At 37.4% G+C, this 274,956-nt stretch overlaps 40 protein-coding genes, 3 non-coding genes and 7 pseudogenes across 68 annotated transcripts; 31 read left to right on the forward strand and 19 right to left on the reverse strand.

Annotated features, from left to right (window-relative positions):
- Positions 1-25,899: 25,899 nt before the first annotated feature.
- LOC103334517 (Galactose oxidase/kelch repeat superfamily protein) lies at positions 25,900-29,175 on the reverse strand. The gene is made up of 2 exons (XM_008237500.3): positions 28,054-29,175; positions 25,900-26,454 (listed from the first exon to the last, which is right to left on the reverse strand). Exons 1-2 carry the CDS (start codon positions 29,046-29,048, stop codon positions 26,163-26,165), a joined length of 1,287 nt encoding a protein of 428 aa, XP_008235722.2. The 5' UTR covers positions 29,049-29,175; the 3' UTR covers positions 25,900-26,162.
- A 635-nt stretch (positions 29,176-29,810) lies between these two features.
- XIJ (P-loop containing nucleoside triphosphate hydrolases superfamily protein) lies at positions 29,811-41,119 on the forward strand. Of its 7 annotated transcripts, none has more exons than XM_089054836.1 (29): positions 29,816-29,988; positions 30,100-30,143; positions 30,632-30,760; positions 31,534-31,677; positions 31,791-31,936; positions 32,021-32,177; positions 32,401-32,459; positions 32,664-32,823; positions 32,897-33,055; positions 33,188-33,324; positions 33,418-33,564; positions 33,664-33,765; positions 34,075-34,132; positions 34,216-34,317; positions 34,800-34,837; positions 35,338-35,464; positions 35,556-35,726; positions 35,898-36,029; positions 36,109-36,218; positions 36,350-36,410; positions 36,843-37,020; positions 37,247-37,446; positions 37,575-37,643; positions 37,763-37,837; positions 38,135-38,197; positions 38,474-38,680; positions 38,811-38,950; positions 39,794-40,050; positions 40,447-41,119. In XM_089054836.1, the coding sequence occupies exons 2-29, from the start codon at positions 30,141-30,143 to the stop codon at positions 40,491-40,493; spliced, it is 3,378 nt and encodes a 1,125-aa protein (XP_088910962.1). In that variant the 5' UTR covers positions 29,816-29,988; positions 30,100-30,140; the 3' UTR covers positions 40,494-41,119. The 7 variants fall into 7 exon arrangements, with proteins under 7 accessions (XP_088910966.1, XP_088910968.1, XP_088910967.1 ...); XM_089054837.1 differs by having other exon boundaries at positions 29,817-29,988; positions 32,906-33,055; XM_089054839.1 differs by lacking the exon at positions 40,447-41,119 and having other exon boundaries at positions 29,815-29,988; positions 39,784-40,024.
- A 772-nt stretch (positions 41,120-41,891) lies between these two features.
- Positions 41,892-43,168, forward strand: LOC103334515 (zinc finger protein 11). 2 transcript variants are annotated; one of them, XM_008237498.2, is made up of 2 exons: positions 41,892-42,142; positions 42,252-43,168. In XM_008237498.2, exon 2 carries the CDS (start codon positions 42,332-42,334, stop codon positions 42,941-42,943), a length of 612 nt encoding a protein of 203 aa, XP_008235720.2. In that variant the 5' UTR covers positions 41,892-42,142; positions 42,252-42,331; the 3' UTR covers positions 42,944-43,168. The 2 variants fall into 2 exon arrangements, with proteins under 2 accessions (XP_008235720.2, XP_008235719.2); XM_008237497.2 differs by having other exon boundaries at positions 41,893-42,142; positions 42,248-43,168.
- A 5,975-nt stretch (positions 43,169-49,143) lies between these two features.
- Positions 49,144-50,457, forward strand: LOC103334514 (putative transcriptional regulator RABBIT EARS). Its single transcript, XM_008237496.2, has one exon. The coding sequence runs from the start codon at positions 49,387-49,389 to the stop codon at positions 50,032-50,034; it is 648 nt and encodes a 215-aa protein (XP_008235718.2). The 5' UTR covers positions 49,144-49,386; the 3' UTR covers positions 50,035-50,457.
- A 2,173-nt stretch (positions 50,458-52,630) lies between these two features.
- Positions 52,631-54,831, reverse strand: BS14A (BET1P/SFT1P-like protein 14A). Its single transcript, XM_008237494.3, has 6 exons — positions 54,749-54,831; positions 54,546-54,623; positions 53,746-53,893; positions 53,187-53,243; positions 53,014-53,073; positions 52,631-52,871 (listed from the first exon to the last, which is right to left on the reverse strand). The coding sequence occupies exons 2-6, from the start codon at positions 54,557-54,559 to the stop codon at positions 52,782-52,784; spliced, it is 369 nt and encodes a 122-aa protein (XP_008235716.1). The 5' UTR covers positions 54,560-54,623; positions 54,749-54,831; the 3' UTR covers positions 52,631-52,781.
- Positions 54,832-55,417: 586 nt separating this feature from the next.
- On the forward strand, positions 55,418-58,050 carry LOC103334512 (ARM repeat superfamily protein). Its single transcript, XM_008237493.2, has 7 exons — positions 55,418-55,711; positions 56,252-56,385; positions 56,516-56,742; positions 56,829-56,967; positions 57,195-57,321; positions 57,552-57,670; positions 57,758-58,050. Exons 1-7 carry the CDS (start codon positions 55,537-55,539, stop codon positions 57,788-57,790), a joined length of 954 nt encoding a protein of 317 aa, XP_008235715.2. The 5' UTR covers positions 55,418-55,536; the 3' UTR covers positions 57,791-58,050.
- Positions 58,051-58,398: 348 nt separating this feature from the next.
- On the forward strand, positions 58,399-66,100 carry PARP1 (poly(ADP-ribose) polymerase 2). 2 transcript variants are annotated; one of them, XM_008237492.2, is made up of 20 exons: positions 58,399-58,654; positions 59,347-59,396; positions 59,486-59,681; positions 60,163-60,349; positions 60,461-60,776; positions 61,176-61,371; positions 61,456-61,620; positions 61,730-61,790; positions 61,910-61,973; positions 62,057-62,308; positions 62,946-63,183; positions 63,312-63,424; positions 63,532-63,608; positions 63,760-63,920; positions 64,326-64,517; positions 64,647-64,755; positions 64,913-64,995; positions 65,139-65,276; positions 65,550-65,732; positions 65,839-66,100. In XM_008237492.2, exons 1-20 carry the CDS (start codon positions 58,505-58,507, stop codon positions 65,884-65,886), a joined length of 2,979 nt encoding a protein of 992 aa, XP_008235714.2. In that variant the 5' UTR covers positions 58,399-58,504; the 3' UTR covers positions 65,887-66,100. The 2 variants fall into 2 exon arrangements, with proteins under 2 accessions (XP_008235714.2, XP_016650924.2); XM_016795438.2 differs by having other exon boundaries at positions 60,163-60,346.
- Positions 66,101-68,318: 2,218 nt separating this feature from the next.
- LBD16 (lateral organ boundaries-domain 16) lies at positions 68,319-69,666 on the forward strand. Its single transcript, XM_008237491.2, has 2 exons — positions 68,319-68,842; positions 69,081-69,666. The coding sequence occupies exons 1-2, from the start codon at positions 68,540-68,542 to the stop codon at positions 69,408-69,410; spliced, it is 633 nt and encodes a 210-aa protein (XP_008235713.1). The 5' UTR covers positions 68,319-68,539; the 3' UTR covers positions 69,411-69,666.
- Positions 69,667-75,269: 5,603 nt separating this feature from the next.
- On the reverse strand, positions 75,270-76,386 carry LOC103334604 (LOB domain-containing protein 29-like). Its single transcript, XM_008237574.2, has 2 exons — positions 76,075-76,386; positions 75,270-75,948 (listed from the first exon to the last, which is right to left on the reverse strand). Exons 1-2 carry the CDS (start codon positions 76,351-76,353, stop codon positions 75,508-75,510), a joined length of 720 nt encoding a protein of 239 aa, XP_008235796.2. The 5' UTR covers positions 76,354-76,386; the 3' UTR covers positions 75,270-75,507.
- A 7,549-nt stretch (positions 76,387-83,935) lies between these two features.
- Positions 83,936-84,919, reverse strand: LOC103334603 (LOB domain-containing protein CRL1-like). Its single transcript, XM_008237573.2, has 2 exons — positions 84,609-84,919; positions 83,936-84,498 (listed from the first exon to the last, which is right to left on the reverse strand). Exons 1-2 carry the CDS (start codon positions 84,885-84,887, stop codon positions 84,142-84,144), a joined length of 636 nt encoding a protein of 211 aa, XP_008235795.2. The 5' UTR covers positions 84,888-84,919; the 3' UTR covers positions 83,936-84,141.
- A 3,891-nt stretch (positions 84,920-88,810) lies between these two features.
- LOC103334509 (alpha/beta-Hydrolases superfamily protein) lies at positions 88,811-93,236 on the reverse strand. Of its 4 annotated transcripts, none has more exons than XM_089055415.1 (8): positions 92,504-93,236; positions 92,101-92,403; positions 91,775-92,010; positions 91,271-91,621; positions 90,949-91,149; positions 90,741-90,811; positions 89,981-90,120; positions 88,811-89,280 (listed from the first exon to the last, which is right to left on the reverse strand). In XM_089055415.1, the coding sequence occupies exons 1-8, from the start codon at positions 92,547-92,549 to the stop codon at positions 88,931-88,933; spliced, it is 1,698 nt and encodes a 565-aa protein (XP_088911541.1). In that variant the 5' UTR covers positions 92,550-93,236; the 3' UTR covers positions 88,811-88,930. The 4 variants fall into 4 exon arrangements, with proteins under 4 accessions (XP_088911541.1, XP_088911540.1, XP_088911542.1 ...); XM_089055414.1 differs by having other exon boundaries at positions 91,775-92,016; XM_089055416.1 differs by having other exon boundaries at positions 91,775-91,989; positions 92,504-93,235.
- LOC148916027 (small nucleolar RNA Z102/R77) lies at positions 92,943-93,030 on the forward strand. Its single transcript, XR_016128387.1, has one exon. It is a non-coding gene; the product is annotated as a small nucleolar RNA Z102/R77 (small nucleolar RNA).
- LOC148916028 (small nucleolar RNA Z102/R77) lies at positions 93,182-93,267 on the forward strand. The gene has a single exon (XR_016128386.1). It is a non-coding gene; the product is annotated as a small nucleolar RNA Z102/R77 (small nucleolar RNA).
- A 3,981-nt stretch (positions 93,268-97,248) lies between these two features.
- Positions 97,249-113,770, forward strand: LOC107881325 (uncharacterized). 4 transcript variants are annotated; one of them, XM_089053827.1, is made up of 8 exons: positions 97,249-97,628; positions 97,722-97,778; positions 98,061-98,170; positions 98,690-98,921; positions 99,124-99,204; positions 99,849-99,923; positions 100,628-100,711; positions 113,206-113,770. In XM_089053827.1, the coding sequence occupies exons 3-8, from the start codon at positions 98,154-98,156 to the stop codon at positions 113,236-113,238; spliced, it is 522 nt and encodes a 173-aa protein (XP_088909953.1). In that variant the 5' UTR covers positions 97,249-97,628; positions 97,722-97,778; positions 98,061-98,153; the 3' UTR covers positions 113,239-113,770. The 4 variants fall into 4 exon arrangements, with proteins under 4 accessions (XP_088909953.1, XP_088909954.1, XP_088909951.1 ...); XM_089053825.1 differs by lacking the exon at positions 113,206-113,770 and having other exon boundaries at positions 97,341-97,628; positions 100,628-100,889; XM_089053826.1 differs by lacking the exon at positions 113,206-113,770 and having other exon boundaries at positions 97,341-97,608; positions 100,628-100,889.
- Positions 113,249-115,350, forward strand: LOC103334602 (protein ANTAGONIST OF LIKE HETEROCHROMATIN PROTEIN 1 pseudogene; annotated as a pseudogene).
- A 7,897-nt stretch (positions 115,351-123,247) lies between these two features.
- LOC103334508 (1-aminocyclopropane-1-carboxylate oxidase homolog 1-like) lies at positions 123,248-125,072 on the forward strand. Its single transcript, XM_008237489.3, has 3 exons — positions 123,248-124,053; positions 124,214-124,532; positions 124,675-125,072. Exons 1-3 carry the CDS (start codon positions 123,542-123,544, stop codon positions 124,879-124,881), a joined length of 1,038 nt encoding a protein of 345 aa, XP_008235711.1. The 5' UTR covers positions 123,248-123,541; the 3' UTR covers positions 124,882-125,072.
- A 3,007-nt stretch (positions 125,073-128,079) lies between these two features.
- LOC103334507 (1-aminocyclopropane-1-carboxylate oxidase homolog 1-like) lies at positions 128,080-129,748 on the forward strand. The gene is made up of 3 exons (XM_008237487.3): positions 128,080-128,749; positions 128,892-129,213; positions 129,314-129,748. The coding sequence occupies exons 1-3, from the start codon at positions 128,211-128,213 to the stop codon at positions 129,566-129,568; spliced, it is 1,116 nt and encodes a 371-aa protein (XP_008235709.2). The 5' UTR covers positions 128,080-128,210; the 3' UTR covers positions 129,569-129,748.
- Positions 129,749-131,343: 1,595 nt separating this feature from the next.
- Positions 131,344-132,879, forward strand: LOC148916029 (1-aminocyclopropane-1-carboxylate oxidase homolog 1-like). Its single transcript, XM_089053764.1, has 3 exons — positions 131,344-131,899; positions 132,042-132,363; positions 132,464-132,879. Exons 1-3 carry the CDS (start codon positions 131,361-131,363, stop codon positions 132,716-132,718), a joined length of 1,116 nt encoding a protein of 371 aa, XP_088909890.1. The 5' UTR covers positions 131,344-131,360; the 3' UTR covers positions 132,719-132,879.
- A 2,692-nt stretch (positions 132,880-135,571) lies between these two features.
- LOC103334506 (1-aminocyclopropane-1-carboxylate oxidase homolog 1-like) lies at positions 135,572-138,090 on the forward strand. Its single transcript, XM_008237486.2, has 3 exons — positions 135,572-136,147; positions 136,283-136,604; positions 136,706-138,090. Exons 1-3 carry the CDS (start codon positions 135,609-135,611, stop codon positions 136,958-136,960), a joined length of 1,116 nt encoding a protein of 371 aa, XP_008235708.2. The 5' UTR covers positions 135,572-135,608; the 3' UTR covers positions 136,961-138,090.
- A 252-nt stretch (positions 138,091-138,342) lies between these two features.
- On the forward strand, positions 138,343-140,073 carry LOC148916030 (1-aminocyclopropane-1-carboxylate oxidase homolog 1-like). Of its 2 annotated transcripts, none has more exons than XM_089053848.1 (3): positions 138,343-138,916; positions 139,056-139,377; positions 139,488-139,625. In XM_089053848.1, the coding sequence occupies exons 1-3, from the start codon at positions 138,621-138,623 to the stop codon at positions 139,488-139,490; spliced, it is 621 nt and encodes a 206-aa protein (XP_088909974.1). In that variant the 5' UTR covers positions 138,343-138,620; the 3' UTR covers positions 139,491-139,625. The 2 variants fall into 2 exon arrangements, with proteins under 2 accessions (XP_088909974.1, XP_088909973.1); XM_089053847.1 differs by having other exon boundaries at positions 138,345-138,916; positions 139,480-140,073.
- Positions 140,074-140,931: 858 nt separating this feature from the next.
- LOC103334505 (basic helix loop helix DNA-binding superfamily protein) lies at positions 140,932-143,139 on the forward strand. The gene has a single exon (XM_008237485.2). The coding sequence runs from the start codon at positions 141,056-141,058 to the stop codon at positions 142,805-142,807; it is 1,752 nt and encodes a 583-aa protein (XP_008235707.2). The 5' UTR covers positions 140,932-141,055; the 3' UTR covers positions 142,808-143,139.
- Positions 143,140-143,312: 173 nt separating this feature from the next.
- On the reverse strand, positions 143,313-143,473 carry LOC148916031 (U1 spliceosomal RNA). Its single transcript, XR_016128402.1, has one exon. It is a non-coding gene; the product is annotated as a U1 spliceosomal RNA (small nuclear RNA).
- Positions 143,474-144,115: 642 nt separating this feature from the next.
- LOC103334504 (uncharacterized) lies at positions 144,116-146,376 on the forward strand. The gene is made up of 5 exons (XM_008237484.2): positions 144,116-144,281; positions 145,381-145,495; positions 145,756-145,845; positions 145,937-146,035; positions 146,119-146,376. Exons 1-5 carry the CDS (start codon positions 144,214-144,216, stop codon positions 146,218-146,220), a joined length of 474 nt encoding a protein of 157 aa, XP_008235706.1. The 5' UTR covers positions 144,116-144,213; the 3' UTR covers positions 146,221-146,376.
- Positions 146,377-147,519: 1,143 nt separating this feature from the next.
- On the forward strand, positions 147,520-149,203 carry LOC103334503 (1-aminocyclopropane-1-carboxylate oxidase homolog 1-like; annotated as a pseudogene). Its single transcript, XR_016127797.1, has 3 exons — positions 147,520-148,262; positions 148,360-148,680; positions 148,886-149,203. The product of XR_016127797.1 is annotated as a 1-aminocyclopropane-1-carboxylate oxidase homolog 1-like (transcript).
- A 148-nt stretch (positions 149,204-149,351) lies between these two features.
- Positions 149,352-155,569, reverse strand: CPUorf7 (transcription factor bHLH155-like protein). 4 transcript variants are annotated; one of them, XM_008237480.3, is made up of 11 exons: positions 154,562-155,569; positions 154,044-154,214; positions 153,736-153,820; positions 153,540-153,581; positions 152,949-153,005; positions 152,459-152,578; positions 151,079-152,278; positions 150,887-150,988; positions 150,344-150,484; positions 150,008-150,133; positions 149,352-149,730 (listed from the first exon to the last, which is right to left on the reverse strand). In XM_008237480.3, exons 1-11 carry the CDS (start codon positions 154,657-154,659, stop codon positions 149,641-149,643), a joined length of 2,232 nt encoding a protein of 743 aa, XP_008235702.2. In that variant the 5' UTR covers positions 154,660-155,569; the 3' UTR covers positions 149,352-149,640. The 4 variants fall into 4 exon arrangements, with proteins under 4 accessions (XP_008235702.2, XP_088910293.1, XP_088910292.1 ...); XM_089054167.1 differs by having other exon boundaries at positions 150,344-150,472; positions 154,562-155,568; XM_089054166.1 differs by having other exon boundaries at positions 150,344-150,472; positions 152,459-152,584; positions 154,562-155,568.
- A 3,817-nt stretch (positions 155,570-159,386) lies between these two features.
- LOC103334600 (hyoscyamine 6-beta-hydroxylase-like) lies at positions 159,387-160,864 on the reverse strand (annotated as a pseudogene).
- Positions 160,865-164,487: 3,623 nt separating this feature from the next.
- On the forward strand, positions 164,488-166,657 carry LOC103334598 (WAT1-related protein At1g44800-like). The gene is made up of 7 exons (XM_016795201.2): positions 164,488-164,840; positions 164,935-164,997; positions 165,101-165,217; positions 165,309-165,537; positions 165,734-165,892; positions 165,987-166,138; positions 166,248-166,657. The coding sequence occupies exons 1-7, from the start codon at positions 164,533-164,535 to the stop codon at positions 166,447-166,449; spliced, it is 1,230 nt and encodes a 409-aa protein (XP_016650687.2). The 5' UTR covers positions 164,488-164,532; the 3' UTR covers positions 166,450-166,657.
- Positions 166,658-166,739: 82 nt separating this feature from the next.
- Positions 166,740-169,772, reverse strand: LOC103334500 (CDT1-like protein a, chloroplastic). Its single transcript, XM_008237478.2, has 7 exons — positions 169,312-169,772; positions 169,065-169,184; positions 168,709-168,949; positions 167,594-168,478; positions 167,320-167,500; positions 167,141-167,231; positions 166,740-167,014 (listed from the first exon to the last, which is right to left on the reverse strand). The coding sequence occupies exons 1-7, from the start codon at positions 169,602-169,604 to the stop codon at positions 166,957-166,959; spliced, it is 1,869 nt and encodes a 622-aa protein (XP_008235700.2). The 5' UTR covers positions 169,605-169,772; the 3' UTR covers positions 166,740-166,956.
- A 213-nt stretch (positions 169,773-169,985) lies between these two features.
- APG9 (autophagy 9 (APG9)) lies at positions 169,986-175,930 on the forward strand. 2 transcript variants are annotated; one of them, XM_008237476.3, is made up of 10 exons: positions 169,986-170,359; positions 171,151-171,792; positions 171,915-172,235; positions 172,625-172,847; positions 173,232-173,411; positions 173,520-173,726; positions 174,183-174,260; positions 174,358-174,428; positions 174,583-174,693; positions 174,908-175,930. In XM_008237476.3, the coding sequence occupies exons 2-10, from the start codon at positions 171,221-171,223 to the stop codon at positions 175,749-175,751; spliced, it is 2,607 nt and encodes an 868-aa protein (XP_008235698.1). In that variant the 5' UTR covers positions 169,986-170,359; positions 171,151-171,220; the 3' UTR covers positions 175,752-175,930. The 2 variants fall into 2 exon arrangements, with proteins under 2 accessions (XP_008235698.1, XP_008235699.1); XM_008237477.3 differs by having other exon boundaries at positions 171,172-171,792.
- Positions 175,931-176,127: 197 nt separating this feature from the next.
- Positions 176,128-178,874, forward strand: LOC103334497 (Tetratricopeptide repeat (TPR)-like superfamily protein). Its single transcript, XM_008237475.2, has 2 exons — positions 176,128-177,939; positions 178,343-178,874. Exons 1-2 carry the CDS (start codon positions 176,267-176,269, stop codon positions 178,542-178,544), a joined length of 1,875 nt encoding a protein of 624 aa, XP_008235697.2. The 5' UTR covers positions 176,128-176,266; the 3' UTR covers positions 178,545-178,874.
- A 413-nt stretch (positions 178,875-179,287) lies between these two features.
- Positions 179,288-180,546, reverse strand: LOC103334597 (RING-H2 finger protein ATL16 pseudogene; annotated as a pseudogene).
- A 941-nt stretch (positions 180,547-181,487) lies between these two features.
- On the reverse strand, positions 181,488-183,144 carry LOC103334496 (hyoscyamine 6-beta-hydroxylase-like). Its single transcript, XM_008237474.2, has 4 exons — positions 182,753-183,144; positions 182,391-182,641; positions 181,993-182,308; positions 181,488-181,901 (listed from the first exon to the last, which is right to left on the reverse strand). Exons 1-4 carry the CDS (start codon positions 182,960-182,962, stop codon positions 181,659-181,661), a joined length of 1,020 nt encoding a protein of 339 aa, XP_008235696.1. The 5' UTR covers positions 182,963-183,144; the 3' UTR covers positions 181,488-181,658.
- Positions 183,145-184,794: 1,650 nt separating this feature from the next.
- LOC103334494 (uncharacterized) lies at positions 184,795-187,423 on the reverse strand. Its single transcript, XM_008237471.3, has 5 exons — positions 186,890-187,423; positions 186,654-186,704; positions 185,998-186,131; positions 185,429-185,529; positions 184,795-185,313 (listed from the first exon to the last, which is right to left on the reverse strand). The coding sequence occupies exons 1-5, from the start codon at positions 187,277-187,279 to the stop codon at positions 185,132-185,134; spliced, it is 858 nt and encodes a 285-aa protein (XP_008235693.2). The 5' UTR covers positions 187,280-187,423; the 3' UTR covers positions 184,795-185,131.
- Positions 187,424-187,594: 171 nt separating this feature from the next.
- LOC103334495 (dehydrodolichyl diphosphate synthase CPT3-like) lies at positions 187,595-190,306 on the forward strand. Of its 3 annotated transcripts, none has more exons than XM_008237472.2 (2): positions 187,595-187,818; positions 189,223-190,306. In XM_008237472.2, exon 2 carries the CDS (start codon positions 189,269-189,271, stop codon positions 190,139-190,141), a length of 873 nt encoding a protein of 290 aa, XP_008235694.1. In that variant the 5' UTR covers positions 187,595-187,818; positions 189,223-189,268; the 3' UTR covers positions 190,142-190,306. The 3 variants fall into 3 exon arrangements, with proteins under 3 accessions (XP_008235694.1, XP_008235695.1, XP_088910722.1); XM_008237473.3 differs by lacking the exon at positions 187,595-187,818 and adding an exon at positions 187,841-187,987; XM_089054596.1 differs by lacking the exon at positions 187,595-187,818 and adding an exon at positions 188,035-188,620.
- A 2,681-nt stretch (positions 190,307-192,987) lies between these two features.
- Positions 192,988-193,717, forward strand: LOC103334493 (ethylene-responsive transcription factor ERF096-like). The gene has a single exon (XM_008237470.3). It carries the CDS (start codon positions 193,076-193,078, stop codon positions 193,538-193,540), a length of 465 nt encoding a protein of 154 aa, XP_008235692.1. The 5' UTR covers positions 192,988-193,075; the 3' UTR covers positions 193,541-193,717.
- A 337-nt stretch (positions 193,718-194,054) lies between these two features.
- Positions 194,055-194,827, reverse strand: LOC103334492 (ethylene-responsive transcription factor ERF098 pseudogene; annotated as a pseudogene).
- Positions 194,828-201,289: 6,462 nt separating this feature from the next.
- On the forward strand, positions 201,290-202,521 carry ERF15 (ethylene-responsive element binding factor 15). The gene has a single exon (XM_008237468.3). It carries the CDS (start codon positions 201,465-201,467, stop codon positions 202,224-202,226), a length of 762 nt encoding a protein of 253 aa, XP_008235690.1. The 5' UTR covers positions 201,290-201,464; the 3' UTR covers positions 202,227-202,521.
- A 10,873-nt stretch (positions 202,522-213,394) lies between these two features.
- LOC103334596 (myosin-16-like) lies at positions 213,395-220,674 on the reverse strand (annotated as a pseudogene). Its single transcript, XR_016128116.1, has 12 exons — positions 217,440-220,674; positions 217,229-217,326; positions 216,948-217,005; positions 216,677-216,772; positions 216,197-216,574; positions 215,998-216,099; positions 215,631-215,688; positions 215,447-215,548; positions 214,623-214,790; positions 214,361-214,531; positions 213,944-214,191; positions 213,395-213,811 (listed from the first exon to the last, which is right to left on the reverse strand). The product of XR_016128116.1 is annotated as a myosin-16-like (transcript).
- A 7,469-nt stretch (positions 220,675-228,143) lies between these two features.
- LOC103334490 (inorganic phosphate transporter 1-4) lies at positions 228,144-231,451 on the forward strand. Its single transcript, XM_008237467.3, has 2 exons — positions 228,144-228,301; positions 229,535-231,451. Exon 2 carries the CDS (start codon positions 229,587-229,589, stop codon positions 231,201-231,203), a length of 1,617 nt encoding a protein of 538 aa, XP_008235689.2. The 5' UTR covers positions 228,144-228,301; positions 229,535-229,586; the 3' UTR covers positions 231,204-231,451.
- A 675-nt stretch (positions 231,452-232,126) lies between these two features.
- Positions 232,127-234,785, forward strand: LOC103334488 (inorganic phosphate transporter 1-4 pseudogene; annotated as a pseudogene). The gene is made up of 2 exons (XR_016128235.1): positions 232,127-232,458; positions 232,963-234,785. The product of XR_016128235.1 is annotated as an inorganic phosphate transporter 1-4 pseudogene (transcript).
- A 225-nt stretch (positions 234,786-235,010) lies between these two features.
- ADF6 (actin depolymerizing factor 6) lies at positions 235,011-237,035 on the reverse strand. Its single transcript, XM_008237465.2, has 3 exons — positions 236,747-237,035; positions 235,907-236,172; positions 235,011-235,463 (listed from the first exon to the last, which is right to left on the reverse strand). The coding sequence occupies exons 1-3, from the start codon at positions 236,768-236,770 to the stop codon at positions 235,313-235,315; spliced, it is 441 nt and encodes a 146-aa protein (XP_008235687.1). The 5' UTR covers positions 236,771-237,035; the 3' UTR covers positions 235,011-235,312.
- Positions 237,036-237,871: 836 nt separating this feature from the next.
- Positions 237,872-239,627, reverse strand: LOC103334595 (hyoscyamine 6-beta-hydroxylase-like). The gene is made up of 4 exons (XM_089054833.1): positions 239,330-239,627; positions 238,953-239,203; positions 238,441-238,759; positions 237,872-238,356 (listed from the first exon to the last, which is right to left on the reverse strand). The coding sequence occupies exons 1-4, from the start codon at positions 239,537-239,539 to the stop codon at positions 238,108-238,110; spliced, it is 1,029 nt and encodes a 342-aa protein (XP_088910959.1). The 5' UTR covers positions 239,540-239,627; the 3' UTR covers positions 237,872-238,107.
- Positions 239,628-240,181: 554 nt separating this feature from the next.
- LOC103334486 (histone acetyltransferase subunit NuA4-domain protein) lies at positions 240,182-242,463 on the forward strand. Of its 2 annotated transcripts, none has more exons than XM_008237464.2 (7): positions 240,182-240,340; positions 240,455-240,549; positions 240,859-240,959; positions 241,569-241,638; positions 241,846-241,873; positions 241,952-242,009; positions 242,158-242,463. In XM_008237464.2, exons 1-7 carry the CDS (start codon positions 240,328-240,330, stop codon positions 242,261-242,263), a joined length of 471 nt encoding a protein of 156 aa, XP_008235686.1. In that variant the 5' UTR covers positions 240,182-240,327; the 3' UTR covers positions 242,264-242,463. The 2 variants fall into 2 exon arrangements, with proteins under 2 accessions (XP_008235686.1, XP_016650617.1); XM_016795131.2 differs by having other exon boundaries at positions 240,187-240,340; positions 240,460-240,549.
- A 306-nt stretch (positions 242,464-242,769) lies between these two features.
- Positions 242,770-246,392, forward strand: RUS2 (root UVB sensitive protein (Protein of unknown function, DUF647)). Its single transcript, XM_008237463.3, has 9 exons — positions 242,770-242,958; positions 243,107-243,232; positions 243,762-243,850; positions 243,933-244,017; positions 244,308-244,367; positions 244,471-244,564; positions 244,679-244,776; positions 245,057-245,236; positions 245,562-246,392. The coding sequence occupies exons 1-9, from the start codon at positions 242,947-242,949 to the stop codon at positions 246,153-246,155; spliced, it is 1,338 nt and encodes a 445-aa protein (XP_008235685.2). The 5' UTR covers positions 242,770-242,946; the 3' UTR covers positions 246,156-246,392.
- Positions 246,393-251,025: 4,633 nt separating this feature from the next.
- Positions 251,026-252,668, forward strand: LOC103334484 (transcription factor MYB30). The gene is made up of 3 exons (XM_008237462.3): positions 251,026-251,288; positions 251,522-251,651; positions 252,060-252,668. Exons 1-3 carry the CDS (start codon positions 251,156-251,158, stop codon positions 252,589-252,591), a joined length of 795 nt encoding a protein of 264 aa, XP_008235684.2. The 5' UTR covers positions 251,026-251,155; the 3' UTR covers positions 252,592-252,668.
- Positions 252,669-254,387: 1,719 nt separating this feature from the next.
- Positions 254,388-257,750, forward strand: LOC103334483 (pre-mRNA-splicing factor SLU7-A-like). The gene is made up of 6 exons (XM_008237461.2): positions 254,388-254,683; positions 255,388-255,551; positions 255,662-255,774; positions 255,868-256,287; positions 256,403-256,538; positions 256,646-257,750. Exons 1-6 carry the CDS (start codon positions 254,668-254,670, stop codon positions 257,411-257,413), a joined length of 1,617 nt encoding a protein of 538 aa, XP_008235683.1. The 5' UTR covers positions 254,388-254,667; the 3' UTR covers positions 257,414-257,750.
- Positions 257,751-257,850: 100 nt separating this feature from the next.
- LOC103334482 (uncharacterized) lies at positions 257,851-258,755 on the reverse strand. The gene is given in 2 exon segments (XM_008237460.3): positions 257,851-258,412; positions 258,415-258,755. Coding segments are annotated over 2 exon segments (540 nt in total). The 5' UTR covers positions 258,659-258,755; the 3' UTR covers positions 257,851-258,116.
- Positions 258,756-259,396: 641 nt separating this feature from the next.
- LOC103334481 (mitochondrial import inner membrane translocase subunit TIM44-2) lies at positions 259,397-263,984 on the reverse strand. The gene is made up of 14 exons (XM_008237458.3): positions 263,701-263,984; positions 263,480-263,586; positions 262,839-262,922; positions 262,625-262,700; positions 262,392-262,436; positions 261,891-262,301; positions 261,711-261,779; positions 261,395-261,459; positions 261,145-261,213; positions 260,980-261,052; positions 260,676-260,780; positions 260,068-260,139; positions 259,920-259,982; positions 259,397-259,738 (listed from the first exon to the last, which is right to left on the reverse strand). The coding sequence occupies exons 1-14, from the start codon at positions 263,776-263,778 to the stop codon at positions 259,607-259,609; spliced, it is 1,449 nt and encodes a 482-aa protein (XP_008235680.2). The 5' UTR covers positions 263,779-263,984; the 3' UTR covers positions 259,397-259,606.
- Positions 263,985-264,671: 687 nt separating this feature from the next.
- Positions 264,672-265,579, reverse strand: LOC103334480 (pollen Ole e I family allergen protein). Its single transcript, XM_008237457.3, has 2 exons — positions 265,303-265,579; positions 264,672-265,204 (listed from the first exon to the last, which is right to left on the reverse strand). Exons 1-2 carry the CDS (start codon positions 265,449-265,451, stop codon positions 264,883-264,885), a joined length of 471 nt encoding a protein of 156 aa, XP_008235679.1. The 5' UTR covers positions 265,452-265,579; the 3' UTR covers positions 264,672-264,882.
- Positions 265,580-267,162: 1,583 nt separating this feature from the next.
- On the forward strand, positions 267,163-269,493 carry LOC103334479 (prunin 1 Pru du 6.0101-like). Its single transcript, XM_008237456.2, is given in 5 exon segments — positions 267,163-267,711; positions 267,819-268,162; positions 268,255-268,438; positions 268,441-268,778; positions 268,916-269,493. Coding segments are annotated over 5 exon segments (1,542 nt in total). The 5' UTR covers positions 267,163-267,422; the 3' UTR covers positions 269,303-269,493.
- The last annotated feature ends 5,463 nt before the right edge of the window (positions 269,494-274,956 follow it).

A 274,956-nucleotide genomic window follows, 5' to 3' on the forward strand; every position in this document is an offset into this window, starting at 1 on the left:
ATTGTTCTGTTCAATATGGACTCAAGTTTTGGAGAAAACTTCCATACAATGGGGATGTTGTGTATCTCGAGTTAATCACGTAAATACATTCAGGTGAGAGTTAAAACATATGACAGTGCATGATTGGCTTGAGATACCACCACAATAACATCACAAATGTAGAATTGAGCCAATGCATATAAAAACACAAATAGAATTTGTTTGCACACCAATCCTCACAATGTGCAACTGTTTGGCGCCCAAGTTACCGTGTATTGATCCATTCCAAATGGGCCATGCACTGGTTTGAACCCTGAAACAATAGCTCAGTCAATTTCAAACTCAGAAATATAAGAACAAAGCACAGGTCTAAGTTATGATTTTTGGAAATTAAAAATCCCTCTCTATATAATAGCTCACCTCCACCAACACTTCCACCATCCCAAAGTCCATTGCCTTACAAACCACTGTCAAAATTCATTTACACAGACGAAAAACACAAAAGGAAAACCAAGGATACTGATAGAGGAAAATCCTGCAACAAAAAGATAAAAGTTCCATTCAATTTCAGTCTCAAAGAATGAGGTTCTGTTCTAGGAAAACCCAGCTGTTCTCGACTCTTGTCGTTCTGCTCATTTTGTTTTCTTGTCTACAACTTGGAGAAATGAGGCATTTGAAAGCAGAGCAATGGGCTAAGAACCATGGTCTTGCTCTTGTGTCTCAGTACCTCGCTAGGGGTAAAGCGCCCCCATCTGGCCCCAATCCCTGCACCCACATTCCCGGCCGCGGCTCGGGTATTTGCACCTGAATCAGATGAACATGTAGCCAAACCACTCTATGCCTGCAGCCATGACTTTCCTCACTTTACTGAGACCAAGGGTTAATGTTCCAGTGTTAATAAGACTCAGAACTGAGCACCAAAAGCTTAGCTCTTAATTAGTTCAACTGTGTATATGTAGCACAGCATTTTCTATTTTGGATGATAAATAATTAACCCCCTTTTTATTTTGTTTCTTTCTTAGGGATAGAACTAATGTTGTAAGTTGTAACCCATGAAATTTGTTATTTATGTAGAAACCATTCTATTTGTTTTATATAGTATGTGATGCACTAGCTGGAGGGTGAGGGAGGGAGAGGGACATAGGGATCAATTTTGAACAGAAAAGAGAAATATGCAGCCCTTTCCAAACTCCTTCAGGACACATGACAAGTGCAAAAGGAATTGAACAATAATGTATAATAAATCTGATTTTGCCAAATACATATCATCAGGTTTTCAAGAACAGAAACTAGAGTGAAAATTAAGAAAACCCCAAGTCTAAATCATGTCATCAATTTAAAGCACCAGGCATTAGTGATGTTGGATCTGCTACATAAATGCAAGATTAAAATATCTTAATGCATTAGATTAGCTGAAAAAGTCTTGAGGGTGGCCAAAATAAAAGAGGAAGTCTTGAATTCAACATGTTGAACACTTGAAACCAACTTCTGACAACAACAACAAAGACAAGAGTTTAAACCAACTGTTATTTTCAAGATAATGGTGTAAAGTTGTCATTAGTGATAACCATGTACCACATTTATTTATTACTTGTTGGAGATGTTGCTAATAAACATGGTACACATAGCCACTGGCGGATCTATGAATTTTTTAATGAAAGTGCAATTTTAAAAGACTTCTTTACATTAAAAAAAATTAATAATCAAACATCCTTATAATTTAAACAATACCAATGTGATTCATAACTCATATAAAAAAATAGCATTGCAAATAACCCATGATTGTTGTAGAAGAAAAAGAAAGCCTTGTTGCTAAAAAGCACTAGAGTTAAAACCTCTTGTTTAAAGCCTTTTGTCCTTTTATATGTAGGCCCTAGATAGAAATAGGTTAAAGCCCACGAAATGGCAGTCCGGGTTTCCTCCTTTTTTTTTTTTTTTTTTATAAAAAATCTTGGTCCAAAACACAGTGTTGTGGCCAAGATTTAAAAATAAAAACAAGCACATCAAAGCAACACAGACTTCGTTTAGGCTTTTGTCGAACACTTAGAGTGCGTCTCTTAAGCTGAGTAGAGATGCAATATGCAGCACATGCTGTACCTCTTTACACCTTAATAGATTCACCGATGCACATAACGTTGTGGATACGCCACTAAGATGTACTTTTGAAAAAATGTCTGCCCAAGGACAATGACTTACTTTAGTATAATTAAGACACTTACCTGTTCTAGGTCATGACTTATTCTTGTATAATTTTGTCGAAATTAAATTAAAACAAAGCTGTGGCTGGAGAATAAAAGCGGTCCTAATTAATTAAAAACGCGGGGTCCTGTTAGAACCACGTCAAGTCAAATGGGACTTCAGTCAACACCATATGAATATACTTTTCTTTTAAATTTTTAAATTTTAATTTTTGTTGTCGTGTAAAAGCTTAGCACAGGATTGCTAGCGGCTAGGAGCAGGGGCGGATTATTAAGGTGCAAAGGTGCATATTCAACGTTCAAAGGCCTTGTTTACAATGACATTTGGATTCGCAAATTCCCAAATTCCCTCCATGCCAAGCTCTCTAATCTCACTTTAAATTCAAAACTATGCAACGTTTCTATGCAAGAAAAACTCAACAGGAGGAGGTGGTCAAGGTCAACATACATACCTCTAATACTGTGGTTAAGGATTAATTAACTAAATCAGTAAAACTTAATTATAAAATATTATAGAATAGGTACCCAAAAAGCTAGCTCAACTTAATTACAAAATTAAACTGAGTTCCCCTTCTGGGCATGACGACCCTTCAATCCTAACCATGTAACATAATTGTCAATAGTCAAAACAAAGAATAAAATACATACATGTATTGAAAAAATCCAAGTCATGTTCATGTAAGTTGGTCCACACTGATGCATATAAAAAGCCCTATATCCCGCGCCATATTACTCATTCATTCATTCATTCATTCCATCTTTTGCTTGCATTGCATACAGAGCGATCAAAAAAAGAAACCCAACCCAAAAAAAACATTTCTTGTCATTTGCCTAACAAAATGAAGTTTGTACACATGATTTTGGTGGCCATGGTAGTGGTTCTTCTTCTGAACATGCAGTCATATGAGGCCTGCAGAGTGTTGCATGTGGAAGAAAATTTGATGGTGACGAGGATGAAGAAAGATATTTTGCAAATTAGGGGTGTTAATCCTCCCTCTTTCTTCCCTTTGATCAAGCAGATACTTAGAGGTCCTGTCCCATCCAGCGGTCCGAATCCGACGAAACCTTGAAGTAGAGCACCACACAAAGAGCTAGTATACGTACTCTGCAGGGGGGGGCATCAATCAAAGATTTTTGTTCCAAACATTTTATTTATTTCTTTTCTTGGTAATGAATAATATAGCACAGGAAAAACTCCTGAAAGCTGAGGCTTTTTTACTTTTCTTTAGTAAGTTGTTTAAGCTGTACAAAAACCTATACAGTGTATATGAATTTGACAGAATAATATCAAGTACAGAGGAAATTCTTTCTTTTTATTTTAATTTCTATTGCCTTTTTGTTGATCTGCAAATGAAAAAAAAAAAAAAAAAGAGAGTAGGAAAGGTGTTCGCTTGTTTTAATATAGACTACAGAAATTACGCTGCAGAAGTGCAAAAAGAGAATGCATGCTCTGCAATTTTGGACAGAATTTTGAACACGTACAAAGTAACATCAGCAGAATCAAGCACCTCTGACCTTAGTTGACAATGTACACAACATATATAAGGTCAATTGAACTTATCGTTTCGTGCCAAAGAAGAAAAGAAAAGGTCACCTTCAGAAAAAAGTTTGTTTCAACCATCATTTTATTTGGTGGCTTACATCTTTCACTTTGGTAAATTAATTAGACGACACAATATGATATATCTTACATGGGCACCACCAACTCATATATTCATTTTTGTTTACCGACTAATGTGGCATATGACATAATTGTTCATGTTATATGTCGTACATTTCTTATATGTAATTTACAGTTAACTCATTCATTCACCGTAATTGCCCCATCTACCCTACATCATCCATGCTGCCGTAACATAGTCGTTGTGTTACATCCACGGATAACCAAATATTGATGATAAAATGAGTTGGTATCAATAGCATTATTATAGATTAACATTGCAACTACCTATCACTATTGGTAGTACAAAAGGAAAGAAGATTTTTGTTGTTTCAAAATAACCTTCTTATATATACATTCAATTCAAGCATACATAGCATGTATGTAGCAATACAAACACAGCATAAGATTATGGAAGAAACAAAGGCCAGGTCAAACAAATTGAGGTGGAAACTGGGTTTTGTACTTGTTCTCCCATGGCCAGCAAGTAAATATAGTCAATAACAAGATGTTTACCCTTACTTTCAAATATTGCAGCTATAGTAAAACATATTTGCCAATCAACTATATAATTTAACATTAATTCTGTCGCGTAAAAGGTTCGCACCACACACAACCACACAAATACTTTCAAGTTCAAAACATTCAACGTTCAAAGGCCGTGTACACACTCCCCTCCTCGCCAAGCTCAAATCTCAGCTCACAACATTTCGGTGCAAGCAAATAGTGAGAGGAATTAGTCAACAAGGGTTGGTCAACACATACCTCTAGCATTACTAATTTTTTATTTTAAAATAAAATAAAAATTCAATCAGGGAAACTTAATTGCAAAGTATAGTAGAATAAGTAAACGAATATAAATTATACCTACAATATTTTGAATTACAACAAAAAGAAAAAAACAAAAAAAAGAAGAAAAAAAAGGTGTTTTGCATTTTGATCTATTCGGAGTATGAGTTAACAATCCAGTAAAACCCGACTCATTCAATCGTCAAGAGTCAAAACAAGGAACAAATAGATGTATATTCAAAAATTCAAGTCATGTGTAAATTTTGGTCCATTTTGATGCACACATATCTATATATAAAAGGCCTCGTATCTCCCGTCTATTGTTCATTCATACATTTCCATCTTTTTGCTTGCATTGCATACAGAGCGATCACAAAAAAGGAAACCCAAACAGAAAAAGCAAATTTTTTTTATTATTTTCCCAACACGATGAAGTTTGTACACATGGTTTTGGTGGCCATGGTAGTTGTTTTTCTTATGAACATGCACTCATATGAGGCATGCAGGGTGTTGCATGGGGAAGAAAACTTGACGACGAGGATGAAGAAAGATGTTTTCCAAATTAGGGGTGTTAATCCTCCATCCTTCTTCCCTTTGATCAAGCAGATACTTAGTGGCACTGTCCCGTCCAGCGGTCCGAATCCCACGAAACCTTGAAGTAGTACATACATCTACAGAGGGGGCATCTACATATCAAAGTTCAACCATCAACAACCAAAGATTTAGTTCCAAACATTTAATTAACTTAATTTTCTGGGTAATGAATAATCAAGCACATGAAAAATACCTGAAAGCCAGGGCTTCTTTGTTTTTTATTCTTTAGTAAGTTGTGTAAGTTATACAAAATGTATATGAATTTGACAGTATAATACCAAGTACAAAGGAAATTCTTTCTTTCTTCTTCTTTTCTTTTTTCCCTCAATTTCTATTTGCTCAGTTCTTTTTCTATTTTCCTCTAAACAGATATGAGTTTAAAAGATATTGCCTTTTTGTCGACCAGCAAATGAAAAATACAATATAGAAAAGCTATTGCTTCAATATTTGAATATAGAAAAATATATAGAAATTACATTGCAGAAGTACAAATATATATATAGTTCATGCTGCAATTTTGGACCAAATCAAACACGTACATAGTAACATCACGCGAAGCAAGCACTTCTGACCTTAGTTGGCCGCGATACGTACATGCCATATTTGGAACGCACCTTCAAGTCAATTGAACTTATCGTTTCGTGCCAAAGAGAAAAATAAAAGGTCACTTTCGGTAAAAAGTTCGTTTCAACTATCATTTTCTATTTGATGCCGTGTTTTTGCTCACATCCTTCACTTTGGTAAATTTAGCTGACACAATTTGAAGCCAATCCTTTTGGAAATTGTGAAGACCGTATTTTTAAAAAATATATATATTTTGCTGTCTATTTAGTTATATCTTTAAATTGATTATATATATATATATATAGTTGTTTTATCATTTTACTAATTATATGTATTTTATTATAGTAAATATGTATATAAGAAGCATGAGGTGGATAACATAAGTAGGAGGTGGTAGTTTTTCCTTGCTTTGAGCTTGACGTGTAAGTCAGTTGTGGTAAAACTTTTCTATTTGAGATGACTAATCCTTTTTTTAGTATGAGCTGGTGGTATTGAGGAATTAATAATTACTAAAACTTGGAGCAAAAGTGATCAGTTGAAGTGCATCTTCCATCAATTAGAACCCATTGGTTGCCATCCTAGTATTTACTATAAATAAGGGTCATTTCCTTTGATTTTGAAAATACAGGACATTGCATGGTAGTGTATGCAAAGAGAAGAAAAAAAATAAAGAGAGGGAGAGATAGAAAAGAAGAAAGAAAACAAGAGAAAGCAAGTGGTGATCAAATTCTCAAGAGCAGTTAGAGGTCGTAGCTTGTTTGTTTTCTTAACTTGGAGCTAGCTTTGGAAACAAGGTAGGGATTTCTTGGGAGCCTTTACATAAGATTGATTTAATTAAATTTCGTGAGCTCTATATTATGTGTGATATTGTATAATGTTCTTGATATGACATATTTACGTATTGTGAACTATTTGAATAATGTTGGCATAATTATATCTTGTCATGGAAATTGGTTGGAGTTGTTGGATTGAGAAATTGATGGAGAAGAGGGTAATGGAAATAGTCTTTTGTGTAGTTGAGTCTGATCATTGTAGGGACCAAGTCCAGGCAAGCTTGTGTGCACAGTAGACTAGGAAATCGGCGGTATAATTGTCGATTGGGTGGTTTGGGCTTGGAGATCAATGGTTTAGACAATATGACTAGCAAAAGGAATTATGGGATAATTGAGATGAGTGTTAGTTTATATAATGGGGCATTCAGAATCACAATGGTAAAATGCATGGTATGAGACATGCAGATTTGCTTGCCCTATTATATATATTAGCGGGTTGAGTAGAATTGAAGTTCATTCATGCATTATTATTAATGTGATATTTGGCTGTGTGATTGCATGTCACTTAATTTAGTTATATCAATCTACTGTGGTAAGGTATCATATCCCTACTGAGCGGTGGTTGCTCATTCCTCACCCTGTTTAACTTTTTAGATAAATTAGTGGGCAAGAAAAGGACTAAACTAGTTGAGGCTGAATTAAAAGAGAATGTTAGAGCTTTATTTATTTCTTGTAAAGCTGTAAGATTTCGGATATTTTTTTTTTTTAAGATAAGTTTATTTTAAACCATGTTTCGGCTTCGTTTTATTTTATTTTAGTTTTTATTTTCTCACGCACTGAGCGCGGAGTTTCCACCGACTCTCGGATCCGGGGCGTGACAGAAATTCACTTCGCTTGCATGCATTGTAGATACACAAAGTCATATTTCACATTAGGGGCATGAGATCTACAATGAGCATCAACCCATTTACCAATTTTTAGTTAACTAATATGTCACATAACACGATAATCTATTTATCAAAGTGTCATCAGGGTTCAAATCTAAAACCACTAGTTTACCAGTCAATACTCCTTATTTTCACTGAGTACGTGGTGTGTGTGTAAGAAACCCCCTCCTTTTTGTAGTTTATGTTAATGTATGCATGTTGAGTTTTTCTTTTGGCTTCCCTTGACAACTTTGTAATAGAATTTGTATTGTTATTTATCAAGCTCAAGTTTAGATTAAGAAAAGCTTCTCTTGGTGTTCTTATCTAACTTATATCCTATGGAGGTTCAAGCAATTTGACAAAGGTAAGGTGTGCATTACATATCATTGCATTAAACTGTTTTTATAAAATGATGACTAGTCATCTGTTTCTCGTATGACTAGTCATCCTTGCTCTATTGGATTTCCAGCTGGATAACCAACTTCTTTGTCTTATTCTCTTTTCTCTCTCTGCTGCCAGGTGTGATTCTGACCTAAGGGAATTTCTGTCTGTAAAGGCTACGAAATCCCTCTTTGGGCAACCGTCTCTTTTGGGTGGAAGTTTTGGAAAGTTTGGCTTGCCATCTTTCGCTTCTTCTTCCTCGAGAGAACCATCTTATTTTCATCTATGAGTTTTTCCAAATTGATTTCTTTTTGAAAAACTGCATTTGAAATACTAATCTGCCTCTAGCTACTTAAAACACTATCTCATGAAGAAATTGGTCATTTTCCTTTGAATACAAATTTTGGTTTCTGTATGAGTTAGAGCTTGCAAGCTGGTGCCATGAAATGAATGAGTTGGAGATAAAGTTGTCATTGCCATGAAGAACTGAGCTTCAAGCTTTGCTAACTTGGAGAAGAAGATTGAACAAAGGAGGTATAGCTCATCTTCCTAAATAGCTCTAGGTTTTTCTTGAGCTTGCTTGTATTCCTTTGTAAGAATTTTTTTCTACTTAGTGGATTGCCTGGTCGGTTGATGACCCCCAATTTTTCTCAATGGTGGGTTTCTGGGTGAACAATTTCTGGTTTTCATCTCTGTAAATTTTATGGGTTTGTGTTCTTGATAGTTGACTAGTCATCGCATGATTCTAAGTTTGTGTTCTTGCGGTTGACTAGTCATCATTATATGCTATTTAGTGTTTGCTCGATTATATTTTATTCACACACTTTCACCATAGTTGTTGCCAGCACAGGGGATGCCTAGATTGACGGGTCTTTCTGAGTGCCTAGGTTGTCACTAGTAATTCTCTAGGCTTGCAGGTACATCTTGTTATGCTCTGTGTATGTCATTGTTTGGTATAATTCATATCTGACAGTTGACTAGTCATAAGAGTTTTTGGTCAAGGTCTAGAGTGTGTGATGTTTGTTGCGTTCTTGGTTGAATATCTTTTAAATTTACCTCTCTCCACCTAAGTACCAATTTCAGTTTAGACTATTGCTTATATTATATATATATATATATATATATATATATTACAGCTATAGCTCCTTTGGTTATGAAATATGATTGTATATCCTGTCGTGTGTAAAAGTTTAGCACAAACCGATACTTTAAAGTTCAAAACATTCAACGTTCAAACGCCGTGTACAAGCTTAATTCTCAGTTCCAGTGTGCGACTTTTATGTTTTGCGATGCAAGCAAATAGTAAGAAGAATAGGTCAACATACCTCTAGTACTACTGATTTTTTATTTTAAAATAAAATAAATTTTGAATCAGGTAAACTTAATTGCAAATTATATACTAGAAAATAAGTAAACAAATATAAATTCTACCTAAAATATTTTGAATTACAATATTTAAAAAAGAAAAAAGAAAAAAAAAAAGCTGTTTTGAATTTTGATCTAACCCTTCAACATAATCGTCAAATAGTCAAAAACAACGAATAGATTTATATATTCAAAAATTCAAGTCATGCAAAAGTGGTCCATTATATGCGTATCTATAAAAAGCCCCATAGCCCCCATCTATTCTTCATTCATTCCATCATTTGCTTGCATTGCATACAGAGCGACCAACAAAGAAACCCAAACAGAAACAAGCAGCAAGAGCAATTTTTTCCCATTTGCCCAACAAAATGAAGTTTGTAAACATGCTTTTGGTGGCCATGGTAGTAGTTTTTCTTATGAGCATGCACTCATACGAGGCCTGCAGACTGTTGCATGGGGAAGAAACTTTGACGATGAGGATGAAGAAAGATGTTCTGCAAATTAGGGGCAGTTCTAATCTTAACCGTTCCTTCTTCCCTCTGATCAAGCAGATCCTTAGCGGTGATGTCCCTTCTGGCGGCCCCAATCCGACAATCCCTTGAAGTAGAGTACCAAACAAAGAGCTAGGAGAGCCTGCAGAGGGGGGGCATATCCAAGTTCAGCCATACCAATGATTTTAGTCGCAACAATTAGTTGATTTATTTTTCTTGATAATGAATAATTAGCACAGGAAAATACCCCCAAGCTCTGGGTTTTTTTGTTTTTTGTTCTTTAGTAAGTTGTACAAAATCTGTATCAGCTTCACAATGTATAGAATTTGACATAATAATACCAAGAGGAAATTCATTCTTTTAATTTATTTTTTTCTCATGTATGTGTAACTTCTATAAATCTCATGTGCTGGAGTTAAAAACTCATTTTGAATATCAAATTGTTGGTTGAGAGTGCAGAGAGTAGAGAGATAATGCTTATTGACAAATTCTAGCAACTCCTTAGGCATAGAACTAAGATCTCACTTAAAGTTTTCTAAAGATTGTGACTGACTCAAATCTGTCTTGAAAAGAGAGAGACAAAAACCTTTTGATAGGACTGGAGGAATCTATAGTCGTGGATGGAGAATCTGTGGAGGGAGCGAATGGAGAGAGGGAAGATAGAATTCAAAAAGAGAGAGAACGAGAGAGGTGGAGAAAATGAGGGAGGAAGCTGCGTGAGAGAGAGAGAAATTAGCATAAAGAAGGGAACTAGGTTAGAGAAGACGACGAAAATTCTAATATATGGATACATCAAATTGCTGGGTTGTTAGATGAGATCAATGGTTCACATTTATTTAAATACAAAAAGGTCAAATTGCTAAATGTTTACCTACACAACCTGCTCCTCCCGGTTCCAAAAAGACAAAAAAATAATAATTGGACTTTATTTGTTTAATATTAATCTTCAAAATCCACCGTTTTCTCTCTCTCTCCCCCCTTTACTAAGCCCCCCAGCGTGACAGCGGTGTCGATTCCGATGAGGCCGGTTCTGGATCCTAGCTCTAGGATTTTGAGAGGTCAGCGATGCGAGTCCAAGGTCGTGAGAGTGGGGCCTAGTGGGCTGGTGCTAGGGTTCGACGGTGGTCATCGAGGAGAGTGAGGAGTGTGGTAGTGGCATGCTAGAGCTGGACAGAGAAACCTTGAGACGGAAGCTGCCTGATGAAGACATTTGAGTTAATGGACCAGAGGCAATGTTGAGTCGGTGCAAGGAGAATGGAGACATCTACATGCCATTGCATCGTCTTCACAACTGTCGCCTTCTTGAGCGGCCATTGTTAGATGCTTGGATGCGACTACAAGGATTTTTGGTTTGCTTTGACTTCACTGAAATTCAATTAGGGATTTTTGGAGCACTATTTAGATATTTATAGTTTAATTTAATTTTTATACCTCCAAGTTAGAGTGGATTTGGATCTACTACTATGTGGTCTCTCCCCCCTCCCAGCTGAAGGCTGTGATCTCAATCTGTTTCCATGGCCGCTTCAGAGAAAGAGTTGCAGAGAAAGAGAGGGAGGGATGGAGTTTTTTTTTTCTTTTGCTTTTTGCGGTTTTTCAATATTTAATAATTATTTATTAAATTTAATTCTAGTTTTTTAAAATATTTTATTTCAATTAAACAAAAAAGTGGATCCCACATGCCCACATCAGCACTTGACATATATTATCAGCACTTAACATATATTTTTAATAGTCAATTTAATCGCAGAATCACATTGCAACAATTATTCAATACCGATGTATTGCATTGTTAAAATTAAAAGTGTATGGACAAACTTGCCTTAAGGATGCAACTTCAGGTACCAAATCGAAATTAACCCTTAATAACATAGACTTGGATCCTTTACTATGATTTTATTTACCATGATCTGCTTGACTTTTGTCATACACATGTCATCTCATTAAAATTTAATCTAAAGGATTTAAAAGTTGACGTATCATCCTTCAAATAAAAATCCAATTTACTCCTAATTAAAAAAGAAGGATTGTTCTCTTCGCTATCCAGGCCTAGGTTCAAGTCCCGTCGCCGACAATCTCTCTTGGTAGATAATCTATAAAAACCAAAAAAGGAGCTAAGACTCCCTCTGTAAGTCCTCAAAGAGGCCTTGGTATGTCATGGCCTTAAGATGCTAAAAAATTTACATGTAATGGGATTAGCATTGTTTTACTATTCCAGGCCAATAACACAATGACACGTGGAAAAGTTATCCTACATATCATTGCATTATTAGTCGGAGATAACAAAAAGTGTTATCCATATTACATGAGAGTTTCTCTCCCTGAATGATGTAGCCTTCACTCTCCCAAAACTTTTGCAAACTAGAAATATATATATATATATATATATGTGCCTTAACTAACATTCTCCCCCCCCACCCTCCTTTCTCTTCTCTCTCTTTTCTCCTTCCTTTTCCTGTCTCTACGCCAAAAATTTTATCTGCAGATTTCTTAAAGAGCAATTCTAGATTCCCAAACAAGACTTCTTCCCAATAAATCCCAAGTCCACATTTGTAACCAAGCAGATTTTTTGGTAAATTAATTTGCATCCACAAATTGAAGCCAACACTTTTGGAGCTCATTTTGAATAGTGAATATGCAAAATATAATAAGTAATTAAGTAATAAAAATATCGAAAGGAAAACTGTCGATGCATGCACTTGATACAAACCAAGTAGTATATATACTTGAGCAAGGACAGAATCATGAACTTTTCAACAGGTGAACTAACTAAAGTTGTTAGCTTAAAATCTAATGATAATTTTTTGTTTGGTACTTATAGTGTCTATAGTTTTTTCTATAAATAAAAGTATACATTAAATCTTATAAACACGCTAGTTGTAAACACAAAAAAAAATTGAATTAGAGCTATATTATTCACAAAAGGGTGAATTTCATTTGGAAAAATACTTTTCTTTTAGAGATAAATTAATTAAAAAAGATTAAAATTGATGTTGGGACAATTTTTGACACCAAATATAAATGTGGAAGACCTCTGACTATGCCTATTGGTATTGGTATAAGATATGAAATTGAATATATTTTTAATTTATTTTTAGGTTAAGATAGCCTATATAGGCGTAATAATTTTTTTCTCCCAAAACCTTCATTGGGCTACAGTCCATGGCAGCCCACATAGTGGTTCCGCCAGAGTACTTGATGTTAAATCTTCATTTGTATAATTTCATTTGACCCAACCCAAGTAGTGTATATACTGTACATCCTGTGTGACACACCAATACTTTGAAGTTCAAAACATTCAACGTTCAAAAGCCGTGTACACGCTTCCCTCCCTGCCAAGCTCAATTCTCAGTTCAAGTGTGCAACGTTTTCTTCTTTTTTTGCGATGCAAGCAAATAGTAAGAAGAATAGGTCAAACATACCTCTACCTAAAATATCTTGAATTACAATATTTAAAAAGAAAAAGAAAAAAGAAGAAGGTGTTTTCTACTCTCAACTTTTTCAATTGATATAGGGTTCACAAATCCGATTCCTTTTGGGTATGGCACGACCCGTTCAATTCTAACCCTTTAACATAATCGTCAAATAGTCAAAACAACGAATAGATTTATATATTCAAAAATTCAAGTCATGCAAAATTGGTCCATTGCGATATGCGTATCTATAAAAGCCCCATATCCCCCATCTATTCTTCATTCATTCCATCATTTGCTTGGATTGCATACAGAGCGACCAAACAAAGAAACCCAAACAGAAAAAAACAGCAAAAGCAATTTTTTGCCATTTGCCCAACAAAATGAAGTTTGTAAACATGCTTTTGGTGGCCATGGTAGTAGTTTTTCTTATGAGCATGCACTCATACGAGGCCTGCAGACTGTTGCATGGGGAAGAAACTTTGACGACGAGGATGAAGAAAGATGTTCTGCAAATTAGGGGCAGTTCTAATCTTAATCGTCCCTTCTTCCCTCTGATCAAGCAGATCCTTCGCCGTACTGTCCCACCCCAAGGCCCTAGTCCAATTTGTTAGCTGATGTTACCCTTGAAGTAGAGTACCAAACAAAGAGCTAGGACTCTGCAGAGGGGGGAATCTGCATATCCAAGTTCAGCCATACCAATGATTTTAGTTCCCAACATTCAGTTGATTTAATTTTCTGGGGTTTTCTTGTTTTTGTTCTTTAGTACGTTGTGTAAGTTGTACAAAATGTGTATCAGCTTCACGATGTATAGAATTTGACAGAATAATACTAAGAGGAAATTTATTCTTTTTAATTTATTTTTTTTCGCATGCATGTATGTGTAACTTGTATAAATCTCAAGTGCTTTGTATCTTTAAGAGAGAAGATAATTAAAACCAATTTATTTTCTTATCTATTTACCTTTAACAGTGAGTTTATAATTAAAAGCAATCTGCAGAATTTCAAAATATAATATATTACTTGCTCTACAATTTTTGGACCAAATTCAACACGTTCACTGTAGCATAAGCAGAAGCACCTCTGACAAAGGGTTCTACATATATGATGATAGTTTCAAGGTCTTGAGTCATCACCATTTAAAATTTAAATTATGTTTTGTCTAAAGTATTGAGCATGTCATGTCGTGTAAAAGGCTGGCACACACCAACACTACAGACATTCAAACATTTTCAAGGTCGCTTCCCCACCGACCTTTACTTCTTATTACTTCTCAGTTTGCGGAGCAAGCAATAAATTGATCAAAAACAACCTAGCAGCCATTATTATTTATGTCACTCTTCAAGTACTATAGGATCCACAAATCCAACCTAGCTATGTGGGACAAAAATAAAAGGTTAGATTATGTTATAAATACAGAGGTTAGATTATTGTTTTGATATGTTGTAACTTATGTAATTAGTAGCCTTTAATGCATAATTTGTTTCATTATAAGCCTATGAATAGGTGATTATGAAAGTGGTTGTTCTTCTGAACATGCACTGATATGAGGCCTGCAAAGTGTTGCATGGGGAAGAGAATTTGATGGTAATGAGGATGAAGAAAGATGTTTTGCAAATTAGGGGTGTTAATCCTTCCTCCTTCTTCCCTTTGATCGAGCAGATACTTAGAGGTCCTATCCCGTCTGACGGTTCGAATTCTACGAAACCTTGAAGTAGAGAGCGCCAAACAAAGATTTTAGTTCCAAACATTTTATTTATTTATTTTCTTGGTAATGCATAATTTAGCACTGGAAAAATACCTCAAAGCTGAGTCTTTTTTTCTTTTCTTTAGTAAGTTGTTTAAGTTGTACAAAAACCTATACAATGTGTATGAATTTGACAGAATAATATCACCCTTACTTTCAAATCGAATTCTCCCCAGCAAGTAAATATAGTCAATAACATGATGTTTTTATTACCCTTACCTTCAAATATTGCAGCTATCTATAGGTGCTGTGGTAATAAAACATATTTTCCAATCAACTACAATTTAAGATATTAATTCTGTCGTGTAAAAGGGTTAGCACCACACACAACAACACAAATACTTCCAAGTACAAAACATTCAACGTTCAAAGGCCGTGTACACACTCCCCTCAGCAAATAGTGAGAAGAATAAGTCAACAAGGGTTGGTCAATACATACCTCTAGCACTGCTAATTTTTTATTTTAAAATAAAATAAAAATTCAATCAGGAAAACTTAATTGCAAAATATACTAGATTAAGTAAACGAATATAAATTATACCTACAATATTTTGAATTACAACAAAAACAAAAAAAGAAGAAGAAAAAGGTGTTTTGCATTTTGATATATTCGGAGTATGAGTTCACAATACGGTAAAACCCGACTCATTCAATTCTAACCCTATATACAAAATAACGTAGTCGTCAAGAGTCAAAAATTCAAGTCATGTGTAAATTGGTCCATATTGAATTGATGCATACATATCTGTATATAAAAGGCCTCATATCCCCCATCTATTATTCATTCATACATTCCATCTTTTGCTTGCATTTGCATACACAGCGATCACAAAAAAAGAAACCCAAACAGGAAAAGGAATTTTTTTTCTTATTTTCCCAACACGATGAAGTTTGTACACATGGTTTTGGTGGCCATGGTAGTTGTTTTTCTTATGAACATGCACTCGTATGAGGCATGCAGAGTGTTGCGTGGGGAAGAAAACTTGACGATGAGGATGAAGAAAGATGTCCTGCAAATGAGGGGCAGTTCTAAAATTAATCCTCCCTTCTTCCTTTTGATCAAGCAAGTGCTTAGTGGTCCTGTCCCGCCCACACGCGGTAGTCCAATTATCCCTTGAAGTAGAGTACCAAACAAAGAGCTAGGACTCTGCAGAGGGGGGAATCTACATAACAACGTTCAACCATCAATCAATGATTTTAGTTTCAAACGTTTAATTAATTTAAGTTTCTTGGTAATGAATAATTAAGCACAGGAAAATGTACGGCTGGGGCTTTTTGTTTTTCGTTCTTTATAGTAAGTTGTGTAAGTTGTACATAATGTGTATCAACTTCACAGTGTATATGAATTTGACAGAATAAAAATTCATCCTTTTTAATTTATTTTTTCGCATGCATATAAGTACTTGTATCTTTAAGATAGAACAGAAGATGTAAAATGAATTCATTTTCTCATCTATTTAAGTTTAAAAGCAATTTCCCGTTTTACTACACCAGAAATTACTTGCTCTGCAAATTTTGGACCAGATTCAATACGTTCATAGTAACATAAGTAGAAGCACTTCTGACAGTTGTGGTGTGTACAGTGACAAATACCATATCTGTTCAGAAAAGCACTTTCAGGTCAATTTTTATACTTAGCATAAACTTATTGTTTAATTCGACGGTGCCAAAGAGAAAGAAAAGTTCGCCTTGGGTTCAACTCCTTTGATTGGTGATGTCACGTTGTTTGCTCACACTTTGGTAGATTAATTAGCTTCCACAAATTCAAGCCAACACTTTGGAAGCTCATTTTGAATAGTGAATATGCAAAATATAATAAGTAATTAAGTAAAATATAGGGAAAGAAAAACTGTCACCATACATTACTCAAATAAACAATTTATAACGAGGAATAATTAAGTTTATTGACAATGCATGCACTTGATATGCCCAAGTATGTATACCTGAGGTTAATTATATCTTCATTTGTATAATTTGATCTTGATGAAATGATAAAAATGAAGATATATGGTAATAACAAGCCCTTGGGGTTAGCAGTGTTAACTCAAGTGGTGAAAGCGGTGTTAACTCAAGTTTGAATTCCCACGACATCATAGTTGTGTGTGTGCGCCTCCCCTGTAGTTTAGACTATCGCTTGTACTAAAAAAAAGCGAATTACGTAATAATATAATGATAAATAGAGAGATTAGTTAATATAATTAAGTACATTTGCTCATTCTACATACCATACTTTCAAGGTCTTGAGTCATCACTTTGAAATTCAATTTTTTTGGGTCTAAAATTATCGTGTAAAAGTTTAGCACACGCCAAAACTTCAAACTTTCAAGGTCCTTGTAAATGCTTCCCCGCCAAGCTTTTTCCTCTTTAGTCCTCAGTTTGCGAAGCAAGCAACGAGAGAGAACATTTGTTAGATTCTAATTACAATACTTGTAAGTTTTCCACGTGAGAGAACACTAACAAAATTATAGTAAATGACAGCAACTAAATGAAATGGCATTTTCCGAGGTGAATTTCGTATGTAGCAATGCATTGTATATAACATGAAGATTCATTTTGAAACCCAGGTTCCTCTGGCATGACCCGTTCAATTATTTCTAACCTTTTGACACGACCGTCATTAGTCAAAACAACGAAATTGCTATGGCTAGATAAATATCTTTGAAAATTCAAAGTCATATAATTTCCCTAAACCCTAAACTCTGCAGTCTGCTGCAGAGGGGCATCAAAACATCAAAAGTTCAACCATCAACCTTAGATTTTAATTCATCAATATATTGCATTGAAGATCGAAAATGACAATGTACAGTAAGATGTTGATGAAGTTGAGGATGAATATTGGTCTCTCTCTCTCCCCTAAGATAATCTGATCACTGAAAGAGCATATTGGTCTTACTGATTTATAATCTGATCATCACTAGAAATATACAGAGTACTTTATATCATCTCTTAATTTCATGGGAGATGGCAAGGCAGTTTTGTCTACCATTGCTTCAGTTCTGGAGCCACTGCGTGTGTGACAAGTATATCAGATTCTTATGAAGGAACAATAGCTAGAGGTTAGGTGTAATTTTTTATTTGTAAACTTAACATGCTTCAGTTTTAATGTCTCTACCAAACTTTTTTTTAATTTTATACATGCGATATTGGGGGAAGGGGAATTGAAGTTAGGACCTCGGGTGCAGGGTAAATGCTTTTAACCACTCGAGCTACAAAACTTAAACATGTTGTAAATTGACACATTTTCTCTATGCAAACATTCGTTTATTGAAAAAGATAAGATACTAGTTTGATAATTTTTTTTTCCCCTTCTTGTTCAAGTATATTGTTTAGCAATACAAAGACAAAACGGAAGGCCAAACTATATATAATTAAGGTGAAGCACAAAGAGGAGTCTTGCAAACAGACCTTTTTTTTTCTACAACCTCATGCATTTTCAGGCACAAAGAAAACGAATTCAAACCCTGTTGCCTTAGTTTTTCTGTTAAAATTTCATATGCGTTCATTTACTCTCTAGTTTACAAAGGACCTTGATGTCCCAAAAGTTCGACAAGATGTTAAACCGCGATTTTGGGTTGACTTACTCTGATAGGAATTTTCTTATATCTCAATTTTGAAGTCAATAAAACAGCAGATAAAAGTCGCCATATATGTTGAGGCTTAAGGCTGCAATCTGGATTGAGTTTGACTGGCCCATTCTTCACGCCATATATATATCTCAATTCTGCTTCGTCATGTTCTGAAATTTTTTGCACTCAAAACTTGGTGGAAACGTGAAACCTTATTTGATCCCCGAATGTCTGCAGCTTTGGTCTCAAATTTTTGGCATGTGCTGAATTCCTACACGACATTCTCTTTTTTGGTCGCAACTTTTGCACGACATTTGGTAGTTCTGAGATGACTTTTCTTGTGGGGAAAACGACTGGACTTTCTAACACGAGCCGTTTTGTTTTAACAAAGGAGAAGACCAGTTGAATATAAATGAAAAATGAAAGAGAGATAGACTCATATTTGTATACGGCTGGTAAACACCAGTGAATCTGTTGAAAATACATGTAAAGTTTTCTATGTGGTGAACTCATAGAAAACCTTTTTGGCTAAAGTTTGCCAGGGGGAAAACATGAGAATCACTGACTTTTGAGATATGACGCTACTGAGCAGATAAATTTTAGATGTTACACCAGTAAAGAGTGATGGATGCGCTGGGAGAAAAAGAAAGAAAGAAAAGAAAAAGCTATTTAACACAGAACTTTATCTATATTTAATCTCAGGAGTCTGGAAAAACAACTGATACAATATATGAAACTCATATGAATTCAACCTTAACTAATTAGCACCTCACTAACAGGTAAGGATCTATATATCTCAGTCCGCTGTACATTGATGGGCTTTACAAATATGCTGGCCGCAATGGACCAGGTGAAGCATAATAGCCACTGTCTGTTAGGTTTTATTAGTTTAATGTAGCTTAACAGAAGATTTCAAACTCTGTCTTCTGCATTCTCCTTTTGGTGGAATATAAAGATAATGTTCAGTCTGAGATATAAGCACAAACTACATCATGGAGAATCAGAATAAGTTCAAGTTCCGTCCCCTCCCCAGTTGTTTCTTTACAGGCAAATCCAAAGACAATGCTTCAATGGTGTTATATATAAAATATGACCGAGCCACATAGAGAGTTCCAGCATTCCGCAAAGCTTGGATAGTCTTACAAAAATAAAATAAGAGCTACTATACGCGGATTAGGACTTTAAACAATGAACATTTTGATGTTTCCACTTCAGATATTCCTCTCTCATGCACATACGTTTTCCCTTTTGTTATGTTTAACCAATGAAGAGGACCAATGGTGCAAAGGGAACAAAAGTCGACTCCATCTAAGGTTTAGGGTCTGTCTTTAATCATCAAATGGGAAATAAATAGTGGGTTGTTCTCTGCTTTCTAATTATGATCCAAAAATATCACAATTTTCATCCCATAATCCAAGAACAAAACAAAAAAGAATTTATGATATTTATTTCATGAATCAATACGTGAGTGCTTGTTGACCTGAGCTGAGTCCCCACCATCTCTTCGTTTGCATGTCATCTGATCAGAGCAAGTTAGTCTTATCCATGTGGCAAGTATCATGATTGCAAAGTTGGATTTAATATTATATAGTAGTTGTAATGCTGGAATCATGGAGAACCTAGGACTTTGGGTTTTTATTTTATGCAAGGAACGGAAGTCCTAAATTATTCTTATATAATTAAATAAAGACTCGAATTTATACAGGACTTGGAATTCTACAATTCTTAGCAAATCAAGACTTGTAGTTCTTTGAATTTTTTCTAAACTGGAACCAAAAGTTCCAACAATTTATTTTATTTCCAATATTTAATTATTATTTTATCAAAACTTTTATTTGTTATATTATGTTATTTGTTTTCATTTTAATAATTTATATTTAAGGATTTAAAGTTCCTAATATAACCCAAAGTCCAAAAATCTTAGAACCCAAAATTCTAATTATGTCTAATCCAAATTATAAATTTTGGCCACATGTGCATTAGTAAAACTCAGTTCCCCTTCTGGGCATGACGACGACCCATTCAATCCTAAACCCTTTAACATAATTGTCAATAGTCAAAACAAAGAATAAAATAGATACATATATTGAAAAAATCCAACTCATGTTCATGTAAGTTGGTCCATATTGATGCATATAAAAAGCCCTATATCTCGCCTCTATTATTCATTCATTCATTCAATCTTTTGCTTGCATTGCATACAGAGCGATCAAAAAAAAGGAACCCAACCCTAAGAAAAAAAAACATTTCTTGTCATTTGCCCAACAAAATGAAGTTTGTACACGTGATTTTGGTGACCATGGTAGTGGTTTTTCTTCTGAACATGCACTCATATGAGGCCTGCAGAGTGTTGCAAGGGGAAGAAAATTTGATGGTGACGAGGATGAAGAAAGATGTTTTGCAAATTAGGGGTGTTAATCCTCCCTCCTTCTTCCCTTTGATCAAGCAGATACTCAGGGGTACTGTCCCGTCCAGCGGTCCAAATCCCACGAAACCTTGAAGTAGTACGTACGTTTGCAGAGGGGGCATCTACATATCAAAGTTCAACCATCAACCACCAAAGATTTAATCAACTTAATTTTCTAGGTAATGAATAATTAAGCACAGGAAAAATACCTGAAAGCTGGGGCTTCTTTTTTGTTTGTTTGTTCTTTAGTAAGTTGTGTAAGTTATACAAAATGTATATGAATTTGACAAAATAATATCAAGTATGGAATAACAGATATGAGTTTAAAATATATTTCCTTTTTGTCGACCAGCAAATGAAAAATAAAATCTAGAAATGCTTTTACTTCTTTTATTATATGCTATTGTTTTACTTCAATATTTGAATATAGAAATATATAGAAATTACACTGCAGATGTGCAAATATATAGTTCATGCTGCAATTTTGGACCAAAATCAAACACGTACATAGTAAACATCACAACATCACCAGAAGCAAGCACCTCTGACCTTAGTTGACCGTGATACGTACATGCCATATTTGGCAGGCACCTTCAAGTCGAACTTATCGTTTCGTGTCAAAGAGAAAAATAAAAGGTCACATTCAGTAAAAAGTTGGTTTCAACGATCATTCTCTATTTGGTGCCGTGTTTTTGCTCACATCTTTCACTTTGGTAAATTTAGCTGACACAATTTGAAGCCAACCCTTTTGGAAATTCACTTCGCACGCATAGTAGATGCACAAAGTCTAATATTTCACATTAGGGGCATGCTATCTACAATGAGCATCAACCCATTTACCAATTTTTAGTTAATTAATGTGGCACATGACATGACAATCCATATACCAAAGTGTCATAAGGGTTCAAATCTAAAATCATTGGTCTACCAGTCAATACTCCTTATTTTCACTGAGTTAGACCCTTTTTGCATATATTAGAATAATTTAGATTACTTATATTAAAAAAAAAAAAATGTAACATGTTGTGTCATTACATTTGATGTGTTTTAGGCTATAAATAGTACATAATTGATGGAAAAGAATCTTGATTTGCATATCAGTGGTTTCTCCACAATATTACCGAAAACCCGACCGAACTGGCCGAACCGGACCCATTTTTTGGTTGGTCCATTCAAATTATTGAAATCAGTAGGAAAACCTGCAGACCCCGGACCGATTTCATTAAATTGCCTAAAAATTTAGACAAATGCCATGATGGGGAATCGAACTCTGCTCATAGTTCATAAATAAAGCCCAAATACCACTGGACTGATGTGCCTTCTTGTGTAATGTGTGTATAATTGTATTATTTATTACAATCTAAACATTTTTTTAAAGTTAGGGTTTTCCTGCCCCACACACTCTCCTTTTCTTTTTCTTTTCTCCCACCCCAGTCCCTTCTTTCTTCCGTCTCTCTCCATCTTTTTCTTTCCTTTTCCTCCTGCATTTTTTTTTTTTTTTTTTTGGGTAAATAGCTGCATTTTCTTCTTCTTCTTTCCCTCTTCTCTCCATCTTCTTCTTCTTTTCTTCTTCTTCCTCCCATACCCTCAACCAGTGGTCCTTAATCTCAGTTCAATCCTCTACCATCGATGCTCGCTGAACCAAACCAAACCGCACCGACTTCTCGGCGTGCCGATTGTAGTCGGTCTTGCATCTCCTCGGCACGGCGGCGGTCTCCAAAATAGGTGCACCGATGACCTCCGGTTCGGTGGTCGGCAACTCCTCCAAGAAACGGTTATCAAACTGTGAACAGCCCTAAGTGTGTGTGTGAGAGAAACCTCTCCTCTTTGTAGTTTAAATTATCGCATTTGGTTATGAAATATGATTCCCAATAAACTACTTTAAGATTCATTTGACACAACCCAAGTAGTGTATCCATCATGTCGTGTAAAAGGTTAACACACACCAATACTTTTCAAGTTCAAAACATTCAACTTTCAAAAGCCGTGTACACGCTTCCCTCCCTGCCAAGCTCAATTCTCAGTTCCAGTATGCGACGTGTTTATTTATTTTTGCGATGCAAGCAAATAGTAAGAAGAATAGGTCAACATACCTCTAGTACTACTAATTTTTTATTTTAAAATAAAATTTGAATCAGGTAAACTTAATTAGAAAATAAGTAAAAAAATAAATTCTACCTAAAATATTTTGAATTACAATATTAACAAAACAAAAAAAAAGAAAAAAAAAAGGTGTTTTGCATTTTGATATACTATCAACTCTTTCAATTGGAGTATATAAGGTTCACAAACCCGGTTCCTTTTGGGTATGGCACGACCCATTCAATTCCACTTTAACATAATCGTCAAATAGTCAAAACAACGAATAGATTTATATATTCAAACTCACGTCATGCAAAATTGGTCCATTATGATATGCGTATCTATAAAAAGCCCCATTGCCCCATCTATTCTTCATTCATTCATTCATTACATCTTTTGTTTGCGTTGCAGAGCGATCACAAAAAAGAAATCCAAAAAGAAAAAAGCAGCAAAAGCAATTTTTTTCCTATTTGCCCAACAAAATGAAGTTTGTAAACATGCTTTTGGTGGCCATGGTAGTAGTTTTTCTTATGAGCATGCACTCATACGAGGCCTGCAGAGTGCTGCATGGGGAAGAAACTTTGACGATGAGGATGAAGAAAGATGCTCTGCAAATTAGGGGCAGTTCTAATCTTAATCGTCCCTTCTTCCCTCTGATCAAGCAAATCCTTAGCGGTACCGTCCCGTCCAGCGGCTCTAATCCGACAATCCCTTGAAGTAGAGTACCAAACAAAGAGCTAGGAGAGCCTGCAGAGGGGGGCATCTGCATATCCAAGTTCAGCCATACCAATGATTTTAGTTCCCAACATTCAGTTGATTTAATTTTCTGGGATTTTCTTGTTTTTTGTTCTTCAGTAAGTTGTGTAAGTTGTAGAAAATGTGTATCAACTTCACAATGTATAGAATTTAACAGAATAATACCAAGAGAAATTCAATTCTTTTTAATTTATTTTTTTCCCATGTATGTGTAACTTGTATAAATCTCATATACTTTGTATCTTTAAGAGAGAAGATAATTAAAACCAACTTATTTTCTTGTCTATTTACCTTTAACAGTGAGTTGAAAAGAACTTTGAGGTCAATTTATTACTACAGCTTATTGTTTTCGATGGTGCCAAAGAGACAAGAAAAGGTAATTGACCTCACACTAGCTAGCTTCCACAATTTGAAGCCGACCCTTGTGGAAACTCATTTTGAAAAATGAATAGTGAGTCTCAAGTCATATTTGACATGCCCAGATTATAGGGTCATTGATTGATTCCTTGTATATATGTCATTCAATTGTTTTATTTCCTTCCTAGAATAAGACTTTCTCAGTTTGTATAAAGCTGTAGCTATATTATATATTCACGTATCAATCAAATACAGAGATCTTCTCTACCAAAATATTTCCTTCATTCGCCATTTTCACATGCATGATATCTAAAATATGCATTAACCTGAGTCATGCATGCAATTAACATACTCAATTGTTTTCCATTGTTTACAATTTTGGAAATAGTGATAAAGAAATTTATGGAACAAAAGATAATAAGTGATTACGTAATAATATAAAATAAGAACGAGGAATTTGACATATGCTCAAACAACAAGGTCAAGTTTTTTACATATGAAGATGACGTTAGGTTCACCATTCCGAGGGTGAAAGTGGGTAAAGAAATGAATTAGAATTAGGCTAAGTCAAGAGTTCGATTCTTTTATATTGTAAAAATAAAAATAAAATAGCGACTTAAACAATAATATTGATAAATAGCGACTATCATATATCATATTTTCAAGGTCTTGAGTCATCACCATGAAAATTCAATTTTTTTGTCTAAAGTATTGAGCATGTCATGTCGGGTAAAGGGTTGGCACACACAAATACTAACAACACATTCAAACATTTTCTTCTTGTTCAAGTACATTGTTTAGCAAGACAAAGACAAAACGGAAGGCCAAACTATATATAATTGAGGTGAAGCACAACATTAAAAATTGAATGGGTCAGAACAGAGGAGTCTTGCAAACAGACTTTTTTTTTTTCTTCTACAATGTCATGCATTTTCAGGCACAAAGAAAACGAATTCAAACCCGGTTGTCTTAGTTTTTCTGTTAAAATTTCATATGTGTTTATTTACTCTCTGGTTTGCAAAGGACCTTGACACCCCAAAAGTTTGACAAAATGTTAAACCGCGATTTTGTGTTGACTTACTCTGATAGGAATTTTCTTATCCTCAATTTTGAAGTCAATAAAACAGCAGATATATGTTGAGGTTTAAGGCTGCAATCTGGATTGAGTTTGACTGGACCATTCTTCACGCTATATGTATATATATATATATATCTCAATTCTGCTTCGTCATGTTCTGAAATTTTTTGTACTCAAAACTTGGTGGAAAAGCGAAACCTTACTTTGGTCCCTGAATGTCTGTAGGTTTGGTCTCAATTTTTTGCATGTGCTGAATTCCTACACGGCATTCTGTTTTTGGGTCGCAACTTTTGCACGACATTCTGTTATTCTGAGAAGACCTCTCTGGCGGGGAAAACGACTGGACTTTCTAACACGAGCCGTTTTGTTTGAGCAGAAGAGAAGGCCAGTTGAGTATAAATGAAAAATGAAAGAGATATAGACACATGTTTGTATACCGCTGGTAAACACCGGTGAATCTGTCAAAAATACGTGTAACAGGTAAACACCAGTGAATCTGTTGAAAATAGTGTAAAGTTTTCTACGCCAGAATTAGATTGACTATTGAGATATGAATGAAGCTACCAAAAAATAATGGATGAATCTAACCCAGGCTTTTTTTATCTTTCTAAAATTAAAAAATAATAATCTACGGAAAGGATGAAACCTGAACTCAAACCCAGAAACGGGCTTGGGGTAGATAGACATTAGATCATACTAAGGAGATAAATTTTAGATGCTACACCAGTAAAGAGTGATGGATGCACTGGGGGAAAAAGAAAGAAAAGAAAAACCTATTTAACACAGAACTTTATCCATATTTAATCACTGGAGTCTGGAAAAACAACAGATACAATATTATGAAACTCATATGAATTCAACCTTAACTAATTAGCACTTCACTAACAGATAAAGATCTATATATCGCAGTCTGCTGTACATTGAAGGGCTTTACAAATATGCTGGCAGCAATGGACCAGGTGAGGTGGACCAATATAGACAATGCTGCACATCAATTGGTACAACTATTAACATGAGTACGCACAATAAGAATCGAAATTCACAAGTGAATGGTGCTCATAACTGCAGTATTGAAATCCAAGCTGTAATGGAAAGGCGACTTCGTAATGAGAGATCTCCATGTCTTCTTCTTAGGATTGTAGATTTGGATGTACAGCGTTCCCGCCCTCTTATGCAGTCGCGACCTTCGGGTTTCTGTTGTCTCAACTGCCTTCAAAAGGGTGATTGCATGCAGCTCCCCGTCCAATACAACAAATCCAAATAATGAGCTGCACGGAGCCTTTCTTGGAATACGTGACTCCTTAAACCAGCGATTTGAAGCCATGTTATACCTGCAGTGCAGTAGACAGCATTTAAGCAACAAAAGCAATAATTTCCTTTGAAAATCATCATTGAAAGATCAAATGCAGAAGGGCAAGTTTTAAAGTGGCTGCATTCCAGTTAGGTCTTCAAGTTCTAATCTCCTACACAAGATGATGTTCTTTAAATTAGGGACAGCATACAGTACTGGAGCACTCATAGGTGGGAGAAATTCAAAAGGACACACATAAACTGGGGGCATATGACATACACCCAAAAGGACATTAATAAGCATACACAAAAGCAAACTTACAAGAATGTGGTCCCACATAGTAGAATAGGTTCTACAAATTGTCCAATAAAACTATGCATCTCTCAACTTTTTTGTTATGATAATCAACATTTCACCTCATGAAACCACAATCAATTCAATAGAAAGGAAGCTAAAGCATCACAGCCATTATTGCCAAGTAGACTCTACGTCAAAGGAACTCCAGAGACCATGTCATCTAAGTCATAAACTTTAAATTAGCATAACTATCCAATTTAAATCATCAGAAATAACTGAAGCATAACAGACACTGTCTGTTAGGTTTTATTAGTTCAATATAGCTTAACAGAAGACTTCAAACTCTGTCTTCTGCATTCTCCTTTTGGTGGAATATAAAGATAATGTTCAGCCTGAGATATAAGCACAAACTACGTCATGGAGAATCATAATAAGTTCAAGATCCACCCCCTCCCCAGTTGTTTCTTTACAGGCAATCCAAAGACAATGCTTCAATGGTGTTATATATAAAATACGACTGAGCCACATAAAGAGTTCCAGCATTCCGCAAAGCTTGGATAGTCTTACAAAAAAAAAAAAAAGGAAAAAAAAAAGAGAGTTACTATATGTGGATTAGGACTTTAGATCAATGAACATTTTGATGTTTCCACTTCAGATAGTCCTCTCTCATGCACACATGTTTTCCCTTTTGTTATGTTTAACCAATGAAGGGGACCAAGGATGCAAAGGGAACAAAAGTCAACTCCATCTGAGTTCTTACACCCTTATTTCACCAGTCCACTTAAAATAAAATTTCTCAATGAATATCTCTAAGTACCTACTCTAGACTGGACCATCTCAGCAACTCAGCATCTCTGAGTACTTATACTTACATTTGCATGATCTAGTCAACTAACATTTCAAACCCTATAAGGCCAATAATTACAGAAATCTAACACTAAGTTCGGGCACAACTCTCAATCAAAATAACATTAATCATTCAATACCAGGTAATTTTGAAGTAAATGCAATTATGTTGTGGGAAACTGAAGCATCAATACACCCGGAACATGAGGCAGCAGCAAATGTTTTCTATCTAAATCACACATTTAGTTCATCTGAAAACAACTGTTGCCCATTAAACTGAATTTAAGTAACATCCAATTCAAACAAATCCAACAAGGAAACTCACAATTCAGAGCAAAAACATTTGACCTTAAAGCTTAGTAGAGGTATTTAAGACTGACATCTACATGAATAATCTCAATCCAATTTGAATCAATTGTTACTAGCAGAACAGAACATACAATGCTACTTCAAGCCCGAACTTAAACTCAAAAAATTAAGAAAATGGAAAAACTACCTGAATATATCATTCCCATCAAGCATGAAAACAGCAGGGCGTCCACGATCATCACCATCTTCGATTACGACAACTTTGCCGAGCCTCACCCTTTCCCCTTCCTCCCACATATCCCCAAGCTCCCTCCACCTGCCACAACCATTCCCATTCTTCAATTCCATCACCACGGCGTCTCTGTAATACTCGTCTATTGGAAAAACTCCTGATATCGTCCTAGACTCGCCGTACCCACCCATCACCCAGAACTCCCTCTCCTCCCCTTCCCCAACAAAGAACCCCGCGCACCCGGCCCGAAAACCCGGCAACCCGTCCATGGCAATCCATTCATTTCTACCGATGTCATATCGCTCCACCGAGGTCATTCGGCTTCCAGCGGCGCTGAACAGCGTGTGACGAGAGCCACCGCCAGCGACGAGAATCTCGCCGGAGCTCGGAACCGCGGCGCAGGCGAAGCTGCCACGTGGCGTGAGCATCGGGGCGAGGAAGTCCCACGAGGAAGTGTTGAAATCGAATCGGAAGACAGCGGAGGACGGCGATGGACGGTCGATCGGGAACGAGCGAGTGTCGAAGAGCGAACCGCCGATGACGTAGAGGTGGGGGCCAATGGAGAGGGATGTGAAGTTGCAGAGGCCATAGACGTGGGGATTACAAGGCATGGGGGGAAGGGGGCACCAGGCTAGGTTTTGGGGGTCGAAGAGATAAGGAGAGGCTACGGAGGGGTCTTGGGGGAAGATACAGAGGAGGTGAGAGAGGTTACGGTGGGTTTGGCGGAGAGCGATTAGGGTTTTGGAGGAGAGGAAGAGCTTCCATGATTTGCAGGTTGGTTTGAGGCGGGATTGGTGGGAGTAGGGGATGAAGGAGAGAATGAGTGCTGCGACGTCGTTTGGGAGACCGGGAATTAGGGTTACGCTTTCGTAGATCTGCATCAATTGTGGTGAAGATGGCGATGAAGAAGATGAAGATGAAGAAGGAGATGAAGGTGTGGGTTCGATCATTTCCTCTTCTTCTTATTCTTCTTCACGTCTATAAAGTCTCTGCCTCTCAGTCTCATATTCTTTCATTCTGGATTGGCGTTTGAGTAGTTTAAGCTATTTTGTTTTTTTTTTTCTTTTCTCTTACACACTTTCGTCATTGTCCAAAAGCTACAGTTTTCTCACACTTGGGGGTCGATTAATCATTTTTGTTTTTGGTTTTTAAACAATAATACAGGACATCAGATTTGTGCACTAAATTTGAGTTTTAAATGATATCGGGAAATAACAAAATTCATCAGACTAAGTCTAACGAAAATTTGTCCCAAAAGAACAAAATTTTCAATCTCATATTCTTTCGTTCTAAATTAGAGTTGACAATTTTAGAGTCCATTTGATATCCTACTAATCACAAATCTAATAATAATTTTCGAGTTTAAAATAATAATTTCTTTTACTTAATTTAAGATCTAAAATTTTTATTTAGAAACACAAATCTAACATGATTAGATCAATTTACTAATCAATCCAAATTAGATTAAGATTGAATTTGTAATTAATCAAATACAACTTAAGTTTGACTATTGGTTTGGGGCCCACATTGAGTAGGTAGGGTTGGGCTCAAAGTCACTTTCAGAACCGTTGGTCTTATACCGCTTTGTTTGGACCCAAAGAAATAAGAGGCTTTTTTATATTAGTAATGAGCCCAAAAAATCAGTTAAAATAACGCGAAAACAAAACGCGTTGGAGTTACGTTAATTCAAACAGCGCCTTAACTCCCTTTGTAAATAAACGTTTAACAGTCGTCTCTTTCTTCTCAATAGAGTGAGAGTAAGGCGCGAAGAGAGTGAGAGAGAGCCACAAGAATGGCGAAATTGTGGGGCGTGCGAAGACTGCCACTTCCACAAACCAAAGGACACGAAGGCAGTGCTAAACGAACAAAGAAAAAGAAACAAAAGAAAGAGTAAGCAACTTCTGCATGCTTTCGTTTGCCAGTCTAAATCTTTCATTTTTGATGAGAAATCGGAACCAAGATCGTTGAAAGTTTGATGGGATTTTGATTCGTATTCAGCAGAGTAGCTACGTTTCTGGGTTTCTCTCTGAGAATCGATCAGAATGGTAAACTTAGTTTACATTTCTCGTTTATATATGTGAATTTTCCATGAAGATGCAGTAAAGGCAAATGCTGCTCCTGATGTGATTTTTTCACAGAAAAATAGACAATTAGGTGCCTTAGATTGAGAAGAGGAGAGTACAGATGGAGGTTTGCATCTAAGAAATTTGGTAGAAAGTTTGATGTTTCCAAGTAATTGTTCAAACTTTTAGTATACATTCAGAAATAGGCTACATGGACACACATATATAGTCATTAAGAAGACTGCCTAAGTGGTTTTTATATTGAAAACTTAGGGGCTAAATTATGAGATCCCATGAGTTTTTTTATCTTGGTACCTACTGAACATGTATAGCTTACTATTTGTGGTACATATTATGAAAGCAAAAGAGATTTAAGCTACTTTTACTAACATTCCAGCTTTTCACTGCTTACTGAAAGGGAAAAGAAGGCATTGAACCGATTATGTAGTTAATTTTTTCAACTGCTGCAGGGCAAGCCAGTGACCATTGTTGTTGGTTCTCAAATTTGGGTTGAAAATCCAGAATTAGTTTGGATTGACGGAGAAGTAATAAATATTAAGGGAGAGGATGCTGAGATTCAAGTTAGTAATGGGAATAAGGTACAGAGTTGTTATTATATTTTTTTTATTTTTGGAAGAGTTGTTATTATTTAAATCTGAATCTTTTGGTCTTATTCATTTGTCTTTAAATCCAACATTTTTCCAATCTATTTTTCTGGTTTCGGTTTCAAGAATTTTGGGTGCATTATCTTCGTTGGAATTTGTTTGATTAATACATGTTTGGGTCATAGGATAAAAAGTAGCAGTTTTGAGGCCAAATTTTGTGTTTCAAGCTTGTGATTCTTTTTTTTTTTTTTGTATTTTTGGCTAACTAAAGTTACAGAGTTAAGAAATGAAATTCAAGTATGAAAGCCTTTTCTTAACAATTACAGAAAATAGCCTTACACTACTCTTTAAACAAGCTTCTGCAGGAGTTTTCTGCATGATTCTTATTTCTGCTTAGAAATTTAAAGATGTTATTTAAGAAGAAAACGGACCTGCTGTTTATTGTTGGATGTGTCTGCATCAATGTGGCTTTCCCCTTTTTCCATCAGTTTTCCTTCTCCTCCTCTCCTTCTTCTATATGATTTTTTATATTCTCCTGATCTGAATGATTACATAAGCATATGATCCTTGTTATATTTTTTAGTTTCTGCAGATATTTATGCAGTTCTGTTACCCCTTTGGGAGTGACAGAAAATCTCTTCTTCTTATAGGAGTTTTCTTGTATTAAGGACTCCCTTAAGTCAAGTGCCAAAATTCGTTTCATATGCAGCTTTATTGAAATACCAGTTTGTCTGTTTCTTAAACTGACCTACTTTCATATTGGTCAGGTCGTTGCAAAGGTGTCAAAAATATATCCAAAGGATATGGAAATGCCTGCTGGTGGAGTTGATGACATGACTAAGCTATCATACTTGCATGAACCTGGAGTTCTTTGTAATTTGGCAACTAGATATGAGAGCAATGAAATTTATGTAAGATTTCTCTTATCTTTAGTTTCGATCAATTAATGTACACCCTGGTGAAGAAAATGATTAATCACTGCAGCTTTGGGCGTCTCTGTTATAATACTTTGACATCATGGCAGACTTACACCGGAAACATTCTCATCGCCATCAATCCATTCCAAAGTCTCTCACATCTGTATGATACTGTTATGATGGAACGGTATAATGGAGTGCCATTTGGAGAACTGGGTCCTCATGTTTTTGCAATAGCCGATGCTGCATACAGGTGAACTGTGTTTCTTTTGCATCCTACTTTTTCCTCCATAAAAGATGATGCAGTTACTTTACTGAATTTTCCAAATCTAACCAGGGAAATGATTAATGAGGGTAAAAGCAACTCTATTCTGGTTAGTGGGGAAAGCGGAGCTGGTAAGACTGAAACAACTAAAATGCTTATGCGCTACCTTGCCTATTTGGGCGGAAATGCTGCAGCTGAAGGACGGACAGTTGAACAACAAGTTTTAGAAGTAAGCTGATTAGCTGAAACCATATTACTGTAGCTAACGTTTTTATTTAATGGTAGAATGAGATCTGAAGCCTTGCATAAATATCCTTTCCCATCACTAAAGAAAATGATGTTAAGTGCCAATCTTTTAATTAATTAATTTTTTCTGAATTGTGTAATATTTCTTTTATTGTTTTAACTTGTACCCTTCTAAAAAATTTGTTGTTATAACTGACATGGTGCAGTCAAATCCAGTTCTTGAAGCCTTTGGTAATGCTAAAACTGTTAAGAATAACAATTCCAGGTGAGAAATTGTTAAATGCTTTGAGATTTTTACTTTTGGTGCTGTTTTTGCTGTTGGTACTGTTTTGTTTAATATATTTTGAATAGAATACGCTTGGCATGTCTTTGGATCTACACGATCTATTTCTAAAACTTTAGACCAGACAATGAAATTTCCTAAATAGTTTCTGTACCTACTGTTGTTCTCTTGAAAATATTGGTGCAGCCGCTTTGGGAAATTTGTCGAGATTCAATTTGATAAACGTGGTAGAATATCAGGGGCAGCCATCAGAACTTATCTCTTAGAGAGATCTCGTGTTTGCCAAATTTCTGATTTAGAGCGTAACTATCACTGTTTTTATCTCCTTTGTGCTGCTCCGGAACAGGTACATAGCTCAGTTTTCTACTTCAGTGAATATTTTTGATATTTCACAAAATTTCTGGTTGACAGATTTCAAGTCATATCAGGAAAAAGAGAAGTATAAGTTGGGAGATCCTAAGTCATATCACTATCTTAATCAATCAAATTGCTATCAACTGGATGGTATAAGTGATGAACATAATTATCTCTCCACAAGGAGAGCCATGGATGTTGTTGGAATAAGTGTAGTAGAACAGGTATATTATTTTGATTTAAATCTGCATTTGTTTAATGCTAAGTTAAGCATCATTATACAGAAAATCTGGGAATAACTCTGTCTGTCTGTCTGTCTGTCTCTGTCTGTCTGTCTCTGTCTCTGTCTCTCTCAGGAGGCTATTTTCAGTCTTGTTGCTGCAATTCTTCATCTCGGTAATATTGATTTTGCCAATGGGGAAGATAATGATTCATCTGTTCTGAAAAATGATGAATCACTTTTTCATCTTCAAATGACAGCAGAACTTCTAATGTGCGACGCAAGCTTTGCTCTAGACATAATTCATACTCTCTTTTTTTTCTGTCAATCACAGTGCAGTTTTCATCTGTCTTATTCGTATATCAGGTGTAATCCTCGTGCACTGGAAGATGCACTGTGTAAGCGTGTAATGGTTACTCCTGAAGAAATTATTAAAAGAAGTCTTGATCTCCATGGTGCAACAGTTAGCAGAGATGGTTTGGCCAAGACTATATACTCTCGTTTGTTTGACTGGTAAGATGCTAGCTTCTGAATCATTTTTACTATAACTGCTTACTGTGGAAATGAAGCATTTAACAATATTGGTTTTTCTGTTTGTTTTTTTATGTCCAGGTTGGTGGATAAAATCAATGTCTCAATTGGACAAGACCCTAGCTCAAAATGTCTGATCGGGGTCCTTGATATATATGGTTTTGAAAGCTTTAAAACTAACAGGTAATGATTGATTGCCGAAAATGTAGAATGCATAGATATGTTTGGGAAGGGTTCTGTGTTTTATGCATTTAGCATAAACAAAAATATATTCTCATCTATATTTGGTATGCATTAGAAGACCTAATACTACCTAGCATCAGGTGGCGTGAACTTCTGACCTGCACTAAGGTACTTGGGGAATCCTCGGGATATTGCTGAATCTGAATTTACTCAGCTACAAATAATTAGAAAGGAGGATCCCAGATTAAATTTAGCTTGAATCCCACTACGTTATTCTTAGTCCTAACTTGTTATGTTCCATTAATGCAGTTTTGAGCAGTTCTGTATTAATTACACTAATGAAAAGCTGCAACAACATTTCAACAAGGTATGAGGTTAGTCATACTTGCAAACTTGAGTTTTTAGTCATTCTTTTCAATGTATCCATCTAAGTGTTATGATGTGATTCAGCATGTATTCAAGTCGGAACAAGAGGAGTACACTAGAGAGGAAATTGATTGGAGCTACATAGAATTTGTTGATAATAAAGATGTCCTGGATCTCATTGAACAGGTCTTCTCACCCTCTCTCTCTCTCTCTCTCTCTCTCTCTCTCTCTCTCTAATGTTAAACAGAAAAGCACTTACATAGCTCGTAAACTCTTATAAGGCTGCCCCCATTGGAGGTGACACGAAGCTGACATGTTATAACCTTTAAGTTTCCAAAACTTTAAATTATTCTAAAAGCAGTGACTCCCTTTTCCTTTGATGCATCATGCATCACTCATGATGTTAGTCCTTATGAATGATCATATATATGGGACTTCATGTTTGCTGATTTGTATCCCCTATTCTGGAGCCAGAATGTCTTTCAAGCAATACTAATAATTGGTGAAACTCTGCATGTGTTTCCAAATGGTACATTGAATCTACTGTCGTGGTTTCATTTTTGTGTATTGCTGATCTGTTCATTCAACAGTTAAACTATGAGAAAGTAATATACTGAATCATCTATATCCACACATCACAATTTAACTAATTGATTCCGCTTCTGCAGAAAAAAGGTGGAATTATTGCTCTGCTTGATGAAGCTTGGTATGAACATCTCTTCATTCTTGGCTGCAATTACACACACACACACACACACACAACACACACAAGCTCCTGCTCAAATGCTTCATTAGGTGAAGTTAGGATGGTAAAATCCCCATGTTCTTGACTGAAATTACACACACACATTCACACAGAGGTTCCTGCTCAGGTACTTCATATTAAATGAATAGTATATCTCCAGATTTGTATGAAATCCAGAAACTGCTCTATATTTTATACATTAACTGTTGTTTTCAGTGTAAATTTGTAATCCAAGTATGGATTCCACCATTACATTAAATGTTCTGGCCCTGCTTTTCATGCCCACCAAGTTAATCAATTACATATTTTATTGATGGCCATCTAATCCTTTGTATATCCTTTATGAAAACGTTTTTATAAAACTTTAATTCTTTGCACAATTAGATGGAAAAAGGACTCATCCAACCATTTGTCTAATGAGTTTTTTTTTTTTTTTGGGGGTTAACTTTGTCTCTTTACAGCATGTTTCCAAAATCAACTCATGACACATTTTCACAAAAGCTGTATCAGACTTTCAAAGATAACAAACGCTTCATCAAGCCAAAACTGACCCGCTCAGATTTCACCATTGTTCATTATGCAGGAGAAGTGAGCTTGGTCATTGTATTTTGTTCTGAAATCCATCATCTGTACTGTGGTTTCCACTGAAGTATTTTCACTTATTTTTGCTTTTTTTTAGGTACAATATCAGTCTGATCAATTTCTAGACAAAAATAAAGACTATATTGTTCCAGAGCATCGAGATTTGTTGAGTGCTTCAAAATGCTCTTTCGTAGCAGGCCTTTTCCCTTCACTTACTGAGGAGGCGGCCAAATCTTCCAAGTTCTCATCTATCAGTTCTCGTTTTAAGGTATCTTCTATTCTGGCTATCTTCTTGTCTACAATTCTGGTCTCAGAAAGAAAGAAAATTGCTTACAAGTTGTTTTGGATTTTGCCCAAGAAATTATTATCAAATTATTCCATGTGTCGAAACAATTTACTGCAGAAAGGTGAAACTTAATTTCTGACCTTATTGATGCAGCTACAACTCCAACACTTGATGGAAACACTAAATGCCACAGAACCCCATTACATTAGATGTATAAAGCCAAATAATGTCCTAAAGCCTGCAATATTTGAGAATATCAATGTCGTGCAACAACTACATTCTGGTGTAAGTACAATGGGAACTGTGTGTATAGTACTATTACTTATTATCAATTGGTGGCATTTATAGTTTGTTATTTGTGTAGGGTGTTTTAGAGGCAGTCCGAATAAAATGTGCAGGATACCCTACTTACAGGAGTTTTTTTGAATTTTTAACTCGATTTCGTATCCTGGCCCAAGAGGTTCTAAAAATGGAGTAAGTGCCACCTTATGCTTTCACTTTTAATGTTGTCACATTGTTATCTTCCATATTGTTGCTGGCTTTTCTGCTTATTCATGGATGTTTGGTTATGTTCCCATTTCTGAACTTAATGCCTATATTATCAGCTGTCCTGAAAACGAAGCCTGTGAAAAGATTCTGGAGAAGATGGGGCTTAAAGATTATCAGGTAATAAGAACCATTACTTCGTATCAATCACTCTTATGTTGACAAACACAAGATTCACAACAGAAATTTCTGGAACTCCTACTTGGCTTCGCCTTGGTGGTAAACCACAATTGCAAAGCAAGCTCCTAACCTATGACTATTGTTGACTGAAGTAGCTATGATGCGGAACCCAATGAAAATAACAAAAAGAAGAGGGAATGGAAGAGGGAGGAGGGAAATATAGAAACTCAAGACCGAAAATTCTTTTGTAATTCAATAATGGAGTTTCCTCAAAACAGCTGCTTCATGGCCCATTTATAGGGCCAGTCTGAAAAATCACATCAAAATCAAATATTATGTCTTTAACTTGCAAGATATCTTTTTTTTTTTTTTTGGGTGTTTTTAACAAGACATCATATATATTCAACTAAGTTGTAAATAGTTTTTTTCCAGATAGGGAAAACAAAGGTTTTCCTAAGAGCTGGTCAGATGGCTGAGCTAGATGCAAAGAGAACACTCATGCTTGGCGACTCAGCTAAGGTGATTCAAAGGCGAGGCCGAACTCGTATTACTCGTAGAAAGTATGTTTCTATACGGGAGGCTTCTATTTGTGTACAATCATTTTGCAGAGGTGAGTGCAAAAAAGAAGAGAAATCCTGAAATTTTTCAGCTGATTGAATGTATTTTGTAGGATTTGGTTACAGTGTGATTCCCATCCCCCTTATTCATTTATGTAGTTTTCCATTACCCTAGCAGTTAGTGCTCTTATCAGCTATGTATACTAACTACCCTTATAATTGGCTGCATATACTAGAATTTCTATATACTATCACAAGTATTTCGTTGTTATGATTCAGGAGAATTGGCTCGCAAGTTATATAAGCTCAAGAAGCGGGTGAATGCTGTAGTTAAAATTCAGAAGACTGCACGTAAACGGCTGGCGAGAAAAGACTATGTCAAAATCTTGTTCTCTTCAGTTGTCTTACAGACTAGTTTACGGGCAATGGTTGCTCGTGATGAACTTAGATATAAGGTTAAGGTTGCAATTATTATTCAGGTGATTACCCAGCTTCTTGTGTTGCTAACTTGATATATACATAGTTTGTTGCTTTTTGCATTTCCCAAGAATTTGTGTTAATGCCCAGCGAGAAAAGACAAATTCATGATCTCTTAACTGTCTTGCAGACAGGTTTACGGGCAATGGCTGCTCGTGATGCTTTTAGATATAGAGTTAATGCGGCAGTTATTATTCAGGTGATCCAGCTTCCTGTTTCGCTATAATACATAGTTTGTTGCTTTTCACATTCTCAAAGAATTTGCAGATATTCCTGACAAGAAAATCTCAAAACCCAGTTCTCTTCAATTGTCTACAGACAGGTTTACGAGCAATGGCTGCTCGTGATGCTTTTAGATGTAGAATGCAATCTAAGCCGAGAGTTATTGTTCAGGTAATTACCTAGCTTCCTCTGTGGCATTTTTTTTTTTTTTTTTTTTTTCATATCCTCAAAATATGACCAAAAGACATGCAGGAAAATTGCTTCAACATAGTTCTGGGCAAAAATGAATCTTGTATTTCATTAATTAGTTGAGTGAATGCAACTCAATATATATGTATGTATATACATACATATATTTATTGTTCTCAAAATGAGAGTACAGACTACTATTATACTATCTACAAGATCAGAAGCATCATGCTAGGTAATCCCCTTCAAGTTACTGAAAATTTTAGATAATTTGTGCAGACTGACTTGGAAAAAGCAGAAGGGGAAGAGGCAACAAAGTTGGAGTCCTCTGTGCAAGATAATGTAAGCAAAGTTAATGAAACAAATGTGTTGTTTGAATGTCTCATTATACAGGTAGAAATTGAAGAAGTATGCCCTATTCTCAAAGAATTCCTATGTCATGATCCAAATGCTGAAACCAATGGCCCAACCATAATGTTGCACAAAATATCTCTGCTTTTAAATTCTTGTAAAGAAAACAATGACAAACGACTATTATACTTCATCCAAAATCAGAAGCATCATGCTAGATAATCCCTTTCAAGTCTTTTTACTGAAAGGTTTAGATAATTTGTGCAGACTGAATTGGAAAAGGCAAAAGGAGTGGAAGCAACAAAGTTGGAGTCCTCCATGCAAAGTAATGTAATCAAAGTTGGTGAAACAGACATGTCATCTAAAATTCTGGTTTCACAGATAGAAATTGAAGATATTACCAAAGAAATCCCAAGTCCTGAAAAAAATGCTGAAAAGATCAAAATTCTTACTGCAGAAGTTGAAAATCTGAAGGTAATGATTATTGACCCAATAGCTTAGGAATTGCCATTCTTCTAGATCTTGTTCCATTATTTTTTCTCATCTTAAACTGGTTTAGGAATTGTACCATCTACAAATTAATGTTCCATCTCTTTTCACATAGGCCATGCTGCAAGCAGAAAAACAAAGAGCCAATGAGTGTGAAAGGAGATACGTAGAAGCCCGGGTATCAAGTGAGGAAGGACGTAAAAAGTTAGAGGAAACTGAAAGAATAGTACATCAACTTCAGGACTCTTTGAACAGGTAGTACTCGTTGATGCGCTTACGAATTATACTCTTATCATTTTTTCATTTCTCCCTTTCATCTTGTGCATGGATTACATAGAACTGAATATGGTATTTCCTCATCAAGTTGACTTTCCATTGGGTCAAAGAGGCTTGTTTGTGAACCTGACAAACTTGGAATCTATGATGTAATTTGCAAATGAAATATATGACTAGTTCTAAGCACTTGTATTAGGATTTAAGTATATAGTTTTTATATGTTAGGAATAGAATAAAATATATATTTTGAAGCGTCTTATAGGTTTTTTATTATTTTATTATTTTTCATTATTTCAATGTGCAGTCATTGAAATGAGTTTCCCAGTCTAAATTACTTTCGACTATCAAATAAGATACTTTTTCTCTGGGTACATAGGTCAAATTATTAGCAATATGATTTTGGTTTTGTTATGGGCAACTCAAAGCTTTGTAATTGCATATAGCGAAAAAAATTTGAAGGCCCTGTTCATATGGCAATAATGAGATTATATGATATGAATTTGGTTATATAGCTTTATTTGGTGCGTCTTACCTGCTGAAAAAAAAAAACACAATTTCCTACTTGCTCATGTGCCCCATCAGTTTAACCCATTTTGTTTGTTTGAAGTATTTCCTGCAATATATAGTTTATGAGTGAAAATCATTTTGAGAAAACGAATGACATGAGAATACCAGAGAGAGGCAGCATTTCAATGATGCAAACATTACTTCTAACTTATTTAGATTTCTACATATATGAAAAGTTACAATTATTCTGATGATGTTTGTAAAGCTGCTCATAAATCAGTTGACTAATTCTAGATATGATCTAGTGTGTTTCAGGATGATATATTGCATGTCAAACCAAGTTTCGGAACTGAAAACAATCTTATCTACCGCATCCAAATCAAGTTCAACAACTGCAGGACCTTTTGTTAGACACGAATGGTTCGATAGCATTTCCAGTAACTCTGAATGTTCATCCACTGACTCAGATTTTACTTTTCCAGCTCCAACGCCAACCTCAGCTAACTTTTCTCCCCCCTGCACCAATTCTCTCAAGCTCATAGTTCAGGACATTTCAGCCGGAGATGTTTCAGGTTAGTTAGCTGTGTGTATTTTGATTTTCTGGCTATATGTACTTTATAATCCAGAAGGAACATCAATTTTCTAAGTGAGTGTGCAACTGATCCCACTATGTAACTGATTGTACCAAAGACAATAATGATAATATGTGTAGTGTTCCTATGGTGAAATTACTTTGCAGCAATTAAGCGCAATCTAGATCAGCTTGTTGCCACCTCTTTTTATGTGAGAAAAGCACTGATTTGGTCAGAATATTTTCAATTTCTAAAAGATACCCTAATTCAGAAATCATTTCCTTGCACATCGTGTTATCTCCTTGCAACTTTGATAAAAATGGTTTATGTTTATAACTTATAAGTTCTGTTTCATTGTTTTATGTTTTCCTTTTCCCTCAATGATACTTTTTGCAGGATCTGAAAGTGAGAAGGAGGGGGGGGCTTTTGATGACTTCTTCTGACGGAGCCTGTTCTAATTATTTTTCTTCTTTCTTGCTTAGATATGCGTCTCTCATAAAACGTCAGACTTTTGGTACTGTATATAGGACACCAGACTTGAACATATCGTCCCGTATGCTTCATACAGGATCATAGATCGACAAATTTCTCTCAGGAAGCTGTAGATCATTTAGTCAGGTAGTGTTAGCGAAGGGGTCAAATGTAGTAAATTTTAGAGTAGGATGTAGTTTGACCTCATCCACTAACATCCTTTGTGATTTCACTTTGCCCTGATAACCGGCCATGGGCTTATCGTGCGTAAATGTTGATCATAAAACTCTCTTGAGTAAGTTAATTTTCTTCTGCATTGTCTTTGTAGACCCTACTTTTTATCTTGTTCAAATGTAATGGGACCTCCATCTCAACTTGAGAACACAAAAGACCACTTAACAAGAAGCAGCAAGCTAATGAGGAGTTCGTCATCAATGTATTGCCCAAGGGCAGAAGTATTTGCTGCCTTAGTTTTTTTTTTTTTTAGGTCTTTCTTACTTTAGCATTTTAGTCATGAATCAGACAACATGGCCTTTAGCTAATTGGCCGTCAGTGTAATTAACTTTAATTATTAGATAACTTGAAGGTGTTGATTTTAGGGGTTGAGCATATATAGTGGTGCTTGGCGTTTACAAACAGTGTGTGTGTGTGTGTGTGTTAACATTCAGATCAAGCAAAATCTAGTGCCAAAATGTGTTGTTTTTTTCTTCTTCTAAATAACCTGCATTGTTGGTTTACATTTGGCAGGAAAATGCAAGTGATCGAAGCCATTTGCATTCCTAATATATTAAGTTATTAACCATTGAAAAAAAGACTATTTTTTTCTCGTAAAAATTTGGATGAAAAATCGGTTCAGGGTAGAGGCAAAAATGAGGGGAAACCACCTAAATTTCAGTAAAACTATCCCGAAACATCGATCAACTAAGCTTTCCTTTGTTCCATACTGCAGTATATATGCATATACATAAGAGGCTTCCTATACCATATGTTATAGCTTGGATTTCAAATTGTGAACTTTAAATGCATTTAAATAAAAAAGAAAATGTTTCAAATGAATCAAATTCCTTTATAAATAAGACATTGTCATCTAAAAAGTTAAATTTGACAACAAAAAATTCTAAAAAGTAAAATGTTGTTTCGAAACTAAATTGCAGGAAAACATCTAATTGTGAATTTTTGGGGGGTTCTTTTTTCCATTTTAACTCCAAATATATATATGTAAATAAATTCTTATGTATACAAACTCCTATCTTTGTACAGGCTTCATACGAATTGGTGCACCCACCCACCCCTCAAGTACGTAGAGAGCTTTTATATATTTCATGCTTTACATATATTCCCATATTCCTATTTCCCACTGATCACAAGCCCCTACCTAGCTTAGCTAAGCTAGTTTCCCATCTCATCATGTATATATGTCTGCAGGTATAAGGCAAATTTTGGCAGATGTCACCCTAGAATTCGCAAAAAGTTAAAACACTGACTTTTTAAGTTTCTACACTTTCATTGCTAAGTAACATCCAGATATAGTAGCAGCATTTTGCACATCAACCACACTATACATCAAATAGGATCTGAGAATTTCTGCTTCTTGTTTCAGTCTTAGCCCACTGAAATATCAGTGAGTCTCTCTCTCTCTCTCTCTCTCTCTCTTAAGCTGTGAAACTAAAAGATGGGTTTTTCCATTTTACATGGATAACGTGTTAATTTGTTTTGATGTTTGTAGCTAGGTTGGAGGACTGGGCTTAAAAGTGTCATATGGAAATGCCCATTTGAGTTCAAGATCGATCAAAGAGGAGGAAGAAAGAAAATGGACTGTATCAACTTCAGCTTCGAAGGAGAAAATTTATGTGATATTTCGTGGGCTGCAAAAAACTATGCATGCAGCTTTTGCAAGAGAGAGTTCAGGTCTGCTCAAGCTCTTGGGGGTCATATGAATGTCCACAGGAGAGACAGAGCTAGGTTGAGACTCCTCCCTCCAAGCCTTTCTTCAGAAATGTGTCCTCATAACCCTAACCCTAGCTCTTATTTTTCTCCCTCTTCATCATCATCATCCTCTCTTTCATCCTCTAAGGGCTTACCACACAATTACTCATCATGTCACTCCTTGCTTTCTCCTTCTTTGAGGGCTTTGATGTCTGCAACTTCATCTACAGATGGAAACAAGAAACCCAAATTCAAGTACAACTCTCCTCAAAATCATGTTCCTAATTTGATTCCCAAGAAAGGCAAGAGAGGTGCTGTGGATCATGAGGCCGGAGAAATATTGAAGGGTTTTGCACAAAAAGATCTGGATGATGAGTTCAACAAGGTTGATGATATGAAGAAAGAGAGTAATATTATTAGGCTGGACTTGGACATGGGGTTCTTCAAAGATCACAAGGAGGAAGTGGATTTGGAACTTCGACTTGGGCATCTGTAGGTGCAAAACTTCACCTACTTGTGTGGGAATTTATCCCAAGTTAGTTTAGATTTGATTTTATGCTGCACTTTATTTTTAAAATGAAATTTTATTTTTCCCCTTCTTCTTAATTAGCTACCCAACAATGAAATCAGAGATGCTTTGAGAAGATTAATTTTTGTATGGATCTAATATTTTGTGATTAGTATTATGACTATATATGCAAACCCCTTCTTTTTTGCTGTTTCCTTTGTCAGTTCATTTGTTGATTTAAGCAGTTTCTAGTTTAATTAATCTTGAAATTTTCAGTTTTTATTGTTCTAATTCCTCTAGTGGTAAACTGGGGTTACCGGTCCTTTTTCTGGTGAGTGTGCAATAGAGTTGAATGATCTGCAGCTGTCTCATATGTTTGAAATTCCATTATCATTAATTGTTTCAAAGAAAAAGGATGGTTGCAAAGTTGATGTTCTCTCTTGTGATTGTTCTCTGGGAAATGCAAACCTGCATATCTTGGGAACAATCTCATTTTTTGAGCTTCTCTCTCTCTCTCTCTCTCTCTCTCTCTCTTCTTTGTCCCTTTACTTTCTTGGAAACAGAAAACTGGAAAGCAAAGATGTATAGCTATAGAAAGAAGATCTTTTTTTTCCATAAAGTTTATGGGCCAGAAAAGCTTTGCTTCTGAAGAATTATTTCAATAATTTCTCCAAGCTTAAAACCTTGGAGCTCTATCCTATGTGAACAAATAGTGGTGAGGAGCACAAGTTTGATGATATAAAAACTGCATACTGTGATCATAAGCATTATATCTGCTTATATAGATATATATTTGTTTTATGGGTTTACTTAGTGGGTTATTAATATTCAATTATTCCAAGGTTTAGTTAGCAAAGTTGGATATACATATCAAAGAAAAAGTCAATATAATTACAATCAGAATTTCAGAAATGGGGCACTATCTATCAAACGAAAGCTTGAACTTGAAGGTTTTTAAAGGCTACGCATACAGAAGAAGAAGCTGAACTCATCTGGCCTTAACTCTTTTTTTTTTTTTGTAGTTTACAAAGAGAAACTTGAAGTGATCATAAATATGAGAGCTGGACCTGCTGACTTCACTAAATTCAAATGTTTTCATGAAAACATACAGAGAAGAAATTAAAGTTTTCACAGTAAAGATATTAAATGTATGGCAGCAAGATGTCATGCATGTACTTGTCAGGACTCAGGCAGGAGGGAACATTAACATGTAATATCTGTATCATGATTTGATGCCTAGCTACGTCAAACATATCGATCACAATATTGTCAAAATTAATGTAAAAGGAAAGACATTAATTAATTCATAGATTTTGATTGCTGAGCATATCAAATATATTGACCTCACTCGTGCAACATATTGTCATGTGTTTGCCTCTCTCTCTCTCTGCTGCAAGAAGATGAGGAGATGTTTGACCCACAAAAAAAAAGATGGGGAGATAGATATCAAGATCATCATTTCATCTCAGATGCCAGATATTGCATTTTCCCAACTTCTGTCTGTTTGCATGTTCCCCAAACCCTTGTCTCAGTAAAGACATGATGGCCTTTCCTTATTTAGAAGCACATAATTTGGTCACTCCAAGCAAAACAAGGTAAAAAATAAAAATAAAAATAAATCAAAGGCGTTTTTTTCTTTTGGGTGGTGAAAAGGCAATAAATAAATTAAAGACTGACTGTGAATTGTGGTGATGGGGGAAGTTGGACATTGAAATAAGGCCAGTAAAAAGGTGTGTAGAGAAGAAGAAGGTAAAGAAAATGGACATGTGGGTGTGAAGGACAGAACCTACCAAAGTGTATGTTTTTGTGAAAGATGAGGGCATGGGATAAAGTAATAAGGCTAGTCGGCGCACGTCACCATCCCCACCCATTCAATTTCATGCCCACCCCTTGTTTCTTTCACTCAACTTCAAGCCCCCTCCTGCCTCTTTCTTTTCCCATTCATTATATTTTTTCAAAAAATAAAAATTACTTTTCTTTTTCCATAAAAGGTTTCTTATGGGATAGCTAGATATTGGGTTGGGCTGGTCTAGGACCTGATTGCAATATTGAGCAACTTGTCATCAAGAGAGAGTTGGGCTGGTCTTGCACCATATTGCAGTATTGGGATTAGGTGTGGCAAAGCCAACCTCTTTGTAATTTGGAAAATCTCCACGGAAGGAATCAAATCCAGAATTGTGTGCTCCATTGAAACTGAAAATGGACTGCAACAGGATATATGCTATTTAATTTAGAACAGCAGCTAAGGAACTTGATTAGAATGAACCCACAGAGAGAGAGAGAGAGAGAGAGAACAAAAACAATTGGACTTCAAAGATAAACAACATACCTGAACTGAAACTCATCATCACCAACAATGGTTATGTAGTTGAGAAAGCGTATAGCCGCGCGGCTATACTCCTGAAATAAAGAAAAAATGTTTAAAGAGTATAGCCCTTTTAATTTGAAATATATATATATATATATATATTCAAAGTGTATCGCCGTGCGGCTATACTCCTTAAATAAATAAATAAAATATTTAAAGTGTATGGCCGCGCGGCTATACTTAAATAAAAAAATATATCTCAAGAGTATAGCCGCGCGGCGATACTCCTTAAATAATAAATAAAATATTTAAAGAGTATAGCCGCTCGGCGATACTCCTGAAATAAAAATATGTATTCAAAGAGTATAGCCGCGCGGCTATACAGATATATTTTTATTTAAAAAGTATAGCCGCACGGCTATACGCCTTAGATGGATAGCCGTTCGGCTGTACTTCCTTAAATGAAAGAAATATATTTGAAGAGTATAGCCTAAACAAAATATATATTTAAAAGGTACAGCGACAAGGCTATACGCATTAAATAAATAAACAAAATTTTAAAACGTATAGCCGCACGGCTATACCCCTTAAATAAATAATTTACATATTTAAAGAGTATAGTTGCTCGGCGATACTCTTTAAATAAAAGAAATATGTTTTAAGAGTAATATATTTAAATATTATGACCATGTGGCTATACTCTTTAAATAATAAAAATATTTAAAGAGTATAACCGCTCCACTATACGTCTTAAATAAAAATATATATTTAAAACATGTAGCCTTTAAATATGCTAACAGGTTGAACAAGCTAGCAAAATGAAAAGGAAAAAAGGAGTATTCTATTTATCTTTTTGGGTCTAAGCTATTGTGGTCTTAACTTAAGAGTGTTTAGACCCACTGAGCAAATTAATCTTTCTGACAGAATAAATTAGTGGTTATTTATTCATATTTTCAAAATCTCTTGACCACCTAACACATACCATTTTAAAAGTGGGATATCTTTGCTCTTTTTTTCCCCAAAACGGAAGAAAGTTTCTCTCCTCTGTCTAGATTCAGTTTGAAAGCTTGACTATTTGAGAAAGTCCCAAACTGCAAACACCAAAGTCCTTTGAATTCGGTCCAACCAGAACCAGCAGCTTGAGCAAGAAACTCAAATAAAATTCCCAAAAACTTATTCTATATGTTTTGTATATTTTATATGTTTTTGATGCAATGGGTCTGGAAGCTGGTGGGTCAATGGTTGACTGGCTGGCCGTCTGCTGACTGTGGTTTTCTAAGTTTTGTGAGTGTTTATGCATGGGCTTCTCTCTTCCTTTTTGGGCTTTCAATGTTATTTTTTGAGTATAAGCGATAGTCTAAATTAGAGCTTACACGGTTATAAATAAAGAAATTTGTGCAGTAGTAATGAAGTTTTAGACTTTGATTTAGTCAGGTAATGGAGGATTAGCAAAATCATTTTTTTTTATTCAACAAATAATTAAAGGCAACAAGCAAACAAACAGAAGAGGTTATCAAAATCCAAATTAAAAAGACACAATGATTTGGTCTAGAATTAAAGTTTGTTGCCTCACTACTCACGTTGTTGTTGTTGTCCTTTTTCATCATCATGTTCTTGCTTTGTCCATGTCTATATATTCCTATCTTTTCCTCTTAGAGTTTTCCTACAGACTGGGTCATAATCATATACTTATAATTCCTCAAACTCATTTTCTTCTACTTCAAGACAAAATTAAACGATAAAGATTGGAAATCAAATGGGGCTATGTCCTCCACTCATTCTTTTAAACCCACTGTGCACCTTTTTGTCGCCTAAATTATTCCTATTTTCCCATGGGAAAATGTATTTTTGTACAAATATATTGAATAAATAGTCTAACTAAGTAGAAGGTTGTATCGTAGACATGGGTTTAGGTCAGTTAGCCAAGGCAATATGCCTGCCTCACTCAAGTTGGATCTTCCTTCTTGTATATTAGGATAGTTTACAATATCGCTTTCTCAAAAAAGAAAAAAATTAAATTAAAAAAAATTAAAAAATTGGAGTGTTGTAACTTGTATCATAAATAGGTTCATAGTAAAAAAGTGGAATGAATAGGTTGTCTTTGTCCACCACATAGCGGCCAGACAACATGTTCATGTAACAAATTTCATTTTCTTTCGAGGAAAAAACATTTATAGTCTGTCATTTCTGCAGAAGCATCCTTAAGCTGCAATGATCCAGTAACGTGGGTAAGAAATCGTGTCCTAGATAGTTAATTGCGGAGTTAATGTAGTTTGGTCTAATATTATATGACAAAATGAGAGACTTAATTAGGCACGACATCTCAGTCCAGTCATTTCTCATGTAAACCTCTCAATGCTTTGCAAACGACACCTACCTAATTCTCGTAACCTGCTACATTAATTTAATATTTTCGGCCTGCATACTTATACCTATTTTAATCAATTAAATACATCATATACATATATATGGTTAACAATAAACCTAAGGGGCTTAATTAAATTGAGGAATCAAAGTGACACAATAAATTTAATGGTTGGATTTGACACAAATATTTGGTACAAATGAAGTGAATCCATCCCCGAATGTATTGTCCGTGACGTATCATTCAAGTTAAATCCCTTACAATATACAAACACATATAAAATTTAAATCCCTTACAGAGTTTGTGATTGTACCTTCTTGAAACAGTAATCAAACGAAATTAGAACCATAAGCTTCAAGTATAGGTTTCATCATCAGCCACGTACTTGATCTGAAATTAGCAGGATGTTGATTGTGATGACACAGATATAAAGCTGATGTGTTTATACATATATGGTGTAAAAAGTTACACTTGCGTACAACTATAAGCTCCAAAAAAACACTGTTTCTTAATTATTATCTTATCACGTAGAGGAAGGAAGGTTCCTCCATCTTTCCTCACGAATGCGTTAAACAAGATCAGTATGAAATACTGTTCTTGTTCAGTTTTCTCTCAAACCCAACTAAGGGTGGGGGAGAAGTGTTCTTTATGTGCATCGAGTATAGTTCATTGCTGAAGCCTGTGCCATGTCATCATTTGTGGATTATTCAAACTTGACCATGGCTTAATTAGTCACTAATACGGTAAAGACTCTATTGATATTTTCTATTCTAAACAAAAACAATTGTGTTTATATAATATTATCATCAGGTGCCTTAATCAAAACGGTCTGTTTCTGGTTGAAAAATGTGTTTTTACTAACTACCTAATTGTAACTCCCAAAGGTCACTAAAAGTAAATTTCTAGGAAAGATATTGGGTAAATGATAATTAAGTTGATAACAATGTGGAAATTAACCATACATTACATAAATGTATGAGTGGAATGCACTTGTAGAATCAGGTTTTACAATATGATTTATTACTTTCCTTGTGTATCAAGAGATAGAAAATAGATAATCTTATTTCATTAACATTAATCATAAGTTAAATTGTCAAGCACATTGGGCTTTGGTTGAGCTGATCTTCCACCTTTACTTATGTGGGCAGAATTCGGAACCCCGAGACATGTTGTCAAACACATTGGTTTATTCAAATGTTTAGTATAAGTCATGTATAATATACATGGATTAGTATCCATCTAACAACATATATATATATATATAATACTTTTGAGGTTGGGTACTTCAGTATGGTATAAGATGAATATAACACTATAAAAAATAGCATGGTATATATATATTTATATATTGTGTGCTTTGTAAGGTAGAGAAATTAGGGAGAGATTACAAAGGAAGACCGCTCTCTAATCATGGATAAGGAACTAGATATAAAAATTAAAAAGAAAAGAAAAGGGAAACCGTGTTTAATTAGTGTTAAACAAGAAGAATACATTTGCAGCCGGCTTAACAGAAAGCTTCTCTCAGCAAAGCTCTAAGACTTTTCCCCCACAACACCTTCACTCCAAAGTTCCAAAACTCTCATAGACAATACCTATGTCTTGTGCTTGTCTCCTGTCCCCCTCCTCCACCAACACCACCTCTCTATAAACCACTCCCTAATTAATTTCCTATTCCATCCCAATCATATATATCCAAAGAAACCAAAACTTGAAGAAGAAAAAAATTTAGCTAGAGGAATTCTTCAAGCTTTCGTAGCTATGGAACATCATGATCATCAAGTTTCAAAGAGTTCTAGCACTGATGAAGAAGCTGATCAACGATCCGATGCGAACGATGGTGTGGGCACAGGGCGGTCCTATGAGTGTGTGTTCTGCAAGAGAGGGTTCACAACAGCGCAGGCCTTGGGTGGACACATGAATATCCACCGCAGAGAGAGAGCGCCCAAGACCAGGCCTAGCTCAGCTCCTAATCTGAGTTCATCCATCAGCAAATCAGTAGATGATCATAACCATCCGGGTTTAAGATCCTACCGTGAGATTCAAAGCTACCCTCCACATTATTCAACGGCTCCTGATCATGATCAGGTGGTGGTAGATCACCATGTGAACTATAGAACATTTATGCCGGCAGCTACGGGATCATGGGTTGTGAGGCCTTCTCCACATGCAAATTATGTTAGTGAAGAGGACTTGTGTGCAAGAAATTATATTCCAAGGCACCGGAATCTGTTGACAGATGATCATCGAGATTGGAGATCGGGGAGCAGTTTGAGCTTGGGAATTGGCAGGCCATCGCATGATTTAGACAACAACAAAGACAGAGTGGCTAATGGTGCAGGCAGTGATGAAGAATTGGATTTGGAGCTTCGACTTGGTCACGATCCCTTGTATAATATCAAAGATTAATTGAGAGAGCACAATTAGATTTTATTACTTCATATATTTTGTACAGTTATGAATTATTCTGTACATTTTTTTTTTCATATGTTTCTTTTGTGATGGGAAAGAAAGAGAAGTTATTAGAATATCTCAAATATATCCCAATTAAAGAACAGTTCTGTGTGTTTACCAAGCTTGTTTTTCATGGCAATCAATTTAGTCTTGTCTGATGGATTTAAAGGCTGGGAGAAGGATCTATAGCAAATAAAGAAGGTATAGTTTGCTTCTTCCATCTTCATAGCTAGCCAACTAGCCCTAATTTTTGTTAGGGTTCTGTGAGATGTTTTCTTATATATATGTAATACATGTCTTCTTCTTCTTCCCTCCATTGTATTTCTTAGCTCCAAGTTTTGCTTATAAAAAGGGATTGGGATTGGAATTTTTCTAGAATTTCATAATCAATTAGCTTGAATGCTATTGCTTACTAATTCACCTATAAATCAGTTTTGTTTTTCTTTTCTTTTGAGAAATGGAATTAACGACCGACGACACCGGAACCCCAGCAAGGAAGCTTTAGCCTAATTCATTGTTCAAGTACATGTCAAAGCTCTCAACCCCATTTTCACCATATATTTATCAGGTGAGCTCTGAGTTTTTAGATTTAACTTATATGCTAATTCATTGTGTGTGTGTGTGTGTGTGTGTGTGTATACATATATATTTACATCTTCTTCATTCGTATCGCTTTCTGTTAAGATCCTAGCTAGCCAATTATGTGTGTGAGTGCACGTTTACACATACAGACATCTTGGGGGGTAAAACATCCATAATTAAACAGGAAAATGCTTCCAAGTTAACTCATTTCAAGATGGTAAACCAATCAGCAGTCTTAAATAAAGTAGTTACCCTAAAGGAATGATATCAAAATCTGAACATATATATATATATAGTTGTCCTATTAGGGTTTTCAACTGGGATTTTAGTGTCCCTCTCCTCTACAGTACACTAATCAGTTTTCTACATGAAAGTTGGGAATCAAATCGAAACTTGGCACTGTTTCAGAGTGCAGAATATTTCACTTGATCAATAGCAAGAAGCATGCTTATTATTATTAATTAAGGCTCCAATAGATAATGCATGGTTCTCTTCATTTTACAAAAGCCTATATGTTTGCATGAAATAATATAAAATCTGTACAATAACAAAGATTGTTAACCAGTAAGAATTTTGTAGCATTTTCGATCGTTACAAGAATGCCCCCCTTAGCCTAGATGTTATATATGAAATCTCCAGAGTTTGAAGTTGGCCGGATTATATATAACACTGCAGAATTAGCTGCTGCTGGTGATCCCTGCAGCAATAGTATTTGCATGCATTTAGTTATATTATATATATGTTGTTTATAGTGCGAATTATTGTCCCCATATTGAAAAGTTGAGAAACTTTACAAATGACTTATGACGAGTTGGGCCACTCACTCTATTGCCGATTGAATTTGAGGTTGGAACCTCTACTTTTTCATGTGTGTATGACATGATTATCATGTTCGTCCTTTACGAAGTAATATTTTTCTAGCCCTTTTCGATATCTTCAGGTGCTGATATTCTTGTGTGATATAAATATTGTACCAATTATACTTTCTTTCTTTTTTTGGTTGAGAAGAAAGAATGAAGCAATTGGATATATTGGATGCTGGATATTAATTAAATATTCTACATGATCAGCTAGCCAGCATATATAAAAAGAAACCTGACTTGATCAAATGGAAGTTGAAGATTTTTCTGCATGCAGGCCATGGGGGCAATGGAGACGAATGGGTTTGACCTAATCTTGAACCGCAACCACAACACATGTTCTACGTTAAAGCAAGGAGTATCAAGCCTGCAGGAAAGGGCTAACTAGCTTGGTCTTGCTTGTCAAGGCCAGCATGTACAGCTGGACATTGATACTTTTGATACTTTTTTTAATATTTCTTTTGTTTGTATTTCTCTGTTTTGAGTAGATTACATGAAGAAATTTTAAATAAAATAAAAAAAATAAAAAACAAAAAAACAAAGTGATAGCTTCTCACACACCCACTGATCTGCAAGTTAAGATCCTTTTTCACTAAGCTAGATTCTATTGGCGAAGATATTTTTTAATTAAACCAATATTGTCCTAAACAAATATGCAAAGTTGGCAACAATCAATTGCATATTTGTACTTCGGTTATATCTTAAAAGTTCTAGTATTAATTGACTCGGTGCTTGCAAGAACTGAAATCAATGGCCATGGCCTAAACCCTTCCACCTGACGACCACTTCTTCACCATAATCTGATTGGGAAGTTCAATTCTGACTCGTACAAAAATAATATTTTCCCTTTGCTTAGCTTTGAAGTGCCTCACGACACGAGGTATAACTTCCGATCACAATGAACAGTAGGCCAACTTGATATAGAAACCCATTTGGCAATGCCATACAATTAGGCAACGGCACATAAAGTTAGGTTTCAAAACAATTGTTTCAACCTCACGAATTTTGTGCCTACATTACAAGCTTCGTTCACCTCCGTAGTTAAATATAACTCGAAAAACAATAACTTCTGGCTTGGCTTTGGCTTGGGGTGGGGGTTTATGAGGCGGTTCAGGCATTTAACTCCTCTATTTCATACATTTAAATATAAACATATCAGAATATCTTACAAGCACAAGGTAAACATTGATTACAGTCAAGAGCAAGGTCTTCCATATTCAACTTAAAACTAGTGGCTGTATGCAATCCATCATGGATCAGTTACCTAGTGAGATAGTATATAACTAGGAAAATGACCACAAAAGATGCCACTAGTGTAAACATTCTCTGGCTTGACTTCGTCTCGAAAACCTGAACAAAATAAAAACATGCCTTGAATCAGATGGGGACCCTTAGATTAGAACGATAAACGAAGGAAAGGACCCGGTAATTTCTGAAAAGAGAAGGATAAATTTGGAAAGGTAAACAACAGCCTGGCAGATAGCACACATACCATCTTAAACTTGTCCATGGTACCAGATAGCACTCCCCTTGATGAATCCATATCGTTTCCCTGAATTAGACAACGTACATAGTAATAAATGACATATAAACAAGATAAAGTATAGCCTGGCAGGAAAAATGTGAACTATAGCGAAAAGGATGTATTAGCTGCAGCATATGTACCATTCTGTCCAACATGTGATTGTGACTCTCCACCTCCTCATGTATATCACCTGACAACTGTTTGAAAGAAATGGATTAGGAATAGACAACAAGATATAAAAGTCTATGGGACTAGAACTACAAAACATCAGTGGGCATCATTAAGCAATAGTTTGCCAAATCTAGCTTATAACTTCACAGACAACAGTAGAGGATTCTGAGACAATCATTATGTTTAACAGGGGATGTCTTCTTAACATTGAAAAACAAGGAAACCAAGGACTCATGGAATCCCTCATTCCTATTAGAAATATTTCATGGTTGCTGTATTTGTTTACCATTAAAGCAAAGGTAAACATCAATAAATTATGCAAGAAGATTTTAACCAAGAACCTACTACAAAATTCAAAAGCTACATTTTTCCTTTCTCAACCTATTCAAACATTTGGAAGAAGCATACACTAACTAGACAGCAACACAAAATGTTAATCATAGGTATCAAAGGCAGTTGGGAACTGCCACAATCACAATTGCAGTGTGACTTTCAAGTTTCCAGGCATTACAAGACAAGGGGGCTTACTCTCTTCAGCAAATTGACTCTATCTTGCAATCCGTCCACTGCTCTTTCATTGTCATGTTCATCAATTTCATGGGAGTAGGAAGCCGAGGCCCTGATGCCACCCTCCTCAATGCCATCAAAAAGAGCAACTTTGTTGCCACGGTAGTCCCTGCATATAAAGAGGTTTCATTGTATTGTCAGAATGATCAGTAAACATACCATAAACAACATATATTTCTTTCAAATGAAACATGGGAAAAATCCAGATAATCTAACAAAAGCTTCAGTAATTAAAGAGGTAACAGTATCCATCAAACCATTTTCTCATCAAATTATTGTTAACACATCCCAAATAGGCAATAGCATGTCCAATGCATACCCAATAGGAAAAAGATCCCAAAGATTTGTGACGTCCCACATAAATCTCATTTTAGTTTTGTAAAATAGAAAGCAATTCATTACGTCATCCAAAACAACCTAAACATGACTTAATTGAAGCACCGACTGACCCAAGCATCAAACACCTAACCCAAACATGATCCGGACCCAAATGGGATTTCAAGTTTAGTGAAAAAACAACCAAATTAGATACCATCCCTCGCAGCGTCAAGACAAAGATTCTCCATGTTTATCACTCAGTTAGTAGTACTCAGTACACACACCAAACAGCCAGAAGCCATAGAGAAAACCATACTTTATACACAGATCTCAATAGGAATGAACCAGGTAAATATGTTTCAGAATCTTCTGCAACCAAAGCAAAAGAAAATTTACAAAGCACCGAATCAATCGGATTCGTATTAGGATCTTAATGAGCTAACCTTCGAGCATTCATGGCTCACAAGGACCAGAACAATTCGACCCTATCGCTGCTTCTTTGATCTTTGAATTTTGAGCTACTGTAAGCCAATTTGAACTTTTCAAAAGAATAATCTAAAACCAAAACTAAGATAGATGAAATGAGCCGAGGATTGAGGGGGTGAGAGGAATTCAGATCTGAGAGATTGGGAGCGAAGAAACGTACCGTTTGGAGGGAAGCCGAAGAGTTCTCCCTGCGGAGTAAGAAAGAGGGGAAATGAGAGTGAGTCGCTGGGATTTATATTCTGAAGGACTGATCTCGCGGGGGAAGAAAGTTTTACGTCTGTGGAGCCCAATCTGATGGATGAACTTGGATAAGAATTGAAATGTTTTTTACTGTGTTTTATCTTGTTACTCTTCCTACTGCCAGTAACAGTAAATGAGTAAGAAAAAATTTACGTCTGGCATGTTTACTAACACATTGGTGTTGAAATAATTCCAATTTATTGTTTTTCATATATTTACACGTACGGAATAAAAAAAAAATCATAAAAATTTAATGGTAAAATTCGTGATCATGAAAATTCATCCTATCCTAAAATTATGAATTATATCAACTATGAAGAGTAATTGATCCGATTCTTATTCATTATTTTCAAATTAAGTTCCTCAACTCACATCTTCCCTCCTTCTTTGTAAGTAAACATGTAGCTTTGTTTGTTAAGTAATTTTGCAATCCAAAGCTCAAAATAAAATGTTTATTGAATTTTTTGTAAATGTTCAATTTATTTTCTTCTTGTTGGGTTGGGCTGGGCCGCTCTGTTTTGTTTGGGTTATTGGGCTGGGCTGCCCTTCCTTTTCGACACGTCATCGTCTTCTTCAATTAGGAGCATGAGCATCTGGTTCTGGTCAGACTGAGAGACAAACAAAAACCCTAAGCCTTAAGAAAGGTGGAGCTTGTTGACATACGCATATCAGAAGCGCCATCAAGCTCAAAGCTCACAGCGCGAACTCATGGGTTCACTGAACGAAGACGGCACCACGACCAGCTTTGAGTCATCACCGGAGATGGTGAAGTTTCTCTGCGACCGATTGCTCGACCCGACCCAGCCCATCTCGGAGCGCTTCAGAGCCTTGTTCTCTCTCCGCAACCTCAAAGGCCCTGGCCCTCGCAACGCTCTCATTACCGGTTCGTTTGTTTAGTTGTATGCAAGTGTTTCTATTATAGTGGCAGAGCCAATTTGCTTTCAATTTCAGGACTTGTTCATTCACTCTTATTGGGTTTTTCATTTCTAGCAAAGGGTTCTTGTTTACTGTTTCATTAGTAGTTTCTAAGTACTTATTTTGATTTTCAAAGCAAAATTTCAGTATCTTTCTCCTTGAGCTAAACTAATAGTTTGAATGAATATCATTGACTGATCAGCCTCTGCATGCGTTATAATATTGTTTATGTGATAGAATGAACCTGGCTGTTCTAAACTGAGGACATTGATATTTAGATGTTTAATTCGTAGAGGGCATTATGCTGCACTTCCAGCATTACAATTATGAATGCTAGGAAATCGGTTGGAAGTGAACATGATATATGTGGTTGTTTTTATTTTTTTTTCCTTTCCCTGGAAACTATTATCGGAATAATCCTCATCTGGTTTTCCTTTGATCTATCATTATGTGTGTTGATGATTGGTCGTATTGTAATTGCTATATGGATGTGTGCTTTCCGCTGCAGCAACAAGAGATTCTTCTAATTTGTTGGCGCATGAGGCTGCATTTGCATTGGGTCAAATGCAAGATGCGGATGCAATCCCTGCTTTAGTAGCGGTTCTCAATGATCTCTCTTTGCATCCCATAGTCCGTCATGAGGTGAGTAGTTTATGTCACCTTAATCGACTCTTATATATATATATATATATATATATAATATTTTGGCGAATCTGCTTGTGTTCTTCATCTTCTTATAATATGTCTAAGTCTTGTGATTGCCTTGGTGTAGGCAGCAGAAGCTCTTGGTGCAATTGGTTTAGAGAGCAATGTTCCTCTTTTAGAGAATAGTCTGGCTTTAGATCCAGCTCAGGAGGTAAAAGAAACTTGTGCGTTGGCCCTTAATCGAATTGAGCAGTTGAAGGATTCTGGTAATCAATCCTTGGATGAAAAGTCACCTTTTATGTCAGTTGATCCTGCTGCACCAGCTACTTCTTCTTCTTCTGTAAATCAGCTAAGGTGAGCCTGGTTATCGTCCCTGGCTTAGAATTTTCTTCCACTCATGCTAGTTTGTTAGATATCTGACTCGTGTTATTCATTTTAAGGGAAGTTCTTCTGGATGAAAAGAAAAACATGTATGAGCGCTATGCGGCTCTATTTGCTCTGCGGAATAATAGTGGAGATGAAGCTGTTTCCGCTATAGTTGATTCTTTGGGTTCAAAAAGTGCCCTCTTGCGTCATGAGGTTTGTTTATTATCTTATCTAATCATATACCGAGAAGTTATAAACATAGACCACTCCACCCTCATGGATTTTTTACAAGGATTCTTTAAAGGTTGATATTTCTAATTGCTTTTGGAGCAATGGACACCCGTGCAAAACTAGCATGTTTTACACTGCTTACTGTCTTAAATTTGTTTTGACCAGTGGGTGTCATTTAACCTTCATATCTTCTTTGCTGTGGTTTTCAGGTTGCTTATGTGTTAGGACAATTGCAAAACAAAGATGCTTCAGCTGCTCTTTCCAACATACTTATGGATAGAAATGAGCACCCAATGGTTAGACATGAAGCTGCTGAAGCTCTGGGTTCCATTGCAGGTATGACTGCTTGGTATTTGTCTAATTGTGTTCTCCAAGCATACCTATCTGTATATAGAGTAGTAGCTGATAGGTGGATTTTCTGCTACCTTCCTTGTGTGCCTGTCATATGAGGTGGCAGGCGCTGAAGACCCTTTTTCTAAGAATGTACTTGATGTGAGATTGTTATATAGGAACCTCAAATATTTTGAGTTTTGGGTTATTTGATTGAGTTGCTGCTTTGTGTGTAGATGACCAAAGTGTATCACTTCTCAAGGAATTCGCAAAGGACCCTGAGCCTATAGTGTCACAGAGTTGTGAAGTTGCTCTAAGCATGCTGGAATTTGAAAGATCAGGAAAATCCTTTGAGGTATGCATATATCAAAATATGGTTTCAAACCAATCAAACTCTAACATATCATCAGGAAAATGACTAAAGTCTCTGTGTTATGTGCAGTACCTCTTCATGCAAGCTCCTCCGGTGCAATAGATATGAACAGTTAGTTTCCGTCTCCGGTGCATTTCATCCATACACCAAACTTTGAAGCCCCATTGCAGACTCAGACAGTTCATCAAAGTTGTGCAAGCATGAAGTTTGGGAGAAAGGAAGGAACAAAGTTTTTGCTTGCTCGAATTAACCTGTATTTTTTATGTCATGGCTACCCTAATACATGGCTACAGAGTTGTTAACTTATGATTGGATGATTATCTAAGTATTATTTTATGGAATTTGTATAATGTATACCAAAATAGTCTGTTCCCTTTTATTTGTGGATAAATATTGGCCCTGCAACTTCATATGCTAACAATTTTGGATTAAACAAATTTCCCAAGAGACATGCCGACCTGAATTTACTTTGCCTTTTTTATAATTTTGGGTAAATTGACTTGTTTCCAAAAGCTTCTTTACGCGTTCAAAAAGAAAAAAAGAAAAAGGAAAAGGAAAGCTTCTGTTTTTTTTCGGTCGGATAAAAAGGAAAACTTCTTAAGCAAGGACGTTCAAAATAACCTAGTACAGATATGGGCCGGGTCGGATCCGTCAAAATATGTGGATGTTAAGCAAGCACCTCTAGAAAGCTTCTTAAAGCTAGACAGACAGCAAGCGACAAGCAGCCCAAGGAGCTCCGAGTGTCAGTGGTAAAAGAAAGTTCAACACCAGTCAGAGTCTCACTTCCCAGAGAGAGAGAGAAGAGAGATAGAGAGAATGGCGAACCCTCAGCCCCCGAAGCCATGGAAGGTGGAGTATGCCAAGTCGTCGAGATCATCATGCAAGACCTGTAATTCCCCCATTGAGAAAGAGAAGCTTCGCCTCGGCAAGATGGTCACGGCCACCCAATTCGACGGCTTCATGCCTGTACTGTCCTCTCTCTCTCTCTCTCTCTCTCTCTCTCTCTCTCTACCACCCCCATTTTACTTCCACTGTATTGTCATTTGTCACTATTATCACCCAAACGATAATACAAGAAAGTCAAGAAAGATTGCAAGAAACCCTGTTATTTTAGCTATACTTTCACACCTCTTAGCTTGGAAACATCGATTATGTGTTGATTTTAATTTCTAACACATGGGTTTGGTTTCTTTGTATATTCTGCTACATTTTCATTTAGCTTGCCTTTTTGTTAGTACAAAGTTAGGACCTTTATCGTCCAAAAAAAAAAAAAAATTGGACCTTTTTGTTGGTCTTTTCACATTGTTTAGCATTCTTGGGTTATGTAATTGGATTATAAGAAACGCTTTCTGATGTTTGCTTGAACGGAAAAGTTTTCTTTGGGACAAGTTTTGCAGCTCTAGTGTAAAGTCGAAGTCTTGTTCAAAACATAATCAAGAAGAATATTCTCTAGAAAGAAGTTTCCTAAAATCTGCAAAACAGCAGAAATTTTCTTCTGCTTGAAAACTTCTCCTTCTTCCCCTTGAATAAAATGGTGCTTTATAGGTTTATACTGCTGTACTTGTGTTTTCTTCATCGGCCTTCTTATTTTCTCAACACCTTTCCCCAAAAAGTACTACATGTATAAATGTTTGGCTTGTTTTTGTTTTCTGAATCAGATGTGGAACCATGCTGATTGCATAATGAAGAAAGCAAAGCAGATAAAATCGTATGTATTATTCCCATATTTATCATTTTTCCGTTGAGTGAAGTGGATGAATGCAATGATTAACTGATACGCCTGTGTCTTGCATCTAGAACCGATGATGTTGAAGGCCTAGAGCTCCTTCGTTGGGAAGATCAGAAGGAAATTAGAAATTATGTACAAAGTGGAGGACCCCCAGATACAATAACAACAGTAACAACAACAAGCAAGGTCAGTAGTGGTATTGAAGTTTCACCAACTTCTCGTGCTACTTGCAAGAGCTGCAGCCAAAAGATTTTAAAATCAGAGGTTGGTAATTGTTTATCTCTATCTTTTATATGCTCAGTAAGTACATTTTTGTCTTAGTTGGGTTTGGTAGATTTCTTTGGATCTATGGTGTGAGAAATGAAATCTGTAAATCAAAAGTAAGTTTTCAATGTTGATAACCATGAATTGAAACCATTTTTCTTTTGGGTGGCACACTAGTGTATGATCGAACACGTTCAAGACAAGAAAGCTGAAACTTGTTGAGTTACCAGCCAAAGTGTCTTCCCAGCATCCTCTCTTTCTTTCTCACTCTCTCACGCACTCATGTCTGCCCAGACACACTACAACAATATTCTATGGTTCTGTGGCAAGCTTTAGTCCCAATTTATAAAGAAAATGTTAGCTTATTTTAATAGAAATGTATATCATCATCGTATATAAGATACAACATCTTTCTCCAATTCTAGTTCATAAAGCATAACTGAAGTTTACTCTGCATGATTGCTTTTTATTCCATTTTAAGGTCCGTATATCAACCAAGCCTGAAGGTCAAGGACCTAGGGGCCTGGCATGGCACCATGCCAACTGTTTCATGGAATTATCACCATCCACTGAAGTGGAGAAGTTGTCTGGATGGGAGACCCTCCCAGTTGCTGATCAGGCAGCTGTACGTGCCTTGGTTAAGAAGGTTCCTTCTAATGCAAGAGGTGGTATGAAGTTCATTTTGTTTTTATTGTAGGTTGTTTCTATGCAGTAATAAGCAGTTATCTTTTGTTTGTCAGTCGCTATTGTTTTTCCTCTTATAGCAGTCATCCTTTCAGGCAAGAAAACTAAGGAACAAGAGGATAAAGAATTTCTGCAACAGTCAACTCCTAGCACTAGCACAAAACGAAGAAAAGATAGTGGTGGTGATCAGAAGTCAAAAGTTGCTAGGTCGGAAGGAGATGTGTCAACGAGCTGGGATGTGTCCGCGAGGGATGCTACTGATCTGGAGAGTAAACTGGAGGCTCAAACTAAAGAACTGTGGGCACTGAAAGATAATCTTAAAAAGCATGTGACGACTGCTGAGTTGCGTGAAATGCTTGAAGCGAATGTTCAAGATTCAACAGGATCAGAGCTTGATTTGCGTGAGCGCTGGTAATATCATCTATGTTCTAGCTGTGGAATTTGTGTAACTTTTGTCTTTTTTTTCCTCCCTTTAGGTTCAGTTTTTCGATTTTATTTTTGTAAATTTCACTTTTTCAAACTGGCTTTTTATTTTTATTTTTAAATTTTGTTTCTCCATAAATGCTTTTACACATTTGTCTTGTTTTGTAGTGGATTGCGTAGAATAATCTTGTTGAATGTTGTTGCTTGATTTGTTGTCACAATCGAAACTTTTGTTTGGTTTCTTCTTCCCCCCCGCCCCCCCTCCCAAAGTATGCTTGAATTCGATCTACTAATTATCCTTAGCTGATTATCATCTCTAAGTGGATCACTAGTTTTTCATCTAATTAATTTAAGGTTGATTAACTCTTTATTGCTGTACTTTTTTAGCGCTGATGGAATGATGTTTGGAGCACTTAGTAGATGCCCAATCTGTTCTGGTTTTCTTCGTTATTCTGGGGGCATGTACCGGTGCCATGGCTACATATCAGAGTGGAGTAAGTGTTCTTACTCTACTGAGGAACCTGAACGCCTTAAATGGAAGTGGAAAATCCCAGAAGATACAGATAATCAATATCTTAATAAGGTATTTAATTACAACTTATGTCCTGTATGTAGGGATCCAAGTTATGGCTTAAGTTATTTTTGTTTTTTGTTTTTTATTTTGCAGTGGTTTAAATCACAAAAGGTTGAGAAACCTGTGCGGATACTGCCTCCATTAACACCTAACAAACCTTCTGGAAGTCAAGCTTTCAATGGCCAATCTCAGTCATGTAACAGTGCAAGCTTGGCAGATTTGAAAGTTGCTTTTCGTGGATTACCAAAAGAATCCATGGCATGATCATTTGTTCCTTTTATGTGTATTTAATTCGTAGTATCTGTGGGAATTTTTTTTTCTGCACTTTCACTTCGGTCTATCAATTTCATTAAGGGTGATTGTGCAGGAAGAATGGAGTAGAAAAATTGAGGGTGTAGCTGGACTGGTTCATTCGAAGATCAAGAAAGGCATGTGCTTTTCTTGCACATAATTTGATTTAGTGCCTTGCCTTCTTTGGATTATAGCTGTATCTGTTGACTTAAGGATGCATAACATTAGTTATTTTGTTAAACAAATTAAAGTGCAGATACTAATTGCTTAGTTGTGAGTGGAGCTCTTGATGATAAGGATGCTGAGATGAGAAAAGCAAGGTTAAGATGCTATCAAGTTGCCGGTCTTGACTCTTGAGTGTATTTCTACCTTGGTTTTTGACTGGGATAAGTTACATTTTCAGGAGAATGAAATTACCAATTGTTAGGGAGGATTATCTGGTTGATTGCTTTAAAAAACAGAAGAAGCTGCCATTTGATCTGTACAAAGTTGAAGTTGTTGGTGTAGCCTCTAGCATGGTCACTGTCAAAGTGAAAGGCCGAAGTGCTGTTCATGAATCTTCTGGTCTGCAAGATACATGTCATATACTTGAGGATGAGAAAAGCATCTACAATACGACCTTAAGCATGTCTGATTTATCAACTGGTGTGAACAGGTGCATTTGGTTTATTCTATCTTTCTTGTTAATCAATTTTTCTGGAATTGATCTTGTTGTTTTCCACGTCAATTGGCGCTACTCGTTTCTTGAACTTAAGTTGCTAGTATCGTTTCTTGCCTCGGATCCTCAATCATTGCCCATCATGTTTTAAGATAAACTATTAGAGCAAATCCTTGTGGAAGTAGTCCCTTGAATTTGCAGTTTACTTCTGAACTTAAGTTCTGATGAAAGCATTATTGTGTACTTATCAATTTTTTTCCGGGAGTTTCACTAAAACACCCAAAATGGAGGTTGAAATTATAAAAAAACCCAACACCCAAAACACTTTATAAACACACCCAAAACCCATCATTACACACACTCAAAACCCATTTATAAACACACCCAAAAAGTTGACTTTGGGGTTGATTTTGGGTGTGTTTCTATTAGTTTAAATAGTACTTGGGTTTTTTTATAAATACATGTCTAGGATTGGGTTTATTTATAAATTTGTATTTAAAATAAGTATTCGGAACTCCTATTAGGGCCTATTACTTCTCAATGTACTTGTAGTTAGTTGGGCCTGTTCTTTTGATAATGTATGTTATAAATTCTGATTTCTAACTCTTTCTTGCTGTCTCTCTTTTCTATTTAGTTACTACATTCTCCAAATTATACAAGATGATAAGACTTCAGACTGCTATGTGTTTCGTAAATGGGGACGAGTGGGGAATGATAAAATTGGAGGTAACAAACTGGAAGAGATGTTGAAATCAGATGCGATCTGTGAATTTAAACGTTTGTTCCTTGAGAAGACTGGGAATTCGTGGGAAGCATGGGAGCAAAAACAAAATTTTCAGAAGCAACCTGGCAGATTCTTTCCATTGGATATTGTACTGCTTATTCTTTTATTTCTTTTATAATTATCCTCAAATGTGAAGGACCCATCCTTGGTGGTGAATCCTTGTTTCTGTATTTTCTTTTTCTTGAAGTTTATTTGATTAAAAATTGGAATTTGTAGGATTATGGGGTTAACAAGCAGGTTTCCAAGAAAAATCAGAACAATGCAGCCAGCAAACTAGCTCCTCCTTTAGCAGAATTGATGAAGATGCTTTTCAATGTTGAAACATACAGGTTAAAATATTTTAGTTTCAACCTTTGTTTCTCTCTCTCTCTTCCATCTGTTTTTTTAATCTATCTATGAGTTGTATGTCTATGAGACTAAGTCTTAAGTTTTGCAGAGCTGCCATGATGGAATTTGAGATAAATATGTCAGAAATGCCACTTGGGAAATTGAGTAAAAGCAATATCCAAAAGGGTAAATATTGAAAAGAGAATCTCTTCAATTTTCTGTAGAGTTCAGATATCAAACCGTTATATTTTCAAGTTTAATGTTTAGTACTTTGCATAATAAAGTCTTGAGCCCTTTCCTCCAGTCCTTATTTTCCTATTCTGATCTCTTTGTTCAGGGTTTGAAGCATTAACGGAAATACAGAATCTGTTGAATAGTAATGGCCATGCTCCTTCCATGAAAGAGAGCTTGATTGTAGATGCAAGCAATCGATTTTTCACTGTGATACCTTCCATACATCCACGTGTTATTAGAGATGAGGATGATTTTAAGTCAAAGGTACATAAGGATCTGTGTGGTTACATCTTTCATGTTTTTGCACATTCTCAAGCTCACTGTTTCCTTCACGCCTTTCCATTATTGGAAGATGGTTTTTCTGAACCTATATGTAATATGCATGAATTTAAATGATTTATTTTTGGGTTTTTTTTGGTTGATGATGCCAATCTCTCCTTAACGGATTTGCTTATATTACTATTTATGTTAGGGCTCATTAATTTTTTTTACCAGAGGGATTGAAATAATAATTTTTTTTCATGATGCTAAAGTTTGACATATTAAAAGAAGTTGATGCTGAAGTTACTGCTGTAATGAGAGATTGCAACTGATTTTGGCAAGTCTGCATAGTTACAACTTACAAGCAAAGCATAAGATGTTTATACAGCTTTTTTGTATCCTTGGCAGGTGAAAATGCTAGAAGCTCTCCAGGACATTGAAATTGCTTCCAGATTAGTTGGTTTTGATGCTGATACCGATGACTCCCTTGATGAGAAGTATAGGAAGCTCCGGTGTGATATTGATCCAATTCCTCATGATAGTGAAGATTTTCGGTTGATTAAAAAATATCTTCTTACTACTCATGCCCCTACACATACGGTGGGTTTGCATCTTGATACCTTGAGTTCCGAGCGTACTATGTTGGTGACCTTTTCTATATACTCAACATTTAATGTCAATTGATAATTTTTTCTAAATCTTGTGTCCGGCTTCTTATGATAATATCAGGATTGGAGCCTTGAGCTTGAAGAAGTTTTTGCTCTTGAAAGGGAAGGGGAATTTGATAAATTTGCTCCCTATCGGAAAAAGCTTAACAACAGAATGCTTCTTTGGCATGGTTAGTTTCGCTGCCTATGAACTTCATGTAATGATTTTTGTGTGCTGTGAGGCGGGAATGACTTTAGTTCCTTGAAATCTTTCGTAAAATCTACTACTAAATGTATTAGGACCTATAATCAAGAGTAGAAATAGAACTAATAATTTTATACTCCCAGGTTCTCGGTTTACAAATTTTGTGGGCATACTTAGCCAAGGACTGAGAATAGCTCCTCCTGAAGCTCCTGCTACTGGTTATATGGTTCTCTCTCTCTCTCTCTCTCTCTCTCTCTCTACACATTTATGTCTATCTATGTATTATGTTCTGTGTGCCTCTGCGTGTACACAGTTGTAGTGTCTATGCTTTTTCTGCAAGACTAAAAGCATAAACATTTCGCATTACAGTTTGGCAAGGGGATTTACTTTGCTGACCTTGTCAGTAAGAGTGCTCAGTATTGCTATACAGACAAGAAGAATCCTGTGGGCCTCATGCTTCTAAGTGAAGTTGCCTTGGGGGAGGTCCATGAGCTCAAGAAGGCTACGGTGCGGAAATTTTCCATTATCTTTTTATGTGCTTTGATTGTGTGTTTTGAATATTCTAATTGTAGTTTGACAGTGTTCGCCCGCTCATTTGAACTAGCGGTATATACTTGACATGTATAACTTAAGTGAAGTATGTGGAGGTTCTTATGCACCCTAAAAGTTTGTAGTTTTGGTGTGTAGACAAAAAAAATAATCCCATACAGATTCATCAAACCTGCCATTTCTGCTGGGACTTTTGCCCATCTAACTTATTTGTATGCTACTATCCTCTAGTATATGGACAAACCTCCTAAAGGAAAGCACTCTACGAAGGGGCTTGGCAAGAAAATACCTCAGGAGTCGGAGTATGTAAAATGGAAGGACGATGTCATCGTGCCTTGTGGAAAACCAGTGCCATCAAATATCAAGGCCTCTGAGCTAATGTATAACGAGTACATTGTTTATGATAAAGCTCAAGTAAGTTCTAAGCTTTGTTCTTGTTGGTCATTACCACTTGTGACTATTTTTTCACTTGTTTTGGAGACATATAGTAACTTAACTGGGTGTTGACATCTATGGACAGGTTAAGATGCAATTCCTGTTGAAGGTGAGGTTTCATCACAAGAGGTGAGGGAGACATAATGGTTTCCAGTATTTTGGCCCTGGTGTACAGTGTGGTGGTGTGCTCAGAAACTCGCACGATGTTTCTCTGTTCTGGGTTTTGAATGTTCATATCAATAAAGATCTATTTTGGGGATTGTGTGAGATCTTTTAACTTCTGCTTCTGGCATTGTAGAGAATGTTTTTCAAGTAATGGAATCAAACCCTTTGGGCATTTTGCTCTCTCGTGTGGCTATATACTGCACTTCTTTTTTTATTTTTCAATCAACCCTTTTGTATATATATATATATGTTACCATGAGGATATCCTCATTCTACGATACGTGGGCTTCTTCCCTCCAAATCGCTATGGGAACTCGGACCAAAATCCTGAACTGGACTGTTTCTATGGAAACATAAATAGGATGTTTTTAAATCATCCCCAACTGGGCCAAAAGTTTTCTGTAAGTTGGTTTTGTTCTGAACCCTCTAATAAAGAAGATGAAGAAATGGATAAAGGTGGTGTTTCTCCATTTTTCCTTTTTTAAGGTCATCCAAAGCTACGAGTGAAAGAAAATTATGTAACCGATTGTGCCTGCGTTAAACCAGGGATGAACTGAAAGGTGTTTGTTGGTTCTAAAGTCTTCTCGATATGGGATCTTGGAGGCAGCTATGCATGCGTGCCATGTGCTTGATGATGATCCAAATTTGACTCCAAATAAATGTAGCTAAGCTGCAAACGTCATGTGTGAACGGATAGGAATTTTTTTTTCTTCTTTTTTTCAATATTCCATTACTGCCGATCGTTCGTGTGATCTGGTGGTAAGAGCTTGGCAAATAAGCTATACATGCCGCAGCAGAGCTGAGCTGAGCTAAGAATTGTGAATCTGTGATATGGGAATGTAACTTTTGTTACAAACAGCCATTTTCCTCGGTTAGAATGACGAGCCCTACTCAAACAGTTGAGCCTTCTTCTGGCCTTTTCTGATGTAGCCCAGCATTTTTATATGCACCCAAATGAGGTGGCAGGTCTTCTTGCTCTGTTCTGTACAGCTGGTCAACAATAACTCTGTCTCTCTGAGGCACCTGTCCTATGATTTCATCCGTTCATTGCACTTACCCCTTGCACAAATCTGGTCATATATTTGGACTGACCAAGTTCCATTTTGGGTTGGTCATGTCATTTATATCACTTGGACTAGTTGCTAATTGAACTGGTTTTTCTTTCCTAATTAACAAAGGACTGCAGCAACTGGGATGAATTAACGAACAATAACACTAGAAAACCACAAAGGACCCACTAGTGTAGTGGTTTGAAGCAATCGCTCTAACGAGAAAGGTCTTGAATTTTAGGAATCGAGTCCTAGCATCTGTGTGTGAATTTATTAATATTATTGCTCCTATCAAAATGAAAGATCCTAAAAAAAAATTACTAGAAAATCGACCTTTTTTTCAGAGACATTAAACGAGGAGAGATTTGAACACTTAAGCTACGAGTCCATTGCGTACCAGAAAACCAACTTATTACACCAAGTTTTGGTTAGCAACTGATACAGAAGTTTCTTGTTTGGTATAAGTAAATAAGGTCCAGAATATGAAATACTGCTTTGCAGTACCTGTGGTTGTGGTTGAGGCCAGTAAAGTGAGTGAAGCAAGCAAACAAATGTGCATTTAATTTGTGATAGATGTGTGGAGAAAACGATGGCGTTATAGTAAACCACTTTTAAGACTTTTGAGTTGGCTTCTCTTTTGTCTGATGTGATAAATGGTGGCATGTATAACGCACGAGAAAAGCACAAACTGCAACTAACTCCATAATCATCTTCTACACTTGAAAAAGCTCAATGAAACCTTCAGCTCCAAGAGAGCACCAGTCCCATCATCATTTTCTGATCTCATCTCATCTGACATAACCCAATTTCCAAAACCTCAAGCAAACTGCAACACAAAACGAAACCAAAGCAGGACCAGTTTTTCTCCACCAGGATTCCCAAAAGTTTGAAGTCTTCAACTTGTTTAATGGAATTAAGCATGATTATTGTGTAGCAAATTAATAATTTATAGTTTAATAAATTATACCTCCTCCTCTTGCCATATTATAAGCATTTTTCTCATCTATATTGCTCATGGTAACTGAATCATTAGTAATTGTCGGTAGAAAAATACCAGCAGGGATGCCACAAGGCGACAAATTGCAGCAGTTCCCAGGTGCGGCGTTCGGCGGAAAATATAAACATATTCAAACCAACAAAATCAAACTTCACATAAAAAAAATGTTAATCAAACTCTTAACCATTGAATGATAAAAGAAAGGAAAAAAAATTGTATGAGAGTAAGTTGAAAGCCTTAAAGAAAGTAGCCCCATCAGATTACAAAACCATTAAGAAATGTCCCCTTAGAACCCAACACAGAGACCTTCCTTGTCCCCCGTTCACATTTCTTATAAGACCCCCCCTTTTATGTTTCTCAATGCCCCACTTTCCTCCTTCAACCCAACCCCATTAACCCCAAAGTCATATAACTCTCTCTATGTGCACCATTTCCTAGTGTGCTCGTGTGCCTAAAAATATTTTAACCCCTCTCTCTCTCTCTCTCTCTCTCTCCCAATTTTCACTCAATCACTCACTCTCTTATTCTCTTTTTTGGGGTGAAATACAGTCTCTTATTCTCTACCAAACCCAAAAATGGCTTCTGGGGCTGGCAGTAATGGCTCTGGCACTGGCTCTCCTTGTGGGGCATGCAAGTTTCTGAGGAGAAAGTGTGCCTCTGACTGTATCTTTGCACCTTATTTTTGCTCTGAGCAAGGGCCTGCTCGATTTGCTGCCATTCACAAAGTGTTTGGTGCTAGCAATGTGTCCAAGTTGTTGTTGCATGTCCCTGTTCATGATCGTTGTGAAGCTGTTGTCACAATTGCCTATGAAGCTCAAGCAAGAATCAGAGATCCTGTTTATGGATGTGTGGCTCACATTTTTGCCCTGCAACAACAGGTACTTACAAAAAGGTCTCAATTTTTGTGCCAATTAAGCTTAACCCTTTTCTTTTTTGGTTGAATTAAGCCAACCTTTTGTGTTTTGGATGAATTAAGCAAACCCTTTTGTTTTTTGGTTGCATTAAGCCAACCCTTATGTTTTTTTGGATGAATTAAGTAAACCCTTTCGTTTTTTGGTTGCATTAAGCCAACCCTTTTCATATCTTGGTCTAACAATTACTATTGATCACTCATAGGTGGCATGTTTGCAAGCACAATTGATGCAAGTAAAGGCTCAACTGGCTCACCAGAGCCTTGTTGATTCAAGGAACATAGAGAGCACTCAGTGGCCAGGGAATGTGAATGGAGTCACAAACTTTCCAAATTATCCAAGTTACATGAATCCTATTTCACCTCAGAGCTCGCTTGAATCCATTGACCACAACTGCAGTGATATTGCTATGAATATGCAGGAGATACAAAGCAGCAGAGATGACTTCTCATACCAAGCTTGTTCTAAGAAGAGACCATACAATGGTGACTTGGGGGAGCTTCAGGCACTGGCCCTCAGAATGATGAGAAACTGAATCAATCTGTCATCATGTTTCTTTCAAGATTATGAGTCATATGACTGGTCTTTCAGATGTGCTATGCCCAAAGATGTATATACTGAGCTTGTCTTTTTGTTTGAAGAACAAGAAATTAGCACCTTAAGTCATAAAATGACCTCTCTCTCTCTCTCTCTCTCTCTCTCTCTCTCTCTCTGCTGTATACTAAAATTATTAATTAGTACTTCAGGTGCATAAATTACTTGGCTAATTGAAATAATCAACTTTAATCTTACTAAGATAATGTAGTCTTTATTGAGTGACTATATTAGAGTACACCACATTGACATTATTGAAGAAAAACCTTGAAATCCGAGTCATCCTGAATTGTTAATTGCATCTTTCCTTATCAAATTCAACAATGGTACGTTTGGCCTGGCTTATAACATCAGTGATAGGGCATTTGATGCTACCTTCAACACAAAAGTTCAACTATTGTCCTCCCCTCCTCCGTTAAATACAAATGATGATACGTTTGAGCACTCTACAATTTAAATATCTTAACCTATTTTCCATGGGTTTAGCTAAGGTTCAAGTACAATTGCAGAAATAAAAATTAAACATGTGTTTAAATTTGAACCTAATGGTGCCTCTAGTTACAAATGGTGTCTAATATCTATTCTATTCTATATGATTTTGCAATGGCATGCAAAGGTATATGAGACATCTACACCTTCAATATTCCTGGGAATCCCAAGATTAGTTAATCGTTTCCTTCTCAATCAAGATGATTGGTACATCTCCTTGATAGCATTAGTCATTACTAATTGGGAAAATTAAATAAATAACTGCACCCATGTAGTTTATCTACCATGTTGCTAAATAGATGCACCCCAGGTCCTGCGTTCGATTCTCTCTTTCATAATATTGCTTATATATGAAAACACACTAAATCTATCAAATACAAATTTAGGAGCTTTATCTCAATGTTAATGGACTCTTTGAGCATCTCCAATAGCCTCTTCAATCACTTTTGGATGCTCAAATAGGTGAGCCACATCATAAAAAATCTCTCCCACAGCCTTGTTAAACTCAGTCATCAAAGCTGCAACCTCTTTTTTTTTTTCTTTCTCTCTCTCTCTCTCTCTCTATCTCTCTATTCAGGATTGGTAAGTTGACTTTGGCTCTTCAAATCATTTAATTTTACTTTGGAAAAACAAAACATACCTTGAAAATGTTAAAAACATGCATTTTTTCCTTTTCAGATAATAAATACATAAGACATTTTTCACATTTTTTCATATTTTTCATAATTTTCCATGATATTGTATTTATTGAATGGAAGAGTATGTTGGAGTAAAAATTATTCAAGTAGCAAATAAACTTTTTTTAAATTGCCACATAAGTCAACAAAATTTAATTTAAAATTTTAATTTGTTACTACTCTTGGAGATGCTCTTATTATACATCCCCTAGGAGCTAGGGTTTGACATTGTGATTGATTAGGGGAAGATCAAGTGAATGGTATGATTGTAGTTAAAGGCTAAACACACGCTTAAGCCTTGATGTGAGTAGTTAATGGCCCCACTTGTTAGCTTGAGGTTTTTGTTATAATAAGTTCACCTAACATTAGTACTCTAATCTAATTTAAATATTATCATACCTATGATTTTGTATTCCTATATATAGACAAAGTGTCCCCTTGATTGAATGCACAGGACTACATCATTAGTTAGCACCTCGGCAACTTTAATTTGTCAAACCAATTAGGCAAAGTGTTGTGTTTGGTTCTCCAAACCTTATAATTATTTGTAAGCAAGTTAAGACATATTAATCTTTAATCGAAACTAGCCTAACCTTTCCCATCTATGAAAAGATTGATGGCCTTCTTATCATCAGGTTAAAAATGATCCTATCGACATTAATTTATAGTCCAGTAATATTTTTCTTTTTAATGTTAAAAGATGTCACAAATTCGAATCCCGTCATCCTTTAATGTCCGACAAAGTAGATACTATACAATGATCCGCAATGCTATTTGACATTTGACCAAGAATCTATACATCCAATTAGCCTTTCAGATGTGTTCAACAACAAAAATAAAGTCACAAGATATTTTTAAAAAAAAAAAAATTAGGGTTCATGGAAATTAAATATATAATGGGTGTGAGGCCACAGTTAAATGAATAAAATAATGGATTATAATTTCTTCGGGCCCATAACTGTGGCGTAGAAACTAAATTCGCAGCCAGTCCAGTCAAGCGGCCTGTAACCACTTTCATACTTTGTCTCTGCCTCTTTGGCATTAAACAAATGCTTTGTGTCCACTAAAACAAACGATTGCATGCACTGTGGAAAATAAATATATATATAAAATATAGAAAATGCACCTGTAGAACATATGTACACATCGACCCTCACCACTCCATCAGTTCAACTTTAAAAAAAAAAAAATCAGAAACAATTAATAATAAAATATTTGGGTGATGAGCGATCATTGAATGTGAGTACTTCAAATCGACAAAGCTTTTGCAAAAAGGTGAACTGAGAACCAAAAAAGAAGACAAGAAAAATTTTAACTTTGGTAGAAAATAGAGGAGAAGAAAACTAAGAGCTTCAAAAAGTAGTGTGGTCTCTCTCTTCCTTGCCATAGTTTTCTTCTTAAAAGGAGAAGAAATGAAGAGCACATGCTAGCTATAATATGAGTTTGAATCTTGACAAATGCTTCCCACATACAAAGGTTTGATTTAAATTTAGAAATTTTTATCACGACCCCTTATAATTCTTAAAATACATCCTTCTTAACTACCATTAATATTGTCGTTGTTAGGCCAAGAAAAGATCAATTTTGTGGCACAAGTGTTGCCAAGAACAAGGCGTTTGCTAGTCATAATCAAATCTAGACATAATGACATGACATGAGTTTCTATTTTTTAAAATTTGTAATCAATAGTTCTTAAAGGTAGTTTTGTAGAAGCCTTTAAAAAAAAAGGGAAATGAGAGAGCATATAATTTTGGGTGCAATAAAAAAAGAAATCGAGTAAGGTAAAAAATTATAAAGAAAGTTGAAAGGTTGAAACTTGAACTTGTGAACTAAGCTAAAGAAAAGCATGAGGGGGCATTGCCTCTGGGGTTTAAAAAAACATACCAAAAGTTTGACTGTTGACTACATATGCACACACACACGTGGAATGTAAGCCATCCGATGTAAGGTGGGGCCCTGTGTAATTGTCTCTTTACAACATGTTCGTGCCGTTTCTACTTTAAAAAACAAATGAATTATTGACACTTCTGCAGTTTTACGACAAAGAAAAAGATGGAAAAGAAGAAGATGATGAAGAAGAAAAGAAAGGTTGGGCGCTGCATGATTTAAATTACATCATTGAGCTTTGTGCTGCTGCGTCTTGTGCGTAAATGGCCAATCTTCTTCTTGTTGTGTGCTTTGTGTTTTTTTTTTTTCCTTTGAGCGTTTTTAACTTTTCAAGTGTACTTTTGTATACTTCACTCTAAAGTTGCAATGTGGATGATTTTGTCTTCTCATTCTAAAGAAATGAATCAATCAATGTGTTCATTTTTTTCAAATTAATTTTTTTTGTTTTGTGGGTAGGTCGGCAATAATTTTGTTGAAACAAAACTTGTTTTTGAATGATGTATTGCTGGACATTCTTTTTTTTTTTTTAGCCTTAAAAAACCAGCTACAATTCGATTGGTCCTTCTCCAACAAACATAAGATTTTGTCTATTTTGGCCACTAATTTGCCTCGTTTTAATTTTATTTTCTTTGTGGGTGAGATGCCTTGGATAGTTTGAATGGGCTTTCATTGCTACTTTGCTTATGGACCATATGGTGCAACCTTCCTGGGTTGGATCTACTAAGGATTTTGATCCAATTGAATCGGGAGTTTTGACTGAGGAAGCAAGACCAAAATTTACCCCCCTTTTTGAAAATTTTATTTCTTGCTTCTGGAAGGGCAAAAAAGTTGTCATTGTTAGAGAATTGTATGTGAGAAACACTTGTTTGAAATGAGAATAACATTGTTTTGCTATTTCCGGCAAGCACGGCAATGCCATTCGTGATAACTTTTTCACGTGACAGTCAGTGATTGGTTGGAGATAGTAAAATAGTATTTTTCCCGTTTCACACAAGTTAATCTGATTGTATGGACACAACACAGCACTCATAGCCATGCATATTAATGTGTTCTGGCTTTTGATCCAAGTAGTTTTCAGCCAAGCTAAAAATTAGTAAATCGTAATATGCATCGCTAATCTTCGTTAGTTAGTTCAGAACGGAGCAACACACTATTTTCAGCTAGCTAGCCAAAACCCCAATCTACCCTACAAGTACGTGTACAATTCAAATTAAGAAATTGGGTACCCTTAATATAATACCTAGTCTAGCAATTAATACCTAAAGCAATTGTCTGAAATTATGAATAATGCATATGCCTTGAAAGTATATACATACAGTAATTAATCTATCCTGTAAAAAATCCTTCTGGGGGTTTTGTTGAGGAAGAAATTCATAGTAGAAAACCACTTCCCCTTTCTATGGAAGGATTATACATCAAACAGAGTTTTGTAACCCCTGAAACTTGGGGGTAGTGGACTTCTCACCACTACGTTTGATATGATAAAAGATATACCTCAAAACGGGTAACATAAAATATATACACTTCACAATTCATAGGTTAATCTCATAATTAGCAATCACATTTCTTACTTTGTTAATTTGATCAACATTTCTATAGGTATTCATAAAACAAAATTGATATATATAACGGGCGTATTAGAAGAACGAAAATGAAATCCTTTCATAAGATAGCTAGGGTTTCAACAGTGCAACATATTGCTGCTAACAAGTAGAGAGAGAGAGCCATATATTCTAGTTGAAATTTAAGCTATGAATCTCAAGGTTTGATTCATATTTTTCAGACCTACTAATCTTGATTTGGAGAAAACTAGAAAGAGCCATAGCATGCAACTCAAAACAGATTTGCAGTACTACTGATGAGGACTTAATATCAAGAATCAGATAAATAAGATGTTGAAAGCATTCTACTACACTGGAAAGATTCAAGTTCTAGCTTTTCCCTTACAGATAGAGAATAATATATATGTGGTATTCAGATATATATTTTTGCATGTTTTTCAAGAAATCATGGAACGAAATTTGGGAAGGACACGATTTTGAAAAAGGAGATAGTCAAGACCAGAGCTGGGTTTCCTAGCTTTCATCAAGTTCCAATGACATATAGAAAGACTTTTGATTCCATTGGGATCAGGGGCATTTCTAAATTTGAGGTACCTCCCTCATTCTAATTATAATACTCCAAAATATGAGACGATATTGCAGTCATTATTAACTTCTTCCACATCCATTTTGTTTAGATAGTTTTCAGAAGGAAAAGGAAAATAAAGAACGAAAACAAGGAATTTATCAGCTGGAGATGGAGTCACTAGGTCACATTCAGTGTGAGTAGAGAATTGAGCTAGCTAGCTAGGTGCACCTAGTTGCACCTAGTAAATCTTTGACCGTTAAATTCCTATTTGATCTCATTGTTTAAGCAATTCTATTGGGGAGAGAGAGAGAGAGAGAGAGAGAGAGAGAGAGAGAGAGAGAGAGAGAGAGAATTTTCTCTAGTCTAGTTAGCTCTGGTCATTAGATTTGTCCACTAGGTGATCAGATCAAATTAAACAATAGAATATAATTGCACCTCGCATGATAATTAATTTTTGAAATGCAACAAACTAGGTTTATATATGAAGGGGTATTGACAAAGCAAACTGCTAGGTCAAAAATCTAGGTCTACATTAGGTCCAATAAACAAAGAAAGATAGCTCAATCAGGATATCATGAGATCTATCCAGTCCTGTCAGAGACTCAGAGAAATGAAACTATTATTCTTCTACTAACATAAAAAATTACACTAGCTTAAACATATATAATAGGTAGGGTTTCCACTCGTATTAACATTTCTAGGGTTCAATATAATCCCCAGCTTAACTATCAGCAACAAATTTTAAAGCGCATGTTTCTAAGATGCAGAGATGAAATTCAAAACTGAACACAGTCATTTTAACTGATGATATATATAGAACTCTTGCACCAGTATACTCATTGACAGGCCGTCACCTCATGAATGCTGGTGAATGTAGCTGAAAGCCACTGATTGAAGTTCATCAGCATCCTGAAAACCCCATTGCCTGTTGTAATTTGTTTGCATGCCAAAAGAAGACATGGAATGAGAAGTACCCTCTTCGAAGCTGCCATATGAAACATTTTCTTCTGGGATATTCACTGAATTTTCATAACTCCCATTAACAGAGTTATTTGAATTCATAATTCCATTCTCATAGTATGATGTAGTTCCAGGATTATTGATGTGGGTTGAATTGAAGTGTGGCATGGAGTTTGATGAATTTTCGAACTCAGGAAACCAACTTTGAGCTTCTTCAGTGTGAGAAGGAAGTTTCCCATAAAATTTCTCATTAGGGTTTGCTACAGCAGAGCCATTGACAAAGCTTTGAGCTGCTTGATCCTTGAGGGAAGCTAACTGTGCTTGCAAGTTGACCACCTGAAAAGTTCAAAGCAAAAGCATATACTCATCAGTTACTTGAACATACAATCTGAACAAAAACCCAATTAGGTTTTATATAGTTTTTCCACAAGTTCAAGGTCAAAGGGTACTAAATTGATTAACCTGCTGTTGGAGAGCAAAAATATGTGAAACACAGCCATATATGGGATCTTGAAGTCTGGCTTGAGCTTCATATGATATTGTCACCGCGGCTTCGCAACGATCACTCAAGGGAAGGTGAGCTAAAAGCTTGGACACATTGCTTGCGCCAAAAACCTTGTGGATGGCAGAAAAATGGGTAGCTCCCTGTTCATGGCAGAAATAAGGAGCAAAAATACACCCTCTCACACATTTTCTTCTCAAGAACTTGCAGGCTCCACAAGGAGAACCAGAACCAGCCATGGTTTTGATGATCTTTTCTAATTGGGAGGGTGTTTTGTTTTTTTGTTGGTGATTTTTGCTCTGTTAGCTTAATTTGTGCTCAGCATTATCACCACCATGTTTATAAACACAAGAGGAAGAGTGGAGTTGATTATAAAATAATCATTAATTAATTGCATTAGGTCCCCTTAATGGGGAACAAACTTCATTATTTTTTTCACTTTACCTTCCATCTCAAATTTCTATACTCCCATTCTCATATTAGATTCCATTCTGCATCCTTATACGACAAAGAGAGCTATACCACAAACCAACCCCATTTCTATCAATTTTAGCTTCATTCTTTGTATATGTAGTTGGTTAGTAATACATGTAGAGCCACATTAATTATCAAATAAAACCCACATTTAATTTTAAACCTCTCTGCAAAGCATCTAGTGTTCATATATACTTGCAACAAATGTAGCATAATTAGCCCTAAATAAATAAAGAAAAAAGAAAAAAGAAAAAGAAAAGAAGAAGATGGAAGTGAATGGTGAAATTTGGATTGTGCTAGGGTTTTATTTAAACAACGCCGGACAAAACTGCGGTCATTAGACAAGCTCACATCACTAACTATTTGATTAGGTGGATAAGAGAATCGATTAAGTAATCAAAACCCAGGTTGGGGAACTGCTGGACCCTTCGTCTTAAATTATAGAAATGGGAGACAAAAGTATTTCAATAGTTAATTAGTACGGAGTTCCACAAATCGAAGGAAGAACATTTTTAATCAGATCCAATAATCGCGTGATCAATTTAATTGAATGTTAAAACATATTTGGTGGAATGTGCCAATGTGATTATTTGGATTCATTGGGCATATACAATACCAAATTGGTTCGTGCAAGATAAAGAAAACTAAAAATTAAAAAGCATATTCCAAAAATGAATGAAACAAGAGATAATGACACTGGAATGCAACGCTTGGTGCCCAGGGAAGCAGAAACATTAGGAAGAGAGAGAGAGAGGGTTTTTCTGCTCCTTTCCGTTTCTCTTCTTTGCTTTGTTTAAGTTATGGAGTCACGGTTTGTCTGAGCAATACAGTGCATTAATAATTAAGTAATCTTATATGATCTTAATCACTTTTGGTTTGTCACCCACAGCTACAAACATGTAGACGTGCGCTTAGCCCCACACCCCCAAACTTAATAATGACACCCTAACTTAATTAAATTAATACCCACCCCCTTCTCTTCTTTCCAGCTCCTATTTTTTCTGCTTGCTTCTATCATTTATATGAGCAGAAATGCAAATAAAAACAGCCGCTGAATAGCTAATTAATCCCATTTTTCTGTTTGCTTCTATGGCTATAAGAGTTTGTGCATATGTGGTCCTTCACACTAGTACTAATCCACAATCTTTGTGATCTACTATACGTTAAAGTTTTTCAACTTTCTCGAGTGATGAGATGAGATGAGATTCATGATATTGTGAAACTCATCCGTGTAAAATAGCTAGAGATTTGAAAAAGAACGTTAGAGAAAAGAATTGGGTTTCCCATAACATCTTCCCTTTATTTATTTATTTTGGTTAATACATCTCACTTAATTTAACTTTACCGAATCAATGTTCTTGCACTGTTAAAGCAAAACCCTGAATTATAATCCCAAATCCAAATGGAAGATGAATTGCAAATGGCACCTGTCATCAGGAGGGGTTTGAGCATGGCATGGTGCCATGGACCTCATTGGCAGCCATTACCACAAAGGAGGAATGACTTTGAGTAATGTGCATTTGTTGGCCACTTGGGCATGGATATGAAAAGGCAGAGGAATGTTGGCGACAAGAAGGCATACAAATTAATTAAGAGGGGATAATATTAATCAATATAATTGCTTTCCGACTTTGATGTATATAGAAGGAATTCAACTAATCTATAAAGGAGGACACCAATTGTGTGCACATCTGTCTAAACTTTGTCTACAAACTTTTAGGGATAATTAAAGAAATATAGAGAACCCTAATTGCATATATGTTTCATGTGATGCTAAAGCCATACATTAAGTGGGTTCGGGCATTGCTCACAGTTTCTTGTGTCTTTTCCCTTTTCCTTTTTCTACCCCTTAATAATAATTGTGAAATCTCAATGCATGCAAGTACTTTATTGGAACCATTTTTTAAAATAAATATTGCACCCATTATTAGGTTATGAGATGATCATCTGTTTAGAAAACCAATCGTATAAAAAAGGGGTAAACTTAGAAGGAGAGGAGAGGGGGTAGAGAGAGAGAGAGAGAGAGAGAGAACAAAGGGATAGAGAGGACGAGGGGGTAGAGAGGCATAGAATGGGTTAGGAAGGGAGGCGTTGGGTAGCAAGTAAGGCTCCAGGATGAGGCATGGGTGCGGCTTGGGATTGGGGGTGGGAGAAATAGAACAATCATAAAAGACGCGCTTAAAACGACTTGTTTTGTCATTATTTTTAATTTAGATAAGAGGAAGAGACAATTAAGTGCAAGTTGCTGATAAGTTATATTCTAGTCTTGTAAATTGATACTTTGCACATTTCAAGTGATTGGGTACTTGTGCTATTATTATAATTTTAGTGTAAATAACAATTTTTTTGGTTGTTATGGTAATTTCAAATAGTAAAAGAACAAACAAATTGTTAGGGTAGAAAATTAGAATTATTTTGTTTCTTTATTTTAAAATTAAAAAGTTGAATAAAAGATAGCAAGATGACAAAGGTTGAGAGGAGACAGCCGTTAATATTCCTCGGGATTGCGGTGCACGTGGTGAATAAGAAATCGCGAAATGGAATCTATCTCTTTGCTTGCTTCAATTATGATGTTGACACGCCGCACGAGTGGCACTATTTCTTTCAGACCTGAGGGTCCCACGCTAGCAATCGCCACATCACCACCAGCTAGAGGATTAGCAAAACGATAAAATAAGAGTCATGACCCAGCTCTGTTCCAAGTTCTGAAACTGTCAGTAGGAAACTTACAAGACCCTGGTCAATAACTTGCAAATTATTACTACGCCAAATCTCATATTTTATTAGCCTTGGGATCCTATCATACGTGCTTAAATCATAATAAACATCAAACTATCAAGATTAATAAATTAATTATGGATTTTACAATTGACAATCATCGATACGCAAGTACATTAGCATTGCTTTTATAAGCACGAGTCGTATATATTTAGTTTCACCTCAAAATCGAATTGGAGTGATCACTCATACACAATTCTATTTTGTTAAGTACAATTATAAGAAGTCCAAGGCATTTTCCTTTGTTGCCATGGTTAGATGACTCATCCAAGACGATGATGAGAGAAAAATTGTTCGAGGCAATATGAGAATAAGAGGTTGATGAGATTACGGTGTGGAGGAAGAGATAGATGACCTACAAAGTGGGATAGGGAAGAAGAAATGGGCGGAATGTAGAGATGACAAAGGGAGATGAAAAAGATGTGTAGTTCGTTAAGGTTTTCAGTCTAAAATGAAATAAAAATTGTACTTTTGAGATTTTTGTTGATTTAACCGCCTTAATTTAGTAATTATATAGCCAATTGGTTATTATTTTGATGTCATGCCCAATTATTGTGTCAGAATAAGTGCATTGGTAACAACATATTTTTGCCAATAATGAGAGTATACTATATACTCCTTGGAATTTGTAGTCTTGCATTGCTTCCAATTGAGTTGATCGATAAAATCCCCCTGCGTCTCCAATTAAAATACTATTGCATCTTTTTTCGAATTATCTCTATGATACGTCAACAAATTGTCCAAACTTTATATTCCAACAAAACAAATATATACGTAACTCATTTGTGTGGAAAATTTAGTAATTTAATATGCACGATCGTCTAATAATATAACATGTTTTTTATAAATTAAAGTTTTTTTATTATTATCATGAAACAGAGAAGAATTTGAATCTAAGACCTTTTTCATACACTATTAAAAGAAAAATATCAAAATAATAAAGCTAATTAAAATCCATCGTCGCATTATCACATAGAAGGTTTATTTAAATTATGTTAAGCAAAATATTATATTTGAAAATGGTGCAAAGTTTTGTCCCTCTTTGACCAGTCAAAGCCCGACATCCAGGTTGCATATGGGCCATGGCACGTGTGGATGATTACCCCATATCTAGGGTATACTTTGGTTTCAATCTAGAAGAAAATATATCAACTACTTCTTCATGTTTGTTTTAAGTAAGCTAATAAGTTACATGAAACCCAACTGTAATATACTTTAATAATGGGGTGTTAGTTGAATTAACTCAAATCTTTGGTGTGCTTTTAAATGGTTCTGAGTTTAAGTCTCCATAATAGCCGTGTGTGTGAGTTTTCCCCATTCTTATCTTAACTTTGGCAAAAAAAAAAACACTGTAATATACCTTGATGTAACTCGGCTTCAAAAAGAAAATTCAATTATAAAGTTGAAACGATTGAGAAAGTTTAATTAGGCTCTTAATTATTAATTGAAGCTTTGTTTATAGTATAATTGATTAAGAGGCCATATTCCTTTAGGTGTTCAAACTTCAAACACATGAAACATCGACTTCGGTTCTGAAATCAAACAAAAGGCATTGAAAGCCCTCTTGCTTGATGATGGAGGAACAAAAGTAGGCAGAAAAGCTTCACTTTAAAATTTGAATTAAGATATATGTATATATATACACGCACAATTGCTTGTGGGGTAATTAATTAGGATTTTTATTAAAATTAATTGTAGTTGGAACAGGGGGCAATTGTTCAAAGTCCAACGTGTTCTGGGGGATGAGCCAGAAATATATAATGAGTTAAGAGAAAACAGTAAGCTACGTTGTCGTTTCATCTCAATGGTCATTAGCAAAGAAGATTATGAGAAGGATGGCTTTGTTTTTGTCTGTAAATTTGATCACGACGTACCGAGAGCCTTTGATCAATGAATTAGGCGTGTTTATACTATTAATTTAACTTTAATATTTGCTAATCACAGGTGGAGACAACTTGGGAGAACCCAACAGATGAGTCTAGGATATATATAGAAAGTTAACTTGTTGATCGAGTTATTTTGAATATCTTTTTGTTGACGTTAGTCTCCTTATTAATCAATGAGATTTATTTCTTTGATTAATTAAGGGATTTATTTTTTTATTTTATATAGTTGACAAATTGTTGTATAATTAGGAAATACTATTATTACTGTATCTATTTCCTTGTAAAGCACTCATGTAAACTCCTATATATACCTTCTTATGGAGAAGAATAAAATGTAACCTAAATTCAAACCATATTCATATTTTAGCATGGTATCAGAGGGTTAGCCTACATTAAAAGCCCAACGGCCACACATGCTCCACGTCACCCAATATAAGTTGTTCACGTGTTAGGCTTGAAAATTCGCCACACGTGCAGGGGCATGTGAGAATGTGAAGGTAAAGAGTCTCACATTGGAAAGTTGAGAAACCTAGCAAGAGCTTAGAAGGAATTGGGCTACTCCCCCCATTGCCAATTGGTTTGGGGTGGAATCTTAACTTCATTCACTTTTGACCGGGGACTTAGCCTATAGTAGGAATGATAAGGAGATAATAAGGTCCTACAAAATGTTGTTTTAATGGCAATTAACTTCTGAGTTTAGCAAGGGATCAAGGGGTCAAGCTTAGTTTGACTAATGTTCACATGATTTCTTCTCTCTCTCTATCAAACCTTGAAAGCCCTAAGAATATCTTTCTATAATTTAAATTCATTTCTCTCTTCCATACTGACTAAATTTGTTGTATTTACAGTTGTAAGTTTCCATCCACTAAGACTAGGTCAAGTCTCTTCACGCGCATATTTATAGTACATGCTGGAATTGACCTTTTATAAGGAGAGATTTTTGGATGTCACACACTTATGAGTTCATCGCACTCATTACCTAACTTAGTCACACATAATGTTCATATGATTTCTTCTCTCAATTATTACATCTGGTCTCGACTCTATCAAACCTTGAAAGCCCTAAGAATATCATTCTATAATTTAAATTCATTTCTCTCTTCCATATTGACTAGATTTGTTGTATTTACAGTTGTAAGTTTCCATCCACTAAGACTAGGTCAAGTCTCTTCACGCGCATATTTATAGTATAAGCTGGAATTGGCCTTTTATGAGGAGAGATTTTTGGATGTCACACACTCATGAGTTCTGTCACATCCCGGAATTGGCTTCGCCGTAGCACAATATTGTTCGCTTTGGGCCCCCTCTCTGCCCTCACGGTTTTGTTTTTGGGAACTCACGAGCAACTTTCCAATAGGTCACCCATCTTAGAATTGCTCTAGCCCTAACTTGCTTAACTTCGGAGTTCCTATAACTTCGAAGTCAGTGAGCTTCCAAAAGGCCTCGTGCTAGATGGAGGTGGGCATGCACGTATAAGACACATCACCCCCTCTCTGTTGGTCGATGTGGATGTTACAAGTTCATCGCACTCGTTACCTAACTTAGTCACACATAATGTTCACATGATTTCTTCTCTCAATTATTCCCTCTGGTCTTGACTCTATCAAACCTTGAAAGCCCTAAGAATATCCTTTTATAATTTAAATTCATTTCTCTCTTCCATAATGAATAGATTTGTTGTATTTACAGTTGTAAGTTTCCATCCACTAAGACTAGGTCAAGTCTCTTCACGCGCATATTTATAGTATATGCTGGAATTGGCCTTTTATGAGGAGAGATTTTTGGATGTCACACACTCATGAGTTCATCGCACTCATTATGTAACTTAGTCACGCGTGATAAGGAGATAAAACTCGTGAATATATAGTTATACAACCAGTGATTCCATTGATGCTCTCCTTTATGACGCTTTAAGAAGTACTACTTATTTGAAGGTAAAGTAGGAGCATATGTATGGTTGACACATGAATTGCATGCTAATATAGCATAACCTATAACGATGTCCAAATCTAAATTGTGGAAGACTTGGACTTTCCTCAAAACACACACACTGCCCCGTATTGTAAGTGTGCTTGTGTATATATGTGTATTGGTGGTCGCTTCCTTCTAAAACTTTTATAACAAAAATAGCTACAATATCATGCTTATGATCATCGGATGTGTGGTGTTGTGAATCTTGTGATTAACCTTGGATGCTACTAAACGCCTAGGGCTGCCTAGGTGTTGCATTGCACTCAATTCAGCCTAATTTTGCTTAGATACCTTTTGAACGTGAATAAGATAATGGTGGGGGAGCTCGATATTTGCTTAGACACCTTTTGAAGGTGATTAAGATTATGGTGGGGGAGCTCGATCATTGATTATTGATTAAAGCGAAAGGCTCACGTTTCGTTATTATCTCCTTCATTGACAAACTTGAATTAAGACAAGGCAAGACCTTAGATATGGACTTGACTGAGTACTAACTTGTTGAATTTCACTTCCAAAGTCTGGTTTTATTATCTGGCGTGATCTCATTACCTGAATAGTACACAAAAGCAGATGGAGATGGGCTGGCGTAAGAAAGCAACAAGAGAGAAACTAAAGCATATGTCTTTCCATTAATTATTAATTTCTGAAGTTAAAGAAAACTAGAGAAAATGGTTTTGGCTATTTGTCATTTGAAAAATGCCTTCTTCTTCATTAGCGCCCCGAAAACATCTGAAGACATCTCTTGAGGCTTACATATATATATTACTGGCTATCACATTTCTGGTGTGAAAAAATAAGAAGAAATAAAAACCCTACTGCGTGTTGCCTTTGACATTATTTGTGAGTGTGGTTTATAAACACTCCTAGGGTTCCTAGTTAGCATGAGTAATTAAATTCAAAACTGGCAAAATCCCTCTTTCAATCCTGATCTTGATCGAAACCCCACTGCATATTGCTCATCTGCATGTCTAGTGAGGACATTGAATTAGAAGCCTCTCCATCTCCATAGCTGCCGTACATGTTATTTAGTACTTCCGGAATCATGAAATTTCGGTCACCCTCAAAAGAATTCGAATTCTTGTTTTCAGAGTAAAATGGCAGCATTGAATCATTAATGTTGTTGAGGTTCATACTTTGTGGCATCAATATGTTTGAACTTTCCGACTGAGGCCAACTCTGCACATTAGTATCGTACTTCTCAATTGGGTTCGCATTGGAAATGCCTTTAGCTGCTTGTTCCTTGACAGAAGCTAGTTGTGCTTGTAAACTAATAACCTGCAAAGCAGTTAAATTTATAAGTTCATCATCATCTGTTGAGATTAATGAAATAAAATTTAATTAGGGAATGTTAAATATTTCAATGATTAAGTAGGATTAATTATAACCTGCTGTTGGAGAGCAAAAATATGGGAAACACAGCCATAAATAGGGTCTTGAACCCTGGCTTGAGCTTCATATGAAATTGTGAGTGCAGCTCTGCATCGATCGCTCACCGGAAGTTGAGCAAGCAATTTCGACACGTTGCTTGCCCCGAAAACCTTGTGGATCGCGGCGAAATGAGTGGCACCCTGTTCATGGCAGAAATAAGGTGCAAAAATGCAACCCCTAATACATTTTCTTCTCAAGAACTTGCAAGCTCCACAAGGAGAACCAGAACCTGTCATATTGATGTTTAAGAGTTTAATTTGGAGTGGTTTATGGCTTTGAAATTAATATATGGTTTTATCTGTGCTATGTGCATAGCATCACTCCAGGCATATAAATATTGCCAGGCCTAGAGTTAGAGTGTGGGGGCAGAGTTAATCATATTACAATGAATACTTAATTAGAATAGGTTCCCTTTATGGGCTACAGGGTTTCACTACTATTCTTTCTTTTCCAATAGTCTACTAAATATTCATGCTCACAAATGAGATTCCTTAAAAGACAAAAGAGCCTATCAGATATCACAAACCAAACCCATATCTCCATTATTTCCTTTGATATTTGGATCCATTGTATTAATTCCAATATATATGTGCTCTTGCTATAGCTAATATGCTGCTAAAATAAACCGTAAGTGGTGATTATACCGGAGTGAGAGAATGAGGTAATGTTGAAACCAGAGCAACTCTGTCTGGATGCATATTCCTCCAGGGTTTTCTTAATTCAACAAAACATATACAGATTTTCTCCTATGCGAACGTCATGACGTTATTACCGTGTGGACATCATGTATTTTCTACTACTCCTCCCTACTTTCCTTCTTATTGGGATGTCGGCATTTATTATAGGCCAGTCATTATTTATTTTTTTATGAAACAAAATTAAGACATATAACGTGCATGATTGAGTCAGTGACAGGCTAAATTGCATAAAATATTATTACATACATGAAATAGAAAAGCTGGCAATGGGTGTGTGGGGTGCCATTGAACAATTGATGAAGCATCACACTATTTCATCTTTCTCCGTATACAGATGGTACATGAACCTGATCATCCAGGCATGTTACTCCAGAACATTGATATGGACTTAACTAAAACAGTCAATCTAAAAATATGGTGTAAACAGAGTTACTTTTTATATAGTTATCGCTATCGGATAATGTTAGTCTGACAACATTTGGTAAAATGTTAACTAAGACCAGTATGTAATTTGTAAATGTATGGTCCTTCCTAATTGACAGTTTGACTATATAGAACATCGAAAAATTCTTGAATCATCCTAACACTGTCACGTGATGCTACTAATCCACATGTTATAATACATATGAAGATAACATTTGAGAAAGAGATCATTGGTCTCTTCATTAATGATTCAGGTATGTGTGAGTGTGACAACTCAATCTGCCAACTACACATAGATACTAAAGCTGACAAAGATGAATAACAATAAAAAGAGGTGAACATTTGTAACCCTTGATCTGTTCTTAAGGCTATCGAACTCCACTTAGTGTAAATGATGGAAGCAGGCAAGATATGTTTGAGTTTTTAAATAGGAAAGCAACCGACAGATCATTCAATAAACAATGCACAGTTGCATAGACCAGACCCACAAGGGTCCATTAATGGAGGATCACTGTGAATCCGGATTATAAAAATGAAGATTGTACATAAGGGGTTAATAATTCTCCTTTAAGTACAGATAATCGAAGTTTAAAGGAGCCAATAAAGCCACAGAAAAGAAGCATATATTCTTGAAATGAATGAAACAAAAGATAGTGACACTGGAATACAACACTTCATCAGGAGGTGAGAGGAAGAGGGACAATTTTGCCTTTCTAGTTTTTCAGGTCACGGCTTGTCGAGGAAATTAGTACGGTGCTAATGTCTCATTAGCTCACCTTAATTAAGACTTTGCACAATGGGGAGGCCCCACATCCCAACTAATCTAGTATGCTAATTATAAAGTAATTAAGCCAATCCTTTCATCTAAAGTAAAAGATGGGTTTAAACCTAAAGTAACCATTTGGTGCAGCACTCTAGGGTGGATGAAACTGAAAGGGTTTTGGACTAAGTTCCCAAAAAGATCGAAAATAAGGAATTATTTGGTATAAACAATTATGTAAAAGGTTATTTATAAATTGCAAGTTGGAATCTACACAGTTGAACGTATCAACTGGGGTTTGAGCCTAAACCAGATTGGCTCCGGAGCCATGTGTAATTGTTGGCCACTTAAAAAATATATGCTAATTAATGGGGTTATTAAATAATGGAGCTGTCCCACTAATAACATTCATAAACTCTTCTGTCTAAGTTAATTTATTTGGGCTTTGAAAGGATGCTCTTAGATGAAACCCCTTTTGCACTTCAGAGGTATTTTTAATTCATTAGAGTTTTTCTTTTCAATTAGGAGGAAGCAAGAAACTTTGAGCAATATGTAAGTCTTCTAATAAAGCCACACAACTTTGTGGTTTTGGGTACCATTATCTCATTTTCTCTAAGGAGGCCTTGAGGAGGACTTTGTGGTTTTGTTTTCCGTAATCACTATTTCTTCTCAATATACTTTGATTTCAAGGATTAATTAGTTGGTAATTATGCACATTTCTTCTTCTTCTTTTTTCTTTTGTTTTATATCTGTTGGTTCACTTGCCTACACCAGGGATACCACTGTGGCACTATCCCAAGTCAATTACTCATTGACATGTATTTTAACTTTCCGATATAACAATGCGTGATCGACTTGGGATACCGCTACAATGACATTCCCGTTACATGTTAGTTGTTCTATTTTTTGATAGTGTAGGATGTTAAAAAAATGATGCTGACAAGTGTCCTATTGACCAGTCAATCCGACACCAAGGTAGCAGATGGGGCCAGTGCACGTGTGTGTGGATGATTTGCTTAAGTTCTTCCTCATCAATCTAGAAGACAATAACAGAACTTGAGCTCATGTGTTTTTTCTTCTTTTTTTTGGGTCAACAACTTCAGCTCATGTCAGTATGTCACGTACGTTCCCCAAATATATGTAACATGATTGTGCTCCATTCCAAACATAAGAAGATAATGAATTTATAATAAAAAAATCAGATGTTTAATTAAAAGTAAATTAAGCATGCAATCAGAAATTTCTTTTCCTGTACTGCAGAAGTTCAAACATCAACTGCTGATTAACCTGACGACATGAAAGACATAAGTAGAATGCTTCATTTTCAAGAGGTTGCAGGCAAACAGCAAATTACATTACATCATCTTTGTCTTTTTGGCCATCTTACATGCCTTAGTTTGGATACAGCTCTATGTTTATATAAAAAAACTAAAAATAAAAATTTCTTGTAGTTTGAATAGAGGGCAATTGTTCAAAGTCCAAACCATAATATAAGGGGTGATGTGGATTGGGTTCATATGGTCTTCTAGTAATAGCAAAAAGGACAAATTGGGATGTAACTTCATTGAGGGTTAATCAATGATAGCTTGGTGATAGAGAAGGTTTTGTTTTTATTTGGTAAAGTATATGGTGAAGTGGAAATAGACCATGACTTTCTTTTCAAATACAGCTAAGAAAGCCATTCTCAGGCAAAGACAACCAAGGAGAAAGCTAATAGATTCTATGAACCTCATCTTAATTCATTGATTAACATGGCTTGAGTTATTTAATGTAATATGCTCTGCTGTAGAATTCTTTTCTATCACGACCTTTCAATCCTTTGTTAAACGTTGATGCAAGTGGATTTCACAATAGCTTTCAGATGATTGCAGAAGTTACAATGAGACAACAATTTTGGCCAAACGTCCACAATTTCATCTTATTTTATTCTTTTTGGGTTTTCTATCTCCCCTTATGGGTTTCTTCAGGATGGTAGATGTGCTTTTCAGCTTGACATTGGATACGATCCTATAAATGCCTAGAAGCCTAGGTGTGGCTATTAATAATACAAACCAAGTCTTGCTTAGGTTCTAGGCATACCTTTCATGGCAGGTAATGGTGGGGGAATGAAGATAAGGAAATGCAAAACCCAACAGTAAAAGAGATATTGGGTATGCCAGCTAGTCTGCAAATTGCAATGCTATAACTTTAGAAAACTGTTCAGCAGGAAATGAAAGCAGCCAATGGCATTGTCTATTCTTTGCACAGCACATTTTGTAGCATGACACTGGATGGAATATTGATCAATGAAAATTGATACATTCCTTCAACATTGCAAAATTTATGATGGTTACAGTAAAGTAAATCTAAAACATTAGTTATATTTTTACAGAGGAAAAATAAGTGCGCTTTGTTTTGATCAATTATGAAGTTTGCCTTCATCATCGGAGGTGGGCAGACCTTTGAGCACATCTCTTAATGCGTAGTAATGGCTAACGCACCTGTGGTCTGTTATTATGTTGCTTGAGAGCACAATCCTCTGAAAATGTTCACCTGGATGCCTCTTCCATAGTGTAAACTCCCTGCTGCTGCTGCCTGTTTGAACATCCACATTCCTCTTCAGGTAGTAAACAGTGCCGGGTACAAATAACTCCTCAGGCACTTTACAGGCAGCTCCTCGATTCTCAATAGCAACAGCATTATCTCTTACTTCTTCGTCATTTACAGGGACCCTGGAAGCCGTAGGCATTTTCTTTATGACAGGACCATCTGTTCAGACAGCAAAAGATAATTTGGTGAAGGGAAGATCATCAGGTGTCAAGCTTAAATTAATGACTAATACAGGTATAATTCAAAATTTTCCTTTCATAGGACGACACATCCGTTGAGGTTTGACAAAACCACAAGCGTGGCTGCATTGATGATACAACAAAAATCCAGACAGTTCCATGATCCCAACAAAAAGAAACAACCTTCCCACCAACTACCATCAAGTTGATAACAATGAGAAATTTCCAGTGCATCCACACCCTTACTCCTCCAATGCATTGTAAAGCATGCACATACATTCACAAATGCACCAATGCATCATGCATATATACAGAAACACAGATAAGCCAATTACAAAATTGAAGGCGAGAAAAATGCAACCTGAGATTATTTTTAAGTATCAAATCCACACATCAACTTTTACAGGATTAAATTTGGTCAACGACAGTAAAAATAGGGTAGTGATTTTCCCACTCCCCTTTTGTCCACTTCAACTCCCTTTTGTTTTTTTTAAATACTTTTTAGTTTTTACTATAACAAAAAAGAGAGTGTAAGTGGACAAAAGAGAAGTGGGAAAATCAGCTCCCTAAAAATATATATATCACGTTTGTCACAAAATAAATGTCAGTAGGCAGCAAGGTCTAGACAATTGATAAGACAATAGCATTGGCGCATTCGGTAAAGAGCAAGGTGGGATTACCTGAAGCATTTTTACTGCTCCCAAATTTTGCAAAATCAGAGAGTTTCCGAGCAACATCTTGCACCGAAGACACAACCTGCTTTGCATTTGTTACCAAATCTATGATACTTCTCCAGTCTTCCTTCTCAACCACGCTCATCCTGCAAAACATAACATAGAAACAAATAAGGGTGTAAGTTTGATATTTTGATAAGCCTTTGCAGTTGACATCAAATTGCCATTGGTGCACAAAAATTGATGCTCACAACAGAAGTGACTTTTTCATACTAAGAGGTCATGAATGATGCTTCAAATTAACATAAATAAGTTAAACTTTTTATTCAATTTGGGCCCACAATTATTCATGCCCAAATCCTTTGTTTTTCCACAACAATCCAAGAAAGAGGAAAGCCTTAGACATGAACTAAAATTAGTACATAATTTTTTAATTCCAAGTGAAAAAGAAGTGTTCATGCAATGTCTTCTCCAGCAAAAGAATTGAAAGTTTTATGCTTATAGAATCACATAAAATTCCATAGATTTCCAGATTTCCACACAGCATGAATCACAATATGCAAGTTCAAGATCCTGAGTATTTGAACTCTGGAAATTTAGAAATTAAATGCTACACAATAACTAGTGCAACATTTGCTTTCTTAATCAGTTGGCACATGAAGAAATTTGGTCCTCCAACGAAACGACTAGTGTGCTTACTTTTCTCAACCTTTCTTGAAAGAGAGGTGACAGTGACACGAGCCTCTGAAGAGGCAAATTTACTTACCAATCGGTTTGAAGAATTTCACTCCTCAACCTCGTTAGAGATGCCACACTTAGCCTAGGTATAATATCATCCTGCATAAAAAGATGATGTAACAATTTGAGAAGGGAAAAATACAACTAAACCAAATAAATTTAACAGCCAACGGGTATATATAATTAGAATAGAAGTGCTTCTTCTAACTAGTAAATAATCAAATGCATCTTCCCACCTGCATCACAACAGTTGTGACATAACTGGAGCAGCTTTCAGCAAGTTCTTTGGAGACACAAGGTGGCGTTGCATACCCCACTGCAGAGACAATCTCCGGGTTGAACCCCAGCTCCTTAGCTGACTTTTTACGGAGCATTATTGCTAGTAGAGCAGCTGTAGCACCTCCAAGCGAATGACCCACCAGCCTAAACTTAAATCCCTGTTAATGAATTGGGCTCAACTACAACCAACAATGACAACAAACTCTGGTTGGGGAAAAAAAGTATAAAATCCTTTGAACAAGAAGAACAAAGAAACGAAAGAGAGAAAAGATTCGCCACCTCATATTTCTCCAAGCACCTCCTTATATTTCCCATCTCGTGACTAAGAAACCAGCGAGCAGCTTCTGCAGTGCCAAAGTGGGTTGAATAACCCTCAAATGTGACTTCACCATCGCTTGAAGAAACAACATCAGTTATAAGGTCATATACAGTATGAGTACCACGGATTCCTAGAATTACAAGTTTTTTACGAGGGTCAATCCCTATATAATATCCAGGCCTCATCACACTGGAATTTTTGACAAATTTCAACACATTGCTTTCTCGAAGCATGGTGTTCCTTGCAAGAGCTGCAGTAGTATCCTTATAAGAACCCTTTGCTAACTCAGAGTGGTAGATGAGATCTTGTACCTAAAACACAAAACCAATGCCAAATAATACCTAATAAGACCCGCCGGTTTAGCAGACTAAAACTTGACACACAACATAATGTGTTTATACAGAGTAACAGTAGAAGTATGAGAACATTATCATAATTAAAAAAGGGTTTGGTATTGGCATTACCATTGAATCTGAGGAGACCTGAACACCATTAACATCCTCAAACGGATTTACAGACGCTTGTCGAAGATAAATAAGAAACAAACCAATGGTGAGATCACTCAAACTCCAATCCTGAATTCCTGTCTTACTGCGTTGGATGCTTGCAATGATCTCCGAGACTGATCGAGTGCTGGGTGGGGGTTTCTCTCCCACTCCATTTCCTGCAATTTTCAGAACTGAATAATCTTCATGCACAACTGAAACTACAATTTCCAAATTACACAAATTCATTCAAAACCCATGACCACCCAAGTGCCCAAACAAGATAATCAAAACAGAAAACATACCTGTTGAGCTTGGCAGAGCCCACCTGCACAGTTGAAGAGCTGGTTCAAGAGCTCTGGGGAGCCAAGCGAGCTCCAACCCTTTCCACTTACTATCGATTAAATCATCGTCGTCACTAGAGTAGTTGCTAATGACATCATGTTTGGGCCTCAGAAGAGCGTGAGGAGGAGCAGCAGTTTTCGTTTCTTTGAGTGCCTCTGGCTCTACCTTGCCTACTTTCGAGCGTAGCGATTGAAACCGATTCACATAGCTATATATAAAGCTCTGATACAATTGCTCTTTCTTCAGAAATCTTTGCATAAAATCTACACAGAAATTAACCAAAAACAGAAAAACAAAAATTCAATCTCTGCATTTCGAGAAGAGTAAAGAACAAAGCAAAGTGCTTTAGTGCCTGGTGCTTACACAAATGGTTGAACAGATTCTTGGAGTAATTCTTAGCCATTTCCATAACAGAGAGAAAGAGATGGAGAGGAGGAGGCTATGAGATTTTAAGGCGGTTGACGTAGGCGGTGGCCGTGGAGGCGCATTGTACGGAAACACAAGACGAAAGTGGTTGAGTCAGTTGGTTCTGGTCTTTTCCGGTTAAGACAAATGTGGGTTGGGCCGGTTCAAGAAAATTGGGTCAGCCCATATAGAGATCAGAGGCTCTTCTGCAAATGTTGCCCTAAAGGCCTGAGCTTTCACTATAAATATCCAATCTTTAGGGTTTCTGCGGCATTACGATTTCAAAATATGAAGGTTGAAACAAGTAGCCGCTCTGGCTCTTTAAAGCCCTTTTCTTTTTCTCTGCTTAAACCCTAAAAAGGTTTTTTAGTGTGTGATTTTTGAAGTGAAAGTGGGAGATTGAGATGAGGATTAGATTTCGTATCCCTATTGGTTTGAACGCCGTGATGATGGCGAAACTATGTATTAGCTCTATCTGATCCTTCTTCCCACACCAGAAAATTGTGCTATTTGCTTCATCAAATTGGGTTTTTTCGTTTGTTTTGGATTTTTTCGTTTTGAAATTGAACATGGCTTAGATCTTTTAATTTCTTCAATCTGTTTGAGACTTTGGAACTTGAGAATTTTGAGGATTGACAATGAGATGATGATTGAACTTTGTTTCCCTATTGGTTTGATTGCCGTTATGATGGCATCTATGTATTAGCTCTATCTGATCATTCTCAGTCACTCTTTCTCCTCTCAAATAAATTTTCAGTTCTTCATTTACATCAATGGTAAAGCTCTGTTCAATTTACCTCTAATGGCTAAGCCTAAGAGATGTCTAACCTGGCACTTTCGGCCAGGCCATGGCTGGTTTTGGCCCACAATGGTCAAATTGGGATTTTATGGCTGTGATTCGGCTTAGCCCATTTACATTTTTAAATATATATTATTTTTATTTAATAATATGTGAGAATTATATATATAATACGTAAATTTTGTATGTCTTAATGAAAATTTTGTAAAAAATATATGTATTAAATATGAAAAATATATATGTACATGTACAATATTAGTATGGTATGTTTGCTTTTTTAAAAATGTAAATTTTACTGAGTAAGACATGTACAAAACATGGATGTATTATTAAAAAATACATAATAAAAAATACATGTGTATAATACAACATTAAACTTGAAAGTGCTAAATTCATTATACCTAGTAACTCTAGAAAAATAAAAAATCAAATTGGGACAATAGACACAGCTTAACTAATAATAATAATTGGTAATGCTATAAAACTACTTTTATTGATAAACAAAAATAAGTGCATATATATATATATATATATAATAGGGGGTATAGCCGATTGGCTAAACTATTTATTAAAAATAAATAAATACAAAAAAAATGACCAGTATAGCTGGAAGGCTATACTATTTATTAAAAAAATAGAAAAATCCAAGCATAGTATAGCCGAACGGCCGTACTATTTTGAAAAAATAGAAACCGAGTAAGCGAACGGCTTAAAGTATATCCGCGCGGCTCTACTATTCACTTAAAAACAGAACAGCCGCATACCTTGCTGGGCGCCCACGTGTATAATTGTATAGCCGTGCGGCTATACAGTTGTTGAATTTCTTTTAAAAACTGAGTATAGCCGGTCGGCTATACCATTTTTAAATATAAAAAAAAGGGCCCTAATCGATTAGGCTCCAAGTGTCAAACCAAGTCTATTTTTAAAAAAAAGTAAAAACAGCGGTACTATTTTTAACCCATATGCCACTAACTATAGCCGGCTGGCTATACTATTTATAAAAAATCGTAGATAGCCGCACGGCTATAATGATTTAAGAAACAAAATAAGAAAAAAGTGTTGACGTGCTTCTCCTAATTAATTAAGGAGATTTACTTACTTGATTAATTAAAGGATTTACTTTCCTATTATTTATATAAGTGATAAATCATTGTACAATTAGAAGATACTTTCCTAATTCTTTACTATATCTAATTCCTTGTAAGACCCTCATATAAACTCCTATAAACATAAATATAAATATATATATTTATCAAAGACATGCAAATTCTTGAGGAATTCAAATAAGCTTAATTTACAAGGACACACCCTTGTAAGGCCCACTCCGGATTGTATTTCACTAATCCAAACCGTCTATTTTATCGATACACATTCAAAGATCATCTCTACAAAAAATCACTTGAATCCGATATGATTTGACCATTCAATTGAGTTATTGAAATTTTAGTATTTTCTTGAAGTATCGTGTTCATTGATTTTGTAGGACACAATTGGATGTCGAAACGGTTTCTGATTTGTCTAATTTTTTATAAGGATGATCTATGAATGAAGACCTAAAAAATAGATAGTTTGGATCATTGGAAAAAAATTGTAGGGTACCCTAAAGGGCGTCCTCTCAAATAAAATTATTTGAGGAATCCTCAATAGAAGGGGACTGTGTATATATATATATATATATATCTCCTTATGGAGAAGAATAAAACAAAACTTAATACATTCAAACCATATTCATATTTTAGCATGTTATCAGAGCCTAGTTCTCTTTTGGGACCGTGCTTGCGTTCTTCTTGAAATTTAAGTGCTTTCCTCCCCTTCTCTTCAAGGGGGGGAGAGGGAGTGAAAATGATATGTTTATTGACGTATCCCCATTACCTTGATGTATTCCCATGGAAGATAGGGGGAGTGAAGAGAAATTGTTTTGTCTCTAAACCCTTATTTCAAATTTCTCATATTCAAATCCAAACCCTAAAACAAATTCCTCATATTTTTCCCCAAATCCAAATCCCTCAAATCTAAAGTCTTCAACTCCTCTTATCCAAATCCCTAAGTACATACCCACAAATCTTATACACATACCTCTTAAATCCAATTCCTACATCAAATTCCTCATATTTTTCCCCAAATCCAAATCCCTCAAATCTAAAGTCCTCAAATTCTCGCTTATCCAAAGTCATAAATACATACCCTCAAATCTTATACACATACCTCTTAAATTCAATTCATACATCAAATTTATACATCAAATTTCTCACATCACTTTCCTCACCTTCTCATATACATCTTACTTCTGCTGCGATGTCAGGAACCCATACGATTCTCTATCTTATTGCAGACTCACGAAGCATGCGGTCAATCCTACTGACCTGGTTACCCAGACTCTTGCTTCTATCACCACCACCAAAGGAATGCAATTAATCGGATCTTAAAATACTTAAAGTCAGCCCTTGTGAAAGGATTAATGTTCTCAAAAAATGGAGATCTTGAAGTTGTTGGATACACATATGCTGATTGGGCTGGTTTTATTACAGATAGACGCTCTACTTCATGTTACTTTACATTTGTGGGAGGTAACCTAGTCACTTAGCGGAGTAAAAAGCAAAATGCAATTTCTCGGTCTAGTGCAGAGTATCGAGGAATGGCTCACGGAGTTTGTGAATTATTGTGAATCAAAAGATCAACTAGCAGATATCTTAACCAAAGCTGTTTGTGGAAAAGTATTTCATGACTCACTTACCAAGTTAGGCATTGGTGACATATATGCACAACTTGAGGAGGAGTATTGACATGAGTCTCCTAATTAATTAAGGAAGCATCAAGGAGATTTACTTCCTTAATTAATTAAGGGATTTACTTTCCTATTTTTATATAAGTGATAAATCATTGTACAATTAGGAGATACTTTCCTAATTCTTTACTATATCTAATTCCTTATAAGACCCTAATGTAAACTCCTATATATATATATATATATATATCTCCTTATGGAGAAGAATAAAACAAAACCTAATACATTCAAACCATATTCATATTTTAACAAAAAGGACCTTCTAGTTGATTCCAACAGATGGTACACACATCATTATGACCCTTCCTACCACTCAAACATCAGACGATTGGTGTGACCTGAAGGACAACTACAGCATGCTCTTGCAGGGAATTGTTGACCATGAGATGAGGTTTCTTGACATTGTAACTGGTTGGCCTGGGGGCATGACGGTGTCTAGACTTTTAAAGTGTTCAGGATTTTTCAAGCTTTGTGAAGGTGGACAGCGTTTGAATGAAAATGTTAGAACTTTATCTGGAGGAATAGAGATTAGAGAATAATACTTAGTTGGAGGGGTTGGCTATCCTCTACTTCCCTGGCTCATAACTCCTTATGAAAGCAATGGCCTCCCAGCTTCCATTTCCGCTTTCAATGCCGTGCAGTTAAAGGGCATCATCTTGGTATGTTGGAGAATCCTTAACAAGGTTATGTGGAGATCCGATAAGCGGAAACTTCCAAGCATCATCTTGGTATGTTGTTTACTTCACAATATAATTGACAGTAGAGATTTACAACCAGATGTAGCTTTTTTAATCTGCGGCATAAGTAAGACAAGCAGCAATATACATGTAAAAGAAAAATAATATGATAAAAAAAGCAAACACCATCAGAGTGAGTTTCCTTTGATTAGAAGATGGGGCCTGGCATGTACAGAAAGAAAAAACTCATGACAATGAGAAAAAACTTATGCACAGAAGGGCGCTTTCTTGAGGCTATACTCTTCCGAATATTTTAAACGTTTAGCCGTTCGGCTATAATTTCTAAATACATTCGAATATTTTAACAGTATAGCCGAGCGGCTAGACACTTTAAATATATTATTTAAGAACACGAAGCTTGCACTCGCAGAGGACGGAACTTGCACTCGCAGTCACTGCTTCGTCCCAGCGAAAGAAGACCCAACCCGCCTAGTCGCCCGCCTTGCTGCCTATCGACCGCCTAGCCGCCTAGCCGCCTAGCGCCCGCCTAGCAACCGCCTAGCCGCCTAGCGCCCGCCTAGCAACCGCCTAGCCACCTAGCGACCGCCTAGCCGCCTAGCGCCCGCCTAGCGACCTCCTAGCCGCCTAGCGACATCCTAGCCGCCTAGCGCCCGCATAGCGACCGCCTAGGCCAATTTTCAAACACTGCGATTGACTGAAAGCCTGAAACCAGAAATTGAAAAAATTTAGCTGCAAATTTGAGCTTGAGATTGGGAAGCTGAAGCAGTGAAGCACAAGTCAGGTCCATAGAAGAGCAAATATGTTGGTGCATGCATTCTATGGTGTTATCTTGAACTTTCTATCTTTCACATTCTCATATCTTAACTATTATGATTTGGTGAACAACTTTGACAGATTTGTCTGAAGGCAGATGAAAGAGATGTATACGAGTTATTCTCAAGGGCTGGCAAGGTTTGTACATTTCTCGTTTATTTATCTCATGTTCATTTAACAAATCATAGAGGATGGTAGATAAAGATCTTAAACTATTTAGCTAAAAGGGACTTCTTGATGTAAATGCATTATATTTTCACCTTCTGCTCTCAAGGGCACCCTAACACTATCTGATGCAGTGCTTCAACTAAACCAAATACTGGAAACCCATAACGTTTTCCATTAAGTGCTTCTGTGGATGTAATTGTTAGTATATTTCTATGATTGTCTATCTAATAGCTCTGAATTGTGTATTTTTAGGTCTGCGATGTACGCCTCATTATGGATCGCAATTCAAGACGTTCTAAGGGAGTTGGGAAAGTTTTTCTTATGTCTTGGTGACAAAAGCTTTGGATGGTTATTAACAGAAGGTTCACTTTAACAATTACCCATTATGCAATGGTAGCGTTTAAGATGATGTGAGAGTCTTAAATTATCCGGTTGTTAATGAAAAAATTTGTATGGTTGTGTTGACAAGAAGCCAAAGATTTCATTCTAAGGTTCAAATAAGACTATCCTTTTAATGTCGCTTGGTCATTTTTGGAATGGTTGGCAGTTCCTGCTTCCTTCTTGATGGCTGCATCTTCCTTTTTCCAACGTTTTCTTGTGCAGTACGAAGAATCATCACATCATTTACAATGTTCAAAATTTGCACCATCATCTTAGAAAGTTTTTGATGATATTGATCGCCTTTGTACTAAAAGCGGTACATATAGTATATACTATAGGTTATTCTAGGTGGTCAAGATGATCAGATATATCATATAGGACATTTTTCTTTCCCCTTTTTGAACTACAGTGGAGACTCCAGTAAACTTTGCTATTATATGCATCTATATGTGGCAATTGGTTTTTGATTATCCAAGAGTCTAATGTTCTCTAGTTTGTAGGTATATTGAGTTTTATGATGCAATGTCGGTACCTATGGCGATTGCACTTTCTGGTCAGCCTCTTCTTGGTCAACCACTGATGGTGAAGCCATCAGAGGCTGAGAAGAATCTGGTTCAATCAACATCTGTGGTTAGCGGACCAGGTGTGATGATAGGCCCATATTCTGGCGGAGCTAGAAGGCTGTATGTTGGAAATCTCCATACCAATATAAAAGAAGACGATCTCCGCCAGGTGATTACTTTTCTGACACAGTTCTAATGTTGGCATCAGATAATGTACATAATCAAGCTTGCTGTTGGTTATGTAATTTTTTTGTTGCTTTTGAGCACTTCTGTTCACAGTTTCCTAATTTCGTCTTTGTAATTGTGAATATTTTTTGCATTTTGACTTTCACCCTTTAATATGTGATATATATATATATATATATATGCAGGTTTTTGGACCATTTGGTCCTGTAGAACTGGTTCAGTTACCTGTTGAAGAAACTAACTGCAAAGGTTTTGGAGTTGTGCAGGTCTGTTTGACTACAACTTTCAACTTAAGCAGCCTGGATATAGAATAAATATATAAATGTTTGCATGCAGCTAGTTATATTAAGCCAAAGGTCAACCAACAAGCAATCCATAACATGGTTTAATTAAAACTTCAAAGACTGTTGGCATCCTTCAGTTCTGTTATTTATTTATATTTATTTTCAAGTCCAAATCCATGGAGGGGAAATTTATTAAAGGAAAGAAAAAGAAAACTGTCAACTACCAGTTCGTTGTAGCTGGAGATGGAATTTGAAATCGACTCTAAACAAATGCACACCTTTTCTTGATTGGGTCTTCTACTGCACCAGAATTTAATAAGAATATAGTGTATTGTCTTTCAAGTTTCTTCCCAACTCAAACTGAGAAGAGTGGGCACCAAAAACTTCCAACTGCCAAATCCTTAGCTAGGTGCGGGCATGGGTTGGGTTAAGGGTCAACCCATCATACAATTTCAGTTTACAATATTTTAAAACCTGAAAGGCCAATGAAATGAAGTTGGGTTGGCAATGTTTTTTCCCCCTTCCTTTTAGTTCAATTCCATTCCAGTTGTTCTTATCAGATGCTGGATATGATTTCCTTGTAATTGTATTGAATAAATCAAACTCATTGAATCAGTTGCTTGCAGTTCTCACGTCTTGAAGATTCTAGAAATGCACTGAGTTTGAATGGAAAATTGGAGATTGCAGGTCGACTAATTAAGGTAATGGCACTTTACTATATTGTTATTATACTTCTTCCTCCAGAAATATGCTTGCATTGTGTACTCTTTCCAAGCTCATCAATTAGGTTGTGTGTGTTACTGGTATGTTAGTTCCTCTGGTTAATTTGGCGATGCTTTTTGGACATGGCATGTATTTATTTGATTGTTGGAATTTTTTGTTGGTGACTCTGTTCAGCCTTTCACTGTCCAAATGGATTATACAGTGTGATCACTGTAAGGTAGCGAAACCCAGCAGGCCTACTGTGCAATAGTGCATGAGCTGGGGTTTTTGTTAATGCGCACATTGAGTAGCACGTAGTTGATGTGGTGAACTTCTCATAATGTGCAGATTGTTGTAGCACGTAATTTTACCGATAACTACAAGCACTAGTTGATAATACTATTAGTATCATGGTCTTAAATAGTTATTGTGGTATTTCCTGAATAGAAGCCTCTTTTGCTTTTGTGTTTTGAAATATTTGAATGTGTTGTGGTGATGTGTCACCGACTGCTATCATTCTGAGATTTATAGGGTGGATCAGAGTTGCCACTTAGAATGATGCTTTAGATTCGGGTTTTCAGAAGTCGTTGCGTTGTTACATAATTGTGCATCCTTATGGTTTCCCAAACGGATGGTTTTGCTTAAAAACATATATTAAGTAATTTGGGAGTTCATCTACCTGAGTCCTCATTTTTCTATTTAGGTGTCAGCTGTTACAGACCAAGCTGGAATGCAAGATCTTGGAGCAAATGGTGGTGATTTTGATGACGATGAAGGTGGTGGCTTGGTTAGTAAGATCTTTCCTTTTATGTTTTTATTTTCTATTAACACAAAGAATTTGTGGGCTGATATGATTGCTAAGAACTGTTTGCTCTGGCTCAGCAATTTCTGGGAATAATTGTTGAAGGTATGGAAGCTGCTGCTGCTCCATTGCTTTTAAGCTTTTTTGCTGCTTGATACTTATGGTATCTGTTTGTACAAATATCGTCCCACTAGAATATTCGCCTAATATTCCTTCGTCTTCTCCACTTCCCTTTCTCCCTGCAAAACAGATCGGGGTAAAGGACCACACCCGGGGGGTGTTGGCCAAAGGCCCTCCGATGCCTAAGTTAGGTAGGGTATTTCAAGGAAAACCGGGTGGCGGGCCGTGTGTGGTGGCGGGCCTTGTGTCGAGAGAGAAAGAAAGTGGTGGCTAGGGTTTGTGAAAATATTTCTGCAGTTTGATAGGAATTTAGACGTACCTTCACCTTTGTGCGTAGCCAAGTATTTATAATGGTCTCGGAGATTAGGGTTTCAGAGGAATAATTCCATAGATGGAAGGGAATTATTCCTCCCTATTGGCATTGATTTGATTAATTAGGGATTTGATTTATTTAGGTAAATCAAATCCCTAATCGTGGTAGGTATCAAATCAAATCCCAATTTAATTAGGTAACTCCTCATTTAATTGGGAATTGGGGTAGGAATCAAATCAATTCCCAGCAATTAGGTAATTCTCAATTTAATTGGGTAACTCCCAATTAAATTGAGTAACTTCCAATTAGGTTGAGTAATTCCCAATTAGGTTGAGTAATTCCCAATTAGGTCAAATAATCCCCAAATGGAAGGAATTATTTGACCTAGGGTTTTGATTTAATTGGTTCCCACAAATGCCCCCCAGCTTCTGCATGGCGCGTGGTGGCATGTAGGAGATGTGAATTGTCTGTTGGGCTTTCAATTTTAGCTGGACTTCCTTCTTTAATTTGGGCTCTGCGTGGAGGAGGCTTTTACTTGCTAATTTCTGAACACCTGTTGGATGGAAGTGTTTGAAATTCCTTGTAGAGTCAAGGAATTTTGATCATATAAACATAGGGCTCCCTCAAACTATTTTCACGTCACAATTTGATCCTCCAATTTCGATTAAGAGAGAAAACTTTAGAAAATTGCTTCATCTGGCTTTGTCCTCGTCACACACCCAAGGTAATTTGTCTTGGGCAATATATATATTTTTCCTTTGTTCGACTTTTGGCTGCAAGGAGGTGGTCCGTGCCTTGTGATTGGACTAGGGTATGATGGGAGTGCGGAAGGTGGCGAGGATCAGCCATCGCATGTGTTGGGCCCGGCAGGGGATGGAGGCTGGACCAAGAGCCGGAGCAAGGGAGAATTGGGCCCTGCGCGATATGGGCTTGCGCGCAGGCAAGCAGCCACGTGCTCCAATTTGGGGCGGTCTGGCGCATCACGGGCCTCGCATGCAGGCGAGCCTCGGCGCCGAGTGGGAGACTCACCGAGACTCGCACCGGGCTGGAGACGCGAGTTACCGTGCGCATCTTCGGTCGGAGACGATCTGTATTAGGCGATTCATCTTTGGCTGCCTCTTTTTTTTTTTTCAGCTTTTTTTCCAAATTTTTTTTGTTCACGAGCTAGGAATTTTAACCTGCAATTTCCTTTGTTATTTTTGCAGCTACTCAATGACCATGTCTTCTGAAAGAAGGAGCCGATCACCAAGCTCGCAAGTACCCTTGTACCTATGGGGTGGCTCTCAAGTTCCCAAAGAGAAGTTTGTAATCTGCACCGTGTCACCACCGAGGCCCAGTTCAAAACATGGCGTGCCCTTTTCAATTTCGCCATTCCCAGGACGTACATGTCAAGTTAGCAGAGCCCTCATCCGACAGCGTACCACGGGTGGATTGAACAATCCAGTGCGGGATCATCACGTTCCGCCCCTTCTATTTCTCGCTAGGCTTCACGTTTTCGATGTCGAAATTTTTCAGGGATGTGCTGCGCCATGGAGTGTGCCCCGAGCCAGTGTACTCCAAACGTTTATCGAGCGGTCATCTGCTTTGAAAATTTGAGTCACTTCTTCAAGCTAGGTTTGACGGCAGAATTCTTCTATTTCTTCGAGGTGAGGCGGCGAGAAGTATGCCCAACCGTGCGCGCAAACCCAAGTTGTTTGATAGTTTAAGTCAAGGCGATCATGTGTGGAGCAAGGATGTGTCCGGAGGTCATGATGCGGATGGGAAGGAGGTTGGCGACGGTCCGCTCGTTCCTCTCACCCTAGACGGTAAGTTGCATCCCTTTGGTCCGCTCTGTTTGTTGAGGATTTTTCATGTCGTGTGTCACCAACTTTTGTCTTCGCTGCGTATGGCGCCATCCAGCTCGTCCTCGACCGGACATGATGAAGGTTCGGCAGCTTTGAGCATCCCGCCAAGTTTCGTGAATGTGAGCGAACATCGAAGAAGAAAGTCGGTGCTTTGCCCCCGAAGATATTGAAAGATGGAAGTTGCACAAGCTAAGTGACTTGCCGCTTGAGCGGGATGAGTCATCGACCGAGTCCCCGAGGATAGAAAGGCGTGCGGGACCCGCCGTGACGGAGCCGCAGCTCGATCAATGGATACGTCTGCAGCGGGCGAGATCTTCTCTTGCCGCAAACAAGTCTTTCACGTGAGGCCTCGTGGGATCAAACGCCTCGTTAGCGCGTGTTAAGCCAACGGCATGCGTGAAGTTCGATATGTTGTTCAAGTCGCCAACCGTATTGCCCAAAACTTGTGATCCGCCTTGTAAGGAGGCCGTTGAGAAGCAAGGTTCGGCGTCTGCGTCGTCCGGGACCAAAGCCGGCAAGGATCCTACGCCCCACCACCACTGGCTGACTCCGTCGCAGGGACCACGAACAATCAAGCGCGGTGACTCGATGTTGCAAGTCGCAGCAAGAAAGCTAAAGAGTCGTGCCGAGCAAAGAGTCCTCGATCGTGGCAATCTGCTGGTTTGGGGATTGGCGATAACTCTGCTGGGGTGAGCTGTCGATCTGCTGAAAACGGGCTTTCTATCAAGTCCATCTCGCTTGTGCTAAGCTAACTGACCACTGTGTATCGAGCTGCGATCTTTGTGCCTTCTCGAGCCTTCCCTTGGATAAACAAGAAGAAGCTGCGCCTGTATCATCTTCAAAAGGGATGGTTTTTGCTGTTGGGGCTATCAGACTCGTGATGATGTTGCCCCTTCGCATTGACAGTAGCCGGGTGAAGAAGAATGCCGACTGACTGAAGCTCTCGAGGCGGATTCGCCATGACGCGAGGATTTCCGAGATGAAGGAGAGTATGTCCGCACTTAAGAGTTCTCTGTTGGCCAAAAGATGACGAGTCAAGTCTCTTATGGCTACCTGCCGCCAACGCAAGCAAGCCTATTTTAGCCTCGAACGCATGCTCACGCCCGCCCAAGATCGTGATAGGCGGTCAAGTTTGACAACCATGTGGAAACCACGAGGTGTCCAAACATGAGATTGCGCACGCGTACATATTTGCCGATACCCGGATCGCCGTAGCGCTTCTCCTGCTGCCCTCCTCAAGATAGCGATGATGAGTAGCAATCCAGCTTGATCGCCCCCTGCTCACGAAGCGGATCAATGTTGTGGATGTAGAGGCGCTGAAGAGCGGGTGAGCGGATGAAGCCGCGGAGGAAGACAAGCCCAACGGGTCCGGGAGAGTAAGGAACAAGCGGCCAAAGCGGTGAGTAGGTGGTGATGGTTAGCAGAGTGAGGCGTTGCCCGCAGATGAGGATGTGATCGGCTAAGAGTCACCTGTCTGAAGTCCCCTAGTAGATGTAGTTCATTTTTGCTATTTTTGAACTTTGTAATTTTCTTTCAATAAGTGGTCTTTGGTTGACCGCCCTATTGTTTGTTGAATTTGGCTGGTTGGCTTGCTTTGCTATGAAATTTTCAGTTATCTTTCAACTTCAATTCTCACTATATCTTGTAAGTGTCGTCAGGAACATAGCTAACTTGAAAGAGATCCCGTGAGTTGCACTCGTGAAATGGGTGCCTGGAGTAAAAAAGCTTCGTCGCCTACGACGATGTCGAAGGAACACAATGCTAAATAAAGATTCCATTGAGTTTGTGCGCCGGCTTCTCTATGCAATGGAGATGAGGCTTGTAAGCTACGAGCGTATGTCAGACACAATGCTTTCGAAAAAGACTCCATTGAGTTTGTGCCCGTGAAGCGACCTGCCGGATGGAATTAAATGTCACGTCTGCGAAAGGTCGAGGACAAAATGCTCGAAAAAGACTCCATTGAGTTTGTGCTTCGTGAAGCGTAGCTGCTTTGTCTACAATGGAGATGAGGTTCGTTCGCGAGCGTATGTGGGGACACAATGCTCAAAAAGACTCCATTGAGTTTGTGCTTCGTCGAGGCGACTTGTGCAATGGAGATTAGGCTCGCTGCTGCGAGCGTATGTCGTGGACACAATGCTCAAAAAGACTCCATTGAGTTTGTGCTTGGTGAAGGCGACACGAATGGAGATTAGGCTTATCGTCTGCGGCGTATGTCGTGGGGACAAAATGAAAAAGACTCCATTGAGTTTGTGCTCGTGAAGGCCTTATGCAATGGAGATGAGGCTTAGCTTTCTGCATGAGCGTATGTCGAGACATAGCGCTCGAAAAAGACTCCATTGAGTTTGTGTTTCGTGAAGCACCACATGCTGCTGCAATGGAGATTAGGCTTGTATCGCTGCGAGCACTGTATGTCGAGACAAAATGCTCGAAAAAGACTCCATTGAGTTTGTGCCGTAAGCGACATGCTGACTTGTGCCATGGAGATGAGGTTTAGTCTCGCCTGCAGCGTATGTCGAGGACATAGCCAAAAGACTCCATTGAGTTGTGGTCAGTAGAAGCGCCCGTTCTGTCTGCAATGGAGATGAGGTCAGGTCCGCCATGTGTATGTTCGTAAGACATAATGCTCAAAAAAGTACTTCATTGAAAAGCTTGCTCTTGTATTGATGTTGGTGTGAATACATCGCTTTATTGAATAAAGGAAATTGACAACAAAGGTAACATCAAAAGTAGTTCGTCTTAAATGGAAGTACGTGGAGGCTGCTGTCAAGCTCTGCTAGCAGCCCAATCCGGTCAATCAAGAGAAGGTTTCATGGATAGTATCTTCGAAGGTGGTGGGCATTCCATTGTCTGGAACTTCTCTTTCTAAAGTATCAAGGGTGTAACTTACTGCCCGAATCGGTGATCACGTCGTGCCTTCGGTTTCACTCTTTTTGACCCGCCTTGAGTGCTTTGTGATGAAAGTTTTCTAAGCACAAGGTCTCGAGGTGCTATGCGATCTTGGCCTTCTTGTTGTAGTAGGGCGTCAACTCGAACAATGGCCTTTTCTCGCTCTTCTTGAAGCAGATCAGGCCGCCACCACTCAATGCTCATGGAAGGGATGCTGATGTGTGGGAATGATTGCTTCCCATAGGCGGGAAAATGGTGTCTCTCGGTCGATCTCCTGTCGTGTGATAAGCCCATAGGACTCTGGCGGCTCGTCGACCCATTTCCTTCTGCGCAGGCCCAGTCTTTTCTTTGGCGTAGCACTATCTTGTTGGATGCCTCGCCTTCATTGCCTTGCGGGTATCGGGGTGCTGAGCAGTGTTGTTTGATGCCATACCAAAGCATCGGTGACACGCCTGCCGCTGAGCATGTATACCATTATCGGTGACTATCGATTGCAGGCACCGAAATCGCAAATAATGTTCCTCGGATGAACTCGTTCAACATCGGCCTCCTTGGTAGAAGATAAAGCCTCGGCCTCGATCCATTTGGTGAAGTAGTAATGTGCAACGATCATCATCTCTTTGTTGGCAAAGGTGCCGTCGTCGGCATAGGTCCCTGGAAGTCAATATTGCCCCACTGCATGGCCATGGGTATTACTGGATATGGTATTCCTCAGCGGGCTAGGGACCGGCTTGTAGCGTTGGCATCGATCACATCTTCGAGCATACTCCGTGGAGTCTTGGCGCATGGTAGGCCAGAAATAGCCTATGCTGAGAGCCTTCTGAGCAAGCGATGCGCGTGATTTCCACATTCGTAGTCGTGTATCTTGCGGAGAACCTCGGCGTTGTGGGTGCCGATGCAAGTGAGATGAGAGCGTAAATATGATCTGCGGATAAGCATGTCTGCCTTTCATGTAGTATCTTTACTCACACGGCCTCGGACTTGTCCTTCAGGGAGTTTCCATTCACCGGTGTCAATAATTGGGTCACGCCGGCTCGGATCCTCGCGATGCACGGGTCCAGGTCGGTGCTCTGCCTCCTATGCTAGTGGTCAAGGTGCTCGGCCAAGGGATGGAGCGTCAGTTATCAGGTAGCGATCGCTTGCTGGTGCATACGCATGCGTTCTGCTCTACGGGAACTTCTTTGGATGGTGAAGGTGGGAAACGCCTTCAACAACTCTTGAACTTTGTCAAGGTACAAGATCATCCTTGGGTGCCAGCGCCATGTATTCTCCGAGGCTTGACTTGTGATCGGTGAGAATCTGAGTAGATGGCCAACTTTTTGATTGTGTAGCTCCTTTGCCAGCGCAAGCCCGGTGCGAGCAACGCCTCGTACTCTGCCTCGTTGTTTAGGCCCGAGAAGCAAGCGTGATAAGCTTGCTCTAACGAGGTTCCATCGAAGTGAAATGATGGCGCAATAGGCCTGCTCGGCTCCTTCTCTGTTCGATGCTCAGATCTTGTGGCACTGCCACATGTCTCTGGTTGGTCGAGTTGATTGAGGTCTTATGCTCTCTCTCGAACTTTCCTTCTTTCCGACTTCTCTTCTTGGTGATGGTGTGGATACAGCAAAGTCTGCGCTAAGGCTTGAGCTTTATTGCAGTCTTGGCCGGTAGAGAGGAGGTCATATTAGCTCTTATAGCCCACCTTCATGAGTCATTGAAAGCATCGGGTGTGGAGGATTGATCTCAAAGGAAAGTCGGTCGTGACGATGACTCGGTGAGCTTAGTAATAAGGTCAGTGCTTTCTCGAAACCACAAGGGCCAAAATAGGCTTCTCCAATTTGAGATGTGAGTCTGTGCATCGAGGAGAGCTTTGGCGTGTAGAATATCGGATGTTGGGCCCGAGAGTTCTTCTCGAATGAGAGAGTGGCGCCAGTTGGACTTGCCAGTACGAACAAGTCTTCACAGGCACGGCTTTGAGAGCAAGGGTGAAGTAAGGTAGGTCTTTAGATTACTGGAAAGCTACTTGCACTCTTACGTCCCATTTGTCTTTTTGTCCTTTCTTCAAAGCTTTGAAGAATGAGTGCACTGTCGGTAGACTTTGAGAGAATCTGTTAAAATGCGCTCTGCCGTCGGGCTTTGTATTTCCTTCAGCTTGTGAAAACTTCATCTAAGAATGGCTTTGATTTGTGCGGGTGTGCCTCGATACCTCGTTGCGTCACTAAGTACCCGAGCCGGCGGATGATACAGAGCGTGCATTTACTTGGATTGACTTCATGCGATATTGGCGGAGCCGGTTTGCAGCGCCTCGGTGAGGTTTTGAGATGAGTGCCGGGGCGCTTTAACGACATATCGTCCACGTACACTCCATGGTTGCGATCTGCTCCTTGAAAATTTTATTCACGAGCCTTTGGTAGGTTGCTCCGCGTTCTTGACCCAAAGGGCATGACCTTATGTGATGGGTCCCTCTTTCGATGATGAAAGAGGTCTTCGCCTTGTCATCATCGTACATCATAATTTGATTATAGCGGAGTAAGCATCCATGGTGAGCGCTGGTTGCCGGAAGTTGAATCCACGGTTGGTCGATTCTCGGCGGTGGGAAGTTGTCTTTAGGGCACGCTTTGTTGAGGTCGGTGTAATCCGCATACTCTCCATTTTCCCTTTTCTTGTTTGCCACGAACAACGTTAGCGACCATTCAAGTAGGAGACCTCTTGATGGCCCGTGGCTAAGAGCTTGTCGATCTCGGCAATGATCGCGACCAGCTCGGGAGCAAAGTTAACGCGTCTCTTCTGCACCTGAGCTTGAGCGGGGTTGACATGGAGCGATGGCGATGATGATATTTGGGTCAATGCCAGGCATGTCGGATGGTGACCACGCGAACATGTCTTTGTTGTTCGGAGGAAGATGGTCACTCTATCTTCTAAATGCGGGCTTAGGCGCGAGCCGATCCAGCTTTCTTATGCTGGTGGTGAGGATCGGGGGTACTAACTCAGCGTCTTCCTCGGGCTTCAGCAGCCTTCTTCAAGGGAGCCTTAGGGCGGATTCCTCATCTCGATCCTTCTTGGTTGAATTCTGGCGCGAGCCGATCTGCGCCTCCTTCTCTGGTGATCGGGATCGGGGTACTAACTCAGCGACTTCCTCGGGCTTCAACCTTCTTCAAGGGAGCCTTAGAGGCGGATTCCTCGTCCTCGATCCTTCTTGTTCGGATTACGCGCGAGCGATCTCGCGCCTCTTTGTATGGGTCCGGGATCGGGGTACTAACTCAGCGTCTTCCGGGCTTCAACCTTCTTCAAGGGAGCCTTAGGCGGATTCCTCGTCTCGATCTGGTTCCTTAAGCTATTGTGGCACCTTCCTTCCCTTTCGGGTTGGCTTGCCATACGTTCAGCGCTTCTGCCCTGCTTCGTTGGCGGCCTTGCATTCTTGGTCATTCTTGTGACTGCTACTGCTGCACTGCTGCTCTTGAGCCCTTGAGCGGTGCATCTCATGCTTGCAGTCTGCGCGCCGATCCGATCCGAGGATGGGATAGCGGATCTTCTGATGTGTGTAAGCGGACGGCCTCTTTCGATCTTCCGATCACACTCGCCGCGAATTCGCCAGGGCAGGGGAAACCTGCGGGTGATGATCGTCCGTCAAGGCACCGGAGGGAAATGAGTGAGTGGACATCCAAGTCGATCGTTCCAATAGTGATTGATGTGGCCCCATTTAGGCGGTGAAGCGATCGGCAAGTTTGCTAATCTTGGGCTCGAACCCCCTGTTGGATAACAATGAGGTTGCGAGGATGGTGTGCGCTGCCGCCTCATCTACATGAACTCGCTTTCCGATCGCTTGTTCAATTTGGATCTGAATGACTAGAAGCGTCATTATGTGGCAGGTCAGTGCAGAACAAGTCATTCTTACAGAAAGGCGGATGATAGGTGTATCCCCGCAATTTGGTACTCAGTTGTGACGGGAGACATAAGTTGTCTGCTGCGATCTTTCTCTGCCGCTCCTTGGTCGCCGGACTCTAGAGTCGGCTAGAATAGTGTTGTCAATGACCTTTTGAGAGGTTTCTGCGCGCTACATCACGATCCTCGTCTGGATAGCCTTCTAAACTCAGCAATCAAATGTGGCCCTTACGGGCTCCTCCGGTGCCTTTTCCAAGCGTTGCATTGTTGGTAATGTAATAATGACCGTGCTCCAGTGGAATCTGCGGTGAGTGATTGGTGGTGTGGTGTCTTTTTAGGTCTCCTTTCATGGGTGGTGGTCTCCTCACTCTACGGCATCCTTCACTGAGCTAGGATCTGGTTGATTGGGATGCGGATGGTTGGTGAAAGCCTGTTGTTACGAGCCTTCTGGGGCGCGCGATCTGCTTATCTCGGGCTTTGCTGAACATGTATCTTTTGGCTTTGGCTCGGGCGTTCGGGTCGAATTGGTCAACTTGCTTGCTAGCTTTCTTTGCGTGATCGATCATCGTCCCAAAGTGCGTAGCGCTCTGCCGTCGTGAACACTACGCCAAGGTTTGACTTGGAGTTATGGCCAGCTCCCGGTATAGCTCGTGCTCGGTTGGCAAGCCCTTCTTGAAAGTGAGGATGCAACTTGGTCGTTGCATCCTATGATGTTGGCCTTCTCGACCTTAAACCGTCTCGGGTAGTCTCGTAGAGACTCGTCGCTTCTTGCGCAGGTTGAGCAGGTGGTCTGCATGCTTGGCCGTCTTGTAGGTGTACTCCTTTGTGAAAATGATGGCGAACTCCTTGAAGTGCCTATTGAAGCGGACGATAGAGTGTGGAACCAATCTGGTGCTCCTCGCGAGTCGCCGCGAACACTTTGCACATCAGCGTCGTGCGCCTTATGCGGGATCATGGCGCTCTTGAAGTGCCTCAAATAACTCTCGGTGAGTCCCCCTTGAATGGAGTGATGGATGGCGTTGTAAACCGCCGGCGGCGGAGCTCGTTCCACCTCGTCCGTAAAGGCGGCGATCAACTCGATCAATTTCCTTGCATAGGGCCTCCTCCGCGCTTCCTTTGAGTCGGAGACCTCGAGTTGGTCATTTACTAGCTTTGCGACATCCTCGCCTCGCGGGTTGGAGTCTTGGGCGGCGTCTTGGTGCCTCGGCGCGGCTAGCTTCTTCCTCGGTTCCCAAGGTCGATCCCAGGTGCTCTGCTCGTGGGCGATTAGGAGATTGAGTTGTGAGGATTCCTCTGCAGCTTGTCGCCGCGTGTTGGTCCTCGGCGGGCTGGTGGGCGTCGATCGTCACCCTCTGCTCGCAAGGAAGGTCGTTGGTCGGCGTCTTCGTGCCTCGGCCGTGGGGCTAACTTCTTCTCCGGCTCCCAAGGGTCGATCCCTTGGTTGCCTGCCGATGGGGCGGAGAGAAGGTTGAGTTTGGTCGGACCTCGAGCGGGTTGGTGAGCGTTGATCGTCATCCTCTGCTTGCAAGGAAGGTCGTTCAGGTCGACGTCTTCGGTGCCTCGAACGTGATTGGCTGACTTCTTCTCCGGCTCCCAAGGGTCGATCCCCTTGGTTGCCCTGCCGATGGGGCAGGAGAGAAGGTTGAGTTTGGGAGGATCCCTCCACAGCTTGTCGCCGCGACCGCTCACGAACTCGAGCTCCTTGTGGACCTAAGCGAGCACGAACATTGGATTGTGGGCCTAGCCTCTCGAGCACATTGGTCACTGGGTCCTAGCCTCGAGACGGCTCGAGTCGGCTCGCGGTTGTCTGCGTCGTCTGACGATCTCGCTCTCTTCCCTGCCGGTTTGCCCTTGTCGACTAGCACAGGACCTCTCGAACTGCTCACCCGCATGCTCGTGTGCCCTCTCTCCTCGTCATGGGGTCCAAGGTTGGGGCCTTGATTCAAGTTGATCTGCCTGAGTAGCTGGCCAATCAGGTTGTTTTGATCATCGACCTTCTGTGTGAGTTGATCAACCCGCGAGTTAAGGTCCACCTGACTGCTCGGGTCAAGTAGAGTGGTGTGCATCGGGCCCAACGGCATGTGGGCTAGGGCTCCATTAGGCGCGTACACAGGTGCATATGTCAAGTGTGATCGCAGAGGAGGGAGAGAATGGATCTTCTCCAAGACGGGACGATGTCGAGTAGCCATGGGGTGTGCGGCAAGTCCGATGAGTTAAGTGGTGTGGTATTCTTTGTGCTCGGCGGCGTGGCGAGCGGCTCGTGTCGCGCGCGGCCCTGGCTGTGGAGGTCCGGGTCATGTGCGGTGTTACGCAATTCCGACAATTGAAGGCGGGCGCAAAGCACTAGAAGGCGGCTGCAGGGCGTTGGCAGGCATGATTCCGTGCTGTTGCATGGAGGTTTCCACCACGAAACCATGAGATGGGCCCGTCGTGGTGGCGTTACTCTTCGTACGTCTTGTATCAACCATGGTTGTTTGAAAAAAATGTGTGAAAGATGGATTTTGAGCACGCTTTGAATATATCTCGTCCTCTCAATGAAAGCACCAATTTGTTTGTACAAATATCGTCCCACTAGAATATTCGCCTAATATTCCTTCGTCTTCTCCACTTCCCTTTCTCCCTGCAAAACAGATCGGGTAAAGGACCACACCAGTGTTGGCCAAAGGCCCTCCGATGCCTAAGTTAGGTAGGGTATTTCAAGGAAAACCGGGTGGCCGGAGCCGTGTGTAGTGGCGGAGCCTTGTGTCGAGAGAAAAGAAAGTGGTGGCTAGGGTTTGTGAGAAATATTTCTGCAGAGTTTGGTAGGAATTTAGACGTACCTTCACCTTTGTGCGTAGCCAAGTATTTATAATGGTCTCGGAGATTAGGGTTTCGGAGGAATAATTCCATAGATGGAAGGGAATTATTCCTCCCCTATTTGGCATTGATTTGATTAATTAGGGATTTGATTTATTTAGGTAAATCAAATCCCTAATCGTGGTAGGTATCAAATCAAATCCCAATTTAATTAGGTAACTCCTCATTTAATTGGGAATTGGGGTAGGAATCAAATCAATTCCCAACTTAATTAGGTAATTCTCAATTTAATTGGGTAACTCCCAATTAAATTGAGTAACTTCCAATTAGGTTGAGTAATTCCCAATTAGGTTGAGTAATTCCCAATTAGGTCAAATAATCCCCAAATGGAAGGAATTATTTGACCTAGGGTTTTGATTTAATTGGTTCCCACAGTATCTATAGTTGGTTCGATTGGCTTAATATCTTTTGTGTTTATTGTTCTCTTATTTATTTGAGTGGATATATATTTCTTACTTCTTAAATGATTAGAGTTCATTCTCCTAGGAGAAAAATAAGGTCAAAAATAATTTGAACTACGATCTCTTGCACTCCTGCCAGCTTTTTAACCTTTGATATTGGAAAGATTGCTCATTCAAGGTTGTTTTTTTTGCTAGCAGATTATTGAAGTTGAGCTTGATAATTCAAAATAACATAGCATCCATGAATTTTGTAATCATTTTACTGGTTTCGGCACTTATCCGTCCCTTTTGCTTTAACTAGTAAGATATGCATTGTCTCTCAAGGCATTGCAGACATCAAAACTGCAAAGCCGAGGGTGATAGTTTGGCATAGAAAGACTGCACTGCATAATTTTTGTTGTTGACCTGAGTGAAGTGATTGACGTATTGTTTTTTTTTGCCAGTTTCAACATATCCCAAGTAAATATTAATCGCCCATTGTATAATATTTTAATTTAATTTTCATGACATATTATTTTATTCAATAATATGTGAGAATTATTTGTATAATACGTGAATTTTGTGTGTCTTACTGAAAATTTTGCAAAAAATGTGTATAAAACATTAGAAAATACGTACATACATGTACAATACGACTATTATACGTTTACTTTTTAAAAAACTTGAGATGTATATAGGACAAAAATGTATTATTGAAAAATACACAATATATATATATATATATAAGGCTATAGTCACTCGTCTATACTATTTGTTAAAGAGAATTATTTTTAAAAAAAAAAATTTAATAAGTAAAGCCGCCCGGCTATTAAAATGAGAAAATAATCGGGTATAGCCATTCGGCTATACTATTCACTAGCCATGGCCTACTAGGCGTCCACGTGTGAACCAGTATAGCCATACGGCTATACGGTTTTAATTGTTTTAAGAAACGAGTATAGCCACCGGCTATACTATTTTTAAATATAAAAAGGACCCCCATCGATTAGGCGCCACGTGTCAAACCAAGTCTATTTTTTTAAAAAAGTAAAAACACGGATTATAGCTGTTCGGCTGTACTATTTTTTACCCACTGCAATTAAACATCACGTGTAAAAATAAGTATAGCCGCCCTGCTATGCTAATAAAAATAAGGGAGTTTCATTAAAACACCCAAAATGGGAGCTAAAATTATAAAAAAACCCAACACCTAAAACACTTTATAAACACACCCAAAACCCGTCATTACACACACTCAAAACCCATTTATAAACACACCCAAAAAATATACAATTGTTGACTTTGGGGTTGATTTTGGGTGTGTTTCTATGTTTCAATAGTGTTTAGGTTTTTTTATAAATACATGTCTAGAATTGGATTTATTTATAAATTTGTATAAAAATAAATCGTAGGATAACTATACGATTTAAGAAACCAAAATAAGAAAAAAGGGCCTCCTAGTTGATTCCAACAGAGTGTGGAAGAAATAAAGTCCAAACCTGAAGAAGCCTTTGGATTGCCCAATTGTTGTGGAGCCATAGATGGTACACACATCATTCTGAGTCTTCCTACCGTTCAAACATCAGACGATTGGTGTGACCTGGAGGACAACTACAGCATGCTCTTGCAGGGAATTGTTGACCATGAGATGAGGTTTCTTGACATTGTAACTGGTTGGCCTGGGGGCATGACGGTGTCTAGACTTTTAAAGTGTTCAGGATTTTTCAAGCTCTGTGAAGGTGGACAGCGTTTGAATGAAAATGTTAGAACTTTATCTGGAGGAGTAGAGATTAGAGAATACTTAGTTGGCGGGGTTGGCTATCCTCTGCTTCCCTGGCTCATAACTCCTTATGAAAGCAATGGCCTCCCCGCTTCCATTTCCGCTTTCAATGCCGTGCATGGGGCTGCAAGGTCACTTGCAGTAAAGGCATTCACGCAGTTAAAGGGCACTTGGAGAATCCTTAACAAGGTTATGTGGAGACCCGATAAGCGGAAACTTCCGAGCATCATCTTGGTATGTTGTTTACTTCACAATAAAATTGACAGTAGAGATATATTACAACCAGATGTTGCTTTTTCTGGTCATCATGACTCGGGATATGGGGAACAATGCTGTAGGAAAGTTGATCCGTTGGGGAGGACTATGAGGGATATCCTAGTGAAACACTTGTTGCACAGCAAGCAGACCGCTGCACCAAAGTGATTCTTGTTCTGCCAGTCTGGTTTAAATGAGTTGGAAGTCTGGAACGGTTTCAATCTGTAAAATTATTTGCTTCGGCAATTTCACCGGCACCAGCCATATATGACATGAAATGCTGAATTGCTTCTCTTATTCTCATTGACTTGCATAAAAGAAATGTATGTATGTTTTTAACAGACTATGTGAATCAGCCATATCTTCGTATGGCAGCTTAGAAAGTAGAATGGAAGCTCATTTTGTCAGAGTCTACGAGAACTTGTAACACCAAAGAAGTTTAAAGCCAAAGATATCCCACAAAAATAAAGCATTTTTATTTTAATCTGCGGCATAAGAAAGACAAGCAGCAATATATATGTAAAAGAAAAATAATATGATAAAAAAAGCAAACACCATCAGAGTGAGTTTCCTTTGATTACAGCAGGATCTCAAAACTAAGCAAGACCCAATACTCCTCTCTATAAAATATGGCAAAACAAGTACAGCTCTCTAAAAAGAAAAAACTTATGGACAATGAGACAAAACTAATGCCTGATCATTACTTTAAAACTATACCATGGGACCATGAAATTCCATTGCTTCAATCTCCCTTGGTTGGGGGCTGTATGCATGCACAGAAGGGCGCTTTCTTGTGTTTCTGGTTGGTTCTATTGCCACCATAGATATAGTCCCACTTTCACACTCCCACTTTCATAAGACACTACCCCAGAAACTCCATTAGAGAACAGAGGACTATCTTCAACGTTCTTCATCAATTTTTGATTGACGTCAAACAACTTAGTGATGGCCTCGTCAGCTTCTTCCAGCTGCCCCTTCACGTTTTCAAATTCAATACCTTTACCCTTTTTTGCTCATTTCAGTAATCTCCATCTTCCTCTTCAGGAGTTATTTGAAGGTTTGTCAACTTTTGTACATCAGAATCAAGTCTTTCTAGAATCCTTTTCTTGTTGCCATTCTTGATGGGGCTCTGTAAATCTCTTAGAGATCTCTAATTTGTCCACGCCCGATTCCTTCTCAACCAATGATTCTGAAGAGGAATATTTATTGTCGTGTTCCTTTACTGCTTCAGTCTGACTGTGGTCAGTTGGTACAGCGGCCACCTTCTGGCCCTTGCCAGCCATCAAATCAATGCTGGCATCCTGGTCAGTGGTTACCCACAACTCAAGCATCTGACCATCAGCCTCTATGGTGTCTCTTCTGATTATCCCATAAGATATACACTCTGATATCTGATCAAGAATGATGTCTTTACTGAGCCAGATATTTCACGCTTCTTCATAGTGTTACCAACCCCATCCCCGTGTTTCTTTTCTACCTGATTTGTGGAAAAATGCCTTTCCTTTTCCACCATTGCCTTTTCAATAGCTTTAATTCTTGTTTGTAAATCCTGCAGGTCCGAAACACCATCTGATACCGTGGCCACTTGATCTCCATCCGAATGAGAGCTTTCAGCATGCAGAAAGTCATCCTGGATGCTGTTGGTTTTTGGTATATTAAAAAACGTTTATGCAAAAGAGAGAAGAAAAACCAGAGAGAATGAGAAAATGTTCTGTATTTTTCTATATCCAGGTCTGAGCAAAAACCTGCTCTCATATACATGACATAAGATGCCAAAATCAGGATCCTATATTTTAGGATACAAGGACTCATCTCCTACCATTCATAATGATTGGAGGCTACGATTCTTACACCTAGGCTAGAGTCTGTTAACATAGTACAGCTAAGAAACAGACAAAAAAACCAGCTGTAGAAATTATCCCAAAATAGCTAGAGTAGCTAACGGCTACTTCCCAAAAGGAAGTTCTTCAATTCTTCATTCTTCTCAGGAACAATCTGCAGGATTGTCATCTGCAGTTTCTTATTAAGCTCAGTGAGTAGCTTAATTCTCAACAGATGCAAGTGGAATATAGATGTGTCAAATTCAAATGATATCCAAAATCGCATGCACCATTGAAATCAAATGCAACATGCCATAAGCTGAACAATTCATGTTCAGCCCAATGTAGATAGAAACCAGCTTACTTTCCATAAAATTTCCCAAAATTGAAGTACCACTTCTTTTAAAATATATAAAAGGAGAATCCTGGAGCCACAAACAGCTTGCATAATTCTAAAGATAAACCATATATTCAAATACTGGCTCCACCATTCATCTAATATAAAAAGCAAGTCTTTCAGAAGACTTTCTGGCTAGAAGACTACACAGGATGGAATATAGGCATCCAACTGATCTTGAAGCCCTACGATAAGCGAAAATCAAGGGAAAAGATACCAGTATGGCCGAGCGGCTATACCTTTTAAATATATTATATGTAAAGAGTTCATCCGCGCGGCTATACCATTCAAATATACTATTTATTAGGAAAAAAAAAATGGCTATGCGAATGGCTATTTAAATAGTATAACCTTGGCTCGCTTCACTGAATCACTTCCCATCAAAGTCTTCAAGTTCAAGGCCAAAAAAGAGGTGGCCAATTCCTCACTTGAGCTCTCATGGCGTCTCCCACGAAATCAAAGCAAAGCAAGAAAGATAGGAAATTGAAGAAAAATTTAAGCTTGGTTCCAATCGAGCCTAAAGCCACAAACTCTGACTGGTGGTGGGATAGTTTCTTCAACCCAAGGTTTTTCTTTTCACTAAGCTCAGTCTCCAATTACTCTGCTTCTTGCTTTTTAGTGGAATACATTCAGATTACTTATAGTTTTAACCAAATTCTCTTTATATTTTGTTTATTTTGGAAAATCTATGATGCATGCAGACATCTAGAACAGGTGGTGGATTTTGTTCTGTAATGTTAAATTCGGTAATGATGTTCATAATCAGAGCTCAAAACCTATAAGCTGTGCTTTTGTTCATTAGGTCAGTTTATTGGAAAAATTGGCCTAAGCGCTAAGGCGGGTCCCTTTTTTTCTTTTTTACATTTTTTCTTTCGACTTTAGCTCAATCATGAAATCGCTTCAATTTCTGATGGCCGCTATACGAAAACTGGGGTTTTGATTATGTATTTTGCATCCTGAAAAGAGAAAGATGTGGTTGAAAAGTTATTACTAGAGGGAGTAATAGAGATTTTAGTCTATAATTGTTCGGAATCTGGTTTGGCCTAAGTTGGATTAGTTGGAAATCCTAACTGAATCAGAATTGGGGAATATACAGACGCAGAAACACATAGTCGTGCTTTGCTTGTTGTCATAGATAATAGCAACTAAAGGTAGATAATAGCAAGTACAGGGACTAAGGTTTTGTTGAGTTGTTCTTGAGGTGGTTGTACTATCTTTTTGTTTTCTGGTCATGTTTATGTTCTAGTGAGCCAGAACTAAAGATTTGGGGCTTAAGATAGATAAGTGGCTTATCTATGGGACTGGGAAAGAGACATCCCGCTTTGTTTGAGAAGGTTTGAATCAGACATTTGATTTTTATGATGATTGCACAAATTTTCATCTACAAATTGATTGAATAACTTGTGTAGTGCTTCAAGTTACCAATCGCTTCTAACCAAGGTGCTTTCTAATAGTGCCACCATACTCATTAAACATAGAGACCTCTGTGTGTCATCCGTTTGATTCTAATAATTTCCAAGTGTTAAGTTGGTTAACTGGCCTAGCGTTTGAGCCATAAATTACTGAAACAGTCCCATGATGAAAGAATTGATTGTGTTCTCATGATCATTTGTGATCATAGAAACTGCTTTCAAGAAATCCTTTAATCTTCTCTGATGTATTTTGTTTCATTTGTAGGCATGCAGGTTGGAGAGGACTTGATGAAGGCATCGTTGTAGTTAGGACTTGCATGATTTAACAGCTACAATGGCTGGTTGCATGTCAACCCCATCCAAAACAATTATGTCACGGAAAAAACAGTCAGCGGGTCATCAAGGCAACCTGCTCCGCTTTAGATGGTACCAAGAAAATAAATACCAGTTTCAAGAAAATAAATAGTGATGCCAGAGCTCGCGTGATTTAAAAGCTACAATGGCTGGTTGCATGTCAACCCCATCCAAAACAATTAAATCACAGAAAAAACACTGTCGTGGGTCATCAAAGCGCCATAGAAAGGCAATTGCTCAGCTTCAGATGATACCAAGAAAAAATACCAGTTTCAAGAAATAAATAGTGATGCAGGAGGAGTGACTATGTTGCCAGTGAGTTTGTTCATGTGGACTTTGAGAATGGTGCAACAACTACTCACAGAAGATCTAAGGTTTCTAATTCAAGATTCCATCTCACCCAGCTGCAATGGCACCACAGTCAATATGATTCGAATGGTGTGTGCTTTCTTTCATCAGATTTCAACTATCTTTCAATTTCAACCAATAGTGCTGACAAGAAAATTCATAGCTCTTGAATCTCATATTTTGAATGTTATTCATTTGCAGTAATTTGCCAAGAGGAAGCTGGAGTCTGACTCGGATGATGACTTCATTAGTATACACGGAGGTATTGGCCATCAGCCTGTAACTACATATTACAGAATGAAAGCCTTGTGGTCATCTTGTTTGATTGCAAAACGTCATTACTACCAAGGATTGAAATATCGGCCGATACACCGATATATCGGCCGATATATCGACATTTTGAACTGTCGACATCGATATTGGGGGGTAAGGTTATATCTTCCCCTATATCGACGATATATCCCCGATAAATGCGATATTCCCAATATTTTGCCGATATCTACCGATATTTCCCAATACCCATAACAAAACCCAAAAAAATTAAAAAGTTTTGAAGCAAATTGAAACTGAAAATATTTTTTAGAGGTATATGTGCAGTGATTAGATATGTGTGAATGCTTTTGGCAATATTCAATGCAAAAGATGTTTTGGAGTATGCATGTTTTGGAGTATGCGTCAAAAAAATCTATGCATAGTCAATTGAAGGGACATACATGTCCTATCTCAAGCTTATTTGCCACTAACTTGGCTTCCCATCTTTTGGTCTAACGTGTATTGATCACAACCACTATATTTGTAAATTTGTAGATTATATGATAGACAAAATATTAGTATAATAATAACTAATAATGTAAAGAATGTGAGTGACTGTTTTTTGAGCCATGAAAAGAAGAACTTGGAAGAAGAATTGATTCCTTACTTCGTGCTTGGAATACTGTTTTGAGCTTTGGGGTTCTCTTTTTTGGCTTATTGTTCCGCCTTTAAACTGTTGAAAGCTTTTATCTAAGTCTGAGCTTCTTGTGGAACTCTTTATCATTTAATATTTGTTTCATTTTTTGTTTGTTTCTTTTTCACTTTTCGAAGTCAGACAATTGGCAAAATGCAATTCACTGCCCACATACCTCCAAAAAATTTGGCTACTTTTAGTTCCATCAAAGTCAGAGAATCATCAAGAGAGATATATGTGCACCATGTTCAAATATGGCTTACAAACTACTCGGGTTATATGACTTGGTATGATTATTGTATGAATCTAGATAGTTGTTCCTCATTATTTGAACCTCATAGGAGCTCTTCATTTATGTAGTTGGACACTCATCTAAATTGTAGTACAATGTTTAAATAAACTATGGATTTATGCATGGTTTATTCATTCTAATCAACTTTTTATTTTCAAACTTTTCATTAAAGCGCATTACATACCACTTATACTTCATCATATATATATATATATATATATCTTATTATTAGTAAATTTTGAGTTTTATTTGTTCAATACATTCATTGACAATGTATATAACATCTATGAAAGTTTTACACCAAAATAATGTGTTTCAATGCCTATATCTGTTATTTTTGTTGATTTCTAAAAACGATAACGATATATCCCCCGAAATATCCGTAAATTGGAGGCCCGATATTATCTGCACGGCCGATATTTTAATCCTTGATTACTACTGAAGTAATTTGTCTTGAGCTACTTATTGGAAAAGGATTTTGTTTTGTTTTCTTAATTTTCTTCTCTTATTCTACAAATGGTTTTCCATTAGCAAGCATTCCAGTTGGGAATATCTCAAGTGGCCAAGTACTTCAGTAAGAAAAAAAGATAAAAACCAATACTTGTACCGCATGTCATGACTTGTGCATTATTGCAATGCAGAGTAATTTGGTATAACTCACAATTTCGATTTCAACTAAAGATTTACTCTAATTTGTTGTATATATCCTAATTCGTTGAGTTAGAGGAAGAAGACTGAAGGTGCTTCCAAGAAAAATAAAAACAAAAATTACATTTAACTAAAGATAATAGAATGTCTATAATAGGAAGTGGTTTATGAAAATGAAAATAGTTTGTACATAGTTGTTGAGAAGCAAAATCTCTTGTCCTTGAATTTGTTTCCTAGTTAAAAAATAAAATAAGACTAAACAAGACTTAGAAAAATAAAAGAATTATGGAGCTCATTGACAACGATGGTGAGTTGCCTATTGGGGCCCAATTAGGTAAGAATAATGGTATCAATTGCGTGCATGCGTGAATTAAAATATATAATAAAAAAAAGGTGTTTGTTATATTTGTTTCTAAATCGACTAGCCTATCACAATCAAGGATTGAAATATCGGCCGATACACCGATATATCGACATTTTGAACTGTCGACATCGATATTGGGAGTAAGGTTATATCTTCCCTATATCGACGATATATCCCCGATAAGTGCGATATTCCCGATATTTTGCCGATATCTACCGATATTTCCGATACCCATAACAAAACCCAAAAAATTAAAAAGTTTTGAAGCAAATTGAAACTGAAAATATTTTTTAGAGGTATATGTGCAGTGATTAGATATGTGTGAATGCTTTTGGCAATATTCAATGCAAAAGATGTTTTGGAGTATGCATGTTTTGGAGTATGCGTCAAAAGAATCTATGCATAGTCAATTGAAGGGACATACATGTCCTATCTCAAGCTTATTTGCCACTAACTTGGCTTCCCATCTTTTGGTCTAACGTGTATTGATCACAACCACTATATTTGTAAATTTGTAGATTATATGATAGACAAAATATTAGTATAATAATAATTAATAATGTAAAGAATGTGAGTGACTGTTTTTTGAGCCATGAAAAGAAGAACTTGGAAGAAGAATTGATTCTTTACTTCGTGCTTGGAATACTGTTTTGAGCTTTGGGGTTCTCTTTTTTGGCTTATTGTTCCGCCTTTAACCTACTAGTTGGGTTAATCCTAATTATCCCATATATGGGATGACAGTAGGGAGCTCAAGAGAGACATATGTGCACCATGTTCAAATATGGCTTACAAACTACTCGGGTTACATGACTTGGTATGATTATTGTATAAATCTAGATGGTTGTTCCTCATTGTTTGAACCTCATAGGAGCTCTTCATTTATGTAGTTGGACACTCATCTAAATTGTAATACAATGTTTAAATAAACTATGGATTTATGCATGGTTTATTCATTCTAATCAACTTTTTATTTTCAAACTTTTCATTAACGCGCATTACATACCACTTATACTTCATCATATATATATATATATATATATATCTTATTATTAGTAAATTTTGAGTTTTATTTGTTCAATACATTCATTGACAATGTATATAACATCTATGAAAGTTTTACACCAAAATGATGTGTTTCAATGCCTATATCTGTTATTTTTGTTGATTTCTTCCGATACCTAAAAGCGATAACGATATATCCCCCGAAATATCCGTAAATTGGAGGCCCGATATTATCTGCATGGCCGATATTTTAATCCTTGATCACAATCATATAAAAATGCTATAAGGTTTTCCTTTATATAATTCTAGTTACGAGTTATTCGTTTTTGGCACTAGTTCAATACATGTATTATTTACATTCAACGTATGATGTCACAGAGGGGCTCTTGTCACTACTTTCATGGTGTCTTGAAAGCTTTCAACCACACATCTCATCGTAGTTGAAGTATATAAAATTGCACACATCAGCTGACACATCTAGTCAGCTAAGGTTGGCGGAAAATGTTGTCTAAATAGGCTCTAGTCAATTCTAAGAAGGCCGGCTTTTCTTTACTTTATTTGTTTTTCTCCAAGAACAAGAGACTCTAAGAACGCACCAACCCACCCACTGCCACTGACATATATATATATATATATATATATGGAACACCCCAAAAGTTGTAGTTGGTGTAGATTTTAGCTAGGATTTGATGTTCGATTCTTTTTGTCGATTGTCTTTTTTATTTAACAACATTAACTATTGTCATTGCATGTGTGTAAGATTCATGACTTCTCCAACGCCGGCTTCATCATTATCTTCATCTTTTTTCCAAGTTAAACAGAAGAACGTTTGAATTCTTTTATTCTCTCTTGAATCTCTATACAAGTAGCAAGATAAACTTGCATTGCCACAAACCATTAAACTTGTTTTCCACTAATCAAAAAGAAAGAATTCAAAATGGCAGTTGTGGACTGTGAGCTGGAGAAGGAATTGAAACAATTCGATGAAACGAAAGCTGGTGTCAAAGGCCTGGTAGACGCTGGGGTGACCAAGCTCCCAAGAATGTTCAGACACCCTCCAGAGACCCTACCTTCCCCCAACCAAAACAATGGCGTTGACTCCAACCTCCAAGTTCCTGTCATTGATCTCAAGGATGTCGACATCTGCGAGAGGCGAAAAGAGATCATCAACGACCTTCGAAAAGCAGCTGAAGAATGGGGTTTCTTTCAGATTGTGAATCATGGAATTCCAATTGCTGTCATGGATGAGGTGCTCAAAGGTGTTCGAGGTTTTCATGAGCTTCCCCAGGAGGCCAAGGAGGAGTGGTATTCGCGCGATTTTAAGAAGAAGGTCAACTTCTTCAGCAATGGAGAATTGAAGGTTTCGACCCCGGCTGATTGGAGAGACACCTTGTCATGCAAGGTCCTAGAAGATGAATGTAACTTTGAAGCCATCCCCGAAGTTTGCAGGTAAATGAGTTATGCTACGCTCACCAAATTTGCTTATTAAAACTTTGTTAACTAACTAATATGATCTTTTTTTATATAGAAAATTTGGTTTTCCCCTTTAAATGATGATCTTTTCAAATATGAGCTTACTCTAAAACTCGTTCATACGCTTATTTCACAGAGAGCAGATACGCGAGTATATGAAATACATCGTTAAAGTGCAAGAGAAGCTATCCAAATTATTTTCGGAAGCTTTAGGGCTGGACAGTGATTACCTTGAGAACCTAAGGTGCTTCAAATCGAGGTCACTGGCATGCCACTATTACCCGGTTTGCCCCGATCCCCATTTGACTCTAGGCGGTACCAGGCACTCCGACCTCGGCTTCCTCACCTTGCTCCTCCAAGACAGCAGCGGCCTGCAAATTCTTCATGACAATGTTTGGATCGACGTGCCCCCAGTTGAGGGAGCTTTGCTTACCAATCTTGCCGACATGTTGCAGGTAATGTAACTGCTATAGCTATTTTTAACTTTTACTTTATTTTTCTACACCCAATTAGATGTTTTCTTCCCATTCATTCAATTTATAACACATGTATATTTATCGATATTATAGTCCGTAATTATTTGACGTAATTTTACAGATTGTTACTAATGGCAAGTTCAAGAGTGTAGAGCACAGAGTTTTGATGCCAGCGACCCTCGAGCCTCGTACATCAATTGCATGTTTTGTTGGTACCGACGACCTCCAGAAACCATATGGGCCGATAAAGGAGCTTATTTCCGAAGACAATCCGGCAATTTACAAAGAAGTTCTATTTGGAGAATACATGAACCGTTACAAACTATAGGTTTTAAGGGATAAGATGGTAATTTCGTACTTCCTTATTTCCGAGCTGCACTGAGGCTTATGGTTATATGTTGCTGTTCGGTTGTGTTCTCTGGTAATAATGTGATTCTACTTTTCTGAAGAATTTGTGTATGATATGATCTGTTGATGATTCCTCTCAGTTATAATAATAAATAAAGGGTTGCACAAACATCCCAAAGCTATTACATATAATAAATTGATTTAGAAGCTATCACATCATGTCTTATTAATATGTGAATCAAATCGGGATGTACTTGGGGAAAAATAAGAGTTTGATTCACTTTTTCACTGTGATGTCATTCAAGTTTAAAAGTTTTGTACATTAACTCGAATGATTAGTAAGACCATGTATTTAGCTCCATATTTAAAATTCTGAGTTTGAATTCGCCCTTATGTTGAGTGATAAAAACAGCTAAGTTAAATAAAGTATTCTAGTTTGAAAAGGCGATCTATATAAACCTTAAAATATTTGACTACGTGTCGACTTACTTGTTTTATAATTAAATTTAGACATGGTAAATTTGTTAATTTATTTCATGACAAAGGGTATTTTTGAAGTCTCAAAAAACCAACAAACTATGGCAATTAGGGGTGTTATTGAGCTACCGATACCGAAAATTTGAATCATGTACGGTATTATGGTACCGTCATCGAGGTACCAAAATGATACAACTAAAAAATGAACTAATTCAATATTCAACACCAAAATAAGTGATGCCTAAGTTACAAATTCAAAGATTTAACATATTCAATATCCATCAACATTTTCAATATTCAATATCCATTAACATATTCAATATCCAAATCCTAATCAACATATTCAATATCCATCAACATATTCAATATCCAAATCAACCAAATCAATATTTATCCATCAACATATTCATCAAATCCAAATGGTTAAAACTCATGCATTATGGCTTACAAACCAAAAGAGTTAAACTTATGCCTTATGGCTTACAAAAATACAAACACAATCCAAACATAAATGACAAAAGCGTTTGAGAAATTGAAAGGCAAGCGAGAGACAGAGAGCGAGAGAATGAAAAAAAATTTATATTTTAATAGAGTACTATTCGATGCGATATTGACCGGTATCAAAATCTTAATACCATACCATACTCGAAGGTGCAGTGCGGTGCACTGAATATCTATCGGTACCAAATGAAACGGTATGAAATCGGTGCGTGCGGTGCGGTTAGGGTGCGATTTCGGTATTTCAGTTTAAGATGCCCACCCCTAATGGCAATGGTGTTTGTTTAGTGTCCTACAAGTACTTGAGTTAGTCACTCTCTGGTTAGTCAAAAGTTGAAAATGGTACTTGGCAACGAGACATTTTTGAAGGGTCCGTTGTTTGGTTCATTACATGGAAGGAAGAAATGAGTCATTTTTCCTTACATTTAAAATAACAGTCTAACACATGCACAAGAAAAAGTTTTTGCATATTAAAATTACGCAAAGAAAATTTTCTACACATTTGATACCGACCGATGTAACATGTGACATGAAACTCACGTTATTTAGGATGTCATTCTTTTAATATTATTCAACATTTTTCATTAATTAACCCCTAAAAATTAAAATTTTCTATACTTGTTTGACAAATTTAATTTAAACATGCATGTAGTTCGTGGCTTTTTATTTATTTATTTAAATTACGCATGTGTTGTCGTGGTTTGTTGTGATTCTATTTCATGGCAAAGGGCATTTTTTAATTCTCAAAAGTTACACCAAACTGACAAATTATGTCAAAAGCTTTTGCTTATTTTAAAGTAAATTGCACACCGCCATGCATGCATCAAGATGCCCTACAAGTACTTGAGTTTTGTAACTGGTTTGTCCTAAAGTCAAAATGGCACATGGCGACATTTCTAAGGGGACGGGGATTTTTCATAGGGACGAATTGTATATTTTTACTCACTACTTTAACTTAATGTGTATCATCATTATATTTCTCAACAGTTAACATGTGTTTATGGACATAACCATTATTTTAGTTGATTGTTTCTTCTTTTTTGATTTCCCAATCTTACAGATATCAAATAAAATGGCAGAACTATTTAATTAACAAAAATACAACTCAAATGCGATTCATGAAATTAAATTAGGAAAAGAAGAAGGGGTTAAAGGGGTAAATGCCCCCACTCATCAATCTCTATATTTAACATTTTTTCCTGCCCCTTGCTGGTGGATTTGCTCTGGTGGTATTATTGGCTTGCTATGCGGTGAGGCTGCTCCTGTGTTCTAGATCTAGGGTTTTTTTGTTTAATATTTTATGGGCTTTTGTTGTATATTTGGACGTGCTTTATTTGTTGGTGTTGAGCTGCATTTGAATTGAGCTTTCCTTGACCAAAATGAATAGAGTTCCCTTGACCCAAAAAAAACAAACAAACATTTTCTGTCGCTGAGCTGTGCCCACCGCCCAGTAATTCATTTTAAGGGGGCGGTTGGTGGGGAAAGTGTTTGTCGAAATGACTGAATGATGGCTGCTTCATGCATTCTTTGTTAGGTGGGGTTTTGCTCTATTTTCCACATAAGCAATGTTCATTTCTACTGCCTTCATCACTCAATGGAAATTTAATATGTATTTTATTTTTTTGTCTCTTTTATGAAAGTATTGTTAATCATGCATGGAAATTGAAGCTTCCTTCACTTAAAAACATATATTAAAGACTATGGGCCTCTCTCGCTTTCAATAAGACAAAATTATGGCCTCGTCATTGTTTAGAATTACTGTGGTTGATTGAGTTGAGAAGCTTCTTAATAATTCAACAATGTCACCTGTACAACACAGAAGAATTTTGTAAACCGACAATAGTATAGAGAAAGAAAACTTTTCTACACCTAGGGAGAAGATGGCTTTTGCACACCTATGGTTGCATTTGGTTGATAGAAAAGGGACAAAACTGTTAACATTTTCATGTTTGAAAGTCTAAACTTATTGAAGAAAAAATTGTCCTGCCTATGAGAAAATAGGAGGGAAAATGAAACACTCCATCCACCTTGAGTTTCATTTTCCCTTCTTAGAACATCCATTTCTGATTTCTCATCCCTGAAGGCATTTGCTTGACTGTAGGCATCAGTGTACGTACAGGTTCTAGATTCTTGCCTTTTTTTACTTTTTTGGGTCAACATTCCAGACTCTTGCCTTAGCTATATATATAAAATTCTAACAAATTTCAGGTGGAAAGCAAGCTATATAAAATTATTATTTGTTTAATACAAGCAGCATATCTAGTACGAGCCGAGGCAGTGTTTATAAATAGGACAGGGCCCTTAACTAATTGCATACCAACAATTCAAGTGAAGATGGCACCAGCACTTGTCGATTACACCGCCGCTGAAAAAGAATTGTACGAGTTTGATGACCTCAAAATCGGTGTCAAAGGCCTCGTGGATGCTGGGGTGACCCACATTCCTAGGTTCTTCATCCACCCACCGGAGTGTCGTGCAAACTACTCATCAACTCCGCAGAACAACGGCGCTGATAGAGTTGAAATCCCAGTCATCGATCTCGAAGGGTTTAACGAGAACGATGACCGGCGAGTAAAGATGGTCAATGCAATGAGATATGCATGCGCTACGTGGGGTTTCTTTCAGATAGTTAACCATGGAGTTCCAGTTGCTGTAATGGAGGAGATGGTGGAAAGTATAAGAAGGTTCCATGAGCAGCCCCAGGAGGCCAAGATGGAGTGGTACTCACGTGACTTTAGTCGCACGGTGAATTATTATAGCAGTGGAGATATCAAAGGGCGTGCACAACCAGTACCAGCTGAATGGAAGGACACTTTGTCCTGCAGAGCTGCAGATGATCAGTGGGATTTTGATGCACTTCCTGAATTGTGCAGGTGTGCATAATAATTTCTAGATCAGCTAGTAGATCATCTAACCAACCATATTAATTTGATCTAATTTTAGTAATTATTACTATATATAGTATATGGAAAATGTTCTCTAACTAGTTTGTTCATTTTATGTGTGTTTTTGTAGGCGCGAAACGAAGGAGTATATGAAAAACATGATTGACCTACAGGAAAAGCTATCTGAATTAATGTCAGAAGCGTTGGGGCTCAGTAAGAATCACCTATCGAGCACCGGCTACTTGAAGTCTATAGTGTTTTCGGGCCACTATTACCCGGCTTGCCCTGAGCCCGATTTGACTCTAGGCACAATCAAACACTCGGACCCCTCCCTCCTCACCTTAGTCCTACAAGACAAGAGCAATGGCCTCCAAGTTCTCCATAATGATCAATGGGTTGATGTGCCCGCAGTGGACGGAGCTTTTGTGGTGAACATCGGTGACTTTATGCAGGTAGGCTCGATCTCCGTACCATATTACTAATTAATTTTTTAATCAACTGCCATTACTCTAGTAGTATTTATGCAAGTCTAAACTACGCATTTATTTGCAGTTGCTTAGTAATGACAAGTTCATGAGTGTGGAGCACAGAGTACTGGCTACCCCGCTTGGCAGGCCAAGAATATCAGCTGTATCTTTTTTCCTTCCTTCTGCTAAGGATAGAACTAAGCCATGTGGACCAATCAAGGAGCTTCTGTCTGATAGCAGTCCCCCCATATACAGGATCACCTCTTATGAAGAGTTTATGAAGCATTACAGAGTTGTTGGGCAAATTGGCGGCCGTGCCCTGCCTCACTTTAAACTGTAGCTAGTGAGCCTAGATATGCATGTGGCTTGGGTGCCATATACCCTAGCTAACTCATAAGCACGATCCGGTTAAACTAATTTCATATATTCAGTTTAAGTACATGAGAATACCATACTCGTTGGGTTATTGAGTTGTATTTCTAGCCCATTGAGTGGTTTGACACCACTTTAAGGGTTAGATGTACTGCTACCAAATAGGTTATGATAACTCAATGAAGATGGTATTTTCATGTGTTCGTGCTGAGTACATGAATATGAATATACCCTAAAATAATCATAGCTCTTCACGTTTATGTTCAAAAGTACTGTTTTTGTAATTGTAAAAATAATAATGCAGGGCATCTGTATTAAATATATTTGAATTGTGTACTGTACACAAGTTTTTGCAGTTGGCATATGACTGCACTGCTTGTATCGTTTTATGTTTCAATAATAAAAAATTAATACTTGTGTTCAAAAGTACTCCTATTTTGTAATTGTAATAATAATAATGCAGTACATCTGTATTAGAGATATTTGAATTCTGTAGTGTAGACAAGTTATCTTTTCTTTGGTGACTATTGGTCACCTTTATTCGTGACTACAAGCTTTAGTCATCCTGTAGTAACGATTAATCAGTGTATTACGTACAAAATCTGCAATTGTGGGGTACATAGAAGCATCTAGTAGAACATTGCTTGTCTTTAGATCTCTATGAATGATTCTTAATCTTGAATATTGATGAAGATATAAGATCACCATAGCAGCAATCCCACAGATTATTTCGAAGCATCTTGTCGAATCAAAAGCGCTCTGTTTTTTTTTTTGAAGTATTCATAGGATCTTCTGTTCACATAAGAATTGTATCGGCATACATCTCCTCCTTGGCTTTAGTTGGGTACACTATATTATATTACTTTTTAATTTAATATTTATTATATTTAATTTGAATGTCACCAATAATGGTGAGGAGTTCATTGCCAACTTTCCCATGTCAGGTTGACCAAATAAACAAAACCTTCCTATGTCACCAATACGTATTGTTTTATCTGCATTTTATACGTATTTAATTGGATTACTTTTACTAAAGAAGATTATCCTAAAATATTATATTGCAAAATTACTGTTTATGTGTTAGATGATTATATATATTTACTATATTTAAATCAATAGTCACCAATTTCTTAAAGTGTGAGATAACTAGTCACAATTAATAGCGAGCCAATGGCATCTTAATAATTTAATCATATCTATCACATGTATCACTCAACAAATTAGTGATTCTATATCCTATATTATATTGTAAAGGCGCAAGTCGCTTACTTGAAGGCATTGGTGTAGGATCTTGTTAGTTTATGAGAGAAGAGGTTTAGAAAATGGTTGACAGTATTTAGAACAATAACTTAACTTAGAAAGGAAAACTTTTGAAAGAGTAGCTAAACCGACTTTCAACTTGGCAAATATCTAGTCAACTAGGTTATTGTATAGTAACCGACTTCCAAAGTATTTTCCAGCCACTAGTTATAATATAAATCTAGAATTGTCTAGTTACAATACATTATATAATTAATACGATGTTTCTAGTGTAGAATTTGTCATTTTTCTAGATTTTTCTATATTATTCTAGTACAAGTGTGCATTATTTTTTTTTTTAACAGATCTAGATTCTTGCCTTACATTCTTTGATTAATACAAAGCACCATACGTACTACGAGGCAGCTGTGTATATAAATATGAAAGGGCCCTTCAACTAATTGCATACCAACGATATTCAACTTTCTGACTCCCAAAAAAACACAACAATTCAAGTGAAGATGGCACCAGCACTTGTCGATTACACCGAAGCTGAAAAAGAATTGTACGACTTTGATGACCTCAAGATCGGTGTCAAAGGCCTCGTGGACGCTGGGGTGACCCACATTCCCAGGTTCTTCATCCACCCACCGGAGTGTTGTGGAAACAACTCAGCAGCTCCGCATAACAATGGCGCTGATGGAGTTGAAATCCCGGTCATCGATCTCGAAGGGTTTAATGACAACGACGACCGGCGAGTAAAGATGGTCAATGCCATTAGATATGCATGCGCAACGTGGGGTTTCTTTCAGATAGTTAACCACGGAGTTCCAGTTGCTGTAATGGGGGAGATGGTGGAAAGTATAAGAAGATTCCATGAGCAGCCCCAGGAGGCCAAGATGGAGTGGTACTCACGTGACTTTAGTCGCAAGGCGAATTATTTTAGCAGTGGAGATGTCAAGGGGCGTGCAAAACCAGTACCAGCTGAATGGAGGGACTCGTTGATCTGCAGAACTGCAGATGATCAGTGGGATTTTGATGCACTTCCTGAACTGTGCAGGTGTGTTTAATAATTTCTAGATCAGCTAGTAGATCATCTAACCAACCATATTAATTTGATCTAATTTTAGTAATTATTACTATATATAGTATACGGAAAATGTTCTCTAACTAGTTTGTTCATTTTATGTGTGTTTTTGTAGGCGCGAAACGAAGGAGTATATGAAAAACATGATTGACCTACAGGAAAAGCTATCTGAATTAATGTCAGAAGCGTTGGGGCTCAGTAAGAATCACCTATCGAGCACCGGCTACTTGAAGTCTATAGTGTTTTCGGGCCACTATTACCCGGCTTGCCCTGAGCCCGATTTGACTCTAGGCACAATCAAACACTCGGACCCCTCCCTCCTCACCTTAGTCCTACAAGACAAGAGCAATGGCCTCCAAGTTCTCCATAATGATCAATGGGTTGATGTGCCCGCAGTGGACGGAGCTTTTGTGGTGAACATCGGTGACTTTATGCAGGTAGGCTCGATCTCCGTACCATATTACTAATTAATTTTTTAATCAACTGCCATTACTCTAGTAGTATTTATGCAAGTCTAAACTACGCATTTATTTGCAGTTGCTTAGTAATGACAAGTTCATGAGTGTGGAGCACAGAGTACTGGCTACCCCGCTTGGCAGGCCAAGAATATCAGCTGTATCTTTTTTCTTTCCTTCTGCCAAAGACATACTTAAGCCATGTGGACCAATCAAGGAGCTTTTGTCTGATAACAGTCCCCCCATATACAGGATTACCTCTTTTGAAGAGTTTATGAACCATTACAGAGTTGTTGGGCAAATTGGCGGCCGTGCCCTGCCTCACTTTAAACTGTAGCTGGTGAGCCTAGATATGCATGTGGCTTGGGTGCCATATACCCTAGCTAACTCATAAGCACGATCCGGTTAAAATAATTTCATAAATTCAGTTTAAGTACATGAGAATACCATACTCGTTGGGTTATGGCACATTGAGTTGTACTTCTAGCCCATTGAGTAGTTTGACACCATTTTAAGGGTTAGATGTACTACTACCAAATAGGTTGTGATGACTCAATGAAGATGGTATTTTCATGTGTTCGTGCTGAGTACATGAATATGAATATACCCTAAAAGAATCATAGCTCTTCACGTTTATGTTCAAAAGTACTGTTTTTGTAATTGTAATAATAATAATGCAGGGCATCTGTATTAAATATATTTGAATTGTGTAGTGTACACTAGTTTTTGCAGTTGGCATATGACTGCACTGCTTGTATCGTTTTATGTTTCAATAATAAAAAATTAATACTTGTGTTTATGTATGTTGAGATCTCCCGAGCAGAGATTGTCATTAGATCGCATTTGCATGGTATTCAAGAAGTAGCTAAAGAAAAATATTGGCATATGAGAGACTCCGAGAATTGGGTATATAGATTGGCAGGCCTCTCGTGAAGGTGTTTGATGAAATGCCTCAAAGAGATTCTTAGTAATGACAAGTTCAAGGGTATTTCTGCGAGTCTGAATTACACATGTATTTGCAGTTGCTTAGTAATGACAAGTTCAAGAGTGTGGAGCACGGAGTACTGGCTACCCAACTTGGCAAGCGAAGAATATCAGTTGTATCTTTTTTCCTTCTTGTGCTAAGGATAGAATTAAGCCATGTGGGCCAATCAAGGAGCTTCTGTCTGATCATAACAATCCCCCATATACTAGCGTCACCTCTTATGAAAAGTTTATGAACCATTACAGTGTTGTTGAGCAAATTGGCTGCCATGCCTTGCCTCACTTTAAACTGTAGTTAGTGAGCCTATTTCTGCATGTGGCTTGGCTGCCACATGCCCAAGCGAACTCCTAAGCATGGCTTCGGTTGCAATAGATTCATACTTATCCAGTGATCATGGCGTATTGAGTGGTATGTTGAGCTCAGTGAGCCACTTTAAGGGTCAAATGTACTACCGCGATGATCCAACGAGTGTGATATTTTCATGTGTTCAAACTGAGTATCTTCACATTTATGTTTAATAAGTACTCCTATTTTGTAATTGTAATAATGATAATGCAGTTCATCTGTATTAGAGATATTTGAACTCTGTAGTGTAGACAAGTTTATTGTTTGCAGTTCCCAAATGACTACGATGGTATCATCTCACGCTCTCGATTGGGGGATATGAGTTCTGCAAGGATGTTATTTGATGAAATGGCAGAAAAGAATATAGCTACTTGATATACTATGATTGATGGCCACGCAAGACTTAATAATGTGGAGTCTGCAGAGTTGTTGTTTAATCAGATCCCAACTAATATCTCGTGGATAACTATGATCGATTGTTATTCTCTGAACAAGAAAGGAGTCATTTTTCCTTATAGGCAAACAACAATCTGACACATGTAAAAGAAAAGTTTTTGCACATTAAAATTCCAACAACAACAAAAAATTTCAAATTTGATACCAACTGATGTAGCATGTGACATGAAACTCCTGTGGTTTGCGATATCAATCTTTTGAATAGTTTACCTATCCTTACCAAAGGAAAAAAAATCTAAGAAATCGATCCATTGTGACCTGATTGAACAACTTTGGCTGCCACCATATATGGTCCACTGTCACACGGAGATTGCTGCCGCCACCATAACGTGCCATCACGACCATCGTGACACCTTGAATGTAAATTTGTTTCAATCATTCATGGGTCCAAATAAGATATGAGTTTAGGTCATCTTTCATGGAGGAGAAAGAGAGGAAAAAAAAAATGGAAACCAAATTTCATTTCATCAATTTGTTATTTGCATAGACTAACTACAATATAGATCTTGCTATTAGTTTTAGTTGGAGATTTGATGGTACCGTCCCTCCTCAAATCCCCATAAGCAACAGAAGAAGTTATTCAAATGGCATTCACTAATCATTGATTAAACATCATTTTCATTATTATTCGACCATACGTCAGATCTTGCTGTTTTCTCTTGGTGTTTTTTCATTTCTTGGGATTATTATAAATTTCCGAGTTTGAATTCAACCTCTACTTCCCTTCGATAGAAGAAACATATAATGTATTCAACTACTATAGTCTGAAAAGGTAGTCTATATAAGCATAAAAATATTTGATTACATCTCCACATGTGTACTTGTTTTAAATTAAATTTAAACATGCATGTTTTTCATGGCTATTTTTTTAATTACGAATGGTTTTTCATGGCAATGGGCATTTGTGAATTCTCAGAACTTAATTAGGAGAAGATGACCCCATTGATCTAATTATGTAACAATTATTCTGCCGCCCTACCCAGTAATTCATGGGAAAGTGCTTGTCGAAATGCCTCAATGAGGCTGAGTGTCGTGCATTCTTTATTATATGGGTGTTGTTGCGCTATATATTTTCCACATATCTATATGGGAAAGTTGTTTCTCTTGAAAAAAGACCTATCAACAGTTGTTTAACAGCTAATGGCCTCTTAATAATTTAATCATATCTATCACATGTATCACTCAACAAATTAGTGATTCTATATCCTATATTGTAAAGGCGCAATCAGCTTACTTGAAGGCCTTAGTGTAGGATCTAGATTCTTGCCTCAGCTGTACAAATTTGAAACAAATTTCATCATGTGGAAAGCAAGACTTTACTTTCTTTGTTTAATACAAAGCACGATGCAGCTGTGTATATAAATATGAAAGGGCGCTTCAACTAATTGCATACCAACAATTCAAGTGTCTGACTCGGAAAAAAAACACAACTCAAGTGAAGATGGCACCAGCACTTGTGGATTACACCGCCGCTGAAAAAGAATTGTACGAATTTGATGACCTCAAAATCGGTGTCAAAGGCCTCGTGGACGCTGGGGTGACCCACATTCCCAGGTTCTTCATCCACCCACCGGAGTGTCGTGGAAACAACTCATCGACTCCGCAGAACAACGGCGCTGATGGAGTTGAAATCCCGGTCATCGATCTCGAAGGATTTAATGACAACGACGACCGGCGAGTAAAGATGGTCAATGCCATTAGATATGCATGCGCAACGTGGGGTTTCTTTCAGATAGTTAACCATGGAGTTCCAGTTGCTGTAATGGAGGAGATGGTGGAAAGTATAAGAAGGTTCCATGAGCAGCCCCAGGAGGCCAAGATGGAGTGGTACTCACGTGACTTTAGTCGCAAGGTGAATTATTATAGCAGTGGAGATATCAAAGGGCGTGCACAACCAGTACCAGCTGAATGGAGGGACACTTTGTCCTGCAGAGCTGCAGATGATCAGTGGGATTTTGATGCACTTCCTGAATTGTGCAGGTGTGCTTAATAATTTCTAGATCAGCTAGGAGATCATCTAACCAACTATATTAATTTGATCTAATTTTATTACTATATATAGTATACGGAAAATGTTCTCTAACTAGATTATTCACTTTGCGTGTGTTTTTTCAGGCATGAAATGAAGGAGTATATGAAAAACATGATCGCTCTGCAGGAAAAGCTATCTGAATTAATGTCAGAAGCGTTGGGGCTCAGTAAAGATCACCTGTCCAGCACCGGGTACTTGAAGTCTATCAAGTTATCGGGTCACTATTACCCAGCTTGCCCTGAGCCCGATTTGACTCTAGGCACAATCAAACACTCGGACCCCTCCCTTCTCACCTTGGTCCTACAAGACAAGAGCAATGGCCTCCAAGTTCTCCATAATGATCAATGGGTTGATGTGCCCAAGGTGGACGGAGCTTTTGTGGCGAACATCGGTGACTTTATGCAGGTAGGCTCGATCTCCGTACCATATTACTAATTAATTTTTTAATCAACTAGCCATTAGTCTAGTAATATTGATGCAAGTCTAAACTACGCATTTATTTGCAGTTGCTTAGTAATGACAAGTTCATGAGTGTGGAGCACAGAGTACTGGCTACCCCGCTTGGCAGGCCAAGAATATCAGCTGTATCTTTTTTCCTTCCCTGTGCTAAGGACATACTTAAGCCATGTGGACCAATCAAGGAGCTTTTGTCTGATAACAGTCCCCCCATATACAGGATCACCTCTTATGCTGAGTTTATGAGCCATTACAGGGTTGTTGGGCAAATTGGCGGTCGTGCTTTGCCTCACTTTAAACTGTAGCTGGTGAGCCTAGCGACATCCTAAGCATGGGTCCGATTATGATACGTTCATGTATACAGTATTATTACATAAAAATATCATACTTTTTGGGTCATTTTGGCAAATTAAGTGGTATATTTAGCTCATTGAGTGGTGTAATACTACTTAAAAGGGTCAAATATACTACGAAATAGGCCATGATAACCTAACGAGTATTAAATTTTTTACGTGTTTGTACTGAATACGTAAGTGTGAATGTACCAAAAAGACTCGTAGCTCTTCAAGTTTATGTTCAAAAGTACTATTTTTGTAATTGTAATAATAATCCAGTGCATGTGTATTAAAGATATTTGAATCGTGTATACACATGTTTATTGTATGCAGTTCCCAAGTGACTGCAATGATTGTATGTTTTTATGATTCAATAATAATAAAATTAATACTAGTTTATTGCGGGGTGGAGAAGCTGTTTATGGTCGCATTTGGAAACATGTGTTTGGGTCACATGTGTTTGTTCAGACTTGTTTGATTGATTTTTATTCGAAGCTGCGACGAATCAGTGAATCGAGAAAGGTGTTTGATGAAATGCCTGAAAGAGACGCTTTTGCATGGACTACTATGGTTTCATCTCACGCTCGAGTGGGGGATATGAGTTCCGCGAGGATATTATTTGATGAGAAAAAGGAAAGGAACATAGCTACTTGGAATACCATGATCGACGGCTACGCTAGACTTGGCAACGTGGAGTCTGCAGAGGAGTTGTTTAATCACACGCCAACTAAGGACATAATCTCATGGACAACAATGATTGATTGTTATTCTCTGAACAAGAAATCTGGGGAAGCAATAGCAGTTTTTAATGACATGAGGATGAATGGGGAACTTGCTCTGTTGGAATTCAGCAATTGAAGGACTTGCAGTTCATCATGGATTTGCCAAAGAAGCACTGGCAATGTTTAGCAAGATGGAGAGAGAGAAGATCAAGCCAAATGGGATTACTTTGGTCATATGTAATTATCTCAGCAATTAATTGTATTCTCCACATAAGGTTTTTTTTTTTTTTTTAAAGATTAATACTATGATGCTACAGAGAGTTTTCTGCTCACAGTCACGGCACATGAAACAGCCAAGATGTAAATGTATATTCATTTCTACTAACCTTCACTCAATAATTTTCATACGAAAACTGAATATGGCTTTTGTGCACCTATGGTTAGGTTTGATAGGTAGGAAAATAGACTTGGGAATAGGAAATCACTTACTTTAGTCGAACAACTAACCGGCCACAGACGTGGCTTTCTAATTGCCATGCAATCCAAAATATCTACTAGTACGATGCAGCTGTGTATATATATAAATATGAAAGTGCCCTTCAACTAATAATTGCATCCGAACAATTCAAGTGTCTGACCAGAAAAAGAAAAAAAACCAACAATTCAAGTGAAGATGGCACCAGCACTTGTGGACCGCGGAAAAAGAATTGTACGAGTTTGACGACCTCAAAATCGGTGTCAAAGGCCTCGTAGACGCTGGGGTGACTCACATTCCCAGGTTCTTCATCCACCCACCGGAGTGTCGTGCAAACAACTCATCAACTCCGCAGAACAATGGCGCTGATGGAGTTGAAATCCCGGTCATCGATCTCGAAGGGTTTAACAAGAACGATGACCGGCGAGTAAAGATGGTCAATGCCATTAGAGATGCATGTGCGACGTGGGGTTTCTTTCAGATAGTTAACCATGGAGTTCCACTTGCTATAATGGAGGACATGATGGAAAGCATAAGAAGGTTCCATGAGCAGCCCCAGGAGGCCAAGATGGAGTGGTACTCACGTGACTTTAGTCGCAAGATGAATTATTATAGCAGTGGAGATATCAAGGGGCGTGCAAAACCAGTACCGGCTGAATGGAGGGACACGTTGTCCTGCAGAGCTGCAGATGATCAGTGGGATTTTGATGCACTTCCTGAACTGTGCAGGTGTGCTTAATAATTTCTAGATCAGCTAGCAGATCATCTAACCAACCATATTAATTTGATCTAATTTTATTATTACTATATATAATATACGGAAAATGTTCTCTAACGAGTTTGTTCACTTTACGTGTGTTTTTAACAGGCGCGAAATGAAGGAGTATATGAAAAACATAATTGACTTGCAGGAAAAGATATCTGAATTAATGTTAGAAGCGTTGGGGCTCAGTAAGGATCAACTATCGAGCGCCGGGTACTTTAAGTCTATCAAGTTATCGGGTCACTATTACCCGGCTTGCCCTGAGCCCGATTTGACTCTAGGCACAATCAAACACTCGGACCCTTCCCTCCTCACCTTAGTCCTACAAGACAAGAGCAATGGCCTCCAAGTTCTCCATAATGATCAATGGGTTGATGCACCGTCGGTGGACGGAGCTTTAGTGGCAAACATTGGTGACTTTATGCAGGTAGACTCGCTCTTCATACCATATTATTAATTAATTTTAGAATCAACTTGGTATTGGTCTAGTAGTATTTCCACTGATGTGGAGCTACGTATAAATTTGCAGTTACTTAGTAATGACAGGTTCAAGAGCGTGAAGCACAAAGTACTGGCTACCCCGCTTGGCAAGCCAAGAATATCAGCTGTATCTTTTTTCCTTCCTTGTTCTAAGGGCAGACTTAAGCCATGTGGACCAATCAAGGAGCTTCTGTCTGATATCAGTCCCCCCATATACAGGATTACCTCTTATGAAGAGTTTATGAACCAGTACAGAGTTGTGGGGCAAATTGGCGGCGGTGCCCTGCCTCACTTTAAACTGTAGCTGGTGAGCCTATATATGCATGTGGCTTGGCTGCCATATGCCCTAGCTAACGCCTAAGCGCGGATCCAATTACGATACCTTCATGCTGTACTATTCCATGAAAATACTATACTCGTTTGTTGGGTCATCTTGGTGCGTTAAGTGGTACGTTTAGCCTATGAAGTGGTGTAACACCATTTTTAAAGGTCAAATGTAATACTAAATAGGTCATTATAACCTAACAAGTGTGATATTTTCATGTGTTCATTTCATACTGTGTATGTGAATGCGAATGTGCTGTAAAAGAATCATAGCTCTTCAAATTTCTGTTCGAAAGTACCCCTATTTTCGTAATCGTAATACTAGTGCAGCGCATCTGTATTAATGATATTTGAATTGTGTGGTTTACACAAGTTTATTGCTTGCAGTTCCCGAATGACTACAGTGCTTGTATGTTTTTATGATTCAATAATTTTATTTTTTTTAAAACTTAATTATTGTTTTACTCCCCGAAGCGGGTACTCGGTTTCACTTTACACTATTGAAACTGATATTTTCCCACTTAATCCTCACAATCTCTAAAAATTACTGTAATTTTCTTATTTTATCACTTTCATATATTTCTGTCCACAAAACCAGTAAATATACTAACATGGAAGTGGAATTTTAGTAATTTTAGCTATTAAAAAAAATTAAATCCAAATTAAATACAAAAAAACATATTTTATTTTTTTTCTGGTTAAATTTTTTTTTAATCTGAAAACATTTTTCGTGCATTCAATATTAATCAAACCCCACCATCAAACCCATCACCTAGTCAGACCACCACCACCAAACCTCACTGTCACTTCCACCCAGTTAAATCCCATCCACACCAACAACCCTACCCATACCAAATCAGACCGCCACCATCCAATCGAACCCACGAGAAACCTCACCCATACCAAATCGAGCCGCCACCGTCAAACCCAACCAACCAATCTGCCTATCGAACCATCACTGTCCATTGACCAGTGAAATCGGAGGTAGAGCGGCGAATCTGTGAGGGAATCAAAGAACGAGAGAGAGAGAGAGAGAGAAGAGCCCGAAAGTTTGAGAAGACGGGTATTTGTTTTTAATTTTTTCATAATAAATAGTATAGCCGTTTATATATATATATTTTTTAATTAATAGTATAGCCGCGCGGCTATACTAAAATATGCTATAGAAATGCCTGAAAGGGATTCTCGTGCATTTTTTGGTTCGCGACGAGTCTGATATCTGAGTTGTGCAAGGATTATTTTACTGCGGCCGGCCAAAAACTCGAAATGTTAGTTATCATCTGTATATTTTTACTTGGGCAATGATTTTCAAGCGGATGAAATGCACAGCCAACTTTAACTGTTTTTCAAAACAAAAACCTCTTCTTCAACGGCCCAAACCCCTGCCTCAGGACCCATCATCCATAGTTGAGAAGATAAAGAAATGTTCAACTTTAACAGAGCTAGAACGAGTATGTGCCTCAATGATCAAGACCAATGCTACCCAAGACTCTTTCTTCATGAACCAACTCATTACCGCCTGTTCGACGCTTTCCCGCATAGATTATGCAGTTTTAGCCTTTACCCAGATTGAAAGTCCCAATGTTTTTGTCTACAATGCGATGATCAAAGGCTTTGTTTGTTGCGGTCACCCATGTCAGGCTTTAGGTTGTTATGTCAATATGCTCAGGGGCATGGTTTTGCCTACCAGTTATACTTTTTCATCGTTAATCAAGGCCTGCACTTCACTATCTGCGTTGGGGCTTGGAGAAGCTGTTCAGGGCCACATTTGGAAACATGGGTTTGGGTCACATTTGTTTGTTCAGACTTCTTTGATTGATTTTTATTCGAAGTTGAGACGAATGAGTGAATCCAGAAAGGTGTTTGATGAAATGCCTGAAAGAGATGCTTTTGCGTGGACTACTATGGTTTCATCTCACGCTCGAGTGGGGGATATGAGTTCCGCGAGGATATTATTTGATGAGATGGAGGAAAGGAACATAACTACTTGGAATACTATGATCGACGGCTACGCTAGACTTGGCAATGTGGAGTCTGCGGAGTTGTTGTTTAATCACATGCCAACTAGGGATATTATCTCATGGACTACTATGATTGATTGTTATTCTCAGAATAAGAAATTTGGGGAAGCATTAGCAGTTTTTAATGACATGAGGATGAAAGGGATCAGTCCTGATGAAGTGACTATGGCAACTGTTATTTCAGCTTGTGCCCATCTTGGAGCCCTTGACTTGGGAAAGGAGATACATCTTTACATATTGCAAAATGGGTTTGATCTTGATGTTTATATTGGCTCTGCATTGATTGATATGTATGCTAAGTGTGGCGCATTGGATATGTCTCTTTTGGTTTTCTTTAAATTGCAGGACAAGAACCTGTTCTGTTGGAATTCAGCAATTGAAGGACTTGCAGTTCATGGATTTGCCAAAGAAGCACTAGCAATGTTTAGCAAGATGGAGAGAGAGAAGATCAATCCGAATGGCGTTACTTTTGTGAGTGTTTTAAGTTCCTGCACTCATGCAGGGCTTGTTGAAGAAGGTCGTAGGAGATTTTCAAGCATGACCCAAGATTATTCCATTCTTCCCGAAGTTGAACACTATGGATGCATGGTGGATCTATTGAGCAAAGCTGGATTGCTTGAAGATGCACTAGAGTTGATAAGAAGCATGAAATTTGAACCTAATGCTGTTATCTGGGGTGCCTTGTTGGGTGGATGTAAGCTTCATAGGAACTTGGAGATTGCAAAAGTTTCTGTCAATGAATTGATGGTATTGGAGCCAAATAATAGTGGTTATTACACCCTTTTGGTCAACATGTATGCTGAAGCCAAACGATGGCGACAAGTTGCAGATACACGAGCAACTATGAAGGAACTTGGGGTAGAAAAGGGATGTCCTGGGTCCAGTTGGATTGAAATGGAAAGGAAAGTCCATCAGTTTGCAGCATCTGATAAATCTCATCCAGCTTCAAGTGAAATTTACTTGTTGCTGGCAGAATTATACGGGCAGCTGAAGCTTGATGCTTATGTTCCTGAACTTGGCTTTGAGTTATAGCAGTCCACTCTTCAAAATGAGAAATTGACATCCAGAGGGTAATTGGTGATTCTGGGATTGGATGGCATGGTTCTCATATTGATCAGTACCTAAACTGCAACAGTTGCAGTTTACATATCACAAGGAGAAAAGGGAATGCAAAATATACAGAGACATGCAAGAGATGAAGATCCATTCCTCTTAGAATAATCTGTAGCCGATATGTGCTTGCATTCTTCATGTGATTTTTGATCAGATGAAATTATCTCAGCAAATGTACTTCCATCAAAGCAGACGCTTTAAGTGAAACAGGATTTCCTGCGAGAGAGATTAATATATTTTCTTTCAAGATCGTTACAAACACAAAACAAAACAAACCAGTGCTATCCCATGATATAAAAGTTTTCAAATTAAACAAAAGCAATCACAATATACAAAATAAAAATTTCAAAAATTAAATTGAATTGCTTCTTAGCTTTTATAATTTCGTTTCAAATTAAAATTAAAAGCTTGGAGTAAGGATTGGACAGGGGCCGCGCGAACGCAGGCCCCCACTAACACAAATTATGACGTTGGCTCTCCCACTTGGGGAGACCATAGGGTAGCACCCCTCCGAAGTGCAATGGAGGTCACTAACCTAGGCCATGGGCTTTCTTGATCACCCAAAAACCCCGTCCAGGTAAGTATGTTTCAATGAGTATGGTCGACTTATTTTATACAGGCCTCACCCTCCAACTCTCCTATGCTCTGTCGATGTGGGACAAAACTAAAACAGACTAAAATAAAATCCACAAAAACAAGAACACTCTCTTTGAGTCTTTGAACAATTATGAAATATTATATGGGTTGTGTTGCAGTTTGACCCAGCTATACTTGTTCTTATCTACCAGGCCAGAAGGGTATTCAATTGGGTTCATTTCTATGTTGTGCTGCTATCTATTGAAAAATTGTTACTGTTATTTGGCCACCACCAAAGTTATCAACTTCATAGCAGTAGCTTGAGCAAATCTACAACTTCAGAAACCTTGAAACCTTGAATTTATCATTGGAACAAAGATCAAATTTGCATATTTGCATATGAATTCAAGAGCATTTCAAACCAAATTCAAGTCCCTCCTCAGTAATATAAGCATTGGGTTTGTTGGCTTGTTCTTACTGAAGCTTTAAAACCAAATTCAAGGGTATTTCAGTAAACTATCAAAACTAGTCCCTTTTACGCGCCCATGTCTTTGAAAAAAGAGCGTTCCAGCGCGGCAGTGTCCCGAAAGACATCTTCTTTTGGACCATAATACCCTCAGTATCCTCCCTTTTCTCTCTCTTCCGTCTTAAAGAAGCGAGAGAGAGTGTGGGTGTGTGTGTTTCAGAGCGGACCCTAAATTTCTTCTTTCAGTGTTTCGGTCTCTGACTCTCTGTAAGAGTTAAAGACAATGGCTTTCACTTCGTTTCTTGGCAGAGTTATCTTCGCCTCTGTTTTCATACTCTCTGCTTACCAAGAGTTACTATAATTTACTACATATCTTCATTCTGTTCTTTAAATTTCCATACTTTTTGTTGATTGTATAGCATGTAATTTGTTCTTTGCAGCCAGAAAATTTCTGGGTTCCTGTTTAAACATGTTTTAATTTGGTTGGTATGCTTTTCTGCTTGGATCTGGTTCATTTTTGTTTCCATTATCTTGTTTTATCTTCTTAGACTGAAGCATGTATACAGATTTTCATTTTCATTTCGTTTAATTCCAGTAGAACTTTCATTTTTCAAGGGCTTGAAGTAACTTCCGTCGCTACAGAGTTAGTTTCTAACAGCTGTGAGAGTAGGCATCGAAAAGTGTATGCTTTTAAAAGGATATTGGCATATACTTGGTTATCATTTTGTTGCTTACTGCAATTGGGATCTTTATGGACGATTAGCTTATTTGTTTAATTATTGGGAAAATGGGTGCTATTCTAGTTAGTAATTTTTTAGTTCACAATATTAGGAAACTTAATGATCCTTTGTAGCCTGCTCATTCAATTTATTATGCTGCTGAGACATTGTGGAAAGTTTATACTTACTGCTTAAGCTTGTTCCTCAATGACATGATATAGACTCTTAATTTTGCGAAATTTTGCTATCGTATCAACGTTCGCAAATTTTATGGCTAAATATGCATCATAAGCTGATGAAAACATGTTCTTCATGTTTGTTGTATCACAAATCTGGGGAAAGGTCTTCTTTTTACTAGTTTTCCTCCACTCCTTGTTTAGATGGGTCTAAAAAAACGCTCTGTCGTGTCAACCCATTAAAAAATTTCCTAGATGTTAAGTTTGATATATTAAAACTAAGTTTATGCACATATTTGTTCGCAGTATAGATGGCTGTTAATCAATGTAGGTGTAATATTTCTTTGGCACCAGATTACAAGTTATTTCATTGAATTTTGCTCTCTTTATCTGGAACACTTCTAAATTCCTTGTGTGAGAAACTGAAGTTTTCCTTCATTAGAGAAGTATCATGGTGTATCTGGTCGTTAGGAAGCACCAGTTTCGCTTTAATTGTCGGTGATCAGCCTTATAGCACGTCTCTTATATAGTATTGTGATGTCTTTCTCTTGATAGGTTCAACGAATATAATTCTGATGGGGGACCAGCAGCAAAGGCTTTCGGACCAAAGTTTGATGTCTTCACAAAGCATGTGCAATCTCACATTGGCAAACAAGTGCCAGAAATCAAAGTGAGGATCTCTCACTATCTCAGACATGAACACGCATCTTAGTTAGCAGATTGTTGAATCAATGAAAGGAGCATGTTTTGAAACTGCTAAGATGTAGAAAGGCCTCATAGTATTTTCTTGTACTATTCAAAGGGGTACCCATCCAGTAAATATAAAATCAAACAATATCTTGCACATACAAAGTCTTGAAGAAAAAGTATTAGTTGCAAAGGTCATGTCTGGTTTATTATTAGCTTGATTTTGATTTTTGTTGTGCACAGATTGCACGCTTAGTTGCCGCCACTATAGCACTCAAGGGCATTGGAGGCATCCTCTTCATCTTTGGCACTTCTCTTGGAGCCTATCTCCTGGTTTGTTTTCATGCTCTGCTAATTCACGTTTCCATGTGCCATATTGGAAATTGGAACAGTTTTGATATATATATCTTTTTACTTGGTGCAGCTTCTGCATCAGATGATTGCCACTCCTATTTTATATGATTTCTACAATTATGACAACGAGGAGAAAGAATTTACACAACTCTTCATCAAATTTACACAGGTTATACATATAGTCTTTTGAATACTAGCATGGAACTATCACCAACTGCATTGTAAATTATGCCCTACTTTTCCTCTCTGCAGAATATGGCTCTTTTTGGGGCATTGCTGTTTTTCATTGGGATGAAGAACTCAATTTCTCGGAGACAACCGAAGAAGAAGGTTCAGAAAACAAAAACTGTTTAGGAAGGAATTAGCCTTAGAAATTGGGTTCATTTTGCGGTTTAGTAACTTCTACCTTAAACTGATGGTTTTAGCCAGCATGTATGATTTAGGCCACAATCTTCTTTTGAACTCTTTTGTGTACTTTACTTTCGTGGTAATTGGATTTGATTCTCTTAAGTAGAGCTGGTTTCAAATGATAACCTGCTTTAAAAATTATAGTAAACCTATTTATGAGTAATCACCAAATTGCACCATGAGGATTAAGATACCAGATCAAGTTAGGCATCATGCAGAACAAAGAGGGTGTCAACTTTGTGAGTTGCATGATTGAACCCAAACAATATCAATTAGAGTCTTGGTCTTCAGGCCCCCAAATATATATTTTTTTTTTTTTAAAAAAGGGGAATGTGATAGGCTGATTGCTCGTAGTTACTTAACGTATTTTGAGCCATCGATAATGTGAACTCTGCAATTAATTTCACATTTATCGACGACTCATAATTCGTCAAGTCTCCACGCACAATTGATGCAAGCAGTCTTCGAAAATGAGCTTTGGTCTTTTAGTGGACAGGACCACCCCTAGCCGCCCAAAACAGCATGTGGTCTCAAAGTATACGTTAACATATAGAAAGATGTCAAATCTCATTGATTCATAGATACTGCATGCTATCATGGACTCAGACGCATCCTCCTCTTGAGGCTGGGATCCCATGTGAGCTTATTTATGTCACCCAACCTAATCCCGAATTAGCTATTAGGTGATCTGTCACATTGTTCTCTTTTAATGAAAGATCATGCTTCTAAAATACGAATAGATGACACAATCACTAGACTCTAAAAACTTAAACGAGTCGTTAATAATCCATCGACTCGATTATTAACTTATCACTGACGTGACGTGGAGTGGTCCGAAGAAATAATGACCTAATTACAATAGTAATCCTTTCTGACTTTGTTATATTTTCAACAACTCGCATATGATGCCAAGTTAAAAGAGAAAGAGACTTCCAATTATACTCCATTATAGCAAAAAGAAAAAAGAATCAAATTGCTTTGCGTGCATTTCAAACTTTTAATCCAGAATAAATGCCAGATAGTGGTCTAGTTTGCCTTTTCCAGAGCCACGTTATCCAATCCTGAAATGTAGACAGTGCAGAATCATTTGCTTGTTTTGGAAGTGGCGATCCGGAAAAAAACGAACTTTATAGCAAGACTTTCCTTTTCTGTTGAACGGTGAGATACAGTGACCAAAACAATCTAAGGAAAAAGACATTTTTCTCTTCCAACCTTTATATTATTTGCCTTGTTAACATCTCAAGATTGTGATCTCAAGGAAAAGCCAGAACTTTAGTATCTCACTTTCTTGACCTTTTGTTTAACTTTTTAAACTTCCTCACACAATTTTTAAATTGGTAGAAGGCATCTGGTCTTTCAGGGAATGTAAGAGCCTCTTGTGCCCCTTCTTTTTGCTTTGAAATGGCCTCCTCCTCCATTTCTTTTCATCTGAGATAGTTTTCAAAACTTGATCACCACACCTACCCTGCTGCTAAGATGGAAGATGGGTCACAGCCAAAATATGACAGAGTCAAGGAAGTGAAGGAGTTTGATGAAACAAGAGCTGGAGTTAAAGGCCTTGTAGACTCAGGGGTAACAAAAGTCCCAAGGTTCCTCATCCATCCACCACAGAGCCTTTTAAGTTCAACCACAGCCAATATACAATTCCAAGTTCCAGTCATAGATTTTGATGGCTTTGATCATGATTTTCGGCGTGTGCAGATTGTCAAGGAAATTCAAGAAGCATCCGAAACATGGGGTTTCTTTCAAATGATCAATCATGGGGTTCCAGACAGGGTTATAGGCAATATGATAGAAGCAATTCGACAGTTTCATGAGCAGCCAGAGGAGGTGAAGATGGAGTTGTATTCCCGAGACTCTAAGCAAAGAGTTAGATTTTACTGCAATGGAGATCTGTTGGTATCAAAAGCAGCAAACTGGAGAGATTCAATAGGCTTTGATTTCCAGGACGGACCATTGGACCCCGAGTCATTTCCCTCCGTTTGCAGGTACTTCACCTAAACAAACTTCGTTTATTTATAAGTATTGATAGTCTGACAGCATAACATATTAAATAACCTGACAGGAGATTGGTTTGATTCGCAGAGAGCCCGTGCAAGAGTACATTAAACACTTGATCAACCTAAGAGAGGTGATATCAGGTTTGTTGTCAGAGGCCTTGGGCTTAGTACGGATCACCTAGAACGCATAGAGTGTATGAAGACTGAAAATCTGGTATGCCATTATTACCCAAGCTGTCCAGAACCAGAGCTGACCCTTGGGGCAACCAAGCATTCAGATCCATCCTCTTTGACTGTGCTCTTACAAGACAATCTTGGTGGCCTACAAGTCCTCCATCAAGGTCACTGGGTTGATGTTCCTCCAGCTCATGGAGCTCTGGTGGCCAATATTGGTGATCTAATGCAGGTATAGGTTTCATAAAGTCAATGTCAAAAACTTCAGTGACACGGTTTCATTCACCTCCTCTCTGTCTCGTGATAACTAGTCATGTGATGAGAAAGACAAAAAGGAGGTGTATCAAACCGTTTTAAGAAAGTTTTCCTCCTAAACTAGACTTTGAAACAGCTCTAGAAAAACATGAGAGGTGACTTAATCTTCACATTACGTGCAGCTTATTACTAATGACAGGTTCAAAAGTGTGGAGCACAGGGTACTGGCTGGAAAAGTGGGGCCGAGGATATCAGCTGCATGTTTTTTCTATCCAAGTGCTACACATAGATTTAAACCCTATGGGCCAATTAAGGAGTTTGTGTCTAACAACCTACCTATATACAGGGAAACTCATGTTGGAGAATATCTTGCCTATTACAAGTCAAAGGGATTAGATGGTAACTCTGCCCTCACTCATTTTAAATTAGCCTAATTTAATCTCTACTTTCTTTGATCCTATAGTTCAGATTATAATCCCAATTATTTTAGTTGACTTCAATTTTCTTTCTTTCGTTTTTTCAACAAATCAAAGTAACAAAATGCATGCACCCTTTAGATTGAAGTTTTATCACCCAGTATATTAGAAACTGAAATTTTATCTTGAAACTTGTTTCATGATATTGTAGAGAAGAAAAAAAAAATCAAACTGGAAAAAGACACATGCACTAGATACTCCTAGAAAGACTATTATCCAAGTATCATCCTCCCAAACAAATGACAGGCAAATTACAACAGAACAAAAGGATAATAATAAATCGCACCTTTCTACCTCCTATGGGCTTTTCTCTCCTTTTCTTTTCAATTATGGAGGGTTCAAACCCAGACCAAAAAAAAGGGAGGGGGTTCAAATTAAAACGAAAACCGTAAATGCCAATCACAAATGACTCACAATAATTTACAAAGTAACCTACAGAGCCACTCCAGGAGCGAGACAAGCTATAGCTGTTGCATGGGGTTCTTGGGCTGCAATATTTGAACAAGGGACCACAAGATATCCATTCTGTGTATGCTTCTGTTGTTCTGCCCCTGCAGTAATTCAGAATTCAATTTTAGTTCTTGACTGTAAACACCAGGTACAAACTTACTAGATAGCAATCCAATGTGGTGGAAACATGCAAGCTTTTAGATTGTCACACGGGTACAGATATAAGCAAGTTTGGCTGTTTTTATAGGTACGTCGAAAAGCAAGTCCATTTTATAAATATCAACATTCTAAGTGTATTCATACGGTCATGACATCTTGAGGCCTAGCAGCTCATTTGGCATGAATTTTTTCAGTAGCATGTCATGCCACTGATCTTACCTCAACCACAAAACATATCCATGTCTTGTCACTACGGGCTTCTGTTACACCTTTTAAGATTGTCAGACCCAAGCTTCTGATAGCTTCTGCTATCTCAAGAAAATGACTGCATTCTTCGCACATCATCTGCATAGATCAGTCAGAATGTTTGTAAAAATGAGAATCAATTAAAGGCAAAGAAACTCATAGCAGAAAAGAAAAAGAAAAAATTGCAAAAATAACATATAATAAACTTCATAACTGGAGGACCGAATTAGACACAATCAAGCATAACATCTCCAGAAGTTCGTGTATAATTAAAGAAAAGACACGCTAGTATTCACAAGTATTGCATACCTCTACAACCATCTGCCCATTCTTGTTGAGGTTCTCTACCATTATTGAACAAACTTTCAGATTGCCTCCCACCTCCACTGCCCAGCTTGATCCCCGTTCATAATTAGAGGATCCCAACATGCTTGCTTCCTTGTGACACAGCTGTGAATTTAGCATTATGATTAAGTAGATTAATTCAATAAACATTGCATATTCTTGCCAATAATTAGTTTGCAATTGCAAGTCCTACTACTCAACTCCTACTTGAAATCTGAAAAGCTCTTCCATCACATAGTAGAGGCACAAAAAAGAGAGTTATTACTCACTGTCTGCTATGAAACAGTGACGTATATATATATATATATATATATATATATATATATACAATTAGTCTCTGCAGATGGTTTTACAAGGTGGAAGCTTCAGAAGAGCATACTCATAATCCAAACAGAAATGCTAACCAAACAAAGGTAACCAAATAGAGCCCACTTTGTAAACTAAAAATGAAGGTTGAAAGTTGTCAACTAATCCCAGGCCATAAAATACTTGACCAAAAACATTTACCTTTGCATCAGCACACTTATTAAGTTTGTCTGCATGCTTAGTGATGCTTTGTAGAAAGAGCATGTGCTTGATTGTACGCTCCAGCAGTGAATCAATACTACACTGTAAAATTATCATGAAACGTTTAGCATATATAGCATGAATCTACAAATTTTTCAAGTCCAAAACCCAGACAATAGTTTGGAAAGTCACCTTTGCTCCATTAGGTATTAGCTCCCGCAGCTCCTTGATACGATCTTGGATCAATTGCCTGTCCCTTGGCCTAGGCCTAGAATTCTCACCAGGTCTAGCCCTCTTCTTGTTGTTTTTAGATGGTCCAGAAGACCTCTCCAGCTGCTCACTACAAGCACTAGGACAAGGCGAGGAAAACCATTTTGGGGATATCACCCCACATACCCCTGATGAGCTCAAGCATTGTTGTGTGTCCTCTGCTATAAGAGAGGGCTGATCAATGGAATAATTTTCTGAATCAATTGTATGTGTCGTATGACTAGAAGGCTCTGGATACTTTTCAGTTGTCAACAGAGACTGCATTGATTTACAGAATGATTTTTCACTTTTAACATCATTGCCACTGTGGCAAACATTGGCCACCACTGCTTCAAGAAGATGCTCTTGGCAAGAATCAGATGTCAACTGGCCAGTTTTCATCCCCTCAGGCATCTCAATAGTAATTCCATCTCCATTCTTCTCTGCTTCCCAATCAAAATAGTTACCCTTATTCAGAAAAGCTGGCCCAAGTGCTTCATGCAGCTCACAGCCAGCAGGGAATGCCATAGATGTACTAGATGTGTCCATGTGACCTGATTCAGTTTGAAAGTCCAAGTTTTCCAGGTCCTTCTGAAACTTAACATCTGAGGGTTCAGTTACTTGCAACACCTCATTTTGGTAAAAATCTACCCTGTCCACATTAACCCTGCCATGTGCAGCAGAGTTGAGAAATGTTGCAGATAAGTCTGCAGAATCACATAAATTAACATTTTCTTGAACAGAACCATGTGATAATGGATTGGCATAGATCATTGAAGTCATCCTAGTATCTTTGCAGCCACTACTCTCCCCTTTAGACTTCGTCCTATCAAGTAATTCCACACCTACTAGTTTGCTATGCTCTGAATTTAAGATACTTGATTTTGACTGATGTAGTTTGGCACTCTCAAGACACCCTAAGTTAGATGACTCAAGTCCTCCATGCTTATTGACCAGTTCAACTGCCTTTTTCAGACAATTTTCAGGCAGTGGAAAAACGTAAGAACTATCACTGTCTTTCCCAATATGTGGGAAAACGGACGACCAAACATCTGGGCTTTCTTCTCTGTTTGCGGCTTTATCTAAATTATGTAGGCAATCAGTAATAACCCCTGAAGCCAAACCTTTAGGAGATATACTTGTCTGAGGAAGAGAGAGAGAGAGAGGAGAAAAAAAAAAGGGGTCAGTGTCCTAATTTTTGTGTCACAAGAAGGAAAATCATAAACTTGCTTCATATATGCACATGCACAAACTAATCGACGCATGCACAGACAGACATAGTGAGAGTGAGAGAGAGAGAGAGAGAGAGAGAGAGAGAGTTACCAAGCATACTGAACTGTTTATGCCAGATTGCAATGGATTACGGATCTGCTCTACTGGGGAATCTTGAAGTGTACTAAAAACATCTCTTATTTCAGTTACCAGCTTCACATTTTCAATGACCTGCACCTCTCAAATGGAAAACAGAAAAAGAAAAATAAATCTACATTTGAAAAATGTATAGATTGCAAGCATAAATAACTTATTTGTGACAATGAATATACAAACCATAATTATGACACATACAGTTTTAAAAATTTCAACCGCTTGTGGTCACAATGGAATAATAACAAAATTGCATGGACTTGGACAGTAAAGCACACAAATCATTTTCATAGCTATAACACCGCAACAAAATTAAGAATTAACCACATGCTATATCATACAGAATTACAGATGTTTATTTTGTAATCCCATAGGATAAGAAACCACACAAACACCAACTCAAGCATTACTTAAAGTATTCATTATTCACTCAAAAGAAAGAACTTACTTTATTTAAAGAACCAAGCTGTACAACTCCATGTGGAACGGCCACAACGACAATGGTCTACAGGAAATGGCAAATAATTCAATTTAGCATGACATGCAGAACATCTAGTAGAAATCATAATCATAACAAAACAAATGCTTATATAAGAAAATATATATGTTAGTGAAAGCATTCAAAAACCCAAACAAATTTGCATTCAGCATCTAACCAGCCATCAACCTACCACCCTATACAAAAAGACGAATCCTAATCCATATCTTGCCTTGCAAAGAAAGAACTTCGAGAAATGAAATTTTATGGCTAATTTTCATTCAGCTCAATGAACAGAGCAAAAGGGTTCTACGAGTGAAGCAGATGCCTAAACCAAACTAATAGACAAATAAGACAATATCGCAGGCTATCCCATGATTATTCATGTTTTCTCATATATGACTATGCCCAGAAGAAACAACAGTAATTAAAAAGTGCATCACAAAAGCAATACTGTCATCAATTCTTAATTTATTTCCAATTTATCTGTCCTGGCAGGGTAGTATCTCATCAAGAAAAAAAATTAAAAGGACAGAGAGAACGAGAGAGAGCAAGGCATACCCTTATGCCAGCTGAAAATTGACTTTGCCACCCATCACAGTACTGAAAAACACCCAAAGCATCAAAGCTTAATAAGAATGAGTGGCAAACCAATTAAATATTAGTACTGCAGAGCAGCAACCGCTTATCAATATCACACACTTTCAAAGTAAAATATGCTAATTATTATATTTCTGTATAATAACAAAACATTTACCTGGAATGGTGAACAGTTATTCTTAAATAGATTATCAGCAAAAATCCACTGATGCTTCCTGGTAACCGCCACTTGTCCAACAATCCTGAAAAGGAAAGTAATAATGCAAATTTATGAGCTCTTGTTCTTTTCCTGTTTCTTTCCATGCTATCCAGCTACCGTAATCAGAATGATGCTAACAGCAAATATTGAGAAAGAGCATAAGCTTAGTACATAAATACTGGAAATGGTTTTTCAATTTACAGTTTTTCAATCCAAATTTTAAGAATGGCCATTATGGTCAACTTGAAAGCGACAAGAGTAATTACCCTTCTCCCAGAGTATATACATGATACGACATTTTTGCCACAGCAAGCCCAAGGGGGTCGTGTGAGTAATGGCTGTCGTGCAATCTATCTAGTGTCTTATTGAAGCACCTATTCTCAGAAGAATCATGTTGCTCACAGTTGTCATAGTAAGCATCCTCCCAAGTCAATACCCTGCATAATGCAGCATACCACATATCAAAATATTATGTGGGACATGAAATTGTGTATAACTCAGTAAAAGGAGCCAGAAATCTACATGCAAATGGAAATTTTCTCGAAAACTACACCTAATTTGATTATTTACGGACTGAAATGAATAGCAGGATTCACACTCTAAATTTATACTGAAGACCACAGATATTTGGGAAACTAACATGACTTAGGTACCAATCCTAGTACAGCTCTGCTTTCTGTACCATTCTAACCTGCTTGAATTAAATTTGCTGATTCTCGACCAAAAAGAAAAAAATAATACTTCAAAATCCATAATAGTAATAAGCAAGCAAATTAAAACTCACATTCGAGCTCGATACTTGAGTTTCCAGAAAATGGCGTAGTTCCACTCCGTATTGAAACAGAGGCTTCTTAGTACATGGTGCAAGTCAGAAGTACCCATCTCCTCCAAAGTCCAAAGCTTTTTCCTAAACAGCCTCTAAACAACACCACCAAACAAATAAAACCCCACAGCCTCCCCAAAATTTTAATTTTGGCGCGAATTTCGTGCCCTAACTTCCCCTGTAGGAGCCTCTACCCGCCTGCTTCCTCCGTAACCCTGCTCGCCGCTTTATTGGCGGTCCTACCTCCGCTAATAGCAAACGATCCGTCCCCATCCCCTCACACTGTTAACGCGATCACAGTACTACGCCACCAATACTCACTTCCTCAACGACCTTCACAAACTCACAATCCCAAACCCTAGAAATACAGAGTAAGAGGCCACGGTACAGTTGGGTATGTTACAGTCCCTGCATTCAGCCATGAACTTGTACGGGAACTTCAAAAAATCTATAAAATAAAATGGAAGAAGAATTAGAAAACAAAGAAAACGCTCCAATAGCTTCCAGATGAAACTAAACGATCGATTTGAACCCTAGCGTATGTCCGACGACATGGATCTCTCAGGAAAAAAAAAAGAGTGAAAAAAAAATTGAACTTTTTTCTGCGAATTATTTGGATGAACTGTACGGATTTCTTCACAGAGAGAGGTTCAGATTGAACAGAACAGAACGGTTTAGTGTGGCGATCTAAGAGTTCAGCAGAGCTTGTCAGATTGCTGAGAGGGGACTAGCTTTGAAGCTTTAGCTGAGAAGATGTATATCAAGTGCAGCAAAATTCAAAGCTCTGAGCTGCATTCGCTGCCATTTTTCACCACAATGCAGCTTTTTCGCTTTTTCTAGAGAGGGAAAAAGCAGAGAGAGAAGCTTCAATGGCTTTTTTCTTTCAGAGAGAGAGAGTGTGTGTGAGAGAAAAAGCAGAGAGAAAGAAGGCGCTTTTGGTGCGAACCGCGAATGAGAGAGAAGTCACCGAGAGAGAGGGCGAGTGATTTGTTTATAATATAAGGAGAGTTTACCTTCGCACGCTGTTCATTTTAGCTTTTCTTTACGAAACGTGCACAATCGTTGATATAATGCGCCGGATGATGCTACACTGCGCATCCTTGGTGACCGCTGACCAATCACCACTAACCCCCCTTATGTGTAATTACCCTACGCATCCTGCGCACTTTAGCAACCCCCACCTTTGTCTCTTGAGTGTGAAAGATGGGAAAGGGTGAAAAAAAATGGTGGCCAAGGAGAAAAGAAGAGTGATGAGGAATTTGGCCATTGGGTGGGGGGTTGTATTATTGAGTTTATATATAATTTTGGAAAAGGAAATCCATTGATCCCAATTTTGGGCTATGAGTACACTTTCTAGGTAGTGTCCTTGATGGCCAACAACATGATGCCCATGTGAGGAAATTGATCCTTATCTTGCCCTCAATTTTCAAGGATACAATCCCCACCTCTTTTCTTAACCAACAACAAAATAAGATGAACTCATCCCTCTCCCTCTATTCCCTTTTGTTTTTACAATGATTTTATTGCCCCAAAGTTGTGACATCTTACACCCCCCTCATTTTTCAATGTTCCCTTTCATACATTAACATTTTTCCGTCCAAACTATACGGTAGATGTTACCACTTTTTTTTTAGTCTGGTGGTAGTTGTCTTCGATTAGTTAAAGAAGGTTTCAAGTTCAACTCATATAAACATGAGAATGATACATGTTATTGAGTATCCTATCATCAAGCGTTATTTGAAAACTCTAGTATAGTAACAATGATACTTGAGAGCATTTCCCAAGTATTAAAGGCATAGTCGACAAAGTCTATTATGTTGATAACTATAAGTAAAATGTTGTCAAATTATCCATCTTGGTGACTAAACACATTAGGTATTTTGAAGGATTTGGTATTATTAAAACACAGAAGGAAAACCAAGTTTGCCATCGGATGCTCATCGAGTGCCATTCAAGCATGATGATAATGCTTTCCATAAATCCAGAGAGCTCAAATTGGGTTCAATTTATGGAGGTGTGGCCAAATGTTTGGCTCTTCCTTGGTTTTCATGACATATTTATGAAGCAGCCTTTCCTGCACTGCACCAACTGGACATCATTTTTCGAATCCCATGATTTGTGTTTTAACAGTGCGATATTCGGTGATTATTGTCATTGATTTATAATCATTTTCTCTTTCTTTCTTTCTTTTTTTTTTTTTTCTTTTTGCTTTGTTTTATATTTAATTTGTATTTGCTAGTCATGAAGAGAAACAAACAAACAAAGGAAAAAGAATAAAGGAACAAAATGATCGCATTGTCTGTTTTTTTTTTTCCCCAATCAATCATTAACAATTGAAATCCTTTATTTATCATCTCTAATCAAATCAAATGATCTTTTTTTATGGCTTTAATCCAACAAATTTAATTTGTCGGAAGTTATCCGAAGGGTTTTTCACCTAATTTCACTAGCAATACTAATGGCCATTAATCATAGGTTTTTTTAAATTTATTTAATTTAAATTTTTTTTTTACTTTCTGAAAGTTATTTTTGTGCTGTCGCATTTGACCCTGTCAATGTTCTTTAACTTTGAAGATTTGAAATGATTTGGACGGTTAATAATTTTGATTAATTTTCTCGAAAGAATTAGTGTCTATGAAGGCTTAGAGGCTATGAAGTCAAGTAGGTTATGCATGAATAAGCGCTGTTAGTGATGCAAATGACATATCATTTTCCAATGTATAAAGAATTGTGAAAGGAATGAGGGAGAGGATTGCCCATGATTACAAAGAGACAAAAGGAGAATGATAGCTTCCTCCCATATCAAACATGATATATTTGATTTGAGTATTTGTCCCATGCTAGAGAAATGGAAGTTTTGAATTAGCGTTTAAAATTCTCAAACATCTTTATCCGATTTATTGTTAATTAATTTTGAGTTGTATATTCTAATTGTATGTGGATTAAACTCCGTATGATAAGTTATCGATTGAAATCATAAAAAGAAAAAAGAAAAAATTCCACATAGTGTAGTGATAAAGCGATAAACACAAAGCAAGTTGTAAATTCAAACATTCTAAATTTCATTATTCATTCTTCAAGGACTAAAGGCACTCAAGCTTATTTGATACATATGTTTTTTTTGTACAAATGATTACTGGTAACGAAAGTCTTTGTATTGTATCCATCAAGGGCTTATAACTCTTGCATTTGAGAGCATTACTTCAACACCTAAAGTTAAAAGTTTGAATCCTCTCTTCCCGTTGGCTGCTCTTATAATCGAAAAAGTAATCGATAAAAGAATGGTGATTGAAATTTTTCTCGTCAAAAAAATTAAAAATGATAGAAAAAGAAAGATAGTGTGAAAGTTTTGAAATTGCATATGTAGATTCCAAAAGGGACCTTTTCATTGCTTTCTCTTTTCTTTCTTTGACAGAGTTGGGAACCAAGATCATCCCAAGTAGATCTAGTAGCTTAGCTTTTTACTAACATGTAATCTATCAAGGTGATTCCTTAGTCTCCCTTATCATGAGTATTATTTTGATCTGCTCTCTCTCTCTCTCTCTCTCTCTCTCCACAAGTCAATATCGACGGGCGTCAATGTGGAAGCTCCATTTGAATCCAATGCTACATTATGGAGAAAGATATGTCACACTAGTGGCCATTACAATTTACATTAATAAATTGTCCTAATTTATTCTTTAATTTAGCCAAAAATATAAAAGCAAGAGCAGCCAGATAAATAAAAAAAAGTGCATATCTTTCTTTCTCTCTTTTTATCTTGGAGGCTTGTCAACTTGCCAAACTCTATGAGGACCCATTTGTGGCCCTAACGAATCAAGTGAAAGAGAATCCTATGATGATTACGATTTAAATTTTTTAATTTTTAGATTAACCAACTTTTCATATTGTTTAATGCGAGATTCATAATTACATAGATTAATTTTAACTTTACAAGCCGACGGATTAAGAAAAAAAGAAAAAGAAAAAAGCGGAATGCTTGTTTAATCAAAATATATTACTATGAAATGAATATTCCTTTTTTTTATATGAATATAAATTTACATTTTTTTTTTGTTTCAAGCGATATTGGAATGGGGGAATTCAAACAAGGGACATCCGGTGCAGGAATAACTCTTCTTAACCACTTGAATTACAAATCTCTTGCAATATCTTTTTTGGTCTAAATATCTCTTACAATATCAGCTCACAAAATTGGTGCAACATAAAATGTTCAATCAGTCGAGTAGTCAACTAGATAATGATATTTCCATCCCCAATAGAAACAAAATAATGTTATATTTTCTTTGAAAGTTTTGTTTCTTCAATAATGATCATTAACCATTAAAAACAAGCAATTAAATAAATAAATAACTATTAGTAAGACTGATAAGAGTCCAAACCCCAAGATACATAATCTTTGGAAAAGTTACTTTCGGAGAATATAATGACAATGATATTTCAAAAAAAAATTATCAGAGCAGAGGTATGGAGTCTATTGACCAATGTATATATGGGAAAGTCAAACACGATGTGTCTAATAAAATAAGTTACGTGCCAAAAAAGTAACACCCCACTCACCAAGGGAGGTACAAAATGATTTCAAGCCACAAGTAAATTTTGGTAAGATTAGGACCTAAGAGATACATCCAACTTTCCGACTTTCCTACTTGTGCACTTGAAGCTTGAAAGATAAGGTGGATTTAGTGGCATTTTTCATTCATTAAGCTACTAAAAATTTGTTGATTATAGCACAACAAACTTCCGTCCACGAGATTTATATTCAAAATATTCGAATCTCCTTCAGTATAGTAAATGTTGAGATGCAACTAAACGAAATGGTGATTGGCTACTTTAAATTTGGAACTTGTATCGCTCAAGTGGCGATACTCTCTCTTGAGTATCTGTTATATAGGTACTAACAAAATCTTTGTATATAAAAGCTTTGTAGAGTGGATTGAAGTCCATAACTAGGGCTTTTGCAGGCTCAATATGGCAGGTGCTAGAAGGATGTATGAAGCTGGTGACTGTGGTCCTTGAAACCTTGTTGTTTGTCACAACTCTGTGGTCTGCACTGCTCAGTTTCCCATTGCTGATAATCTGCAACACAAAATCATGACAAAACTTTTTTCTTAATTGCATAGGGACTAAAAATGGAAAAAATTACTAAAAGGAGTTAGATATGTATGTGTGGGTGCAGAACCTGTAACATGTGACCTATATTAACCACAAATGCATTGGGGACAGGCTCAACAGCAAGCCATTGCTCATCTTTCAAGACTTGAAGCCCATGAACTTGTTCTTGGAGAAGAAGAGTTATGAGGTTCACATCACTGTGTTTAGGCAATCCCAAGGTTAAGCTTGGGTCTGGACATGGTGGGTAAAAATTTGTAGCCATATCGACTGAACTTGGCTGAGTTTACCCTAAAAAAATCTAGATTTGAGCCCTAACCCTTCACAGATAAGATCCAGAAGACACAAACTCAACTTCCTCACCTCCACAGAGTAACTTCCAAACACCTCTCTGAGAAATTGCAGAAGAAAAAAAAAACAGAAAATGCACATCTTAAGTCTTTGATGTTGTTAATTAATGGTGATTTAAAAATTAATGCATGTTTTGAACGGGGGATTAGCATTAAACATACTGATAACTAGCCGGTTTTTGAGGGCAGAAATCAATGTGTTCCTCTAGAGGATGACAAGGGTGTCTCAAAGTGTCTCTCCAGTAATGTACCTGCTCCCTCACATAGTCAATGCTGCTGTACAATCTGCAACTTTGCCTAGCATCTTCAGAATACAAGCTTGCTTTGTCTTCAGAAGGCAGCTCAAAGAACTCCTTGCCCACATTCATTACATTGGCAGAAAATTGTCTGGAACCCCATGATTAATCAGCTGCATTTGCCATCACAAAACTAACTAAGAAATAGTTATTCAAACAAACCCACAAAATAAAAATATACAAAAAGAATGCCAAACCTGGAAAAGTCCAAATTCTTTAGCAGCCTCTGTAATTTGCTTGATCAGCTGGGCCTTGTCAGTCCCAAGTTGATGAAAATCAATGACTGGGATGTTCTCAAATATAGAAACTTGCACATTTCCGGTTCTAGTTCCAGGTGGCAGTATGTAAGATTCAGGTACAGATTGCAAGTCACTTCTGTTTGATATGAGCTTCTCCATTTTTCCAAAGCAAGTTCAAATGAAAATGTCCTTAAATTTTCAGCTAGTTTTTTCTTCCCTATCAGTACCAAAATATATATATTATTTATGGGAGAACAATTTTCACATAATAAATCTTGAACCCAAATAAGAACAAAGCTGAGCTCAGTGGAATCAGAAACCTTAGATTCGTCACCCACAACAACAGTACAAAACAACCATTAATTGGTTTCTTTCTTACATGGCCTAACCAGCCATGGCCAACAACCATGTTTTAATTTGTGTGCAGCCTTATCCTGGAGGGTCATGGATTCTAGCCGCAACCCTCGCCTGGCTATTGTGACAGAGGTGACAAGCGTCAGCATGACAATAATTTAGTGAAAATAAATAGGCTGGATCTGCAAGCAATTTTGTTTAAGAATATTTTGATAGTAAAATATGCTTCTAACCTTGCAGCATCTTCATTGTTTTTTTTTTATTTTTTATTTTTAGGTTAGATTTATATATATATATATATATATTTATATATATATTTTAGGTACATATGAGGACCCAGAGGCCCAAAAACAGAAAAACTCACATCAGTACATCCCTGGCCCGATTAACACCTCGAAGCTCATCAGCTAGTAAGCCCAAGATAGAGAGGCTTCCATTTTAATGAACTGTGAGTTTTCATCTATTACCAATTTGGCAAGCATTTTTACAGCTATGTAGTTCATTTCCTTAGCTAAATTTGCTCTATCTTCTGTTTTTCTGGTGAACTTGGTTTTTAATGGACAGTTGAATTAGAACTTAATCATAGCCAAAATAAAAAAGATGATCCAAATTCATTAGGATTTGAGGGTCATGAAACTAAGTAGCCCCCAACTCACTTGGAAAGAAAAAGAGAAAAACTTTAGGGACTTTTAGGTATCTAAGTCCAAAATGAACCTATATATATGCACAAAATATAGAATGAATTCAAACAAAATACATCAACTTGTACTGGTACAAAAATCTCTCAACAAAAAATTTATGTAGTCTTCAATCCATGGACAAGCATGCTTGTTTTGTTCCTTCACTTCTTCTGATGTACAACTTGATAAGCATGCTTTGGTTTCCACTCTCATCCAATTTTCTCTTAAAACCTTTGCCATGGCCCATGCATGCATGATATGTAAACATCACCAACCTTGAGGCCACCTTTTCTGAGGATCCAATCTTGGGAACCATGACTTCTTTGAATTTGAACCCAGTGTAGTAGTAGTAGTAGCAGCAGCAGTCTTCCTCTTTGGTGTGAACAAAAGCTTCAAGATAAATTGTTTTCTGTTCCCGCTCGGCGTTGGAGGACACTGTTGTTTAGATGCAGGAGACTTAGGCAGGTTGTTGAACTCATCATCAGCTGGGAAGATCTCGTCGCGTGTTCGAATTGTGTTGAGCCTCAGATACTTCTGTTCAAGTGACTCTTTTGGTATGTTTCTTGCTAACAAGGGAGAAGCACCACCCCAGTTGTTTGCGGCCAACCCCAATGATGATGGGTGTTGGGGTGTTCTAAATTCCAGCAAGTCTCTCTGCCTCATATCTGCCTCCCTCTAATTCCCAGCCTTCCAATGTGATGCTCTTTGTGCTGGCATCTTGGGGATCTTTTTATTGTAGCTGTAAGAAATTAAATCCCCAAAGCTCCATTGGTTTCTTCACATCCAATTATATTAGTGATTAATTAGTAGTTACTTTACTAAGCCGGCCTCTCACACACTCAATCACAATCTGTCTTACAAGTTTGCTGGGTCCTGCAACTGCAATATAGTTACATGTGGAACTTCATTATGTGATGTATGCATATACGAATTGTACGATATATATAAGATCCATCCATATATACACATACAAATTATACTATATATATATACACGGTCCATATGTGACCATAAAGAAAAATTCAGTCACACTACTACATATGGCCTTAAATTTTGATGGTTTTTGTCTTTCATTGAGGAGGATCCATATGGTAACTTGTGATTCAGAAGGGTTGAGAATTGTTGGAGACAAAAGGGGACGATTGCTTCAAGAACTTGGTGATGTAAACGTCCATTTGAGCAGACAAAAATGGTGCAGATGCCAACAAAAAAGGAAACTACAAAGTTATTTCCTAGTTGGTTGGTCCTCGTTAAATTTTGTTGTTCTTTCTTTTTTCTTTCCTTTTTGAGTTCTTGGGATTTTTTTTCCTGCAACCTAAAAAGGATTGTTTTGCTCTGCAGAAGAAGTTTACATCAGAAATATAGAAGAAATCAGGTTTAGTTTTCTATGCAGACAAAAAGATTTGAGGGAAAAGAGAGAACCACCAATTTCCAACAGGAAGAACAATTCTGATTCTCCACAGCACCACGTGTTATAATGAAAGCTAAATCACTAAAAGAAAGATTGCACAAAAGAATCGTTATATGTCAAGGGATTAAGCATCTGGAAACAAAGCAATTCGCTGCATCAATAAACTGAAGGGCTAATATAGTAGTATACATGTATTATACTAGAAAACCACATCATAAGCCACTGATATACCTGTGGAGTAATTCCTGTTCGCCACAGACAACCCGCGGCCAAAAGGGTGTTGGCCACTCTGGGCATGTCATGGCTAGGGAAACTATGGCTTATGGCCCTTTTTCTAGCAGTAACAATACATCAGTTTGCATTGAACTATTTTAACTGTTTGTGATTTTCTTTTCAAATATTTCACCATAACTGTTTTAAGCTTAAATCCTACATCCTACATCCATTATTAATTCCTTTTTAATTTCTAAATTACTTTCAACACATGCATATATCTGAAAGAAGTGGAACGTATGGGGTAAAGCCTCAATCATCATGAGGGCATATTGTGTTGATTTATACAGTATTACAGATAGAGTCCTATATCAAATATGATAAGAATAAAATGTAATCAGATAAACTTGCGATCATGCTTGATATGGACAGCTTGAGAGACAGAGGGAAAAGCAGCAGCGGAATCAGAAGAAGAGGCCATGGGGAAAAGAAACGTATGGGGTAAAGCCTCAATCATCATGAGGGCATATTGTATTGATTTATACAGTATTACAAATAGAGTCCTATATCAAATATGATAAGAATACAATGTAATCAGATAAACAAGAGGAATCCCACATGGGATAAACGTAAATACAAGACAGAGTCCTAAGGACAATAGTCATCTAATAATATCAAACTTTAAAATATCCGCAAGTGTTTGTGCTTTCCACAATGTTCGTCCACACATGAATCAAGATTCAAAGAATCTTGTAAGAATCAAATTCAATACTAATTTAATGATATTCACCCTTTTTCAATTTAATATATCAAATAACACATTCATTTAATCTGACAGAAACCATTTAATATAACATGCTACACTAGAATATTTAGGACTTTTTTTCGCTTGTTTAGTTCAGACAGACCACATACAATTTTTTTATTCAGGCCAAGGAAAAATAAATAAATCTTATTGAAAAAAATAAAGAGGCTAGGCATTTCGTCAAAACAGCTTGGCTCCTAAGAGGAACAGAAGAGGGGCACTTGCGGCAAGGCTTGAAAAGCCAGGGGAAAACTTCAGTGAATGCAACCGCTTCCGAGCTCTATGCGACTCCGCTGCCGGTTTATTTATGCATCTGCTAAAGAGACCGTTGAAAAAATATTGGCCATTGCACTGATTTCAGGAATATAATAAGTGCAGCCAATCTAGCACATTGAAAAGAATATAACCATACTTCTGCTCTGTCATTTTCACAGCAAAAATATCATGGTCAAGTAGGAATTTAACCAAGAACATGATACTCTCAACATGCAGGCATAACCAAAACAGAATTCCTTTCAATGCTTTGATTATAAACAGGCAAAGAGTAGCAAAAAAATATGTTGCAGAAGATCAAGCTATGGCACCAGTAGTATGTCCATACATGTTCTACATGAGATTCAAGCCACATCTTCTCATGGTTTTGACACAGATTGGCTATACGTTTCTCTACTTTATAACCGCTGTATCCTTCGATCATGGGATGAACCCTCATGTCTTTGTAACCTATAGACATATAGTAGGTGGCTTAGTGATGTTTCCATTTGCCTATTTTCTTGAAAGGTAAATGACTGAGGCCCTCATGCCTTTATACATGCAACAAATAAGTCTCATCTGAGGGTTTACCATTTCAATTTCTTTATTTGTTTTCCTGCAGAAAAGTAAGGCCAAAGTTGACACTAGCATTGTTTCTGGAGATATTTGTACTTTCTCTGCTAGGGTAGGGCACATATTTTTCTTCCAATTAACATGAAATGAGATATTGATCTTTGAAATTATCTGATGCAGGAAAAAACTAACCTTTTTCTCTTGATGAAAAACAGGGTTAGCTTAACCCTTAATATATATTTTGCAAGCTTGAAGTACACTTCTCCGACCTTTGTCACATCAATTGCTAACACCGTTCCATCCCTGACTTTTCTAATTGCTGTCATACTCAGGTGGGGGCACTAAGTGTTCATGTATACCTGGGAGATAAGTATACATCCTTCTCTTGCTTTTGACAAACTTTTTAATACAAATTTCATGTAGGCTGGAGGCTGTAGACGTTATGAGTCCCCATGGAATAGCTAAAGTCTTCGGAACCTTACTATCTTTGGCTGGGGTCATGACCATGACCTTGTACAGAGGACCTGCTGTGCAAAGCTTCCCAGGCGCTTCAGTACACATCAGAAGTGATTCTGTTCACAAAAACTGGATGAAAGGATCGATCCTAATCGTTGCGAGTTGTATATCGTGGTCCATATGGTTCATAATGCAGGTATTCACCATGATAATCTCATTGGATGTACTGGTTTTTCTATCAACATATCCTTTATTAACCTTGTCCAAGACCATGCATGCATTATCGACACCGGAAACATTCTGATTAAAAAAAAAGACCATAAATGATAAACTAAGAAAGAGTAGAATGATACAAGGGAGTTCATTTACAGTAAATATTGTGCTACTCGTAGGGAATCACATTGAAGAAATATCCTGCACAATTGTCTCTAACCACATGGATAAATTGTATTGGGGCAGCACAATCGGCTGTTTTCACAGTAATTATAGAACACAAACGGGCAGCTTGGAGCATTTCGTACAACAATGAGTTCTGGTCTATCCTATATGCTGTAAGTAAAATTATGATATGAGTAGAAATTCTAATTTATTAGGTAGCTATTAATATTTAATTGTGTATCTTTTGATGGTGAACGAAAACAACAGGGAATTGTATGCTCAGGTATCACAATCTTCGTACAACTGTGGTGCATAAAACAAAAAGGACCAGTTTTTGTGACCATGTTCAGTCCCCTTGCAACATCATTGGTGGCAGTTATGGCGTACTTCATTCTCGGCGAAACACTGCACGTTGGCAGGTAGAATCACATTTTATGCCACAAACGCGAGCACACGCACACATGCACACACAGACACACCCTCACTCTACTTTTGCCGATGTCTAAGTTGATATTTGGCTTACCTCAGAATACTTGGAGCAGTCATTATCATCATTGGACTATACTTGGTTTTATGGGGCAAAGATATAGATGAAAATCATAGCGGGCCCCAAGATCAAGCTATATTGACTAGTGCTGAGCTGAAGAAACCCAAGATACAAATGGAACCTTTAGCAGAATCACAGGTCCTCGAAACGGACCTTGAGAAGAAAGGTGCAATTGTTGGTTGAAGATTATGCATCCTATGATTCAGAATAATGTAATGGAAAGTAAAACACTTCGGATCGAGCGCTGGCATGTTAAGGTCGATCAGTAAGATCCAAGATGTATCATATTCTGCTTTGAAGTTCATGGGAAGAGACATGAAATATTCAATTGTGGTTAAAAAAAGGCCTCTTAGAAATGCAATTGAAAACTTGCACATCTCAATCAGTTCAACCAAGCCTTTTTTTAAAAAAAATTTGGTGCTGCTTAGGAATTTTTTGCATTTATTTACAAAAAAGAAAAGAACACCAAAAAATGCAAAAAGGAAATGGATATTTCTATAATATTGTTGCTAAATAACAATCTTCACAAAAGCCTTCATACTAACTACATGATTAGGCTACACGACTAAGCCGCCCAGATTTACTTTAAATGAACAACTAATTAACCAAAACATATATAAATGGGGAAATTGCACATCACCCCTAAATTTTATTCTTCCAGTAACCTTAAAAACACCTAGCATTCTCCAGCTACTTTGCGTCTTCAAGCCGTGCACGTATGGATTCGGGGTTTGAAATCTTATTAATCCTGCAAGAAGAGGGACACAATGACATCAAACACTTCGATCAAGTTTCTACTTTTTTTTTAATGGAATATAATATATATTTACACTAGAAACATACAATCTATATTTCTGATTAAAAAGAAACTTACTTGACCAAAAGATCTCTTCCAGGTGCTAAATTTTCAGAAATCCATTCCGGAACCAGTTCAAGCAACAACTTAAGTTGCTCTTCAACTTCCCCTATGAAAGAAAAAACCATTAAAAGGAATTCAGCCTCAATTCATGCTTCCATCCAGTGGGAAATTATCTGTTTTTGTATATAGATTACCTTCATCAACAATATCAGAATGGCTAAAAATGATCTTGTCAACAAGATCCTCTTTTTTCATAAAAGAATAGTTCATTGATTGAAATAAGAAATGAATCATATTGAAGAGTTCAGGAAGGCTGGAAATCATCTGTCGCCGCCTCTTTGCTAGCAAGATGGCCTTCCTCTCCTTATCCCTAAGCTGCAAAGAGATATATGGATACTTCTCAAAATTACAGTTCATTATGTTCATATCCAAGTAGACATAAAAAGGGAGAATTCATGATAGACATACTGATTGCAAAAGATCCTCTGGAAGAACATCGAAAACATCACTATCACTTGATGCATCATCCAGAACAACTGCTTCTTCCTCGAACATGTTATTCTTCACAGGAATATTAAATTTCAGTGACCTTGAGCATGGAGGATGCCTAACCAACTTGTTTGGCGAGCTTGTAGAAATATCATCTGGGCTTGACATTTTATTCTTCATAGGAGTATTAAATTTCAATGACCTGGAGCATGGAAGACACTTAACCAACTTGTTCGGCGAGCTTGTAGAATCATCATCAGAGCTCATATAACATCGCTTTGGTGGGTGCAATGCAGGTGTGAGGGTCATCAACCTGGCTGGAGTTGAAGCAAGCTTTTCTGGAGTCAACGTAATACTAGCACTTGTTCTGGGCAAACCATCATCATCTTTTATGGGCCATATCTTTTTGGTTGGAGTTGCAGGCGCTTGACCATACGATGAAGAAGCAGTTTTAGTTTCCTCAATGAAGCAAACTGCATCGAGGTTTGAATTTGGAAGTGAAATATTTGGAGCTTGGGCGTCAGTTCTTGTAACTTCCTGTGAAGACTGCATTTGAAAAGACTGAGACAGATAAGCTGCTATTGCTGGTTGCTGATTTTTAGGCAATTCAACTGATGTCTTAATCACCAGTGACCGTTTGGGAGTGTGGTTTATGTTAGAATTCAAATCTTCCTTTGACTGATTAGATGGCATTGGATGCGTCTCATCTGGAATTTCATCACCCCGAAGGCAGATTGTTGATACTGCTGGTTGCTCAACCTCACCAGGAGATGAAGATGAGGGAAACTTGACCCTATCTGAATGCATAGACTGCTTCGCAACATTGAATGGATGGGGCAGAGTTTCTTCAGGAATTTCATAATCCTGAACACGTATTACGAATTCTTTGATCACATAGCATTCACAGTGCAGTTCAACAAAAATATAGACAATATGATAGAATTAAAAGCTTGAAGTCCCCAGTAGTGAAGCTTGGTTCCCACTTAGGAAAACTAAACAAGTTAGATATTTGAACATCTAATGTAGGAAAGGGTTTCGATTAACCTTAAACCCTGCTGTGTTATATTGGAAATGAGGATATGTAGGGTATATACCTCAGGATGAGATTTTGAAATATCCGCAAGCCGTTTCCAGAAGGCCTTCCTCAAATGCATAATTGCACCACCACCTTGAGATTTCAACATGCCATTATTCTCTACTGCAACAATATTCATGCTAACATGAAGATCCGGCTTCCTACGACAGGTTCGCTCATCCCACACAAGCAATTTCTTTATCTCAATCACCTCAGGTAAAACAAACTTCAGCTGAGCCAAGTAACCATATGTAAACCTCCTAAAATGAGACAAACAAAAGTCCATCACTTTCTATTGACTTGTTTCATTTCTTCAGAAACCAAACAACACGTTAAAAGGATCTCTCTTTTTTTTTTTGCTTAAAGAAAAAATACCTCTCCGTTAAATACTCAATTGCCGGGCAAATATTGGTAAAAATTGACTTCAAACCCTTCTTCCGCAACCTCCGAATCGAAATATCCAAGCAATTGAAAAACTCACCCAATATCTCATACCTGCAAAAACACCCACAAAATGAAATAATCAAAACCCACCTGACAAAATGAATAAATTAAAACCCACCTGAAAATGTCAGGAACAAATCTGTCAAATCATATCCATCTAAAACTCAAAGAACCTTACTTTTCCGGTAGCTTCACGGGTCGGCGAATACGGGTTTTCTTTTGGGTCTCCTCGGGCCAAGAATCTATCTGGTCCGTCCGTTGCTTCTGGTTTGACTTGAAGAGACTTTTGGAGGCAGATCTTCTAACTTGTTCAATGGAGAGCGCGATGTTGCAGTTGCGAGCTCGGCGACGGAGCTGTTGGGGCTTCTCAGGGGTTTTAGTGCTCAGTATCTCATTTTCTCGGACTTGGGGCTTAGGGCTTAGGGCTTCGCTTATGGGTGTCTTGGATTTTAAGGTCTCTGAGGAACTCATTGCAGAGGCCAGGATAAATTTATGATTATGAATCGATCAAAAGGCGAGATCTTGAGGACCACAGTCTCACAGAGAAGGTGAAGCGATAGCCATTTGAGGGTTGTCGGTATTTACAGGAGCTCTCTGTGGCGGGAAAGATGAATCGGTGCTCGCGTGGCCCATGGCTTCGCGCCAAATAGATCCGTTGGCTCTTGGGTTTTTCTTGGGGTCGGGGCAAGCCCAATGTCAGGATTATTTGGTCCTTCTGCAGGCCCAACCCAAAGGTGCCATTTGCTCTATATTTCTTATGTTTCTACAGTAACCTAATAGAAAAATGATTTTGTTTTTTTTTTTGATTAAGAAAATGATTTTGTTTTTCATTCCAACGCAATGAAGTCTTTTGAAGCATCAAAGACTCAAGAAGAGGCTCCATTTTAGTATTTACCCAACTTCACGTCTCCTTCCTAATTTTCTTATATTGAGACAATTTAACAAGCAAACCCAGAGAGAGAGAGAGAAAATAAAAAAACTAAAAGACCCAAAAAGCTCCCTTCTCTCTTCGGTTTCTCCTCTGCTTTTAATTTGTATTACAGGAACAGGACCATTGCTTCAGCTTCCCCATTTTAACCTCAACACCTCTCTTGCCCCTTCACCTTTTTCTCTCACCGTCTGAGTCCTTTTTGATTGGGGTGTCTTTTTCGAAGCGTATCTTTTCTGGGTTCCAATAAATTTGATTGATTTCAAATCTTGTTTGGATGTTGCCTCGTGGGTCGGAGGTAAAGTCTCGTTCTTTAACTGCTTTATTATTGCTCGTTCTGGGTTTTGTTTGTTTAGCCCAAAAGAGAAGGTGAAGGTGTTGGAGGTTTTTTTTCAATCCTTAATTATGTTAAAAATCATAATTTTATTTTTCTTGTTATTTGTTAATCTGGTTTTCTGTATCTTTTATAATTTATTTGTTAAAATTTGATATGTGCTTTGATGAATTGACTTCTGGTCAAGGATAATAACTCCCCTCCGAGATAGTTGGGCTTAAGAGTGCTAAATGATTAGATTGTAGCAGTCATTCCGGCTTTCGGATATGACTATACTTTTTTTGCAGAAACGTCATAGCACTTTCTCAGAAAGTAACCAGCTGAAGTATATTGCTTTATGTAGGAGAAACAACAAAGTCGGTTCTAGGTTCTTAGGAATTTGTGTACTCCTCGGAGACTCCAATTGCATTGGAGGTTCTGTGAGTGGTTATAACAGTTGCACCGTATGGCTTTTACTCAACTGGATAGTGATACAAGAACCTCTTTTCTAAGTTTGGATTGTTTCATATTTATTTACTAATTTATTTATTTTCTTCCCAAACGATCAGCTGATTAGTTTAATATGCTTTAGAAAATGAGTAGTTGCTTTCAATGATATTTATACTTATTAAACTGTAAATGTGGTGATAATCTGAGTGTGGTGGAAGTGCTTATTATCTTTGTTACATCATGCTCTTTCTTTTCCTCCTTGCATATACCAAGCTTTGTTTACATGCCCGTAGAAGGAACTTATCTTATGCCTTTCATACTTACAGAACCCTGCTTAACTGGTATAGTGGTTTGTGGAATGGACTGGCTGTATCTGCACACTGTCAGCCTTTGTGAATGATGTTCCGTTGGTTGAAGGGTGTGAAGTCTCTTGGCATTTTTAAGTTGAATGGCGAATCATCTTTGACTGCAGCGTTGCTCAGGGATGTGCCTCCTGAGGTTGAATTATCTGAATATGGAAGGGCACCAAGTCCTGGCAGTGAGAGCCCTTCTGGGCTTCTTAATGGTGAGAGTGTAAATGTGGAACCAATTGCTGATTTGGACCTGTTCTTTGAAAGGCTCTACAGCTACTATTGTGAGAAAGGGCTTTGGTGTATTATTATAAAGTGGATAGTTGAGCTTCTGAGCTTGGGATTCACTATATGCTTCTCAGGATTCTTCTTATTATATGTTGATTGGAATGGTCTTCGTAATGCAAAGTGTGGGATGGATGCATTTGAATCTGGAATTAAGCCCTGTGACCTTGCTAAGGAAGCCCTTCATCAGCACCCACTAACGCCTCTGACGCTTTCTAAAGCTATCATTGTGGGATATTTGGGTATATTCTCCATTTATTGGGTCTTCTGTTTTTTGAGGTTTTTTGCTCAATTAAGGGATACTTTGGGAGTCCGTCACTTCTATCACAACAGGTATGTCTGAATACTTCGATCTTCAAAATTTTAATTTGAGCAATGATTATGGTTTGTACAAAACCTATGCCTTCATAACATTGTCTTAGTAATGAATGGTGATTTTGGTTGTCTTCTTGCAGCCTCCATGTCACAGACAATGAAATTCAGACTATGCCATGGGCATCAATTCTTGAAAAGGTTGTTCAGCTCCAAAGATCACAGCAGCTCTGTGTGGTCAGGGATCTTTCTGCTCATGATGTGGTTATGCGACTGATGCGGAAGGAGAACTACTTGATTGGAATGCTTAACAAGGGGGTGCTTGCTTTCCCAATCTCACAGTGGGTCCCAGGTGCTGGTCCAACTGTCAAATTTGGCTCCGATGGAAAGCAAGAACGTCTAATACTGACAAAAACCCTTGAGTGGACCTTAAATTGGTGCATACTGCAAAGCATGTTTGATCGGTAGGGTGAATCTTAGTACAAATATCTTGCAATGCATTTTTAATTCTTGATTTTACTTGATGTCTTGATCTTATATCCAGCTGACACATGGCCAATATCTACAAGCATCTAGAATATGTGAAAGACAGCATGTCATTATGATGTCTTTTTCTTGTTTTGATAGTTAGAAGTTTTGTTTGAGCCATTGTGAATATTGACCCTAGGTGCACAGAACAAACTTTAAAGCTTTGTTAGAGTATGGTTTGGTTCAGTTGTTTATTCATGTACCAATAGTTTGTAATGTGGATTTACTTTTGTATGAAGTGAGTAATATTTCTTTCAAACAGGATGCACTCTGGAGTTTGTCCTGTGTGCTTTCCGAGTTTTGATGATGTGTACTCTTGCTGCAGAAATTTTTGTGTTAGAAGGGACTTTATCTCAAATCCAAGAACATTAAAGAAAAGGCTTATGGTAGTTGGGCTTGTAATGCTTCTCCTCTCGCCATTTCTTGTCATATTCATGCTGGTATATCTCTTCCTGAGGCATGCAGAACAATTTTATAATCATCCAAGCACGGCATCATCTCGAAGATGGTCAAATTTATCAAGGTGGATGTTTAGGGAATTTAATGAGGTAATATTTTTCTTCTGTCTATTAAGTTAAACATGATCCTTTCCCCTTGTCTGGTACTTATGCTAATATTGAAACATGCATTCTCGATGAAATTTTTGGCATCAGATTCTTACATTAAGAAACAGTTCACACGAGGACACTTGGAACTTGGTTCCCCAATTCATATGAAAGTGAAACCATATGAAAAATTGTGGCTTTTCTGAATTGGCACGTTAACATGTTGGGTTTACTTTATTTAATGAAATTGTGCATTTATGCATATTTCTAAAAACTAATGTTGCCCTCTCTTCCTGACTGGTTTTTTGTTTGCAATGTCTATAATTTTATGGTATTTTGTATTTCTCTTTTTGGATTAATTTTACAACTGGTATGGTGATGTGGCAGGTGGACCATTTGTTTAAGCACCGAATCAATAGCAGCATAGTGCATGCTTCTGATTACTTGAAGCAATTTCCTTCTCCTATTATATCTATAATAGCAAAGTTCATCTCTTTTGTTTCTGGTGGCTTTGCTGCTATTCTAATCATCATCGCATTTCTGGAGGAATCTCTGCTTGAGGGACATGTAAGATATTCATATTTGTACTTAATGATGCCATGTTAGGCTGTCTGTATAGATATCGATTCTAACTCTTAACTTATTTTGTTTCTAAAATATTTTTGAATCATGCAGATATTTGGTCGTAACTTGTTCTGGTATGCTGCTGTTTTTGGAACTATAACCGCTATTAGCAGGGCTGCCATTACCGATGAGCTATTGGTCCTTGATCCAGAGGGGGCCATGTCTATGGTGGTGCAATATACACATTATATGCCGAAGACATGGCGTGGTAAAGAGAATACTGAGAGGGTTCGGATAGAGTTTGAAACCCTGTTTCAGGTAATCCAGGGACATTTCATTTCCTTTTGTTTATCTTAAACTGCAATTGATATGAGGACATAAGTTATGGGCATGCCGCTTTAGTGGTTTAGAGTAGCTTCTATTGATAAGGTCCGGAAAGATGGGGCATATCTTTTGCCAGTTGGTGAACCACAGATACTTACTAGGGCCGGTTTCTGCATTACATACATAGTTGATACTACATAGTCTTAAATTACTTCCCAGTAAATATTTGATTGTTCATGATTCTATACTGTTTCGAAAATAATTTTGTTTTTGGTTTTTAACTATATAACCTATGTGTGAAGATTGATCTACCCTTTTCAGCATTTAATTTAATTATAGCCATCAACGGAAACAAAATAACAGTTATGACATATTATGACTAAAACACAAATTAAGTTGCTGCTCATGCTATTTCGTTTTCCCCCCCTTTTTCTGTTTCTTCAAATGCAGTATACTGGAATGATGTTACTTGAGGAGATGGCCTCAATCTTCCTTACTCCATATTTACTTTTATTTGTCGTCCCAAAGGTCAGTTTTATCATAATTGTTAATCTGCTTTTATTTTTATGCCGTCTATAAACTATTTGCAGTTTCTTGTTCTAATATGCTTTTTGTTATTTTGCAGCGGGTGGATGACATTTTAGAGTTTATTGCAGAGTTCACAGCAGATGTTGAAGGTGTTGGTCATGTGTGTAGGTTGGTATTCATCATCGTCATTGTTGTCACCATCTTTTCATTTTTATTCTGGCACCATATCCTCTAAATCTTTCTGTAGAGGCCATTACTGGCTATGTTTGCTCTAACATTGACAAGATTCCGAAGTTTGACTGTCCTCTTGATTTCTTGACAGTTTTAGCGCCTTCGACTTTCAAAGACATGGTAATAGCAATTATGGGTCACTTTACAATGTACCTCGCTCTCAGAGGAGTTCTCAGGGAAAAATGGAGAAATCGTTCTTGAGGTATGATCACAAAAGCATTACTCCTACGATGTGCTCACAATTCTTTAAGCTGCAATAAAGTAGTTATCAGAAACATGCAATATCCCTGCGCTATTTCAGTATTCTCCCTGTTTTCCACTTAGAGCATAAGTATTTCTTGGGATGCTAATTAGGCGCCACCCAAATGATTTCCTTTCCAACTCAATTCTAATGAGCTTTCAAATTTTTGTGGCAGCTTCCAGAGTAACTATCCATCATGGGACCCAAATACTCAAGGAAATCAGTTTCTTAAAAAGCTGAGAACTTTCAGGGAGCAAAAGTTGCAGGGACATGGAACTAGACATGGATATTCTCCTCCAAGAGGCTTTGGTGACAGGAACAACTTTTTATTAAGGGAAAGGCCACATCATACCCTTGGAACTGGCTGTCAGTTGGGGTCTCTGTGGTTAATTGATGCAGATCAAAAAAATCACCCATATCTCCTTGATTGGTATTACACCTCTCGGCCGCACCATACAACAAGTTATATGGGGGACATTCCAGAAGAACCATTTGAAGTTACTGAGCAACATTCTGCTGATTGGATGCCACCTAGCTTTACAGATAATCAAGTGAGATTTGAAGAACTCTGGGGGCATCATTATGAGGACCGTACACAGTCTAATCTGGGAGCTTCCACATCAGCCCCGTTCCACCGAGGGAGTGTACTTCAGCATCATGACGGTGGTAATTCTGCGCATCCAACAGGGAGTCATTGGTGGGCTAGAACTGGCCAACATCATGGTACACAGCCCCAGTCAAGTTTCCTTGAGCCCCCAGAGTTCGGCCAACATATCACACAGCCCCAGTCAAGTTTTATTGAGCCTCCAGATTTCATCCGCCAGCCTTCAGATAATTATTACGAAAATTTCTCAGATAGAAGCTTAGAGGAACAAGAACAAGAACAACACTTTGATTGGAAGAACTATCACAAGTTATCCCGAACTACTTACGTGGATGACTTAGACTTAGAGGCAGGAGACTTCAATCTTCATTTTGATGATGTATATAGTAGACCTCCTGAAACTCCCAAGATATAGCCATAGCCCCCAAACTTTTAGTGATCCATTCGTTCCCTCTAGTTTTTTCAAGAGGTTCTTGCTTAATTATTTGGGTGGTTTTTAGCTACTGGAATGTGATTTCTGTCTATAATACACGCATTTAAGGAATCTGTGTATTCTTTTCTGTATATATATTCAATCGATTCTTGATCGGCCAATGCCTGACTTGTGCGAGGGTGACTGAGGCCAGAGAGTGACCAGAAGCCCTCCAAAACCGTGCAATTACATTCCACGAATTTATTTGATATGTGATTTTTAAAATTTGTTTAAATTGTTTAATATCTGCCAAAAAGTTAATAAAGTAAAGAAAATATGGAAATTTTGATCTCAAACGACGCCGTTTGGGTAACATTTTAGTTTTCCTTGTTCTTTTTGTCCTTCGTCTTCACTTCACGGGCTTCCATCCAACTCACCAGCGCGAGGGTTTTTGCATAGGGTTTTAGCAAAATCCCAAACAAACACTCACAAAATTACAAAACTTTACAGTTCCGGCCATGAGAAAATCTCCAATCTCACTGTTCTCTCATCTCACTCGTCAAAGACTTAAATCCTCTGCTCCTCTTCTTTCCAGAAATTACGTTTCTGACCGCGCCGCCTCCTCATCTTCTTCGCCGCTGGTCTCACCGACCCGTTTCAGGCCCTGCACCGAAACCCATGGCATATTCTTCAAAAGCAGCCAATTCCAAGCAAACCCATCTCGAAATATGAACACCCTTGTTGAAAGATCACCTCAAGTGTCCTCAAGGCAGAGAAAGTCCATGGAAAAATCTGAGCTTGAAGAGGCTTTTGAGTCTGCAAAGACTTCTGAAGAAATGCTTAAGGCTTTCAAGAACATGGAGTCAGCTTTTGATGAGAGAGAGCTTGGTTTGGCTTCTTTAAAAGTTGGCCTCAAACTTGACCAAGAAGGTGAGGACCCTGAAAAGACTCTGTCTTTTGCTACCAGAGCCTTGAAAGCTTTGGATAGAGATGATAAGCCTTCTTTGCCTGTTGCCATGGCTTTACAATTATTGGGTTCTGCCAATTATAGCTTAAAAAGGTTTAGTGGTAGTTTGGGGTACCTTAATATGGCTAATAGAGCATTGGGTAGATTAGAGGAGGAGGGTTTTGATGTTCGGGATATTAGGCCTGTGCTTCATGCTGTACAGCTCGAGCTGGCAAATGTAAAGACGGCAATGGGGAGGAGAGAGGAGGCTCTTGGGAATCTTAGGAAGTGTTTGGAAATTAAGGAGTTGATGTTGGAGAAAGATAGTACAGAACTTGGCAAGGCGAACCGGGATTTGGCGGAGGCATATGTCGCTCTTTTGAACTTTAAGGATGCATTAGGCTTCTGTACGAAGGCATTGGACATTCACAGACAGCAGTTGGGGCAGAATTCGGTGGAGGTTGCACATGACAGGAGGCTTCTTGCTGTTATTTATACTGGGTTGGAGGAGCATGAGAAGGCCTTGGGGCAAAATGAGTTGTCACAAAGGGTTTTGAAGAATTGGGGTCTTAACTCTGATTTGCTTCGTGCAGAAATTGATGCTGCTAATATGCAGATTGCTTTGGGAAAGTTTGATGAGGCTATTGATACTTTGAAGCGTGTTGTTCAGCAAACAGACAAGGAGAGTGAGACTAGGGCACTAGTATTTATCTCGATGGGAAAAGCCTTATGTAATCAGGAAAAATTTGCCGATGCAAAGAGATGTTTGGAGATTTCTTGTGGAATTCTTGACAAGAAAGAGACAGTCTCCCCGGTAGATGTTGCTGAGGCATACTCAGAAATATCAATGCAATATGAATCTATGAATGAGTTTGAGACTGCAATTTCACTGTTAAAGAGAACATTGGCTTTGCTTGAGAAGCTCCCACAAGAACAGCACTCGGAGGGGAGTGTTTCGGCTAGAATAGGGTGGTTACTTCTGTTGACTGGAAAGGTCTCACAGGCTGTTCCTTACTTGGAGAGTGCAGCTGAGAGGTTGAAAGAGAGCTTTGGTCCCAAGCATTTTGGTGTGGGCTATATATACAATAACTTGGGGGCAGCATATTTGGAACTAGACAGACCTCAGTCAGCTGCTCAGATGTTTGCTGTTGCGAAGGACATCATGGATTTTTCGCTTGGCCCCCATCATGCAGATTCAATTGAGTCATGCCAAAACCTCTCAAAAGCATATGATGCCATGAAAAGGTATGAATGCTCTTTCTGGTTTTTGGCTACATTTCCAGCATATGTTCTTATTGTTGGAATTTATTAATTCATTCGATATTGAAATTACATTGCACTTGTGAATCTGCTAAGATGGTTACTCCTTTGACTTGTAATTCATACAGTGCAGAATTTGATATATAATTCACCGTGTTACTAGTTCTCTGTGCTATTTCTTGTAGTTCCTGTTCGGAGAAAGTAAACTTAATATGTATTGCAACTTAATTGTAGTCACATGCATAATCCTTTCATGTCTCTATTTATCAAGCAGAAATTAAGCGAGATGATTGGTGCATGTAGTAAAGATGTTTTGTCGTATGTTGACTGTTGAGGATAAATATATAAAGATATGTGTATCTGATAATTTATCTCATGGATTTTTCAGCTATGCCCTTGCAATCCAATTCCAGCAGCAAGTAGTTGATGCTTGGGATAGCCATGGACCAAGTGCTCAAGACGAACTCAAAGAAGCACACCGAGTTCTCGAACAATTGAAGAAAAAGGCCCGTGGCACATTTGCAAATGATGAGCATGCTACAAAGGCCTTGCCCTTACCCCAAACTCATCCATCTGCCAGGAGTTCATAATTCGATCTCCTGTGAATTAGAAGTGATTGGACATAATTTAGAAGATGCTTAAATTAATTGATCCATTGCATAAGAACATTGCAAGGATTGGGTAGCTTCATCGAGTGGTGGGGGTCTGTGGTTGCTGGTTTTAATTTTTTGGTCATGTTACGTAGCTAGTCGTGTAAACAGCACAATTTTCAGGGATTCCTAGTTCTTTTGTTTTTGGGAATTGGGGATGTCAATGTCTTCATATAGATAAGTATTGTGTACTAAAATAAATTTCATTGTTATGGATCTTCAATTTTATTTTGAATGAAATGTTTGGCATCTTTGGCAGTGATACGGAAATAATAATCCTTTTTCTTTTGCTGAAAGTTGATGATTTTAGCCAGCATTTTGGAATTTAGCCTGGTTAAGAATGCTCTTGGTCCTTAATTGCTCAGCTAAGAAAGGATCCTACAAGCCTTTCTGCTACACTTATTATCCTTACAAGCACATGTATACAGTATGTTGTTCCTTCTGAATGAAACAGTGAGAGCGTAATGCCATAATTCAACTCAACACAATAATGAATACCTTCAGCACTCACCAACATTCATGTAATGGCTTCAAGACAAAAGAAGTGAGAGATCATTTCCAGGGAAATCTTTGTCCTGCTTTTCTCTAGCATCTGGGTCCCTATACTCTCTCTCTCTCTCTCTCTCTCTCTCTCTCTCTCTCTCTCTGTGAAACTCATATATGTATAAAAGAAAAAGAAGAGGTTAACGTAATCATTTTCATTCATGAAGAAGAAGAAGAAGATAACAAGCAATGATTCTCAAAACCCATGCCAGCGTTTCAGGATTAAGCAATAATCCCAATTGTCCAAAGCTTCTCGTTGTGTCTAACACCAACCCAAGTAACTCTACATTCGTCTATTTCATGCTATGTAACTATCAATTGCAAGTTAATAATTCCACCATCTCACCTTAATACCAAACACCAACTAACAAAATTTATCAACAAAAGAAGAAAAAGAGAAAGGAATTACAGGCACACTCATCAGGAAAAACTGCATTTCTAGACACTCTGCCCTGTCAAAATCGAAAACAAACCTTTTGATTCTGCTATCACATTCTTGGTTCTAAGTTTCTGAGCTTCTCCATTTTTCTTGGTGATTGACTTCTTCTAGGCTGTTCTATGACTTTCTATAATCATTTCTTTGTTGCTGCCTTGGTGGAAAATGACACCATCTTCTCCCCCCAACTCAATTACTACAAAGTCTTCTTCACTACCCATGAAGCTATGAGAAAACAACTCAGAGTCTTGAGGTGAAGTGCTTGGTGCTATGACATGATCAGTCGGATACCGGATAGTACCTGAAATGCTTGTTCTGCAGAGAGGGCAGTTTGCATTGCTTTGAAGCCATATATCAATGCAGTCTAAGTGAAACTCATGGCTGCAGTTGGGAAGAACTTTTAGTGTATCTTGCTCCTGAAACTCTTTCAAACAAACTGCACATCCACAAACACTTCTATCTTCAACTTCTCCTCCTTTGAATTGAACAGTTGGGATTCCGCGAATGACTGATTCGTCAAGCCCCCGGTTCCAAATTGATGGAGAGAAGGCTGTAAGAAGATCCTCCGTTTCTCGAGCTCGAAAGATAGGAAACCTTGACAGCAGATCAATTTGGTACCAGTTTGAGCAAAATTTGACAACAATGACATAGTAGCTCACAAGCAAGAAAGCTGTAGCCATGATGCTTAGTACAACAATAGCTAATATAGGAAAAGAAGAGTCTGGGCTAGGCAGGGGTGGCTGATAGTTTGAGTTTACCTGGTTTTTGATGGGTGGGAGAGCTTGATCAAATTTGTACAAGTGTTTCTGCTTTGGAGCCATAAACAAATGGTCTGTATGTGGCTGAAACATGGGAGTAATGGTGCCACAGATGCTGATATATAGATTATGATCAACGGGTTCAGTGAGATCTTAAATTGAAAGATCATACAGGTTTTGGAAGATTGGTCTCTTGTCTTGGAATGTTTTTGTGGTCACACACTTGTGGGAAACAATGTAGGTCCCATACCTATCTTTTTATGACATGACTTAAAGACTAGAAATTAGAGACTGCAAGAGGTAAGAGTGATTAAGGTGTTATTAAACTTAACTAATTCTTAATGGTACTTCTTATTCTCCCGATGTTGAAAGAGGTTCCAAGTTTAAATCCTCCCTCCATTGATCGGAAAGAATGTGTTATTGGGCAAGACTTATAAAGGTTATCTGCGGAGTTGGCCTACTACTATTTTGTTGGACCCTGTCTCTTCATGGCGAATAAAAATCATCATCTTGGAATTTGTGCCCTCCCTGAAACATCATCTGGTACAAGCCCATTTCATCAAATTCTTTTCAAAATTTGGGCATTTTGAATTCTGAGACATGCACATGTCCTGGTGAATCTATTATATTATAGATCATATTTGCATGTGATAACTCTTAAGTCAACTATAGCTTTCTTCTTTCCCTAAACTACACACAACTTGTGCAACACTGCACCTCCCAAGTCAAAAACCTAGATATATTATATGCCAAGCAATACCAATAAAGCTCATGATTTGAATGTCTCAACCTCCACATAATTATTTTTCATATATATATGGAGAGGATGCTGATAAGTATTGGAGTTAAGCAGAGATTGTTGGGTCTTGTGGGCTTATATAATTCAAGTAGACAAAGCAGCAGATGCTGATTATGAGTATTAATTGGAATCAAGTAGGAGATGATTGGCTCTTGCAGGCATATATAATTCAGATTTTTAATCTAATCTTTCTTGTTTTGGTTGGTTGATTATGCCCATGTCCTTATCTGCACCAGTTTTATTTTATAAGGGTTTGCTTGTTTTAGCTTATGAGTCTAAACCAGCTTACATTTTTTTATGCAGTTTTCAATAATTAATATTGGTTTTTGTATAAGAACTCGTGCACCGGTACAAATGCAATCGCATCCTTCATTTACAGAACATAATTTAAAGCAAAATATCATACCAACTATGCAAGTAGTTTTTTTTTTTTTTTTTTGGGTATTACAACCTAGTCATAAAACCTTTTCGTACAGAAATTGAATTTGTATGGCGATTTGTCTTGGCAGATCACCACACTAGCTACTTGAGAGGCTTATAACCTTCAACACAGCATCAGCATTGGCAGCCTTGGATTTAAAGTTTCTGAGGAACTCTTTAAACTTCATGGACCTGTACAATGGTGGATTGCATAAAGCTTTTGCAGGTGCTATAAGGCTCTCGTTCGATGGATGAATGAAGTACGCGATTGTTGTCCGTGCAACTCTTGAATTTGTTACCACTCTATGCTCGGCGCCTTTAAACTTCGAGTTGCTGATTATCTGCATTAGTCCACATCATCAAGTTAATTAGTAAACTAACTCGAATAATGCTAGAGAGACCATATTTTCTTATCACATTTTAAAAACGTACCTGCAAGACATAGCCTATGTTAACCACAAAAGCACTAGGAACAGGCTCAACACCAATCCAGTTCCCATCCTGGAAAACTTGAAGGCCATCTGTATCTTGAAGTAAAATGGTTATAAGGGTAGGGTCACAATGTTTGGTTAATCCCAATGTTAAACTAGGGTCTGGGCATGGTGGATAATGATTGGACAACAGCACTGGACTTTCAGTAAGTCCACCACAGAAGAACTCAGTGCCAATTCCCAAGCCTTCAGCAAGCAGCTCCAAAATGACATAGCTCAAGTTCCTTACCTCCTCCAGATAAGCCTTAACAACCTCTCTGCTTAGATATAACAAGATTAAGCAATTATAAGCTTGAAAGATCATATATTTTTTACATGATTGCATACAAGGCCACATACCGGTATCGAGTTGGTTTTTCAGGCCAAAACTGCATGTAGTGTTCAAAGGGATGACCAGGGTGGGTCAAGACATCTCTCCAGTAGTGAACCTCTTCATTTGCATAGTTTTCACTGCTTGTGTAGAGCTTGCAGCTTCTACTTGGGTCCTTGGAGCCTTCAATTGCCTTGTCTTTTTGGGGCAGTGCATGAAACTCCTTGAAAACACTCATCGTGTCATCAACTAACTTAGTGGGAACACCATGATTGATGACCTGAGAGAAAGTAGTACTATTTTATGATCACAATGGAACTCTAAACTTAAAATTTATGTAAATAACAAGATAAAACAAGTGCAAAGCTGTAGAAGGTGATTGATCCTGAACCTGGAAAAATCCGAACTCTTCGCTAGCTTTGGAAATTCGATGAATGGTGTCACGGCGATCATGGCTTCCAAGATCAACTACTGGGATGTTGTTGCATAGAGGAACGTTGAGCTTCCCAGGTCGTTTTTCGGGTGGGTGGACATAAGTTTGGGGCACAGATTGAACATCAAACCAACTTGAAACAAGCTTCTGATCTAGTAGTGTCTCCATGTCAATGTTAGAAACAGAAGAATGGTTGTTTCAATGTACTCACTCCAAAGCAAACATGCTGGAAAAAAAACTGGTTGCAACTTGCCTTTTATAGGAAGTTTTCTGTCATATTCCACATGCTTCAACAAGTTGTGGGGATGGAGAAAAATATATGTTAACATTAACAAAGAACAAGTTGCAATTCTTTTGGGAAAAAAACATTGACAGAAGATTTTGAAATAGAAATTGTTGTGGGGAGGGAGTGCCTTAAGGAACTTTCCATGACAAGTGGCAAATCAGAAATCCTTGACACAAAAGTCCCCTCGTCCAGTTACGGGTTGCCATGTCATCGAACAAAAGTAAACTAGAACATTTGCAAAGTCAATTCCCTCTATAAATTTTGAAGCTTCCCATAACACATTAGGATGCAATGTTATACTACTATATTTCTTTCGTGGAAGTTGGAACCATATTCAATAATTTAGATTAAAAATGAGGGGGAGTTAATTAAGAAAGTCAAAGCATATTAGAATCTACAATATATATATATATTGTGGCTAGCATTTTCAACACAAGGAGCATATACTAGCAATTTATTCGCATTCAATTAACTTGGTCCTGAACCTATATAGATATATATGCATCATCGATAGGGGAAGCTTGTATTAAGTTGCCAGGTTGCGTTTGCATATTTATGTATGTACAATTTTCAACTTTCCCACACCGTCGGATATTGTATAGTTGCAGCTGTATTTCAACAACAGATTCTTATGACGATGAGTAACTACATAAACCTAATTGTTTGTGTTCGATCCTTTTATGAAGAATATCAATGATGTTCTTTGCTTTTGAGTTTCGAAAAGTGGGAGATCAAAGCATAATTAGTTTGAGGAGCACTTTTTACGTTTTTTCTCTGAATTACAAGCGATATTAGGAGAGTAGAAATCGAACGCGATATTGATGTCGTTTGGTTGGCAAGTCCAGGACTAGCTTTGATGTCTCTCCAGCTCTAGCTTTGATCCGTCAAATAAACATATTTGGGCAACTATAATCAAGTTCTTCTCTTCATTGAACTTGCAAAATGCCAGTCATTTTCAACCACCCTTGCCTTGTCATAATCATACTAATTAACCTTTTTTTTTGTGTGTGTGGTTCTTTTCGTTGATTTTGGGGCGGCGCCAATACCTCAAAAGTATCAATGTGTAGATGAAGCTCCAAAATCCCCACCGGCCATTTTTCTTTTTCGAATATTGCGGTCAATCATGTTCTGTTCTCCCAAGTCAACTACATTATTTTGTTTCCAAGTTTCAATTCAACTGCTTGTAGAAAACTATAATAAAATATTGGCATTAACTTCAGATATATGATGCAAGATTAATTTGGTACTGAACAATGTTCATCTTCTGAAGGGAGAGAGGGGAGAAAAACTGAAAAACAAAAACACGTGATGCAAGATTAACTTGGTTCTGAACAGAGTTATGCAAATCTTACCAGATACCCATAACTTCTCCATTTCCGTTCTTATAATTTCGAATCGATATCATATTTATCCTTGTAGGTCCAATTTTAACAAGCTTACCTTGACACTTGACTTAGGTAAAGGTTCAAAAGAGATAAATAAAAGATTCTATCAACATTTAAATTTATACAAATTTATAAATAAACTCAATCCTAGACATGTATTTATAAAAAAACCCAAGCACTATTTAAACATAAAAACACACCCAAAATCAACCTCATAGTCAACTTTTTGGGTGTGTTTATAAATGAGTTTTGAGTGTGTGTAATGATGAGTTTTGAGTGTGTTTATATGTTTAAATAGTGCTTGGATTTTTTTATAATTTCAACCCCCATTTTGGGTGTTTTAGTGAAACTCCCTTAAATTTAATGGTCAACCTCATAAGTTTGGAAAGCTAATATAGAAATCTTACATTAGAAAAAGACCACATTTCCAATAGGAGCTTAGGAACTTCTTACTCCTTTGACAACTTCAATACGAACAATTGGACCACAACAGCAACGGGAGCTTAGGGCTTCAATGGAGGCAATTTTATCTTCACTGCTTATCCCCAACTCCGGGACATTTCCAATAACAAATAATTAAGTCGGTCCACATGCTCTGGAAACTGTACAAGTATTATGCACACAAAGTTCGTGAAAAAATGGCTACTGGTTATAAGTGCAGCAAACTTAAAGTTCCACCCTATCAATTTCAACGTCCTCCTCATTGACTTTTTCCGAGTCCTTTGGAGATATTATATTCATGAAGATCCTGGTGGCTTGGCCAACAGCACGAGTAGTCTTCTTTGCTGCTCCAACAACAGCTGGTTGCAAAGAGATGATGGGCAGGCTCGCCCTCTCTTGTATCATTGCTGTATCATAAAAAAATTATAATAACAGTTGAGAAATTAAGTGAAGATCAATAGAAAGGCCACATTAAGGAAAACCGCAGCAAATGAATTCTATCCAGACGTCAGATAAACATACACATAGTCTGCTGCTGCGCGAGTGTACCAATCTGCCGAATCCCAGCTCCTGCTGCTTGAACAGTTTGAGTAGATTTGCTGACCCCCTCAGCGATCTCTTGGCTGAATGCAGAATGGAATAAAAGCATGACATAAATATTCAAAATGTGAAAAGGAAAAAAAAAAAAAACTTATGTGAAGTGAACCATATATAGAAAATCAGAAATTGAATTCAAATGTATTGACAGACACGAGTGGTAACCAAATTGCCTTGTGAAGTAATCCTCATATCAAACCTGGTTTAGTGTATTTCTGGAAGTAAACACCAGATTATAACAAATATTTTAGGGGCAAAAAGAAAACCAGACAAGATTGAATTTGTCCCCCTTGGAAACTCCATTGCTTTTGCAGGTGGCCACATATGCATGGAACAATACAGTTGACGATTGAATGGATTCGTTCTGGGGTTATAAACTAGAAAATGATAGGTGGCACATAGTAAAGGAGTTTAACTATGAAGAGAAGCTATAAAGCAACCATGTAAAACATAACATGGGTCAGAGACTAAGGTAATAAAGATTTAATTATCACCTTAGATCATTCAGTTCCAGTGTAAGATCACTTATTTCCATGCCCGAAAGCCTAATGGCAGCCATAGTACTGGGGAGTTCTTCACGAGCTGTATCCGCCAGCTTCGAAAGAGATATTGCAGCTCTCCCCATTGCCTACAGAACATACCAGAAACAGCCACATTGGAACAAGAATTTGGACAAGACCTCAAACATCTGCTTTTAACCAAAGAAAAGGGCACCTAAAGCTACCTCAAAAGAAGACATTTATCAAGACTTATAATTCTAATTTGCTTTTGGGTTCATGCCCAACTCAAGACAAGGACTCAAAACACCAAGATCATTCAAGCCATGAGTCCATGCCAGGAGTTTTTAAACATTCCATTCCATGCAAAGCACTGCACAATAAATCTTCCGACAATCCAAATGGCACTCAAACTCATCCAAACAACAAAACCAAAAATATCAAGACCCAATAATAAGCAGTACAAAGATAGACAAAAAAAAGAAAAGAATCTGATTCAGGGTTTGGGGTTTTAGGAAAAAAGGAAAAGCCATGGAAAAGTCAGAACTCCCTAAAACTCAACTGATTTCCTAAACTCCCTAAAACTCAACTGATTTCCTATGCACTTCAGTGATTGCTTTTTCCTTTGGATTGAAATATTAAAGAAAACTTACAAATAGTGTCGGGACAGCTGCAATTACAAGGCTCGTAAATGCCACAGAAGTCTGCACAATGAAATCAATTAACATATCAGCAGTGTATGCACATAATTAACTAAATCTTATCATTTCTCATTTATGTAAAAAAGTTTCCAAATTGATCCCAATTTCCACAACAAACTAAAGAACTGAGGCTTATATACCGTGCAGGCTTATTAAACCAAAGAAAAAAAGAACTGAGGCTTATATACCGTGCAGGCGACGAAGGCCAAGAGGAAGAAAGCCTGGTCGCTCAAGCTCAATTTGGCCACCGACGGAGACGGAACGCTAGGTTTTCCGACTTCCACATTCCACGGACTTTGCGAAGCGTCGTTTTGAACCTGAAAAGAAACCTCCTTTATGCCCTCCGCTGCCTCCGATTCGAACTGGGACGAAGACGACGACGTCGCTTTGGTGGAATTGGGAGCGCAAAGCGTGATTGAGCGGGAGGGACCAGAAGTGGAGGTGAGAGAAACAGAGCTGAATTTACAGCGCTGGAGAAGAGTGATTGAAGAAGAAGAAAAAGATGATGATGAAGTATGATTATTAGGGTTGAAGGCACGAATTGGAGGTGAGAGCTGTGAGAAATGAACAGATTTCATTTCTGCCACCGAAATTAGGAGCTCAGGAGCTTACTCCTAAGCCACTCCTAAGCTCCACAGTCAACTTGCCGCAATTTCGGATAAATCAAGAAGGAAGAAGAAGAAGAAACACACGTGTGAAAAAAAAAATTCTGGAAACCACACGTGAAAGGCAGAGGAAATGAGACGTGAAGATCCAAAACTACCCTCTGCTTCTGTAGTGTAGACTAAAAGCTACATTATCTATTTCCCGTTATTCATGGTTTGATCCCAAGGTCGTTTGTTGTGTGTGTGCGCCCTATTTTGGTATATTCACGAGTTGGCCTCAATAGTCTGTTGTCTTATTCTCATTGGTCCTTCTTCAGTCGCAAAATTGCAAAATAGACGCACTGAAGGAAGACGGGAAGAACTGTCGGTAAACGTGTGCAAATTCCAACTTCAAAGGGGGGGCCCGAAGGAGCCAAATTGTCTTTCAACTCTCTCGCTCTCACACTGGGACTGGTCTACTCTACTTCCCTCCCCTGCTGCTACTTTGATCCCACTCTGCATTTGGTTAACTGGTAACTCTCTCTCTCTCTCTCTCTCTCTCTCTCTGATTTTCCAAGCCTCTGTTTGGTCTCCGAGAAATCGGAAAGGAAAAATAAATCAACTTTCGTCTAAAAGATGGGACCTTCCTTCCTGGCAACCAGAAAAGTTTGTATCTTGGGTTCAGTGGAAGGAGGCTATTAGGTTTCTGTCATTTCCAATTTATCTCAAATTCAGAACTTTACTTTCTTTTTTAATGTTTGCGGCTTTTAATCAGTAGTTACAGCTCTAAGCATATTAAACGCGGTCGTTTATTCTGATTGGTTATAGCATTTTGGTCATAGAAGCCTATACGCCAAATTGCCTATATGCATGAGATAGAATACACAAGTAACACAACAAGATGTTCAATGTATTGTTCTACCTGTACAAATTTAGGTAACTGTCAATGTCTTTTCAATGTTCACAGTACCAAGTTTATTGAAATTGGTGTAGTAAATGGTGCAGCATCCTATGTCCTTGTAGATCTAACTAGAGGATTGGCTTTTAGAGGAAGCCATGTTGCATGAAATGGTGGTTGAAAAATTGAAGATAATTGTAAAAGCTTTGTTTTTCACGTTGAACCAACTGCCTATTAATGGGTAGAATGTGATTCATTTGATGAGTGCATGTAATAGTTGAAACATGGGTGTTTGAGAGAAAAAGAACTCTTGCGAAATACTGTGAGTGGATGCACAGGTTATTGTTTGGGTTATGTTGATTTAACTCAAGTGTGTCTTGTACTGTTATTGTTCTCATAGTAAAGGATAACTCTATCCGGGATGTAGACTCACGTAGGCAAGATTTTGCCAAACCTCATAAGTCTCTTGTGCACTATCTTTATTCCTTGGTTTATTTTGTTCTGCTCAAGTGTTTTTTTGCATTGTGGTGTGATTATTTCTGAATCTTGATTTACCACAGTTGAAAAGCACCAAAGTATTGTGATTTTCTAATATTCAAGCATTGGTTTCTTAACTATTTGCCTCCTTTTTTGTTGTAATTTTCAAACTGCTGTGTGTGCACTGTATGCATTTTGTTTATGACTAATATCTGCCAGACAAGTGATTATTCAATTTTGAGGGATTTGGTTTTAGATGTTAATGCGTGATACCATAAGAAATTTAGTCTTGATCCTTTGCATGGTTGTTCCTATTGCATTGGATCAAAATTTTACAATGCTAAGTTGGGTTTCGACGGAAGGAAATGTAACTCTGTCAATGGAGATCATTCTAAAAGTAGAAAAGCCACACCTGCTGTTAAGCATACTATGCTGGAACTCAATCTTTATATGATTGTGGTTATAGGTTAATAGGCTGAACTACATTTTAAGGCATGATGTTTCAGTGGTTCCATGTTTTAACTTCAGGAGTTTGAACTAAAGTTTGTTTACTAATTAACAGGTCAAATAGGTTTTAGCAGAACTCGGCAGTTGTGCATGGTTCTAGGATGGAGAAAAGCAATGGCAATAAAGCAACCCAGATTTTTTGGAGCATAGTTAGTTTCTTGAGGAGATGTCTTTTTCTAGTAATTTCTGTTCGTCCTATACCTCATCACATTGCGTTCATTATGGATGGAAATCGAAGATATGCTAAAAAGCGGAAGTTGAAGGAAGGGGATGGACATAGGGTTGGGTTTTTGGCTCTGATGTCCATGCTCAAGTATTGTTATGAGTTGGGAGTTAGATATGTGACTATATATGCCTTTAGTATTGATAATTTCAAAAGGGACCCTGAAGAAGTTCAATCCTTGATGGACCTGATGCGGGAGAAAATTGAAGGGTTAATCAAGGAAGAAAGTATAGTTAACCGATATGGAATTAAGGTACACTTTATAGGGAACCTAAAACTCTTGAGTGAACCTGTTAGGTTGGCAGCTGAGAGGGCTATGGAGGCCACTGCCAACAACTCCAGAGGAGTTCTGTCAATATGTATTGCCTACACTTCCACTGATGAGATTGTGCATGCTGTTCAAGAATCGTGCGAAGAAAAATCAGATGAAATTAGTGTAATGAATGCAAGTGGAGCTGGGTATGGTCTACTTCAACTTGGAGGGAATGAAAAGGAAGAAAGGGAGAACATTGTAAAATTGACAGATATTGAAAAGCATATGTACATGGCTGTTGCACCTGACCCTGATATTCTAATCCGTACTTCTGGCGAGACCCGGTTGAGCAATTTTCTTTTGTGGCAGAGTGCACACTGTTGTTTGTACTCTCCATCTGTGCTCTGGCCAGAGATTGGTTTCCGGCATTTCGCTTGGGCGATCTTGAGCTTTCAGCGTAGCTACTTTTATCTGGACAGAAAAAGGAAACAGTCATAATTTTGTTTATTGATGTATTTTCACGTTTGGTCTACTTGTTTCTGAATTCTATCCTCTGTAACAAATACATATTAGATGCAGGCTTGAAGCGTTTTTCAGTGCCCCGGCCTGTAGTTCTTACTTTGTGAACATTAGTCTGCTGTATTGTAAGAATAATTTGCGTCCTGTGTGGTTGCTTTGCTGAGTACTTGCATTATGATCATCTGGTCATGGTTTAGTGATGTTTTTCATGTATGCAATGATGTCATATCTACTGGAATATATACATATGTATTTATATATGTTAAACCTTGCCTTGCTCATGAAGTGATCTCATCAATTGTTTCCTTTGCTGCTTTGCACACATCATCATTAGCGGCATTATTATGCCAAAAAAGGTCCTTGATTACGATTAAGTGTAATTTTTAAGAGCAGGACAACCTTTTTTTTAACAAGATCAATGGTTTTGGTTTAATTAAACTAATCCATTTGTTAATAGAATACTATTAAACACTCTAGAAGATAGAATTGAAAACTATTTGATGACTCCCCATGGCTTTGGACTTTGCTAAAAGTACTTCCCCCCTTCCTTTTCTTGACATCAAGTCAATTAAAAAGATGACCACATGGAACAAGCAGAATGGTGATTAAAATAACCTAGAAAGGCTTTTGTTTGCACCTGCTGCTATGACCACACCATCACCAAAACATAGCTAAAACTGTCACCAAAAATCTACAACTGCATTTTGGAGCACAAAGCGTAGAAAGCAAATGGACATGAAGTATAGAATTTTCTCCTAAACATAACTTAAAGTAGTTTAGAAGAAAACAAATAGAACCCCAAGGCAGTTTTAAGCATGAATTGAAAACATAGGGCAAAAAAATGCTCTTAAATACCACAACAATCATAGCAAAGTTTTCGAATAGCACTAGTATCGTAACAAATCGATATTATCGACAAAATATTGATTATTTTATTTATGTCACGTTGGGACTTAGATTGCTTAGGACTTTTGCTACTGACAGCAACATAAGCTTGCAGATCAAAAACTCAAACGTGAGCAAGATGATCTCACCTCTCAGCTCAATTAACTTAGGAAATCCAGAATTACAAGACGTCATCCTATGATCTGTAAGAGCAACGCAAGCCAAATGACCTCACTTTTGAACCAAATCTAATAGAATCTTATGTTGTATATAGCCAATTAAAAAAAAAGAATAATTATGATGGCCAATTAGGCAGACGTAATTTGATGACCTCAATACCATGTTACCAACTGTTATGGTCCCCAAAACAAAGGAATCACTCATTTCCCTGCCGTTTGGTTGCGGGAAAACATAGGAAAATAGCACAAGAGAGAAGGGAAAGAGAAAGAGAAGAAAAGATGTGTCTGTTTTGTTGATGAATTCTCTAGTAGGATTTTCATCCTTTATACAAGCAAAATTGAAACAGATGACGAATCAAACACAAGATCTCGAGTGGATAAATTTGCATTCGTATGGCGTAGTCTGATTGTACAATACATGATTCATATGATGATCTCATCAAATGTTTCCTCTTGATGCTTTGCACACATCATCATTACCAACATTATGTAAAACCACGTCCTTGATTACGAATGAGTGTAATTTTTTAAGAGCAGGACCACTCCTTATAAACAAAACCAATTTTTAATTTTTGGCTCAATTAAACTAACCCTTTTGTTAATAGAATACTATTAAGCACACTTAAAAGTTAGAATTGAAAAACTATTTGATGGCCCCCATGGCTTTGGACTTTGCTTTAGTTACTTCCCCCTTCCTTTCTTGAACCTATGGAGAATTAAAATTGCTTGACCTATGGAACACATGCTCTCTTATTTAAATCTGGCGTGACCAAGAAACAGTGTGGTGATTAAAATAACCCAGAAAGGGTTTTGTTTGTTCCTGCTGCTATCACCACACACCATCACCAAAACATAGCCAAAACCATCAAGGCAATCTCTTAAATTGTCACTTAAAAAACCTGCATTTTAGTGCACAAATTGTGGAAAGCCAATTGACACAAACTGTATAACTTTCTCCTAATCATTGACACAAATTTGTATAACCAAAAGAATCACAAGGCAGATTTTTGCATAAATTGAAAACATGGGAAAGAAAGATTCATCAAATGGAAGCATACTGTGCCTAATTTGGATGCCCACTTTCTAAGCAAATGGTTTGTTGTGAACTGACAGCAGCATATATTCTTGCTGAGCAAAAACTCAAGGGTAAGCAAGCTGACCTCACCCACACCCTCACCCCCAATGAACCTAGGAACTTCCCCAAATTACAAGACATCATCCCATGACCTCTATGAGCAACGCAAGCAAAATGACCTCACTTTTGAACAAATCTGACACATGTTCTTATAGAATCTTTCTCACCAGTCCCAATTCAACCTCCTTCTAGGACATATATTTATATTGATCTATTTCTTAATCCTATGTTTTATAGCTGATTAGCAAAACAAGATTGATGATGAATTACGCAGACGTAATTCGTGACCTCAATGCCAACTTATGGTCCCCAAGACAGAGGAATCATTCATGCAATGGCACACAAAAACTGTGATCTGCTGCAGCATCTGCCAGGTTATATTTTAATTTTTATTTCCTTTTAATAATGCAACTTAATTAACCAAAACCACCTTTGTTTAAATCCAAATGATGCCACTACTCTCATGAGGTTTTGAAATTGGAAAGAATAACAGGAAAAAGTCATGTCAGATACATGCAAAATTGACCCTCTCCTTGAAAGCCATCACCTTGACCTCCTACAGTCATAATACTTTGTATCCTATAAATAAACAATCTTTATCAAATGGGCATCTGAGTCTGATTTGTCAACTTCTGTATCTACCCAATTACGCACATTTCCAACCCAATATAAATTCCCAGAGTGAGGCTTCAATAGTTTAACTCAGTAGGCCATATGGAAGGAGGTCGAAGCAGAGGCAAAGCCAGAGAAGAGGGACAGAGGGATGTGAAGTACAGAGGCGTGAGAATAAGGCCGTGGGGGAAGTTTGCAGCTGAAATACGCGATTCGACACGGCAGGGAGCTCGGCTGTGGCTTGGCACTTTCAACACTGCACAAGAGGCTGCAAGGGCTTATGACAGAGCTGCTTTTTCCATGAGGGGTCCTCTTGCAATTCTCAATTTTCCAAGTGAATATGGTTTGCCTGAAGCTGATCATTCTCCTTCTGCTGCTTCTTCTTCTTCTTCTTCTTCTTCATCTTCTTCGTCTTCGTCTTCATCTAATTTTTCATCTTCTTCTACATTGCATAATAATGTGACCACCAGGACAGAAACAGGAAGAGAAATCTTTGAGTTTGAGTATTTAGATGATAGTGTGTTAGAGGACCTTCTTGATTTTGACAACAAAAGCAAGAGTGAGTGAAGAACTTGGCGTAATACAAATCACACAACTCAAATCTATGCTTAACTAGTGAAAAACCGAACGTCAACTTCAGAATTCTGTTTCTGCAAATCGAAGCTTCAATTTTTTTTTATGTTCTCTCTGTTTCGGCGGTGTAGGATTCGAGTCATTTGAATAGAATTTTTGGTTAAATATTGAAGTACTGATCTCATGTGAAAATACCATGAAAGTTGTCATGCTCATGCGTTGTCAATCTAGTGACCTTTCTGTTTTAGTATTAACCCAAGTATTATAATTTTGTTTTGTTATGAACCCAATTATTATATTCTTAATCACTGTCATTATATCATATTTTAAGACTAACAGAAAATTAAATATATGACTTGAGCAACTGTAATTGTAAGAAACTGTGTTTCCCTGGATCCATAGATGCCTTGGTGAGCAAGTTGACTGCGTTATCTTCTGCAAAAAAAAATTGGTCATAGCAGCTCAATGATTGGCATTATGTTGTTTGAAATCTTAACCAAAAGTCAAGAACAGCCAGCATCTTCATTATTTATTTATTTTGGGTCGCACCAATGTACGGATTTGTTTCCACATTATAATATCAGGTAAATTTCCCTGCTTCTTTTACCTTCACAAGTTTTGTTTTTACTGAGATAAAAAAGACTGGTAGAGATAAATAAGTCAGAGTAACAACTGGCTACAACGAATTTCACAAAGAAACAAACAGAGCTAAACCAACTTCAATTTTGCCTCAAGTTCAAGCAAAACCAGTCAATTTCTCTAATGAGTTGGTTTCCCCTGTCTATGATGATTCTCTTTTGTGTCAAGAAGCTCCTCCAAAACCATGTTGTCCAAGTACTCAAACTCTATAACTTCATCTTCTTCTTGGCCTCTGCCAAAATTAGTACTCTTCCCAATATCGGCAGCAGAAAATGGAGATGATGATGAAGAAGAAGATGAAGAGGATGAAGTGCTGATCAAAGAGCTTGATGGGTTATGATACTGGTAGTCATTAGGGAAGTTGAGGATGGCCAAATGACCCCGGAAGCCGAAAGCAGCTCGATCATAAGCCCTAGCTGCCTCTTCAGCTGTCTCAAATGTGCCTAGCCATAGGCGTGCCCCATTTCTTGAAGGATCACGTATTTCAGCAGCAAACTTGCCCCACGGTCGCCTCCGAATCCCTCGATACCGGGTTTGATCTCTTACCTTAGTCTGCTCCTTCTGCTGGTTCTCCACTCTCTTCCCTTCCATGTTAAGCAAAAACAGAAAGTCTTGATTCAAATTTGGTGGCAAAAATATGGGTTGTGACATGCAAGATATATAGTGCGTGGTGTGGTCTCTGGTGGGGACTAATAAATTAAGCTGGTCCAATCTGATGGTTGGGTTGGAACATGTTTTTTTGGCTAGGAGCCTAGGAAGCTTCTGACCAAGAAGAAAAGGCAAACCTCCCTTTGGCCATTAAGAAGGCCTTTTGAGCATTATATTACTGTATATGCACAGATGTCTGCTTATTATTATTATTTGACCGTGGCAAATTGATTTTTGATTGTTATACAAGTGGGTATTGGGAGAGACGATCCAAACACATAACTTTAAGAGCATGAATAACTGTTATTAATCACTTACTCTACAAACCCCTTACGACCACAACCACGACAATTTGGTGAAGGAAAATTATGGAGGTGCATGCATATTTGATATGTGGGAGGAATTATTGTGGAAGGGTTTTGAACTTTTGACGGCTGGCTGGCTGGCTGGCCGGCTGGCCAGACAGAGAGAGAGTGAGTAATAGTCTGGTATTGGTGATTGGTGCGTTCCATTCCATCTTTGGCGTATTTCAGACATTGGCCGCCTTCGATGTCCCCTTCTTGGTCTGGTCTCTAAACCTACCGTGCTTTTCATTGATAAGCGACAAAACGCATCAATGCGACGACGTATTGCTGTTTTTGTTTTGGTCGGACAACGTATTGCTTTGTCATGCGGATGCAGATGGGTTTCCAATAGGAATATATGAGATGTCCAACTGCATCCAAGAAAGCCCACAAGTAATTCCAACATTGGCAAGCCCAATTGAATAGGCACTACTAGCCCAACCGTCAACAACGTTGTTAGAAGTTCATGATTTTTTTTCTTCTTAAATCCAAGTTATTATTTTCTTTTTCGGATTTTGATTCATTCCTGCATATATTTATCTGATAATACTCTCTAAGATGCCTTGCTCTCTTGGCTTCAAAAAAATAAGGTTTTGTTTATTTAAACTAAACACGATACAAAGCATTTCAATCAGTTTACGATCACTTATATGATTGTTAAGCAAGTTGCAGCGGACCCCAAATTAGAAATTTTCATCTTAAAAACTGTCTTAAGTCCACTCTTATCACCCAACCTCCTCACTTAAGAGGGTCATCCCACCTCTATCTAAGTGGTTGGGTACAAATTGATGTGACTTAAGTATGTATAACCAAAAGCACGGCCTTTAAAGGCCAGCCCCAAGCAGAATCATGCAAAACGACCGCATAGAACCCCGAATCATTTCATTTTGGTTACTTTTCTCCTTCTTGAATTGATTGATTTTTTGAATGGGGTCGTAGTGTTCCATTAGAAAGTGAAATCACATATTTTTTATGTGTTTCATTAGTGTTTGTCTAGACGTATAGCAAAAAGACTCTTTTTGATCCCCGTTTGTAATTCATAGTTGTGTATAAGGTGAGCCAAAATTCCAAGTTCCAATTCAACGCAATTAGGTGATAAAACCAGTAGTTAGTGCAAACCATGTCCGGCAATCCAGTATTGACACGGATTCAAGTTTTTCAGGCTCAGAAACACAAAGAGAAACATTAGGTCAACACATGCATTATAATTTATATCTTTTACATACAAAAGCATGAAGGAATACCAACTAACCCCATAATGCTGCAAATAATAATTGAATATATATATATATATATATAAGTGATTCAAATCAATGTCACCCATCTAGAGAATTCCTCTTTGGCTAGTCATCAAATTTGCAGAATTCCTCTTGTTGAATAAACCCATTCAACTCACAATTATAATGCAAGTTGCAATCAAATGTTGCTTTTTGGGGCAATCTGCATGCACAAAACCAGGCGCTCTTTCTCTCAAGTGAGCTTCCAGGAAACAGCTATAATTAAGCACGAATTAGCACACCTTACCTTAATTAATCTCTTAATGACACTAATTAAATATGCCTTTGAAAATTTTCCCACCTGCAGAAGGAAAAAAGCTAGTCTAGACTAGACTACATAGAAGTCTGTTAAAACCATATTAGAAAACTGAAGTAAGATTTAAAGAAAGAGACGAAGAGGGTTCTTGGAAAGTACCGAAGCTTTGAACTTGAGAAAAAAGCTGAATTAACAAAATCACTGGTAAAACGCACGTGCTTAAATTAAAAGCTAATATAATGTGATAGCTCAGATGAGTGACAATGAGACAATGAGACTGTGATACTGTGGGAGTATGCAATGCATTTAACCCAGTTGGGTTCCTTTTCAGGCCAAGACCCATGAAGTGTATGGTGCATAGAATATACTTAGGTGCAGGAAACAAATATTAATATAAAGCCAAAACTTTTTGCGACGTTCTTACATCATTGTTTAGCCTTTTCCACTCTTGACTTTTTTTCAAGTGCTTCTTGAATTTGTGCGTAGACATTTGACTTTAATTAGATTCACTTCTCATCCTGCAACTGCAACTGTACAAGTGTTCGTGTGTGTGAGCTTTCATGTTTTCTATCTTCTCACTTCTCTTGCTTGTTAAGCCAGAAAAAGAGTTATGTAGAGGATACGCAAATACCACAGGACAAAACAAAGAGTCTAAATCAATGGAGACACCGAGGCTGCATACACATGTATAATCTTAGGTTTATATTCTAGCAAGTTTTAGGATAAACGATGTAACCATAACATTGCTGTCATGTAGTATTATTAATTTACTCATATTATAATACGTGTATATTCCGCTGATCACTCATGTTATAACATGGTGTTATAATCACACACGAACATTTCTCTAATTTTATGTCGGTTGAATCTTTCTGATGACTATGTTACTTAATATCTATTCTTAAGGGTTTGAGGATAAAGACTGAGCTAGCTACCATGATTAAAGCAATAATTAATTGGACGATAAAGATGTGTACTAGTACATGCACTTGTTCGCTTATTATTAAACTCACAAGGGCTTATCATGATTCATTTCACAAACCCAAGTTAAAATGAAAGCATATGCTGTCCTTAATCCTTTCCTAATTAACCTATATGCTATAAGGTTTTATATAGCCTAACATTATTGATCGAAGATCTCTTTTTCAACGATAAAAAAAGAACATTCATAAAAGATAAGCCTATCACGTTTTTAACCCCAAAAAAAAGTTGTACATGTCCCTTGCATTTTGGATTGGATGATGTGAATTTGATCTTGGTTCATGCACCCAGCCCAGAACTTCTCATAACATTCCATGGCCGATGGCCCCCATCTGCCCCCCCCAAAAAAAAATTGAAGTGCACTCACAACAAGTTGCAAAGTTGGCTCACCACCCAAACCACGATTGGATTTGGACCACCAAATATTTGAAATTTGCAAAAGCTTTTTAATTTGTGTTTTATTACTTTTTTTAAATTATATATATAATTAAGAGAAAATAATGTGTCAACTGTTAAAAAAAATACGAATGGGGATGTGACACATAACATTTGATTCTGTATGTTTATGGTGAGCAAGTGGTATTATTCTATGAATAAGTTGGCTAGGCCCTAACATGTATAGGATTTAATAATTTGGCCAAAAAAAATTATTTGAGATAATGATAATATAAAGAAATATAGTCACCGTGGCCTCGCATAGTTTAACATCTAACTAATGTAATTTATAATTTAATTACGTGACAACTAGAAAGCTGGTCGGTTGAGGATGAAACAAAACATTGAGAATTGCAACCCCCAATGCGACAAAAGTAAATGGAAGTTTAACGTTGTCACCGATTTCATTCACAATAACATAGGCTTGTTTTTATTTTAGGGTAATGATTTTTCCACTTCAATTTTATCTACTTACACTCATTTTTTTAGTTATAAAATAGAATGTAAATGAATAAAATTAGAGTGGGGAAATCACCACTCTTATTTTAATGAGAAATAACATAGGTTTTCATAAATAACTAATTACTTAGTGTCTCTAAATTACAAAGGAGAAGAGATAGTTTCTCATAGACACTATCTCAAGGTGTTATTCAAGTTCGAACTTGAAACTACTAATTTGCAAGTCAATTCTTTTTTTTATTGAGCTGGATTATGTTGACAATTATAGGGGTCCTTTGCGTCGAAGGTCTATGTGTCAGTTTGCTGTTTTATTTTATCTTGCTCTAGCATTAGTCATGCGAGACTGTTTCAGACTCTCTTGTTAGTCAATGACCTGTGTGGTACTATTTTCTACTCTGATATTTGTCCCTCAAGAAGGTTTTAATGATGCCACTGTTTCGTGTCGTTCTTTGTACGCTACTTTGATTTTATGAATGAATTCCATTTCTATAAAAAGGAAAAAGAAAGAAATAGATGTTTCATGGACATTCAAACTCTTTTTTGGTATTAGATATCAAGGACCGGCACTACTCTCTAGCAAAGGGAAGCTAAAACAGAAGTTAGATTTAACTACCTTTTGTGGTGCAAAGGACTAAAAGGAGTGGTTGTGCTTCAAATTATTAAACAAATAGAAATGCAATCTAAGAAAAATGTCACCATGCATATCCCAACAAATCATTGCTTAGGAAAATGGCAGGCATATATTTATAAGCAACTATAGTCAAAATTCAATTGACCAAGTCCAGATATGCTGAGCCAACCTCCATGCATGACTAATGCAATAATTCTAGGAACTTCTACATTTTTTACTTTTACCGCATTTGTATATCACATTTTCATATCACTTCATGTGGCAGATGAGGTATACATCAACATTAATTAAAAAGTGTCAATAAATCATAAAAGAATAAAAAATATTAAATTAATTTTAATTGATGTGGATGTTTATCTCATCTGCCACATAAGATGGTATGAGAATGTGATAAGAGCAACATTACTCAATTAATTATATATATATATATATTTGGGCATTGTGGAGAAGAACAATGTACATAGAACAAAAACATAGGTAAGGCCGGACCTACGAAGGGGCTCAATTGGGCTTTATCGTACAACAATATCCACTACAATTAAATATTAACTCACTTATCTTTTAGAATTCAGTCTATCCTAACCACACAAATAAGATTTTATTTTCTTCTACCCACATAAATCCTACCATATTATATATATATATATATATATAATAATCCTACCATATAATATTAATTAGCCCAAAAATTCCTGGTTATAAAAGATCTCCCAAAAAAAAAATTAGCCAATCCCTAGAAAATTTCTTGACTCCGCCATTGAACAGAGGCCAGTGAGAAATTAAAAAATTGAAGTTTAAACTTTTGGGTTAATCTTAGGTTAAGTATCGGTCTCAAATTTTAATTACATGCAGTGTTGAAAATGACATCTCATGTGTAAGAGGATTTACTTTTTCTTCCAGTTCAGATATTTCTTGTTTTTTGTTTAATGATATAATTAATTAAGAACAAATGACCTTTTTAGATTAATCCAAGTCATGTTGGCAAGCCAAGGATTTTGGAGGGTTGCTAACTTCATTTTTCTTATGGCTAACTCCGAATTTAATTTCATAAAGCAAAAGTGATGGATTTGAAGCTATTTATTGGTAAGTCATGGCTCGTTTAGTATCGAATTCGATTTTTATTTTTAGTTTTGATATTTTATTAATTAAAAATGGAGGAGAAATATATACAAGGATTGAGGGATAACAAATGGTGCAGAGAAGGGAGATGGAAAGAATGTAGAATATCACTTGTATAAAAAAAAATAAAAATCACTGTGAATAATGAAGTTATTTAGAGAAAGATAAAGAGTTATAAAAACAAGTGTTAAATAAAAACAAAACAGTTTTAGAAAAAAATACAATAATATATCATCTTCAATATTTTTTATATAGTAAACAGTGATGTCGACGATATTATAATATGCATAAATACATAATAATCTAATTAAACACAGTAGTGTAAAGAAAAAGACAAAAACATACAATTGAAAAATACATCAATGTTTCTTCTTTAATGTTTTTTATACGGTTAATAATGATGTCAAGGATCTTCTATATCATATTTTGATTCCCCACTTACACAAACTACAATCTAGTAGTTATTTACTTTATCTTTCAAATTATTCTTCTTTTTTTTAATACGTGATCGGGGAAGGAAAATGGAGAGAACTCATACACACGGATACGACGAGCGCTTGAACTCAGGACTAATTAAAGCAAGCTAAAAGCTTGGGTCAATTCAACTAACTCCTCGTGGTTAAGTTTGCTGATAGGCTGTCAGCCAACTGCTACACAGGTGCACAGTGCACTAGCTCACAACAAAAGATTCCTACGAACTGTTTATTCAATTCGTTATGCCAACCGACCTCAAAATTGCAAATTAAAGTAGATTGCCATGATGCCACGGCAACACAATCTTATATTAAAATAATTATGTAATATGTAATTTTGGTCAAATCCCGCCGCCGTGCCTTATTTGACCCACGTGCGTAAATATATTGGTCCTTGCAATATAGAAAGAACAATTAATCTGCACTAGATTTTGGTACTGCAATCCTAAAAACATCCTCCCTCACCACAAATCGTAGCTTTCAGCTGTTTTTTTTTTAATCCTTTTAATGTTATTCTAAGATATGCCCCTTGTAATTCTTTTGGCTTTTTGTTCGAAGTTCAAACGCCCTCCTTTTTTTCTTCAAGTATATAAAGGGCACGGCAACTTTTTTGGTACCAAGAAAATACCAAACCCCAAAACCCAAAACCCAACCACATGGAGATGGAATCTGCTAATTTCTTCCAATTTTCTAGTGCCTCAGATTTCTCACCAGAGTCTTCTTTCGGCTCACTGGACTCTCTCTCATGGGAAGATGAAGAAGCACTCTTGCTTCCTTTCAACAACCCCAATGAGATGATGAGTTTTTTACCATTTGACATGAATGACTCTGGGGAGATGCTGCTCTATGATGCTGTGGCCAAAGGGGCAAAAGAAACATTTTCGTCTCACGATGACCAGGCCAATTGCTTCAATATTGGAGTTGTTAAAGAAGAGGAGGTCACTTCCAATATTGCCCATCATCAAGCTTTTGAAGAGAAACCCACGACGGAAAAGTCCTACAGAGGGGTGAGGAGGAGGCCTTGGGGAAAATATGCAGCAGAAATTAGAGACTCGACACGGCATGGGATTAGGGTTTGGCTTGGCACATTTGATAGTGCTGAGGCAGCTGCTTTGGCTTATGACCAAGCTGCATTTGCCCTGAGGGGCTCTTTGGCTGTGCTTAATTTTCCACCACAAGTTGTCCAAGAGTCTCTTCAAGACATCAAATATAAGCATGATGAGGGGTGCTCCCCTGTGGTTGCCCTCAAGAGGAAGCACTCCATGAGAAGAAAGTCAATGTCTAAAAAGAGCAAAGCCATTATCAGCCAACAATGTACAGAGCAAAGAGTAAAGGAGGTTTCGCCACAAAATAATGTGATGGTTTTTGAGGATTTGGGTGTCGAGTATTTGGAGGAACTTTTGGAACAAAGCTATTAGTAATATTTCACCTTTAATTCGGATACCTTGTATTTTTTTAGTACAAGTGGTAGTCTCGTGTTTTTTTTTTTTTTTAATTTTTCGAATTTAGTTTAATTAATTACTGGGTTCTTTCTTTTTTTAGTTTGACCTTCTTCTTTTTTCCTCTTTACCTTGACCTTGGATCAAAGATTGTTGTTAATCTTTGAAGCTGTCTTGGTGCAGGGTTAGATCTAGGGCCTAGTAAATTCTATTAATTATAATTTCCTCCTCTTTGTAAATTTGAAAAAGATGGAATGTACACCTTTGGATCAAATATCTTCTTCTGCCTCCATTATTGAAGTCTAAAATATTACATGGATTAGGAAGCAAAGACATGAATGATCTGCATATCTACTGGCCCCTAGAATCTGAAACTTTACTTTACCAATGTAATTAGAGTCAAAGCTGGCAGCTTACTCTTGATTTTCATTTGTAATTATCACCAATTAAGCATAATTAATTTGTATGAATGTGACACAAGATTGACGTATTGTTTATCCACTATACGGTTGTATACGAATTTGTTAATGCCTCCATTGTCAAGAATTCGTTCGGTTTGTGACACCAGCAGAACAATAAGTCAAGAATATTAAATGAACCTAACTCAGTTGTTTGATTGTTATCCTCCAACATTGAACAACTTTTGTTTCCTAGTTTTGATGTTTTGCCTTGGGAAAGAGATGGGCGTGTCAATGATGTCATGAACCACTCCCACTATTTTATTCTGTCTCTCTTTTTTTTCTTCAACTTATTGAGGCAGCTGAGAGAGCATATCCGTTTCCACCCGAACTAGTTCCACTTTTGGTATCCGACTGAAGACATTTAGCCAAAAAAGGGCTTGCAAATAATGGGCCAAACCCTCACAACCAAACATAGGGCCACGACCCCACAACACTAGAAAACAAAGGGAAAACAGGTGCAAAGTCCACCTAACAGGCAACAAGCTCAATAGTGACGGACAGCCGAAGAACAACTAAGGAAACGCTACAACAAATACTCACAAAATTAGGCTGAGTGCAGATGTGTTTAGGCTAGGTGGCCAAAGTAATGTGCTTGTTCTTTTGCATTCGATTTCAAATCTCCTCCCGTATATTAGAGTATTTTAGATTATCATTGTTGTAAAAAGAAAAAAAAAAAAAAAAAAAAAGGAAAAGTAACCGAAAGCCATATATTATTAACCCTTGGAAAAAAAAAAACAACTCATCTTGGCCAAGCAAACAAAATAATTCAGTAAAAAGAGGGCATCTGCTAAAATTGTCAATTAATTTGAAAATATGTCATCTGTTAATTTAGACTATCTTACCACTCAACATCTTCACGAGACAAAAATAACGCCACACAAAGGTATTTTCTCCAATTGTAGAGGATAGAGGGATTAAGACTCTATGATAATTCAATGCTTTATGTATTATGAGGGGCTATGTTGAGGGGTTATAATGAGGGGTACAATCCAATAATTCAATAATAACACTGTATTTGATCGGACCGCTATAAGAAATCCTTACAACAACAACTAACAACATAGCATAATCAATAATAGTGATTTAGCAATAAGAAATACAACTGAAAATCCATTCACAAACTATAACAAATAAGGCTCGTGGGAGCCCGACCTGGCCCAATGAGAGGGCTCGGGCTTTAATATTCGAAACCTCATATCAACTCGGACGAAAAATAATAAAGGACAACAAGGCCCGACCCGAAGCCCAACCCTAAAGCCCGACCTAAGCCCAACAAGGCCAATAAGAAATCCTTACAACAACAACTAACAACATAGCATAATCAATAATAGTGATTTAGCAATAAGAAATACAACTGAAAATCCTTTCACAAACTATAACAAATAAGGCTTGTGGGAGCCCGGCCTGGCCCAATGAGAGGGCTCGGGCTTTAACATTCGAAACCTCATATCAACTCGGACAAAAATAAAAAAGGCCAACAAGGCCCGACCTAAGCCCAACCCCAAAGCCCGACCTGAGCCCAACAAGGCCAATAAGAAATCCTTACAACAACAACTAACAACAGAGCATAATCAATAATAGTGATTTAATAATAAGAAATACAACTGAAAATCCATTCACAAACTATAACAAATAAGGCTCGTGGGAGCCCGGCTTGGCCCAATGAGAGGGCTCGGGCTTTAACATTCGAAACCTCATATGAGCTCAGACGAAAAATAAGAAAGGCCAACAAGGCCCGACTTGAGCCCAACCCCAAAAATTTAGGGTCGGCTAGGCCTGATGCTAATCCTAATTTTACAACACCAAACAAGGGGTTATTGATGATTTTCTGTATTTCCTCACCCCTCCATCAAAATCTTGTGGATTTCCAGGGTCCTAGGGTCGATTGGGTTGTGGCTTAAGTAACCTACCATGCTCAATACCTTGTCATTGGCATGAGTTGCTTCTCTCTTTATAACAGGTAGTGAAAGCGAGAATTTCAGGATATGTACACAAAGTTGTAACATCAAATATAAGACAAACTGCAAAGCCCACCTAACATACAACAAGCTCAATAATGATGGATAACCTAAGAACAACTAGTGAAACACCACAAGAAACACGCACAAAATTAGGTAAAGTGTAAATGTGGGTTAGGCCAGTTGGCCAAGGTAATGTGCTTGTTCTCTTGCATTCGATTTTGAATCCCTTCCTCGTACATTAGAGTATTTTAGATTATCGTTGTTGTAAAAAGAAAAAAAAAAAAAAAGGCAAAGTAACCGAAAGCCATATATTATTAACCCTTGGGGGGGAAAAAAAAAAAAAAAAAAAAACTCATCTTAGCCAATCAAACAAAATAATCCAGTAAAAATAGGGCATCTGCTAAAATTATCAATTAATTTGAAAATATGTCAATATCATAGACATGATTGATACCAATACGAGACAAACACACATAAGCATTAATTGGATGAATATGAATATGCGATGCTTTGTAGGGAATCCACTACAAATTAGAAAGCCATTTAATAGTTTGACAAAGTGCAAAAATATAATATGTTAAACATGCCAAAATAGGAGTAGATATGGCTTGACCAGCGGGAATTGCCAAGCAATGCGATTCCAGCAAAAACATGGTCTTTCTGTGGAGTAGTCTCCATCATCAACATTTGTTGTAGTTTGTTGTCGAAGACCTCCTCGGTGGGTTAAGAAGGTTTTGAAAACAGAATATGGCTATCACAGAAGAGAGAAGCAGCAACATGCCCTGACTTTCCTCCACCCAACCATTGTGTTCGAAGAATTTTGTCAATTTGCTCACAAATTTGCTTGCAAAACTTGCATTTTCTTCTCTGTTTCCAACAACAGCAGATGGTGTTGGAGGTTGGTAGACTTTTAATATTTCCTCTTACCTCCACGGACTTGACAGAGGCTTCCTCAGACAGATTCTCTACATCTACAGTAATAGGCACAGATTCTTCACCATATCCAAAACTTCTTCAACAATCTCCATTGTCCAACAATCTGAAAAAATGAAAACTAATCTCTACACTTGGTCACTTCTTACTCTCTCAAATGAATTCAATAATCTTACTCTCTCAAATGCCTCAAACAAATGCTGTAAAACAAGAGCTCTCAAATGCCTCAGACAGATGCTTTAAAACAAGAGCTCTCAAATACCTTAGAAAAATGCAAAGTAAAAAGAAAAAAAGAAGAAGAAAAGGCAAAGAAACCGAAAGCCATATATTATTAACCCTTGGGAAAAAACAACTCATCTTGGCCAAGCAAACAAAAAAATCCAGTAAAAAGAGGGCATGTGCTAAAATTGTCAATTAATTTGAAAATATGACATATGTTAACTTACACTATTTTACCACTCAACATCTTCATGTGACAAAAATAACGCCACACAAAGGTTTTTTCTCCAATTAAAAAAAGATAGATGAATTAGGACTTTATAACAGTTCTATGTTGAGAGTTTATAATGAGGAGTACAATCCAACAATTTAATAATAACTTTGCAATAATAACTCCAATTTGTATATATCATATTGCAATAAGAATTCCTTACAACAACAACAGAGCATAACCAACATTATTGATTTAGCAATAAGAAATACAACTGAAAATCTGTTCCCAAATTAGTTATAACAAATAAAGCTCGTGGGAGCCCGGCTTGGCCCAATGGGTGAGCTCGGGCATTAACATTTGAAACCTTATACCAACCTGAACAAAAAAATACGAAAGGCCAACAAGGCCCGACCTGAGCCCGACCCCAAAAATTTAGGGCTTGCTAGGCCTGATGCTAAGCCTAATTTTGCCAAGGGTTAATAATATTCCTAGATTCTATTGGAATGTGCCTTAAGTAACCTACCATGCTCAATACCTTGTCATTGATATAAGTTGCTTCTCTCCTTATAATAAGTAATGAAAGCAGAAATTTTAGAATATGTACACAAAGTTGTAACATCAAATATAAATAGAGTTATAGAACATTATATATATAAGCAAAATACAAAGAATGATCTTTTTTTTTTTTTTTTTTTAAATATAAAAAAGTACAAAGTTTTTGTTGGCTACGCAAATCTTACGGCCTAGAAGGGGCCGACGGATATACGCCAACACAAGTCGTCCTACTTTGTATTGGATGGGGTGTGTCTTGATGTGCATGAGTTGCAAAGACGGTCTATCGTGCGATTGATGATGATACAGATGGATGGATGGATTGATTGAGTGTGCCTATTAGATCTGACTTCGCTCAAAACGATTGTGCCAAGAGAGGAACAGCTTCTCGGCGTTAGGTTCATGACATAAGCTATGAGGCCGTTGAGAGTTGGTGGTGGAAATGACAATTGGTGGATTTGGATGGTGCTCCAACGCCTCGCTAGATTGCGAAGGCTGTATGATATATGGGATGGACTAGGTGGCAATTTCCTACACGACTCAAAAAAAAAAAACACGACTGAACGCGCACGATTAATAATTGGGTAATTTTGGGTCAACCCGTTTTGACCGGTTTATTAAACATGTGAGTTTTGGGTCAACCCGTTAAAACACATGTGTAACCCGTTTATTAAACGGGTCGTGTCAACCCAAAGTGTAAGACACTCCAACCCACGAAAAAATATAGAGAAATAGAGTTCAAAACACACATATGGGGTTTTGAACCCCCACCATCCTCATTACTCTCCAACACCTTATCCACCATGCTAGATACAACTTTGTGATTATATACTATGCCTTTTGAAATTTATAATGTTTCTTTTTCTTCTTTTGTTTTCTTTTTTTTCCCTCTATCTTCTCCTCTATCTTTTTTAATTTCTTTTCCTTCTCTTTTTTCTCCTTTCTTTCTTTACTTCTGTTTAGTTTTCTCTCCTCTCTTTTTTATTTTTATTTCTTTCCTTCTCTCTTCTCTCTCTCTCTCTCTCTCTCTCTCTTTCTTTTCTTTTCCTTCTCTCTTCTCCTCTCTCTATCCTTTTTTTTCTTTTTTTTCCTTATATTTTCTCTCCTATCTCTCGTTTTTTCATTTAAATTTTTTCAGTTGTGACTTTTGTAACATGCATGTTATTATTTATCAACCGTTACACAACTCGAAACCTGCACGATAAAAGACGACCCAAACCCGACACGACACGTTTATTAAATGGGTTGGGTTTAAGTTAAGCATTCTTGACACGTTTAATATTCCAACACGACACGAACTCGGACCCATTGCCCCCTAGGATGACAGAATAGTAACTGGGATGGTGCTCCAGTGTCTTGAAAATCAAGGGTCATATGATATATTGATGGATGGAAGATTAACTTTACCACTACTCAGGAAAGCATTTAAAGATATTGAAAGTGCATGACTGGAAGATAAATGATAGGAAAAGATAAGTTGCTCAGTAGGAAGCTTGGATGGCTGGGGACCCTTTAAATGTTGCTAGGGGTCTTATATTTATAGTAGAGTTGTAGAGAGTGCTTGGCAAATATAGGGATTTGAGGGGTTGCATCTATCCTTCACTTTTCAGTTATGGGCCCCAAGGTCAGCTGACTTTGAGTTGTTTACTATTTCTGGCTTCAGTGGCTGTTAATCAGCCCATTTCCCAAGATAATGGACTCGCATTTCTGGCACTCGACCTTTATCCTCAGTCTCTGATGACCTGGGCCGTGACCGAGTACATGGTCTACAACTTGCTCTAATTGGAGGACAATTCGCCAGCTCAAACAAAGTTGGATCAACTCATCTTCGTAATCATGTTTTATCGTGGGTCCCATGACATTATAGCCAAAGTTAATGCCTTTCACTTTTCATATAGGGTGGAAAGTTTTCACTTTTCTAGAAACCTCATTCCAAGTTTTCCTCAATAGGACCCTCGCGTGTGTCTCGAGATAGTGGACAGGTCATGGCCATTAGTTATTATCCGATGTCTACTCGACCTCAGCCCCGAGTACCGTGATCGTGGTCCTCATATGTTGTCTGTTGTCTACCCGACCTTGACCCTGGATATTGTGACGTGGTCCTTATGGGAATCGAATTTTAGCCAAATCCTAGGTCAAATATTTCCTTCCATTTTGGGCATTATTTGGCCTAATTATGAGTTATTTGATTCAATTGGCAATTATTCGAAATCAAATCCCTAATTACGTCAATCTCTCCAAATTGGGGAAGAATAATTTCTTTCAATCTATGGAATTATTCTTCCGAAACCCTAGCCTCTAAGGCTCCTATAAATACATGGCTACACCAAGGCTTGAGGTAACTCTAAACCTACGTCTAAATTCCTCTATGAAACTCTGTAGAAATTATCTTTCACAAACCCTAGCCGCCTTATTCTTTCTCTCTCTCACACAAGGCTCCGGCCACCACACACGGCTCTGGCCGCCCCGTTCACACTATACATACAACTCCGTACCTTCTCCGTTAGCTATTGTTTTCCTACAAACACTTGAATTAACTTAGGCATCGGAGAGCCTTTGGCAATACCCATCGGATGTGGTCCTCTTATTCCGATTTGATTTGTAGGGAGAAAGAGACGACAAAGGGGAAGACAGAATCTTATACGAATATTCTTGAGACGAAAATCGCTCCCACAGTCCTTATTTGTTGTTCGCTCTTTGCTCGATCCTTGTGCGTATCTAAATACCGAAAATGGCCTCGGGCTGGAAAAGCTTGACCGATACCTTCCCTTCTCTATTGCTAGAAACACAATGAGTTCATTCATTTATAGACTTTTAGAACGCAGCAAGATCAGTTAACTATCAAAAAACAAAATTCATTTATAACATTCAGTTATCAATTACATACATATGAACTACATACATATGAACACACCACAACCAATATCATAGTTGTAAAGTAATCAACTTCTTTCTTGTAAAGGAGCTTCGATTTAACCAAATTCAACCAATTATAGATAGTTGTTTATCATATTACCTACCTATAGGAATTCAACCAATTCAAACCAACCACTTACATGCTTTGCTATGGTTGGGAGAAAATAAAAACTTGGTAACAGAGAAGGAACACAAGTCTCTCAAAAACTACAGGCACACAAAGAATATACAAGTCATATGTTAACCTGAACTGATGGCACACAAAGAATATACAAGTCTTAGCTTGTTACTCAATTCAATCCCAATTTGTAGAAATCAAAGGATTTATTTTTTTTCCCCACTAGAGAATGCTATTTGTTCATGTGCATACAAGGAATAGTTCCAGTAGTTCCTAAATAAAAAATAACACAAATCCAATTGAAATTCCTAGATACGGGTTCATGATCTTAGGGGGTGTTTATGTAATTTTTGAAACCTCATGGGGTTTTAAGTTAAAACCAAAAATCTTAGGGAGTGTTAGTGTAAAGAACTCTTATAAAATTAGTACTTCTTTCATTAGAGCATCTTGAGTGATATTTATTAGGAGAATCCCACTACCACTCACTCACTCAGAGACCTTACAATTAAATTAGAACTTGCAAATTACATGACACGCAAAGTCAAAGGTCATGTTTATTACAAATGAAGAAGAACATAACATGAGTCACATTTTCCATCTCACATAACATAACAGCAAAGAAACTAAAATTAAAATGGAGGAACATGCGACTTGAGATTATTTATTCTTGTTCCACTGATGGCAAAGGTAAGATCGGAAGGTACTGTCCCACCTGCATGGACCGTTTGGTCTTATGCTCCACATGCACTCATTATCGGCACAAAGCTTCCTGTCTCTCTCGTGTATGTAAATGTCGAAATAGTGGAATTCAGTTCCCCATTTGAAGCTGCAAAAGAATTGGGTTGTATCCCAAATATTGGGTTTAAATTTAAACCCATAGGTACCTTTGATGGGGACAACATGAAAACCAAGATCGTTGTCCTTGGATTTGCAATGAACGGTCATTTCTGCACCCAAATCATTAGTTATTCTAACATTTTGTTTACCTGGAAAAAAAACAGGGTCTGCATCACAAGTAGTTTGGAACAACACCAACACCGACACTAGTAGAAGCAGCAACACATTTTTGATGAGCAAAGACATATTGATATTGTTTGTTTGGAAGTATGGTAAGACTTTTTGGTGGATGAACACTTGGGTAATACGTGTTCTATTATATATGAGGTTCCTTATTGTCTAATTAAATTAGAGGGAAATAGAAGAACACGTAACAAATTTGAACTCTTATTACAAATTTTGATATCGGTATATCTTAGGAAATTTTCAAAATTCAATAAATAGATTTGCAATTAAATTCAAATCAAATATGATAATTAATATCCTACAAATCAATAACTTACCAGTTTTACGAATTCATAATTTACCTTCTTTATGTTTTAGGTGCAGAATTGGAATAATTAAAAAAAGTAAATATCAATAAATTAAAAAAGTAATATCTCTCATCATAATGGGAGTCATGCCAAATTTTCTATTTTAAAAACGTAAAAAATTTATGTTGATCATTACAAGCAAAAGGAACATCAAATAGCATTTTTGGTAACTTGTGCTAACGCATGACAATTGCATAGTAATGGACTCCCTCAGTAATTTAACGGAATAAAAATCTAATTAAAACAAGTAAAAATGTCATTTATAAAAGTTCATTTAAGTACAACAGATCTTTCCCAACATGACACTTCAACAAATACAAATACAATAGCATACCTGGCTTCCGTGGTCGTCAACTTGAGATTAATTACGCATAATTTTGAGGTTAATTTATTGGTCTAATTACCTGTACATGAGGTGTAAGCTCAGGTACCTTACCTATTGTTAAGGTATGAATGTCTCATAAACTCTTACTACAAATTTTGATGTCGGTATATCTTGGGAAATTTTCAACATTCAATAAATAGATTTGCAATTAAATTCAAATCAAATACAAATATGATAATTAATGTCCTACAAATCAATAACTTACCTGTTTTACGAATTCATAATTTAGCTTATTTATGTTTTAGGTGCATAATTGGAACAAAAAATAAAAAATACATAAAAGTAAACATCAATAAATTAAAAAAGGCATGTAATCTTAAATGGTGCAAAACTCAAAGGACTTGGATCAACAACAACTTCTGAGTGGATTGCACCCTCCAGAAAAAATTGTTTAAGAAAACTCAAGAGAAAAACACTTACCTGTAAGGTAGGTACATATATATACAAGCAAAACACATTATATATGTATATATAAGGAAATGCATACACATATACATATACATATATACATGTATAAAGAATTTAGTATTTTTTCATTTAATACTCGTATTATACACATATGTACATATTTTTAATAATTCTTCTATTTTCCGTCTACGTCTTAAAGACTCAGTATAATGAAAGCAAATGTATAATATACATATATTGTACACGTACGCACGTATTTTAATGATTATTTAATATCAAAGAACAAAACAAAAGGTCCACAAAATAATTAAAAATAATTAATTACTATTTACCATGTAATTTATGAAATCAATAAAATATTTAAATATTCACTAAAGAAATCATAATTAAAACAAAATTAGTAATTAAAGTAATTAAAAAAAGGGAGTTTCACTAAAACACCCAAAATGGAGGTTGATTATAAAAAAACCCAATTCTAGACATGTACACTTTATAAACAACCCAAAAACCATCAGCACTATTTAAACATTTAGAAACACACCCAAAAAGTTGACAATTTGGGGTATGATTTTTTTGGGTGTGTTTCTATGTTTAAATGTGCTTGTTTTTGTGTAAATGACATGTCTAGGTTTTGAGGTTTGTTTATAAAGTGTTGGGTGTTAAAAAAAGGCTAGTTTTTAATTACATATTAAATTTTCAGCCCCCATTTTGGGTAACTAACTAATTTAATATTTTCAAAATTTTAAAATTCTAATTTTTTTTTAATTTAAAAAAAGCAAAACAATCTCTCCCGAGGAAATTTTGTCGGCACAAGTCTATGCTGGCAATATTTGCAGGATTAGATCTCTCCCGAAGAAGACACCTCTGCCAACGACATTTCATCGGGAGAATTCTAATCCGGCAAGCAGATTGTCGGCATAGACATGTGCCGACGAAATTTCATCAAGAGAGGTTTTCTATATATATATATATATAATATAAACTTAGTATCTTTAGGTCAAATTTTTTTTCTTTTAAAATCTTTTTAGTAATTAAATAATATCTTAGCCTAATTTAATTATTTTCATAAATGATATTACTTGATAAATAATATTTAGTTTTGAAAATTTTTGAATTTAATAAAATTCTTAAATATTAATTATACAAATTTATAAATAAACAATCTAACATGTATTTATAAAAAAACAATATTTAAACATAGAAACATCAAGTTAATAATAGTTTTGAGTGTGTGTAAGTAATTAGTGAAAATTAATTATTCACTAAGAGAATCTCATATTATGGTATTTATAGAGTATAGCTGCACTATTTGTAGAGTATAGCCGCGTGGATAAACTCTTTAAAATAAATAAATTGGGCCACCTAGGATATGCATGTCCTTTTAAATAAAATAAATAAATAGTATAGTTGCGCGCCTATACTCTCTGAATTCTAACGGGTGCCTTTTTAAAATAAAAAACAAATTCTCCCTTATTTTCCTTTGTTGATAAGACTAGTCTAGCGTATTATCCATTACATTTAGGCCATTACCAAGGTATAGCTAATCTCCAACCGGACAAAAAAAAAGTATAGATATTGTCCCCTTTTGAAGATGAAAAAGGGATTCGTCATTTTTCAGAACAGATGAATCATTATCTTCCCCATTGGCAAAATCAAGATTACCAGATTTTCTTGTATAATGATGCTTAACTTAGCATTAAACAAATGCACTTTAAATCAAAATAATATACCTGTTCTACTACACTTATTCCAACAACATCCATGGCTCTCCCGTTCCCTCTTCTTTATTTTCATTGGGTTAAGCATCATAGCTACTTCAGTCAACAATAGTCATGGGTTAGGAGCTTGCTTTGCAATTGTGGTTTGCCACTAAGGCGAAGCCAAGTAGGAGTTCCAGAAATTTCTGTTGGGAATCTTGTGTTTGTCAACATAAGAGTGATTGATACGAAGTAATGGTTCTTATTAACTGATAACCTTTAAGCCCCATCTTCTCCAGAATCTTTTCGCAGGCTTCGTTTTCAGGAAAGCTGATAATATAGGCATTAAGTTCAGAAATGGGAACATAACCAAAACATCCATGAATAAGCAGGCAAGCCAGCAACAGTATGGAAGATAACAATGTGACAACATTAAAAGTGAAAGCATAAGGTGGCACTTACTCCATTTTTAGAACCTCAGGAGCCAGGATACAAAATCGAGTTAAAAATTCAGAAAAAACTCCTGTAAGTAGGGTATCCTGCACATTTTATTCGGACTGCCTCTAAAACACCCTACACAAATAACAAAGTTGTTGCACGACATTGATATTCTCAAATATTACAGGCTTTAGGACATTATTTGGCTTTATACATCTAATGTAATGGGGCTCTGTAGCATTTAGTGTTTCCATCAAGTGTTGGAGTTGTAGCTGCATCAATAAGGTCAGAAATTAAGTTTCACCTTTCTGCAGTAAATCGTTTCGACACATGGATTAATTTGATAATAATTTCTTTGGCAAATCCAAAACAATCGTAAGCAATTTTCTTTCTTTCTGAGACCAGAATTGTAGACAAGAAGATAGCCAGAATAGAAGATACCTTAAAACGAGAACTGATAGATGAGAACTTGGAAGATTTGGCCGCCTCCTCAGTAAGTGAAGGGAAAAGGCATGCTACGAAAGAGCATTTTGAAGCACTCAACAAATATCAATGCTCTGGAACAATATAGTCTTTATTTTTGTTTAGAAATTGATCAGACTGATATTGTACCTGAAAAAAAGCAAAAATAGGTGAAGATACTTCAGTGGAAACCACAGTACAGACGATGGATTTCAGAACAAAATACAAGAACAAAGCTCACTTCTCCTGCATAATGAACAATGGTGAAATCTGAGCGGTTCAGTTTTGGCTTGATGAAGCATTTGTTATCTTTGAATGTCTGATACAGCTTTTGTGAAAATGTGTCATGAGTTGATTTTGGAAACATGCTGTAAAGAGACAAAGTTATCCCCCAAAAAAAAAAATCTGATTAGACAATGGTTGGATATGTCCTTTTTCCATCTAATTGTGCAAAGAATGAAAGTTTTATAAAAACGTTTCATAAAGGATATTCAAAGGATTAGATGGCCATCAATAAACTATCTAATTGATTAACTTGGTGGGCACGAAAAGCAGGGCCAGAACATTTAATGCAATGGTGGAATCCATACTTGGATTACAAATTTACACTGAAAACAACAGTTAATGGATAAAATATAGAGCAGTTTCTGGGTTTCATACAAATCTGGAGATATACTATTCATTTAATATGAAGTACCTGAGCAGGAACCTCTGTGTGAATGTGTGTGTGTGTGTGTGTGTGTGTGTGTAATTTCAGTCAAGAACAGGGGATACAAATCAGCAAACATGAAGTCCCATATATATGATCATTCACAAGGACTAACATCATGAGTGATGCATGATGCATCAAAGGAAAAGGGACAAGTCACTGCTTTTAGAATAATTTAAAGTTTGGAAACTTAAAGGTTATAACATGTCCGCTTCGTGTCACCTCCAATGGGGACAGGGCTTATAAGAGTTTACGAGCTATGGAAGTTCTGTTTACCAGTTCACATGAGAAAACATTAGAGGGAGAGAGAGAGAGAGAGAGAGAGTGAGTGAGTGAGTGAGAGAGGGTAAGAAGACCTGTTCAATGACATCCAGGACATCTTTATTATCAACAAATTCTATGTAGCTCCAATCAATTTCCTCTCTAGTGTACTCCTCTTGTTCCGACTTGAATACATGCTGAATCACATCATAACACTTAGATGGTACATTGAAAAGAATGACTAAAAACTCAAGTTTTCAAGTTTGACTAACCTCATACCTTGTTGAAATGTTGTTGCAGCTTTTCATTAGTGTAATTAATACAGAACTGCTCAAAACTGCATTAATGGAACATAACAAGTTAGGACTAAGAATAACGTAGTGGGATTCAAGCTAAATTTAATCTGGGATCCTCCTTTCTAATTATTTGTAGCTGAGTAAATTCAGATTCAGCAAAATCCCGAGGATTCCCCAAGTACCTTAGTGCAGATCAGAAGTTCACGCCACCTGATGCTAGGTAGTATTAGGTCTTCTTACGCATACCAAATATAGATGAGAATGTATTTTTGTTTGTGCTAAATGCATAAAACACAGAACCCTGCCCAAACATATCTATGCATTCTACATTTTCGGCAATCAATCATTACCTGTTAGTTCTAAAGCTTTCAAAACCGTATATATCAAGGACCCCGATCAGACATTTTGAGCTAGGGTCTTGTCCAATTGAGACATTGATTTTATCCACCAACCTGGACATAAAAAACAAACAGAAAAACCAATATTGTTAAATGCTTCGTTTCCACAGTAAGCAGTTCAGTAAAAATGATTCAGAAGCTAGCATCTTACCAGTCAAACAAACGAGAGTATATAGTCTTTCGCCAAACCATCTCTGCTAACTGTTGTGGCATGGGGATCAAGACTTATTTTAATAATTTCTTCTGGAGTAACCATTACACGCTTACACAGTGCATCTTTCAGTGCACGAGGATTACACATGACACATGAATAAGACAGATGAAAACTGCACTGTGATTGACAGAAAAAAAAGAGAGTATGAATTATGTCTAGAGCAAAGCTTGCGTCGCACATTAGAAGTTCTGCTGTCATTTGAAGATGAAAAAGGGATTCATCATTTTTCAGAACAGATGAATCATTATCTTCCCCATTGGCAAAGTCAATATTACCAAGATGAAGAATTGCAGCAACAACACTGAACATAGCCTCCTGAGAAAGAGACAGACAGACAGACAGTTATTCCCAGATTTTCTGTATAATGATGCTTAACTTAGCATTAAACAAATGCAGATTTAAATCAAAATAATATACCTGTTCTACTATACTTATTCCAACAACATTCTGATGGCTGCCCCCGATCTTCTACCACGTTTATCAAATTGAATCTCGACAAATTTCCCAAAGCGGCTGCACCAATATATTCAAGAGAACAACATTAGGTACAGAAACTATTTAGGAAATTTCATTGTCTGGTATAAAGACACGCTGAGCGTATTTTATTCAAAATATATTAAACAAAACAGTACCAACAGCAAAAACAGCACCCCAAAAAAAAATCTCAAAGCATTTAACAATTGCTCACCTGGAATTGTTATTCTAACAGTTTTAGCATTACCAAAGGCTTCAAGAACTGGATTTGACTGCACCATGTCAGTTACAGCAACAAAATTTTTAGAAGGGTACAAGTTAAAACAATATAAGAAATATTACACAATTCAGAAAAAATTAATTAATTAAAAGATTGGCACTTAACATCATTTTCTTTAGTGATGGGAAAGGATATTTATGCAAGGCTTCAGATCTCATTCTACCATTAAATAAAAACGTTAGCTACAGTAATATGGTTTAAGCTAATCAGCTTACTTCTAATATGGTTTATACCGTTCCATCATAACAGTATCATACAGATGTGAGAGACTTTGGAATGGATTGATGGCGATGAGAATGTTTCTGGTGTAAGCCTGCCATTATGTCAAAGTATTATAACAGAGATGTCCAAAGCTGAAGTGATTAATCATTTTCTTCACCAGGGTGTACATTAATTGATCGAAACTAATGATAAGAGAAATCTTACATAAATTTCATTGTTCTCATATCTAGTTGCCAAATTACAAAGAACTCCAGGTTCAAGCAAGTATGATAGCTTAGTCAAATCAACTCCACCAGCAGGCGTTTCCATATCCTTTGGATACATTTTTGACACCTTTGCAACAACCTGACCAATATGAAAGTAGGTCAGTTTAAGAAATAGACAAACTGGTATTTCAATAAAGCTGCATATGAAATGAAATTTGGCACTTAAGGGAGTCCTTTTTCTATACAAGCAACTTTTTCTATACAAGCAAACTCCTATAAGAAGAAGAGATTTTCTGTCACTCCCAAACGGGTAACAGAACTGCATAAATTGCTGCAGAAACTCACAAACATAACAAGGATCATATGCTTATGTAATCTTTCAGGATCAGGAGAATATAAAAAATCATATAGAAGAAGTAGAGGAGGAGGAGGAGAAGGAAAACTGATGAAAAAAATGGGAAAGCCACATTGATGCAGACACATCCAACACTAAGCAGAAGCTCCGTTTTCTTCTCAAATAACATCTTAAAATTTCTAAGCAGAAACAGGAATCATGCAGAAAACTCCTGCAGAAGCTTGTTTAAAGAGTAGTGTAAGGCCATTTTCTGTAATTGTTAAGAAAAGGCTTTCATACTTGAATTCCATTTCTCAACTCTGTTTCTTTAGTTAGCCAAACATACAAAAAAAAATTAGAATCACAAGCTTGAAACACAATATTTGGCCTCAAAACTGCTACTTTTTATCCTAATCCTTGAAACCAAAACCAGAAAAATAGATTGGAAAAATGTTGGATTTAAAGACAAATGAATAAGACCAAAAGATTCAGATTTAAATAATAACAACTCTTCCAAAAATAAAAAAAGATAATAACAACTCTGTACATTATTCCCATTACTAACTTGAATCTCAGCATCCTCTCCCTTAATATTTATTACTTCTCCGTCAATCCAAACTAATTCTGGATTTTCAACCCAAATTTGAGAACCAACAACAATGGTCACTGGCTTGCCCTGCAGCAGTTGAAAAAATTTTCTACACAGTTCAATGCCTTCTTTCCCTTTCAGTAAGCAGTGAAAAGCTGGAACGTTAGTAAAAGTAGCTTAAATCTCTTTGGCTTTCATAATATGTACCACAAATAGTAAGCTATACATGTTCAGTAGGTACCAAGAGAAAAAAAACTCATGGGATCTCATAATTTAGCCCCGAAAGTTTTCAATATAAAAACCACTTAGGCAGTCTTCTTAATGACTGTATATCTGCGTCCATGTAGCCTATTTCTGAATGTATACTAAACGTTTGAACAATTACTTGGAAACATCAAACTTTCTACCAAATTGCTTACATGCATACCTCCATATGTACTCTCTTTTTCTCAATCTAAGGCACCTAATCCTCTATTTTTCTGTGAAAAAATTACATCAGGAGCATTTGCCTTCACTGCATCTTCATGGAAAATTCACATATATAAACGAGAAATGTAAAACTAAGTTTACCATTCTGATTGATTCTCAGAGAGAAACCCAGAAACTTAGCTACTCTGCTGTATATGAATCAAAAACCCATCAAACTTTCAAAGATCTTGATTCCAATTTAACATAAAAAATGACAGATTCGGCACAATAAGGATTATCCATGTGATTACAATTAAGTTGCAATACACATTAAGTTTACTTTCTACGAACAGGAAACTATAGGAAATAAACATAAACTAGTTACATATTCCTCTTATACATCCAAAGCTTGATTCTCCTCTGAGCCACCTTTGGCACCTTCATTGCCACCTTCATTGCTACTTTCATTGCCACCTTCATTGCCACTTTCATTGCACCTTCATTGCCACCTTCATTGATCTTGCAGCCCTTAACTGTTTTCACACACCAAATTGCCACGCGAATAACATGGAAGGCAAATATCACTAGAATCATAACAAACCAAACCCTCAGCCATGTGATGATGGAAAACAGAGCTTCATGACGAATTCCTTCGGGCATCACCAACCAAGTCAATAGTATGAACATGATTGATACCAATACCAGACAAGCACACATAAGCATTAACACGATAAACATGAATATGCGATGCTTTGTAGGGAATCCACTACAAATCAGAAAATTAATTATCTGACAAGTGCAAAAACATATCATATTAAACATGCCAAAGTAGGAGTAGATATAGCTTGACCAGTGGGAATTGCCAAGCAATGCAGTTCCAGCAAGACATGGTCTTTCTATGGAGCAATCTCCATCATCAGCATTTGTTGTGGTTTGTTGGCGAAGACCTCCTGGTGGGTTAAGAAGGTTTCGAAAACAGATTATGGCTATCACGGAAGAGAGAAGCAGCAACGTGCCCTGATTTTCCTCCACCCAACCCTTGTGTTCGAAAAATTTTGTCGATTTGCTCACAAGTTTGCTTGCAAAACTCACATTTTCTTCTCTGGTGCCAACAACAACAGATGGTGTTGGAGGTTGGTGATGACTTCCAACATTTCCTCTGACCTCCATGGACTTGACAGAGGGTTCCCCGGACAGATTCTCAACATCTACAGTAATGGGCACAGATTCTCCACTCACTTCTTCAACAATCTCCATTGTTCAACAAACTGAAGAAATGAAAACTAATATCTCTAAACTCTCTCAAATGAATCCAACAACTCTCACTCTCTCAAATCCCTCGTACATATGCTGTAAATGCAGTATAATGAAGCTGGCTCGTGTTTTTAGCTAGAGCGTATAAAGGTGATGATATAACTGTCGAGAGGGATTAAAAAAACAGAACTTGACACAACAGAAAGTACTATGGTGTGGGTAATTTGGATTTGTATTTGTATCCTTGTATACGAAAGGTGTCGGATATGGTTTAGAATATTTTATTTAATCATTTCAACGGTTAGATTTTAAACTTGTTAAAATCATCCAACTTGAAAAAATGAGAAGAAAAATGAGATTGGAATCTGGCCGTTGGATCTAAATGGTCAGCTTCATCGACCCTTGGATCTGCCGAGCTTACACGATGAAGGGGTGAGGTGCGCTGCAGAGGATAGCCCACTTTGCTGAGCATATCTGTTCTTTATTTTGTTTCCTTTTTTGGTGTAAAATTCATTTTCAAAAAGGAGTTTGACGCTAGTAAGTTATATGAAAGAATGGAAAGTTACAACCTGGATGAGATATTTTTCACGTGAAAGCTTGAGGAATTGATTGAGGTTTGGGCTCCCCTTCTGCAGAGTCCTAGCTCTCTGACTACACCCTAGATGAAAGCATTGAGGAAGGTGAGATGAGAAGGTAAAAGAATCCTATGCTGGTAGTCTTTATCCATTTTTGAACAATTCACGTGTACAAGCAATATACAAAAAAGGAAAAGGAAACTTGGCTGGCATTGAGAACATAGGATTTAAATACAGGTGTAATTTTTTTAACCATAGGATTCAATGAAAAGACAAATCGGATTCGAATCTGTCCGTTGGATCTCAACGGTCAGCTTCATCAGCCCTTGGACTTGCCAAGTTCACCATGAAGGCGTAAGGCGCGCTGCACAGGATACCCCACCCCACTCCAGAGCTAAAGGACAAAAAAGGGGCGGATCTGCTGCATGTGGGTCACCTACTTGATTATATAAATCCTGTTACGAATAGAGTAAACAAACCTGAACCCTTAATTCCACTTGCAGAATTAGGATTTTGAGTTTGGACCCTAAACCATGTAACTAAAGCCCATCTCTCTATCTGACCAAAAAAAAAAAAAAAGCCCATCTCTCTTCGTCAAAAAATTTAAAAATTAAATAAATAAAAAACCATCCACTTAAAAATTAGGAGAATAAAAACTTTTTTGTATAGCTTTTTCCTTCTCTAGCAAGCAATAGAATTCACATCCACAAATAATAATCCGAGTTCAACTCCCGGCTATCGATTTTTTTTTTTAAAGAAACATCTAAACTTCCAAGCTCAAGACAGGGGGCAGCTTCATGTCCTCAAATAAAATCTCGTGCTCAATGGCACGCGACATGATTGAAGACCCTGCTACTAAGTACTTAGTATACTCCTTTCCACTGACGTGCCAACCTACAAATTGCATCAAAAATCCACTACGTTTGTTAGTTTGGTGGTGCTTCCTATTAAATTGCCCCTTCTGCCATCCAACAACAGTTAATAGTAGTGGTGGGCTCGGTTTGGGTTGGTTTGATTTTGGGCTCAATTCGGACACTAAATCCATAGGCCTCGTGGTTTGACTATTTTGGAAATTGGAACCAAACTATAATTGATGAAAACCGACAACTTCGGTTAACCGAACTTGGTGGGTTGGTTAAGTTTGGTTTGAATTTTTTGGCTTTCAGAGAGAGAGAGAGAGAGAGAAGAAGAAGAAGAAGAAAAAAAAAAAAAGAAGGGAGACGGTGAGAGGGAGTGAAGACAGACGTAAGAAGAAGGAGAAAAAAAATCGAGAGAGATAGACTAATGGAGACAAAACAGACGGAAAGATGAAGAGAGAAGAAAAAGAAAAAAGTACAACCAAAAAAAAAAAAGAGAAGACAAGATGCATGCGTGTTGGGGGTTTTTGAAAACAAAAATAAGTTAGGCATGTGTATATATATATTTCTTATAATAACATAATATTTTTTTAATACCATCGATTTTGTTTGATTAAACCGTGATTTTGGATATTGCATACTGTATACCGAATCATATATTTCGGTTTGGTTTGAGTTCAAACCGATGACAAAAAAAAAAAAAAAAAACCAAACCAACCTAAACCATCGATTTGATTTAGACTGTTTGACCAGATTATCAGTCTAAATGCCCAGCCCTAGTTAATAGTTTAAAACTGTTTTATCATATGCATCAACGATCAATCTTGGTATTATATGTCACATTGAGAAAAATTAGGCCTTTTCTCTAGAGACAAAAATATCTAACTGTACAGTATTAGGATGGTTCCATTAACTACAGAGACCACATGAAATTTCAACTACCCCCACTAAATCTGTGGAGTGAGATTCTTCAAACACAACATTATATTTATCTTTCTTATTTTATCAAAGTATGTCGTAACTTTTTTTTTTCCTCTCTTTCTATCAATTACAGTTAATAATTATAGTGTTTTCGATAAAAAAATATGCTAGCATCAGCCGTGCAGTTAGATCTTTAAACTTTAGTATCTCCTTAAATAGAGGTTATCAAATTGAATTGCACGTGCCTAATGATTTAGATAGTTGAATAGGCAACAATTAGTGGGGTTTACATTACAGGTGACATTTTACAGCTTTTGGAGCATATATAATTGTGTTTTCTCAAAGTAGCAGAATATAATGCATTAGCTAGCCAACCCAGTTCGAATATACATAAACCAAGCACAATCCATTGTACCATTACTCCGGTACTTTCCAGGAACCACAAGAAATTTCAAGTGCCTGTAAAATCTCAGTGGAGGATATACAGGGATGGACGGATGCTATTTGCATTGCAATATTGGTCGTTTGGTGTGACAATATGTTGGGCTTACTATTTTCATTATGTTTCCCACTAAAACCTCTGGAATTAAACTTTCAAAAAAGAAATCCCACCTCCAATATCAACACATGGAATTTTTTAAGGTGAAAGTGGGAAACTTTTTCACTGTGTGTAGGGTTTTTGAATCAAGTTGAAGTTGAAGAATGAATGATAAGAAAGATGTAGCTGAAGCTAGAAGGCTCTACTTTAAACCATAGCCCTCAAGAATGACTTCCATGGACGTATACCAGAATTGTTTAACAAGCACAGCACTTGGATGCAAACATCTTAGTGGGGAAGGTAAAAGTCATAAGAAATCAAAGGGTAGCACTCACAACAATAATCACGAAAGTCATAATTAATCTTCCTTTATTTTTTTATTTTTTTATTTTACCAATTTAACAATTTATATACTCTTTTTAAAGTACTGACTAGAGTCTAAATTAATCTAATTTACGGAAAAATGATATTTGAACTTAAGTGTAAGGGGTACTAATAAGGCTCGTTTGGGATTATTTTTTTAGGAAGTACTTCTATTCATAAGCACTTTTATTATAAAAATCTTTGAATTTGCATAAAAAAATTCAAGTGCTTCTTTAAGAAGCGCTTCTAAACTTTATTTTCTGTCAAACATTCCAAAAGCACTCTCAAACATGCCCTAACTGCCCTGACCAACAACCCTAACACATACATTTGCAATTTTATACTCCATTAATAGGTCACACCAAAAGTATACCAACCAAGGTTAGTTTCTCAAAGTTAAGAATATAATGATGATCTCACAACTTACAAACGAGGTTTAAAATAGGTATAGATGCTGCTGATTGCAATGTGGAAAGGAACTTTGGCCTCTGATTATACCACTAGGCTGTCCTTTCGAGTTGTCTTTGAGACCATCTTGATGAACAATTTGCAATCGCTAATTTATCTTTTTAGATAGATTAATGTCTTGTTTAACAGCCAAAGAAATTATGAAAAGATAAAGTTAACAATATTATTATATAGTCAAGTAACTTATACTTTTCAATTTTCATTTCGAGACGCTGCGACTCGATCATATAATTATTGGTTTCATCAAAAGAAAAAGTAGAAGCAAAAGAGCATTCTCATTCTCTAAATGCTGCCATCACCTTGCACCTTGAAACTTTGAATAATGAATAGATCCTTTCGGCCGGGATATATATAGCATTTTCATTTTTCTGTTCTTATTATTTTTTTCTAAATTAAGCCTAAAGAAGATCAGTTGGAAGACGTGCTTGGGCTAATCGTTAGATTTTTACATCTCATGAAGGAAAAGAAAAAAAAAATATTCGTTAACTCTCTCACGCCTAATTCATCATATGTTGATTACGTTATCAGTAGTTACAAGATCATTTGTGTTAGCAAAACAAATGAGATTTTCTCCATCAGAATGCTTCATGGGGAGGCCCTGGACACAAGCAGTCAAGACGGCCGCCTAGGGCCCCGAATTGGGGGGCCACAATTTGTATATAATACCCTATATATGTACCTATATATATTTTTTAAAATATTATATTATATAAATATTATGTTAGGCCCAAACCAATTATTGTAAATATTAAAAAAAAAACCTTACCTAATCATTCAATTCAAAATTAAAAAGAGGAAATTCAATAAAGGCCCACTCATTTTTAAAAATAAAAATAAAAATGCCCAATTACTCAATTCAAAATTTAAAAGAGGAAACTCAATAAAGACCCAATTATGTTTTAAACTTATAGCGTGAATCAATTAGGAAATTGAAAAATACATGGTAGAAAAACTTGATTATGTAAAGTTAATTGATATTTTTTTATCGAAAAATGCAAGACGAGTGATATTTAAGTGATGTTTTGATGCATTTTATAAAGTTATTGTGTAAATTACATATTGATTGTTTCTGTTATGTTACGATTGTGAATTTGAGATCATATAATATTTTTTAAACTTATTGAATAAAAAAAAATCACATAAATATATATATAGAGTAGAAGTCCCACATTTAGGATATTCGCCTAAAGCCTCTAAAACATACCGCTGCTTCTTCGCTAGTTTGGATAGAATTTAATTTCAAGTTTCGTCCACAGATATATTATGAGCGTCTATACCATAAATCAAAAATTATTTTTGGGTGACATCAAAGCAACATATAATATTAAGGCAAATTTTATATTTTCTTTGACTTTAGATCAGCCTCATCTTCTGATTTTATATATCTATATATATATATATATATAAAGATGATTAGAGCCTCATCTTCTGATATTTTTTTAATTATATATATATATATATATATAAGATCAAAACCATATTTTTTAGGTCTTCAGACATCCTTACAAAAATCAATCACATCCAATTGTGTCCTTAATTAATATTAAAATTTCTAACTCACTAATCGATTCCTCTGTCTATCATTGCCCTCTAATATATATGTATATAAGATGATTAGAGTTAGACTCTCTCATCATTAATTCTATCACTAACGATCATAAACTCTACAAGAATATAATATAATGTAATGCTCCACACATACATATGCAGTGCATGTGAAAGCATAATTAATTTTTGGCCGCGTGATTAGTGGAGTTTTAAGGATGACTGGTTTCTTCTGTTTTTTTAAAATTACTTTTATATTTTTCTGATTAGTGAATTAATTTTTGGTTGTGTAATTACTCGTTTTTTCATTCATGTTATTCTACAACACCAAGCATCACATAAACTCGAAACGCGTTTTATGATTTCATTATGTGTTTTTTTTTTCCTTCCTAAACACACACTTTATAAGTCAAATCAGAAGTTTGCCATCTACACATGCCACCAAATTTTAGCATACGAAAATGACTGAAAATACAATCGTATATATATATATAATATACGTAATGATCACTATCGAAGGGCCAAAAATACTCACGACAGCCAGGCCAAACTTTTGCTATTTTATTTGGAACATCAACACTAGAAGAAACAACGAAAAGAAAACACACACATTACAACAAAAATATTGGGACACAGGTATTGGAGTTTTTAAGGGTTCAAAAGGTCAAACCACATGACAAGAGTAGGAGAACATCATAGTCTTATCTTTTTATGTTCGCGCTCCGTGATCTAGAACAGGAACGTGAATAATTTCCAAACACTAATTATAGATTAAAGATTAAAGGTGAAACTCACGTTACTTGAATGGATGAGATCTGTCTTTATGATCAAGATAAATATGATATAAACAAAATTATTCATATTTTCGTGAGTCTAAAATAGAAGGAAAGGAGAAAAGGCTTATTTATAGAGTTCCTGCGTGGCCCTATTAAAAAAGAAGAAAATGGTCCCTTCATCCATGAGTGGCGCGACCACGACAGCATTATATTTGAGTTTGAAGTCAACTCAGGAAAGCCAGCTATACTGCTAAAGTGGCCGCATGGATTGGATTGAAGAATTGAAAGTCAATGGACAACATCAAATGAACCTCACAAAGATGGAAAACCTAATCAAAGCACTCAACGAATTACACAGTTCAAGGCCAGTTTTCAAAGCATATCTCATATACATATGTAGGGGCAGCCAGCAAAGTGGAATTAGTTTGCCATACCGAAGTTCATATTCTATTTCTCATGTGATACAAACAAGTAGAAACATAGAGGGAGCTAACAGAATTTGACATTCAAAATGATGGTGGACTAAAAATGCCAAAATAAAGAACAACTTAGTCAAATTATCGAGAAATACATGGGGTTTTTCTTGCAGACTAGAGAAAAAGATCATTGATTTGCATATCAGAAGTTTCGAGTTTGAACCTCATAACATCTTAGTTGTATGTGTGTGTGTGAGAAACCCCTTCCTTGTAGTTCAAATTATCCATCGCACTAAACAAAAAGTAATCCAAAAGATCTTTTGAAGAAAAATAAAAAATAAAACGATATTTGAGGAGGGTTTTCCATGAACATAAATATCTTATCCCAATACAAGGAGGATGACTATGACTGAAACTGGCACACCCAAAAAAAAAAAATTCAAAATTTCAAAAAGTTCAAGGGAAGTTTGCCGTTTTGTGTGAAATAAGGGGACGTTAAAATTTGGATTTTGCCATAGGGAGGAGACAATTACAGTGGTTAATTCTGGGGAGACTTTGGAAAAACACCAAGAAGAGAGAAATTTTGTAAAAGAATCCAAAATTGACAAAATTGCCCTTATTTATTTTGAATTTCTAAGGAATCCTTTACATATCATGTCTTTGATTTGAAAGTTGAGAGGTTTTTCTGTCTTTTTTAAAAAAGCTTTGGCTTTTTCCAAAAGTGAATTTTTTTTTTGGCTGAAACCTAAATTTACTTTAATTTTGATAGGAAAGTTAGAGGTCTTGTTTTCTCTAACCTATAGCCATTGAATTTCTTTAAAAAATACAAAGATTTCACAATTATGGGACCAATATTGACTCCTCACATCACATGTGATGTGGTGAGAAACTTCCCCTCTTTACTAATACATCGGTGTTTTGGCTTTATTGACACCCAAACACTACCTCACAACCACATTCACTTCCTTTATAAAAAGTCTGTTTGACCTTTTTAACTTATTATTAATTTGTATTTGTATTTGTTTATATTGTTTTCAATCTAAATAAACGCGTGCCACATTAAATGAACGAAAATTAAAAAAGAATACTATAATTTTCAAACTAGGAAAGAAAGTATTATAAATAAACGACAATCATGTTAAGTCTCAACAACACATTAATGGGTCCATAAGGTGTGGAGGAAAATTTCCTTGAAACATTCCAATTGGGTCCATATGGTATGGGGACTTGTAAAATGACAATGGTGTTAAGTCTCAACAACCGATTCATTTCACACCATCAAGTCATTGACAAATTTGTTACAATCCAAGGAGTACGGGTTCGTTCATGAAAGGTACAAAGATGTCACCTTTTTTGGGTTCGATTACTATATACTTGGACACGGTTCTGAGTGTTTCTTCATCGTAAAGGAATATGAGTCTTATAATCAGACTATATGCATCAACGGTCAGAAATCGGTCACACCCTTTAACACGCCATAATTCCCAACCAGACACAGAAAAAAGAATATAAAATGATAATGAAAACCTAATGGAAACCAATAATAACATAGATGTGGGACACGTGTGGACAACCTAGATGCAAAGCGGTGTCGTAAAGGGGAGGGTCGTAGAGAGTTATGGTTGACTAAAGAGCCAAGGGAATATGCCGGTACAAATTCTCCGTTCTGGACTCATTTTGCGTAAACAGAGTGCTGCCGTTGCCTATAAATATACATATCCATTCTCTTCCTTATTTCACAGCCTCTTCTCACCATTTCATCTGCTGCCCCCCACACTCTGTTTTGCTTTCTCCAAAGGCCAGCAAAACCCAAAAGGTTAGCTACTAAACATCTTTGTGTTATGCTTAATCTTGTCTTTCATTGTTAATTAATCTTGCTCTTGTAATTAAGCCCATCTCCATGCACAGAACACACACACAAAAGATGACGACTTTTCATGCATGCAAATTGCAAGAGCAAAGTGAAAAGTGTAATTTGTAAAGTGGGCTTCTTTTGTTTTGTTTTTTGTCAGTGGGAATAAAAACAAGCCATAGCTTTTTTTTTTTTAACATGGGTTCTTTCGTATCTGACTTTAACTCTGATCTTCACTCTAAATTTCCTTCCCTTTCATTTCTTTCGGATCTGGGTTGTCATGTTTGGGACATGGCATTGGCTGCCCCCTTTGAATTTATAGTATTATTTATGATTTTCAGCGGTTCAAAATTTCTAATAAATCCCATTTATAATTTCCATCCTGTAATGATCCCTGAATTTAAGCCTAAGAAATCTGGTTCAACAACCCTGGAAATTTAATTGCAAGGGTAAAGTTTGAAAATTTAATCTGATAATTTTTTTTTCTGGTGCATATTTTAAATAATAATTATGGGTTTTGGTCTAATGAATCCTCAGTTCAGTCACGTGTATCTGTTTTGTCTGCTTGTGTGGGGTAGTTTGCATGTGATCTTCTTTGTTCACGCTTCAGACACAGAATGAGGCAGAGTACATTGGATTTGTCTTGTTCTTCTACTCTTCCTGTAGTCATGGAGGTTTTGCCTTTTCAGTTTCCAGAAGATTATTTCACTTTTTCATTGCCAAATTTTTTTTAATCTTTTTTATTTTTAAAATTTCTTTGGCTGTCAAATAAAAATTCTTCGATGTGTATGATTTAGTTATAATAATCTGCAGTCTTAGTCTTCTTTTCAGACAATAAATCTTTTGAATGCAACTAAGTGAAGTCTAAAAGTCAGTCTGAAAACCAAAAGGTTTGATTAGTTGGACCTACTGTTGATTTGGGTTGACAAAAATACCCTCATGGGTTGAAAATCTGATGGTCCTGGAATTACAGGTGAGGGCTATTAAATTTCAATAGATGACCAAATATGGTGGAAAATCAATGGCCTTGCAGTCTAATAGTCATACATGTCCTGTCAAGAGTTGGAGTCAAATTTTCTTGCCCCTAGATATTTATTTAGCAATTTGTTGACTTTTCCTCTGTTTGTTCTCTTTTAAAATTCTGTGGTTCAAAATTGACTGGTTTTTCATATTCTCACTGATATTTAAATTCTGCAGATAGATAAGAGATAGCAGAGAATTGAAAACTTGTAGAAGCTAGCAGCTAGCCATGGCCAGAGAGCAATTACAGGTGCTGAATGCACTTGATGTAGCCAAAACACAATGGTATCATTTCACTGCAATTATTATTGCTGGAATGGGCTTCTTCACAGATGCATATGATCTCTTCTGCATATCTCTGGTAACCAAATTGCTGGGCCGCATATACTACCATGTTGAAAATGCAGAGAAACCTGGAATTTTGCCTCCCAATGTATCAGCTGCTGTGAATGGTGTGGCATTTTGTGGAACACTAGCAGGCCAGCTCTTCTTTGGTTGGCTTGGTGACAAGATGGGAAGAAAGAAAGTCTATGGCATGACTCTTATGCTCATGGTCATCTGCTCCATTGCTTCAGGCCTCTCCTTCGGGCAGAACCCAAAATCCGTGATGACAACTCTTTGCTTCTTTCGATTCTGGCTCGGGTTTGGCATCGGCGGTGACTACCCTCTTTCTGCCACTATCATGTCTGAATATGCTAACAAGAAAACTCGAGGTGCCTTCATTGCTGCAGTCTTTGCCATGCAGGGCTTTGGAATTTTAGCTGGTGGTATATTTGCTATTATTTCTTCAGCTGCGTTTGAGGCCAAGTTTGATGCTCCAGCATATGAGGTCGATCCAGTTAAATCCACTGTTCCACAAGCAGACTATCTTTGGAGAATTATTGTCATGGTTGGAGCAATCCCAGCTGCAATGACTTACTACTGGCGGATGAAGATGCCTGAAACCGCCCGTTACACCGCTCTGGTTGCCAAGAATGCGAAACAGGCTGCAACAGACATGTCAAGGGTTCTGCAGGTTGACATTGAAGCAGAACCACAGAAGATGGAGGAGTCGGTTAATGCATTTAAGTTGTTCTCTAAGGAGTTTATGCGTCGCCACGGGCTTCATTTGCTTGGAACAACAAGCACTTGGTTCTTGCTTGACATTGCATTCTACAGCCAAAATCTGTTCCAAAAGGATATTTTTAGCGCGATTGGATGGATCCCTCCTGCTAAGACTATGAATGCTATTGAAGAGGTTTTCAGAATTGCAAGGGCACAGACTCTTATTGCTCTATGCAGCACTGTCCCAGGCTACTGGTTTACAGTTTTATTCATTGACAGGATTGGAAGATTTGCTATCCAATTGATGGGATTCTTCTTCATGACAGTGTTTATGTTTGCACTGGCCATTCCATATGACCATTGGACTCATAAGGACAACCGAATTGGGTTTGTGGTGATCTACTCTTTGACCTTCTTCTTCGCAAACTTCGGTCCTAATGCCACTACATTTGTTGTGCCAGCTGAGATTTTCCCAGCTAGGTTCCGATCTACTTGTCATGGGATCTCAGCGGCGTCTGGGAAGCTTGGTGCCATAATTGGTGCATTTGGGTTCTTGTATTTGGCTCAGAACAAAGATAAGTCCAAGGTAGATGCAGGGTACCCTGCAGGAATTGGGGTGAAAAATTCACTCATTGTGTTGGGTGTAATTAACTTCTTAGGGATATTGTTCACCTTCTTAGTGCCCGAATCGAACGGGAAGTCGTTGGAGGAGATGTCCGGGGAGAATGAAAATGAAAATGAAACTGGGGCAGTGGAGTTGGAGCCATCAGGCTTAAACAAGAGGACAGTTCCACTTGCCTAGGTTATTATAAGCAGCTTGTAGAAATAATGTTGTAAGCTTTTGTTTAATTTTGGTGAGAGGGAAGCTCTAGTTTTCTATTTCCCTCTTCCCTCTATGTTGTTGTGACTTGAGTCTATATATTATATCAAGGAAGGAATTTGCAGAGGATGCCAAATATGAAGAAAGAAAATTTCTTGCTTCTTCATTTGTATTCTCATGTAGCCTTCAAGCCTACAGTCAAGTCAATGGCCATTGTTGTTGCTTTCAAATTCTATTGCTTAGCCCAATGTTGATAAAGAGATAGATGTATCTAATAAATGTGTCAAACTTTAGCCCCACTTCAAACTGGGACTAGAATCGTTGAAGAATCAGTATTCAATGGATTGACTTGAGTCTTCGAAATCTGCTTTAACCCATCCTCGCAATGCAAGGAAGGCTCAGCAGAGGAGGGTGCACTCGTAAATATCCATGTAGGAAGGAATACACTCCTCCTCAGGTCAGGGGTCGTTGATATTAGTTTCCTCATGTTTCATAGAATCTAAGACAAATGCAAATGCATGAAACAATTTAAGAACAACAAAAATAAACATGTAATAAATAAAAAAATCAATTGCTTCCTTATCTAAAATTAAAGAAAAATGCCATTTGTATACATTAAAAAAATAAAATTATTTCGCACATAAATTGTATGCATTTCTATTTTTTTCTATATTTTTTTCTTTTTTGGTCTGTCATCATATGGCGATGAGATGAGCACAAAGAATAATTAGTATTACCTTAAAAAATCCTCCAAATGAAATATGAAATCTTTTATTTAAAGAGTACCACCGTCCAGCTAGCTAGCCTGGCAGCAATTAGGCCATATTCCATGGCCTCAGATATCAACTTAAATGTTGGCATCAAATTTGAAACCATATATAGAAACATGGACAACCAGCCATTACTAGCCAACGTTCACATACATTGAAATACGCGTTGTGGCTACGGAAACTGTTTTGGTTTTGGTTACTGCTAGCTACTACTAGAAAATCTGGCATGGAATATACCAGTGGAAGATCTCAGTTTGTTGAAGAGAAGCAACAGCAAGCAAAAATGGAGGGAATATGCCAGTATAATATTCCGGTTGATCAGGGAAACAATCTTGCATATAAATTCTCTAGCCTATGCATTCCTTTAACCATAAACTACTGCTCTCTCTCTCTCTCTCTCTCTGTGTCTCTCTGTGTCTCACTCTCACTGTCTGTCTCTCTCCATAAGGTTGAGAGAGCAAATCCAGGTAAGAAAAAAAAAACTACTGCTCTTTGCATGTTGTTCTTGTTTCTTCTTTGTGAGCTCCATCTCTCTGATTATATTCCTATTTGCCATTGTTGAATTTTCATTTATTGTAGGCATTATATTGTTAATGACTCCTCCCACTCTGTATATGGAATGCAATTTTTCAAATTTCAGATCCTCTTCTGGTAGAACTAACGTGTTTGTGTGTGTGTGTGTGTGTGTGTGTGTGTGTGTGTGTGTGTTTCTTCTGAAAAATTGAAATCCTTAATGATCATGGTCAGTTTTGTTATATGTATAAGCCTGAGATTTTTCAATTCCCGGTTGAGATGGTGCATTATACCATCTTTCTGTGAGTTTTCTGAAATATTTTAAATTCTTCAATTCACATTTTTGTGTGTAACTTTTGGTTTACAATGTCAATCTCATATTTTTAATGATTCTTTATTCATACATTAGTTTGTACATGTAATCTTACGAGTCGTTTTCTTGCATATTGATGAAGCAGAGGAAAAAGGAGTTTGCGAGGGAGAGATCTAACAAGGCAAGCTAGCCATGGCCAAGGAACAATTGCAGGTGCTTAATGCACTGGACAGTGCAAAAACACAATGGTATCATTTCACCGCAATTGTGATTGCTGGAATGGGCTTCTTCACTGATGCATATGACCTCTTCTGCATATCCCTTGTTACCAAATTGCTTGGCCGCATATACTATCACGTCGAAGGCTCAGCAAAGCCTGGCTCATTGCCTCCAAATGTATCAGCTGCTGTCAATGGTGTGGCACTTTGTGGCACATTGGCAGGACAAGTCTTCTTTGGTTGGCTTGGTGACAAATTGGGAAGAAAGAAAGTCTATGGCATGACTCTTATGCTCATGGTCATCTGCTCCGTTGCTTCCGGGCTCTCCTTTGGGCACACCCCAAAATCTGTAGTTTCGACACTTTGCTTCTTCCGTTTCTGGCTTGGGTTTGGCATTGGTGGTGACTACCCACTCTCTGCCACCATCATGTCTGAATATGCTAATAAGAAGACTCGTGGTGCCTTCGTTGCTGCAGTCTTTGCCATGCAGGGCTTTGGAATTTTAGCTGGAGGGTTGTTTGCAATGCTTATGTCTGCCATATTTGAGGCCAAGTTCAAGGCTCCAGCTTATGAAGTTGATCCAACTGGTTCAACTGTCCCACAAGCAGACTACCTTTGGAGAATCATTTTAATGGTTGGAGCACTTCCAGCAGCTCTAACCTATTACTCGCGGTCGAAGATGCCTGAAACTGCTCGTTACACAGCGCTTGTTGCCAATAACGTCAAACAGGCTACTTCAGATATGTCAAAAGTTTTGCAGGTTGACATTGAAGCTGAACCGGTCAAGCCCCAGGAACCTGTTAAATCCTTTGGTTTGTTCTCTAAGAACTTTATGCGCCGCCATGGACTTCACTTGCTTGGAACCACAAGTACATGGTTCTTGCTTGACATTGCATTTTATAGTCAAAATCTGTTTCAGAAGGACATCTTTAGTGCCATTGGGTGGATTCCTAGTGCAAAGACTATGAATGCCGTTTCAGAGGTTTATAGAATAGCAAGGGCACAGACTCTTATTGCTCTATGCAGTACTGTGCCTGGTTACTGGTTCACTGTGGCCTTGATTGATAAAATTGGAAGATTTGCAATCCAGTTGATGGGATTTTTCTTCATGACAGTGTTCATGTTTGCCTTGGCCTTTCCTTACAATTATTGGACACACAAGGATCACTTGATTGGGTTTGTGGTACTCTACTCACTGACTTTCTTCTTTGCAAATTTTGGACCAAATGCCACCACATTCGTGGTGCCGGCTGAGATTTTCCCAGCTAGACTACGTTCTACATGCCACGGCATATCTGCAGCAGCGGGAAAGTTAGGGGCAATGGTGGGTGCGTTTGGCTTTTTGTACTTGGCTCAACCCCAGGACAAGACTAAGGCAGAAGCAGGGTTCCCTGCTGGTATAGGGGTCAAGAATTCACTCATTGTGTTGGGTGTGGTCAACTTCTTGGGTTTGTTATTTACATTCTTTGTGCCTGAATCAAAAGGAAAATCTTTGGAGGAAATTTCAGGTGAGACCAATGAAGAGCGCAATTAAGGAAGTAGAAGATTAAAGCAGCCGCAGACAAGAAGGGAGTTTCTGTTCTTCTAAAATACAGCAATTTTTTAGGATATCCTTGTCAATTTTTTCTGTTATAGTCTTTTATCATATGTCATTGTATTATAGTAAAGAAGAAATCAGATCTTCTGCTTCTTCTTTTTTTCCTGTTATTTAATCATTTTATTATAGTGAAGTACGGATGATCTTTTGTTATCTTTTCGTCTATATTGCCTTTTAAGCTGGTGCAAATTTTCTTTCTTTCACTGCTCATGTTGGCAGCATCCCTTTATTTGATTGACACTCTCCTAATAATTGTGCATCACTATTTTTGGTCCTCTCCTCTTAACAAAGGTTGCAATTATTCATAGGCAAATAATATGACAGAGAAAAAAAGACAATGGGTGCCCTTTTCTTTTTCCCCAAAGATAAAAAACCATAAGAAGCCAACCAAATTTATATAACAACAATTTTCAGGGTTTACATCACCTAATGACAAGTTCATTTTCCTCTAGGAAGTAAGCTTACCTCAAGGTAACTGAATTCTGCAGCAAGCAGATAACATCAGACCATACTTTTCATACAAGCCAGCTGATATGCCAATTTATTCAAGGAACAGTAATACAGTGAGTCTTGTGCCAGTAATGGGTTCTGCACATAATGAAGCCAGCATAACAAACTTACAGAACCCCAGAGATTTTTGACCGACCAAGGAAGACATGTTTTAGTGCTGCAGAGACTGTTCAGTGTGCACGGTCTCTGAGCACCTCCAGATCCATCTCTGATGGGTCAGTAGCCTGAATCTCATAGTGAATACCATCCAGCTCACGCCGAAACCTGTCTTTAGATGTTGCATACAGCATCTTCGCACGGATTCGAGAGGTTGAAGGGGACCTGATCACCATGCAAATAATCATGAATGGGGCACATGATAGAACAAATTTTTGAATTGCAAGTATAGATAATAGATGTTGTGGTGTTTATGACCTGCAGAGAATCCAAGATTCAATGAAAAGTTATGGATTTCAGGACCAAAACTTGCACCAAAGTATTCTGCACCTTTGATTTTGTACAAAAGCTTCGTACATGTACAATTGGATATGAAGTCGAGGATGCAAATGCAAATTTATGGATGACTTCTAAAAACAAATTTGTGTGAAACTTATCCTTTGCAACTATCTGCAGGGGCTTCAAACATTGGGACTTGGGAATTGGGATCAGAATTTGTCTTACCACATAAGAAAAAGGCATTGGAATTATAGTTTAACAGAAATAATAGTCAGTCCATACATAATAGGGAAAAATCAGTGGTGAAGGGATTATAGGCAACAACTAACCATGCAATGAAGAAGATCTTGCTCTTTTGACAGTTCTCAGAAGTCACAAAATCAAAGTCATAAACTGCATATCTGCAATCATTTTCAGGCAAAGCTGCCACAAAATCATCATAGCTCTCAGCTGGGCCGCCAATCTTTTCAACCACAACCTCCCTCTTCTTCTCATCAACCTTGAATATCACATAGCGGTGAACCTTCTTCCTCTGCAGTTCCATGAAAGTTTTCTTGCTGTCATCAGAAACTCCCATGGCACACGAAGCATTTGGCTGGAAAGAAAATCCAATTGCGTTATATAACAGACACACAACCATCTACAGGTTTTGACTCAATACTAATAAGAATAACTATTTTGACTAGAAACCTATGCTCTGTTAGGCCGATCGAGAAATCTGATGACTTTCAGTAATTAGGACCAAGAAAACAAAAGCCTCGTAAAACGATTTGGAAGTCCAATACAAGGATCAAGGAAGGTGAATTCCCAGTTTTTTTAAGGTACCCAGGAAACAATACATCCTAAAGTTTCAAGCTTTAATTTCAGCTCAATAAAAGAAAAAGAAAAAGCTTTAAGCTTTAATTCCTCAGCAACCAATGAATACTAAAAACACTGAACTGGGTTCATCCAAAACTACATCAAACTAACATATCTGTAGAGAAACATGAGGTTTGATACAAAATCAAGAACTCTTAAATAAAATTAAAATTAAAATCCCTTCCATTGCAGTTCATGATCAAATGACTAGTTACCCTACTAGGCAAGTTCCAACGCAACATGCAGTCAAAACTGAACCAAAACAAACCGAACAAAGCTTCAAAAATGAACAGAGTGAAAGAGAGAGATACCCGGCTAAGCCCTCTGAAAGACATTGCAGCCACGAAAGTCGTGAGAACAAGAGAGAGTCGATCAACAATAAGGAGAACAGATTTAGAGAAGGCGAAGAGATATGGGCAAATGAGGCATGCAGAAGAAAGATAAACAAATGGGCAATTGGGAATGAAACCGATTAACAAAAAAGAAAATCAAAGTTAATAATATTCTCTTCCTTTTTCTGAGGCCAGGAAAAGAAAGCAGAGGCAAATGAGAGAAGAAAAAAAAGGGGGAAGATTCGGATTGTAAAAGGAGAGGTGAGAAGCACAGTGTGCCTACGCTTTCTTATTATATATACCATTTTGCTTTGATGAAAGATACGTACACATGATGATGGTGCGTAAAACTAACGCTTGCAAATTGCAATGGCCCTGACGTTGACTCGGGGACAGAATTTCAGAGTCAGAGGGACCCACCTCCATAACCACCGCAACGTTGTCCACTCGCCACGTACCTATACAGCCTTGGTTGCTGGCAAGGCAAATTTAGGATTATGAAAGTTGTGATCTTTTGAACAATTGAACAAGGTGGTTTTCACTTGCTTTGGTTGATGTATTTTAGCGGGAGAGGAGCTGAAGAAGATGAACAAGACAGAAGAGGATAATCAGAAACTCAGAGTAACTAATATGTTCTCAACTGCAAAAGGATCCATTCGCAATTTGCCAATAATTCCGACTAAGACAACTAGGCCTGGGTTTGGTTTAGTAACTGAACCGAATGCCCAAAACCGACCACCGACCGCCAAATGGCCACATGGATGTTGGTTTGGTTTGGTCGAATCGTGGTTTGAAATAATTTAAATTGTAAATTAGACCGCACTAAGACGGTTCAGTTCGGTTATCAATTAAAATTCAGAAAATAAAAACAAATAACTAGATTTATCGGTTTAGTTTAGTCTGATTTGGTCAGTTGGCCGATTCTTTGGTTTAAATTCTCAGCCCTAGAGACAACAGAGCTTGGGGTCAGTTCATGAACAAGGCTAAATATGCAATGTGGTTCTTACCCTACTAGATTACAAAAACAGAAGGGTGATTTGGGCAATTCACATTTCATTTGTATGCTTGAAATCACTCCATTTTACAACATCTTGCAAGTTTTCCTATTTGAGAGCACAACTTCTTGAATTCAATAAACTCATTATTGTGTCACAAATAAACTTATCTTTAAACTAGAATGGTCCAGTGAACAATTTTACAATGTCAATGTACACCCACATAAATATGGACCAGTTGCTCTGCTTTTGCCTCTACATAGAGCAAAAAGACAGTTATTCAAATGAACAATGCTCAACCAGAAGTTCAAGAGCATTTCTCCTTTTTCACAGCATGATCATCAACTAAGCTTGGAGCTTGAATGGTTCAAGTGCACTGTCGGTTTTACCCTGCTTCATAGCATAGTTGGTAAAGAACTCTTTGTACTGAAAGGCTTTATAGAGTTGGGGATTGCTTGCATTAATAAGAGCTCCTGCAGGTTTTATGAGGCAATCAGGGGAAGGCGTAAAGAAAAATGCAGTAGATGTCCTAGCATTTCTGGAATTCGTAACGGCCCGATGTTCGGCACATTTCAGCTTCCCATTACTGATAATCTGCATCCATGTTTACAAAAATTTGTCATGGTCATGAACATACTATATATAATCATCTTCAGTATAAAGAATGGTGATATGTACCTGTAACTGATAGCCTATGTTGACCACAAGTGCATTGGGATGAGGCTCCACACCAATCCATTCCCCATCCTTGAAAACTTGAAGCCCATTTACATCCCCGTGAAGTAAAATGGTTATGAGGTTTGGGTCACAGTGTTTAGGTACCCCTAATGTCAAACTTGGGTCCGGACAAGGCGGGTAATAATTGACTGAGAGTAAAGACACTTGGCTAAGTTCATCCCTGAAATACCCAGGTTCTAGCCCAAGTCCTTCACTGATTAGCTGCAAAATGTTCAAAGCCACTTCCCTCACTTGGGTGGAACATGCACCAACATGCTCTCTAAAAAACATCATTGGTAATTAATATCCATAGATATTTCGAACAATAATATTATTTGTACCACATTTATTGACGACGTTACTGACTACCTCTTTAGCAAAAAAGAGATCAGTAAACGTAGTATTATTCATATGTTAAATATCGTATTCAATGTCTGCCTATTTGGTACCATGAAATCATTTCAGGCACTTACCTATATGTAATTGGCTTTTGAGGCCAAAATTGGATGCATTGCTCCAAAGGATGACAAGAGTGTCTTAAGATATCACGCCAAAAATGAGCTTCTTCCCAGTCATAATTGCCACTGCTGGTGAAGAGCCTGCAGTTTTTGTTGGGGTCCTCAGAGTAGAGGCTTGCCTTATCCTCTAAAGGTAACTCAAAAAACTCCTTGAACACCCCCATTGTGTCTTTCAGCAAATTTTCTGGTATGCCATGGTTGATTACCTGCTTCAATTATAACATTTAGATGACATGTAACATAGTTATAAGTGGAAGCTGAGATTCATAAATAACATATGAAAAAGCAGAGGTGAGTTGCCCAAATTAGGAAGAAATTGAAGCCTAAGCAACCTGAAAAAATCCGAATTCTTTGCTCGCGTTGAGCATTTGCTGAATTATAGAGGTCCTGTCATGAGCTTCTGCTCCAGCTCCGCCCATATCAATCACTGGAATGTTGTTGCATAAAGGAACATCTAGCTTCCCGGGTCTTGCATCTGGTGGGACTATGTAATTGTCCGGCAAGGGTTGAACGTTGTACCAGCTTGAAACGAGCTTCTCCATTGCTTTGCTCCAATGCCAATGAACATGCCCAGATAATCTGGTGTATAATCTCAGAGTGATTGGGGTAGCTTCCAAACTTACACCTGGTAAAGTCAGCCATCCATGTATATGCTCCAATATTTTTTTGTTAAAATTATTATATCAAGTGGAGTTAATATAATATTTGTTCCTTTCATGTGGGCTATACGAGTATATGAATTAGTCTTGCCGGCTATCTAGAAATAAAATAACAAAATAGAATTTGACGTAAGCAATAGTCAGCGAGCGGGGATTCAAACATATTATTTTGAATGCATAGGTAAATACTTTTAACTATTTGGAGCTACATGTTCCTTGTGACTGCCATCCAATTGAGGTGACAACAAAAATCCCTATAAATGTATGGGCTAATTAGTAATTTGCCAATACTTTGGAGTAATAAGACAACAGAACTTTGGGTCAATTAGTGAATAGGTAGAAATATAAAATGCCAATTTTAACCCTACTACATCACAAAAACAGCGAGGGTATTATCGACTTTTCATGTTTCATTTGCGCTTTCGATCCCTCAATTTTTGCGAAATCTCACAACTTCCATTTGTTTACGTTCTCACGTGTGGTTACCAAGTAACAAGCTGGAGCATCCGCACCCGACCCGACGGATCCAATTAATCATGGGTGAATTGGGTCTGTGTGTTCTCGATTGAAAATTGTGTGCCCTAGGTTACGGTATTTTTCCCAGAATTTGGGGGTTTTGGGTTTTGCAAACTTTGGTTTCTAGGCAGCTGTCAAACGATTCCCTGCTGAGAATGGATTCAGAAGGTATGCGTTGGAATAATTTTTTTTAGATTGAAAAAAAGAAAAATATTCGAGCTTGATTTTTATTGTCTGTGAAATTTTGATTTTCTTTTTCTTTTTCTGTAAAATATTTGGCAGGGCAGAAAACGGCTAACAACCCATCAGTAATGCTTGCTTCTCTTCTGAGTAGGAGAGCCAAGCTTCAAGACGAACTCCGGGGCATTGAAAAACAGGTTCATTCTTTACATATATTCTTTTAATATTTCACTTTTTTCTTTCTTCTTCTATAATTTGGGGGTGGGGCATGAGCCTTTTCGTTTCTGGGTTTATTGATTTCTTGGCACATTTTCGGGGATATAGCTGAAATGGAAGACCTTTTATTTCATGGGATTTGCTGCTTCTTTTTTTTACATAAATGATTTTACTTGTTCTTGTATGCTGCAGCATAAGCTATGGATGGAAAATTCATTTGTCTCTTTTTTTGTAGTTGCAGCTGAGCTGCATATGTGATACACTGGAACTAATGTTTTCTTTCAATGCAGGTTTATGATTTGGAGACGAGTTATCTGCAGGATCCAACTCAATGTGGCAATGTATTAAAAGGTTTTGAAGGGTTTCTATCCTCATCCAAGAACACTAACTTGTAAGCAGTAGCTAAGATATCCTTTGAAATGTATGAGGAACTACTGTTTGAGTACTCTGGGTATTTATGCCTGATATCGAGTCTTCGACCTGTTATGCTTCCATGTCATCTTTTGCTTAGCTAGCTGAATTCTTTTATTCTATCACGCTATAACAAGGGTCACTGACCACTTTTCAAGCTAAAATCGTCAGTATTAGCTCATCTAGGTGGTCCCTATTAGCCATGAACAACCCAAAGCCATAGACATAAACTCACAGAATGACATGGTTTTACATGTCGAGTCCATATTATTTCCATATATGATATTAGGAGCTTTTGAATAGATTGACTCAGGCAACACTACTTTATGTCAGAGAATATTTCAGTCTGCGAGATATATGGTTGTTTCTCATTTCTCTAAAGGTATCTGAATTGAATGTTCTTACAACATTCAATTCTCGCCAAATTTTTCCAGTTAGATTTTTTGATACATAAGGTTCCACATGCAAGTAATAGTAAACCAATGCATAATTTTCCTTATATATATATATCTGTGCAAATTTTGTATAATTGGATTTACTCTGTATCCATATTTAAAGGAATGGAAATCTTCAAAACTTTTGGCTGCAGCTTGAAGCGATCAAGGAAATTTCAGCCTGAAGATAGGATGTTCTCATTATCTTCTGTCACATCACCAGCAGTAAGTATTCTGAACGTTAAAAGTTCCGTTATGGTGGCTTTACCAGTCTTCATCTTTCATTGTTGTAATTTATTGTCTTAACCAAATTATGGGTTCATTCAAGTGAATGTGTGTGAACTTAGGAGTTCAAAGCCTCAAAGGCAGTGCTGGCTTTTAATCCTCGTTGCTAAATGGATATTCATATAGTTTCTCTTTTTCTTTTTTCAGGCTGAAGAACTTGCAGCCGCACGAGATGGTAAAGCTTATATATTAGCAAATATATAGCAACCTGTGCAATCTTTTTTATTGTTTTCTCCCCTTGTGTTTACTGTAGATGGGAGATCAGACTTTGGTCCAGGTCGTTCTAAAGGCGGTATATATGCGAACGGGCAGTAAGTACTCCACTGTTTCTGTACACTTTAAATGTTATGTTAGAATTGCTACCCAAGCTGTATCAAAGATAGAAAACAGATGTTACCAATCGTACCGTATCTTTTGAGTCCTGGAATCAGTGTTCTAACTATATAAATGATGTCACAGAGGAAAACCAAAGAAGGGAAGACCTGCACCGAGGGATGCGAAGAGAATCAGGCCTTCAAGTGAACAAGATTATGACTATGAAGATGATGCGGACATGACACTGTGAATGAGGAAATGCTGGTGGACCTTTCCATACGAGCTTTGCACGAGCTAGAGCCTGAACAGAGAGAATAGCTTTTGTTTATGGAATCTTGTAATTGTCAAAAGTCATGCCTCTCGGGCAATTTTCACTTGTGTAAATTAATCTTATCTCAGGCTGTAATTATTACTCTTGATAATATTTAAAATTGGTTTTTTCTGCATAAATTTTGTTACTTGACCAAGCTTTTTATTGTTAATCAATGGGAGGGGCGAATCAAACTTTGGTCCTCTTTCAACATTCGGAAGAGAAGGAGAATGTTCCTTTTTCTATCAAACAAATTTTAGAATAAAAATGCATACCTACCAATGCGAAGTAAGTTTTATTTCATTATTGGAATTCAAAGCAATGTGTGTGCCTTTTGTTGGCTACAACAAGTGCTAAAATACAATCCAAAGGGTAGAGAGCAGGAGAGCCTCTTCATCAAGTTGTAAACCTTATAACGACGTCGCATCATCACATGTCCTTTGGACCTTGCTCATAAATGTAGCGAAGCTCAAGATACTGAAATCCAACAAAAACGACACCGTTAGCTGGCGACGCATTATCCTTCAATATTATTTCGCTTTTACCCAGGCGGGTTGGCCCTCCGATTCTGCCGCCGAGATTCTATCGGCACCAGACCCATTTCAGTCCTTCCCTCTCCCTCCATGAACTTGTTGGTATGTCTCTACGCCTACGTACGTGTAAAGACATACATATACATATACACGTATACCGTATACGTATACGGCTTGTTCCTCGCACTCTTCTCTCTCTATTTTGCATTAACATACTCTCTTTTTTAATTAATCGTTCATGAATCAATAGGAGAAGATAAAGATGCAGAAGAAGGAACCGGACAAAGTTCCAACCCATGAGGTGCCGGTGTACTGGGTCGAAACTTCTGAATCAGTCTCGTACCGCTGCGAGTTTGACCCCAAGGGTCAACTCACTGTAAGTTTCATCTTCTTCTCCTTGTATGATTTGTATATTCACTTGCGGGTTCTGGGTAAGTGTTAGTTTCAGCAGCCAATGCAACCCTTGCCTTAAACCCTAAACCCTAAATTCTAATGAGGTGCCCGGTTGGGGACTTTGTAGTCAAATAGCACTGTAAGTTAGTCACTCGTTGTTGGGTTTTGGTTTTGATTTTAAAAAATGGGTAAAGAGAGAAGCTTCTTTAAATTGAATGTGGTTTGGGAATCAAAGAAGGGCCTTTGGCAAAAAACCATGGTATAATTTTTCAGTAGTCTGCTTTTGGGATGAAAATCAGGACGCCTTTGGTTCAACAATGTTTTAGAATTCCTGGTAAAATACACTGCATAATCTATGGGAATTTGGGTCCTGTTCGGAATTCGGGTTTAGGGACTAGAAAGCGGATTACATGAACTAGCTGCGGTCAAGTATGTGTTTTTGCCAGTTAGGTTGGGTTTTGTTCTTGTTTTTTTCTTTTAACTACTTTTTGACTGCATTGATTTTCCTGCAGGTGAAGCTTCTTGATGACTCAAGGCCAGTATTCAATAAGATGGCTGACTCATTTGTCTGTAAATTTTTCCCCTCAGGATATCCATATAGGTAACGTATTGATTTATACTTCTTGGATAACCCATAGACTAGTTCAATTACTGATTTAGCTTATGATTTTTTTCTTATTCAGTGTAAATGAAGGATATCTTAGATACACACAATTCCGGGCACTACAGCACTTCACCAGTGCTGCCCTGTCAGTGCTTTCAACTCAGGTCTTTTTCTGACACCTTCAAAGCATTTGATGAGTTAAATGACAACAGTTTTCTAAAGCATCATAAATTGGGTACTTCTAATCAAGTTTATTTTGCTTGCATGGTACTTTATCCATATGAAATTTTGTTATGAATAGCACCTTGGATTTCTGATTGTTGTATTATGATTCATCATATAAGTGCTACAAATGTGCTCTCTCTCTCTCTCTCTCTCTCTCTCTCTCTCAAAATATGCAATCTTAATGGCAATTGTAATTTGGGTCATTGGCTGCATTCTTACTCCTTTACAGTCCCTCCTGTTTGCTGCAGGCTTGCGACCAACCCCTGCCCAAGCAACTGTTGTAAGCTGGGTAAGTTATTAATGTTGGAGGAGCATCAGATCACTTGTCACAAAATCATGACTCTGATCACCTTCATTTTTAAATTTATCAAATTCTGTATTGTTGCATGCAGGTTCTAAAGGATGGGATGCAGCACATGGGAAAGCTCATATGTACCAATCTGGGTGCAAGAATGGATTCAGAGCCTAAACGTTGGAGAATTTTGGGTCTGTATCTTGATTCTGGAGCTTTGATTCATATGCAACTGTATGTTTCTAATGGGAAGTGATATTTACTGCTTTGAGAACGTGTCTAATTCAATTAAGCTTTCTATCTTGCAGCTGATGTGCTCTATGACTTGGGAACTGGCTTGGAAGTTCTTTCTCCTTTATGTCCACAACTTTTTCTTCAAGTCGCAGGGCTAGGAAATTTTGCAAAGGTATTGTTTTTCATACATATGCATACATCTGTATATTCACTTTGTCTTCTCAATCCTCCTCTCTCGTTTGATTTTTCTTCACTGCATGTAGATATAAAATTTCCTTTCTGATTAAATGTTTATTTCAATCAAGATAAACTAATAGGTAAACTTGTTGTGGAAGTTATTTTACTCTCTTTATATTTAAACCATTTCCATGTGAAGTATTAAGCTCTCCAATCCTAAACTATCATTTCAAAGAGTCCTCAGTGTTGAAGTGTTTTACCTTTGAAGTTAACAGGGGATGGCAGTTGTTGCAGCAAGAGCAACAAGATTACCAATTTATTCCGCCTTTGCAAAAGAGGGCAATCTTAGTGACCTATTTGCCAAAGGGGAGGCCATCTCAACTCTGTTCAATGTCATTGGACTAGGAGCAGGGATCCAGTTAGCATCTACTGTCTGTTCATCAATGCAAGGAAAGGTATAGGATATATGTCACTGTCTGATTCCAAAGTTTTACCATTCTAACAAATTTTGTTGTGTTCATAAAAATGGATTGCATCAAAAATCCTTTTTCAGATTAAGGATGTGATATACATACATGTATATATATGTGTGTGTGTGTGTGTGTGTGTGTGTGTGTGTATTCTAAAAGAAGAGTTTCACGTCATGTGTTTCTATGATAGTAGTGGAGAAAATAGGATTGCATTATGTGTGTTTTACTGAATTCATTTGTTATGGTAGTCGTGAATTTTTAACATCCCTTCCAAAGAAAAAAGCTTCTAATGATCTTTAACTCGTTGCAGATGGTTGTTGGGCCTCTTCTTTCAATGGTACACGTGTACAGTGTCATTGAAGAAATGCGGGCAACTCCTGTCAACACATTGAATCCACAGAGGACTGCATTGATTGTGGCTGATTTTCTCAAGACAGGGAAGATATCAAGCCCAGCAGACCTAAGGTATCGAGAAGATCTCCTATTTCCTGGGCGACTCATAGAGGATGCTGGAAATGTAAAAGTGGGAAGGTCTTTCCACGAGGTCATCAAGCCTTCAAAACTTGATGAATTGAAACAAAGGTTCCCTGAAGAGAAGTTTATTTTAAGCCCTGGAAACAAAGAGGTCGACTTGATATTGGAGCACAGCGCCACTGGTGAAGATGCATTGAGGGGGTGGCTTGTTGCTGGATTCACCGCACATATCGAGAAGTCTTTTGGTGTGCCAAGTTCTAGTGCACTGCAAGAAGCGTACGAGAAGATGAATGATGCATATGGTCCATTTGTATCTGAACTGCAGGCCAAGGGGTGGCATACTGATCGCTTTCTGGATGGAACAGGAAGTCGTTTCGCGTGGTGGTCAAATGTAGATTCAGATTCAGACAATTCTTCTTCAAGATTTTGAAATTCTTTTATACGGGCAGGATTGAAACATAGGGGAACCTTGTGACAAAATGTTTAGAGAGAGCAGGGAATCTCTGTAACGTCCTACTACAATACTTAATACTATATGGAATGTAGGATATAAAGTAAAGATGAGCTAGCAGTCCAGCACGTGCTCTCTGGGTGAGAAATTGCTATTTTATAATTTTATCTTAATTAATAGAGTAATTGTTGCCAACTGGCTCTGGTCCAGTGAAAATGGATCTTCAATCGGTTTGATTCGTCTTCTTTTTTTTATATATATTTTTCCTCTCTCTCTCTCTCTCTCTCTCCGGCCTAAACTCGAAACTAAATCAATCGAAACCACCAATTGACCGGTTTTACCGGTAATGGTTCGGTGTGCTGTTTCCAAAATAGCCAACTTGAAGCCTCCGATTCGGTATCCGGATTGGACTCAAAATCGAATCAACCCGAATCGAGCCCATGCCTAGTTTAAACACTGCGAAGGTTTTATGTTCTCAATATAATATTGTAGCAGATTTTTTCAGGCCAACAATGGAAAAGTTGCTCATCATAGTACGCCCATTGAGATGCTCACTATAATCAAGCACTAGACTACTATGTTTAAATAGTGTTTGAGTTTTTTTATAAATACTTCTAAGATTGAGTTTATTTATAAATTTGTATTAATCAAAAGATACTCTAATAAAACGCGCGTATTCTTTTAGTGTCCGGTTTTAGCACAAACATCCACAACCACAACTAGCCAAGCCGACGTATATAAAATACAATAAATTATATAATATATAGGGCAGCCAGTACCTTTTTTTGTTTGGTTACATGGAAGGAGGACCACAATCACTGTGGTAATTTGGCAGCCAGTACTTTTTTCGGTTAAATATCATCCCATTTAAAATTAATAATAGTACTGGCTGCTATTTTTGTTCATTTCGAAAACAAATAATAAAATAACAGAAAGGAATTTTAGTCGGTCACAAATACAACATTCGTTTTCATGTCAAGCCAAAGCCTGAGGAACTTGACATGTTCAAAATTTTCGATTGTATCAACTTGACATCTTCTAAATTTTCAATTTGCGGAAATAATCATGTTGGACTCATAGATTAACCCATAAATCATATCAGAGTACGTTATATTAAATTTTCAATTAATAATAATTATACTAATTTTGACTATTTAATATGTTGGTGAAGAATTAAGTTTAGATGACTTGTAGGTAAGTAGTCAAGAGTATTTATCTATACACTCGGGTTCAAGTATTCAATTATGCGTCCTTCAATATGAAATAACAGTACTGCAGTTGTAACTCGTGCCTCCTTCAATATGAGATGTCAATACTACAGTTGTGACTCGTGCCTAGTGACTCATGAAATAAGACTAAACGAAATCATGCCTCTAGAAAAGAAACAGAAATTCAAATCTCTCTTTAAAGTGTGTAAAAGTTCTAAGTGCATGTTAAAATTGTCGAATTAATGCATCAAGTATCTTAACCCAAGCTTTTTCTACTTTTTAGATCGATCTTATACAGTGTACGTCTACACATTCTTGGACCACGTCCATCTTTTCAAATGCCTGCGTAATTAAATTTGCATGTCCAAGTTAATTGAAGCATAAGAAAGTACCAAAAATTTTTGTGTACACATGATTCACATGGACTGATGTACCCTTTTTCCCTTATGTGAGGCTTGGCAAGTTGGCATGAATGTCGAGGGCTCGTTTGGTACAGCATTAGTTGTATAAAATACATCTTGAAGGCTTGTCTTACAATGAACTTGCTTGTTTGGAGCTGTCCATGCATGACGAGGGCGTGTCACAATAAACATGCAACAACTCATATTTGTACTTGTTTGAAATTTGCCTTTATCTTATCAAATATGATTCTTCGAAATAGAAAATTTGCCAACAAAATTATTATAAAAAAATGTGAATTGACGTGTGTACCAATTTCTGTCAAAGGAGTAGGTTAGAAAATTTGGGATTTAGATTATAAGGGAAAGTTTATCAATTAACATTCACGAATAATGAAATTACAGCGAACAGAAACATGATTATCGTAAAACACTCTTTTTGAAAAGAACGTCTTAAAAGCAATCAAGGTACACCTCAAACCGCCCAATAACATTAATCATATGTCGTATTATATGTAACTATGTTGAAAAGCATGACCAGCTTCTTCTCCATCTTATGTCGATGGTTAATTAAAGTGATTGACTAACTTTATATACATATATTTAGGTCTTCATACATTTAACCAGGGAAAAGTTAACAAAATTTAACACATATATAATATTAATACTGAATAAACTGGCTTGCTACTTTTTCCCTGGATAGTCAATTTGAAATTAATTTGTCTGTAAGATCTGTATATGCACGAGTTGATAGATTGTACCGTACGTCAATCATATCCTACCAACCTTGCCAAAATAAATATATTAAATATTCATCTTTTGCTTGTCCAATTTTGTACCTCTTTAATCAGAAGAACTTGCTTTGCTTTTGGGGTATATGGATGGTGTATTGGCATGATTCACTGATATCCAGTTCAATCTGAGTTTCAAACATGATCTTCTAATTAAATGTGTTCCAAATTCATCATATTTATGGATATCAAAATTCATATTACACGTTATCATATGATGAATTACGTTCGTTTGTTCATTCCTTGAATTTTTTTAAGTTAATTCGCGTCAACAATGAAGACAAATATGAAGACTTTTTTCTTCGCAATTCAAATTGAATTTCATTCGTTGCCTTCCAATTTTGTTAAGTGTACTTAATTAGGAGAAAAGAAAAACGTTGAAGTATAACTTTTTGACTGGATTAGTGACATCATTAGTGACTAATCGGGACAGTCATATGTCCACAACAGTTGCTTCATTGCATGTATTATTTTTAATTGTGTTTGATTAGGACCTACTAATCACCAAGCAGCACCTTGTCCATATGGTGACGGCCGAAGCCACTCAATTTCCCTACTTTTATTTAGTTCAAATTTGGTGAGATCATCATTGGAATTTCTGGTAATTGTCCAAGTCGGTGTACTTAATTTAATCATTTTCTCTTTGAAAATTTTACACACCAGATAATGATAAAATAACAGAAAATTAGGATCATGATTTGATCATGAAGCAAGTGGTGAGCTCTCAGTGGCATCTCAGGCCCTACTTACTAGTTCATTATTAATCTCACTGCTAATTGCGATGTAAGAGAGCTTTCTGAATTTAATTGGCTGCACAAATTGTTAGTGTCATTTTCTTAGCATTCTCTCTCATAAAACAGAATTGAATCTGAACTAAAACTTGATTCATCTATACTCAATAGACCTCACACCTTTGACGTTTGCCTCTGCTGGATTGAGACTTCCAATAATATTGAACATAGAGACGGTCATATATAGGCACTAGATTTTGTCCCAAGCCCTATTTCTAATGTGAATGTAGAATGTGGCTCATTTTAAGGTTGGCTCAAATAGATGTCAACCGTTCCATTTACATTAGAAGCTAGGCATGTACACTATTAGTTTGAGTCTCCCTATGTTAGCATTATGGAGGCGTCGTTTTGTTTTAGCTTGGTCTGGATGCGTGGTATTCTTTTTTCTTGACCGAATTTTTCTCTTTTGAGAGTCTTTTAAGGTAAGATTTTAACCAAACCAGTATTTATGTATCAAACAGCCCTTGTGGCGAAATTTGTGATCATATTTTAATTGGAATCAAAGTTTTTTCTATTTTAATATATATATATAATATAAGAGAAGAAAAAAAGAGTAAAGAATTAAGCTCTACATGGATTTTCTTTTCTCAAACAACTCTATCTATCAAATGGGACTTAAAAATGGATTTTATTAAAATTAGGCAAATTTAAAAGAATATATATGATGTTGAATTTTGTCTGTGCAATCTATTCAAGAAAACTAGCCTCTTTCTTTGACCCTCCAAGGCATTGATGTTGAACTTGAAACAATGCCAGGATGGAGTTTGGCGGCCTTCCTTGTTTTAATCCCTCAACAAACCCAATTCATGCATAAGCGTTTTGTCCCGTACAAAAGTGGCAAAAGGAAAAATAAAAACCTTTGTGGTTTGTTTGATAGAGAGGACTATATTAGACTAGTAAAATGTCTACATTCAGGGCATATTATGAATATGTTACCTAATTCAGAGGAATAATGAGGACTATTTATACGAGATTTGATGACTAAAACTTATCCCCCCCTAATCACTTTAAAAATGGTGGGATTATGAGGGATAAGTTTTAGTCATCAACCTCTTATGAATAGTCCTCATTCATCCTCAGTTAGACAACAAAATTCATATTATGCTTGATTGTACATGAAATGTATGAATTTTGCTAGTCTAGTCCAGTCTAGTTTATTCCTCCCTAACAAGCGAGGGCCAAGGGGTCTCAAAAAATTTCAAGCATATATTTAGACCAAAAACCGAATGTATAAACTCCTACTTGAAGAGTGAATACAATACAATAATTATTCATAAAAATAAATAAAAATAAGTCAGAACTGTTGAAAATTCAAGAACCTCTGCTATATATCCTGACTGGCTGAAACTCAAATTGCATGAAAAAGTTTGGTCCACTTGGTTATAAATACAGCTAAAAAGGTTCACATCCATTTCAGATGAAATAAAAATCCAATCCCCACGTTTTAGTTTGACTAAATATACAACCATGAACCGGGACATGGGAAAAAAATAAAAATAATAAAAATAATAAAAAAGATCTCCTTGAAATATACAGTGGGGGCCAAATTTGTCTTCACAAAATATTATTTTCAATTGAATCATTTCTGTACTTTGGACTATTTCGTACCTGGCCCGCACACTTTTGCTTTGTGCGTGTATATATGGACTTACGGCCCTCTCATTCTTTGGCCTTGCTATTTGCTTCGAGCTTTCAGAGAAAGTTGAAAAGCCAACAGCAGAGCAGCCTAGCAGAACAAAGAACACAGAGAGTTGGGTTTTATTTTTTCTGATAAATTTTTGGAAGAGGAAGATGGTGAGAGCTCCTTGCTGTGAGAAGATGGGGTTGAAGAAAGGGCCTTGGACCCCTGAAGAAGATCACATACTTGTCACTTACATTCAACAGTATGGCCATGGCAACTGGCGAGCTCTGCCAAAACTAGCTGGTAACAATTACACACTGATTAATTGCTGTCTGTTTCTTGGGTTCTTCAGAAATATACGAAAGCATTTGGCTTTTTATGAAAGTTTCAGAAATTCATTGCAGAAAGTGGATGAATTGGCCTGATTTTAATTACCAATGTTGGCATTTTTCAGTGAGATGCTAAGTTTTGGTTTGCTACTTGGGAGACTGTTTTCCCATGTTTTGATGAAAGTTTCTTGTTTCTTTTCTCTTTAGGCTTGTTGAGGTGTGGAAAGAGTTGTAGACTCAGATGGACAAACTACTTGAGGCCGGATATCAAAAGAGGGAATTTCAGTAGGGAAGAAGAAGAAGCGATCATCAACTTACATGAAATGCTAGGAAATAGGTACTTATCATCACTACAAACCAATTTGTATCTGCATATAACACAGTTGTAGCTGTTAGATCGACAGACTCGTCACTTTCAATTTAGATCGTGTTCGTATTCAATGTGAATCCACACAAATTGATGCTGCAAAAACAACCCTTCATTTTTCTTTAATTTCAAAGGGGTTCATACTACCAGCCAATCTAGCCTCCTAGTGAAGCATGTGGGCAAAAGATTCCTTACATAACTTTCTAATGCACGAGCCTAAACAACAACAAAAGCTCGTTTTTCAAGCAATTAAAATACCGGCAACAAAAAAACATGGCACTTTTGCATAGTGCACATAATCATTCATGTGACAGAAGAGAACAGAACTGATTTGATTTCTGATTTTGCTCTTGTTTTTTACTTTTCCTATAATCTCAGATGGTCAGCAATTGCAGCGAGATTGCCGGGTCGTACCGACAATGAAATTAAAAACGTTTGGCACACCCACTTAAAAAAGAGGCTCAAACAAAACCAAACCACCACCTCAGAAACCAGAGCGCACTTCTTCTCCACAAAAACTGAGCAAGAGCCAGAGCTCAGTGAAAAATCTGAGAGCTTGGATTGTGGGCCAGCATCTCCTCCTCAATGCACCTCAAGTGACACGTCATCAGCCACCACAAGCGACAACAACAGCAACAGCAGCAACAACGACAAGACATGCATGGAGTTTGATGGCTACGCAGCAAACTTACCAGAGGCTGATGAGAGCTTCTGGTCGGAGGTATTGTCGGCTGAGAATTCTGATCAGATGGTGGACCAGTTTCAGGCCATTGGTGGTGTCCCAAGAGTTGGTGTGGGCTCTGCTGATGATGGGTTTTGCTTAGATATGTATGACGATAACAGCATGGATTTTTGGCTCAATATTTTCCCAAGAGCGGATGAAATTCCAGAGTTATTATTAGATATTTGATTTGGAGAGAACGAGAAGACTGTTTTGTAATTTTGTTCATTAAGCTTTCGGTTGGGAAATAGAATTTGGTTTGCTTATAGCTGCCGTCCAATTCTTTGACCCTTTGAAAAACGAAAATGAGACCATCGTATTCAACGCGGCAAAACATAAATATATATATTGTTCAATTTTGTCGGAATGAATTTGTTTGTGGACAAAATAATCAAGCAAGAAAGCAATAATTTCTGAACTTAGAGCACAGGACAAGTTCGGTTGAGGTTCATGGAGAAAAACCTGTATATCACGAGGGATATAGTAAAATAGTAGTGTTATCCCGTGACATGTAAATTCTTCTCAAATTTATGAGATGGATGTCAACATGGTTCAAGAACTAAGACAGACGTTAATCAATGGTGGTTAAAGGCTAACTTATGAATCAATCAGATTGGGATTGTATAGTCTTTTGCAAAATAGATCATACTATATGCACTTAATGTTTTCTTAATTAGCCTACCAAAGGGTGGTGAATGGTATATTTTCAAACAACGAAATTTAGGCGGAAATTGTGAGTTGAAACCGTGCTATATAATAATATTTTTTTATTAGACAGTTTGATATATTAATTACTAACGACCTAATTTTCTTAGTTAATCATACGTTAAGTATACTTTTTTTTATCACGTAATGAATAATATTTTCTTATCATATAGTTTGATGTATTAATTAGTTAATCAAACTATCGACCTAATTTTCTTAGTTAATCATACGTTAAGTGCACTCTTCTATCGAGTAATGAGACAGAAAATAATTTTATATAGTTACAATAGCCAACGCGCAATAACTTGAGAGATTAAGAAAAATGTTTTAGAAATCGGTAATAGCTAAGTTTTTCTCCTCTCTTTCACTTAAAATGGGCTCCACTTAAAGAGCATGATTGCCCAACAGTAGATTTCACATGAAATTTGGAGTTATCACCTTGCCTATTTTATAATCCTCGACAACGATACTTTGCAGGCGTGCATATGACTCAAGTAAGAACAAAGAAAAACAAAAGAAAAAACAAATATGCGGCAAACACGTGCACTTTGCGTAGACCTGAAGAAAAAGATTATTTGCATGTAAGCAATATAGTTAACACTCTAAACATGAGTTTAGAAGTAAATATTTATAAGCCTGTAAAATCCTCACAAAGATATGCATGTCTCTCTTTGCTAACACCCACTCAACTAAAGCATGTCAACTTTAATTTGTATCTCTCTCATCATCAAATGCTTTGAACTTTGACATTTGTGTTCTATAATTCTACAACTTGAAAGTATAACTAATATATTAATATTTGTAATTTGAAAGGGAAGGAAAAAAAATACATGTTTGACTACATATTTACACGTACGCTTTATTCCCGTCCTGTATTTTTACTATGATTCTAACTTAGTAATATTCTTTTGTCAAACTGTCTATATGTATGTTTTCTGAAATAGCTTGTTATCGGCAGAGGTCATAGACTCAAATCTATGCGTGTTAAGTTTTCAATGCCAATATGCTTCTACATGTTTAAGGATTAACATAAAAACATTCCAATAACATTGTATCCATGAAATTAAGGTGCAAGTCAGGTCGAGCTGGGTGGGTCGAGACTTCAATACAATCAATCGATTCGGGTTCAGGACCAAATTCAAATTGGTTCAGTTCAATAAACACAACCCAAAGCCAACCCCGTTTTGAATTTGGGCCTTAAATAAAGGCTCATCTTAAGCCCTTTCTTTAAGCCCAATAGGTAGTCCTTTTCGGTTTGTGAAAAGACGAAACGCTATCGTTTCCATTTTCCATTGGAAGGAACATAACCGCCTCAGGAGTCGGCCCTTGTTTCAGAAAGATAGAGGAGGAGGCGGAGGAGGAGTTGTTCGTTCTAAAGCCAGTCTCTGGTTCCCAATCCCTGTTGGATTCGTAGCCGACATAATTATTTTCGTCCAAACCGATCTCGGATTTTAGGGCCTATATAAATCGACAAACAACACCTCTAAAGCTGACGCTCAAAACGACCTCTCAATTCAATTTCTCCTGTCGGTTCAAGTTTCAGCTTCGAGACGACCAAACATGGCGACTGCTTCAGGTTCTTTCTTCTTTTCCATCGTTTATTCTATCTCTCATATCATAAATTTCACAATTTGTTACTCAGAATTGGTCTGAATCATTAAAAATAACCTTTTTGGTAGAATTTTTCTTGAATTTAGTTCTTGAATCATATTCATTACTTATGGCAGATCGAAGATTTGATTGTTTTGAGCTCAGATGGGGTCCATAGTGAGATTCGTTTAGTTTATGGATATTTAGGGTTTTTCCGCGACCTGGGTTGAAATTATGTTATAAAAATTTGAAATTGATTGGGGCTTACCAGTTATCACATTCATGTTGGTTGACATTTGGATTTTATAGTTCAAATCACTGTTGTCAATTCTCCAACTCAAAGTGAAGATCATAAAAACAGTATGAATTGGTGAAACAAGAGGAAACAATTATAATTTGAAAATGGACCATACAGTTCGGATGATTGCTGTGCTTACTAATTTATATATTCCTATGAAAGGTTGATTTTTTTAGCAGTGTTAGAAACTTACCTAGGCTTTACCATAGAAACTGCTATGTTGATGTGATAATATATGGTTTCTCTTTATGCAGACTAAGTTTATCTTAATCTAGAATGTACTTTTTTCGCCTTTTGCTTTTCTGGGTTTTGGCAAAACTTGTGGTTTTTGAGTCTTGCGTTTCTCCTCCCCTACTCCTATATTGATGTATCTTATGTGGTTGGTCTTGTAGTGGCATTCAAATCTAGGGAAGACCATCGCAAACAAATCGAATTGGAAGAAGCACGTAAAGCTGGGCTTGCACCAGCTGAACTGGATGAGGATGGAAAGGAGATTAATCCTCATATACCCCAATATATGTCATCGGCACCTTGGTATCTCAACTCCGAGAGGCCTGTAAGTTGTTTATTTTCTTTCTAATGAGTTCCTAGTTTTGATGAACATACCCTGTCACATAAGTTCTGAATATTGAGACATTTTTTTCTAATTTGTTTTAATTTTCTCAGAGCTTAAAACATCAAAGGAAATGGAAATCAGATCCTAATTATACAACATCATGGTATGACAGAGGTGCTAAGATACACCAGGCAGATAAATATAGGAAGGGTGCATGTGAGAAGTAAGTCTCTCTCTCTCTCTGTGTAAGGCTTTTGTTTCCGCATCTGTTTATCTTATGAACTGGAGAATAATGTTTAAATGTCTATTCTTACAGCTGTGGTGCCATGACACACGACTCAAAATCATGTATGGAAAGACCCAGGAGAGTGGGAGCAAAGTTTACAAACAAACACATTGCTCCTGATGAAAAGATAGAGACTTTTGAGCTTGACTATGATGGAAAACGGGACCGCTGGAATGGATATGATGCATCAACCTATGCCCGTGTCATTGAGAGATATGAATCAAGAGATGAAGCGCGAAGGAAATACGTAAAGACACAACAGCTCAAGAAATTAGAAGAGAAAAATAATAACCCAAATGGAGAGGACGGGGTTAGTGATGAGGATGAAGATGATAATGAGGATGATTTGAGGGTGGATGAAGCCAAGGTTGATGAGAGCAAACAAATGGACTTTGCTAAGGTTGAGAAGCGTGTGCGTACAACGGGTGGTGGGAGCACAGGAACTGTAAGGTGAAAACTTCTTTATACCGGTTCTTTAATTGTCATCTTGTGTTGAAGGGGTGTTATTGTCTCACTTCTGCATTGGTGTCTCTATGAATTCTTACTCATGTATTTTTGTTTGCAGGAATTTGCGTATTCGTGAGGATACAGCTAAGTATCTTTTAAACCTCGATGTCGACTCTGCACACTATGACCCAAAAACCCGGTCCATGCGTGAGGACCCTCTTCCTGATGCAGATCCGAATGAGAAGTTCTATGGGGTAAGTGCCTACAATAGTTAACTGCTTTCTTTGTATTTTTTCCTAGTTTTTTTAAGGTGAGGTTTACCTTATATTTTATTATTCTCATATTTGCTTTTGTGATATAGGGTGATAATCGACATAGAAATAGTGGTCAAGCTATGGAGTTCAAGCAGCTAAACATCCATGCATGGGAATCATTTGAGAAGGGACAAGATATTCACATGCAAGCTGCCCCGTCCCAAGCTGAGTTGCTCTATAAGAATTTTAAGGTGATCAAGGAGAATTTGAAGTCACAAACAAAGGACACCATTCTGGAGAAGTATGGCAATGCAGCTAATGAAGAAGAATTTCCTAGGGAGCTTCTACTGGGACAGAGTGAACGAGAAGTTGAATATGATCGTGCTGGGAGGATCATTAAGGGGCAGGAAACAACACTTCCCAGAAGCAAGTATGAAGAAGATGTATATGCCAACAACCACACCAGTGTATGGGGTTCGTGGTGGAAGGATCATCAATGGGGCTACAGGTGCTGTAAGCAGTTGACTCGCAATAGCTATTGCACTGGCGCTGCTGGAATTGAGGCGGCTGAAGCTGCAGGTGAACTTATGAAGGCTAATATTGCTCGTAAAGAGGCCATTGGAGATATGCCTGCACCAGCGGAGGAGAAAAGACTTGCTACTTGGGGAACTGATATACCAGATGATTTGGTTTTAGATGAGAAGTTACTTGCTGATGCACTTAAAAAGGAGGACGCAAGAAAGAGAGAAGTGAGAGATGAAAGAAAGCGCAAATACAATGTAAAATGGAATGATGAGGTTACTGCTGAGGATATGGAGGCTTATAGGATGAAGAAAGTTCATCATGATGATCCAATGAAGGACTTTCTTAACTGATGGAGCCCTTCTCAAAATGCTTTCAAGGTTGACAATGCAACGTAATGGCAGTGCTCTTATACTGCAGTTCTGCAAGCTGGACTTCTTGAACTCATGGTTCAGTTGTGGCAGAACATGCTGAGCTGGAGCCTCCATCTTTGATTTGCAAACCTCCTAGTCGTGATTACTGTTAGCTTAAGTACTGAGTATACTGTAGTTATATTGCTATTACGTGAGCTACCCTGTGGTTGGGCCATTTGAATTGTTGTTTACTTTGTTCTCAGTTGTCATGTAATGAGTTGTGTAATGACATTACTTTGAATTTACCTAATTATGTTGCTGTTCTGGTTTTCGTGAATCAATTGTTAAAAACCAAACTGCAATGACGAAACATTAATTTAAATTGTGAACTGTGAACATATTTCCAACTAAAAAGAGAAAAAAGAACCCAAAGGATCTTCACATATCAACATTGCATATTTGCTTTATTTATTTCTCGCTGTCTTCTGCAAACCCATCAAGTAAATCTTCTACAACCAAAATATACTCTTCAATCCTTCATGCCATACTAAAATATAAGCTTCAAAGTACAGAATTCACTCTTTTTTTCTTGAAACGAATAAATATCATAGATTCATGCGAAACTAATTCTTGAGCATAACAATCACACTTAATTTACATATGTATAGATGATCTATTAATCTTTTTTTTTTTAAAGCTTCTGCTACAAGTGATCGCGTGCCAGCTTCTCCTGAACCTCCATTTCCTTTCTGAACCTGGCTATGAACTCCTCAGCTCTTTCATCAATTCCATGCATCAGAGGGGAAGCAAATCCCAATGACTCCCACATATCGTCTGCTGTAGCACAAGCTCTCTCGCCCCCACTTCCAGTAGCTGTTGTTGCAGCAGCAGCAGCAGCTTGCTTGCACTTTTCTACAGGAGGCTGAGCCACAGCCGGCTCTTTAAAAAGCTTGTCAACATAGACATGTGCAGTGCTGCGATTCTGTAGGAGCTGAGGCGGTTATAGCGAAAACGTAGGGCAAGACGCTGTCTGCGTTTGAAACGCAGTTGGAGAAATTTGTAGGGTCGAAGTCGGACAGAAGCACAAGCAGAAGAAGAAGAAGAAGCAGCAGCAGCAGTGATTGCTTTGACACGGTTTCTGGGTTTTGTGATGCCTTTGTGTTTGTGGAGCTTGCTCTGTAGTTTGGAAGTGAAGCTCTTCCAAGCCCTTCTGGCCGGTGGAAGCCTCAGTCTCAAGCAAGACATGAGGAGAGAGTAAATGGATGGCTTGCAAAGAGTGTGCTGAGAGATTGTTGTTTTATAGTACGGTAAGCTAAGCCGCTAGATACCTTCAGCTTTTGGATTGTGTATTCGTTTTGTGCTATTTTATAATATATGGCATGGATGGACCACAGTAGTAGCTTACTTCTTACTCTACGCGTTTAAGGCCAAAAAGCAGGTTTGATTCTAGAATCTAGGCTGCAACTTATCCATGTTCAACCATCTCTAGCCCAAAATCAGCCTAATCGGATTGGATTGAGCTTAACTTAACCCACAAGTAAAATTCACGAGTTGAATTAGAGTATGAATCTCGATTCTGACTCAAGGTTGAGGTATTGGGTTATGAACGTTGGTGGGTTTTGGTTCAGCTTGGAATGCTATTAATTTGAAGCCAAAACGCCCACTCCGCAATGAACACGTGATGATGTTCTAGCACCGTACAATAATCTCTCGTGTATCGTCTTAGTTTTCTAATTGTGTCCTTATATGAAATATGATGGAGATGGATGCCTTCCATTCCATGTTTCTCCTTTTCGTTGTTTTTGCTCTCAACTTGGTGTACAGTAGTACACAGACGAGTGCAGTACAATGCATCTACATTTTCTTCTCTGCAACTAGTAAAATATTCGAAGGTTGCGTAGAATGAATGAACGTGGCAAAAGAACAAAGATTATTCCATTTCCATATAGAAAAAGATTTATAAAGGAGACGAACAAGAGAGAATAGAGAAAACCTTTCTTTAAAATTTATAATTGCGCGTAGTACACAACTACACTTAATTGATACTAACAATAAAATGAGAAGTAATCTACTACAGAACTTCCTGGCAGTGAATAACAAAACCCAGAGAAGTTCTATCATGAGAAAAAAGAAACAAAAAGACATTTTGAGCAATAAAAATGCTACAACATCCATCGATCAGAATTTTATGAACTAAATAAGGGCTTGAACTCCAAATTGCTGCATCTCTCTTACCCTCCATATTGGGTAAATAGCACCTTCACCAAGTTCTTCAGGATCCACCTGTTGCATGGCCCAGGCATAATACACAGTGTGGATTGTGTCCTAATGAAACAATACGATTCGACAAAACATGAGTTCGTACATATAAAATATCCAATAAGCAGAGTAATGACACAACCATGCATGCTTTTATAGAGAATTATGGTTCAAGGGGGGAATATAACCCATTTAATATAATGTGTGTCGATAGGGGTGTGTGTGTGAGAGTACGAATAATATTTACCTTGCCACCATCTGTTACTGCACCATTTTTATCACGTACACAATACACTTGCTGCGTTCGGAACTGTTAAATTCACCAAAAAGGGCCGTCGCTATCAGCTTTGTTATTAAATAAAACTTAGAACAAAAAAAGAAAAGAAAATGCCTACCATTACAATGATTATGGGAGAATCTCCCATCATTTTAGTCTCTTTTACTTCTGCTTCAGATATATGTAGAATCTGCACCCCCCAAAAAAATCAAAATTAGTTGCATGACAATATATACAGCATAAGCCCTGAAAAAGCTTCCATCACTCACTTCTACCATCTCAGTGTATAGAACTAAATTTAGGGTAGAAATGACTTGTCACCCAACTACAGTTAATGACACTAGCATACAAAAGTCGCTATTTAGTAACCTCAACTCTAAAAGTCATGATAAAAGAGCTAGCATTGTGAATAATGTTGGCACATTATTTGAGAAGATGTGGCTAAATAAGAGAACAGATATATTAACTTTCGCTTCTGAAAAATTGATATATTAAAGTTTAAGTCCCATCCTCAATGTTTTAAGTTATATACCTCCAATCTCACTTCTCGTTTTTCATGAAGTCATTATATACCTCCAACCTCACTTCTCATCGTTAATAAAGTCTATTCTCCACCCAAAGATCAATACTATTTGACATGTGTTCCTAATTAACATCCCATCAGTATAGAATGCAACAATAATTGGCATGGAAACAGTAATATGTAGGAGGAAGCAAGTTTTCTACCTTGTGATCAAAAAAGATGCCATGGCTTCGGAAACCATCATGCTCAGCTTTACACCGCTCAATCACCTCCTTGCTACAATACTTCTTCAATGTCTCAACATCTCCCTACATTTAAAATGCATGTTGTTACATAAAGATGAGAAACTATAATGGCACTCACATGGGCCAACATTGAGATGATGATATGTTAAAACCATGAACACACAAAAAAACTAAAACAAAACCAAAAGATGAGACGAGAGAAAAGAGAGGGAGGAAGGGGGGGTGGTGGAACCTAAACAAGCTCAGCTCTCACAGCACTAACCTTGATGTAAGCATTAAGCACTGGTTTGACAGCATCCTGTACTTCTGCCACAAAGTCTGGTAAAGAGAAGGATCTAATCCATGCAAACATTACAATTAGAAAATATATTAATCAAGTTATTCAAATAAGTATGACAAGAAGCAGCAAATAGCAATGTGATCATACGGATCTCGGCGGCGTATCTCCTTGATTGATGCAGCAGTATCTGTTTCTTGAAAAATAGTTTCATTTAAACTGTCAAAAGAAAATGGTCAATTCAGCACTCAAATATTTACAAATAACTCTTTAGCGAAAAAAAACTATAATTTTCTGGGGGCAAAACGAAGAACATTTACAACCCTCCCTCAAAAGAAAAAAAAACTATTATTCGCAGATAGTGAGCAAACCAAGAAGTAAACAAAGTTTAGCAGCATACTCCTGAATTTTGTGAACAATTGGACTATCGCTTGTCTCCCAATGTTCCAGCATGTCCTCAGCAATCTGCCAATTTCAACAAAGACAAGCAATACTGCAATCTCAAGACAGGTGGTACATATAAACAAGTTGTCAAACATACGGCCAACTAATATTCTATACAATAGAGTTTTATGATAAAATCCATAAGTGCCGTAACATGAGAAAAAAAACAGATACAATACATAATACAGCATATGTCTTATCCACTCAAAAACATTAAGTACGAACTGGAGTTTTTTTTAACGAACAGAAACAATAATTGAATTGGAATTTACCTCCTGGGTTTTTGACGTAACAGGTTTACGTAATTCATCAAAACGCTTGAATATAGGATGACCTTGCATCTAGGTAAGAGAGTACAAACAAAAAAAATCAAATCATTTATTTCAAATAAGAGGAAAGACAACTAGATATAACTTTTTTTGTAATATTTAACGGGCAGAAAGAAATTTCACCTTCATTCTGAAAGCCTCCCACTTTTTACTCCAGCGAGATTGGGGTACGGCAACAATGTCCGTTCTTGTACTTAATTCAACTTGAGGGGTGGTAGAAGGATCATACTCCAGGTGCTTTCTCTTAGTTGGATTACCGCTTAACTCATCCTTTACAATGTCATATCCCTTTTTAGCCATGTCGATAAACTTTGCTTCCTTAACTCTAGAGAAGGCAGAGGAAAAATACGAGGAAGAGGCACTTGACCTAAATTTGCCAAATAATGTTTCTTCAGTATTACTAGACCCTGACTCCTGGTGTTTCTGTTCCCCAGATGAGGCCTTTGTTCCATTTTCTGCATCAGCGAAATTCTCAGATTTAGCACCAGAAGGTCCTGAAGCCTGTTCGTTCCCAATTCCAAAGGTTCCTTTGACCTGCATAGAACCAAAAAGAAGTAAACAACCAATGAACTCCAGCAGATCAAAGTATATAGCAGTACAGATGCAAGAGGTCAAAAAGCAGACCTCCTCTGTGGCAGCGGTGATCTTCTCTTTTACATTAGCAGAAACCTGCAGCCATAATTATCAATGTAAATTTTAGAACAGATGCAAGTTTCTTATGATAAAAAACGACGAACAAATCCAGACTGAACAAAAATGATATGCACCAGAAATAACATAATATTTGCACAGAAGTTGCCATCGAGAATTCTAACATATAGAAGCACTACAGATTTTTAAGGTATGTGAAATAAGACCTTCTTTGCTGCAGCTTCAGCCTCTGTCCACGCACCATCCACCTGCTTGTATAGCTGCTCTGTTGTCTGCTTCGTTCTGCATTCGCCATTTCACCATCTCAGAGCCTCCATTTGGAAGTACCCAGCCAGACTTGACATACAAGGGTATGTCTCAGCCTATATACTAGAATACTAAAATTTCTCATGGCATGAAGTGACAATATCAAATAATTACCTCACTTTCAGGTCTTCTTTAACGCCTTTCAGCTCTTCTGCTTTCTCTTTCAGCTCCTTAACTGACTGTTGAAATTCTGGATTCCTGCAACCAGGGCAATGGATGTGAGCATAATGACTCTTAATAATAATAACAATAGTAGAAGAAAATTTATAATTATTAAAAAAACTAAGAAGAGAAAAACAATTCTGCAGCGATTTTAATAACCAACTGGCAAACTAGAAAGAAGCTATCACGTTTTACTTCCTAATGGAAATGGGGACTCAAGCTAGTACTACAAGTTTCTCACTGTAAATTGAGAGTCAGCTACATAAGGATTTTATATCTCAAAAAAACCAATGTCTAACGCAAAACAGCTCAACTAAGCCAAAAGATTGCGTTTTAGTTCACGAAACAACGTTTTTTTATTTCTTATAGAGCAGACGCTTAACAATTTGTTCCGAGTTAAACAAATTTGACCCAACATTTAAACAATAAAAACCAATTAAAATAGCAGATACATATTACATTAAAAGAACTCCTCAGCTTTTGGCAGCCCAATATGCTTTACCAATGTAAATGCCATAACATACAATACAAATGTGCATACATATATACATATTAAAAACGTAAAACAGAGTGATTAAGTGAGTGAGAGATACTTGGTAGCTTCGCCTTTGACTTGCTTCGAAAATTCATTGAAGACACTGAATCGACGACTCCCCGAATACCCATTAGCTGAAATCAACCGAATTCTCGTGCTTGAAACCTATCTCATCAAATTCAAAACCCCCAACCCAATAAAAAAAAGATATTAAATTTACCCAAAACATACTTAAAAAGTTTGAAACTTTGATTCGAAACTTCTTCCAAAGGAACGAACCTGTTGTTGGGGGGTCAGCTGATGAAAGAAGGGTTGTCTGTAAAGGTGCAAATCTCGCACTAGCTTTCTAGCAGCCATCAAATTGGGGGCAAGCTAAATTTTCTCAAACAGAGAAAAAAACGATAGCTTTTTTCTTTTTCCGTTTTGTTTTTGCCTTGGAAAAATTTGAAGGGTGGGTGTCCGAATTAGTAGCCAGTGTCCCAACTTGGGAAGGAAGAAAGGGACGAAGGAAGAAGGAGATGAACGTGAAAGTTACACTTTCACAAACCAAACCAGGCCTTGACTCTCTAGGGTTTCTGTTTCCTTTTCCCACCATATTTTGGAGATGCCCCATTGGCCCAATACTGTTTTCTCAAAAGGCCTGTTAATGGGAAAGCCCAACTCATAGTTTTTAGCCCGATTATTATTATTTTTTTACCCAAAATGCAATAATTTCTTCAATTTTTTCTTAAGTATTTATATTTGTGGGATTTAATTGGTCTATAAGCAAAACTATTCAATTAAAATGACAAGGCCAAAGTTAAACATGAGTCAAATTACAGGGATAAAAATGTAACTTGACCTATTTCCTTTTAATGAATGAAATTCCCCTATTAATAACACTTTTAAAAATCAAACCAAATTAATAACTTGAGATTCACAAAGATTTTTAAGCTTAGGCAGAGTACACTAGTATAATGGGTTCGAACAATTGGTTCTCCAAACAAGGTCCTGAATTCAAGTCCTAATATCCATATAGTATGTGTGAATTTATTATATCATCTCCCCTCTCAATACAATTTTTAAGCTTAGTATCCCTCCCATCCCATTACAACCCACCCTATCAATTGTAGGTTGATGTAGCATGTAAAATTCTTCTCTACTTGTACCTTTGATGCCACATAAAATTTGATGGTGAATTTTTACTTCATCAATCAACATCCAGAAACTATTCAAGAAAAGGAAAATAGTGACAGTACATAAATATTTGATTTGATCATGACCAAATAATATAAGTTCAATTCAAATTTTCAACCACTCATATGGTGACTCTCAAATGATCAATATGCAACTAGATTTGATTTGCCACCACATAAAGTGTCCATCATCAAGAATGAAGTATTCTATTTAGTATTTGGGCCTACACAAACAATTGAAACTAGATGAAAATAAAGCAAGGGCAAAAAAAACACAGATGGGTTGCTAATGGCAAGCCTCATTGGCAACGGAGAAGCGCTGGGCTTGAAGGGCTGCAGCCTTATCCGACACCAGAGCTTGAATGACCAAAGTCTTCACCTCCCAAGCACTGTACGGAAACCCCTTCCTGGCGTAAGAGTTCAGGAGGGCGGCGCTCGCCTGCTTCAGCAGCCTAGGGTAGACGTTCTCCTCGTCGTTCCTGACCGTCGCTTCCAGTAGCGTCAGATCAGATCTGTACCGTTCGTAGGCTCTTGATCCGAACACCTTCGACACCGTTGATGTCTGTGGGACCATCCTCGGCCACGCCTCCCTCCTGCTCCCCCAATAGCTGTGCAACACAAATAAACTCATCATTATAGGACACGATGGGCATTTCAGTAACTTCACCACAAGAAAGAGAAAAACAGAGAGAGAGATAGAGCTTACTGTGGAGTGCATCTTCCTGTGGTTCTTGTGAAGAGAAAGCCTGGCCTTTGGGTTTTGGCTGTTGTTGAGGGTACAGAGCAAACAATAAGAAGAAGAAGAAGAAGAAGAACGAGTTGACCCAGTTGAGAAGGCCTCAACAGCCTCAACATATCTTCTTCTTGTTTGGTTTAGGATCTGAGTTTGTGCTGTTGAGAATATTTGGCATGACTCGGTTTCAAACTTGCTCTCTCTCTCTCTCTCTCTCTCTCTCTTTTTCTTTTCTCCTTGGACGCTCTCCCACCGCTCTGTGGTTTTTTTAATGCACTTGGTCCAGTTCTCCATACTAGTGGTTTTACCAATTTGCCCTTGTATGGATGGTGTACGTTTTTATTGCCATCTGGTTTTAAATTAGTGGAGGGTGAAATTGTCTTCCACTTAGGTCCACGTGCAAAAGAGCTAGGTGTCTTGGAACATGTTTATATGCCTTCATCAGATTGGACATGTCACATTAACTTCCCTAAAGAGAAGTGACAAAGTGTGACGAGGTGTGAGAGTAAACTTCGGTGTCCGTTACTAGCACGTGGTTTTACTAATTTATTGATGTTGTAATATTTGTTTTATTAATATTATATTATATGAATTAGTAACAATACGTGATGCTAAAACATGAAACACTCAAAAACTTCTCACTTGTGAAGGATTCTTTCTTCTAAGCTTCATGTTTTTCGTGTCTTGCTACACTTTTGTTGCGGATAAAAATCGTCGGAGGGAGTTATACACATAAATAACATTTCATTTTACTTTTCGTATTTCAATTCAAAAAATTGTTATGGTCATCATTAGTTTAGATATCACGTTGTACCACTCTTTCTTCCGTCAATTCTGTTAAATTTTCTTGTCAAAATTAAGGGTAAATTAGGAAATTTATATCAAATTTTAAGGGCAAATAAGACTTTTATCTAATCACCACCTCATTCTACCTAAACTCAATGACAACTCTCTATCTCTCTCTCCAATGATCCTTTTGGGTTTTATTTAGATTGTTCAATTGATTGAGAGGAAGACCAATCAATGAAAAAGGTTGGAAGGAGGAGATTGACGAACAGAAGGAGGAAGAAAATGAGAGAAGGAGAGAGTGGGTCTGTGGGGTTGGGTCGATCGGTTGCAAAAATGAGAAAAGGTTGGGAGGAGGAGATTTTCATCTGGCCAGACGGGATAGTTTGTGAAGGCATATCTCATGGTTGTAATCTTCAATATGAATGAAGCAATTTTATTTTTTTTATGAAGAAAAGTTTAGGCGAAGAAGAGGCTACCCAATTCTAAGACCAGGACATACTAAAACTTGTTTGAGAACTTATAAATGAAGCAATTCTTCAATGACTTCAACATAGGAATATCCTTTTCTCATGCAATCCTTTAAGCCTGAAAAGATTAGTGAAGTGCTTACATGGATGATATGTGACCTTTCATCTTTCAGAATAATAAGTGCAGGTTTATACAATATTCGCTGACAAAAATTCAAAAAGTTTCCAAGTTTCAAATACCCAAAAAAATAAAAAGAAGATGTAAAATATCTTAAAGTGGTACCAACCAACTTCCAAGTAATAAAGTAAAGTAGTTAATGAGAGGTAGGTTTGGCATAAAAGTTGAGAACAACAAAACTGAAGAATATCTGATGGTGTTGATGTGAGAACAATGTAGAAGATAGAAGAATAACAACACAACAAAACTCATCACAGACAATCAGGTGGAGTTCACGTTTCTCACCAAGCACGCAGTGTCAGATGGGCCCGGGTTCGGATCCCAAGTCCCATGAATTCTACTTCACCAAACGGCCAGGTGCAAATCAAGCTCAGAACCAGACAACAATATTGACGAGAAACCACCCCGCTGGTTGCCGCATATATAGCCAGCTGCCACTGCTACGCAAAATGAGGTGTTAACAATTCTCAGTCTCAAAGCCATGCAAGCAGAAGAATGGCAAAATATGCCTTGCACACGAAACTCTACGTGTCCACGCCTCAACTCATTTTCCCTCCTATAAATACCAGCGCCTACCGCTCGCAGCTATACCATCTCAAACACAAGATACAAGTGAGCTCGAATTACAAGTTATCTATCTCCTTCTCTTTTCTTGTGTTATGGCTAAGGCTTTCGTTTTCTCTCTTTGCTTGCTTCTGGTTTTCAATGGCTGCTTAGCGGCACGCCAGTCCCAGTTGAGTCCGCAGAACCAGTGCCAGCTCAACCAGCTCCAAGCCCGCGAACCCGACAACCGCATCCAGGCGGAGGCGGGTCAGATCGAGACCTGGAACTTCAACCAGGAGGACTTCCAGTGTGCCGGGGTCGCCGCCTCTCGAATCACCATTCAGCGCAACGGCCTACACTTGCCCTCCTACTCCAACGCCCCTCAACTCATCTACATCGTCCAAGGTCACGTGTTATTACTACTATATCTAATTAATTAAGTATTAAATTACGAGACTAATTAATTGAGTCGTTAGTTTACTAAATAAAATATTGCATGCATGGGTGTGCAGGTAGGGGTGTTCTAGGAGCAGTGTTCTCTGGGTGCCCTGAGACTTTCGAAGAGTCTCAGCAGTCTTCTCAGCAGGAACAGGAACAGGAACAGGAACGACAACAACAACAACAACAACAGGGAGAACAAGGACGACAACAGGGCCAACAAGGGCGCCCGCAACAACAACAACAATTCCGACAGCTCGACCGTCACCAGAAGACCCGCCGCATCCGTGAGGGCGATGTTGTCGCCATCCCTGCCGGAGTCGCCTACTGGTCCTACAACGACGGCGACCAGGAGCTTGTTGCAGTCAACCTTTTCCACGTCAGCAGCGATCACAACCAGCTCGACCAAAACCCAAGGGTACCTAAATAATTGTATAATTATTTAATTAACAAAATCACCATTCAATTAAATTATTTACTTAACTAACTCTACCTTTATCTCTTATGTAGAAATTCTATCTAGCTGGTAACCCAGAGAATGAGTTTAACCAACAAGGCCAAAGCCAACCCCGCCAGCAGGGTCAGCAACCATTCGGACGTCCCGGACAACAAGAACAACAAGGAAACGGCAACAACGTCTTCTCCGGCTTCAACACACAGCTTCTCGCCCAGGCCCTCAACGTCAACGAAGAGACTGCAGGAACCTCCAGGGACAGAACGACAACAGGAACCAAATCATCAGGGTAAGGGGCAACCTCGACTTCGTCCAGCCCCCAAGGGGACGACAGGAGCGTGAGCACGAGGAGCGACAACAGGAGCAGCTCCAGCAGGAGAGGCAACAACAAGGAGGACAACCGATGGTCAACGGTCTTGAGGAGACCTTCTGCAGCTTGAGGTTGAAGGAGAACATCGGCAACCCTGAGCGTGCCGACATCTTCTCTCCCCGGGCCGGCCGCATCAGCACCCTCAACAGCCACAACCTCCCCATCCTCAGGTCGCTTCGCCTCAGCGCCGAGAGAGGCTTCTTCTACCGCGTAAGCAATTACACAAACATATATATACTTGCTAATTAATATTTAATTAGGATTAACTAATGATCTTGATAATGCTTAATAATTAATGTTCTAATGATCTTGATAATGCTTATTATTATTCTTGTGCATGCATGCAGAACGGTATCTACAGCCCACACTGGAATGTGAACGCACATTCAGTGGTGTACGTGATCAGAGGAAATGCTAGGGTTCAGGTGGTGAACGAGAACGGAGATGCAATTCTTGACCAGGAGGTGCAGCAGGGACAGCTGTTCATAGTCCCACAGAACCACGGCGTGATCCAGCAAGCCGGCAACCAAGGGTTCGAGTACTTTGCCTTCAAGACGGAGGACAATGCGTTCATTAACACCTTGGCTGGACGGACCTCCTTCCTCCGTGCACTGCCGGATGAGGTGCTGGCCAACGCCTACCAAATTTCTCGAGAGCAGGCGAGGCAGCTCAAGTACAACCGGCAGGAGACCATTGCCTTGAGCTCCAGCCAGCAGAGGAGGGCAATTGTGTAAATGTATGAAGAAAAATGTAGTGAATGCGGCACGTAGTGTTTTTTGGAGTTGTTAAAAAGAAAGGAAGCGGAGCCTGAGAGTGTATAAATAAAAGAGCCTTATAAGGCTTGTTACTAATAATGTAAGAGGAGAGAGTCTAGCTACCAAGTAATTAAATAAGTACTACGTGTAATCTATGCAAATGTAATGAAAATTTCCCCCCTTTTTCCTAAACGCGTCTTGTTTTTTCTAAACATTTCTACCCTTCATCATGCTTAATTCCTACTAGTTTTCTAATAAAAATTATAAATAAAAGCTATATGAAGAAATTCTTTAAAATCATCATGGGAAGTTATTGTATTTGTTCTACTTAAATTAACTTTTATGGAAAATTGACATTTTAACAAGCAGATTAATTATGATTCCATTACATTATTAATTTGATGATTCCGTTACATTATTAATTTGCAATTGTATGTGTAACCACAAGTTACCAAAAACGCTACTTGATGTATGAGTATGACCAATTTGCTTAGTGTCATGATAAGACCAAGAAAGCAAAACCGTTCTTCCATTTCCCTCTAATTTAATTAGACAATAAGGAACCTCATATATAATAGAACACGTATTACCCAAGTGTTGATCCACCAACAAAGTCTTATCATACTTCCAAACAAACAATATCAATATGTCTTTGCTCATCAAAAATGTGTTGCTGCTTCTACTAGTGTCGGTGTTGGTGTTGTTCCAAACTAGTTGTGATGCAGACCCTGTTTTTTTTCCAAAGGTAAACAAAATGTTAGAATGACTAATGATTTGGGTGCAGAAATGACCGTTCATTGCAAATCCAAGGACAACGATCTTGGTTTTCATGTTGTCCCCATCAAAGGTACCTATGGGTTTAAATTTAAACCCAATTTTTGGGATACAACCCAATTCTTTTGCAGCTTCAAATGGGGAACTGAATTCCACTATTTCGACATTTACATATACGAGAGAGACAGCAGAAGCTTTGTGCCGATAATGAGTGCATGTGGAGCATAAGACCAAACGGTCCATGCAGGTGGGACAGTACCTTCCGATCTTACCTTTGCCATCAGTGGAACAAGAATAAATAATCTCAAGTCGCATGTTCCTCCATTTTAATTTTAGTTTCTTTGCTGTTATGTTATGTGAGATGGAAAATGTGACTCATGTTATGTTCTTCTTCATTTGTAATAAACATGACCTTTGACTTTGCGTGTCATGTAATTTGCAAGTTTTAATTTAATTGTAAGGTCTTTGAGTGAGTGAGTGGTAGTGGGATTCTCCTAATAAATATCATTCAAGATGCTCTAATGAAAGAAGTACTAATTTGATAAGAGTTCTTTACACCATGTGGTGTGTTCATATGTATGTAATTGATAACTGAATGTTATAAATGAATTTTGTTTTTTGATAGTTAACTGATCTTGCTGCGTTCTAAAAGTCTATAAATGAATGAACTCATTGTGTTTCTAGAGAGAAGGGAAGGTATCGGTCAAGCTTTTCCAGCCCGAGGCCATTTTCGGTATTTAGATACGCACAAGGTCGAGCAAAGAGCGAACAACAAATAAGGACTGTGGGAGCGATTTTCGTCTCACGGGAATATTCGTATAAGATTCTGTCTTCCCCTTTGTCTTCTCTTTCTCCCTACAAATCAAATCGGAATAAGAGAACCACATCCGGGGTATTGGCCAAAGGCCCTTCGATGCCTAAGTTAATTCAAGTGTTTGTAGGAAAACAATAGCTAACGGAGAGGGTACGGAGTTGTATGTATACTGTGAACGGGGCGGCCAGAGCCATGTGTGGTGGCCGGAGCCTTGTGTGAGAGAAAGAAAGAATAAGGCGGCTAGGGTTTGTGAAAGATAATTTCTGCAGAGTTTCAGAGAGAATTTAGACGTAGGTTTAGAGTTACCTCAAGCCTTGGTGTAGCCATGTATTTATAGGAGCCTTAGAGGCTAGGGTTTCAGAAGAATAATTCCATACATTGAAAGAAATTATTCTTCCCCAATTTGGAGAGATTGACGTAATTAGGGATTTGATTTCGAATAATTTCCAATTGAATCAAATAACTCATAATTAGGCCAAATAATGCCTAAATGGAAGGAAATATTTGACCTAGGATTTGGCTAAAATTCGATTCCCATAAGGACCACGTCACAGTATCCAGGGTCAAGGTCGGGCAGACAATAGACAACATATGAGGACCACGGTCACGGTACTCAGGGCTGAGGTCGAGCAGACATCGGATAATAAATAATGGCCATGACTTGTCCACTATCTCGAGACACACGCGAGGGTCCCATTGAGGAAAACTTGGAATGGGGTTTCTAGAAAAGTGAAAACTTTCCACCCTATATGAAAAGTGAAAGGCATTAACTTTGGCTATAATGTCATGGGACCCACGATAAAACATGATTTCGAAGATGAGTTGATCCAACTTTGTTTGAGCTGGCGAATTGTCCTCCAATTAGAGCAAGTTGTAGACCATATACTTGACCATGTACTCGGTCACGGCCCAGGTCATCAGAGACTGAGGATAAAGGTTGAGTGCCAGAAATGCGAGTCCATTATCTTGGGAAATGGGCTGATTAACAGCCACTGAAGCCAGAAATAGTAAACAACTCAAAGTCAATTGACCTTGGGGCCCACAACTAAAAAGTGAAGGATAGATGCAATCCCTCAAATCCCTATATTTGCCAAGCACTCTCTACAACTCTCCTATAAATACAAGACCTCTAGCAACATTTAAAGGGTCCCCGGCCAGCCAAGCTTCCTACTGAGCAACTTATCTTTTCCTATCATTTATCTTCCAGTCATGTACTTTCAATATCTTTAAATGCTTTCCTAGGAGTAGTGGTAAAGTTAATCTTCCATCCATCAATATATCATATGACCCTTGATTTTCAAGGTACTGGAGCACCATCCCAGTTACTATTCTGTCCATCCCATATATCATACAGCCTTCGCAATCTAGCGAGGCGTTAGAGCACCATCCAAATCCACCGATTGTCATTTCCACCACCAACTCTCAACGGCCTCATAGCTTATGTCGTGAACCTAAAGCCGAGAATTGTTCCTCTTTCGGCCACAATCGTTTTGAGCGAAGTCAGATCCAACAGGCATACTCAATCAATCCATCCATCCATCTGTATCATCATCAATCGCACGATAGACCGTGCTGACACGTCAACACACACCCCATCCAATACAAAGTAGGACGACTTGTGTTGACGTATATCCTGTCGGCCCGCCATGATGGTGTAAGATTTGCGCAGCCAACAAAAACTTTGTACTTATTTATATTTATAAAAAAATAAAAATAATTAAAAAAAAAGCATTCTTTGTATTTTGCTTATATATATAATGTTCTATAACTCTATTTATATTTGATGTTACAACTTTGTGTACATATTCTAAAATTTCTGCTTTCATTATTTATTATAAGGAGAGAAGCAACTCATATCAATGGCAAGGTATTGAGCATGGTAGGTTACTTAAGGCACATTCCAATAGACTCTAGGAATATTATTAACCCTTCGCAAAATTAGGCTTAGCATCAGGCCTAGCAAGCCCTAAATTTTTGGGGTCAGGATCAGGTCGGCCCTTGTTGGCCTTTCGTATTTTTTTGTTCAGGTTGGTATAAGGTTTCAAATGTTAATGCCCGAGCTCACCCATTGGGCCAAGCCGGGCTCCCACGAGCTTTATTTGTTATAACTAATTTGGGAACATATTTTCAGTTGTATTTCTTATTGCTAAATCAATAATGTTGGTTATGCTCTGTTGTTGTTGTAAGGAATTCTTATAGCAATCTGATACATACAAATTGGAGTTATTATTGCAAAGTTATTATTAAATTGTTGGATTGTACTCCTCATTATAAACTCTCAACATAGAACTGTTATAAAGTCCTAATTCATCTATCTTTTTTTAATTGGAGAAAAAACCTTTGTGTGGCGTTATTTTTGTCACATGAAGATGTTGAGTGGTAAAATAGTCTAAGTTAACATATGTCATATTTTCAAATTAATTGACAATTTTAGCAGATGCCCTCTTTTTACTTGATTTTTTTGTTTGCTTGGCCAAGATGAGTTGTTTTTTCCCAAGGGTTAATAATATATGGCTTTCGGTTTCTTTGCCTTTTCTTCTTCTTTTTTGCTTTTTACTTTGCATTTTTCTAAGGCATTTGAGAGCTCTTGTTTTAAAGCATCTGTCTGAGGCATTTGAGAGCTCTTGTTTTACAGCATTTGTTTGAGGCATTTGAGAGAGTAAGATTATTGAATTCATTTGAGAGAGTAAGAAGTGACCAAGTGTAGAGATTAGTTTTCATTTTTTCAGATTGTTGGACAATGGAGATTGTTGAAGAAGTTTTGGATATGAGTGAAGAATCTGTGCCTATTACTGTAGATGTAGAGAATCTGTCTGAGGAAGCCTCTGTCAAGTCCATAGAGGTAAGAGGAAATATTAAAAGTCTACCAACCTCCAACACCATCTGCTGTTGCTGGAAACAGAGAAGAAAATGCAAGTTTTGCAAGCAAATTTGTGAGCAAATTGTCAAAATTCTTCGAACACAATGGTTGGGTGGAGGAAAATCAAGGCATGTTGCTGCTTCTCTCTTCCGTGATAGCCATATTCTATTTTCAAAACCTTCTTAACCCACCAGGAGGTCTTCGACAACAAACTACAACAAATGTTGATGATGGAGACTACTCCACAGAAAGACCATGTTTTGTTGGAATCGCATTGCTTAGCAATTCCCGCTGGTCAAGCCATATCTACTCCTACTTTGGCATGTTTAACATATTATATTTTTGCACTTGTCAAACTATTAATTTTCTAATTTGTAGTGGATTCCCTGCAAAGCATCGCATATTCATATTCATCCAATTAATGCTTATGTGTGTTTGTCTCGTATCATGGTGTCAATCATGTCTATGATATTGACATATTTTCAAATTAATTGACAATTTTAGCAGATGCCCTATTTTTACTGGATTATTTTGTTTGCTTGGCTAAGATGATTTCCCACAAGGGTTAATAATATATGGCTTTCGGTTACAACTTTGTGTACATATCCTGAAATTCTCGCTTTCACTACCTGTTATAAAGAGAGAAGCAACTCATGCCAATGACAAGGTATTGAGCATGGTAGGTTGCTTACCAATCGACTCTAGGACCCTGGAAATCCACAAGATTTTGATGGAGGGTGAGGAAATACAGAAAATCATCAATAACCCCTTGTCTGGTGTTGTAAAATTAGGATTCTAAATTTTTGGGGTTGGGCTCAAGTCTAGCCTTGTTGGCCTTTCTTATTTTTCGTCTGAGCTGATATGAGGTTTCGAATGTTAAAGCCCGAGCCCTCTCATTGGGCCAAGTCCGGGCTACCACGAGCCTTATTTGTTATAGTTTGTGAATGAATTTTCAGTTGTATTTCTTATTACTAAATCACTATTATTGATAATGCTCTGTTGTTAGTTGTTGTTGTAAGGATTTCTCATTGGCCTCGTTGGGCTTAGGTCAGGCTTTGGGGTTGGGCTCGGGCCGGGCCTTGTTGGCCTTTTTTATTTTTCGTCCGAGTTGATATGAGGTTTCGAATGTTAAAGCCCGAGCCCTCTCATTGGGCCAGGCCGGGCTCCCACAAGCCTTATTTGTTA

The sequence above is a fragment of the Prunus mume genome, linkage group LG6, assembly GCF_029339155.1.
Source record: "Prunus mume cultivar Tortuosa linkage group LG6, ASM2933915v1, whole genome shotgun sequence".
Lineage (NCBI taxonomy): Eukaryota > Viridiplantae > Streptophyta > Magnoliopsida > Rosales > Rosaceae > Prunus > Prunus mume.

Coding starts and splice junctions, on each gene's coding strand:
- LOC103334494 (XM_008237471.3), bottom strand. CDS start 187,279: ATGAAATCTGTTCATTTCTCACAGCTCTCACCTCCAATTCGTGCCTTC. Junction 186,705..186,889: donor TGGCCTTCGTCGCCTGCACG/GTATATAAGCCT, acceptor TTCATTGTGCAG/ACTTCTGTGGCATTTACGAG. Junction 185,314..185,428: donor CGCGCAGCAGCAGACTATGT/GTATGTTTATCT, acceptor TTTATGATACAG/CAATGATACAAGAGAGGGCG.
- LOC148916030 (XM_089053847.1), top strand. CDS start 138,621: ATGGTCAATGCCATTAGAGATGCATGTGCGACGTGGGGTTTCTTTCAG. Junction 138,917..139,055: donor GCACTTCCTGAACTGTGCAG/GTGTGCTTAATA, acceptor TGTTTTTAACAG/GCGCGAAATGAAGGAGTATA. Junction 139,378..139,479: donor ACATTGGTGACTTTATGCAG/GTAGACTCGCTC, acceptor ATAAATTTGCAG/TTACTTAGTAATGACAGGTT.
- RUS2 (XM_008237463.3), top strand. Junction 243,233..243,761: donor ACCCCAAGGGTCAACTCACT/GTAAGTTTCATC, acceptor ATTTTCCTGCAG/GTGAAGCTTCTTGATGACTC. Junction 245,237..245,561: donor GTTCATCAATGCAAGGAAAG/GTATAGGATATA, acceptor AACTCGTTGCAG/ATGGTTGTTGGGCCTCTTCT.
- PARP1 (XM_008237492.2), top strand. CDS start 58,505: ATGGCGAACCCTCAGCCCCCGAAGCCATGGAAGGTGGAGTATGCCAAG. Junction 58,655..59,346: donor AATTCGACGGCTTCATGCCT/GTACTGTCCTCT, acceptor TTTCTGAATCAG/ATGTGGAACCATGCTGATTG. Junction 61,372..61,455: donor ATAATCAATATCTTAATAAG/GTATTTAATTAC, acceptor TTTATTTTGCAG/TGGTTTAAATCACAAAAGGT.
- ERF15 (XM_008237468.3), top strand. CDS start 201,465: ATGGAGATGGAATCTGCTAATTTCTTCCAATTTTCTAGTGCCTCAGAT.
- LOC103334509 (XM_089055414.1), bottom strand. CDS start 92,549: ATGGAAATGGCTAAGAATTACTCCAAGAATCTGTTCAACCATTTGT. Junction 90,121..90,740: donor GAAATTCTTCAAACCGATTG/GTAAGTAAATTT, acceptor TATGTTTTGCAG/GATGAGCGTGGTTGAGAAGG. Junction 89,281..89,980: donor GAGCAGTAAAAATGCTTCAG/GTAATCCCACCT, acceptor CTGTCTGAACAG/ATGGTCCTGTCATAAAGAAA.
- LOC103334490 (XM_008237467.3), top strand. CDS start 229,587: ATGGCCAGAGAGCAATTACAGGTGCTGAATGCACTTGATGTAGCCAAA.
- LOC103334603 (XM_008237573.2), bottom strand. CDS start 84,887: ATGACAGGTTCTGGTTCTCCTTGTGGAGCTTGCAAGTTCTTGAGAAGA. Junction 84,499..84,608: donor TTTTTGCTCTCCAACAGCAG/GTTATAATTAAT, acceptor ACTGCTTTGCAG/GTTATTAGTTTACAAGCACA.
- BS14A (XM_008237494.3), bottom strand. Junction 53,244..53,745: donor GAGTCAATTTGCTGAAGAGA/GTAAGCCCCCTT, acceptor TCTTTCAAACAG/TTGTCAGGTGATATACATGA. Junction 53,074..53,186: donor ATCACATGTTGGACAGAATG/GTACATATGCTG, acceptor TGTCTAATTCAG/GGAAACGATATGGATTCATC.
- LOC103334493 (XM_008237470.3), top strand. CDS start 193,076: ATGGAAGGAGGTCGAAGCAGAGGCAAAGCCAGAGAAGAGGGACAGAGG.
- LOC103334483 (XM_008237461.2), top strand. Junction 256,288..256,402: donor GGGAGCACAGGAACTGTAAG/GTGAAAACTTCT, acceptor TTTTGTTTGCAG/GAATTTGCGTATTCGTGAGG. Junction 256,539..256,645: donor CGAATGAGAAGTTCTATGGG/GTAAGTGCCTAC, acceptor TTTGTGATATAG/GGTGATAATCGACATAGAAA.
- LOC103334604 (XM_008237574.2), bottom strand. CDS start 76,353: ATGGCTGGTTCTGGTTCTCCTTGTGGAGCCTGCAAGTTCTTGAGAAGA. Junction 75,949..76,074: donor TTTTTGCTCTCCAACAGCAG/GTTAATCAATTT, acceptor TGAACTTTTCAG/GTGGTCAACTTGCAAGCACA.
- LOC103334505 (XM_008237485.2), top strand. CDS start 141,056: ATGATTTTCAAGCGGATGAAATGCACAGCCAACTTTAACTGTTTTTCA.
- LOC103334507 (XM_008237487.3), top strand. CDS start 128,211: ATGGCACCAGCACTTGTCGATTACACCGCCGCTGAAAAAGAATTGTAC. Junction 128,750..128,891: donor GCACTTCCTGAATTGTGCAG/GTGTGCATAATA, acceptor GTGTTTTTGTAG/GCGCGAAACGAAGGAGTATA. Junction 129,214..129,313: donor ACATCGGTGACTTTATGCAG/GTAGGCTCGATC, acceptor ATTTATTTGCAG/TTGCTTAGTAATGACAAGTT.
- ADF6 (XM_008237465.2), bottom strand. CDS start 236,770: ATGTCTTTCAGAGGGCTTAGCCGG. Junction 236,173..236,746: donor CTTTCAGAGGGCTTAGCCGG/GTATCTCTCTCT, acceptor TTTTCTTTCCAG/CCAAATGCTTCGTGTGCCAT. Junction 235,464..235,906: donor AAGATCTTCTTCATTGCATG/GTTAGTTGTTGC, acceptor CATGGTGATCAG/GTCCCCTTCAACCTCTCGAA.
- LOC103334486 (XM_008237464.2), top strand. Junction 240,550..240,858: donor TCCGGGGCATTGAAAAACAG/GTTCATTCTTTA, acceptor CTTTCAATGCAG/GTTTATGATTTGGAGACGAG. Junction 242,010..242,157: donor GGTATATATGCGAACGGGCA/GTAAGTACTCCA, acceptor ATGATGTCACAG/AGGAAAACCAAAGAAGGGAA.
- LOC103334484 (XM_008237462.3), top strand. CDS start 251,156: ATGGTGAGAGCTCCTTGCTGTGAGAAGATGGGGTTGAAGAAAGGGCCT. Junction 251,289..251,521: donor AGCTCTGCCAAAACTAGCTG/GTAACAATTACA, acceptor TTTTCTCTTTAG/GCTTGTTGAGGTGTGGAAAG. Junction 251,652..252,059: donor CATGAAATGCTAGGAAATAG/GTACTTATCATC, acceptor CTATAATCTCAG/ATGGTCAGCAATTGCAGCGA.
- LOC103334506 (XM_008237486.2), top strand. CDS start 135,609: ATGGCACCAGCACTTGTGGATTACACCGCCGCTGAAAAAGAATTGTAC. Junction 136,148..136,282: donor GCACTTCCTGAATTGTGCAG/GTGTGCTTAATA, acceptor GTGTTTTTTCAG/GCATGAAATGAAGGAGTATA. Junction 136,605..136,705: donor ACATCGGTGACTTTATGCAG/GTAGGCTCGATC, acceptor ATTTATTTGCAG/TTGCTTAGTAATGACAAGTT.
- LBD16 (XM_008237491.2), top strand. CDS start 68,540: ATGGCTTCTGGGGCTGGCAGTAATGGCTCTGGCACTGGCTCTCCTTGT. Junction 68,843..69,080: donor TTTTTGCCCTGCAACAACAG/GTACTTACAAAA, acceptor GATCACTCATAG/GTGGCATGTTTGCAAGCACA.
- LOC103334500 (XM_008237478.2), bottom strand. CDS start 169,604: ATGAGTTCCTCAGAGACCTTAAAATCCAAGACACCCATAAGCGAAGCC. Junction 168,479..168,708: donor TTTCAAAATCTCATCCTGAG/GTATATACCCTA, acceptor ATACGTGTTCAG/GATTATGAAATTCCTGAAGA. Junction 167,232..167,319: donor TTCTGATATTGTTGATGAAG/GTAATCTATATA, acceptor TTTCTTTCATAG/GGGAAGTTGAAGAGCAACTT.
- LOC103334497 (XM_008237475.2), top strand. CDS start 176,267: ATGAGAAAATCTCCAATCTCACTGTTCTCTCATCTCACTCGTCAAAGA. Junction 177,940..178,342: donor GCATATGATGCCATGAAAAG/GTATGAATGCTC, acceptor TGGATTTTTCAG/CTATGCCCTTGCAATCCAAT.
- LOC103334514 (XM_008237496.2), top strand. CDS start 49,387: ATGGAACATCATGATCATCAAGTTTCAAAGAGTTCTAGCACTGATGAA.
- LOC103334508 (XM_008237489.3), top strand. CDS start 123,542: ATGGCAGTTGTGGACTGTGAGCTGGAGAAGGAATTGAAACAATTCGAT. Junction 124,054..124,213: donor GCCATCCCCGAAGTTTGCAG/GTAAATGAGTTA, acceptor CTTATTTCACAG/AGAGCAGATACGCGAGTATA. Junction 124,533..124,674: donor ATCTTGCCGACATGTTGCAG/GTAATGTAACTG, acceptor GTAATTTTACAG/ATTGTTACTAATGGCAAGTT.
- LOC103334481 (XM_008237458.3), bottom strand. CDS start 263,778: ATGGCTGCTAGAAAGCTAGTGCGAGATTTGCACCTTTACAGACAACCC. Junction 263,587..263,700: donor AGCTGACCCCCCAACAACAG/GTTCGTTCCTTT, acceptor TTGATGAGATAG/GTTTCAAGCACGAGAATTCG. Junction 262,437..262,624: donor CTGAAGCTGCAGCAAAGAAG/GTCTTATTTCAC, acceptor TTATGGCTGCAG/GTTTCTGCTAATGTAAAAGA.
- LOC103334512 (XM_008237493.2), top strand. CDS start 55,537: ATGGGTTCACTGAACGAAGACGGCACCACGACCAGCTTTGAGTCATCA. Junction 56,743..56,828: donor TCTTCTGTAAATCAGCTAAG/GTGAGCCTGGTT, acceptor ATTCATTTTAAG/GGAAGTTCTTCTGGATGAAA. Junction 56,968..57,194: donor GTGCCCTCTTGCGTCATGAG/GTTTGTTTATTA, acceptor TGTGGTTTTCAG/GTTGCTTATGTGTTAGGACA.
- LOC103334495 (XM_008237472.2), top strand. CDS start 189,269: ATGGAGAAAAGCAATGGCAATAAAGCAACCCAGATTTTTTGGAGCATA.
- LOC103334504 (XM_008237484.2), top strand. CDS start 144,214: ATGGCTTTCACTTCGTTTCTTGGCAGAGTTATCTTCGCCTCTGTTTTC. Junction 145,496..145,755: donor AACAAGTGCCAGAAATCAAA/GTGAGGATCTCT, acceptor TGTTGTGCACAG/ATTGCACGCTTAGTTGCCGC. Junction 146,036..146,118: donor TCTTCATCAAATTTACACAG/GTTATACATATA, acceptor TCCTCTCTGCAG/AATATGGCTCTTTTTGGGGC.
- LOC148916029 (XM_089053764.1), top strand. CDS start 131,361: ATGGCACCAGCACTTGTCGATTACACCGAAGCTGAAAAAGAATTGTAC. Junction 131,900..132,041: donor GCACTTCCTGAACTGTGCAG/GTGTGTTTAATA, acceptor GTGTTTTTGTAG/GCGCGAAACGAAGGAGTATA. Junction 132,364..132,463: donor ACATCGGTGACTTTATGCAG/GTAGGCTCGATC, acceptor ATTTATTTGCAG/TTGCTTAGTAATGACAAGTT.
- LOC103334496 (XM_008237474.2), bottom strand. CDS start 182,962: ATGGAGACACTACTAGATCAGAAGCTTGTTTCAAGTTGGTTTGATGTT. Junction 182,642..182,752: donor AAGAGTTCGGATTTTTCCAG/GTTCAGGATCAA, acceptor ACTTTCTCTCAG/GTCATCAATCATGGTGTTCC. Junction 182,309..182,390: donor GAAAAACCAACTCGATACCG/GTATGTGGCCTT, acceptor ATATCTAAGCAG/AGAGGTTGTTAAGGCTTATC.
- LOC103334517 (XM_008237500.3), bottom strand. CDS start 29,048: ATGATCGAACCCACACCTTCATCTCCTTCTTCATCTTCATCTTCTTCA. Junction 26,455..28,053: donor GATGGGAATGATATATTCAG/GTAGTTTTTCCA, acceptor ACTGCACTGCAG/GTATAACATGGCTTCAAATC.
- LOC107881325 (XM_089053825.1), top strand. Junction 99,205..99,848: donor AAGGTTTTGGAGTTGTGCAG/GTCTGTTTGACT, acceptor AGTTGCTTGCAG/TTCTCACGTCTTGAAGATTC. Junction 99,924..100,627: donor TTGCAGGTCGACTAATTAAG/GTAATGGCACTT, acceptor TTTTCTATTTAG/GTGTCAGCTGTTACAGACCA.
- LOC103334595 (XM_089054833.1), bottom strand. CDS start 239,539: ATGGAGAAGCTCGTTTCAAGCTGGTACAACGTTCAACCCTTGCCGGAC. Junction 238,760..238,952: donor CAAAAGCCAATTACATATAG/GTAAGTGCCTGA, acceptor GATGTTTTTTAG/AGAGCATGTTGGTGCATGTT. Junction 238,357..238,440: donor ACATAGGCTATCAGTTACAG/GTACATATCACC, acceptor ACATGGATGCAG/ATTATCAGTAATGGGAAGCT.
- CPUorf7 (XM_008237479.3), bottom strand. CDS start 154,659: ATGGGTACTTCTGACTTGCACCATGTACTAAGAAGCCTCTGTTTCAAT. Junction 152,279..152,458: donor TAAACAGTTCAGTATGCTTG/GTAACTCTCTCT, acceptor TCTCTTCCTCAG/ACAAGTATATCTCCTAAAGG. Junction 150,989..151,078: donor TAATACCTAATGGAGCAAAG/GTGACTTTCCAA, acceptor ATAATTTTACAG/TGTAGTATTGATTCACTGCT.
- LOC103334515 (XM_008237498.2), top strand. CDS start 42,332: ATGGACTGTATCAACTTCAGCTTCGAAGGAGAAAATTTATGTGATATT.
- APG9 (XM_008237476.3), top strand. CDS start 171,221: ATGATGTTCCGTTGGTTGAAGGGTGTGAAGTCTCTTGGCATTTTTAAG. Junction 173,727..174,182: donor AGTTTGAAACCCTGTTTCAG/GTAATCCAGGGA, acceptor CTTCAAATGCAG/TATACTGGAATGATGTTACT. Junction 174,261..174,357: donor TTTTATTTGTCGTCCCAAAG/GTCAGTTTTATC, acceptor GTTATTTTGCAG/CGGGTGGATGACATTTTAGA.
- LOC103334598 (XM_016795201.2), top strand. CDS start 164,533: ATGATACTCTCAACATGCAGGCATAACCAAAACAGAATTCCTTTCAAT. Junction 164,841..164,934: donor TTTGCCTATTTTCTTGAAAG/GTAAATGACTGA, acceptor GTTTTCCTGCAG/AAAAGTAAGGCCAAAGTTGA. Junction 166,139..166,247: donor GAAACACTGCACGTTGGCAG/GTAGAATCACAT, acceptor GGCTTACCTCAG/AATACTTGGAGCAGTCATTA.
- LOC103334480 (XM_008237457.3), bottom strand. CDS start 265,451: ATGTTGAGGCTGTTGAGGCCTTCTCAACTGGGTCAACTCGTTCTTCTT. Junction 265,205..265,302: donor ACAGGAAGATGCACTCCACA/GTAAGCTCTATC, acceptor TGTGTTGCACAG/CTATTGGGGGAGCAGGAGGG.
- XIJ (XM_089054836.1), top strand. Junction 32,178..32,400: donor TTGAACAACAAGTTTTAGAA/GTAAGCTGATTA, acceptor GACATGGTGCAG/TCAAATCCAGTTCTTGAAGC. Junction 34,838..35,337: donor GCTCTGCTTGATGAAGCTTG/GTATGAACATCT, acceptor GTCTCTTTACAG/CATGTTTCCAAAATCAACTC.